Raw genomic sequence first — 288,358 nt, 5'->3', positions numbered from 1 at the left:
CATCCCGTGTATCCTCCCATTCCTCCTTCCCTCCCACTTTCACCCTATTCCCCTCCTCTATTTCTGCAACTGAGGGGGACATCCTCCCCCATTATATGGTCACAGCCTATCAAGTCTCATCTTGGTAGCCTGCTTATCCTTTCTCTGAGTGCCACCAGGCCTCCCCACCAAAGGGAAGTGGTCAAATATGGGGCACCAGAGTTCATGTTAGAGTCAGTTCCCACTCTCCACTCACACAACAAGGACATATGCTCAACCACACACACAACAAGGACATATGCTCAACCATGTTCATAGTGGCCTTATTCATACTAGCCAGAACCTGGAAACAGTCTAAGTGTCCCTTGTCAAAGAATGGATGAAGAAACTGTGGTATTTTACACTATGTAATTCTAGTCATCTATTAAAAACAAGAAAATTGAAAAATTTCTGGACAAATGGATGGAACTAGAAATGACCATAATTAGTGAGTTAACCCAGAAGCAGAAAGACTCAACATGGTATATGCTCACTTATAATTGGATACTAGCCCATTCTTTTAAAGTTATGATTCTACTAAGCAAAACTTGAAGACAGATGGCCTGCCAAGCAACAGAAGGTCAATGACTTCAGCCTTCAATGCTTGAAGAGTTTATATGTATAGCTACATGGATTAAAATTAAAATATCTATGCATAGGCAGCTCTAAACTCATGTGCCACTATAACCCACTCCCTCTGCATTATGAGTGATGAAGATATTTTACCACATCATATAGGGAACTAATAAAGTCCTGTGTGAATGTGTACTGTTTTACAGGAGCATGGCCACATCAAAGAGCAAGGCCTCAACCCCATGGGAATGACAAAGCTTTCCCTAGGTCAGGCTCAGAAGGATGGCAAAGACTTCCATGGTCCAATTATGAATGTTCATAGAGTATGCAGAAAATATCCACCATAGTTTTTTTTCCTTCTAGATGTTTACATCCTGAACACTACTGCGAATGTTTATAGAGTATGCAGAAAATGTCCACCATAGTTTTTTTTTTCCTTCTAGATGTTTACATCCTGAGCACTGCTCTCCTACAGAGACTGCTCCTACCAAGATTAGTTAAACCTGCCTTTATGTTCAGCTGTATATAATAAGCTCACTTTCATGCTCAACTGTATATAATAAACACAGTAGGGCTCTGGCATGCTATGGCGTTTCCATCAGAGAGCAGAGTCTACCCAACCCTTGGTTTTCTGTGTCCATGTGTTCAAACACCTGTCTTCCCTCTCCTCAGTCCCTGGACATCCCAGTTAGGCTCATCTCCAGAGACATGGCCATGCAGCAATATCTTCCAGTTTCTGTCTCCATAACAATGATATTCTATTATGTTTGAGGGTCAAGAGAAAAACATTAACTTATTAAATGGAAACGTTTTAAATGATTTTGTTACACACCCCCTTTTTTAACTATTTTGAGACAAAGTCTCTGTCCATAGCTGTGGTAGATTGAATAAGGATGCTATCACCACCCCACTCGCATCACATCATATATTTGAATGCTTAGTCACCAGGAAATGCAACTGTTTGAGATGATTAGTAGGATTAGGAGGTACGGCCTTCGGGGAGAGGTGTGGCCTTATTGGAGAGGTGTGGCCTTATTGGAGAGGTGTGGCCTTATTGGAAGAAGTGTGTCATGAGGGGTGGGTTTTGAGGTTTCATGCCCCACCCCCATGCCCTCCACCCTCAGGATGTAAAGCTCACAGATACTTCTCCAGTGCCATGTGTGCCACCATGCTCCCCATTGTGATAATGGATTAACCTCTGAACTATGAGCAGGCCCTCAATTAAATGTTTTGTTTGTTTGTTATAATAAGAGTTGCCTTGATCACGGTGCCTCTTCACACAACAAGGCAGTGATTAAGACAATAGCCTCAAATTCTCAGCAATCTTCCTACCTCAGTCTCCCAACTGCTGGAATTAGCGACATAATAAACTTCCCGTGCATGGCTCTGCATTATTTGTTTCTAAAATTTATCTTCTTCCAGGCATGGAGGCTCATACCTTCAATCTCAGTACCTGTGAAGCAGAGGTAAGTAGAATTCATGAATTCTAGGTGACTCTGATATACACAGAGTGTTCCTAGCCAGCCAAGCCTATATGGTGAGTCCCTGCTCATCTCTGCGAGAAAGGGGTGATGAAGGACATAAACAGAAATAACAGTTATCTTTTAATACTTTGCTTCTGTCAATAAACAGAAGTAAAATGGGCATGTCTCACCCCCTCCGAGAACCCTAGCAGCCTGTGAGTGTCACAATTCCACAATTTAAGTGGTCCCCTGGTGCTCTTTATTGCTGTCTAGACTAAACTCACAGCCACTTAATGCCCAAGGCTTTCTCCTAGATAAGTCCTCTGAGAACAGCCCTTCTATTTGATACATTTTTTAAACTCCATCGTAGATTCAGCAAGAAAATTTACTACAAATAAAATTGCATTACTTTTAGGTGAGGTATAGTGGCACATGCCCTTTTTTTCAAAAAATTAATTTTTCTTTTTTGAGATTATACTATTATTGTGTCATACCTCCCTTTCCCTTCCTCTCATGCACCCTCTTATTCTCTTTCAAATTCATGTCCTCTTTTCTTTTACATTGTTAATAGACATATAAATATATATAAATATATGTTACATATACATGTTACATATACATCATACCCTGCTCAGTCTGTAAAATGCTACCTGTGTGTATGTTTTCAGGATTAACCATTTGGTATTGTATAACCAATTGGCATGCTCTTCCTTGGAGAAGAGTATTTCTCCCACTCTCAGCATCCCTCAGTTTCTTGTAGTTATTTGTGTAGGGCTGGGGCCTCGTGGTCTTTCCCCAGCTCACTTTGGCAGGCCTATTTTTATCTTTGTTTGGCTCATGTTTAAGCGGACAGGTCGATGAGACTTTACGAGTGTTCCTTCTCCGATTTCAAGGAGACACAATCTCATAGCAAACTTACTGTTTCTGTGGCTCTCACAGTCTCTCTGCCTCCTCTTCTACAGTGGTCTCTGAGCCTTCTATGCAGGAACTGTGCTGTAAATGTATTAGCTGGGACTGGGCTCCACAACTCTGCATCTTAATCATTTGTAGTTTCCTGTAATGGTCTCCATCTGTTGCAAAGAGAAGTTTCCTTGATTAGGGGTGAAAACTACACTTATCTGTGGGTATAAGGACAAATATTTAGTCTAGAGTCAGGAATTGTGATGGTTTAGTAAAGAAGCAGTTGCAGGTTCTCTTCTAACACCCATGACCGCACTAGCTCTGGGTTGGCTAGCTTGCCAGTAGCGGGCATGGTGTCACTCTTGTTTGATGTACCTGATTCCAGTTACGGGTCTCCTTTTCGTCATCAAGATATGCACGCCACTACTGCAGTCTTAGGGCTATCATGCCATGCTCTTCCTGGTGGTTCATAGGTAGCAGAGCTGGGTAGGACTCTTGGTTGCTTCCCTCCTTTAGAAGCTTAAATGACATCTTCTGGTACCATGGAATCTAGCCCTCAGTGAGGAGGCTTTCGGTTCAGGTAGAACTTGGGTCTTCTGGTCCCTGTGGCTGAAGTGCATGGCATCTTCAGCAATAGAGACTTACCTTCTACCTCTGTGAGACAACATGGAAACAGAAATTGCAGCATTTGTCTATAATGTTTTGGGAATCTCTTGTATATCATGACCAACAGTTCAAAAGAGGCCTTCGCATCCCTAGTGTTAGGGATGGCTTTTATGGGGAGCACTGTCAGCCCGGATAAGAAAGTTTCATCTAAACTGTCTGAGAAAGAGAGAGAGAGAGAGAGAGAGAGAGAGAGAGAGAGAGAGAGAGAGAGAGAGAGCGCATGTGTGTGTATATGTATGTTCACTTACATATATTATGGGTAGTTTCAGATAGTATTTTTCCTTATGACTTTTTCAGATACCCTTACTATTAATTTCCCCTCCATGTTTCTTAAACTTCCTCTCCCCTCCATAATTAGAGACCTCTTGTTTTACCCAATTCCTTCTTCAGGTCATTGGTACACTGCTATTCAGTCTCTTAGCTCTCCCCAACCTCTTGCCCTGCATTGGGCATTGGTCCCTCTTATTTTCCCATTTCTTCAATTAGTCTATATTATATATTCATATCTGAAGAGCTGGAGCTGGAAACTTCAGGTGAGAGCATGAGACATGTATCATTCTAGGTTACCTCAATGTCATCTTTGCTAGTTATATCTATTTACTTTAAATTTTCATGATTTTTTTCTTCATAGCTAAAAAGTATTCCATAGAGTAATGTACATTTGGTACATATTTAATGAGACACAACAATGATATAAATCATCACTGTATAAATTGATGAAGGCAATTATAATCTACATTATAATTCCCTCAATAGAATTACTATTCCCACAGACATGACCACACATACTTTTGGCATGAATTAAAAAGTGAATTAATATAGTTCAGAAGTAAAAAAGATTACTCAAATTCAGAAAGAAGGGGTTTGTTTTAATTTTATTTTTGCCCCTGTGATAAAACACTGGCCAAAAGTAACTTGAGGAATAAAGGATTTATTTCATCATATACTTCCAGATAACAATTCATTGCTGAGGTAAGTCTAGGCAGGAACTCCAGTCAGAACCTGGAGGCAAGAACTAAAGCAGAAGCCATGATGGACTGCTGCTTTCTGGCTTGCCCCTCATGGCTTGCTTAGCTGACTTCCTCATACAAGCCTGCACTACCTGTCCAAAGGTGGCGACCTCCACAGTGGTCTGGGCCTTCCCACATCAGTCATTAAGCAAGAGCCTGCTCCCCAGATAGGCTCACAGGCCAGCCAGATGGAAGCAATTACTCATCTGCTCCCAGATGCTGGTTTCTGACAAGTTGACTAAAACTAACCAGTACAGAGATGGAAGTAAGATTTGGAGGTGTGCAGAAAGGGTGCCCCATATGTCTACTTTAGGGGAGATTTGGGATTTTAGGGACATGCTTCTTTGGCCTTTTATTCACATCTTATTTTTAGCCCCACTTGCCTGCCATTCTTTGGGACAGATGTGTTCTTGTGATCATCCTGCATGAGAAGACAGCACTCTACTCAGAGAAGACGCAGCCACGATCGTCCCAGCCTTCTATTGCCAGAGTCCACGCTGCTCTCTCCTTCACTTGTGCTGCTTCATCTCACAGCATCTCAACTACTCTCTTGTGAATTCTGGCATCTTAACCAGCCCATGCTAACAGGTAACAATGGCCTTTCTTCTAGTCTAATACTACTAAGGTAAGACTAAATTGTGGAGAATAAGCTTTCTTAAATCAGAAGGGAAAGTAAGGGTAAAAGATAACTATGTAAGCTCTTCATTGTTCCAGTTTAACGTCCATGGATCCATTTGACTAAGAGATATTCAAGGGGACACAGCATCTAACTTCATTTCTTTACTCTTGTGTATGTGTTTAAAAAGTTACTCATGAAAAATAAAAGTTAAAAATAAATTTGCTTCCTCACATGTTATTTTGCACTGTATTAGTCAGCTGAGAGTGAGCATCAAAGAACAGGTGGCCACCTCGACTTCTAGAGCCTATGAAATGTTTCCTCACCTTTCAAAGGAAAAAGTTACAAACTACAGCAACAAGAATTGAAGTAGGTTCAGATTCCCTGTAGAAACGCTCGCCACAAGCTTTCAAAATGTGGTCTCCATCTCTACCACAGAGCCACAGCAGCACAGTGGCTGACACTGAGGACACACTTGACAAATCAGAGGGAAGATGCTCCAACTCAGACCTTATAGCCATAGTCAAGATTTGTCACTACATCCCAAAGCAAGGCCTGGCAAGTCACACCCATCACATACCCAAGTATGTCAGATAAAACCTACATATGGCCTGCAGCAGGGGATTCATGTAGAACTGGCAGAGAGTATTCTCCCAACTTTGTAGGCCAGGAGTTCTTACCAGTCTGTTGGGGAGGCAAAACTATCATCCCAGAATTTCATGGTTTATAGTTTATTACTGATACATGTACTAATAAGCCACTTGTTTTTTTTTTAATCAATGTAATCTTTAATAAAACAAAATGAAAAAGAAAAATGAGTCAGGCATGGTGGTGCATGCCTTTAATCTCAGTACTTGGGAGACAGAGGCAGCCGGATCTCTGTGAGTTCAAGGCCAGCTGGGTCTACAAAGCAAGTCTAGGACAGTCAGGACTACAAGAGAAATCCTGTCTCAAAAACCAAAAACAACAACAGAAAAACAAACGAACAAACAAAATGACTTCCAAAAGAAATTCTATTAGTGAACCTTTTCCGGTACTACCATTAGAAATATCTAAATTGGATAAATCCCTGTCTGACTGTTAGTGTTATAAATATCCTATGAGGGTATATTAATAAGTTAATAAATGCAAATGATAAAAAGCCTCAGGTTAACTCTAGTTAAGACAATATTAAATTTATTTCTTCCAAAACTCACATAGCTATTGAATATCCAAATATTTATCTTATTATTTTGTTATCTTTATCTTTGGCATTTAGTTTCCAACAGGTGGCTACTTCAGAATAACACCAACTTCGGGCATCAGTCATGTCTTTGAATTTCAGTTAAAATGAGCAAAAGAGAGGGACAGATGTGAGCATCCTTCCCTTTCAGAAATCTCCTTCCACCTGCATCCCCACATGCTGGTAGCCAAGTGCACATGAAGACAGAGATTCCAATTTTATAAACATCTTTGAGAACATCTCAGAGGCTCTCTCATGGTGGAAGATGAGGAACCCCATTATGGTGATAGTTTTTAGTCAACTTCATAGAAGCAAAGGTATATGTAGGAACATGGATTCTTAACTGAGAAAATGACTCCATAAGGTTGGCCTGTAGGAAAGTCTGCAGGGTATTTTCTTGATCAAAGATTGATATGAAAGGGTTCCATTCTCTATGGCATTGCCATATCTGGTCAGATGGTCCTAGATGGCATAAGAAAGCAGGCTAAGTAACTCATGAGAGAAATCCAGGAAGCTACTTTCCTCCTTGGCTTTTGATTCAGTTAGTATTCCTATATCTAGTTCTCAGCTTGAAGTCCTGCCCTGACTTCTTAAAGTGACAGACTATTACCTGGAAGTATAAGATGAGATCAATCTTTTCTTCCCCAAGTTTCTGTTGTTCATGGTGTTTTATCACAGCAATAAAAACCATAACTTAAGAAATAGATGCATTCTTCAACAAATACTGCTGGCCTCACTGTATATCTACATGTAGGAAAATGCAAATAGACCCAGATTTATCACATTGCACTAAACTAAAATCCAACTTGAGCAAAGACCTCAACATAAAACCAGAAACACTAAATCTATTAGAAATGGGAAAGAGCCTTAAAGTCATTGGCACAGGAGACAATTTTCTTTACATAAAACCAACAGCTCAGGCTCTAAGATCAACAGTTAATAAATGGGACCTTATGAAACTGAAGAGTTTCTGCACAGCAAAAGACACTGTAAATCGAACAAATGACAGTCTACCAATTGGGAAAAGCTCTTTACCAACCCTACATCTGATAGAGGGCTAGTATCTAAAATATATGAAACCAAATAATCCAATTAAAAATGGGGTACAGAGCTAAATAGAGAATTCTCAAAAAAAAAAAAAAAAAGAATCTCAAATGGCTGAGAAGCACTTAAAGAAATGCTCAACGTCCTTAGTCATCATGGAAATGCAAATCAAAAGGACTCTGAGATTCCATCTTACACCTGTAAAATCAAAAACTCAATGACAGCATATGCTGTTGAGGATGTGGAGAAAGGGGAACACTCCTCCTTTGCTGGTGGGAGTGCAAACTTGTATAACCACTTTGGAAATCAATCTGGTGCTTTCTCAGAAAAATAGGAATAGTTTTACCTCAAGACTCAGCTATACCACTCCTGGGCATAAACCCGAAAGATGTTCTACCATACAACAAGGACATTTGCTCAACTATGTTCATAGCAGATGTACTTGTAATAGCCAGAACCTGAAAACAACCTAGATGTCCCTCAGCTGAAGTGTAGATAAAGCAACTGTGGTACATCTACACAATGGAGTACTACTCAGCTATTAAAAACAAGTAAAGCATAAAATTTGCAAGCAAATGGATGGAAGTAGAAAAGATCATCCTGAGTGAGGTAACCCAGACCCAGAAAAACAAGCATGACCGGAGCCTAGCTATCTGTCCTAAGAATCTCCACCATGCAGCGGATTGAAACAGATGTTGAGACTCACAGCCAAAAATTGGATGGAGTGCAGGGAGTCTTGTGGAAGAGTAAGGGAATGATAGAAGGCCCTAGAGGGGACAGGAGCTCTACAAGAAGGACAACAGAGCCAACTAATATGGGCTCAGGGGAGCTTGTGGAGACTGAAGTACCAGCCAAGGACCATGCATCGACTGGACCTAGGCCCCCTACACATATGTACCTGATGGTCAGCGTGGTCTTAATGTGGGTCCTCTAGCAAGGAGAGTGGGGACTATCTCCAACATGGACTCTGTTTCATGCTTTTTGATCATTTCCCCCTGGCAGGGCTGCCGTGCCAGGCCACAGTGGAAGAGGATGCACCCAATCGTGATGTAACTTGATGTGCTGGGGTGGGTTAGTAGAGGGCCCCCCCTTTCTGAGGGGTAGGGTAGGGGGATAAGGAGAAAAGGGAGGGATAGTGGGACCAGGAGGAGAGGAGGGAGGGGGCTATGTTGGGATGTAAAGAGAATAAGTAAATAATTAATTAAAAATAAAACTGAATAGATTTAAAATAAAAATAAAGTAGTATATTAAAATTTTTTTAAAAAGATATATGTGCTTAGAGCTAAATAGCAGTTGGCCATATTTTGTTTTATGTTTTTTGTTGTTGTTGTTTTTGTGTCAGGGTTTCTTTGTGTAGCCCCGGCTGTCCTGGACTCACATTGTAGACCACGTTAGCCTCGAACTCACAGAGATCTACCTGCCTCTGCCTCCCTGAATGCTAGGATCAGAGGTGTGTGCCACTGTGCTCGGCTACAATTGAACAATTTGATCCAACAAAATATTTTTCTGTTTAGATAAAGCAGCAGCAAACATTTATTAAGGCTTTGTTATAGACCAATTAACAATCCTTTAATCTCATCCTAACTCAAACTGTAATACTGTCAGAAAACAGATAAACCATTACAAAGAGCTTTCTAAACCTAGACTTCTGCCTAGATGGACCTTTGTCCATTAATTGTAAGAAAGCTTGGTGCTAGCCTGAATTATAATGAAACAAATGAGAAAAGCAATATCCTACATGAACAAAGTGTATGCTTTATATAATTGTGTGCAATTCTATAAAAAGTTCAAATTAAGACTCTCTCTATTCCTGAAAGTCTGGTTTTCTGGCCTCAGTCTTGTGCTACAAGAGACAGATTTAATCCTATCAGTGGTTGTTTTTCCTTTTGCCTGTGAATATGCACTTATCCTACCAAGAAAGTATATATAATCTGTCTAAACTGAAGGTTCCTGCACATTACCTCTGCGGGGGAGGCTGTCAGTGATTCTATGTTGCCTTTTCTTCAGATGTTCTCACTGAGAAGCTAGTGCTTTTGAAGTTATATTAAATAACAATAATTTTGAAATCATGGAAATGCCCATCCAATAAACACCATTAAAATATGTATAGAAAGATTATCCAACAATTATTTACACATGCATAAGCCCATATACATACATGCATGCATACACACATACATACATGCATACATACTTACATCCATCCATCCCATTTTAGCTATCTATTTCTGTGTAACAAACAACTACAAAACTAATGACCTGCCTAGAAAAATCAATAACACTTGTTAGCTGACATTTTCAGTGCATCAAGATTTGGGGAGCAATTTGGTTGAACAGCCTGGCTCACGGTCTTTCATGGGGTTACAGTTAGGTTGCTGTGAGGGGCTGCAGCTAAAGACTGAGGTCGAAGGACCTGCATGTCTCAGGCACATGACACTGCAGAAGTTCCTTCTTACCACATGAGCCTCTCCACACACAATTAGAATTCCTCCCATGACCAAAGAAACAACAAATCAATGGCCACAGACTCTTCTATGACTTGGTATCTAATATGGTGCACATTACATTTATCCAAAGCTAGTAATTAGAAGGAGATTGTTGACTATTGCCCAGCCAAAAGATAAACTAATAAACTAAATGGAGAGAGGGCGGGGGGAGAGGGAGAGAGAGGGAGAGGGAGGGAGAGGGAGAGAGAGAGAGAGGGAGAGGGAGAGGGAGAGGGAGAGAGAGAGAGAAGAGAGAGACATAATATAAAATTCAGACTCTGTTCTCTAATAGAAAAATAAATAAATTCACAGACAAGCAGACACATTTGCCCTCATTTTAAAATTATCTTTGGAACAGAAATAAAACAACTTAACACAGCTATCTCTATTTTATTCTTTGTTTTCTGTTCTTTTTAAATTTTTATTTTTGTTATTGTTGGGGGAAGCAAACAAGCATGCACATCAGGGTATTCTTGGGGAGGCCAATGAACATCTTCCTTGAGTCCTTTCTCTCCTTCAACCACAAGTTCCAGCGACGGGATGGAGGCCATCAGGCTTGTATGATGAGCTGTTCTGTAGTCCTTCCACTCTTTCTTACAGGAATGTTTAAGTTAGCACACAAAGTAACGAGCTTTATGATACCACATTTCTATGTCCTTCCTCCTGCCCTCTACTCTCCTTGCCTCTCCTTCTCCCTCTTACTATTCTTTTCATCTTCCTAATATTCCCATTTATTTTAAAAATTAAAATTTTCTTTTACATTGAAATTTTAAGTTTTATAAGCTTTTTCAGTTTCCAGCATGAAATATTAGTGGTGCATATGGTAAAACTAATTGTAAGCTAAACTTAGAATTGATAATCTTTTTTAAAAATATATTTTATTAATTTATTCATATTACATATCAATTGTTATCCCATCCCTTGCATCCTCCCATTCTTCCCTCCCTCCCCTATGACTGTTCCTGAGGGGGATTACCTCCCCCTGTATATTCTCATAGAGTATCAAGTCTCTTCTTGGTAACCTGCTATCCTTCCTCTGAGTGCCACCAGGCCTCCCCATCCAGGAGACGTAGTCAAATATGGGGCACCAGAGTTTATGTGAAAGTCATACCCCACTCTCCACTCAACTGTGAAGAATAGATAATCTTAAACAGCTAACCTTTCTATTAATGAATACAGGATGGCTGCCCACTTGTACCTTATTTATTGTTCCTTGATTATCATTATTTTCTCTGAGAAGATTATATACAATTATGTATTTTGTTGCATTTATTACTAAGAATTGGTATATGTATTGCTATACCGCATTGCTATTCACTGACAGTATTGTGTTCTTTCAATTTAAATTTGGTTGTTTATTATTATTGTGGTACAAAATTAGCATATGTGTAAGTTAATTTTATATTTTGGTATCTCTATAATCTTCATTAAATCAATTATTTTTTCTAATTCTGTAAATCTTGAAAAAGATTACAGTGTTGAATGTGGCTTACAACACTATAAACTATTAATGGTACACACACACACACACACACACACACACACACATACACACACACACAAACACACACACACACACCACTACAACACTACTACACTTATGGTTACAAACAAATACTATGAATGATAGGTTTAAAAGGTATTGGTAACTTCATGAATTAGATGAGTCTAGAGCTGTGAGGAAAAAGGAACGAGAAGTCAATGGGCTTTCTACTCTAACACTAAGTGTTCATTTTTACAAACTAAAAAGCTAGGACACATGTTAAAATTTCTTCAACTAATGGTACACAGTAGTGGAGGATTTTTTTTATATAACTCTAGTTTTTCTAAAACGTTGTCTTTCTTTTGCATGTTGAGCAGGTGTTTGTGTATGCCTATCTGTGCATGTGTGGAGGCCCAAAAATGAGGTGCAGTTTTCCATCATCAGTATTCATTTTGTTCACTGGGGGACCATCTGTCAATATAACCCAAAGTTTGACCATCAGCGAACTTAGCTGTCTAGCTTCTCTTGGAATTCTGTCTCCACCACACTCATTTAGAAATTAAGAGCTTGTGAGAAGCCAAACTTTGGTCTCTACGATGTCATGCCAAAGTTGCCACTGAACCACCACCCCAGGCCCCAGTTATTTTATATTAAAACTTTTTTAAAAGAATTTTAAATGTTCATTTTAAAAAAGAACCTTTCGGTTTGGTTAGCATATATATATATATGTTCATATTGCTCCCAGGACTTTCTTCATCCATCTGTGTGGCCAAATACCCTTCCTTCCTGTTCTATCCTGTTTAATACAAAGGGATAAAAAGAAGTTCATTTAATGTTCTTCCTAGTTTACTTCCCACCAGCCTCGTCCATCTGGAACACAGCCAGGGTAACAACAGTGGAGGCATTGGGACTCCACAGCAGCTTTAGAATTGTATCTCTCTCTACCCACTGCTTACTGGCCTGACCCATCTGGGACACAGAGAGTGAACCAGCAGAGGTGAGTTGGGCATGGACCACAGGCCACATTAGCTGCCATCCCAAGGAGGCTTGTGCAACACTGGAGCACCTGTCAGCTTAGATCTTTCTCCATCTGCTCTCCACCTGACTGTCCCATCCATAACACAGCCATAGAAACAGAAGAAGAGGCCTGTGGGACATCTGAGCAGCTTTGGGCTTGGATCTCTCTCCACTGGCTCTTCATGGCCTAGTCCATCTGGATCACAGACAGCAAACCAGCAGAAACAGAAAAACCAGCCAAGTTGAGCTAGGAGCAGGTTCCAAAACCCATTGTCTGACATCCTGAGAAGGCCACTGGGGAGCCCTAATAAGCAAGCTTCAGCTTGGAGCTCTCCTCACATGCTCCTGACGTGCCTGATCTACCTGGGACATACATAGTGACCCCACTAGAAGAAGCTCTAGATCTGCTAACACCAGAGATGAACAGATGGCTAGAGACCAGCAAAGAACATAAGCAACAAAACTCAGAGCCATATGACACCACCAGAAACCAGTGGTCTTACCACAGCAAGCCCTGGAGATATGAATACCCCCAAAAGCACAAGAAGAAGATTTTAAATCTGAGGGAATGAAAATGATATAAGCCTTGAAGGAGGAAAATAAATCTCTTAAAGAAATACAGGAAAATACATTCAAATATGTGAAGGGATTGAATAAATCCTATAAAGAATTACAGGAAAATATAATCAAATGGGAGGAAGAACTAAAAGAAATTAGTAAAATTATTCAATACCTAAAAAGTGAATTAGAAACAACACAGAAAACACAATCTGAGGCAATCCTGGAGTTATAAAACCTAGGGAAATGAACAGGAACTGCAGACACAAGCAACACCAACAGAATAGAAGAGATGAAAGAGAGAATCTTAAGTGTAAAAGATACGGTTGAAGTTATTGATATGTCAGTCAAAGAAAATGTTAAGACTAAAATGTTCCTGACACAAAACATCCAAGAAATATAAAACAATATAAAAAGACCAAACCAAAGAATAATAGGAATGGAAGACAAAGAAAAATCCAAACTCCACGGCCCAGAAAACATGTACAACAAAATCATAGAAGAAAACTTCCCCAACCAAAAGAAAGAAATGCCCATAAACATACAAGAAGCCACAAAACTCCAAATAGATTGGGCCAGGAAAGAAAATCCTCCCGCTCCATAATAATCAAAACAATAAATGTACAGAACAAAGAAAAATATTAAAAGCTGCAAGACAAAAAGGCCAAGTCACATATAAAGGCAAACCTATCAGAATCACACCTGACTTCTCAACAGAGACTATGAAAGCCAAAAGGGCCTGAATGGATATCATGCAAACACTAAGAGATCACAGAGACTAACTCAGACTACTATACTCAGCAAAACTTTCAATCATCATAGATGGAGAAAACAAGATATTCCCTGACCAAATCAAGTTTAAACAGTACCCAATCACAAATCCAGCCCTACAGAAAATACTAAAAGGAAAACTCTAACCTAGCAAGGCTAACTACACTGAGGAATCACAGAGGAAAAAGATAACGTCACTTTAGCAAACCAAAAGAAAGGAAGCACACACACACAGACTCTACCACCACCAACATCAAAAACCACTAGTCATTAATATCCCTCAACATCAATGGCCTCAACTCCTCAATAAAAAGACACAGGCTGACAACATGGATGCAAAAATAGGACCCATCATTCTGCTGCATACAAGAAAACACTTCAGCAATAAAGATAGACATTACCTCAGAGTAAAGGACTGGAAAGAGGTATTCAAGCAAACAAACCCAAGAAACAAGCTGGAGTAGCCAGTCTAGTATCTAATAAAATAGACTTTCAGCCAAAACTGATGAAAAGATATGGAGAAGAACATTGCATACTCATCAAAGGAATAATACACCAGGATGATATCACAATCTTGAACATCTATGCCCTAAATGCAGGAGAACTCACATTCATAAAAGAAACATTACAAAGCTTACATCATACATTGAACCCCATACATTAATAGTAGAAGACTTCAATACTCCACTCTCACCAATAGACAAATAATTGAAACAGAAACTAAATGGAGAAATAATGAAACCAAAAGGCATCATGAATCAAATGGACCTAACAGATATCTACAGAGCATTTCACCCAAACACAAAATAATATACCTTCTTCTCAGTACCACATGGAACCTTCTGTAAAACTGGCCATATACTTGGTCACAAAGCAAACTTCAACAGAAACAAGAAGACCAAAATAATGCCTTGTGTTTTATCAGACCATCATAGACTAAGGTTGGAACTCAACAACAACAGAAACAACAAAAAGACAACAAACTCATGGAAACTGAACAACTCCCTACTCAATGATCTCTAGGTCACAGATGAAAAAATAAATTAAAGACTTCCTAGAATTCAATGAAAATGAAGATAGCCAAACTTATGGGACACAATGAAAGCAGTGCTAAGAGGAAAGTTCATGGCATTAAGTGCCTTCATAAAGAAATTGGAGAGATCTCATGCTAGTAACTTAACAACACACCTGAAAACTCTAGAACAGAAAGCAGCAGACACATTCAAGAGGAATAGATTGCTGGAAATCATCAAACTCAGGGCAGAAAGCAATAAGTTAGAAAAAAAAAAAAGAACAACTCAAAGAATCCATGAAACCAAGAGCTGGTTCTTTGAGAAAATCAACAAGATAGACAAATCCTTAGCCAAACTAACTAACAGGCAGAAAGGGATTATTCAAATCAACAAAATCAGAAATAAAAAGGGAGTCATCACAATACCGAAGAAATTCAAAGAAGCATTAGGTATTACTTCAAAAGCCTATATACCACAAAATTTGAAAATCTAAATGAAATGGAAATTTTTTGATATCTACCCATTACCAAAATTGAATCAGATAAACAAATTAAATAGTCTTATATCTCCTGAGGAAGCAAAGGCATTCATTAAAAGTCTCCCAACCAGAAAAAGCCTAGGGCCAGATGGATTCAGTGTAAAATTCTACCAGATCCTCAAAGAAAAACTAATACCAATTCTCTTCGAACTATCCCACAAAATAAAAACAGAAGAATCATACTAATCTCATTCTATGAGGCCACAGTCACCTTGATACCTAAACCACACAAAGACTCAACAAAAAAAAAGAGAATTTCATACCAACTTCCCTTATGAACATTGATGCAAAAATACTCAGTAAACTACTTGCAAACTGATTACAAGAACGCATCAAAGACATCCTTCACCATGAGCAAATAGGCTTCATTTCAGGCATTCAGGGGTGGTTCAATATATGGAAATCCATCAATGTAATCTATCATATAAGCAAAATGAAAGGAAAAAAGCACTTGATTATCTCCTTAGATACTGAAAAATCATTTGACAAAATCCAATACCCATTTATGTTAAAAGTCTTGGAGAGACCAGGATAAAAGGTACATACCTAAACATAGTAAATGCAACATACAGCAAGCCTATAGCTAACATCAAACTAAACTGAGAGAACCATAAATCAATCTCACTGAAATCAGGGACATGACAAGGCTGTCTACTCTCTCCACATCTCTTCAATATAGTGCTTGAAGTCCTAGCTAGAGTAATAAGACAACTAAAGGAAATCAAAGGAAGAAGTAAATGACCCCCAAAATTCTACCAAGGAATTCCTATAGCTGATAAAAACCTTCAGTAAAATGGCTAGATACAAAATCAACTCAAAAAAATCAAAAGCTTTCCTTTATACAAAAGACAAACAGACTGAGAAAAAAATTAGGGAAACAACACCCTTCACAATAGGCACAAAAACAACAATAGCAACAAAGAATCATCATGTATCTCTAATAAAACAAGTGAAAAAAAAACTTCAAGTCTCTGAAGAAATAAATTGAAGATATCAAAAGATGGAAAGATCTTCTATGCTCATGGGTCAGTAGGATTAACATAGTAACAATGGCCATTTTACCAAATACAATCTACAGATTCAATCCAATTCCCATCAAAATGTCAACATAATTTTTTTACAGACATTAAAAGATCAATTCTCAACTTCATATGGAAAAACAAAAATCCCAGAATACCTTAGACAATCCTGTACAATAATATATCTTTTGGATATATTGCCATCCATGATCTCAAGCTGTACTCTAGAGCAACAGTAATAAAAACTACAGCGTAGAAATAGATGGGTGGATCAATGAAATTGAATCAAAGACCCAGAAATAAACCCACACACCTATGGACACTTGATTTTTGACAGAGACACCAAAACCATACAATGGAAAAAAGTATCTTTAACAAATGGTGCTGGTCTAACTGCATGTCTACATGTAGAAAACTGCAAATAGATCCTTATTTATCACCCTGCACAAAACTAAAGTCCAAGTGGGGAAGAGCCTTAAGCTCATTGGTGCAGGACACAACTTCCTGAACAGAACACCAATAGCTCAGTCTCTGAGATCAACAGTTAATAAATGAGACTTCATGAAACTGAAAAGCTTCTGTTGGGCAAAGGACACTGTCAACAGAACAAGGCGACAGCCTACAGACTGGGAAAAAATCTTCACCAACCCTACATCTGACAAAGGGCTAATACCCAAAATACATAAAGAACTCAAGAAATTAAACACCACCAAAAGAAATAATCCAATTCAAAAATGGGTTACAGAACTAAACAGAATTCTCAACAAAAGAATATTGAATGACGGAGAAACATTTAAAGAAACACTCAATCTCTCTACTTCTCAGTGAAATACAAATCAAAACAACTCTGAGAGTCTACCTTACACCTCTCAGAATGGCTAAAATCAAAAACTCAAGTAACATCACATGCTGGTGAGGATGTGGAGAAAGCAGAACACTCCATTGCTTGTGGGAGTGCAAACTTGTACAACCATTTAAATCAATCTGGTACTTTTTCAAAAATTTGGGAATAGTTCTCCCTCAAGACCTAGTTATACCACAATCCTAGGCATATACCTATAAGATGCTCCACTATACAACAAGGACATTTATTCAATTATGTTCATAGCAGCTTTATTCCTAATTGCCAGAATCTGGAAACCTACATGTCTCTCAACCAAACAAATGATAAGGAAATCATGGTACAGTTGCCCAATGGAATACTTCTCCCCTATTAAAAACAAGGAAATCTTGAAATTTGTAGGCAAATGGATGGAACTAGAAATTATTATCCTGAGTGAGGTAACCCAGACTCAGAAAGGCACGCATAGTATATACTCACTTATAAGCTGATATTAGCCACATAACACAGGATAACCACACTACAATACACAGACTTTAAAAAGCTAATAGACACAGGAAGCAGTTAAAGAGAAGGCACAGGATGGGACCCTACCATAGAGATCCTCTGAAAGACTCCACCCAGTGGAAGATGGAAGCAGATGCTGAGACTCACAGCTACACTTCGGGGCGGAGCGCAGGGAGTCTTACAAAGAATTGGGGGATAGAAGGACCTGCGGGGGACAGGAGACCAGTGGAGCCAACAAATCCGAAGGGGTGGGAGGTGCTACAGAAACTGATGCACCAACCGAGGACCATGCATGGTGAGGACCATGTAGTAAGTAGGCAGCATTGGCTCCTTGTGGGTCCCCTGTATGGGGAGTAGGGGCTACCTCTGACATGGACCCTGGTGTAAAGTGAACAAATTAAAAATAAAAAATAAAAAAGAAGCTTAGCTTATTGTGCTGTTCACTCTGCTTTCACACATCAATGTTTTTATTAGCATGCTAATGCTAAAACATTGAGTGACATATGACGTCATTAAACAAAAGTTTCTAATGTAAAAAAAAAAAGCTTCTCTTTAGTTCAGATACTCTAGGTTCTTTCCCTTCTTTGTCCCCATTCGCCCCTTTCCCTTTTTAAAGGTTCATTACTTGAATCCACTATCACTCTATCTTCCTTTTCTCTTTGTCTCCTCCTTTTCCGAAAAGTTACAAGGGTGCTTTGACTAAGGCATGCACAGCAAACTAGCTTGCTAAAATCCCAGGAACAATGTTTTACGTTGCGTTTTGTTTTCTGATTATCTCTTTATGAAGCTTCCAATTTCCGCATAATATAGAAGCCCTGAAATGTCACCTTCCTGTTCTATCCAGCAAAAGGTGGAGGAGGGGGAGGACCACCCAATCGAAAAGCCACTCCGGAGCAGGATGCTGCTGGCTTGCTGGTTTCTTAGCTGGTTTCAGACTCCGGGGCCAGGAACCAACCGCTGAGTTAAGTACAAACAGAAGCAAGAGAAAGAGCTGTGGGAGGAACAGATTGTACCTTTGCAGTTTTGAGGAGAGACATCTGTGTGCCCTGAGACTGGGCTGCGAGTAGCAAACTTCTCACAGCACCCTTACCCGCAGCAACCAACAAGGGAGAACCCGCCCCGTTGAAGGCGGAGACCTCTGGGATAGCCTAGCGCCCCCTACCCACACCCCACACCCACACCCAGAGACCCGCGGAGCCGGCTCCCTCCGTCTCTCTGGAGACCTTGACTGAAGACTAAACGGCAGGGGGAGCTTAGCCAGGTGGGAGTCGGCTTCCCAGCCCCAGAATTTCCCTTTTGCAGACATGAGCTACCAGCAGCAGCCACAGCTGAGGGAGCAGCTGCAGGTAAAATTGGCAGCAGGGACTGGAGCTAGTCAGTTCCCCGTCAAGGTTTATGCTGGGTTCTTGCTTTGACAAAAGGGGGTGAATCTGACTTAATCTAACCTAGGCCTACTTGGCAAACACTTTTCACTAACTTGTATAACCGTTAATTTCATAAAATCATGTGGTTGACTCCTAACAGACTCCGGTGTTGGATCAAGGCAATAGGGTAGATACAACGGGGAGACTTAAGGACAGACTTTTAAGTCCTTTGGACTTGCTAGTCATTCCTGCTTTTCCTCATTACTGTCCTAATATTAACACCATACGCATTGCTTGGTGTCCTTACTATGCCTGAATCCTGAATTATTTGTGTGACATTTTTCCATTTTTTTCAAACTAGTAAATAGTTTAATCATTATTTTATCTATTAAAATAGAGAGAGACAGACCTGAGTGACAGAGAATGCCTGGTCTCCAGACAAGACCGCCAAGGGAAATCGACTCAATCTGCAGCTGTTTTCAATGTAGTCAATTCTGTGATAGGTTCGGGGATAATAGGTAAGCCACCTGTGTTGCCTTGGTTCTGCTTGTGAGGTAAAAAGACGAGCCTTTCAAATTATTATTTTGCTCGCCTTCGCTGGTTACTTTTAAAGAAAAAAATTAAATGAGCAAATTGCTGGTTTTCTTTCCTAAAAGTCTTTCTCTTTAAAAGTTTTTCCAGTGTAGTAATATTCGGTCCTTTCTCGTTGTGCTGTGCTGAAGATCTACTGTCTCCTGCCACAGCAGAAAGCATCCTCTGGTGGGGGAGGGGGGCTGCACAGGGGGACAAGGAAAACGGGCTTTTCATAGACTGTCTGGTCAACTGGTCACTTCATCCAACTCATTTGTTCTTTCCTTCTGAAGTAGAATCCATTACTTAAATCATCTTAGTACCACTGTGAAACTTCCAGACTCGTTCATACATTCTGTGTACAAAAGATTAACGTGAGGCTTTTAACAGCCCTACGAAAATTAAACTGGACAATATTTCCTTCCCTACCCATCTGATGTTAAATTCAAAGTGTGAACTTATGAAATATTAGTCTTGCACATTTAGTCATTACTACAGTTCCTTTAAAACAGTTCTTACATTGACAAGAAGAGTCTGTTTTCCAATAAATTAGAAGCAAGGGAACGCTTCTGAGACAGTAAAAAACTTTAGAAAGGGCTTGACATTAATAGAAGCAGTGTTTCCCAGAGTTTGTTGTTCTTTTTGTAGTTGGAAACATTTCATTTCAGAAAAGGCAGGGAAAACAAAAACCTGTCTATTGCAGTGTCCACCAAATATTTAACTTTTTAACTATAAAATTTTTATATTTTAATTTACTTAAAACTGTAAGTTTATCAAATGGGTTGTTTTATCTTAATTCTATTTATTTATTATATTATTTTATGTGCATGTGTAAGTGTTTTTGCCAGCGTGTATATATATCACATGTATGCCTGGTACCCACCGAGGTCAGAAGAGGGTGTCAGATCCCCTGGAAGTGGAGTTAAGGATGGTCGTGAGCCACCGTGTGGGTGTTTGGAAATGGGTATTTGTCAAGAACAAGTGCTCTTACCTGCTGAGCCATCTCTCTAGCCTCTGAGTTAACTCTCTTATTTTTTTTTTAACAAGTTGATGTGAATTCTGGCTTTACATTAATCTGTATATACATTTTTTGAATGAACAATAAATTATAGGTTTCCAAGGTGAAGCAGAGGCAAGCAGGAACGTGGGCTTGTGTAAAAGTCTGTCTCCATGTAACAAAGAGTGTGGACAGACAGTGCAGTCAGACAGAATTCTAGAATTTTATTCCTGGTGTGAATATTTTTGCAGCATACGTTAGGTCAGCAATGTTAAAAATGTTCTATTTCACTGCACTCAGCAGTGTTGCTTTAAAGAGAACTATTTTCTGTAAAAGAAATATCCTGGATAGAAATGGTTAAATTATTTTCTTTTGAACATTTTACGGTCTATAATCTAAAATTATCCATAGTCACAAAGTAGTAAAAAATAATTTTATGAACCTTAGTTAGCTTGAGGAAAAAGTAAGCTTGCATTCCTATTCTCCCTGCATTCTCTTTATTTTCTCCATGGTTATCTCACTTTGGCTACAGAATCTGTCTTCCCGAAGACCCCACATCCATTCAGGGCTGCTTCCTAGGGCAACATGCAAGGAAGGGGCATTTGCCATGCAGAGTCCAGGTCACTACCCATCACTCTGAAAGAAGCATTGTTTGTGTGATCTGGAATCCATTTTTCCTTTGCTACCTTTTCATTCTTCTGTCATCTCATGTGCTTGCTTTCTTGACAGATCCTTAAGTTAATGGCATTCTGAAATAAGTGCTAATACACTAATATTTGATTTAGGACTATCTTCTCTCATGTTAGAACTTTTTAATCCCTTACAAACATAATTTATTTTACATTCTATATATGAATTGTGGGATATTTTTGCATCTCTGCCTGTCTTTCTAATGCCAGGGTTGGGGCATTTTATGATCTTCCAGGATTGCCTTATTCAATGAAGCAAGCTGGATTTCCCTTGGGAATACTGCTTCTATTCTGGGTCTCCTACATTACAGGTAAATAGCATATAACTGCATGTCCCTACATCTAAAGTTGGGCAAAGATGTCTTTACTTACACAAATATACCCTGAAATTGAATTTCCTAGTTAACTAAGAAGCGAGTCAAAGCTCCCTAAGGAATTTAAGCACCACTTTTGAGGAGATTTGCTTTTTCTTCCTAATCCTTTAAACAGATTAGTAAAAGTAGCATGTTATAGCATCAAGCCTAAAGCCGGTCATGTGTCTTTTTCACATCAAGCAGAAAGTGGTGGCTGAGAAAGCCATTTCCAAGGCTGGTTCTAGCTGGTTGGACAGTGTTTCCCAATGCCCACAGCAGGGCTGGGTGGCAGGTGCAGGTAGATGGGCAGCCATTGCCAGCTGTGTTTGTGTAGGCGGTACTGGGGTCTTGGTGTTCATGTGGCATGGCTGGCCCCATCTCTTCTCTCCAGTGCTGCCTTTGTGTGCTGTCTCAGCCACTGCCTTCCAGTACAATAGACAGCTGCTTCTAAATCACTTTCTTTTCTGCTCCCCACTCATGCAACATCCAGTCACACCCACGTGTTGCCATGCCTCCTGCACGGGGGAGGCTTAGCACTCACAATTCCCTCTCCTTGCTGTGATCCTCAATTCAGATAGCCTTGCCAGCCCACCAGCTTACTTCATGAAGCGGTGCCTTTCCCCTTAGGATCGCTGTGAAAGAGGCAGCGGTCATTAACAGATGCAGGGGTTTGTTTAAGTTTTTGCTTTTGTTTTCTTGTGGTGACAGCTATAAGTGGTAGTCTAGACAGATGCCTTGTGAGAACCAGTGCAAAACCCCTCAGCTGTCCCTCCTCAGCACCTGCGGTCTGGGCCTCAAGACAGCCCCATCCCTGTGAGTTTATACCTTTCCTCCAACCCTTACTTTCACAAGGGGTTCAGGAAATTACTGTGGATAACCTAAAAATCTAGTCAACCTCTTTCCACCACAGGGAAGAGATAAGGCACTGTGAGGTATACTTGGGGCTCTAGATACACCCCTAGTCCTGGGGTGTTGTTAGTCTCCACCCAAGACTACCTCCTTGACACCTGTTTCCTCTGTCTTATCCATTCTTTTCATGAAGTGTGTGTGTGTGTGTGTGTGTGTGTGTGTGTGTCCCAGTGACTTTAAGTACAGTTGTTTGCATAAGCAGAGGGAGGGATTATCAATAGAATATGGGCAACTTATCAATGGCTATACCACTGAAGAAAATGATATGTCCCTCACCCAGACACATTAACTGTCAGTAGCTTCACAAGGAAATGTGGGATCTCATGAGCATCTGCCCGGTGGGCATGATGAACTGTTGATGGACCCTTGTAAAGAGTTCATGAGTACGAGTATTGTGTCACGTCTGGAAACCACTGTTTCATAGCACTTCCTCCTTCCTCTAGCGCCTGCGTTCTTCATCTCCTTCTTTACAATGTTCCCTGAGCTGTAAGGGAAGCAATTAATATGTCCCAGTTAGCATTAAGCAGTCAATAGTCACTTATTCTGCTAAATGTGATCCTCTGCATTAACTGTTTCTCACAGCAAAAAGAAGCTTCTCTAGCCAGGACTGGCTGAGAAAGATATTAATCTGTGCATATGAACATAAAGTATCCTTGAAAAGCCTTGTCATTTTTTAATTTCCTGCTTCCCAGGTAATGCTGACATTTAATTTCTACCCAGGTGTGTTACTATAGCTTTAGTGCATTGTAAACACATAATCATAAATCGGGTAGGCAGAGAAAATTAAACTTCTCACCCAATGAGTCAGGATTGGAAGGAAGCTAGTGGTTTAGGTTACTCCCATCATATAACATGTAAATAGGTCACGGTAGAAATAGCATGTCCAGCTGCTGCTGTACCCATGATGTACGATCTCACCAAAGTCATGCATTGCAAGCTTACTGTCAGCAGGAATGACTGACCCATTCATTTACTAACATCATCCTAATCCTTGAATAATTGTAATAAATAAAAGATCCCCTTACAAAAGCCAAACAGTAAGATTCATTTCCTTTCTTATGTTTTAAGAGCAAAACCCACAAATACACTATATTCATTTTTTTCTTTAACACTAAAATTATTTCTTAATGGAATCAGTCTTTGCTGTAAATTTTACAAGTGCAACAGCTCTATTGTACAACACAAGGATTAAAATCTTAAGCTCTGAAGTGAGGCTGGAATTTAAATCCTGTGTCCTTCACCCTGTGGCCCTTGTTAGCCATTTAACCCTATGGAAATTATTTGGTAACATTACAATTAGACGGTGGCTTGTCTCTAGATTTCTTGGAGACAAAACTTGATTACCAGGCTAGCATCAACCTTGCTGTGGGACGGAAGATGACCTTGACCTTCCTGTTGCTTCTACCGCCTGGGTGCTGAGATTATAGGCATGGACCACCATGTCTCATCCATGTGTGGCTAGGGACTGATTACACACAAGGTTTGTATATGACAGGCAAGCACTCTACAACTGAGCCACATCTCCAGACCTCTACAGTTTTTCTTTTGCCTGTTTGTACATTACTGGCTCTCACTGCATAGTTCTGACTGGCCTGGAAGTTGCTATGTAGACCAAACTGACCTCAAACTCACTGAGAGATCTACATGTCTCTGCCTGGGAAATGCCAGTGTTAAAGGCATGCACCATCATACCCAGCCTCCTTTGCCTTCTTAAATTCTCCGATGAATTGTTCAGATCAAGAGGTAGTGAATGTTAGGGGTCCTTTTACTGCAAGCAGGGTGGGGACTCCTAAGCTCACTCTTATCTGCCACACCCAGGAGGGTCACAAAGCACATCCCAAAAAAACAATTCTGTATTGTTGAAGAAACTGAGGTCATGAGACCCTTGTATTGTTTTCTTGGAGTTTTCTCACAGGCACTCAGATTTCTTCCCCCACAACTCTATTCTTGCACCATCCTCTGACACCCCAGCATGGTGGCGCTTGCCTATAATCTCAGCACTCAGGAGGTTGAGGCAGGGAGAGCAGGAGTTCAACGTCATCCTTGGCTACATGGCAAGTTGGAGGTCAGCCTTGGCTACATGAAACTTTGTTTTAAAAGCAATTCTCTTTTTCTCAAAGACAATTCAAAGCATGCAAAGCCTTTGTAGCGAATGCTTTCCAACATGATTTGTGTTGTGTTTTGTTTTGTTTTGTTTCACGACAGACTTTTCCTTAGTTTTGTTGATTAAAGGAGGTGCCCTCTCTGGAACAGACTCCTACCAGTCCTTAGTTAACAAGACCTTCGGCTTTCCAGGGTACATGCTGCTCTCTGCCCTACAGTTTATGTACCCTTTCATAGGTAAGATGGCTGTGAAGACTGATGCTACAATAATTGGTACCAACATGGTTCTTTCTGAATGAACACCAGCAGCCTCAACGGGCATTTGCGAGCCATCAGAGAAAAGTACTAGTTGACGTGTTTTCCAAATTTAGTGTTTGCATCTTAACTATTTTTTCTTTTTCTTTTTTCTTTCTTTTTTATTTTCCTTGTTTTTTGACATAGTCTGTAAGCATTTTTCTAAAATAAATGGGGATTTGGTTAATGTTTTGGTTTTCTTTACCTGTGCTGCTCTCTCTCTCTCTCCCTCTCTCTCTCTCTCTCTCTCTCTCTCTCTCCCTCCCTCTCTCTTTCCCTCCCTCCCCTCCTCCTGTCTCCCTCCCTTCATCCTTCCTTCCCCTTTTCTCTGCAGTGTGTATATACATATATATACACAAATATCACATACACATATATACATTCATATACGTGCGCACACATGTGCATGCACAAATACACACACAAATGCGCACAGACACACAGGCATACTCACAATGATGTGGGATTTAAAGTGAGTGAGATAACTAATAAGTCTCTTTTAAGTCTCAATACAGTTGATTTTTGTTTTGTTGGAAACAAGGATTTGAGGAACCTATGTACCAATATTTGTACTACAATGGTGAAAATGTTGCCCACTTCTTCTTAATTAGATAAAATGTTCATATAACTGAGTGACCAGATTAACTTCATTTATAAAATATATTATTAATTATTTGAGAATTTCAAACAACATTGACTTTATAGCTTATATTAAAATCAAAGAAGCTACAGTTGAGGATAAATCCATGCTTTCTCTCAGAAACATAAAAATATACTTCCTTCGAAAGCCTTCCATTTTCAACTGGGGGCATTTTGCAAGGCTGCCTTCTAATTTTACTATGATTATTTGCTTTTTTAAGTTTAGGTAGCACTCATGCGTTCCTGAAAAGGCGTTTGGAAACTAACCCTCAACCACAAAATAAACCACATTTTAAATGAATGTCAAAACTCAGTACTTGAGAGCACTCTGGGATCAACCAATTTGTAAAGTAAAAATCTTCTTGAAGCTCAAGTTGACACCCTGGCATAAATCTGTCATGTTATCATTAATCTATACCTACTAGAAATCATATGCAATACATGTTACAGTTTATATAAACATTTAGAAAGTAATAACTGCTAGTGCTCAGAATACGCAAGATAAGATGCGTGCAGGCTTATAAATGACCATTGTTTTCATTGTGTTTTCAGCTATGATAAGTTACAGCATAATAACTGGAGATACGTTGAGCAAAGTTTTTCAGAGGATCCCAGGAGGTAGGTAAAAATGAGAAATCTGATGAGTTTGAATAAGCTTCTTTTGTGTGGCTGTCATGTAATTCATTAAACATGTATAGATGAAATATTTGAATGAAGGACTTGACCACCTCACAGACCTTGCAGCTCCCATGACCTGCATCCATCCTAGACCACGGCTCTAAATTAGCTTTTAACTGATGGTTAAAAGTTGCTATTTTTCTCCAGGCTGGTGGTACATTGCTTTGTTAATTCCAACACTCCAGAAACAGAGGCAGATGGATCTCTGAGTTCCAGGCTTAGCTGGTCTACAGAATGAGTTCCAGGACATACAGGGGTAAACATAAATAAAAAAACAAACAAACAAAAATGTTGCTAGTTCTCATAAACTTCCTTCTGATTTCTCTGAAGTTTTGATTTTTTTTTTTTCAGATTACCATGTAAACACCACCAAAAAACCATGTAGTTTTCTGAGTCTGGTTTCTTGCACTAAGCAGCTTGTATGTAGCTGAGATGTGGCACTCTCTGTGGCTCTGTCAGGAGCCTGTTTATATTTCTATTGTTAAGGGTATTCTATACTGTGGAAAAAAACTAGTGCATCACTCAGCTAAGGGACCTTTGTATTGTTTCCATTGTGGGGCAACTGTACATGTATCACAAACCCACTTCCTGTTCAGCATGTCACCATGTCATGGCTATGAGGATAATTCAGAAACCATGAGTATGGTTGCTTGTAGTACAGGAGCAGAGAAACTGACTTCAAGGCTATTGGGACTGGAGAGATGGCTCTTTGGTTAAGAGCATCCGCTTCTCTTGCAGAGGACTAAGGTTCGATTCCTAGCATCTACATAGTGGCTCACAACACCCTCTTCTGGCTTCCATGGGCCTTAGTCATATACATGATGCACAGACATACATACAGCAGAACAGCCATGCACATCAAATAAATAAATATTTTCTAAAGAGGCTACTCATAGGAATGTAAAAGTCTATGCCAACATATAAAGTATAGGCTTATTCTTGGCTTATTTTGTATTTATGTTTTTGTGGCGTTTCTATTTTAACATGACTCTTTTGTTCATTAACACCAAATCATCTTTATATGTGATTTATGTTTTTAAACTCATTGTTCATAATATATTACCAATGTGTCATTTATATCTGTACACTAAATAACATTTACTATATTTTAGTTGATCCTGGAAATTTCTTTATTAGTCGACACTTCATTATAGTGGTTTCAACGATCACAGTTACTCTGCCTTTGTCATTGTACCGAGATATAGCAAAGCTTGGAAAGGTAATTTTTACATTTTAAAGATTTATTTAATTTTGTTTTTTATGTAAATGAGTGTTCTGCTTGCATGTATGTATGTGGGCCATGAGCTTGCAGGAGCCAGAAAAAAGCAACAGATCCCCCTGGCACTGCAATGTGTGCAGAGGCTTGTGAGCTGCCAGGTGGGCACTGGGAATCCATCCCAGGTCCTCTATAGGAGCATCGAGTGATCTTAACCACTGAGCTATCTCTCCAACCCTGCTTTTACATTTTAAATAGGCCTAAGTTTGAGGATCTATAGTCAGTTTAACTATAGTTACAAATATGCAAATATGCTTGAGCTGTAATTAGCTCACCTAGGGAAACTGATGCTTAAATGTAAATAAAATATATTATTCCTTTTCCACCTCTAAAGTAGATAACATGATATACAATGGTCTTTAAATTTAGAAAATACAAAGAACTATATCTAAAGCAAGTCTTCTTTATCAGAAATTGTCTCATCCTTTTTGTAGATAATTTAAGTAGTTAAACTAAGCACGACAAAGAAATGTTTTATCTTATTTAAGCACTGTACAACATATACCTGTACAAACTTTCTGTGATACTCACAATCTATATTGTTGTGTGTTGTATATCAGTTGAAAGAAACAGTAAATAAAATTATATGTAAGGATTAATCATTTAAATGACATAAAATATTTTTATTTATAGATTACAATGTCTATTATGTATATTTTCCACCCAGTGAATTTAAATACCAATTTGTTGATTGATCAATTGTTGAAAATTTGGCCAATGATACTAGATTCTTTCTGATAAAGTTAACTAAATAATTATTTGGCTCACCACATAAACTTATTTACATAGGCTACCTTTTATCTCCTGTATTTTATTCCTTTACTACCAAGGAATGTTTCTACTTCACCCAAAATATAATTAGTACCATATCTACATCGTTGAACATTCTGATGTTTTTAAAGGGTTAATCACATGATTCTTTTATGGTCTGCTTTAAAAACTGCAACTGTCAGCCACATTTCCCTGTGTCCTTTGATGTTCATATAGTGTATCCAGTGATGAGGTCCCTTCTTCCAGGCAGAGTTGCACACAGAGCCAGCATGCCGGAGTGTTCTTATCACCAGGCCTTCCATCCCTAAGATCTATCTAGAAACAAGCAAGGGTGTAGTGAAAGGAGACCAGACATGGTGGAGCATACCTGCAATCCCAGCATTTAGGAGCCGGAGGATGAGGCAGAAAAATCTCTAGGACTTTGAAGCCAACCTTACCTACACATAATTCTAGGCCAGCCTGGGCTACATAGTAAGATCTTGTTTCCAAAAACTTAGTAACAATAGTGTATTAAAAGGAAAATTTTATATGTCAGTTATCTGTTTATGTAGCATTTTTTCACTTCATAAGTTCATTATAGATACATAAATGCTATTTTCAGAGAGTAGAAAGCAAAACATTCATGAAAATAGCAATAATTAACATACCAATTTCCTACATGTCCCTTGAAGGTGTCATACTGAAATCCCAGTGAACAAAGCACAATGCAGGCTCTCTCTGGAGTATACCTCTTGCATTTGAATCCACACCAATCTGAGACCTGTTTTAGGTCTTGTCATAGAAACCATCTCAAACGTGCTTATCCATTTTAAATGAAGTAACGAAACATAACCCCAATGTAATAAGTTGTACAGAGCACAAGCACACGCACAGCAGCTTGTGTTTTAGCCAGATGGAACAGGCACAGTGCGGAGAGGGAGACAAAGAACAGACTTAGACACACAGGGCAAAGGGCAAACTGCACCCAAAGCATAGACAAACAGAGCTAGAGAGCAGAGAGGGAAAGGCAGACATTAAAAAAAAAAAAAAAAAAAAAAGGAATGGAGACAAGTGTGTGCATGTTATGTTAAAAAGAAGACGGGGGAGATAAAAATACAAGAAGCCATTATAGATAGAAAGCAGTTTAATTCACTACTAAAATAGGACCTGAAGAAAAAAAAGATAATTCACGTTTACTTTTACAAGTTGAAAGTCCTCACTTTGCATCCTGTGCAGGAAATAAGTAAAAGCCCTTAAAGCTTTGATGCAAAATCACAGTGGACGCTTGATCCTCTGTTTGTGCCTCAGGGACAAAGATTATGATCTGATAAGTAGTTACATACCTACAAGTATATAGACTGACCTATAAGTTTATAAGCCACTTAGGGAACTAGATAAAAACAACCTATGAATACGTTCACACATTTTTTAAAAAATGATACCCTGTTTGGAATAAATTATCTGCATCTTGTTCTGACAATGTCTTCACGTTTCCTTTTGCAGATCTCTTTCATTTCTACAATTTTGACAACTGTAATTCTTGGCATTGTCATGACAAGGGCAGTTTCCTTGGGGCCAAACATGTAAGTGTTGTTGTATCTTTGTCTTTATATCAATATTTGCTGACATGCAGCATATTTAGAAACATACGAAAACTAAAGCAGTGAATCAATATATGCCTATAATCCCAGGGCCTAGGAAGAGGAGACAGCCAGGTCAAGAATTCAAAGTCATTTTCAGCTATGCAGCAAGGTCAAGGCCAGACTGTGATGCAGGAGTCTCTGTCTCAAAATAGAAAATAAGAAAGGAAAGAAGGAAGAAAAAAAAGAGGTTATATACACATAGCAATAAGAAAAACCATGCAGCTAATACCCGGAAGAATCAGAGAAAGGATTACAGTCAATAAATACACCGAGGGACCTGAAATTTACTAAACAACAGAAAATTAGTTTAAGCCATGTCTTAAGGAAAGCAAGGAATACTGTATCTGCTATGAATTGTCTCTAAGAGGGGAAAGAAGAGACTCAATGAATAGATCTGATTGATAGTGCAGTGCTGCACAGGTAATTTGTATCTCTCTTGATTAATTCTTGCTTTGTAAAGTTGCTTCCTAGTACATAAACTTATGAAAAGCCTCTTAGCTTACCAGAAAATAATGCCAAAAAAATGTGACTCAAGTAGGTATAAAATCTGAGACCAGGGTGCCAACATGGTTTGATTCAGGAGAGTCTCTTGTCCCCTTGCTACAGGTCCTCACATGGCAACCAGCTCTGATGCTGATGCCCTCCTCACCTTACCTGAGATTTATTACCTCCCAAAGGCCTTCTTGTAGACACCATCACACTGAAGCATCAGGGCTTTACCATAAGAACTGGGACAGATAGCTAGGAAGTGTAACTCCCTATAAGAGTGCCTGGCTAGAATGCAGACCCTAAAGTCAATACACAAGATCAACAAGAGAGAAAGAGAGAAGGAGGGAGGGAAGAAGGAAGGGAGGGAGAGAAGAAGGGAGGGAGGAAGGAAGAAAGAGGGGAACAGAGAAAGGGAGGAAGGAAGGGAGGGAGGGAAGGAGGGAGGGAGGAAGGGAGGGACGGGCAGAAAATGTAGGGGTATCACTAATCCAGTCCTTACACAAGTTTAGCCGGTTTGAAATGTATTTGATTTGATCTCCCAGTTTAGTGAGGAAAATAATGCTCTCTAGATAACTATCAGGAAAAAGAGGAAGGAATGGATGTTCGCTTCCTGTCAGGTTAAATGAGCTTATTTGGCAACTAAAGAGCTTAAAGAGCTGTTTGGTTGTTTCGGTTCTAAATAAAATGTAGCCTTAATTTCCTCTACTGGTGACATAATATTTTATCTCAGACTGAATTTTCACCATGATGGGGATTATTTATTTAACTCTTCCAATATTTAGATGTCTAAGAAGTATGTATTTTTCATATGGTGCCACATTTTATGTCTGTTTGAATAGTTCTGCAAACATCTTCTGCTTCCCCTGCTTACAATCAGGCTAATGAAATCTGTGTAGAGGTTGGCACAGTAGATAGTCAAGCAGGCTTCTTCCTGAAAATAAGACAGGCACGGATGCTTATTATCCATAAAACATGAGAAATCCAATACACCATGTGTGCTTTTCCTCATTTTCAGTTCAGATGAATGATCAGAAAAACTGTGCATTTCTCCCCCTCCCCTACAGGTCTTCTCAAATGATATTTGAAAAAAAGATCTTTAAACCCACTATCAGAAGAGAGGCAGGTCTGTAATGGCTGCTGGTAGTGACCTTGTTACCATGGAAACACCTTTTTAGTAGTTGTGTTTTAAAAATAAAACACAATTCAATTTCCTTTTCCATAACTCATAGTGCCATAAATTCTGCTTTCTGATATGATTTCAAATAGCCACAACCCAATGACTTTCAGTTCTTCTTGGAAATTATGTTCAGTTTTATTATATTTTCTAGGCCTTTGCTTTATAAAAATTGCAGTAGCAAGGCAATTTAGTTGCTTTCCAGAAAGTGCACAAATATAAAAATGAGGCAACATTTGTTTCTTCCTATATTTTCTAATTAAGTAAAAGCCAGTTAAAAACAAAACAACCTTTACTTGGGATGTCATTAATATTTGCATCTTATAAGCAGTATGGAAATAATAACATGTAATCAAATTTAAAACTATTGTCCTTCATATGACATCTCCGTTATAGCATTTTAATCCATAACTTAGAACTCTAAAACAGAACTGTTGTATCTACAACTATACTTTGTATAGACACTTAGGTACACAAAATGTACCCTAGTGCCCAGCAAGCTTTAATTTCCTTACTTTGTCCATTCTAAGCCTAAAATTATACAATTTAATAAACTAGACAGGATTCAAGAGAGGATCAATAAAAATGGGTTAAAATATATAAAAGAACATATTTGAAGAAGAGAATGATTAGTTGTGACAGATGTAGATCACTGAACTTTTATGATGTATGAATTGCTGCTGTTTTTGTGGTAAATGACAATCATGAAATCAAACCTGAAGTGAAAGGCAATTCATTAAGCTAACTATAAGGGTCAAGGTCGGTTGTTGAGTATGGTTGTGGGTATGGTTGTATCCAGCAGCTCAATTCTTGAAGTCAGCCATAGCTTTTTTCTTTTCATCTATCTCCTTTTTTCTTCTTCTTGTTTAAACTCTAGATTCTGAAATCCCTTCTTATGGTCTCAACTTTGGTCTACTCAGGTCTAAGGCCACAGGAAGAGAACGGGTTCTTTTCTTTCAGGTGCTTCCAGTTCACTGCAAGGATCACTTCCCATTGGCTCCATTGAGGATCTGTGAGGGTTCCCACCCCTGGATCTGTGTTGAGTTGCTTGTGATCTGGTCACAAGTGACATCACACCTAGTAATGCATCCAGACTGAATAGGAAAATGAGTGTCCCCAAGAGACATCAGAGCAGTAATGATTAGAAATGTGGAAGAGCCACTGTGCCCTGAATATTAGAGAGCCCATTTATACTACAGGGGTTTCAACTAAATGGCATGGGTAGAACACACTTACAAAAGAATTTAAGATATAAATGAATGACAAATATTCTCATGGAAAAAAATACTTCGATTGGAGCCGGGATAAATTATTTAATGGTTTTTTTTAATCCCACAATGTTTTGAATGAATTATTTTATGTCATTTGAGTTTTTTAAAAAATTGGTATAACAATGTACAATAAGCTACTTCAATAGGAAACAATGAATCTAGAACACCCACGCCCTTTTTCTTCTTCTGTCCTCCCAAACTCTTTATTGGAATATATATATATATATATATATATATATATATATATATATATATATATATATATATATTCCCAAACTATATATATATATATTACAAATTTCACCTTTTTCTTCTTGCTGGGACGGGGTGTCACAAGGGTGGGGGTGGGCAGGGAAGGACTAGGAGGTGAATGTAATGGGGTGTATGATGTAAAAATCCTCAAAGAATCTATAAAAATATTACGCTGGAGGAAAAATATAAAGTAGAGAAGTGACAGGAAGACACTAGTGTTGGCCTCTGACCTTTATATGCGCATGTTCTTATGCACCGCCCCCCCCCCCGTAGTTATGTTCCTGAACAAATGCATTGCACGAAAACACATATTAATCATTATGACAATAACAGTAATAAATACTTTTTAAGGTAGGATCCTACTCTACTCCCTCCCGCCTGCTTGATTGTCCAAAGTCAACCAAACAAGAGCACAGCACTCTGTGAGGAGTCTGCAGGGGCATCAAAGAATAGATGCTAAAGCGGGCGTGGTGGCGCACGCCTGTAATCCCAGCACTCGGGAGGCAGAGGCAGACGGATCGCTGTGAGTTCGAGGCCAGCCTGGTCTACAAAGTGAGACCAGGACAGCCAAGGCTAACACAGAGAGACCTTGTCTCGAAAAACCAAAAAACAAAACAAAACAAAACAAAGAATAGATGCTAAGAATAATCAAAGGAAGTTAATATCTCAAGTGACAAAACACATTGATGATGACCATGATTTTTGACATGGATCATTTTTTGTAAGGCCACACGAAATTTTGGCATACACACAAAAAAATCAGCACTAAGTTTTCCGAAACTTTAAATCAAATTTTGAAAATTGTATTTAAAAGTGAAACCGTTGTGACATTGAGAGTAAGTAATGACAAGAAAGGATTTTTTTTTTCCTGGCAGCTCCTGTCAAACACAGATCTGTATCACAGAGCAGGACACACGAAGGAGGGAGGCAGCTGATCCTGAGCTGGGGGAAGTGGTCAGGGCTGCCTGTCACTGAAAGTTTGTGGTGTGACAGAAAACAGGAACAACTGAGCTGCGCCTCAGGGTATCCAGAGCACTCAAGTCTCATCTGTGTGTGGTTGAGGCTTTTAATTTCTAATGCTCTCAACAAAAATCAGACTCTGCCCACACTGGATTACTTGGAAGCCTCCTCTGCTTGGCTTAAGAGGCAGGCAGATCTCTGTAAATTCAAGGCCAGCCTGGTCTACAAAGTGAGTCCAGGACAGCCAGGACTACACAGAGAAACCATGTCTCAAAAATAAATAAATAAATAAATAAATAAATAAATAAATAAAAAGGTTTGAGTGTGTGTGACCAGAAGGCACAGGTGTTCTAAGCCTCCTGATGCAGAGGTGCAGTATCCTGCTACAACCTGGGAGCAATACCTTGATGCTTAGTTGTTTTGTTGTTATTGATTTGAAACAGGGGCTTATTATACAGCCCAGACTATCCTGAAATTTGCTATGTAGACCGGGCTAGCCTCAAACTGACAGACATCCGCTTGCCTCTGCCTCCTGAGTGCTGAGATTTCAGGTGAGATGCCATGCCCGGCCTGAAGATTGTGAAGACAGGTTTATTTGTTAGGACACCATTGCTGATCCCTTGGCTGTTATAAAGATAACAAATTCAAGTTTCCAATCAAGATAAGATGCCTGAATCCAGGAATCCAAACCATCATGCACATCCGGCAGCCTACAGCCAGCTGTAACTCCAGCTCCAGAGGATCTGACATCTTCTGGCCTCTACAGGCATGCCCGTACATGGCATATGCTCCCGCAGACACACATATAAATAAAAAAAAAAATATTAAAAAAATAAATGTCTTTTCTTTAAAAGCATATAGGGCTATGATTATGATTAGCATGCAGGAAGCCCTGACTTCCATCCCCAACAACCCCATCAAAAGGATCAAACAATAATTATATACTTATCATCTGTTCAGTTTTTTGTTTTGTTTGTTGTTGTTTTGTTTTGTTTTGTTTTGTTATGTAAAGGAAGCAGTCATTCTTTGTGAAGTGCTGCCATGCTAAGGCTGCAGATTGCTATATGCTGGGCCCTAAATGATCTTTTCTCTCTTCACAAACAGCAATTGATAGACACTACAGCTTTTAAAATTAAGTACCGGGGCTGGAGAGATGGCTCAGAGATTAAGCTCACTGAGTGCTCTTCTGGAGGTCCTGAGTTCAATTGTCAGCAACCACATGGTGGCTCACATCCATCTATCATGTGATCTGATGCCCTCTTCTGGCCTGCAGGTGTACATGCAGGCAGAGCACAGTAGACATAATAACAAATAAATACAGGCTGTAAACTTCAAACCCCTACCCAGATCTAGCCAATGGACGGAACATTCTCCGCAGTTGAGTGGAGAGTGGGGTATGACTTTCACACGTACTATGGTGCCTCATATTTGACCACGTCCCCTGGATGGGGCGACCTGGTGGTACTCAGAGGAAGGATAGCAGGTTACCAAGAGATGTGATACACTATGAGCATATACAGGGGGAGGAAATCCCCCTCACTCACAGTCACAGGGGAGGGGAGTAAGGGGAAAATGGGAGGGAGGGAGGAATGGGAGGATACAAGGGATGGGATAACCATTGAGATGTAATATAAATAAATTAATAAAATTAAATTAAAAAATAAATAAATAAATCTTTAGAAAAATAAAATGAAATAAAATTAGATACCTTCTCCCCACTTACACTTCCTTTCAACTCCTTTCTCCTTTTTCCCAAAGTGTCTTCCAAACACTCAGACAGATGAGATCATGGATCAGCCTGTGGGGTATCCTGTCCAGCTGCGACTTCTAGACAGATCTACCTCTCAGTTTGTTCCTGCACCACCAGGAACCACCTAGGAACCCTTCCCGTCTTCCCTGTTCCAGGAAGTCTCTCTCCAGGATCCCAAAGTGCCTTGTTTTCTTTGTTGTCCCCTTTTACTGGCACACTCATAGTAGCTCACTGGTGTCTGAGCCTTACACACACTCAGCTGCCATGAGGCAAGCCACTCTTTCTCCTGGTGAGCGCCCTCTGTATGGCTCTCCACAGTGATGACATAAACATCCGCTCTCATTTACACAAACTATTTTCTCCACTGCTGTCTCCCATCCTCTCCTTTGCAAACCATTTAAACTCATTTAGGACCATTTCAGTGGCATATCAGGACAGAAGGGAAGGCCATGTGGCCTAGCTTATTTTATTAGATAGCCACGTTTAAGTGTGTGTGTGTGTGTGTGTGTGTGTGTGTGTGTGTGTGTGTGTGTGTGTATCTATATCTGGGGAGGCCAGAAGAGGTCCAGTGTGGATACTGGGAAGAGAACAGGAATCTTCTGGAAGAGGAGGAGGAAATGCTTTCAACTCCTCAACCATCTGTCTAGGCCCAGGCTAAGTTTTTTATTTATGATTTTCATCGAAGTCTAAGTACAAATTTAATCATTTATTTAAAAGATATTTTATGACTCATAAAAGTTATTTCTTTTTTTCTGGAGTTTATACTCTACTGTGATCTAATGGAGATGGATGGTATATTAGTCAGAGTTCTGTAGAGCAGCAGAATATATTAAATGAACATACATATGTATATATATATGTGTGTGTATATATATACATATACATATATATTATAATGATTTGCAGGGTATGGCCCAGCTAATCGAACAATGGCTGTCTATGAACAGAAGTGCCAAGAATCTAGTAGTTGCTCAGTCCTCGAGGCTACATTTCTCAGCTCATCTTCAGTACATGCTAGAACCCCAAAGGAGTGGGCTCTAATGCCAATGAAGGAATGCACCTGCTAGCAAGATGAAAGCAAGCACGTAAAAAGCAAAAGCTTCCTTCTTCCATGCCTTTGTATAGACTCCAGCAGAAGTCACGGCCCAGATTACAAGCAGGTCTTCCCACCTCAAAATATCTAGATTAAAGGTGAGTCTTCCCACCTCAAAAATCCGGATTAGAGGTAGATCTTCCCACTTCAAATCAAGAAAAGAAAGAAAGGAAGGAAGGAAGAAAGGAAGAAAGGAAGAAAGAAAGAAACCCTCACAGGTATGCCCCATTTTTGGGGTTTTAGTTCATTCCAGATGTAGTCAAGTTGACAGCCAAGAACAGCCATCACATATGAATGTGTAATTCTTTCTCAAAAATTACCCAATTATTTACTGCAACATTATTTCTAATAATAAGGCTATAGAAACAATTTATCGCCCACTGATGAATAAGGAAAATACAACAAACACATACATCACACTATTCTACAATTTAAAAAAAAAATTAAATCATGTCATTTGCCACAACAGGGAATTGGAAAGCATTATGTAAAATAAGTCACAAACAGAAAGACAAGTGCCATATGATCTCACTCACGTGAGAAATATTTTAAAAGCTGGTCTCAGGCAGGGCTTAATGATGCATGCCTTTACTCCCAGCACTTGGGAAGTAGAAATAAGCAGATCTGTAGGAATCCCAGGCCAGCTAAGGCTACATAGTGAGACCTTGTGCCCGAAAAGCAAAGAAAAAAGTTATTTTCCTATAAGTTAAAGAGTTGAATAGTTGTCACTAGAGGCTGGGGAGGCAGTGTACAAGGACACAGTTAAGTAACAGAAATAAGTTCTATGTTCTACTTTCAGTAGAATGATTATAGATAATGATAAAATACTGTTTACAGTTAAAAATCCAGAAGAAAGTATCTTATATACTTTTATGATAAAGATTAATTAGTGTATGTGTGTTTGCCCTGATTTAAAAATTACCTGGTATACACATGTAGCACAAAACAATCGCATAGTAACCAATAAATATATATAATTTTATACAGATGAAAAACATAATTAATTTTCTACTTGCTGTATTCCCTTCTTTACCTGTTAGTTCTAGTCTCTGTTACTCTATTTGTGATCCAAAGATTAAAAGGAGAAAAAAGTAAGAAACATTGGTGTTAGTGTTTAGATGAAAGCTTTGGGAAGAAATCTATGAGGGTCAACCCTAAAAATATTTCTTCATGTAGAACCCCAAATTGGGTATTAAATACATTTGCCTGTTTAAACATCCAATGAAAGTTTCATTCGGTAAAATCATGGAGAACTAACAGCTTGCTTGGTATGTTTATAGAAACAAAACCCGAGTCATATGCTTTTGTGTATATGCTTTCCCATACTAATCTATTAGTATGGCAAATGCATTAACAGATGTTTCTATGAGACTACCCTGGATTGATTAGGAGGGCCATTTTGGTGATGTATTAATAATACACATTGCTTGGATGCTCTGTTAATATTTTTGTATTTGACATTTATAGTCTATAGGCAGAAGAACCATAACTTTATTTGTTTTCAGCCAGGTTGAGTATAAAATTTGTCTTCTCATAAATTATACCAGGAAGAGATAACCTTCCCCTCCTCCTCTCTCCCCTCCCTTCCTCTCTCCCTCCCTTTCTCCCTCCCTCCCTCCCTCTCTGTGGAACTGATTGTTTCTGAGCTCAGTCCTAGGCTGTTACAAATCAATGAAAACCCATATCCCATTACCTTTTCCTAGATTTGGAGCACATTACTCAGAGCATTTCCAAAAGGTAGACAGTCTTCTGTAAGTACTGCACAGTAGGAACAATTTCCTAAGTATTTTAAGTAAGTGGGCACATTGCACACTAAGGCTGGAATTTGCCAGGCTGACTGGAGAGAGAGAGAGAGAGAGAGAGAGAGAGAGAGAGAGAGAGAGAGAGAGAGAGAGAGAGAGAGAGAGAGAGAGCAAGAGAGAGCAGTGGAAGCAGCAGGTGGCAGTAGCTCCCACTCAAAACGCAAAGATTCCCATCAGGAGAGAACAGTGGGAGGCCTTGGCCAGGGCTAGCTTTTCTGTAAGGCTCTGTTCCCCCAGTGAGAGCTGTTCTTGTCATTTATAGAAAGACGGCATACTGTGCAAATTCCACAAACTTGGACAGCACAAATAGGATTCATTTGTGTCCTCTTCATACAGACAATGAACAACGAACTGAGAATTGGGTGTTCATCTTGAGAACTCCCCTTTTTCTTTAACCCTCCAGTGGCTGCAGGCTAGGCAGTGGGCATATCCTTGTCTATCTCCGTGCACTCTTTGAGTCTCATTCAAACCTGTCGATAGCAATATGTGATGCTTGTGGGCTTTTATGCACCTTTGAATACTTAAGAAAGGATACTAATTAAGAATTCACAAATAGTACAGCTAAAACTGACTGTGCATTGAACATATACTGTCTAACACGCCCTCTTTCAGAAGATTAACATGTCTTACCTCATTTTGTCTGTAAAACGGCTCAGGAAATTAGACAGTATGGTTACTCCCATTTCACAGATGCAGAAATCAAAACAGTGAAACATGAATCAATTAACTTGGCTAAAGGCACTCCTTAGCCAGTACTTAGAGGAGAACAGAACAGGCTCAAGACCTGTGTAGTCCTTATTAAGGGAAGTAAAGGGAAGGGTGTTTGCCAAGTAGGCCGATCCATTCTGCTTCTGGATATTTTAACTCCACAAGGATATATGCTGCCTGAGACTTTAAAGTGACCAAATGGTCATGATGATGTCACATTTTAACCCCAGAACTACAAAAGCTGAGGTGGGGGAAGGAGGTCACAAGTTTGAGGCCAGCCTGGGCTAGACAGTGAGACTCTGTCTCAAAACAATAATTGGATAAAAAATAATTTTTAAAATGTATATGTTCAAAATTCCCTTTGAGAAGTACACTAACAGATAGAAATTTGAGGCTAATGTATAAAAAGATTTTTGGGTGAAACAGACTGGGAGGCAAAGCAAACGAGATCCTGATACAGAGACTACCTTAACGTTAAATGAAAATAGTTCTTTTGGTTTGGGTTTTGGTTTGAAGCAGGGTCTTACTGTGTGGCCCTGCCTAGCCTGGAGCTTAATTTGTAAACCAGGCTGGCCTTGAGTTTGTAGAGATCCACCTGCCTCTACCTCCTGGGTGCTAAGGTTAAAGGTGTGCACCACTATGTCTGGCCTAAAGGATGATAATTATTGAATGTCCCCGCAGAAAACAAATGAGACAACACAGTGTACCAAAAGAGTATACCCTTGGTCAGCATCAACTCACACATAACCCTCCTTACTGAACTACAGACTCCATTAAGTTTCCCTCAGGTCAATCAAAGCTGGAAAACTGAAGAGGTGAATAAAGAACAGTTATAGGATATTGGCAATGTTATATCCCACTTAGGATCTTCTGTGATGACTCCATAATAACTTTTCTTGTTAAAATGATTGAGCAAATCAATTCCCCATATTGTACAGTCAGTGACTATTTTACATGTGTAAACACAGAATCTGTCCAAGTATTCAGTGGGGCATTTTAGAGTACTAGGGTTGAGGAAACACTAATGTCCCCAGGAAACGTATGTTGGTGAGATGAATGGAAGCCCTTATTAATGTTTTTTCTTTTTCTTTTTGGAAGCTATTTATTTTTTGTATGTACGGGTATTTTTGCCTGCATGTTTCTCTCTCTCTCTCTCTCTCTCTCTCTCTCTCTCTCTCTCTCTCTCTCTCTGTGTGTGTGTGTGTGTGTGTGTGTGTGTATGTGTGTGTATGTGTGTGTGTGTGTGTGTGTGTGTGGTGTCTGTTTGTGTGTGTGCACTTGCACATGTATCACAGGTATCTGGTGCCCAAGGAGGGCATTTGATCCCCTGGAATTAGAGTTACAGATGGCTGTGAGCCGCCATGTGGGTGCTAAGCAACATATGTGGGTCCTCTGCAGGAGCAACAAGTACTTTTAAACCCTGAGGTGTCTCTCCAGCCCCCCTTATTAAGTTCCATTGAAAGATACTCATTTATGTGACACTATTTCTTATTCTCCAATAAACTTATTATTACACTTGTCTAATGATGTATCTAATGATTTTCTTCTAGACCAAAGACAGATGATGCCTGGGTATTTGCAAAGCCAAACGCCATTCAGGCCATTGGAGTGATGTCTTTTGGTGAGTACCTGACTTCACACCCTTCCTCGGTATGACTTTATCTGCTCTGTGAAGAGCACTGGTCCCTGTGTGTCTATAGTGGGTCTTCTAAGTTTAGATTGACCATTAGCAGCATACACTCTAGTTCTTGTTAATATAAAATTAGACTCCAGCCTTTCCTGTACATTACCAGCCTTTCTCATTCGTTACTAAAACTTGCTTCTAATTGGAGAGCAGCATTTCCCTTCTGGGTATTGGTTACAGTTAGTGTGTTTACTAAGTTCAGTATACGTCATGAATTTCTTCAAAGTCTTTTCAGAAAGGATTAATATTTGGCTAGATATCTATAATTCCTCTATGTCCCAGATGCTAAGGAAAGCCAGGTACAGATGTTCCTTAAGATAAGCAGGGCCATTAGGAAGAGGAAAAAATGGGAGAGAAGTTGGACAGGCCGGAGTTATATTGAGAGTAACGTGAAGATGCTAGGCAAGTCTTCTGTGAAGTTTCTTGTTTGTAGACCTTTTTTAAAACTTACTTTCTGGCTTATTTAGTTTTATAAATTAAGATGTTTTCATTTTAGACACTGGAAATTCTAAGGCAGTAGACAAGCCTCAACTTTTCAAAGTAGAAAGCACAGCCCGGCTGTTTCCCTACTAATGAGATTTTTTTTTTCTTCCTTTGTGTTACAGCATTCATTTGCCACCATAACTGCTTTCTGGTCTATGGTTCTTTGGAAGAGCCCACCGTAGCTAAGTGGTGCCGGATCATCCACACGTCCATCCTGGTTTCTGTGTTAATCTGTGTGGTCTTTGCTACATGCGGGTACCTGACCTTTACTGGCTTCACTCAAGGTAAAATGAGAGGCTCAACCACATCCTGTGTTGGTGCACGTGTGGACTGGTACCAACCAGCATTATCAGTGCTCTGCCAATTCCGGAACAGTTTTCCCGGGGTCTACCCCACTCCATCTCCCTTCTACCCATCCTCTGCTCTAGCCTTCTGCCTCCCTATTTCTGCTCCATAATGCCTCTCTTCTTACCCTCTGAGAGTTAGCTCTGTGACCCATGCTCTCTACCTCCAGCGCGTTTGTTTGCTTGTTTCCAGACATGAACTCTGGCTCCCCTCTTGACTGCCACTCTGTACTTTTCCATTCCTGGGTACTAATAGCCTCCCAATGCTGAAGCTGATGATAACCTTTCTGGCTCTGGCCTCTTTGAACCTTTCTGAGTCAGTTACCTGTGCTGAACTGCCTGCCTCCCACTTGAGGAAAGAATGACTGTACTGTCTTTTCATTTTCCGGGCTAATTTGTTGTTGTTTTCTTCCTCCTGCCTTTCTAACCCCGACTCCACCCAGGGACGGGGTCCTGCTTTTCTGTTGACAAACACTCTAGGTGACTTCCTTGTTTTCCCTCTAGCTCAGGCCTTCCTTTTTTTATCGCCAGCCAGACTTTAGGACATTTCTGCTTAATTGTCTCGTTCTGGACTAAATCTCAAATATCATCTTTCCTATAAAAAGCCAGCCCTTTCCCCTCCCTCCCTGCGTTCAAAGTGACTTCTCTTTTCTTGTATCTCTCAGGCCCAGTAACTAAATGGCCCTTCTTTTTACTGCTTTGGACCCTTTCATCCAGTCATTAAGGGGGTATTACTCAGGGTAGCCTGACAGCAGGGCCGAGCGCCATGATTCATATATTGCGCAGCTTTTGCAGGTCTGGTATCTCACTTGACCTTCCCACAACCCTTTGAAGGTAAGTGGAATAACTAGTCCTACTTCCTGCTCCCACAGAAAGAGAAGTAACTTGCCCCAGCTGGCTGGTAACAACCAGAAAGCAAGTCTTCTGATGCTCAAGTTCAGATGTTTTCCCCTGCTTCTCTGTCTGCCTCCCAAGTTTTGATGAGCACAAAGCCTCCAATAGTCTCTTAGTGCCCAGCTCCTCTTGGCTTAGATAGCTGTGGCACTGTGGTACTCTTGCGATGCCTTGATCTGAGTAGATATCATAGGTCACTGTGATTATATAATTTATTTCTCAAAAAGTAAGAAAGACTTTTTTCCTTTTCAAAAGTCATTTAATTTGAAAATAAAAGAAACTGCCATGAAAGAAAATGAAAGACAATTAATTAAGCATGTAAAATAACCAAATAAATGAACAGCAATGTTAAAATGACAATTACTAACCCGGCCGATTTGCAAAACTTCAGAATTTGAGTCACAGAATTATAAATGAACCAACAAGAATGAACCCTTTTCAAGTTCTTACAGTGCTTTGGAAAGATTTTTTTTAATGGAAAAACTAATGTGATGCCAATGCAGTAATATATATACTATATAAGTACATATATATATACACAAACATATAAACATACATACAAATATACATATATACAAATACACATATATACACATGTATGTGTATATATAGAGAGAATATGTGGGTGTATACATGTAGATATCCTACCTGATCCAGCATAGTGCAGTTGAAAGCAACCTTGAAAATCTTGGTAAGAAATGCCATGAAAGCCTTCACTTACCAGAAAACTGGGACAGAGGGGAGGACATCCTACTGGGACTCTAGATGAGAGAAGCATGGGAGAATGGCAAAGTAGAAGGATCCAGAGGGTCCTAGAAACATACAAGTAGAACATTATGATAGGCAGATTTGGGCCCAGGGGGCCCACTCAAACTAAGGCACCAGCCAAGGACAATACAGGCGGTAAAATTTAAACCCCTACCCAGATCTAGCCAATGGACAGAACACTCTCCACAGTAGAGTGGAGAGTGGGGTATGACTTTCACATGTACTCTGGTGCCTCATATTTGACCATGTCCCCTGGAGGGGGAGACCTGGTGGCACTCAGAGGAAGGACAGCAGGTTACCAAGAAGAGACTTGATACCCTATGAGCATATACAGGGGGAGGAGGTCCCCCTCAGGAACAGTCATAGGGGAGGGGAGTAAGGGGAAAATGGGAGGGAGGGAAGAATGGGAGGATACAAGGGATGGGATAACCATTGAGATGTAACAAGAATAAATTAATAAAAAATGGAAAAAAAAAAGAAATGTTTCAAATACTGCCTTGTTCCAATCACAATTACTACATAGTATGCCAAGTTGAATGGTCTGAGGGTTCCTGTGTGCATGGTGACCTTGGTTTGTAAATGCCTCTCTGATTTTGCTCGTGACATCTTCCTACTGTTTTTAGCAGAGGTAATTGCCATGCCAAAATTAAGTATTTGTGACAACTGTATGTGGTCACTAACATCTGTAATCCCAATACAGTACATGGGAGGTAGGGGGCGGCTAGCCTATGCTATATACCTGTGCTCTATCTCTAAAGGAAAAGTGTGACAAGGGCTCTTTAAGCTGAGTATGGCCACATGTGTCTGTGCCTGTTCTCAGACATGAGGAAGAGACAGTAGAATCTCTTGGGCTTCCTGGCTGCTAGCCTCGCTTCAGTGAGAAATTCTATCTCGAAAACAATAAGGCAGAGCATGATAGAGCGGGGCATCTGATGTTCTCTGGCCTCCACAACCCCAAACACCAGCGCAAATACCCACACACATATGTGCATGCATTACATACATTTACACACACACACACACACACACACACACACACACATACATCCTGTGCTTCACACACATCTTCGTACAGCAATGCCAACAGGTAGCTGATGTCACTGTTTTTGCCCTTGTCTTGTTGTTCCTTACCTCTAATTCCCTAAAACTTGCTTAGATTTCAGCTAGAATTAGCCGACATTGCTCCCTTTGCTCATTTTTGTTTAGACCGATCTGGTCTTGTTTGTATAAACTACATGCTCCTCTGTTCATCAGATAAATTGAAGCCAATAAGGCAGTGGGATGTCTAGAGTCCCATTGCTATTACCTGTTACTTCAGAGGAGACGAAGGGCCTCGTTATTAGTGGAGGTTAGCAGTGGGAACCTCCATTCTTGGGCTTTTCACAGTGGTGGCCCCTCAATCAGTGTTGAAGCTGTCCCCTGCCACTTCTGCCTTGTTCTGTCATCTTCCTCTGCTTAGAAGGGGCACCAGAAATGTAACACACATCTGGTGTCGTTTTGGTGGAGGGGAAGGGCAGTCCATCTAAAGTGTGTCTTGGAAGAGGAAGTACTAGTAGGTTACCTCCTCACTCTTTACTAAGGACAAGATCTTTCTGAAGCAGTGTCTTAAATATGTGACTTTCACCTCATTTTCTAATTGGTTTAATTGAGACAAAAAAAGGCAACTGCTGTGTCCATATGTAACAACGTTATGTTCAAGAAATAAAGAAGCCCAAAACCTGTATTCAGCAAGTATGTGCTGACATGTGTTCTGTGAGCTGGTCACAGCTCTGCATTTCTTCGTAGAGTTCTGAAAACATACAGAACACACACACACATATATACATGGTTTATTATTTGGTTTGGAAATAATTAAAGTTAATGCCCTTCTCTGGAACTGCCCCTATTTTCAGTTTCGAGCTAGTAAAATGTGCGTTCAGATTTGGGTGCATCAAATGTCATGAAGGTCAGTGCCACTGGGGAGTGCTTTGGTGTGGTCCTGGGCTTGTGATCAGGACCCATATACCTCAAGCACAGGAAACCCAGCTCCCTACATGCCCTGCTCCTACTCTTCCTTGCAGGATTGTCTTGACCTAAAAATAGCATTTCAAAGAGAAAATTGTTTATTTTAATAGACATTTGTTGAAAAGAATACAATCCCCTGAAACAAAGACCAGAAGCCGTTTATAAAGGCAGCACATAAGAATTTACGGAGTTGATTCTGTTATTAAAAGAAAAAAGAAAAACAATGGGCAAAATATTTTTTCCAAAAATTGGCACAACTTTAAGGCAAGCCTACCAAAAACAAATAACTCTGCCAATAGAAGAGCTTACTTTCAAGTGGAGCATGCACTAGTTTTAATAGCAGGGAATAAACTCAAGGCTACTTAAGGCAGCATGTTACACTTAGACCTGGTAGCCTATGTTTTTAATTATAAGGAATGAAGTATATAAGCTACCACCTTTATACAAAAAAAAATATCTCATTTGTTAGTTATCCTCAGTACCTTGCAAATAAATATATTTTCTCTTGTTCTCCAGGAGACTTATTTGAAAATTACTGCAGAAGTGATGACCTGGTGACCTTCGGGAGGTTTTGTTATGGCGTCACTGTCATTTTGACATACCCGATTGAATGCTTTGTGACCAGAGATGTAAGCATTGATTCTACTACATTTATTTGGGAAGACACAGATAATTCAATAGGCAAATACTCAAACGCATGTATGATTGATTAAATAAATGGAACAAGCTAATTGGTGACAAAGCTATAATATAAATGCAAGTTTATTGGAAGTGACACAGGACAGGGGTGTGGGGGGAGAAAAGGGCATCATACACTGGGGGTTGTTGGGGGGGAAGGGAAGGAGAGGGAGTATGGAGGTAGGGGAAAAAGTCGGCCCTGGAACCAAAATGTCTGGTTTATAAAGTAAATCTCTGGGAAAGAGGAAGCCTTGCCCCTAGGAAGAGGACAGGCCACACCATCCAAGCCATGCAGTAGGACCTAACAATAATGTCAGGTGACAAACTCATACAACCTTCTCTTTAAGCTGTAAAGTGTCAGAATCTACAAACAAATATTGCTAAGTCCCAAAGGAACCTGGGACAAATGGCTAACTGAGGTGCCAATTAACACATCGAAGCAGACACTGGCTGCCAGGCTATCTCAGCATTTCTCTCAGAGTCCTGGCTCCCCTCAGCACTCCTCACCCTGAGCCCCAGCCAACCTTTCTAACCCCGGAGCTTCCCTTCCCTTCCCCCAGCTTCTGATTCCTATATAGTCCCCGCCATGTGCTCTCCTGGTGCTTGGCTTCTCTCTTGGTCGACTCACCTTCTCGCCTCTTCTCTCTTCTCTTCCTCTCTCAGTCTCCTGCCCCTCTCTCCTCTCATGGCCCTGTTCAGTCTACTGGCCATGTTTAATGTACTTCTTTCTCTCTCTGCTCTGGATTCTTCCAGATGCTTCTGACTGTTCTCTCCCTTCTATCTACCAAAAACCATTCTACTCACCTGTACCTAGGAGTGGTCACGTTCTCATTTTCATTCAAATATATATTCAAATATTTACAAAATAAATTTTTTAAATGTTGTGACTATACATCATGCCCCAAGGTTGAGACTATACTATCATAAATGCAAAGCTTTTGAGAAAGCTTCCTTCCCAAGCCTTTAGAACAGCCAAAGCAAAATGGCTGCTTTTATCTTTAAAAGAATGCCAAAATAGAAATTAAGGATGACAGCTTAAAGAAATTGTTTCTAAAATCATATTTTGCTGTTTCATAAGTTACTGTTTACTTACCATAGGCCAGATTAATTGGTTTTATTTTTTAATAATATATTATAGTCCATGAGGAATCAAACTTCAACATAAACCTATAGGTCTACAGATATATTTTGATGGATATAGTTCTATAGTTCTATAGTTGTAAATATGGGGAGTTATGTAGGTAAAAGGGAATCTATTCTTGTGTAAAACTGGGCAACATGGCTTGTCAGGAATCTCTATGCTGTTGGCTAGATCCCCACTGTGCTGAGCAGAAGCACCCACCATCCTGCCTCACAGAGCTTCTTTCAGAGTTGCTGTGAAAAGGGCTTAGTCAGGATCTACCCCTACAGGGTGTTTACACAGCACACTGTGCGAAGGCGTGTAATGTATGACGTGAACCACAAACAGAGCCTTAAATCCCCTATCTAATCCGCAGGGCTTCTCAAGGCTGCTGCTTTCTCACCGTAGGCCAGCTCAGGCAAGGAGAAACAGTGCTGGGACACGGAGGGCCATGCTCAACGCTGTGCATTCTTTCCAGTCACACTCCCACTGTAGAAGGCCATGACCCAAGGCTAGTGCTCTTCCATCACAGAAGGGAGCTGGAAACTAAGGGTTGCTGCCTGCAGGTTTTTAAACTTCAAGATTATTTCCAAGCTTTGCTAGCTATTGTCAGGCTCTCTTCGGATCTCCAGATCGTCAGGAGCAGACGGTACAGACTTAGGTGTTCTGGATAAGGGTATGTGGATGGTTTGAATCACTTCACCTGCCGCTTCTGTGTTTCCTCAGTGGAGACTAGTTTCCGTTCTAGCTGCCATGACCAAAACCAAGCTCTTTGTCCTGGTAACATACACCATGCAGAGGGATGCTGTATGACTCTCACTACTTGCTGCTGCACACGTATACATACAAATAGATCCAGCAGAAACACGATTGTTTCTCTTCATAGGGAAAATAGCCAGGCACACATAAAGAGGACAAAAAGACTGCTTGCCCCTTATAAATACCCTCTGCTATCCTGCCGATGTGGTTAATTCATCCTCATAATCTCATCTTAAAGAGGTATGGAAGAGTTGTGTTTGTAGAAGGTAAATTCGGGGAAACATCACATTCATATCATCTAAAGTGGTTAGTATCACCCTTAGGTCTCTACTGGCAGCGCTGCAGCAGCTCACCTGTGGGGAGAGCATCCATCTAGGTAGTTTTTCAACAGCTGTTATCTTTGCAGTACCTTACTCCTGACCCTCTCCCTCCACTGACAATTCTGGTTTTACTGCTGTTTTGCACATGGTCATCCCTCTGTCCAGATTCTTCTGTCTGTCCTCCATAGATGATGTCTAATGTTTTCTCCCTGCTCTTCTGTACACCGTGGCCTCAGCTTTTAGTACTGCTTTCGATTTTATCCCCACCTCAAGCTTGGAATAGGTCACACCCATTTCAGCAATGGGTTAAAGAAGAGTACTTTAAGGAAGATGGCCACGTTCTGTGTGCTGTGGTCTTTAGGATTTGGGTAACATACATAAAGAAAAGCTGGGGTAGGTAGGATGGGATGTGCTTGCTCTGACAGAGGGCCCCTACTATAGCAGCATAGAAACTAATGCGTTCGTTATAAACAGGGTAAGAAGGGGTTAACTAGTCCTGGTGGGAGGTCTTGGGTTATAAACATCTGGGAGGAGGAGACAGAGTATACTTTCTGTTGATAATTGCACATGGACCCTTGGGAAGGCTTTGTCAATTGCATTGGACTGAGACATTGGGGTCCTGGACATGGCTGTGCTCATGTCAATCGCCACATTCACTCGGGTCTTCTTCTGCTCCTTATACATTGATTTAGGACATTATCCACTGCCCACAGTACACCATTCTAGACAACTCAAGAGCCCTCTAAACTCTCTTTGGTCTTTTTCATCCAGCCACAAACGGTTCTCTCTCTATTTGTTTCTTTATAGAGTTGTGGGTCTTTTTGGATTATGTCACTTCTTGAGAATAGGAATTATCCCTTACACATCTTATTGTAAATTTATTAGAATGGGATGCACCTAGTAGGTGACTATTGATTAGCTTCCGGATCTGCGTATTCATGGAAAATAGTGATGAATCCATCTTAATTTGCCTTTCTTCTTTGTGGGTTTCATTTGTAGAGCATTGATATCCTCTTAATAAAGAACAGTGTTCATCTAATATCATGAAAAGGATAAATCCTAACACCTGCCTTAGAGGCCATTAAATAATCAATACTTGTAGTTCATTTTAGTGGTAACCTTGCCAGCTCAAGAAGGATAAGGCAACGTTCCGAAAATCTTTCTTATCCTTTAGGAATGTGTGTATTATAACACTGGTGTGCCATGTTCTGGGTCTACAGCATAAGACAATAACTGGCAAAGACCGTACCAATGAATACTCATTATTGCTATGAGTGTGAATGTGTAAATACTTTGAAATGATAGAAACAACCCTAGTGGCCTAAGGTTTGATGAGCTGCCTTACTAGGGGTGTTTTATACAGTCATAGTGCTACTGTAAAAGACTCAGTGAGTCTGGTAAGCCTCAAGAGCACCTCTCAGTCTGTTCTGTTTATTTGCCAGGTAATTGCCAATGTGTTTTTTGGTGGGAATCTTTCATCAGCATTCCACATCATCTTAACAGCGGTTATCATTACTGCAGCCACGCTGGTATCATTGCTGATTGATTGCCTTGGAATTGTTTTAGAACTCAACGTAAGTACATTGAAGGATTTGCTCCATCCTTTCTGAAAATCTCTTTTAAAATGTCTCCACTTAATGCAAAATGTGCTTTTCTTTTCTTTTTCTTTTTCTTTTTTTAAGTATCACCTTCTGAGTATAATGGAAATCTGTTTGCAACATAATAATAAATATTGATAATGATGATAGTCTGCTGTTTCTGGAAGCATATAGTTTTTGGCAGTGCTACTCAAATGAGAGGGGGTGGATTTTGTTCTTCTGCAGGGGCCGGGAGACCTTAGTAATGTCAGAGGCATCTCTGGTTGCCTAACAAGGTGGTAATGCTATGGCTATATAGTTAGGAGAAGCCAGGGACCCCAATAATGCTCATTGTGTGCAAAAAAAAATGCCTCACAACAAAAAATGTATCTGACTCTAAGTGTCAAGAGTTCCATGGTTGCACATCCTGCCCCTGTACTATAAAGGTGGTTAAGTTGACTAAACGCTTCACTGTGTGTGGAATTGAAATATCTAGTGGACTTGGTGAAGTTATAGAAGAAATAAAATTTTATCCCAATCACAGCATCGCCCTGGATGATCCACATTTCTTTTCCTTTAAATATTTTCTCTCTCCTCAGACTTTTCTTCTGCTGTGTCTTACACCACTCAGATGTAGGGCTCCATTGTGTCATGTCTGAACTTTTCTTTCATGTCTGCATCCTTTTCTTTCAGAGCAATTGGAAATGCTATTCCCCTATAACACAGCCCTCCCCTTTACGAAAATGCATTTCTAATGTATTTCTCCAAAGGCTCCCTTAGCTGCCAAATTTATTTTTGGCCTGTATGCCACTTCAATTTTTGCTCTGTCCTTTGCCTTTTCTGTTTTTCCATTCGTTCCTTTTCCTACAATGATTATTTTCTGTCTGTCTAAATCCTGCAGGCTATTGCCAACTGCAACTTCTAACTCATTTATTCATTGACCATATAAAGGACTTGAGCAATCACTCTGTCCTACACAGAAATATATGATGGGTGGAAATTAGAAAAATCTAACCTTTTTCACCGACATGAAAGTTTAACTGCTGTGTAGATGATGAAGAAGAAAAAGAACAACAACAAAAAAATTTTAACACACTTTGGTGACGAATTCCATTGGGAGCATAGAGGGCCAGAGAAGCACCTTCTATTTTGTGGAGCTAGTATAATGGTGCCATTTAAAGAGAGAGCAATGGAGTGAAAGTGTTGCCACAAGGTCATTATTCCTTCCCTGGCAAAAGCTTTAAAGGATTTCAAATCAGAATGAAACCAGTTCCCATTCCCTGGTCACATGCCACAGGCAGTTACACAGGAGAGACCCCGGCTCCTCATGCACTCCTGCCTGTGAGAACTGCCATGAAAGTTTACCCATCATACCCACATCACTATGGGGTCCCAATGCCAGCGTGACTTCTAGGTCCAGACAAAAGCAGGAGGATAGTCTGCTGAGGAGCAAATAACTCAAACTTTTCTTATATCCAATGAAATGGAAAAGGGAGAGTGCCCCTCTTCCCCAGACCCTAGACACTAGGGACACTTGGGACACTAGGGGATTTTCCATTACATCTACAGGAGGAGAAACCCTTGCTTTGGTGTGTTGATGCAGCTCTGTAGTCCCAGCTAGGTAGCTTTTCAGGAGACTAAGCAAGAGGCTCACTTGAACCCAGTCTGAGCTGTACAACAAGATCTTACCTCTAAAGCAGAGAGAGGAGTGGAAAAAACAGAAATTGTATCATATAGTAGTCTTTATTCCTATGAATGGTTTCCGTTTAACTTAATGAGATAACTTTTATATAAGATCTTAGAACACATGATATTCGAACTGTCCATGAATTATTTTTACTTACCAAACTGTGAGCTCTTTGAAAACAAGACTTTAATGACTTTCTCCATGGTCCACCACATTGGGCACGGTGCTGAGAGCATTGGGCTCAAGTTATTACATGAGTGACTATGTCTTATGACCACAGTTTAGGACAGGTTTGTATAAATATTCATGGACATAAGAACATGTACTAGAATAGAAGCCAGAAATTAAACAATGCATATATATGCATTTTATACATAGATATGTATACATATGTTTCTATACATCTAACATATCACATGCATACATATGTATAAAATCTCACAGTAGTAAATACATTTCAATGATACTGTAGAAATGTCCAAACTAATGAGCCCCTATAGACCTATAGATTTACTTTTTCATTGCTGTGATAAAATGCCCCAACAAAGCAACTTAAGAAAGAAAAGGGTTGGGGCTGGAGAGATGGCTCAGAGGTTAAGGGCACTGACTGATCTTCCAGAGGTCCTGAGTTCAATTCCCAGCAACCACATGGTGGCTCACAACCATCTATGATGTAATTTGGTATACTGTTCTGGTGTGCAGGTGTACATGAGGCAGAGCACTGTATACATAATAAATAAACCTTTAAAAATAAAAAAGAAAGAAAAGGTTTATTTTGGCTCACAGTTCATCATGACTGGAAAGCAACAGTAGCAGGAGTATGAGCCAGCCTGGCATTCAGGAAGCAGACTGATCACATTCCATCCACAGGAACAGGGAACAGAGAGGGAGCAGGAAATGTGTTCAGGCTACAAATACCAAAAGCCTGCCCTGAATAATGTACTTTGTCCAGTAGGGCCACAACTCCTAAAGGATTCATGACTTCCGAAACAGCACCCCTAACTGAGGACCAAGTGCTCAAATACATGGGACTATTTTTCACTCAAGCCAAAACACCACCATCCCAGGTTTTTATTGTTGTTTGATTTTCCCTGGGTTTATGGGTTATCTCATTTGGGTTCTGAAAGTTTATCAATTTGATCTTTTTAAATTTTTTTTAACCTTTCAAGTTACTTATTCACTATGCATGTGGTGTGTGTGTGTGTGTGTGTGTGTGCGCGCGCGCACACACATGCATGTGTGTGAAGAGAGAGAGAGGCTGAGAGAGATCGAGAGGAGAGCAACCAGGCACATGTATGCACTATATACATACATAAAGGTCATTGCACAGGGTTCTCCTGCCAGCATGGGTTTGAAGGATTGAGCACACGCTGTCAGACTTACGCTGTGAGTATTTTAACCCCCTGAGCCATCTTGGCAGCCTGATCATTTTTGTTTTTAAATTTTTATTTATTTTATGTATATGGCTGTTTTGCCTGTGTCTCTGTAAGTGTACGAGATGCGTGCCTGATACCCACAGAGGCAGGATAATGGGCACCAAACCCCTGGAACTGGAACCAGAAGTAGGGACTGTTGTCAACTACCATACGGGTGCTTAGAATTGAACCTAGATCCTCTGCAAGACCAGCAAGTGTTCTTCCCAATGAACTATCACATCAGCCCCATTTCAGGTTTAACAAGAGTCCCTGTCTTAAGGGAATAAGGCAGAGATTGCTATAGCAGGAAACACAGGGTCTTCCTCTAGCCCCCACACGCAGGAACACACCAGCGTACACATAAACACATCATGCTTGTTGCACATACAAAATCTGAGGATACAGCTCAGCGATGGATTGCTTGTCTGACTTAGTCAAGGGTCTGGGCCCTATCCACAGCATAAAGGAAATGATGGGCAGGGGGAGTAAGGGAAAGAGATTAGGTTTATCTTCAAGTTTAAGAATAATCCATGCAACATAGGAAATGATTTTTTAAAATGCCAGGCTGTAAGTAAACTGGAACTAAAGATCTTTGTGTTCATTTTTGTTGTTCATAGCATTCCCGTTAAATAATAACATTTCCTCAGTGAGAGGATGTAAAAAACCAGAGTCTCATCGGGTCACTAGGTGTAGTGCTTTAGAAACCCTTCTCTCTCGTGGCTTGTCAGACATCACACTCGCCCACACAGATGAGATGTGTGTTTGAATCAGAATGTGCATAGTTAGAAAATTACTGTTACTGGTAAAAACTACATAAATACAAGGTAAGTTATTTGGGTTATCTGGTAAAATCCAAAGCCCATTTAGAATTTCCTCTTTGCTTGATTGTTTTCATAGCAGAGGATAGCAGTGAAATATTCTCAAAGCAGAGACGTGTTCAATTTTAAAGAATCCATGTTAGAAGCAAAGGAAACGTCCTTGACCTGTCCTGTTGCAAGACTCCAGCGCCTTGGCTGGATGTTGCTGTTAGGGAAGAGAATGTATCTGCAGTAATTGGGCCCTATGGGCTGCTACTTACAGTACAAAGAGAAAAGAAAAAGAAAAGAAACAGCTGGTGCCGTGGCCACAGGAACCAGCCCCCAGAAGCACTGTGTGCGGCTTGCTTGGCAGGAAGAAAGCAAGCTGGTGAGAACCCAGAGAGGGACACATAATCACCGAGTGAGCAAACCAGAACCCAAGTTGGCAATGCTCCTTAGGGTGGAGCCTTTTCTATTTTCCTGACATATAGGAATACATTTCATAAGCATCAGCTGATTATTTAAAAAAAAAAGAAATTTAAAAGGTAGATAATTTCTTTTTCATTTCTGCTTTGAAAATAGTCACAGTGATGGAGGAGGAGGATGACAGAGAGGAAAGGGTAGGAGGAGCTCTAGGGACCAGGGGACATCCAGAAGTGCTCCTCAGCCAAGCCGAAGAACCAGGAACAACCCAAAGATGGCCGCCGCGAGATGGGGGCAGATGGTGGGAGTGGCCCTGAGTTAGGGGTAGGGTTAGGGTTATCAGGGAGATGAGCTTCATCACGCGTCACCCCAATGAAGGGGGTCATTAGATATACTCTGAAGCCTGAAGGGAAGGCTTGCGAGAAAGGCAAAGGCTAATAGCAAGGAAAAAGTCCCATCTTTAAACCACCAGTTATCACTGCCTATACCCTGGTCTTCTTTTTCTCTCCAAGGAGCAAAGATCTTGTTCATCTGTCCTGTGACCCCTTCTGGCTACTAGAGAGGAGCAGGTAGTAGGCTGGACCCTGCAGGGCCTTTGGCGATCTCAGAATCTATGTCCCCATACCCAGGGAAAGCCTGCATACTCTCCCTTGAGGGGTAAAAGCAGGGAAAAAAGGCAGGGACTATGAGACACTTGTCACCTTCATCACTCCCAAGGGTCTGAGGTCTCTTCCTCACTGCACTCATCCAGATAGGACTGATGCACATGACTGGGAGGCCTTGTGTGCGGATTCTGGCATCTGAGCTCTAGTCCACTGGAGCCAACCCAAAGGGTTGATTCTCCTACCTGGACAGCAGCAGCAAGAAGCCCACCCAGGGGAATCCTATCTTCATCCCCATCAATGGTTCCTGTCATTTCCATAATATTTTCCATAACTTATTTAAAAGTACTATGTTGGCAGGTCACAGTCTATTTAATTTCAGCCATTTGATAATCATTTTTATTTGCTATGTGCCTTTCATAAATACTTACATCTATTCAAGAACTATATGGCAAAACAACCTATTTGTATCTGGAGGGTTGGGCCATATATGCACATCAGTGCAGGTATTTAAGGAGATCAGAGGTGTCAGATTCCCTGAATTTTCCGTTACAGGTGGTGGTGAGCACCTGCCATGGGTGCTGGGAATCAAAATCAGATGCTCTGGAAGAGCTGTACATGCTTTTAACCGCTGAGCCATCTCTCCAGTCCCCTCGGTTTTTTTCTTTATCTATCTTAATGTGGAGAGAGAGAGGGGGGGGGGAATGAATAGTCGGAGAAAACAGGTGGAAGGAAAGAGAGACAGAGAGACAGTGGAGAGCAATAGTGAGAGGTGAGAGACCCAGGAGAGAGCAGGAGAGTAGGAGAAAGAGATGTGAGAGGGGCACCCCAGACACAGGAAGGGGGAGAGAAACTGAGGCAGAGAGAAAGCTCAGTGACAGGCCTTTACCTGTGGTGTGCAGCTCAAGAGGGTCTGGCACATATCTGGCGGTGGCAGGTGATGATATCAGGTGGCTAGGGAGAGGTGGCAAGGAAGGAGTAAGGACGTTAGATTGCTCTTCATGCAAGACAAGTTATAACATATATGAATGTCGGTTCATTGGAAGCAGCTACATGGCCACCATGCAGCGGGGTGGGGAGAGAGGGGGGCATCAAAATGTCCAGATTATATGGTGAAGGGGAGGGCGAAGCCCCTGTCCTGGGAAGTTCAGGGTAGAGGAGAGGACGGGGCACGCCAGCCATGCCCCTGCCGCAGATCGGGACTGAGGAATGCTGCTGGGAGAACCTAGAGCTGATTGTCCTGGGTCTGAAGTACACATTCCAGCCTTTTGTTGATAATAAGTGGATGAAGGATGAAGAAATCAGTCGTCTTTGGCTACTTTCTGCTGACATGGGGTGGGGGGGGGTGATAGTGGGGCCAGAAGGCTGAAACGTTGGCCAAGTCCAGGAAGAATAGGCTATTATATTTGCTGTCCAGGGTCTGAGAATATCTACAGGAAGGAAAATGCAGGTCCAGCTGGCACAATCTGTGAGGTTAGACTGGAGCACTGTGGGGAGCTTCTTTGGCGCTGTCTTGGATGTAGGCAATCTGGCAGGATACTGGAACATATATATGGGCAAAAGACGAAGTTAAGTAGGTTAAGGAGAAACTTCTTTTTTAAGTATACATTTGAAACTTTGGGGTCCATGGTTTTGTTACTTGGAGGAGGGGAGTCTCAAGGACTAGGGAAAGGGGGAGGAATCCCACCCTCTGAAATAGCCAATAGGTAGGAAGCTCAGGCTGTTGGTTGGCACTACAGTACTTACCCGGATTCCATTTGACCTGAGAGGCGTATTCAGGTGCATTTTCTGTAGCTTACAAGAATCCTCCCTAAGTTTACAAAGGAGATAAACTTTAGACATGTTAGCATCATCATTGTTTGCAATCCTCAGTGAAATACACATTGTAGAAAATGGTGGTAGACATAACTTTTTGTGTTATAGCATGGCAGAGGCTAGGGGAAAAACTCTTGAGTTAAAAGCATGAATACTCTTTGAGGTGAGCTTAGACAAGGCAGAAGCCTTATGGATCTTTCTGACATCTAAGAAATGGTAGCATGGGTGTCCTCAGGGAGGACAGAAACTTCCTGTAGAGCAGAAGAGCAAAAGCTCACTTGATCTTGATTTTCAACACGAATACACATCACAAAAGAGGGACTTCTTCCCTCTGTCCAGAAGACTTCATGTATATAAATCAAGCACAGAAACACTTTTAAGTCTATACTTAAAAGGTAAGCCAAAGGAAATTTAAAATCTTGAGCTTGGAGTCATGATAGTGGATCATATAGTGGAAAGGTTTTGTTTTGTTGTTATTTTGTTTCTTGGGTCCTTAAGCCTTAAGCTTCTGTATCCTTAGATATTTTTACTATTTATGATGAGACACAGGTGAGACTGCTGGGAACAGTCATTCTCCTTTTGTTTAAGGAATGGTAAAAAGGATACATCTGAGACCTGCTTTTTAAGTCTGATAACAAGGTAGACTCTATCTAGACCTGACAGTAGCAGCTCTAGGAGTGAGGCTTAAGGCATGGTTTCCTATACATGAAGAGGACTGAGAAGGTATCCCCCAACAGAAGTTGGCAATGTGACCATGGTAACTGAGTATGAGGTTAAAACAGACCACAGCATCACACTGGACTTGGCAAGGGTGGTGGAAGTTGCTGAATCTGGGAGCCCTCAGTCATCCTCCAGGCCAAGGCTGGATGTGTCTGTGGTGCTTGTGCTGACTAGGCCTCCACGTCTGGGCATAAAGGGCTAGGCTGAGGGGGAACATTTCGACTTCCGAAAGCCAGTCTGCTGGAAGACAGGGCGTGGCTTGTTGAGACAGCTGCAGGACCAGTGTGCATTCTGGCTACTTTTGAAACAGGTCCTTGGCAGAGTAGACTCAAGTTGGATGCTGGCAGGAAGGGCATCGAAGACCTCTGTTTCCTCTTTGGAAATGCCAATAGCCTCAGGGTAGCAGCCAAGGCTTGGAACACTGTTTTCTGCTATAGCTGAGCCTGTCAGAAAGATTCCTCTTGGGTTTTAAAGAGTTTAAAAACCATTTTTCCCAACTCTTGTATGGGGGTTCAGGGACCATCCTCAGCCCTTTAGCTAAGATGGCAGTGAGGCCACGTCTATCTCAAGTAGATCTAAGTAGACAAACTTTGTTTGTTTTTAGTTACCCATCCTAGACATAACCTTGAAAACAGAAAACAAGAGAGTAGGTAAAGCTCGATTTTGTAATTAATTGTGTCAGGTAACCTCTTAGTATGTCCTCATCTTTGTACCTTTTACTGTGGAAATATTTTCTTCCTCAGAGTTTTAGATACTACTAACTTGGATAGTCAGAAACCTCAAAGCCATTTATCTCTAAGTATTTTTTTTTAAGCCAAAGTAAGAAGTGTACTATCAAGAGCTTCTAGTATGAGATGGAATTTAGTATGAAACGTGCTTCCGGTTGGTGCTGTGGTGATGGTAGCGGGATTCATCATGGCTGTCACCAATCCTCAGGACTGCACTCATGGGCAGGAACAGTTCTGTGAGTTAGTGGCCAGACCAATCTACATAGTGAGTATAGGCCAGCCAGGGCTATGTAGTGAGAACTTGTCTTTGAATGAATAAATGAATGAATGAATGAATGAATGAATGTATGAATAGCAAATAACCTGAACATTCTCCAAGAAAAATAAAATAAAAATAGATTACAGGTATAATCAACTATAATAAAGTCCTCAGAAAACTGCAGGTTAAAACTACCATTGACAAATCATTGCACACCTACTAAGATGGTACTACCAAAAGGCACAAAAGGTTGTCAGCCACTATGGGAAAGGTTATGGAGGCTCTTGAAGCAATTAAAAAACATGACTGCCACAGAGCCAGCAATCTCTCTTCAAGGTTTATTGACTGACTGGCAATCTCCTCCGCAAATCTACACCATGTTCACTGCAGCGTTATCTGTATTAGCTAAGATATGGAGACAGCACGCATATCTATTAACAAGGAACAAGTGATGAAAACAGAGCGTGTGTGTACACAATGGAATGGGACTTCAGCTTCAAACAGAAGGAAATCCTGCCTTTGCCCCTGAACCATGAGCATCATGCTAAGTGAAACAAGCTAGACACAGAATGAACAAAAGCAACAGCAGGATCTTGCTAATTATGTGGAGTTTAATTTGTAAAAGGAAATGTAAATAGAGTCAGATACTAAAAATGTGGTTATTGAAGGAGAAGGTTTTAAAAGAAAAAGCAGAAGTGTACATCAGAAGATGCAGAGTAACAGATGGTCTTAGCAAGTCTAGAGGCTGAACCTACAACTATCAAGACTAACAGCAGTGTGCCATATTTGAGAATTTGGTTAAACAATAGTCCCTTATTCTTTCATTAAACACAAAAGTAATTGAGTTTTATTCTAAATTTGTACCATGATAGTAACATGCTATCCACGTGTGTCCCATAGCACCATGTTATAAACTTCCAAGATACACAATGAGATTTACTTACAAAGAAACCTTTTATGAAGTATCATGAAAAATGCTTGTCAGAAAACTGTAATGTTTTAGTTAACACATAACACTTGACATGATGAAAAAGAACATGTTAACTAAAATACAGTAAAATTTAATGTTTACAACATCTGCAAAGTTTCTAGTGAGAATTAGTTCTGTTGAAAGGGAAATTTTCTGTCCCTTTGAAGTCAGTGCATGCCCAAGTTTTTACAACCAACTCTAGTGCCTGTAATTTTCAGTCTGACAGTCCCCCTAAGGTTGGATTTATTGGCAAGTAGTTGGGGGAGGGTAACAAGTTACAGTCATTTAGTTCTGCTGTCAATTTGCTAGGGTGAATAATGCATTTAGCTTTACTTGAAAGAAGACTTAGAAATGGGATTTCATGCTAAGCCCGGGGGTTAATTTTTTCTTTCTGACACAGACAGGTATTACTACTTTCAAGCAGATTTGCATAGAGAGAAAAGGCAAATACTCATTCAACATCCCAGTGTCCCTCTCTGTACACAAATGGCCACTAAACCTCTCGGATTTGAAAGGCACTGTAGATATACGGGAATTTCCAGACAACAATAAGAAAGATGATGCAAGTGAAGAAGTGGGTTTCAAATTTGCCACAAGCCCATCTTGTCATCCACTTTATTGCTTTGTCATCTGCCTTTAGCCTTGCTGTATGCTATTCTTTTTTTTTTTTTTTTCATTTGTAACTATTCTGTTGGGAGAAAAAAAACCTACATCTAAGCCTTTCCTTAACATTTTGTTTCTTTTCTTTGTTTGTCTCAACCGAACCTATGAAACTTGTGATATGTGCAATGGAAACTATTTCTAAAACTTTGGACTATTTTAAACCTTTTATTTATTACTAATGTGTGTATGTGCATATGATGCAGAGATGGGAGAGCACACATGTCATGCTATGTGTGGAAAACAGGACAGCTTTGTAGGGTCAGTTCTCACCTTCCATCTTTGTGTTGGTTCCTGGAATGCATCTTAGGACAGACTTTTACTTTAGGGTGCCAGGTGCCTTTACCTACTGTGCCATTCCTCCCTTCACCACCCCGCCAAATAAGTGTTTCTTTAATGCTCTTATTTTTGTTATAAGATTTATTTGTTTACTATGTATACAGTGCACATTAGATCACACTATAGATGGTTGTGAACCACCAGGTGGTTGCTGGGACTTGAACTCAGGACCTCTGGAAAAGCAGTCAGGGCTCTTAACCACTGAGCCATCTCTCCAGATCTCTACCCTATAATGCTTTTTAAAAAGCTATAGATACATGTCTACAATCCTAGCACTTGGGAGCCTGAGGCAGGGGAATTACAGTTGGATGCCAGCCTTGACTACATAGCGAAACCCTGTCTCAGAAAACCAAAGCAATATGGTGGACCACCCAAAGAAAGTCTCCCGCTAACATTAACTTGTGTCTTGTCTTCAACACACAGGGCGTGCTCTGTGCGGCTCCTTTGATTTTTATCATCCCCTCAGCATGTTATCTGAAATTATCCGAAGAACCAAGGACACACTCGGATAAGATAATGGCCTGTGTCATGCTTCCGGTTGGTGCTGTGGTGATGGTAGTGGGATTCGTCATGGCTGTCACAAATCCTCAGGACTGCACCCACGGGCAGGAACTGTTCTACTGTTTTCCTAACAATAGCTCCCTCACAAACATCTCCCGTTCTCCCTTTCAACTGACAACACAACCTTCCCTTTGGAACCTCAGCGTCTTCCAGTGAGCTGGCTGCTTTAAGCAATGTGCATATTCTCAGAGATGCCGATGCTGCCTCCTAATACCCGCCTATGTTAGTCCCTGTCACAAGATGATCACTGACACGCATCGAGACTTGCTTGTCCTTGCTCTAAATGGCAATATGAAAAATAAAGAAAATTGAATATATATTTTTTTATCTTAAACTAGGACAGACATCTTATTCTGACGGTTCTAATCTAATTGAAAAGAAGCCATAAGTACCTGCTTTTAACTCCCAGATCATCATTATCTTGTATGGGAGCCACTGTATTGTGCTCCCAAATAAGTAGGTGATTATAGGTTAGAACTGGGGTTAGAACTCGATCTTGCCTTTTTGTATTTCTATTTGAGCAAGCTGGAGGCATAATTAGCCTTCCAGACAACAAAATTTCTGCGTTCAAGTCTTAATCATATTTAAGTGTTACTGTGGCTTCAAAGAGGCTATTGATTCTAAAGCAGTGGGTTTTGATTGATTGAGTTAACTGTTTTTTTTTTAACTGTTTGGATTTTAATTGTGATGCAGAAGGTATAGTAACAAACATTTGGTTTTGTAAAGACATTATTTCCACCCTAGTGGATAAGCTCAATAAAGATCATTTCCAAAAAATAAATAAAATAAAATACAATAAAAAAGGATTTCCTGAACTCTACTTTTTGACAATGGTTCTCTCTGTAATAAAGGTTGAGTCCTTGGGTTTGATGGTCTCTGCTACCTCAAGTCATTGTACTGTTGTGCTTATTTTATCAGTACAGCTAAATAACGCTTATTATTAGGCTTATAATTATTATTACGGCAGTATTTTCTAACCCTCTAGCAATCAATCGAGACAAAGACACCTGTTACGTTTTTTGTTTTTTGGGTTTTTTGTTTGTTTTGTTTGTTTGTTTGTTTGAGACAGGGTTTCTCTGTGTAGCCTTGGCTGTCCTGGACTCCCTTTTGTAGACCAAGCTGGCCTCGAACTCACAGAGATCCAACTGCCTCTGCCTCCCGAGTGCTGGGATTAAAGGTGTGCACCACCACGCCCTGCCTTGTTACGTTTTAAAATAACCTTAGTTTACCTGGGGCAGGGCAGATATTAATCCCCTAAACTACTTCCCATAGTGGGGTAGGTATGGGATCCCTGTCCCAATCCCATGCCATCTGCTTCTAATAATATCTACCAAGATACCTCCCATCCATAATCCCAAATACTTGCTAATTATCATCATCTGGGCCAAATATCTATCCATGCCAGCCATGTGCTTCCCCTCCACCTAACCCATGGTGCAGCCTTCTTCCTCTCCTCTCCTCCAGTCTCTCCTCTTCCCAAGATGGTCTCTGGTCTCTCCAAGCCCTTGAGCCGTAGCCACACCTACCCCATTTGCCCTGCCCAGGTGTGATGGCCTTTTATTGGTTAAACAGGTTAGGCTTTTAGGCAAGGTACAGACGGGGCACAGAGACAGCAAGCAGTAATCAGCATCAAAATACATCAGGCCAAAGTCCAATATCACACAATGAGCTCAGGGCTATCTATCACATTTACTTTGTTTTGATTTCTCTTTGATTTGTCTTGAGACAGGGTCTTACTTAGCCCAAGACGCCTTCAAACCTGCTACGCAGCTGAAGATGTCCTTGAACTTTCCTGATCTTCCTGCCTGTACCTCTTGAATGATGATGGGATATGCCACTGTCCTGAGGACACTAGTCCAAAAAAACACAGATGAACATATATGAGCGTCAGAACATATATAAAGCCAGAATTTATTGAATAACAATAAAGTTGTAAGGCTTAGCAGGTCCAATGACAATGATTTGTTAGAAAGCACCTAGCTTTGCCAAGGCAAATAAAAACTCTTTTATTCCAATCTTAATTACTAACGATTCTTAAATCACACAGTAAATATATATATATATATATATACACACACACACACACACACACACACACACACACACATATATATATATATGGTTTACAAAGTGAGTCCAGGTTAAAGAGCCTTTAAGAGTGAGAAAGGGGCTATAATGATAAGATAAGAGACAAGCCAGGGCCATGAGGGAGCCTCTGGAGTTAGATTTAAGAAGGAAGCTGCAGAGTTTAGCTTCGAGGTGAAAAGGAGGAGGTAGGCCAGCAGCAAGAATCTACTGACAAGTGCCAGGTCTAGATGAGCGAACTGGGAACATGTGGACGACATGCCACACGTCAGTAGGCTGCATGAACAGCATGGGACAAAGCTGAGCCAAAGCTTCAGGAAAAGCTGGGGAGGCCTCGGGACTTGACACACACGAGGTAACAGATGATAGGTTGGCGTGAAGCCATATTCTTACAGAGTTAGGTGTCTGTCACTTTATTTATTTATTTATTTATTTATTTATTTATTTATTTTTACTTTTTAAAAATTAAATTATTTTTTAAATTTTATTCGCTTTACACCCTGATCGTAGCCTCCTTCCTCGCCTCCTCCGGGTCCCACCCTCCCTCCCTCTTCCTCCCTCCCCCTCCCCTAGTCCTCAGAAGAGGAGACACCTCCTCCCCTACCAATCGACTCCAGCCTATCAAGTCTCATCAGGACTCCTTGCATCCTTTTCCTCTGTGGCCTGGCAAGGCAGCCCCACCAGGGGGCTGTGGTCACAGAGCAGGCAACAGAGTCCATGACCTAGACAGCGCTTGTTCCCCTTACTAGGGGGCCCACATGGAAACTGAGCTGCCCACTGGCTACATCTGAGCTGAGGGCCTGGGTCCCCTCCATGCATGATCCTTGGTTGGTGCATCCGTTTCCGCAGACACTCCTGGGCCCAGATTTGTTGGCCCTGTTGGTCTTTTTATGGAGCTCTTGTCCCCTCTGGGTCCTTCTATCCCCCGACTCTTCCATAAGACTCCCTGCCACTTAATGAGGCCTAGGTGGTGGAGTGCACACCCTTTCCTTGGTCTAGCATGTCTGATAAGTTCTTGGCCTTGGTTTCTGTTATATCATTGCAATATACCTGTGTGCCCCCAAAGTCTCAGGTCACCACATTATACTCACAGGGTAGCTACCTTTCTATTTCCAGGAAGAAGTCATTTATCAGTCTAAGGGGGGTGGGGAGGAGGTATCAGCCTTCTCCCTAAAAATGGAGTCAAAACTGCTTGTAAACGGAGTCTTCAAGGGCAAATCGGAGCCTGAAAACACTGTTTTATACAACATAAAGTAAATGAAAATGGAGCATAACATGCTTTCAACAGTCACATTTTTTAGCTTAGGGTTTTTTTTTTTTCAAGATTTAAAAATAGACAAGAGAAAAAGAGTGGGTTTAAACATTGAAGGAAATCGGGAGATGAACCTCTAGGGTTTGTTGGAGGGGCTGTTTGGTTGCAGAGACACAGCGGGAGATGGTCTGTCAGAGACAGGGTGACCTTTTGGAGTACACTTTAAAGAGAAAAGAAGCCATTAAAAATGTTGGATTCATATAAAAAGCTTCCTAGGAATAAATAATTTGCTGTGTGTACCTTAAATGTCATCTGAGGATGCCTGGGTCCCAGTTGATTTGTTCAAGCTTCATCTTAAACCCCATCCTACGTTTCAGAAAGGCCTGCATTGTAATTTCTGCAAATTTTCTGGTTTGCTTTCTCACATTGTCTTTGCTGTTGTAGACCGTAACTGCTCTCTCTCTCTCTCTCTCTCTCTCTCTCTCTCTCTCTCTTGCACAAATCTCTACAATAATCTTGACTAGTGTTTCCCAACCTTCCTAATGCTGCCACCCTTGAGTACAGCTCCTTATAGTGTGGAGACCCCCAAATATAAAATCTTTTGTGTGACTACTTCATAACTGTAACCTTGCGGCTGCTACGAATCATAAGGTAAATATCTGATATGCAGGAGATCTGATTTGTGAGCCCTGGGAAAGAGATCTAGGTCCACAGGTTGAGAACCGCTACTCTAGACAGAGAACAGACAACGCTCTCATCATATCCGTTTAAATGCACTCACTTCAAATAGTGTATACATTTCTCCTTCTTGTTGCCTCTTTTGAAGCTTGAATCCTTTCAAGAGTCCTTCCATCCAATCTTCAGGCTTTGCCATCCAAGCTCCACCTTCACTCCTTCCATCTTTCAATTTTTGAAATGAACAGGATATATGGCCCTCTGACTTCCTTCGGGAGTGCTCAGTACCTGCAGCCTCTGGAAGCTCCCTGACCCTCAGCACACCCATTCTTTACTCCAGACCTTATCAGTTTTTTCACCACAAAAGGAATAATTAGATATAAGTTGTCACTAGAACTATTTTCTATTCCCTGATATATACATACTTGGCCACTTATATTCTGAACTGAATTCCAATAAGTAAGAAACCCATGAGGATTCCAGTGTGCACATAAGCAAACCTTGGGCCTTAGAGCTTTAAGAGGGGGCTGCTGCATCTAGCTAGTAATGGGCCTGAGTAGCTCCCATGATGTTGACTTTATGCATTGACCCACATAGTGTAACCCATGCTCTCTCTCGGGCCCCAATCGCTTTTCTTTGACTATTGTATTGTTTCACCTACCACTGTCTCTTCTTTAAACAACAGCTGTATTTCTACACACTTTGCCCCCTGGATAAAAATAGCCTCTCAGAGTTAGTTTAGTACACGCCTGCCTGTAATGGATCATCATCTGTTATATAAATGACTGTACTCTCCAAATTCATCTGCTCTTCAAAATTATCATCTGTGGAATGCTATTATGGTTTCCAACTTATTGTTGATTTCCTTGTTTAGATCAGATACACCTGCAGTGTGGACGTAGCTCAGTGATACAGCAGCTGTCCAGCAAGAGCAAGTCACAGGGTTCAATCCCCAACATAGCAAAGTAAAATTGAAATTTTTAAAGAGGGCATGAAATATGTACCTTCATTAACATTGGAGAACAAGCTAGATGATCAAAATTAATCCTTAATAAATAAGATTATAAGGAAACAGTAATGGTGCCATCCCCTCCCTGTCTCTCCAGACTCCAACAGTACCTTAAGTACCCATACCTCCTCCTCCTTTTTGTGGGCTCCCTAGCCTTTGCAGCCGATGGTAACTTTTCTTCCTCTGTAGTCTAGATATGGCACGCAAATGAGAGGAAAAGAAACAACCCAGTGTGAATAAACATTTCGAGGCATTGTAACTGACCAAGGTTGGCATGAGGTATTCCTCAACTTAGTGAACCTTCTGTCCTGGGTAACTTAAACAGAAGTTTGACAGGTGTAATATACACATAATGAATGTAATGCCCTCAAATGTCTCCCCCTTGCTGAGCTTCTGGCTTCTGTCTAGTGTGTCTGTTGAGATAAAACACAGCTGTTGTGTCTTGTTGCATGACCTTTTACAAGTACATGGTTAAACAAAAAGTACATGGTGACTAAATATCTAAGAGTATAAACCATATCCATCCACTTCTTTCCTTCTTCTTATGTATGTATGTATGTATGTATGTATGTATGTATGCATGTTTGTGTGCACAAGCAGATGCACATGTGTGTGCATGCATGAACAGGTCAGGGGTGAATTTTGAGTATTTTTCCTTTAGACAACTTTCAACCTTTTAAAAAAATACATTTCTTAACAATCATTTATTTTGTTTTAGAGACAGAGTTTTTCATTGGGACCTGGAGTTTTCAGGATTAGATCAGGCTGGTTGGCAGTGAAGCCTAGCTATTCTCCTATCTCCGTCTCTCAGCACCAGATTGTAAGCCCACGCCACTCTCTCTGGTCTGACCCCTCCCCTGCCTGTCTGTGTGTCTATGTCCCTGGTGTGTGTCTCTCTGTCTCTCTCTCCCTTCTTTCCTTTCTTTCAGCAACATCTTAGTAAGTAGCCCAGGCTGACTTTGAGATCCTGACCCTCCCCGGCTCAGTCTCCAAAGCACTGACAGCTCAGTCTTACGCAGCTAGAACTCAGCCCAATTCATTCCTTTCTCAAACTTAGATGACCATATATAAATTGCAAATGAAGGATACATGGATTGGACCATGATAGATGATTTTTTAAAAGTGATAGGGTAGGAAGGGAAAGAGGGTAATCCATGGAGTAGATTAGAACAGATGATGAACAACTGGATTCCTGTCATTCAGGCCTTAAGGAAGATGGAGGGAACTCGTGGACTACTTCCTCAAGCACTGATTCAATATACAGGAACTGTGGAGTCTCCTCTGTGCAGAACCAGCTCTCACTCTTTTCTTTCCAGTCATCTTTCCTGCTTTTCTTTTTTTAATTAATTTATTAATTTATTCATATTACATCTCGATTGTTAGCCCTTCTCTTATATCCTCCAATTCGTCCTTCCCTCCCACTTCCCTTTCTCCCCTCCCCTATGTCTGTGATTGAGGGAGACCTCCTCCCCCTATATATGTTCTTAGAATATCGAGTCTCTTCTTGGTAACTTGCTATCCTTCCTCTGAGTGCTGCCAGGCCTCCCCATCCAGGGGACGTGGTCAGAAAAGGGGCACCAGAGTTCGTGTGAGAGCCAGATCTCACTCTCCACTCACCGGTGGAGAATATCCTGTTCATTGGCTAGGTCTTGGTAGGGGTTCGAAGTTTACTGCTTATATTCTCCTTGGCTGGTGCCTTAGTTTGAGGAGGACCCCAGGACCCAGATCCGCCTGTCATAAAGTTCTTCTTGTAGGTTTCCAGGACCCTGTGGATCCTACTATTTCCCCATTCTTCCATGCTACTCTCACCTAAAGTCTCAATAGGATGTCCTCTCCTCTGACCTACTTTCCTGCTTTTCTACTTAATGAAGAGGTTGTTTACAAGAAACATTATATTTCTTCATAATTATAGTAAATAGAGAAATGACATAGTTGATCTTCTTCTCCAAAAAGGAATTCCCTAAAAGCAGAAAGGAACCTAAACACAAATAAGAATATAAATAAGGGGCTGTAGAGATGGCTCAGAGGTTAAGAGCACCGCCTGCTCTTCCAAAGGTCCTGAGTTCAATTCCCAGCAACCACATGGTGGCTCACAACCATCTATAATGAGATCTGGTGCCCTCTTCTGGTGTGCAGACATACATGCAAGCAAAACACTGTATATATAATAAATAAGTAAATCTTTAAAATAAAAAATGTAAATACACGGAGCCAGAAATTGGGATAACAGACTTGCAGCTCACTGATTCCACTAAGATCTAGGAGGTGGGACTGATGAGATGGCTTGGTCTTGGGTGGCAGAGTCTGAGAACAAAGTGCCAAGGTGTAGTGGTTTGAATGGAAAATGCCCCTTCTGGGTCCATGTATTTTCACACCTGTTCCCCAGTTGGTTGTGCTATTTTGGGAGGCTATTAAAGCCTTTAGGCAGTGAAGCCTTGCTGGAAGAAGTATGTCGTCACAAAAGGCAGGGTTTGAGGGTTCATAGCCTCACCCACTTCCTGTTCTCTCTCTCTCTGCTTCCTGTGAATGAATGGAAATATGATTCACAGCCAGATTTTTTACTCTTGTCACCACTCTATGCCTTCCAGGCTATGAGGACTCTATTCCTCTGGAGGTAAAATAAGCCCTTGGTTCTTTAAGTTGCTTTTGGTTATGGAATTTTATCACAGCAACAAAAACAAAACAAACAAACAAACAACTGATACATAAGGATAAGTCTCAAATTTGTCACAATTTATTTGATTTGAACTTTCAAAAATTGTCTCTCTATGTCTCTGTCTGTCTCTGTCTCTGTCTGTCTGTCTCTGTTTCTCCCTCCCTCCCTCCCTTCTCTCTCTCTCTCTCTCTCTCTCTCTCTCTCTCTCTCTCTCTCTCTCTCTGTGTGTGTGTGTGTGTGTGCGCACGCGTGCGTGTGTGTGCGTGCGTGTGTGTTGCAGGCATGAATATGCCATGGCATGCATATGGAGATCAAAGGACAAAAACATTAGGGAATTAGTTCTCTCTGGTCTTTATATGGATTCCAGGGATCAAACTCAGGCCATTAGACTTGTCAGAGGCCACTGAGCCATCCTAGCGGCCAGATTTGAACACTTATGTCTTCATTTGTAAAATGAAGAAATAATTACATAGTAGGTTCTGTAAGAGATTTTCTACCTGCTTAGTGGTCATTTTAGTTAATTGTGGATACCATACACAATTTACTTATTTTCTCCTTCTGGGGATTTGTGTTTTGTTTCTTTTCATTTTGTGACAGGGTCTCACTGTGCTGGCCTTTAACTTTCATCAGTCTTCTTGCTTCTGTTTCTAAAGTGTTCAGATCTGGCAGGCATGTACCATCATATTCAGCATTTTCCTCATGTCTTACCAATAGCTTAGTGGTTGAAAGCACTTGTTCTTGCAGAGGACCCAAGGTCAATTCCAAGAACCAACATAGTGGCTCACAACTGTTTGGAACTCCAGTTACAGGGGACCTAATGCCTTCTTTTGACTTCTGCTGGCACCAGGCCCCAAGAGGGTACACACACATATACACAGGCAAAACATTTACACACATAAAATAAAATAAATCTAAAAAAGTTAAGAACTTAGGTATGGGATAAAGAAAATGTAATAAATTTGTATAGTTCTAAAATCGAATTAGAAATATCTGCATAAATTTAAAACTATTTTATCTTCAAGAAATTTAAAAATGTATTTTCAAGTTATGTGGCCAAAAACTAATAAATGCATGACTCATTGAATACATCACTGACAAACACTTTAGGCTACAAATATCTTTCTCTGATACACTTTGGAGAAATTGCAAGCATGGGGCAGAAAAGCATAATATGAAAATTTATCATCATTTAGTGAAAGAAAACAAAGATGCATGACTGCTGACAGATCTGTCAATCAACAAGAAAGCGCTTGCTTTCATTGGTCAAAGGTGGGAGTAACACAAGCATCAGCCAGAATAAGTGTTTTAAATCATAACCTATACAGGTTTAAAACTCACTATCTTCTGAGGATTAGAGGAAGCCCATGTGGTACTGGAAAACTGATGTCAAGGGAGAGAATCAAGCACACAAGCACAGCTGTAGCCTTCCCTCTACAAACTGTTCTAAGTAGTTATACAAACAACTGATAGAAAAAAAATTCTCTCTATTCAAATAATCACATTATAAGTGAAAGAGAATAAAAATATCACCATGTTATGGCTCTTTGATTAATAAACCTAAAGATAGATCATCAATAGCTGCTAATATCAAAAGAAGGCGAAAGCCTGATATTATTGCCAATAGAAGATAGTAACTCCACTTACATAGAAGTCCAGAAAAAAATTGAAATATTATTTAATTTAGTCTTTAAATCTAAATTCCTGTGTAAGGGAATGAGAGACACAGTGATAGAGAAAGTGGAAGTGAAAGTGAGCCTGACTGTTGAAGAGTCAAAAGATGTGCTGGGTAATCATAGCATATTGCTGATCTTATCTAGGCCCTAATTAAAACAAACAGTTGGAAAGGGGGGTGGGGATGGTGAGAGCATAGGGAGATCTCAAAGGTCATCAAATAATTCAGTGCTGTTAAAGGCATGCTTCAGGTTTTGTGTATGAAAGTGATATTGTGTTTCTGTTTGAAGAAGAAACTGTCTTTCCATACACACACATGGCCTATTTGTGGGTGTAACAACAGCTGAGCTTTTATCTTAAGTAATGAAGTAGATGAGGGAAAATGTACCAAAAGTGTGTATAAGCTGATGAGTTTTGACATTGAGTGACAATGAGATGGGGGCGCGGGTATTACATTATACTCTTTTGTAGGTTGCTGACATTTTCAACAACATTTTTTTTTTTTTTAATTTAAAACACTCTGGGAACTCCACTCAGAAAGGTGGGTGGAACGCTTTAGGCCGATTGGGAAGGAGAAGGGGGAGGAAGGCCGTGTGACTCTTTTGCAGACCTTAAAACTGTGTTAGCTCAGAACCTTTGGTCCCTGTAAAAGAAACGTTCTCACTCCCGGAATATCCGTGCCCTACTTAATAAAGAATAATTTATTGTGATTGGATAGCCATGACTCTTGGAATGTATGTGGTGCCTTCTTGGCTACAAATAATAATAATAATAATAATAATAATAATAATAATAATAATAATAATAATAATATAATTAAAAATGTGTTAAGCCTTTGGTTAGCACAAAAGGAATGGGTTTCTCTGTACTATTCTCATGCATAATCCTCAGTTATGCTTGGTTTTGACTTACCCGCCTCCTCTTCTCCCCCTACCCCTCCACTTCTTGCTGGCTCTCATCCTTCCCACAAACAGTTGCCCCCTCAACTTTCATGATAGATTATTGCCCCCTCGTGTTCATCCTTTCTCTTCCCTATAGGCTTCTTACCCTCGTGGTCACCTTTCTGGTTTCATGTGCTACCTCATTTACACACATACACTCAGCACAAATCTAGAGACCATACGAGATCAACGTGTTATTTGGCTTTCTGAGCCTGGTTTACTTTCCATATAACTCACTAAAAACAACTCTTTCCCATCGCCTGTGTCAGGTTGAAGCTGAGTGCCCCCCACTCCCAGCCACTGGCTGTCAGAACCTGTTGAAGTGAACAGTGAAGGCCGACGTCATACAGTCTATGAGAAGCACATGGCCACGGAAGCAGGTGCTGGAGCTCTGTGTGAAGAGTGGAAAGGGTATGGGGTCTGGAGAAGTGGCAGGAAGACAAATAAGGTTTTTCCCAAGAAATAAGGTGTCTTGACCCATGGCAGAGCACAGGGGTCTCTGCTACCACCAGGGCCAGCCGAGTGTTCTTGCCTCTACAGGAGGCACGGATCCTACACACGAGGCTAAGAGTTTGGTTCAACAGGACAAAGTAGTCAGTGTTGGTTCAGGCATTGACAGTCTGACTCTGAGTAGTTTATTTCAGGCATATTTAAGCACAGCATGATTTGGTAAAAACAAAAACAAAAACAAAAACAAAAACACACACACAATAACAAAAAAAAAACCAACAACAAAAAACCAAGCAACTTTCCTGGTGTTGATTAACTCAATCCTGTGTCTAAAGTCTAAGACATGACTACATCGAAACTCTTTGTGAAGTACCAGTGACACCTCCCATAAAGACAGGTTCTATAGATTGACAAGTTCTGATAAGAGTCTGAGGGAGGATCCTGTGTGGTCTCTAGTCTCTGCCACACAGATAGCACAAAGGTCACCAGGCTATTAACTCTGCCTGCTCCCAGCCTTCTCAGATGGAAAAACAGGTTGTGCATTCCTTGCTTTGAAGAGACAATGCTGTGTGTTTAACATTCCTGGTCCCCTTAATGCTTATCTGTGAGCTGAAGAACCTCCTTGCCTCCCACAGCAGGGTGTGCCTGCTGTTGAGTAAGCAACCTTCTTGTTACAGATCAAAAACTGGAGTGAGGACACCCAAGTCTGTTCCAGGATGCCGGGTTGAATTGGTTATTGTAGAAAAAGGAGAGAATATCCCTGGGCTGACATTTATGACTGCACCTAAGTGGTTGGAGCCCAAAGGAGCTAAAAAAAAAAAAAAAGAAGAAAGAAAAGAAAGAAAAATTCCTGAAGCTTTGCAATCTCTCTAAGAAGATGGTGTCCACCAATATGTTATGAGAAAGCCCTTAAAAAAGAAGGTCAGAAGCCCAGGACCAAACAGGACCACATGTTTTGCAACACAAATACTGCTGTAGTACTTTGAAGAAACAACTAGAGAAAAACAAAACAAGGAAAGGCTGCAGAATATGCTAAACTTTTCACAAAGAGAAAGAAGAAAACCAAAGAAAAACACCCGGAACAGACTGCCAATAGATGTAGCCTGTCCTCACTGACAGCGTCTACTTCTAAGTCTGATTCCAGTCAAATAAATGTCCTGAAGAGTAACAGATAAATGATCAAATCTTGTAAAGGAAGAAAACTCAATGGAAACAATCTGATTTTTAAAGCCCGCCCCCCCAATAGATGCCTCACAAGCAGAGAGGCACATAGATTGTAGATATGTGATGAAAGTCCCTCCTGGTTTTCTGTCATCAGGGAAGCAAATTAAAATGAGATGCCACCCCACACCCACCAGAAAGGCCAAACCTTATGACTCTGCCAAATGTTGATAAAGATGGGGAACCCCAGGACTCCCATTCATTGCTGGGTTGAACTCAGATGATCGCTTTGGGAGACAGTTTGGCAGGCTTCTAACAGGACAAAGCATGCACTTACTATAGCATCCAACAATGTGTGCTCCCTAGTAATTACCCAAAGAAGCTGAAAAGCTATGCTCACACAAGACCAGCTTACAGATCTTTAGAGCAGCCTTATGCATAACTGTCAAAACTGGGGAACTAAGAAGATTCCTTGCTCTAGCCAGATAAACTAATAAGCTGTGATGTACATGATCTTGTTGGAAATTGTAATGTTTTATTTAGTATTTAGAGTATTATTCAAGGATTAGAAGAAATGATCTATCAAGCAATGAAAATACATGGAGGTAACAAGTTCATACTATGGAGCAACCAGAGAAAAAACCATATACAATGAAGAATTACTGAAGGATTAGGAAGGAGAGGGAATGAAGCCCATCATACTCCTTTGTCCTTATGACACCTTATGACATGCAATAATAGATATGTATCACTATACATTGATTCAGTAACACCCAGTAATCCCCAGTGTAAACCATCATGGGTGATGCTGGTGTGTACAGGTTTGTCAGCTGTAACTGTACCACTCTAGTGTAGAAGGCTGACTGTGGAGAATCTTTTGTGTGTATAAGGTGGAATGTGCATGAAGAAATCTCTATGCCCTCCTCTTTCGTTATGACCCTAAAGCTACTATAAGAATATAAAAATCTAAAAAGCAAAACAGACATGAAAGTACCATTATTGAGTATTCTTTCTTAGTTCTGCTCTTTTTAACTAAAAAAAAAAAAAAAAAAAAAAATTAGTGTCTTTTTCCCTGGGAAGACATAATTGTTACCTGCTTTGAACTTTTATATACATATAGTTCACAAACATATAAGCACATCTAAGTCTTACAGTGTCCAACTGCACAGCCTAACTAGAGCGTTCTCTCTATGATGCCTCTTCTAATTCTTAGTTTGAAAAGGTTTCTTCATAACCACAATGGCCAAGTAATTCCCACCAAGGCCACACAAGGGCACCTCTTGTCTTTGCTTCTTCTCGCTTTTCTTCCCAGACACATTGTTCGCAACGACATAGCATCCTCAGGACACAGCAATGCACACCACTCATTAAGGACCACAGAAGTCTAGTCTGAAAGGGTCAAAAAGGGCTCTGAATTTCTATCAAAGTGTGAGAAAGTTTCAGAAGACAAATTTCTACAGGGTTGAGGTAATTTGCACAACCAGAGTCACATTCCTAAGTAATTTTGGCACAAGTTTAAAGCCTTCCACGGTCTGTTCTTGGACCTCGTCACTTTCCTTTCCATGGGAAGCAACCTGCCCCTCCTTTGGCCTTCACCCAAGGTCATTGTCCATAGTGCTAAGCTGACCGTCACTCCAGGTTTACTTCCGCACACTTCCTTGGTCCCTGGAGAGCTCCTTTATAGATTGTGGCCAACTCAAATGCACTGCACCCACACAGGCCCTTTCCAGGCTACGTCCTACACAAATGCAGTACACTCTCACAGGCCACTTCCAGCCTGTGCCTAGTCCACTGCCCTGGACTCTTCCCACGGAGACTGTTCTAGCAACTCCTGTCTATGCTGAGGGTTCTCTGATCAGCTTTACTCTAGAGCAGGAGCACCACACAGTTTATATGAGCTAAGTATCCTCATCCTTCCACAAATAGCATGGCCCGGTTTTTCTTAGTTACTTCGTGTTTTGTTGGTGGTTGGCAGGTTCTTATTTCCTTTCCTTTCTCCTTCCTTCTGCCTCAGTTTTACAGAACACACATGTTTTGGTTAGAGTTCTCTAGAGAAAAAAAAATACTTGTGGGATGAATATTGATGATATAGGTCTAGATAGATATGCGTGTGAATTTATTGAAATCATCTCACATAAAAATAGTAACAACCTCTAAGGTTGCCCCTGGGAGCCGGAGAGCCAGAGAACCAGGTAGTTGCTCCATCTACAAGGCCAGGGGGTCTCTGCAGTCTGAGTCTGCTGAGAGCTTCTTATGCTTAGCTCATGATGGATTCTGGCAACGAAGGAAGCAGCAGCAGCAGCAACAGCAACAGCAACAGCTAAGTAAATCACCTCAGCAGCAAGCTTGAAGGCCAAGGGAGCAAAAGGTGAGCAAGCTTCCTTCTGTCATGCCCCTTTTTAAATCTGGAGTGCTGCCAGAAGGTGCCACCTAAAAGTCAGGCTTGGTCTCCCCTCGTCACTTACGGCAATCAATCAGGGCATTCCTTCAATTGAGGCTCCCTGTTCAGGTGATTCTAACTGACTGGAGTTGACACTAACTAAGGCGACCATAATATGTTCCATCTTTTGTGATACCTCTGGTTTGCCTTCTGGATACTGTCCTCTCTACTCCTCCATGCCAAGTAGCAACCAATTGCTTTGAAAAGATGCTCAAGTCCGGAGACACTCTTGGGCTGGTAACCCCTGCCTCAAAGTGAAACCCCTAGTGCAGACTATTCGACCCAGCAAAACATGAAGAACTCTGTATCGGAACTTAAATGCAGATTTCTGATAGCCAAGTATATGTGCGTGCCTCTTTTGAGGCTTTACTTGAGTAGCCAGGACCTTTTCTGGCCATCGTCTCTGGACAGAGAAACAGATGTGTCTGAGAAGTATGTCAATCCTGGGCAAACTCATATTATATCCTTCCTTGTGTTGGAGTTTGGCAGCTGAGTTTCTGCCTCCTTGAGTGTCAGATACACAATATACTCTAGGCTCCCGATGGAGTTGTGAGATGCTGTTCTTTCACTGGAATGACTTTGACTTCTTGCCTTCCTCCTTCCCTGTCACCTCCTCTATTCCCTTATCTGCTTTCCAAAGTAGCATGTACCTAACACACCAGGAAAGTTAACCTAGGAATCCCTACCTCCGAGTCAGCACCTACAGAGTGCAGGCTATGAATATTTTAGCATTAATTACAGCCGATGCCTAAATTCTACAAAATGAATGGCTCCGGGTTTTCCTTAAAAATCGAGAGAAGTTTGTAGCTCCATTGTAGCCCGAAGACCACCGAGATAAAATCATCCTCAATAAAAATTTTATGCTGTAACATGTCCTTTGATTATACCTTTTAACATCTGTATTGCAGGAGCTGGCGAGATGACTCAGGAGGCAAGGGCACTTGCCTGGATGATGACAGAAGTCCCATCCTCAGGACCCATACAATGGAAGGAGAGAACCCACAGACTGCCTGTAAGTTGTCCTCTGGTTCCACAGGCATGACACAGCACATCTATGACCACACTCCCTAGCCCCATCAGCATGCTAATAAATAAGTACTTAAAGAGTTAAAGCTTCTCTGTGTGCGTTCAGTACAAATATCAAGGGGAACAAATTACTGAATTTATCTATAGAACAGCCTAAACATTATCTCTTGACCTCTACCTTTACTTACTCTACACTCCTTTGTCTGCATAGATTAGTCCTAGTGCTACCTCAAACAATTGCCTTGCGTTTATATGTCAAACTCTGGGCAATTTTCTAAGCTCTCTGTATAGTATCTTAACATAATAACATATATAACATTTTATAATTTTAATATTATACATCATATTTTTATTTTATTACATTTTACTTATTGATAGGGAGTACACTCATGCAATGGCATCCAGTGGAAGTCAGAGGGCAACTTGAAACAGTCTATTACCTCATTCCTCCACATGGGCCCTGGGGATGGAACTCAGCACCTTTACCTGTAGAGCCATCTTGATAGCACTCATGTTGCATAATTAGTTTTCATGTTATAAACATCCTTTTCAAATACATCAAATTCAGTCATAGATACATTCCACTTTGCAATATAGACAATAAAATCAAAGTGCTTGCCTGATATGTATGTACCACCATATTTGACTACAGATTCTAATTCTCTCTTCCTCTTTCTTTCTTTCTTTCTTTCTTTCTTTCTTTATTTATTTATTTTTCTTTCTTTCTTTCTGGTGTACACTTTTGTTGTTGTTGTTGTTGTTTTGTTTTGTTTTGTTTTGTTGAGACAGGGTTTCTCTGTGTAGCCTTGACTGACCTGGGATCACTTTGTAGACCAGGCTGGCCATGAGCTCACATTGGTCCACCTGCCTCTGCCTTCTAAGTTCTGGGATTAAAGGCATGTGCCACCAGGCCTAGCCCTGATTCCTCTTCTTACTAGATGGATTCTGAAGCATAATTGAGAAAGCATACAAAGCATACTTAGTAAAAGATATTTTCAGTTAAAAAGTGCAAAGTTAATTTTCCTTTAGCTTTGTGTACATAACCTAATTTTTTCCTATTATATATCTTTTGGAGGGTTTTCTAAAAAGATGATGATGATGATGATTAGTAGTAGTAGTGGTTCACATTACATCCCAGTTATAATTCCCTCACTCTTATCTTCCTATTCCCACCCTCCCTCCCTTTTCTGTTCTATTCCCCTCGCCTTGACCTCTGACAGGTGGGGTCCTCCTTCCCCACCATCTGACCACGGTCTATCAGGTCTCATCTGGATAGCCTGCATCCCCTTCCTCTGTGTTCCCATATGGCCTCTCCCTTAATGGGCAGTGATCAAATCAAGTTGAATAAAGCCTCTCACATTAAATGTTACTAGATTATTAGCAAGTTTGTAGTCCTACAGCACAGGTAGAGATGTAGAATTCAAATCCACATGTAAAAATCTCCTGAGAAAAAAGAAATCATGTACTTTAATCAGCAGACGCAAGAGTACAGAGACATGTAAGGGGTTTAGCATTTGTTTATACATGTCCCAACATCAATGCATCTCTGATTTGTCTGAGACTTGTATTTATTGTCCTAAGTTGGCTCTCACCCTGCACATTTAGTGACTTGTGTATGCCAGCGCTCATGAGAGCTTTAGTAGAAGGCACTTGTGGCAATCTGAATGGAAAGAGCCACCATAGGCCCAGCAGGCACTGCGCTATTAGAGATGTGGCTTGGTTTCAGGAAGTATGTCACTGAGTGGGCTATGTGGATTCAGATACTTAAGCCAGGCCCAGTGTCACCCTTTCTTCCTGCCCATCCAGATGTAGAGCTCTCAGCTCCCTCTCTGCTACCTGCATGCTGCCATGCTTCCTGCCATAGATGAAACCTCTGCACTGTAAGCCAGGCCTAATGGAATGCTTTCCTTTACAAGAGCTGCTGTGCTCACGGTTGTCTCTTCGCAGCAGTAGACCTTTGACTAAGAGACAGCTACACAGGACCTTGAGGTCACTTAGCTTCAGTTCCTGTCTCCTCATCCTTCCAACTGCAAGCTGTCTTGACTCATCGGAAAGAACACGGGTTTCCAGAGCCAATTCAAGAAACAGGACTCTGAGAAAAGAACTGTATTTTCATGTTAACATGGGACCACAAAGAGCACAGCGTTCGGAGACAGTCATCCATTTGTGGAACAATGCTCTACATTTCTCTTACCTTGTTTCAGATACATTAAGTTCATGACATCTCTCTATCAATTACTTAAAAACTCCAAACCGTCTCAAGTAGCAAATTACCATGAAATATATCTTTCCTCCCACACACTTTCTGCTGGCTTGCAGCATTCCTCTGACAAGCTCTTCTCTGTCTTCTAGGGGGAAAAAAAACCATATTAAGAATGGTCATAATTTTTAGGAATGGAAAGAAAAGAGCAGGTACATTTTCATTTAAAAAGGAAAACATATTGATCATGTGACAGGAAAGGCTTCTGACGGGACAGCTGTCCAGCTGTGAGGGACCCATCCAGAGTCAGGCTGATTGTGTCATTGCTTACAGCCATGTCCAGGACTGTGGACGTGAGATGATTCACGGAGGAAGTCTTTTAGCTCATCCAGATAACTTGACCCCTGAAATTTTAACTTTAGAAAAAAAAGTTAGCCAACTACATTTTCCCAGGCAACAACTGAAGATGACAAAGCACTTATGAAGGAGTAGGTGGTTAATGCTCTCGACGGCAAAGCACAGTAAACTAAATGAGGTTTTTCCTCATCTCCGCTGCATTTCCTCAACTCGCTTTGTAGACCAGGCTGGCCTCGAACTCACAGCAGTCGGCCCGCCTCTTCCTCCACAGTGCTGGGATTAAAGGCGGGTGCCACCACTCCTGGCTCTGCTGCATTTTTTCCACTGGTTCAGAGAGAAAAAAAAACCCTACATCGCTAACTTCACATGTATATAACGAGGTATTTGAAGGGATCATTAACAACTTAATAACATGCATAATGAATGATGTCTTGCATGAAGTCAAAGCAAGAAGAGGGAGAGTGAGGACCTCTGCAGTTAATGAAGACAGGCTGGGAAGTCTTCGGTTATTATTTGGGTATCTATATAAACCCAAAACAGTGAAGGCAGTTTCAAAGTTCTTTTACAGGCTTACCGGACTCAAAATGATTCAAAATTCTTGGAAGAATCACGTATTTAGATTAAAATCTGAGTGCTGCTAATATTGTGACCATCATCTCGTGTAGCTCTTTTTGGCCAACTTTGTGGAGCAGGTTTTTTTTGTTGTTGTTTTGTTTTTTAATTCCACATTTCAGGGCTAGAGATATAGCTCCGTGCTAGGAAAACCTAACTGCTCTTTCAGAGAGTGGGGTTTTGTGCCTGGCACTATCAGCTACCTGCAACTGCTTGCTACCCTCATCCTTAAGTAATCTGAGGCCCTCTCCTGTATACACACATAGACACATACACAGAAATCAACCTTTTAAAAAGTGGATCAATGTGGGTTTTGTTTTTTTTTTTGTTTTTTGTTTTTTTAAGACTTATTTACTTTATTGCATGTGAGTGCTTTACAGAAGAGGGCAGCAGCAGATCTCATTATAGATGGTTGTGAGCCACCATGTCGTTGCTCAGAATTGAACTCAGGACCTCTGGAAGAGTAGGTGGCACTCTTAACCACGGAGCCATCTCTCAGGTGGTTTTTTTCCTGGGTTCTCATCACATAGAAGTAGCACACCTGGTCTCCGAGAACATACAGCTTTTCCTACAATATTTTATTGTGGTGCTTACTTATCAGCTGGCAAATATGCTCATGTTTTTATACCAATTAATCCTGTCTTCCTTGTTTCTCAGAAATATGAATATACTTACTCCCAAAACAGTGTTAAGCTCCTCATCCTGTCTTGTAATTATAATCACCCTTATGAAATATGTAAGATAATTTTGCTAGTTGAGAGAAACTGCTAGGCTGCAGTCCTGGTGTGACTGTTTGACACCAGGTTGATAAATAGAGACCCTCATGGACCAGGCACCTCTCTCCGCATGCCAAGGCCTGCTATAGCAGTTCTCTTGCCTCTTCTTGTTCATTATTCAAATATGAGCAGGTAAGTTATTAAGTTCTATTCCTATGCGGCCTGGGCCAGCATCTTTTGCCCTGCTTCCTGTCTGCCACTTAGAGATTCAGGCAGCTGCTATGCCTAGCTCTAGTCTAAGGAATACCCTGTGTCGCCCTGGCTAGCCACCAAATGTGCCCAGGAAAGGCCAAAACAAATAGCACCATTGACAGGCATTACAAAACAGTGGTTGTTTTGCCAGCAGCTCCAGCGGACTCACCAACCCCCAAAGCCTCCCCAGGCGAGGTGAGTCAGCCCATGAACCCTGGTCAGGCTTTGAGCTCTGCTGCCTGACGGGCAGCACTGTTCTCCCAAGCCAAAGGTGCAGGATAGGTTTCCATTGGTGCTGGTGCTGGTGCTGGTGCTGGTGCTGGTGCTGGTCTGTGAAATAGCATCTCATGTAACCCAAGCTGGTCCTCACTTCCGTATCCTCCTGTTTCCACCTCTCAAGTTCCAGGACCACAGAGCTGCTCTCCACCATGCCTAGCAACAATGACTTTTCTAATTTGTTTCCAGAGCTTACCTGTGGCCTCTGAGAATCAATGGGGAAAGACAGTGTCTTTTTTTTTAATTTTTTATTTTAATTAAAAAAAATTTTTTTAAAGCATTATTTACCTATGGGTAGTGAAATAAATGATTGGCAGCCACATCAGGAAACCATCAGTCTTTCAAGCACACTAAAGCCACGTTTGTTTACTAAAACCCCAAGGTTCAGTAGTTTACTAATAATACAGCCCTTAACTAAGTAAGAGTGGGAAAGCATCAATCAGACAGCCTTAGCTGCTATGGTGAGGAGGAAAAGAATGTGAATAAAGCAGTTATAGTGCACTGGTGTAGAGGAAAGATAAGGGCCGACTGAGAATGACAGCAAGCAGCATGTCTATAACAACATGCTTCATCCTAAAGTGGCTGTCTGAAGACTTCTGTGAAGAACCACACGGCCGAGCTCATTATTAAGGGAACTTCTAGTACCCAGGATGGCTACCAGATCACCTGCATGTGCCTGTCTGCTAACCAGCCTGTGCCTCGGTGTTCATTTCCAGAACAAAGGCTCGCTAGTGGCAGCACAGGAGGATGTTTTGAGAATAAAAAAAAAAAGTAGCATTAAGCTCTAGGAGTTCTGTTCAGATGTTTGCCAGCTCTAAGAAGCCATCTATTTGCTCTGTGATAGAAGCATATACACCACGGATCTTCAAAACTGACATGAAGTCGTTAAGGCACAATGTAATACAAAGTCAGCACCCTGCCATACCCCATGGTCAGTCATAGTGAGGATGAGACAACCCTACTTGCTGACTTGAGTCTTAGGGCACTAGAAATATGTCCATTCAACAGCATTCAGTTTAGCTTACGCCGATTTCTACCCACAGCTCCAACTCCATAAAGGAAGTCCATAAAGGAAACAAATAGAATTTTCTTACCCTAACAAAATTCCATACATGAAGAAGTTGAGGATATTTTTTAACTGAAATTTTTTCATACAATATAGTTTGATATTAATTCTCTTTCCCCAACTCCCCACCCACCCAGCATCATGTTCTTTCCTTTTCTTTATCACTCTCTGTCAAAACAAAAACAAAGCAGGAAAAGATAAGAAATAGGAAAACAAAACAAAATGCTACTTAAAACAAACAAACAAACAAACAAACAAAGCGTGGAGTCCTTTTGTGTTAACCAGCTCCTCCTGGGCATGGGTCCTGTTCTAGAAAGTGGTTGATGCAGTCAGTGTCAGTGCATTAGAGCAAACAAATGTTCCCCTTTCCAGCAGCCATCAATTACACATAGCTGCTTGGTTAGAGGTGGGGCTTTGTGTCCACCTCTTCCTCTCAGTGCCGGGATGCTGTCCGGTTTGAGCAGTGCAGGTCTTGTGTGCACTGTCACAATATCTTAGCTCATATGTGTCACAGTCCTATTGCGTCTGGGTGGTGGTTCCAGGAGTCGGCTATCATCCCTGGCTCTTACAGCCTTTCTGTTTCCTCTTGGACTTGGAGAAGTTGGGATGCTGCTACCTGTCTGCTCCAGGCCTCCTGTTAGGCAATACCCTGGCCCTTGCCCTCAACCATCACTGCCCCCATGACTGGGACTTCCATCAGAGGCTAGCTTCAGGTTCCAGCAACCACATCCTCATGGGATGCCTTTCTAGTCTAAGAGGAACTGGAGGTTCCTGGTGTGTGATCCCTGGTCACCTCTCCCTTAGCTTCCCTGTCATCTGAGTGACTATGCCCCTGCATCTGATTATTCCCAGCGTCAGAAAGATTGAGAGTGACAGCTACTTCCCAGTCTTCCCACTGGATGATACTCAGTTACATTTGTTTGTTGACACTTAAGAAGCACAGAGAGCACATTGGTAAAGGTCTGGACCCACTGTTCTCAGCACCACAGGAACACCTGGAGACTAGGCAAACACCTGGAGACCAGACTAACACCTGGAGACTAGACCAACACCTGGAGACTAGACCAACACCTGGAGACTAGACTAACACCTGGAGACTAGACCAACACCTGGAGACTAGACTAAAACCTGGAGACTAGACTAACAACACCTGGAGACTAGACTAAAACCTGGAGACTAGACCAACACCTGGAGACTAGACCAACACCTGGAGACTAGACTAACAACATCTGGAGACTAGACCAACACCTGGAGACTAGACTAACAACACCTGGAGACTAGGCATGGGGTGGGGAGAGGGAGGGGGGGACTGGAAGGAGACAAGGGAGGGGGCTATGACTGGAATGTGAAGTGAATAGATTTAAAAAGAAAAATAAATAATAATAAAAAACCAATGTGGGCAGAGGGTAAAATTGCTTGCTGTACAACCCTGACAACCATGGCTGAAGGAGAGAACAGACCCCGGAAGTTGTCCTCTGACCTTCCTGAGTGTGCCAACACCCACATGTAGTACACACAAGGATAATGAAATATGTGACCCTCGGGTTAAAAAGATAGTAACTGATTGTTTTACCAAAACAGGAAAGTGTCAAATACAAAACTTTTTGTACTGATTACTATGAAAAAGGCTCTCCCGGGACTGAAGAGATGGCTCAGCAGTTTAAAAAACAAAACAAAACAAAAAAAACTCCACCAGGGGCAAGTGATCAAAAAGCAGGCAACAAAATCCTTGTCAGAGACAGTTCCAGCTCCCCTTACTAGGGAACCCACATGAAGACCAAGCTACTCACTGGGTACATATGTGTAGGGGGCCTAGGTCCAGTCCATGCATGGTCCTTGGTTGGTGTTTTAGTATCTGCAAGCCACCCTGGGCCCAGGTTAGTTGGCTCTGTTGGCCTTCACGTGGACCTCCTGTCCCCTCTGGGTCCTTGTATCTTCCCTCCCACTCTTCCACAAGGTTCCCTGCATTCTACCCAGTGTTTGGCTGTGAGTCTCAACATCTGTTTTGATCTGTTGCTGGGTGTAGCCTCTTAGAGGACACCTACGTGAGGCTTTTGTCTGCAAGCACAGCAGAGTGTTATTAATAGTGTCAGGGGTTGGCTCTCTCTCTCATGGTGTGTCCAGGATTGGTTGGACCTTCCCTCAATCTTTGCTCTATCTTTGTCCCTGCACATCCTTTAGGCAGGGTAAATTTTGAGTTAAAGTTTTTGTGGGTAGCTTGGTGCTCAACAGAATTGTCAACAGAGGAATCTCAAATGAGTGAGAAACACTTTAAAAAGATGTTCAACATCCTTAGTCATCGTGGAAATGCAAATCAAAAGGACTCTGAGAGTCCACTTATAACTCTCAGAATGGCTAAGATCAAAACCTCAAGTGACAGCACATGGTAGTGAGGATGTGGAGAAAGAGGAACACTCCTCCATTGCTGGTGGGAATACAACTTGTACAACTTCTTTGGAAATCAATCTGGCACTTTCTCAGAAAATTGGGAATAGTTCTACCTCAAGACCCAGCTATACCATTCCTGAGCATATATCCAAAAGATGCTGCACCATACAACAAGGACACCTGCTCAGCTATGTTCATAGCAGCTTTATTTGTAATAGCCAGAAACTGGAAACAACCCAGATGTCCCTCAACTGAAGAATGCATAAAGAAAACTGAGGTACATTTATACAATGGAATACTACTCAGCTATTAAAAACAAGGAAATCATAAAATTTGCAGGCAAATAGATGGAACTATGAAAGATCATCTTAAGTGAGGTAACCCAGACCCAGAAAGATACTCATAGTATATAATTCACTAATAAGCAGATATTAGTCATGTTGTACAGGATTACCATACTACAGTTCACAGACCGAAGAAGCTACGTCACAAGGTGGGCCCAAGTGAGGATGCTTGAATCTCACTGAGAAGAGGAAATAGAATAGACAGAGGAAGTGCCTGAAGAGAAGGAACAGGATAGGAGAGGGAATGCAGAGGGAAATGAGGGTGGAGATCAGATATGGGGAAAGCAGGGGTGAAGGCAAGGACAGAGGGCTTGCCGAAGAAACCATGGCCAGGGGCATCTCTTGAGACAAACTGGGGACCTACCACAAGGTAGGCTCTTGGGAGGATACCAGGGTGACTCTAGCTGAGACCTCCTAGTAGTGGGCACACTGAGCCTGAAGAGGACACCCTATAACTAGACAAACTATTTTTAGATGTCTCTCCTCAGTGGTTTCTGTCCATTTCACATGGGCAGAGAAGGATCCTGGGAGGAGGAGGAATCATTTATTATTTAAATTATGTGTGCTTCAGCCAGTAGATTTGAGCTACAGACATTCATGCAGACACTACCTTAATGTTCATTCATTCTGTGATAGCAGAGTCTGAGAGAGGTGGGAGCAGGAAGGCAGCATTAATCAACTGACGAGGATGGTTACTGAAGAGAAAAAGCAGGCTCTCAAATCTGGGGCCTTCTGTCAGCATAGAACAAGAAAAGAGCACGAGAGAGGGAGGGGGATCCTTTCAGACGCCGAATAACATGTCTTGTGAAATACATTGGAACATTGAACTTCCTTATTTCATCTTCCTTGTTAAAATAAAAACCTGATCTCCAAAGATATGCCTGCTGGTCACTGCTTATAGACTGTGACAATGCTCAGATGTCATTGCAATGACTAATTGACTCCTACAAAACCAGCCGTACTTTTCATGGTAACAAGATCCTCAGAACCACAAATAATCCACAGTCAGTGAAAATGAAACACTGAAGACATTCTTGTAAAGACTGTAAACGGTTTCTCACTTAGCCAGCCTTAGAAATACCAGTCAGCAATTCTTGCACACTTATCTTTGAAAAACCTTAAAATATACAGCATTAAAATATACAGCAAGCTAGGCACAGAGTCACAGATGTATAGTTCCAGTTACTGTGGAGGCTGAGGCAGGAGGATTGCTTGAGGCCAAGAGTTAGAAGCTAATCAGAGCAACATAGTAAAACTACAAATGAACACATAATTTTGAAATGTATTTGCCCCTTTGTTCTCACTACTTGCTGTACACTCCACTACTGTTAGTGGCTGCCCCATCGCCTTACAATTCCAGGAAGGGATCAAATGAAGGTCTCATCCCTAAAGGACAGAACCATCTTTACTGTCAAGGACAATAGACAGCCTTGTCCTCTATACGAGAGGCCAAACCAGAGTGAAGCAAACCCAAGGAGGGGCACTTGGCAACTTTCCTCGAGGACTAGAGTCCAAGGGCAAACAGCCCTGGAGCTCCCCGTTGATGAGCCTCAGTCCCACATGCACATGTAGAGACACTCACTTTTTAAAATATTAAGTTAACAGTATACGCATACACTGTTGCTATAAGTTGTAGAAAAAGAAAATGAATACAAGGCTCCCTTAGTCTGGGACACAATAATAATAAAGCATAAAATGTTTAAAAAATTTATAGTCCAGTTAATAAGCAAGAAGCTAACAAATTATATTTAAGATCTAGACTATGTGGGGAGACCTGGTGGCACTCAGAGAAAGGAAAAGCAGGCTATCAAGATGAGACTTGATAGGCTGTGATCATATGGTAGGGGAGGAGGTCCCCTTCTGTCACAGACCTAGGGGAGAGAAATAGGGTGAAAGAGGGAGGAACAGGAGGATACAAGTAATAGGATAACAATTGAGATGTAATCTGAATAAGTTAATAAAAAAATAAAGTCCTTTAAATGAAAAAAAAAGAAGATCTAGACTATGTGCAATATCCAAAAGAACCTGGTTTAGTTATATTCATGTGTGTGGGAAAAACACATTGGTTTTTAGTCCTTTTCAATTCATAAGCATATTCTCTTTGATAACATACTCTTTGTCTTCTCTTGCTCATGGTACAGATGACTCTTTACACTATATGAAAACATCCTAATTTTTCCATGAGATTTTAATTAAATCTTATTGAACTCACTAACACTAGGCCTGATGATGTGACTGACGCCCAGTAGTTTGGAAGCTGAGGCAGGAGGATTTCTGCAAGTTTGAAGCCAGCCTGGGCTACAGAATGAGACCCTGCCTCAAATGAAAAAAAAGGGGGGAGGAGGGGGAGAGAGAGAGACAGAGAGAGAGAGAGAGAGAGAGAGAGAGAGAGAGAGAGAGAGAGAGAGAGAGATTTCTTCTTATCTTTCTGCTGTACTGACATTACCTGACAGTCCTAAAGTAATTTTTGCTTCATGGGGCCCTGAGTTCTGTTTCTAAACAAAAGAAAGAAGGGAGAGATGTGGGAAAGGTGTGGCTCAGAGATCAAAATAACAAAATGTTGCTCAAATTCCCAAAGGATCATCATGGAAGTCTCTTTGGCCATAGCTGTTTCAAGGCCACATTTTTCTTGACATAGGGAAAGCTGGGATAATAAGGGAATTTTGCTTTCTTGTTTTGTTTTAGTCATGTTTGGACTGGCCACATCACTGTGGGAAAGAGTGATCTTCTGAAAAAGAGTCCTAGGTCCATCACTACCCAAATACTCTACCTGTAAGGTATCATCTGTACATGCTAAGGTAGACATTGCTAACATCCACCTTAAAAACTCTCTTATTTGTCTATAAGTAGTGATAATAATATTTTCCTAGCGTGTATTTGAGAGAGTATAAGGGATGATGTCCATAGATGTCCAGTGTGGTCCTGGCATGTTATGGGTACATGATAATGTTTGGTTGCTGCTGTTACAGTAAGATTGACAGTAAATTCACTGGTAGATTAGGGTTTAGGATTTAACAGTTAAGCACTGGAAAAATAGATTTCCAGATGAAGGATATAATATCTCAAAGACACCAAATTGGGAAAAACTGTATCTGGAGATATAGTGTGTTAAGGCTATGTTGTATAGTTTACGAAGGCCATTATGCATGTGATAGTTTGAAGGTGGCTGGTAAGATGCGTTTTGGCCTCGGACGGAGAAAATTGTATGGGCAACATGCGAAAGAGCTCTGAGTGCCACTGTGCAAACATTATGGAACCTCAAAGGTTTGGCTTGGGTATTGTTCTGTCTGGGTTTTTTTTTTGTTTTTGTTTTTGTTTTTGTTTGTTTGTTGTTGTTGTTGTTGTTTTTAGTTTGACTTTTGGTTTTATTGAGACATGATCTTGCTAGGTGCACAGACTAATCTCAAAATCGCAATCCCCCTGCCTCAGCCTCCTGAGAACTGGGATTACAGACGTGCACAAATATAGTCGGCCCATCAGGTCTTGGGTGCAGGGTGACGTCTAACTGAGCTGCAGTTCCAGACCATCCTGGGTCTCGGTAAGTAAGACTGCTTGCTGTAACACAAGCCTGAACGTGTGAGTTACGATGCCCCAGTCTCCGTAAAAAGAGGCAGGCCTGGCAGTTCCCGCTGGAACTCCAGTTCTCTGGGGATGCAGAGATGAAAGTGTCTCTGGAGCTTCCTGGCAGCCAGCCTAGTTCCATGTTCAATGAGAGACACTGTTTCAAAGGAATAAGGCAAAAACCTAGCAGGACACGCAAAATCCTCCTGTCATCATGGCTGTGCATGCTATAATGCTACATATGTCTAAGGACACCACACATGCATACATCAGTCACACAAAAATTAAATAGAACGAAACATAAAGACAAGGTTAGCCCAGGGAGCAGAGCAGAAGGTGTTCTGGGGAGCAGGAGAGAAACCAAAGCAAGGTTGGTTTATATTCACTGTAGCGAAGTACAACACCACAGGCTGGCGTACCATGGTGGCACCGGAACCCAAAACAGATTGATTTGGGAGTCATCCTTAAATCATCAATTACAGAATTTGGCATCCAGTGAAAGGTCAGGGAACAGAGAGTATTTCAGGCCACTGTAGTGGGCTGAATTTAGACTTTGCCCAGGGTGGAAGGCAGAGAATAGCCAGGAAGGAAAAGGACCTCGTCAAAACAGTGGAGAAATGGAGAAGAAGAAGAAGAAATGGTGAGGAGGGATTAGCATATACCACTAAGAGAAACATTTACTAGTGCCCCAAAGATATACAAAATTCTTCTATTTGGGGTAACTGTTTCCCCATGAAAAGATTTTTTTCTCAGTCAACAAACCTGAAACATCCAGATGCCTAATAGCATCTGTTCCCTGTTTGTGTCCACTCAGAGCATGTATTTGCTGCTGTAACTTCATTAGCATAGAAATAGCCCTAAAGTTTGCAAATGGGTTTTTGAAGGAAATTCCCATGGCTCAGTTTTGTTTTGTTGTGTTTTCTCTGACTAGAAAGCACATTTATTCACTGGGTAATATTTGCCTTTTTCCCTTTTCCAGAGGCAGGGGGATGGGACTGGAGGCCTCCTGGTTTCTCTGGGGTCTTTGGGATTGTGACACCAAGGGATCTGGGCTGGATTTCAGCCATCACCAGTCACAGCAGAAATGCAGCACAAAGGCAGACCGGAGAATCGCTGCTCCAATCAAGATACTGTAGCTTGATAGGAACAGAGCGAGGAACAGAAAGGGCCGGTCCACAAAGCTGTTTGCTTATCAGCTCCAGCACCAGGCATTCAAAACTCGACAGAAAACAGCTTTGGAAATTGTAATCTCAAACAGCCCAGAATTAAGAGAGTTGCTGTCATCTCCATTGCTACCGTGTTTGGGTCTGAGGTCTTGGCCCTTTATATAGTTTCACATTATTTAAACTCATTCTCAAGGCGGCAGAACAGAGCAACTACAATCTAGATTCTTCTTTGAGAATAATAATTCTAAAATTATTTTTACTGACAGCTCCTACACAGATGCAACTGTTTTTAAGAATTATTCCACATTGTTTCAAGTACATAGTGTGCTTTAAACTTCAGATGTTACATGCATTTTCCTCTAGTAGTTCACTTCATAGGTCATCAATTTGTCCATTGTACTCCAGCATTTTAATATGGAACCGGTTTGGCCTTAGGCATTTAATTAGCAATCATATAAAAAGGGTGTGGTTTTAGAAGTCTGAATTTGCTCCACTTTAGAACGGGAGTGCTTACTACTCTGTACCCACTCTATATCCATTGACTTTCGAGGTGCTCAGAGATAAGGGTTTGCCTTGTGTCTCAGAAGACTTGAGACGTGTGAATTCTGGTGGGATGCTTAGAAGTTGGACAGAATGCATTTTTGCATTAGGGGTGGCCATTGGCCTATGGAGGCTAGGGCCAGAATGTCACGAGATTGTGAAAGATCCATCAGAAGCTTGTGTGTTTAAACATTTAGTGCCCAGGTACTAGGTAGCAGCTTCTTCCCAATGGAAGGTGTGGAGTGTTTGGAAGTGGGTTTTCAGTAGAGGACCTAGCTATAACTTTTAAAGGCCTTTAGCCCACTCTGGTTCAAGCTCTTTGCTCCCTCCCTAATTTCACTGGGATGTCATAACTTCTTGGGACCATACTATCATGCTTCCTCTACCATGACCGCCTGGCTCTATATTCATCAGGGTTTCTGTAAAGATATAGAATGAATGCATGATAAGAGGGGACTTGCTGGCTTTCTCTGATAAATTGAATTTATTGGTTTATTGGATTGACCTCATTGGATATGGGCCAGTAGCTCAAAACTGCCTGTCTCAGTCTATGAGGCTAGATGTCTCTGCAGCCCCAGTACGGTGCTGAAAGCCGAAAAAATTCCCAGAGATCCACTGGTTCTCAGTCTACCTTGGAATCCCGAAGAAGTTGGTCCTAATGTCCTAACGTCAGCAAGGGAATGCGGCTGCAGCAGCGTAAGTGAACTTGCCAGTCAGAGTGAAGGCACCGAGCTAAAAAGCAGGTTCCTCCTTCTATGTCCCTCTGGCTGGGCTGCCACCAGCAGGTGTTGCCCAAATTTAGGGTAGCTCCCCATGCCTCATACAATCTCTTCAAGAAAATCCTTCACAGAAGAGTGACCAGCAACGTGGGCTTTTCATTGACTCAAGACGCAGTCAAATCGACAGCCAAGATTACCCAGCACAGGGTAATCACAGTGATCCTCTTCTTCCATATGCTGTGTCCATCAGTTAGTCCAATACAGTGACAAGGAAAGTCACTATTACACATGCCGGTGAAGGAAACAGACAATGCCATTCTAATCTTCAATAGTCCCACAAGCACACAGTCTTGAAAGCTTAAAAGTAAAGGTTAAATCAAGGCTATCCAGTTAGAGATTAATTTCTTAACACTAAATCTAGTGTTCCATTCATTACTCTATCTTTATTAGCTTTACGAGTCATGCCTGGCATGTTGAATAAGTTCAAATTTTGAGGAACACAGATTAGTGTCTAAGCCAAGGTATCATGACTTCTAAGCAGGCGGTTTAATAAACCATTTGCTCAGAACATAAGGCAGGGAAAGGAATTTGAAGAACTTGGATTAAGTTGCTCTTGGTTGGTCTCATTATGACCTCCTAAACTAAACTACAAATTGAAATGCAGCTGAGATAACTCTGTCCCAGTGTTGTTTTGGCTAATGAAAAGGTTTCAATGCCTAATGCCACCTCTGGCACATTTATTTTCAGGAAAGTGAGTTTCATTTGCCAAACACTAATGAGCCATTTGGAATTCTCAAACCTGGTATTTGGAGTCTTAAAGAAATCACAGCACCAAGTACAGAGAAGCGTGGGCCATAGCTAGGATGCCAATTAGCGCCATTCCAATTAGCACTGATTTCAATTAGCGCTGTTGAACTTCCGCTACAAATTACGGCCTGCTCTTGGCCCTCTCATGAACCTTATAACATTTAATCTCACCTCACTTCAACCCTGGTCCAGACTTCAGTGAGCAAATCTCAACGTTATATATGACGAACTGTCAGGATGCTGAACCTTGAATAGAGTGTGGCATCCCTACATTCATAACAACAAATAAGATGTAATCTGTGTGTCTCTGGAGGGCCCAGGGACCAAGTAGCATGATCAATCATTAGTGTTTATCACAGGTTAGCTAGTGAGTTTTCAACTACACTAGAATTATTACCAAACAGATAAATTTACACTTAAATGAACTAAAGTTTTGGCTGGGCTGGGACAACTGTGCTTCAAATGTTTCTATATTGTTTAAAATTTTATTAGAATAAATATTGATTATAATTAAGCGATACAGCGTCAGGATCAATGATTGGATTTCTTTTAAAAATCTGTCATTATAGGGTTGGAGAGATGGCTCAGCAGTTAAGAGCACTGACTGCTCTTCCCGAGGACCCTGGTTCAATTTCCAGCACCTACATGGCAGCTCACCACTGTCTGCAACTTCAAATTCTGACACTTTCACACAGACATCAGGCAAGCAAAACACAAATGCACACATAATAAACATAAATAAATTAATTAATTAAAAATCTGTCACTATCCACTCATTTTAAATTGATGCTAAGTTTCTACTGTGGTCTAGTAGAAACTGATAAGATATTAATTATAGCAAATATGTATACTGAATTTACCACATCCACATATGTCCTATAATCTTTTGAGTTACAGAATATTATACCACTCCCGTTTTAAAGATGAGAAAATTGCAGCACAGAAAGGTTATGAAACCTCTCCCAATTTACACACCTCATATAACACACATGCAAGCAGTCTGCCTCCTGAATGCAGGCTCTTCAACCCTGCTCTTTATGGCCATGCACTCTGAGCTCTCTAGAGTCATGAGTATATGAGATAACAGGTCAGTTGATAGCAAAGCTTTGACATCAGGACCCACAAGCTTCTTCTAATCCTTCGTCTACAAATTTATAAAATTACATTCAACAAAAATGTGTCATGCCCAAGATGGTGTTCTGGGTACTTAGTGTAGAAGAACTAACTTCTTGCCTAGACATCACTAAAAAGTCGAAACGGTGTTCTCACTCACCAGGGTTCTCCATGAACCGGGGCCTCTGATGATGTCTTCTTAAAGTAAACGAGTTATTTAGAAGCATGACCTCGGAGGGTGGGAAACAGGACTGGGAGACATGCAAGATGAACTATGGAAGAGTCAGGGAACTGTGCAGGAAGCCAGCCTGGACTCTGGTGTGAGGTTTCTATACAGCTGGGCACTGGGAAAGGCTTCCCCCCTTACATGAAGTGCTTGCTTGCCTCTTGGTCCACACAGACATCCTGGCTGTTCTTGAGCTTTGAGATGCTTACTTTCTCCTGCTGAACTGCTTTTTTTTTTTCCTTGAATGTTGGATGAAAAACTTTCACTTCCTGTCTCAGGGTTACTATTGCTGTGATGAAACACCACAGAAAAAGCAAGTTGGGGCGTAAAGGGTTTATTTAGCTTATATGTCCGTATCATTGTCCATCATCAAAAGAAGTCAGGATAGGAACTCAAGCAGGGCAGGAACCTGGAGGCAGGAGCTGATGCAGAGCCCATGGAAGGGCGCTGCTTACTTGTTTGCTCCCCATGGCTTGCTCAGCCTGCTTTCTTATACAGCCCAGGACCACCAAGCTAGGGATAGCACCACCCACAATGGGCTGGATCCTCCTTTATCAATAACTAATCAAGAAAACGCCCTACACGCTTGCCTGCAGTCACATCTTATGGAAGGCTTTTCTCAATTAAGGCTACCTCCTCTCTGGTGACTATGGTTTGTGTCAAGTTGACATAAAACTAACCAGCACATTTCCGTAAGACCTTTCATAACAGACACATTCTCACTAAAACATTCTCCGTCATCAAAACCACACAACTCACTGTAGCATTTTCAACGGCCTTGATATTTCTCTCTCTTTTTTTTTCTAATGATTCTCTTTCCTTCGGCACCTACAATTTGCTCAACAAATTTGTCTTAAATAAAATAATAGCCAAGTGGTTTCATGGGGTATCCAGTTGTCTCTCCAGGGCCGTTATGACCATAGCAGAGGTAAACAACAACAACAACAACAGCTGGAGAGATGCCTCAGTGGTTCAGTGGTTCCCTGTAGCTCTTGCACAGAACTTTGATTCCTTTCTCAGAACCCTTGTGGTGACTCACAGCTGTCTATAACTAAAGATCCAGGGGGTCTGACCCCTTCCTCTGGCCTACATCATATATATATATATATATATATATATATATATATATATATATATATATATACACACACTCATATATATACATATATATATATACACTCATATATATACATATATATACATATATATATGTGCCAGCATAACAATCAGACCCATACAATAAAATGTAAAGATGTTTTAAAATTAATAATAAGGAGAAAACTTGCAGCTTTTGAAGTCAAACATAAAATATTGGAGTACACAGCAGTCAGTAGGTGTCAATATCAAGACTTGCTATGCAACAAGAAAAAGGAGATCTATGCTTGTTTGGCTCTCACAAGGACATTAAGAACAGTGTTGGGAGCCGGGCACAGTGGCACACGCCTGTAATCCCAGCACTTGGGGAAGCAGAGGCAGGTTGATCTCTGTGAGTCGGAGGCCAGCTGAGTCTACAAAGTGAGCCCAGGACAGCAAGAACTTTTACACAGAGAAACCCTGTCTCAAAAAACCAAACCCCAAAACAACAACAGGCAACAGTGTTGGTAAATGAGACAGCAGGGCTTTATTATTGAAAATGAAAATGAAACTCTTCATCTGGGGGAAAAAAAGGAAAAGAAAAGCTGGTCAAATTTAAATACAAGCAGAGCAATATTAAATTAGTTCATTTAGAAAAATATAATCTTTTTCTCTCATGGTGTCATGTACACTATAGAAATGTTCAAGAAGGTTCTCATCAGATCTCAAAGGCATCCTGTAAGGTTTCTAAAGTTAGGCATTTAGGTAGCGAAGTTAAGGTATCAGCACATAAAAGAGAAATTCCAGGGCAAGTAAAAATTGATTACCAGTACACCATAATGGTAGGTATTATTCACTATAATTTGAGTAGAGTATGAGTATAAAATTTCCAAACAATTGAGAACATGAACAATAATAACTGTAAAACAAGCATGGGAGAAGCTAAACTCAGTTCCAAAGGCAGAAACAGTAAAAGCCACCAGACTAAATGCCAAGAATTCTTTTCAGCATGTGTAAGCTCCCTTCCAATTCACTCACGGTCAGAAATAAACAGTGAAAAACAACAAAATGGTCAATGGTTATTCTTGAAGACAGAGGAAGTCTTGTCTCACTGTTTTCATGGGTTCTCTGTCCTACAAAAGGTGTTAATTAACCCTGGAAGAGAAGATCATCATCACAGTGGGAGCCATGCAGTACTGAAAACCAACCCGGGTCGGAAATTAACCGAAGTAAACATTTCCTAAGTAATCACAAATAGTCTCTTCTATTCCAGACTTTTAGAAATTCTGACTTACAGTTGTCTTCGTCTGAGGCTATGGAGCTAAAGCCAAGAAATTCATCTCAATAACGTTCTTTGTGCTATCTACAAATCATGGTAAATTCTTTTCTCCTCAATGTCCCCAAAATATGATGAGGTTTCTGGCCTGCTAAGCAAGAAATGAATTATTTACAGCCAGTAAGCTCTCAGGACATATCAGGACACTTTTCTGGGACTGTTTTTATAGGCATAGAGTTCACTATGCACTACAACCTTTGTCCTCTCACAGTGGGCTAGGCAGAACTAAAACAAAGCTATTTACTCTCATATGTGCCACTTACAGGGATGAAAAAAAAATTCATTTTTATAATTATGTCCTGATAAAAACATCAAGACTCTGTTTTTAAAGATTTATTTATTTATTATTATTTATTCAGTGTTCTGCCTGCATGTTCATCTGCAAGCCAGAAGAGAGCATCAGATCATATTATAGATGGTTGTGACCCACCATGTGGTTGCTGGGAATTGAACTCAGGACCTCTAAAAGAGCAGTCAGTGTCCTTAACCTCTGAGCCATCTCTCTAGCCCAACATCAAGATTCTTTTGTACCTGTGCAATGAAACACATTTTTCACTTTTTAAAAAAAAGCAGAAAGATTCAGTAACATAGCTGGTCCTGAATTCTGAGGTCTCTGGAAAAGTGAGTTTTTTATGTATGTATAGTATATTTTAAAGGGACAGTGCATCAAACTGAGTAGAGAGAGATCTGGAAGAAAGAAAATAGCATTTCTCCATACTCACCAAAAAGAAAAAGCATTAAAAAAAATAATATCAACAGTTAGATTTCCCCTCATCTTTCCCATTCTTTCTTTCTTTCTTTCTTTTTTTTCTTTTGGTTTTTCGAGACAGGGTTTCTCTGTGTAGCCTTGGCTGTCCTGGACTTGCTTTGTAGACCAGGTTAGCCTCGAACTCACAGAGATCCACCTGCCACTGCCTCCCAAGTGCTGAGATCAAAGGCGTGCACCACCCTGCCCGGCCCATCCTTTCAAGAAAAGCATTAGACTAATAAATAGGAAGGAGTTACCTGGCTTCTCCAGCAGACGCTTTCATCGTTTTCCAGTTTGACATGGTTAGTGTCGTAACAAAATAACCAGAAAAAAAAAATCACTCCTATCATCCATTTGTGGTTTTCCCTATCTCTAGTCATTGTGTAATTTACAGTAAATAGGAAAGTAGTGGAACCTAGTGAGAGAGACTGGGTAGTGGGCAGAATCCCAAGGTGCCACCGATTCTCCTAGAGACCTGGACCTCAGGGGGTCCAGGTGCCCGGGAGGCCTGTGTTCAGTCATGCAGAACGTGTATGGTAGAAACAGAAAGCCAAATTCCACAGGTTGTCTTCTGACCCCCGTTGACTTCCACACTCACAGTGTAGGAGTGTGCATGCCCCACAGGCAAAATTAGTAGATTCATATAATGACATGTTTTTTTAAAAAAATCAAAGTGTTAAAAAGATTATAGAATCCATTATATCCACAAAACTGTAGCTGTGATCAGATACCAGGCCTAAGGTGAAAATGTTATAACCCCATGTAATTCAATATCTAATTGATATTTTCTTAAATTGTAAGCATTTCACAAAATATCTCTTTGTTTGTTTATTTGTTTGTTTGTTTGTTTTTCAAGACAGGGTTTCTCTGTGTAGCCCTGGCTGTCCTGGACTCACTTTGTAGACCAGGCTGGCCTCAAACTCACAGTGATCCGCCTGCCTCTGCCTCTTGAGAGCTGGGGTGAAAGGCGTGCGCCACCACGACCAGCCTCAAAGTCCTGTCACTTTAAGAAATGTTAGACCCGACACTTTAGTGCCTTCCAGAGACATGAAAATCTTGTCAGTGAGAGGCACGGGATTTCCACTATTCCAGCCACAGACAGCTTTCTCTCTGGCTCTTCACTCTCTGATGAAGACCAAAGCATGGAAAGCCTCCAGCTCACTGGTCTTGACCTCAAGGAGGTATTCTCGTCTAGATTTTGCTTTTCCTTTTGAGTTGAGCTAGCGAATAGACAAACAAAAAAGGCAAGATTTTTCTATTACCTCTTACTTGGCAGAGAGCACTGTCATGTACTCCACTGCAATGAGCAGCCCGTGACGAGATTTGAAGCACTGCAACTAGTGATAAAGTCACTGGCTGTGCAATCGCCACACAGACAGAGAGAGCAGTGCTTCTCAATCTTCCTATTGCTGTGACCCTTTAATATTAATACAGTTCCTTGTGTTGTGGTGACTTCCAACCATAAAATTATTTTCCTTGTTACTTCTTAACTGTTATGAATCATGATGCAAATATAAGATATTAGGGTATCAGATATGTGACCCCCATGAAAGGGTCATTCGACCCCCCTGCAAAGGGATCAAAACCCACAGGTTGGGAACCACTGATAAAGAGGATTCTCTCTCAATCAGTTGAAAGCTGGTGTAGTTGCTTGTGTCTCCCAAAACCTCATGCGTCAAAGACTCTTTATAGATGCTGATGCTACTAACGGGTGACAGGGGCTGTAAAAGATTAGGCCTAGTGGAGGGAAGTTAAATATAGGGGGTGCTCTCTTGAAAAAGGAGGTTCCCTTAAGAAGTGTTTCAGAGAGGAGCCAGAGGGATTGAGGACACCAAGAGAACACAGCCCACAGAATCAGCTAAGCAGGGCTCTTACAGTCTGAGCTGGGTCTGCTTCATGTATGTTATGGTTATGTGTTGGGAACAATAGGCCATATGGCCAATGTTCACCCATCTTGTCCAAGTCTGCACCTTTAAGTCTCTGTCTTTCCCAGAGCTTACCTTTCACCAGAAACTAGCTGACCCTGTTGTGAGTCAGCAGTTAGACTAAAGACAGATGGGGATGGAGTGACCCTGTTGTGAGTCAGCAGTTAAAGACAGATAGGGATGGAGCGACCCTGTTGTGAGTCAATAGTTAGACTAAAGCTAGACGAAAACAAAACAAAATACCCTGTGTGGAAGGACATTATGACCCTGCCTGGAAGTCCCTGTGTTTTGAGAAAAGCCTGCAGCTGGGTTACTATAGTAATAGGTTCCCCTGCCTTCTGACTTATAAAAGCTGCTGCCTTACTAATAAAGTTTGAGAGTTTGATCAATCAGACTTGCTCTCCTTCTTTGTGTCTTGCATTCTCAACAGGTGACCTTCCTTCCGAGTTTTAGTCAAACCCCGCAGGTTGGGTCAGTTATGTAGCTTGGTATTCTTGTGAGACTCCCAACAGTGGGAGTAAAGAGTGTCTCTGACTCTTTTGCCCATGCTTAAGACCCTTTTCCTCCTACTGGGTTGCCTCATCCAGCCTTGATATGAAGGTTTGTAGCTAGTCTTATTCTACCTGGTTATATTATGTTTGGTGGATATGTCTGGGTGGCCTGCTCTATTTTGAAAGGAAATTGAGTGAGAAGCTAGGGCTGGGGAGAGATGGCAGAGGGACTGGAAGGAGTGGAGGGAGGGAATACTGTGTTTGGGATGTAATGCATGAGAGGAGAAGAAGAAGAAGAAGAAGAAGAAGAAGAAGAAGAAGAAGAAGAAGAAGAAGAAGAGGAGGAGGAGGAGGAGGAGGAGGAGGAAGAAGAAGAAGAGGAGGAGGAGGAAGAGGAAGAAGAAGAGGAGGAGGAGGAGGAGGAAGAGGAAGAAGAAGAGGAGGAGGAGGAGGAGGAAGAAGAAGAAGAGGAGGAGGAGGAAGAGGAGGAAGAGGAAGAGGAAGAAGAAGAAGAAGAAGAAGAAGAAGAAGAAGAAGAAGAAGAAGAAGAAGATTTAAAGAGATTATCTGGATGCCTATCCCAGGTGATTTAACGAGGAAGTCTAAGTCCTTTTATAGCCATGGACTACAAGGTGGTTACATGGGCAGAAAGTGGGATACACTGGGGCCCAACATTGCTTCTTGGCTTGTTTGGTGTTCCCTATAAGGTGAACAACTTTGCTCGACAAGTGCTCCCTTCATGATGTTTTTGTTGACAAAGGCCCAAGGTAAATGGTCCAAAAGGAAACCACAAGCCAAATTAAAATCTCCTCCTTGTAAGCTGATATCTTTGACAGTTTTGTCAGAGTGGTGAAAAGGTGACTAACGCAGACAGCCAGTCATTTCTGCATCTGTCTGGGACAGAGAGCGGTCCAAATCATAAGTAAGAAAAGGTAGAGCCGGGTGTGGTGGCGCACGCCTTTAATCCCAGCACTCAGGAGGCAGAGGCAGGCGGATCGCTGTGACTTCGAGGCCAGCCTGGTCTACAAAAGTGAGTCCAGGATAGCCTAGGATACATAGAGAAACCCTGTCTTGAAAAACAAAACAAAACAAAACAAAACAAAAAAACAAAGAAAGGGTAGAGATGGACTGGTAGACAGCCAAGAAACAAAAACAAGCAATAGGACAAAGGAGAAAACAGCCAAACCTAAGAAATGGAGGCTTAGCTATAGTAAAGTTCTAGCATGGCTTGGGACTTCCACAGATCAGAGGAAGCTAAGTCCCTGGTTTAAACAGTTTATAGGTTGCACATCTTGCAATCTGCCATTATTGGTCTTGGTTGGGGAGTCCCTTAGGGCAGTTTACTGTGACAACTTCCAAAAATGGTAAGGCATAACTAAAAAAATAAATATATTGCTACTGAAGAAAGTAATTGATAAATATCTTTTTAAAGTTATCATCGTCATCATGTGTTCACTCATGTGCATCGGGTACGTATGGGCATGATATATATGTGGATATGTGCGCGCTGCATGGATGTGGAGAAAAGAGGACAGCTTTGTGAAACCAATTCTCTTCTACTGCCTTTATTTGGATTCTGGGGACCCAGCTCAGGCCATCACACTTGCAACCTTATTTGCTGAGCCATCTCACTGGACAAACGTGGTTTTTAAGAGCAAGCAGGGAGGCACTCAGTAAATGAAAGGATATTGAAATAAGGTGGTTAAGTTAGGTACAAAATTGTTTTGTGTCCTTAGGGCCCATCCTTTCTACTAAAGAAACTCTACATCTCTGCCTAATAAAATCCCACAAGGTAAAGCCAAGCATGACCACATACTTTCGAGGCTGACGCAGGAGCACAGCCACTAAGTGAGACCACCTTGGGCCATATAGGATCAGGTTACATAAGATAAATAAATAAATAAATAAAATCTAAAGGTTAACACGTGACTTTATGGGTATGTTTATAGCCATTTTCTTTGTTTGATGGGCATGCGTTCATAATACACAGTACTGTACTCTCACATCCATGGTGAATACTATATGTCCAACAAAGGGCACACTGCTGCAGAGGTAAAGTATCGCTCACTCAATCTGTTAGATAACGTTCCATTTGCTTCTGAAAGGATACACAGTCCTTCTTGCTCTATTTCCAAGGCATCAGGATCTTTCTCTTAACAATATATAAGGTTATAAGCATAAGAATTCCAGAGTCTTCAAAGAACCCAAGCACTAATATTTCTTTGACTCAAAGTCTACACTGTTCATCAAAAGCTTTTCTTCAACCTGAATTTCAGCTGTCACCAACCAGGAGGTGCCAGCACGAAATTCCTTAGAGTAGCCAGGAGGAGGAGGAGTAGCAGCACAGGCCGTTAATCCTAGCCCTTGGGAGGCAGAGGCCGGCAGATGTCTGTTAAGTCTGAGGCCAGCTGGGTTTACAGAGCTAGTTCCAGGACAGCCATGGATACACAGAGAAACTGTCTTGAAAAACAAACAGACAGACACATACACGCACACATGCACACACACACACACACACACACACACACACACAAAGGAAGGAAAAAAAGAAAAAGAAAAAGGCTCTCAGAGGACATCTATGTTGGGCTAATATCCACTTATAAATGAGTATATAACATTTGTGTCTTTCTGAGTCCTGGTTATCTCACTCACAATGATTGTTTCTAGTTCTATCCATTGTCTGCAAATTTCAAGGTCTCTTTGTTTTAAAAAAGAAATTTCTTAGAGTCACTGAGATCAAGATTAGAAATCTAACCATAGCTTTAGGGGGGAACCAAAAGGATGCACTATCAACTAGAGGTGACGAGAGGATGTTTGAACACATACCCTTTTGGGGGGGATAATGTAGAATACAACTTGAATTCAGGAAAACACAGGGAAGTCCAGACATGTTTGAAGAAGTAATTAAACAGGCCCTAGGAATTGGCTTCTGTGAGCCCTAGGGTGAGAAAAATTCTGAATAGAAGCTGCAAGAGTTTGAGAAACACCAAGATGAAAGAACTGCAGCCAATTAGTGTACACAGCCTCAGGGGACTGAAGACTCAGGAAGAGCCTCCTCTCTGGCATCTTGAGGGGGAAGAGCTTTGAGAATGCAGTGACCAGGCTCTGGGCGCCCAGAGCTGTGTTTTTATGGTGCAGCTATGAGGCAAATGTAGTAAAGAGATCTTTATTGTCAAGTACCTTGGGGTGACAAAGCTTATGAGAGGACTAGAAATGAATAATATAAGACTGTTCATGAGCACAAATTAAACAATTATACGTCTGAACCCTGTTACCGCATTAGTAAGATAGATGAGTCAGCCAAATGTGGGCTGTTTAAACAGATCCAGGAGCATTCATATCCAAGGCTGGAGAGGTGAAGGAGACAGAAACTGGAAAAAATAGGCCAGGCTGTTCCCCAGATTTCAGGCTTAACAAAAAGGAAGATTTGCACTAGTATGTATTTTTTGAGACCTAAGGGTTTCCCCTTGTATGTATGATTTACCAAGATATGTTGGTATATTAATGTTACTTGGTTTCTATTTTAAAGTACATTTTAAAAATTAAATAAACCAGCTGTGGTAGCACATGCTTGTGAGAAACAAGCTCCTCACTCTAGGATAACAACTTTGAGATTAATGAAAGTAAAACACTTTGGAATCTATCATTTGAAAAAAATGAACACGAGCACAGAAAAAGGTAAAATTCCTGGTGTGTCAGTCTGGTGTAAGACAGTGGCTTCTGAAGTTGCCATTCTGTTGATTGATTGAGCCTTATTCTGGGCTTGAGGATGCTACTTTTTTTTTCTGATTGTGAGCTCAGTGCACGGCAGATGGCCTGCAACTTTCCAACAGTCAGAGTCTTGAGACAACCAGACACCAGCTGGGGGCACAGAGGGGTCCTGTGCCTTCTGCTGATCTGTGACTCTTTGACGAACTCTAAGTGCGCCTCATACTGAAAATGGACAAGGAATGTTTCTTACTTGTCTGTGGGGCCGGCATTCCAGAAATAGAAACAGGAGGATCAGAACTTCAGGATCACCCTGAGTGACACACCAAGTTCAGGCGAGCCTGGCCTAAATACAAGCCTGTCGCAAAAACCAACAAACGAACGAATGCACAGGTATTTGTCGTCTATGTGTGTAACTCGAAGGAGGATTTTAAAAAAATGAAGAGACCTATAAACAAGGACAATGGAGACTTAATAAGTTGAGTGAGTCTGGATAACAGGAAAGCAAGGGCCCACTCATCTAGCTATGCATGTGGAGAGAAACTGCCTAAAGGCAGAGAGTTTTACCTGGGTTTAATGAGTAAAGGATCACCAATCAATGTTGAAAAGAACATGCAAGTTACACTTGGTTAATACGGTAGCACAAACCCCTCAGCAAATGTCCTCCTGACCTCTCTTCAGAGTACCGTGTCCACTAATACTCTGTAAACTCAACTTTCAAAAAGTTCAAAGAGAAATACTTTAAGTTCATCCCCCCCAAAGGTCCCCAAATCTGTGGATATTCACAGACATCATCAGTGTTTAGTAATTGTCACATGGGGGGGGGGGAATGCATGTTCTTCTCCATCCAATTTTGCAGTGTCCACATTATGTTGGCTCAAAATGTCATCTTATTTACATTTCCATTCTGGGTCTGTGTAATACTTTAATAACGCTTCAATTTGAACTGGGGACCTAGTATGCAAATAAGTGCCAGCTGCCACAGGGTGCTGGTAAAGAGCAGTGACAATCAATACACCAGCTGACAATACAAAAAGCTAAGGCTTTTTAAATTCGTGTTTCGTTTATTTGGCTTTAAGCACTGCCTGTTAATTCTTACCAAGAACAAGTATGTGGCTAGAGCATTACATATTTTTCACTGACATAACAGCAGAGATATGTAAATGCTAAAAATTAGAACAAACAAAAAAAGTTAATCCCGAAGCATGATTATAGCACATTTAACCCTGGCATTTATTAAGAGTCACACTACAAATCTTGTATACGTTGTCAACTTCATCTGCATTCCAGTGACATTTTTCTTTATATTAGAAAGAAAATCAGTGGACTAGGGAGGTGGTTTACTTGGAGAAGTACTTGATGTGCAGTCATGAGGACCTGAGTTCTGATCATAAGCATCCATGTAAAAAGGACAGACAGCAGGGGTCTATAATCCCAATGCTGAAAAAGCCGAGACAGGAGGATTCCTGATGCTCACTGGACAGCCAGGTTTTCTGACCGGTGATTTCCAGGTTCAGTGAGAAATCCTAACTTTTTTATTTTATTTTATTTTATTCATTTATTTGGGTTTTTTTTTTTTTTCAAGACAAAGTTTCTCTGTGTAGCCTTGGCGGAGATCCTAACTTTAAAAAACAACAACAAAACAAACAAACAAACAAACAACAACAACAAAAAGCACAGGCCGGGTGTGGTGACACACGCCTTTAATCCCAGCACTTGGGAGGCAGAGGCAGGTGGATCACTATGAGTTCAAGGCCAGCCTGGTCTACAAAGTGAGTCCAGGACAGCCAAGGCTACACAGAGAAACCTTGTCTCGAGAAGCCAAACCAAAACAAAACAAAACAAAAGCATGGTGATGGGATTGAGGAAGACATGTAAGTTTCACCTCTGGCCTCCACACACATCTGCACATGCCTTGTGCACTCTCATGCACACATGCATACACAGAAAGAAAACACGCAGATTAAAAACCATCAGATTAAAATCAGCCCCCTCTTTTGTATAACACGTGGCAATGCCTAATCTCCTATAAATGCAGCTTTAGCTTCATTTGCCTAATTCTCATAGGTTTTATTGATATAAAATTTGAGTACTTTCTTATTTCCCTGTGATTTGTTTCATTCACTATGTAGAACCATATTAGTTTCTAAATATTTAATGCTTTTCTAAATATCTTGTCTAATTTCTAGAATGTAACTAGAAACAATCACACATGATCTCAAGCCTCTTGAACATGTTAGGATTTGTTTAGTAGTTCAGAATATGGCCTATCTTCATGGACGCACCATACACACTGGAGAATGTGTTTGTAAAATGTGCTCTATAAATTCCAATTGGTCATGGTGGGTCCTAGTGCTAGATGGATCATCTATTTGTTTTATTTTGTTTCTTTTCCTGTTTGCTTTTGTCAATTAGACCAAAAGGGAATATATCTCCTTCTTTTTGACTCAATAAAGTTCTTTTAGATGCTGTGTTTTAAAAAGAAGGTGGGAAAAACAAAAGAAGGGAGGGGCCAGAGGAAAGAGGGAAGGACTCCCCCTGTACATATTTTCAGGAGTTTAAAATAAAGAGCAAGAGAAATGAGTCATGCACTTGAAAATGACATTCTGGGCTTTGTGGGGTGTTTTTGGTAAGATGAAACATGTTTGCTTGACAACTGAAAGCAACAACCAAAGAAAAAGAGGAGGAGGGGGAGGGGAAGAAGGAGAAGGAGGAGGGGGGAAACAGGAGTGGGAGGAGGAGGGGGGAAGAGGAGGAAGGGGAGAAGGAGGGGGGAGGAGGAGGGGGGAGGAGGAGGGGGGAGGAGGAGGGGGGAGGAGGAGGAGGAGAAGCAGCTCAAATGAACGCTATAAGGAGCTACCCCACATTCTCAGAGGTTACCTGAGGGAATAGACAGGGACCCCCAGGTAAGGATGAGCACCAGGAACTTGAGCATCAGTGATCACACTGATTTTTCTTTCCTTTCTAAACCGAAAGAAAAGTAACCCCGAGCTGTCGTCTCTTGCTCTGCCCCATCAAGAATAAGCACATTCTGTTTGTGGCTTCTGTGAGCTTAATGCAAGGATACTTGACTCAGTAATCTTCTCGAGTCCCCACCTTGTGGGTGCCATGACATAAGCGTGATGAAGTCACCATGCTAATCTGGGGATCACTGCTAAATGACTCAAATTGATTGTTTTCTTCTTCATCGTCTTCTTCTTCTTCTTCTTCTTCTTCTTCTTCTTCTTCTTCTTCTTCTTCTTTTTTGTCTTCTTCTTCTTCTTCTTCTTCTTCTTCTTCTTCTTCTTCTTCTTCTTCTTCTTCTTCTTTTTCTATTGCTATTACATTGCCTCTGTCTGGGCATAAAGGAAGATGGAGCAAAGGGCAAACTGACCCACAGAAGGCTGTGCTTGGATCCTGCTCAGCTGAGTTGATTCCTGAGTTGAGTCCTATGATGAAAAGACTGAGTGCTGAGTTTATTTGGGTTCTATGGCTCCCCTTATCCTGACCACAGGCCAGCTTATATATGCTGGTTGGCTTTTTAACAACTTCTGGAAAGGTCTGGTCAAAGATTCTACATGAAGACAGGCACACACAGGTCATCTCACGAAGACCTCAGCTCTGCATCACACTGACATGCCTCAAACTGCCTTGCCCGGAAAGCCTCAGAACACAGGGCATGTGATTCCAGGGTCTCAGGTTATTCCGAGTTTACCTTAGCACTTATGACACAATTCCTGTGTTTATAATCTCACCTTTAAAGAGGAAAGAATATGTTCCACGTGCCAAAGATCACCCCACTGCTTCTGAGAGTTTTTCCTTATACTTTTTTTCCTCTTCCTCTCTGGCAAGCACTCGACTTCAGCCACAGCCTATTTCTTAAGATAACACTTGGCTTGCTGGTTTAGCCTTAAGGCATTCTTTTACTCATTGGAGGAAAACACCATGATCTAGGGGAGCCAGGCATGTGCTCAAAATGCAAGCTGCAGCATTACTGGGACCTGCAAATGACTAAGCATGAAGGCACACCGTCTGCCAAATACAGGATTTCCGTGATAGATGTTTCATTTTCCAGCATCTGAAAACACACTTCCTTTAAAAGCAAGGTAAAAGCATGTGTGTATTGGGGTGGGTGGGGGTGGGCAGTTCCTTTTTAACCTGTAAAGTCATGAAGAATAGCTGTGAGTGAGAACTGCCTAAGTGAGGATGTGTCAACATGCCCCAAATAGCTCCACTGAAGGCATTCAAAAATTACACCCATGAGTTCAGGGAATAGATCCAAAGTGCCAGAGATGGGGCAACGCAAAGGGCTCCCCTTCCTGCTTCACTGGACCTACAGACCACATAAGCATGCAGGTATAGATAGATGTATTATAGTTAGGACTTCAGCAGACTACCCCCAGGAACCAGGTAAGCCTGGCTTCCAAAGTAACTGAACCCCACGTGCCTTAAGACACAGTGACTCAGTAAAATTGCTATTTAAAGTGTTTTAAATTTTTTTTTTTGTGGAGCATGGGATAAATTAATGTCTTTCCTGAAAACTATAGGGATTCATCATTTCACTCCTAGTGTGAATGGACACTTTCATAATACGTTTTGCAAAAATGATTTTACTTTTAATTTTTAATTAGTATGCCCTGCCACTGCAATAATGAATGCATGTTAAATACTGGCTTCGGTAATTTACTAGATGCTATCACATGCAAAGTCAGGTGAAGCAAGTATTAATAGTTTGGGATTTGATTTGGGGTATATGTTTTTGTTGTTGTTTGTTTGATAAGACAGGTTTACTCTATAACCAGGCTGTCCTTAAAGTCCTCATGCATCCCAGGATAACCTTAAACTTATGAGTGTCTTGACATAAACTCCCAAATGCTGGGATCGTTAAGTATGTGCCACCACACTTGATGCCAAGAGCAAATAGATTTTAGGATTTAAAAGTTGAAGTATTAATAAGAATAAGAGAGAATCAGCAAAAATGGACATATAACAGGAAAGAAAAAATGAATACATACATAATTTAAGAGCTTGTGGTGGGCTGGATATGTGGTGCATACCTTTAAGTTTAGCACTCCAGAGGCAGAGACCGGTGGATCTCTGTGAGTTCGAGGTCAACCTGATCTACAAAGTGAGTTCAGGACAGCCACTGCAATGTAGAAAGCCCCTTTCTCAAAACAAAACAACAACAACAACAACAACAACAACAACAACAAAACAAAGGATTGCTTGAAAGAGCACTAGGTTGGGATGGACACATAAAGAATTAAAGGCCAACCTATGGTATACAGTGGGACCCTGTCTCGACTTCCTTTTTCTTCTTCTTGGTAATGAGAGAAAGATGGAACTATTAATGAGCACAAATTTCAGTGTGAACTTTTATAATTTAAACATTCAAGAGACATCTTAAGGTAGATAGATGAAGATTCAAAGTCAGGAGAAAAACAGTGTAGACTTGAGAGTTACTATAAATAGATGCCAAACCAGCCACATGGTGGCGAATGCTTCTCTCATCCCAGCCCTTGAGAGGTGAAAGCAGGAGGATTTCGAGATTGAGGCTGGCCTGGACCATGTAGGAAGACCCCGATTTATGTTTTATGTTTTTTGTTTTTATGTAAAGCAAAACAGACTCTAGATGAAGTCATTAAAGTGAATAAACTTACACAAACAGCAAAATACTAAGATAAATCCCATATTGGGGACAAATAAACTCAGCAAATACAGTTCACTCACGTAGAAGTAATTCTCTGACAACTGCTTATCAAACACACCATGGACACTCTAGAAATACAACCTAGCTGGATAAAGAGTATAACAAATAATAATTATCACCATCACTATTTATAGTGCTGAGGGTGGATCTAGGATCCTCTGTGGTGCTAGCCAAGTCCTTTATCAGAGAGCATTAACCACCTTTATTAGTAAATAACATGTCATTATCTGCCAAAGGCTCATCAGCAAAAGGAAGATATATTTGTTTTCACCTTCATTGTCACAAGGAGGATTTCTAGGCTGTTCGGTTCTTAGCTGATTTTCCTATGGTCCTATACTTTGCTCTGGAGGGCCATGCCCCTGGGAGAATTAACTGGACTTACACACAAGAAAAAGGAGGGTATAAATACTGGTACATTGAGTTGAAGTGACCCATGCCCTTTGGTCCCTAAACTGAGAAAAAGACTCAGATGGTGAAGTGTATTCTGGTGGCAGAATCTTGGGCATTGGGAAGAAGAAACAGGACACCAGGCTTGCCTGCTGAGACCGTGGAAGGACCTGTGGGTCTATGCTGGGTTCGCACTGCTGTCTACTACAGCAGAAAGCGTCTGCACAGAAAGGTGCTGTTCACCATAACATGCCAAGGGTCAGCCCATTTCCTTCGTACCAAAGCCCATATGTTTTACTAAAGCTGGTGGGAGACAGTGTAGCCCACAATGGCTTTGTGATTGTGCTCCTGCCATATGGCTCAGAGAAGGGAGTAAAGGTTCAGGTTGGACAAATGGATTGAACTAGAAATGATCATCATGAGTGAGTTAACCCAGAAGCAGAAAGAGTCAAATGGTATATGCTCACTTATATCTGGACACTAACCCAAGGGGTATGTCCCATGAATGTCTTCACTTATCATGAAAGTGGGACAGAGGGGAGGACATTTTATTAGGACTCTAGGTAAGAGAAGCATGGGAGATGGGGAAATAGAAGGATCCAGAGGGTTCTAGAAACCTACAAGAAGAACATTATGACAGCAGATCTGGGCCCTGGGGTCCTGCTCAAACTATGGCAGCAGCCAAGGACAATACATGCAGTAAACTCCGAACCCCTACCCAGATCTCTCCAATGGACAGGACATCCTTCACAGTTGAGTGGAGAGTGGGGTCTTACTTTTACACAAACTCTGGTGCCCCATATTTGACCAGGAGCCCTGGATAGGGAGGCCTGGTGGCACTCAGAGGAAGGATAGCAGGCTACCAAGAAGAGACTTGATACCCTATGAGCATATATACAGGGGGAAGAGGTCCCCCTCAGTCACAGTCATAGGGGAAGGGAGTAAGGGGAAAATGGGAGGGAGGGAGGAATGGGAGGATACAAGGGAAAGGATAGGATAACAATTGAGATGTAATATGAATAAATTAATAAAATATTTTTTTAAAAAAGCCAAAACTCATGAGGTTCTTCAAGTCATTGGGTCTGAAAGAACAAGTTCCCAGTGCCATCAGCTGAATTCATCTCACAGAGTCCCAGGTTATTTCATCTATACACACGACAGCATAATTGCACGGTTCCAGAGAAGAGATAGAAAAGATGTTTTCTAAGCTTGTTTACCCTTCTTCTCACTTTCGTTTCAAGACAAAGCAAAAAGTTGAGCTTAAATCAGATAGAGGGTCTGGAAGGGGTAAGAGAGCATACCTACCGTCCCATCAAAACACACACACACACACACACACACACACACACACACACACAAACACACACACACACAAAACAAAAACAAACAAAACCTTAGGCAAGCCGGGCACCTGTTTTTGGCTGAATGGAATTCCAGCTTTATTCCTGAAAGACATTAGTTAATAACTAAACAATGTAGGTAATTATTGTGTGGGAGATTATTACCATGAACCACAGCCCACGTTATACACCAGCAACGGGCTTGGTTGTGTCAGAACCATTTCTGCCATACACGTTTACGTAACTTGGGCAAAGGAACGACTCGTTGTCTTGGTTACACACGCTACGTATCAAGATCGTTCTGTTTTGCTCATGGGCCTTTGTAGCTCTGAATTGTGATTATTCATAATTGCGTTAAATGCTAGTAATTATAAATTGGCAGGTATGTATCAGAGGTGGTAGAACTATGATTCACCTTCAAGCGTGCCCGTCAGCAAGAACCCTGTGGTAGAAGGAAACATGTAAGTTGGAAAAAAAAGTAGAGAATTATTAACCTTGAGGGCCAGAATGCTCCAGTGGATGGCGGCGCACAGTGGAGTACATGGGCAGCACAAGATGGACTTGGTGGGTTGTTAAAACAACAACAACAACATCAAAACAAAGCAAAACAAGAAGGGTGGGAAGGTGGGAGGAAGGGTGGGTGGCAGCAGGAGTTAAATGGCAGCATTGGGGGTGAATATGGTCAACACACACTGTGTGCATGTGTGACACCCTCAAGGAATCAATAAAGATACGATATTTAAAAATACAAAACAAATAACAGCAAAAACCCTTGAGGGTCAGAAACACCAACAGAGTTTACGACTGGTGTTCATTGTTTTCAATTTTGTTTTGACTACTTAAGTATTTATTAGCCATATAATAAATAGAGCCTAATAGCTGCCTAGCTTTGCTTTGTCCAGGATATGCATACATACATACTTCATGTGCCCCAGCATTATCTGAAGTTAACGTTTGCATCCTTTCTCCCAAGGATGTGTCGCTTACACGTGTGCACATGTATACTGTACAATCGTTTTGTGCTTTTACTGCTTTGAGTGATACTAGGGGTTGAACCCAGGTCCTTGAGCACGCCTGGCAAGTACTCTACCACTCAGCTGTATCCCTAGTCCTTATTTTAAAACTTTTATATACCCCAAGCTGGCCTTGTTGAAACGGTGATTTTGAGCTTTCTTATCAGTAAAATTAAGATAATAGTGTTGTTTTTAGTATGTTCTCGTGGTGATTATATAAGATTATCTATAAAGTACTCAACACACTGCCTGCATCTAGCACCTCTAAAATAAATGATAGTGGCTGTTATTTTCTCCTCCTCCTTTCAGCTCTCTCAAGTGCTAAAGCCCAAACCAGAGATCCACGCACATCACAGTTCTGAGGATGGCTACTTCCTGCCAGCACAGATCCTGTGGGCCAGGATGAGTCTGCATTCTTGCAGGATGCCAGAGCTTGGGAAGTCAATTGAACTTAAGCGAAATAAACATCTTATTAAAAAAAAAAAAAAACTAAATACACAAATAAGTACGAAATACCAAAGGTCTGAATACTGCAGCCTTAGTCGAGGCTCTGCTAGCTTGCTGCGAGGTACCGGTGTGCCTTGCTCTGCTGTTCTCACCAGTGTTCTTCCTCTGGATTTTCACATCTTCTATCTTTTATTTTATTTCATTTTCCTAAGGGATATTTTTAAGAGAAAATGATGAATTGGCTAGCTCTGTGGCTTTTAGTAAATAACACATCACTCAAAAGCAAGGGCTTGAGATTAGATGGTAGCAACTTGGGGCAGGTGACAGTCCTCATGGTCTTCTGAGTCCCGCTTGCCTTCCCAGGAGGACTGGGAAAAGCAGTCAGCACAGATGTATGCATTGCAAGAATTTTAAAAGACATGTGCAATGGGGACTAGCAAAGCCAAAAACCAAAATGCCTGGTAAGTCTCAGAAAATCACACATGCTAAACATGTGATGGTCCCGTGTTCAGAGCCCTTTATTGCACTTTTAACTTTAATTATTGCCCAGAAATACCAATAAACATGGGTCCTGAAGCAGCAGCAACTCAGTTCTGGTTAATAAAGGTTGCCATCCAAGCTACCTATGTTAGCAAAACAAACAAAACAACAGAAAGCTCACCGTGACTTGTACGTGGAGGTGCCCTTCAAATAGAGAATAGAGCCATTCAGAGAACGCCAGCTCAAGGCACTAGATCCAACTCAACTGTTTCCGGTTATGTTTTTTTTTTTCTACCACATTACAGGCCACCATGTAGTTTCATGTACTGTGTCATATCAGCACAGATATGCAAAGGGAATGAGCAGACGGTTCCCACAGAAGACATGTAGGTAGGTTATGAAAATACAGGGTCTCTCTCTCAGTATGAGATGCGCAGCTATTTTCCAGCACCTGCCTACGTCCTGCTGTGCTTCTCACCATAATGATAATGAACTAAGCCTCTGAAACCATAAGCCAGCCCCCAATTAAATGTCTTTTTTTCAAAAGAGCTGCGGTCATGGAGTCTCTTCGCAGCAGTAGAACAGTGTCTAAGACAATCAGAAAAGGCAGCTGTTTATTGTAAATATGCTCTCTGTTGAACTATAAATGGCACCGAAAATTTGTATTTTCATATCCAACTAAAAAGCTGGATGCAGTGGCTTTTATCTGTAGTATCAGCACTCTGGGTATCTAAGCCAAGTTGGCTGTCACAACTTGGAGGCCACTTAATGCTACATAAAGAATTCAAGGCCAGCCTGAGTGGCATAGCAAGACACTGCCTTAAATATACCCAGAAAGAAAAATAAAACTAAAAAACCACACTTGGGACATGGCTAACATCTTTCCACACAGGTCACTTTTGCATATTGTAAACTAAAGTACATATTTTATAGCTTCCTGGAATGAATGTGTGCCATTTTATACACCAAGATTCGAGCTGTCACATAATTGTGTCCAATTGTAACAACAAATTTACCTTAGACTTTGTATTTCATCCAAACTCCTTAACTTTAAGGAAGGATGTTTTTAATCTAAGAATATATAAAGTGATTAAGAATAAGAAGACAAAGCCTGGCATGGTGGCGCACGCCTTTAATCCCAACACTCGGGAGGCAGAGGCAGGCGTATTGCTATTAGTCTGGTCTAAAAAGCGAGTCTAGCACAGCCAAGGTTAACACAGAGAGACCCTGTCTCATTAAAAAAAAAAAAAAAAAAAAAAAAAAAAGAATAAGAAAACAAGAAGCAGAATGTCAATTTGAGGAGTTTTTTTATCCTTTGCCTTTATGATACTTTAATAGCTACAGGAGTTAGAAGTCAGTGTCCACTGTATCACTCCTCCATACAGGGCTGTGGATATGGGAACTCTGCCTGGGTTTTTCTCTTGGTCACCTTTGCTGTTGTTGCCTCCACCTTGGCACATACACATTTCTTTCCCTCTTTTTTTTTTTTTCCTATTTGTAATCTCCTCCCCCCCTCCCCTCTCCCCAGAGTTTGTAGAGGAATTTAGATTCAGAACATCAGAACATGGCTGCTCTGATAGGAGTTCACATCCAAAGACCTTCTAGGTCTGTGTGATCCAGCTAGAATACAAATGTGCCTTTAATCAGGAGACTGAGGCAAGCAGATCTGAACTCAAGGCCAGCCTAGTATAGAGCAAGTTTCACGTAAAGAGAAGCTATGGTCCAGGTGTGGTGGTACACACCTTTACTCCCAATGAAGGTAAAGTTAGTTTGTAGAAGGAAGCGCCAGTGTTTGAACGGGATGTTTCATTGGTGGCAGAAAAAGTGCCGAACCAGAGAAGATTTGACAGAATAGGATAGGCCCAACTCTCACTAGAGGAAATAAGACGTATGAATGGTTACTTCCTGAGTTTTGTGGGGTTTGTTTACTTCCTGGATCATAACAAACCTCCCTCTAGGATGAAAATTTTCACTTTGGCAGCAATTGCTACATAGTAGTTTGTCACTTGCAACCAACCACTCTAGAAATGAGAAAGTACTCAAATAGATTCTATCTTTGAGATCACCAATTTTATTGAATTTTTAAACTCATATTTTGCAATTTTAAAGACAGAAAATCACCATGTATTTTTCTAGAATAGAATTTTCAGGAACAATAAGCAGTCATTAATTAAATTGTATCTGAACACACCCACAAAAGACCCCATTTATTTTAATGCTATATCATGTATTGGAATAGGAGAACAAGATGGTTAACATGTGCCCTATGGCACATGGAGCACAAAGACCCCTGAGCTCACAAGCTAAAGTCTAAAGGAATTTGGCTACTAATCACTGTAAGGTGCTTTTTTTTTTTCCATAAAAGAAGCTTTAATATTTAAGAATCTTGGCTATCAAAGGACGAAATGATTGATTAGTATGCTGCAGTCTCATAAAATAACACTCTATAGCCCGGCAGTGGTGGTGCACGCCTTTAATCACAGTACTCGGGAGGCAGAGGCAGGTGGATCTCCGTGAGTTCGAGGCCAGCCTGGTCTACAAAGTGAGTCCAGGATAGCTAAGGCTACACAGAGAAACCCTGTCTTGAAAACAAACAAACAAAACTGAACAAAAAACCAAAAACAAAACCACTATATAATCTTACAGTCTAGACAGTATTTCTACCTTCTAGGATGGACATGAGGCTTGGAAAAACATACATTGGCCTGTAAACGTGTGAAATATTTAGTACTGTCATGCAAGGCTTTTGTTGCCCACCCAAGTTTCAAGTCCAGATCCTGATAAAGCAACACTAACTCCCTTAAAATGTATTGTATCTTCTCTACCCTTTCAAAGATGCCTTCTTACCAAAATGAATTCATTTTCTAGATTCAATTATTTTGATACTAGATGGTATTAATATTCTTCCTCATTGAAAGGGACTAAATCCCTATATTAAAGAGCCAGGTCTATTCAAAGTGTCCTGGTATTCATATTTAAATTCCATTCAAATATAGATCTTTTTTTCTTTTTCTTAAAAACAAACAAACCTAAGGACCAAAAGATGGAGTCAAATTTCACATTATTTTTATTTGATATTACTAACTAAATTTTAGAACTTTTAAAGGAAAAATCCTAACTTGCTTAGGACTTTTTCATGAACTATTTATTTCATGCTAACCACATTTGGGTGTTGTGTTCCTACTTTTATGTTTCTCTAGTGTAAATGTGAGCTTTTATTATGGAAATTTTTAGGGAAAGCACCTTTTCCCATATGCAGAGAGTATAGTAAACCCCATTCATCAACCAATTTGGGGACCTTTTAAAACACCATTTTATCTATTGTTTTCACTGTCCCCCTTTCTAAGTCTTAGCTTTGAAAGCTGCTTGTCAGTCCCTAGCTATCAGAAAACATCCCAGAGCCAAGCCCGCCACTGATCTAGGCATACCACCCAACAAGTCCCAGCACATTTCCTTCTGGCGAGGCTCCTCGGGCTCCTCCTCTGCCATTGCTGCTGAGAGGCTGAGCCTGTGTGGTTAACTCACTAGTGCGGTGGTTAAAAGCTCAGATACTGGAGCCAGACCGATTTGGGTGAAGATCTCTGAATTTACCATTTACTTTCTGAGTGACCTTAAGAAGGGAACTGTTCTCCGCTGGGAATAAATGTTTGGTGCAAATAGACTGCATTCAGTAAAAGCAGTAGATAGAGGCTCTTTGGGAAACAGGAATGTTGCAAATAAGAACACGTTGCAAGAAAGTCCCCCTCAGTCACAGTCATAAGGGAGGGGAGCAAGGGAAAAATGGGAGGGAGGGAGGAATGGGAGGATACAAGGGATGGGATAACAATTGAGATGTAATATAAATAAACTAATAAAATATATTTAAAAATAAATAAAAGTAAAAAAAAAAAAAAGAACACGTTGCAAATGAACTTGGCTAAGACTTGGGCTTTATAAAGCCATTTTTCCTGCTCCAAGCACAAGAGCTCTGGCTTTTTGCAGGATGGTGACCTTGGGCAAATCACTCAGCTGTGGAGTATTTAATTTCCTTATCTCTATAATGAGTGTAGAAATATTCCATAATCTCTGAGTGTTTCCTTTCCCATCTGTGTTAGGTATCCAAGCTCCCCGTACTAAAGACTATAAACTGGTGGCTGGAGAGATGCCTCATTGGTCAAGAGCATTTGTTCTTACAGAGGACCCAAGTTTGGCTCCTAGCAGCCACATGGTAGCTCACAGTCTTTCGTAACTTCAAGCACAGGGGCTCCAATACCCTTCTGCCTCCATGCAGGCAAAACACTCACCAGTATCAACTAAATCTTACAAAGCCTGAACTGTGAATTGATATATAGAGGCTGCTGATGTCGTGGTGTACTATCATATAGAACAGTGAATCTAGTTTGCACCATTCATCAGTCTACCAAGATACCTCTCCCTCGTTTCCTTTTCCTATTCTGAAATTTTAACTAAACAACTTGCCCAAAACTTTGCTATCGGTAAAGAAACAAAACTGGAATTTAAAATGTATTTATTGTTACTGTTTAATTTTTGAGTAACATTACAGTCCTTGCCCCAAAATGTGGAGCATTTGAAAAGTTCACTCAGAAAAAAAAAAAATATCATGGAAGACATTCGTGTTGAATATGTCTCCCCATCTCTGGGTCAACTTCAAAGGCCCTGGCTGCCTGAACCTGCCTTGTCACAAAGGATCTACTTCCGTCATAGGCTGGGCTCTGGAGTGAATGGTCAGGGCCCCAGGAGCTGCTCCTTATCAGGAACAAAGGCATTATAAAATGTGAAGGCTTGTTATCAACAGTGCCTGTTCTGCTGTGGGGCTGCAGAACTGCGTGAGTCACTCTGGATGCCGTGCCGAGCAGGGCTGAGCTAAATCAGAACCCTCTGTATTTATGTCAAGGTGCACCCTCTCAGGGACTGGATGGAAGTAATTACACTGTGCATTTCTCTCCATGACAAGGGTGGGGGGGGAGCCCATCTCCCCAGGGAAGGCAGCCAGGCAGGAAACATAGCTCACAGAATGCATACTTGGAATACTGCTAGCATGAAAGAGCACCCAAAGGGTCCCAAAGCTCCAAGTCTACCTATTTTTTTTTTTTTTAGCGTGTATTGAATATGAGTTAAAAGCTTTTGAAGAGTTATTATTGTCCTCTTTTTTTTTTTTTAACTGCTTTGCCCCAGTGACTGTAGTAGAGGTGAGAAAACATTTGGAAAAGACAGTTATACAAGAACTGGGTGTGACTTCATAATGTTGATGAGAAATTAAATGAGATAATACCCTTGACACAGCTTGCCGGCGTTCAGCCTATAGAAGTCTGCCTTAGAGGTCTAAGTGTGCAAATAGCCGTGCGGGGAACGGATGACTGGAGTGTCTTCTTCTGGGCTTACAGGGTTTACCAGCTATCATAAGACAAGGAGCAAGGTGAGGTTACCTACGTAAGAAAGCTGTTTTGTTTCACCATTTGTATATCACTGAATGCTTAGCGGAGTACCAGTTTCTGTTTTAGGGATCGTAACATATTTTATGGAATGATCTGTGTGTGGTTTTTCTGTCATCGCAAATGAAATAAGACAACTTTGGTCACCTGGGGATTAATATTCTCATACAAAGATCTGGCACTCTAATAAGTAAATAATTCCAAAACGAAAGCATGGAAATGGGATTAAGATGTTCTTTCTGAGCACGCCAATGAACATAATACAGAATTTTGTTCACTTTAAACTTGGGATTGCGTAACTCCTCAGAGACCCTCTGTCACCTTTTCCTTGAAATGCTACTCAAGTATAGCCTGGCATCTGCACACGGAAAAGCAGTCTCCTCGTTCCAGATTAAGATGTGAGTGAAGTATCTTGCTAGTCACTTCAGGAGTGATTCTTGGGCATGTTATAAATGTCACACTCTGTCGATGCCACGAGAACGCACTATCTATAACTAACATTCCTTTAGCACCCAAGAGTTTCCTGCCAGCTCTTTCTGCAACATCTCGCTTTTTAAAAAGTCAAGGAATTAAAAAAAAAAAATCAGTTGGATATGCTGATACAGCTTTTGAAACAAAAGCCTCTATTGGTGGAGTCTGTGCTTCAGATGTCATTCGTCAAAGGTGTGGGAAAGGCCAGCACACTATCATTTTATTAGTTTCATATACTCATGTTTCTTTCTCTTCTTTCTTTCTTTCATGATTTTTTGTTTTGTGTTTGTTTGTTTGTTTTGAGAGATGGTTTCTCTGTGTAGCCCTGTCTGTCCTGAGCTTGCTCTGTAGACCATGTAGACTCACAGAGGTTCACTTGCCTCTGCCTCCCGAGTGCTGGGATTACAGGTGTGTGCCACCCCGCCCAACTCCATATACTTGTATTTCTAAGCCAAGTCAATGGGTAAGATGTGGGATTCTGCAATTATCCTAGTTTCATTGATGGGAGTTTACAATTTCTTACCTGAAAAAAATTATTAATTTTTTCCCAATAACTTGGTAAATATCAATCAACTTCCCTCAGAGATCACAAAACAATGAGGATTTATTTGTTGCTTTGCGTTTGTTTTATTGTGAGATAGGGGTAGTGGTTGAAATGAGACATGCTCCTGTAGTAGTCTCTGGCATTTAAACATCTATCTGGCCTCTGCTTGCTGCTGCTGCTGCTGCTGCTGCTGCTGCTGCTGCTGCTGCTGCTGTTGCTGCTGCTTAAATCTTCAAGTCACATTCGGTTTGCGCTCCTGCTCTGTTCTGACAGTGAAAGACGTGGACATTCAGCTTCCTGTTCCAGCTACCATGCACGATGCTTGCTGCCATTCTGTCCCGACCATTATAAACTCTGGAACCATAAGCCCACCATTATAGGCTCTCACCCTCTGGAACCACAAGCCCAAATAAAATCTTCCTCTGTAAGATGCCTTAGCCTTGGTGTTCCATCACAGCAACAGAGAAGTAACTAAGAGTCAAGGCTGACTTTGAACCCTATCCTCTTGCCTCCATCTGCCAAATGATGGTACTGAGTGTAAGTTGTGCCACCAGAGCCTGTGAAACCTGAAGAAGACTGTAGTGATAACAAAGGGATCAACTGTCAAACTGATAAGAAAACTGAACACTACAAATACTATTTCCAGATTTAATAAACAAGATACATGATGGCAATACTTTAAACTTCGGAGAAACGACAACAATTTAGCCTAGGTAAATATTGTATGACACATACTTATAACAAAAATCATTCTCTTTTATTCATCCATACTTGAAATTTAACTGGGCATCTTGTATTTTATCTGCCAAGGCTGCCTGCAGCTATATCATAGTTTTTTTTAAATGTATATATCTCTATATCTATATATTATCTATCCATCCATCCATCCATGTATCCATCCACCCATCCATCTATCTGCCTATCTATCTATCTATCTATGTTGTGAGTTGTGTGTGCCTGTGTGTGTGTCAGAGGACAACCTGCAGTAGTCAGTTCTTTCCTTCCATTATGTGGGTTCCAGGGATGAACACAGGTCCTTAGCCGTTGAGACATGCACCTTTCCCACTGAGTCATCTTATCAGTCTGCCCTTTTTGAATTGGTACATATTTGGGTGTGCACAGTGATGAGTTTCACAAAGATACTGTCATTCAAGTGTTTTGTGTACTGGGACCGTAATCACCTTGCCATGTGTCCCTTTCCTTCCCCCCTTTCCCCCTTAGACCTCACGCAGTACACTAGGTGTCTAGACTTATTCCTTTCCTTTAACTGTAACTGTCTTCTTTGACCCGCTCCCAAACCTGCTTCCAAGTCCACTACTTGCTTGTGGCAGCCACCATTCCACTAGTCTTTCCTGTGCATTTGAATCCTGTTAATAGGAGAAAGAACATGCAAAGTTTGTACATGCCTAACACATGGAGTTTTATTTTGTTTTATTTTACTTTTTTTAATTTTAGAAAATTTGTTAGTATATAGAAAGTCAGATAAGATAAAGCATATAGTTTCTGTGCATACCCTCTTGGGATCCTTTGTTGCTAACATGTTTCACACATGGAGTTTTAGACACCATAGTTTGCTTTATCTATAAGAGGTTACTTAGAAACATGCCTGGCCTTTTCATTTTGCATGATATCCCTACAGGCCTGTGTTTTTGCCACTGGCAGGATTTTATTATTTTTTAAGTCTGGAATAGTGTTCATTTGTAATTTCTTTTTTCCCATTTGTCTGTTGACACTTAGGTTGTTTCCATGTCTTGTCTATTGTGAATGGTGCTGCAATAAATCCAGGAACATAGGTGTCTTCACACAGCGGCAACATTATCTCTTTGAGGAGAATTGCTGAATGGGGGCGGGGGGTTTGCAAGTGGGCTCACAGTTTTATTTTTTAATTCCTTTAGGAATTGTTCTATATGATGGTAACACTGATCTCCATAAAAAACAGATCACATACTTTCAACATACAATGGCACAGAATATACATTACTGTTTGCCAAGGAAGGAAAGGGACCATAGTGAAGAAACAGGGGGCCAAGGCAAACCCAAAAGCCAACAGGGCACACTCCAAATTCTGAACCACCATGTCTGATGTCAAAATGCTCTTCAGAGCTCCACCTCCTTTTAGCTGTGTTGACCACAATGTGCTCCTCTCACTTGGGTAGGTTTCACACCCAGTCTTCAGCTCTCCTTGGCAAGTATCCCGTGGCTGTGGCATCTCTAGTATATTAGGGTCCCCAACACAATCCAGGCTTCATCTTCACAGCCTCACAAAATGGCCTCAAGGAAGGGACATCCCTAACATCCCTCAGTGGCCCCTTTCTTGTGTCCTTTACAGGCAGAACCAGGAGGCCAAAGCTGCCAACTTCTGCTGCTTGCTAGGGCTGGCCCTTCTTCTAGGTCCATTTGCGTCAGCTTTCTGTTGGTGGTGTTTTCCTTCACTGCTGTATGGGGTCTTGCCCTGAAGTTCCCAGCCCATTCATTCCATTTAGCATCAGGCTTTTCTTTATACTTTGTATTTCCTTGAGCACTGGACTAAGGTCCATTACACTTCCTGCTGGTGTTCCTTTTCTCATCAAACTGTACATTTTGCATTTCTCTTTGTCTTGCTTGCTCTTTTTTCATTATAGATCTGTAATAACAGTGACCACTAATGATCATATGGCGGCACAGGCAATACTAGGGGGTCTTCTGCCTCTTCTGTCAAGCCATTAATTCAAAACTCCCATTTAGCCTTTTAGCCTCAGGCAGATTTTCAGGACAAGGTAGAAAACCAGCCACATTCTTTGCTGAAATACCACAAGAATGGTCAGTAAGTCGCTTAATAGTCTCCCTTTCTGAAACACCTGTGCTGGGCCCCCTCTGTCCACATCAGCCTCAGCACTTCTGCCTTCCATGCTCCCACCAGCATGGTAAATTAAGCCTCACTTAAATTGTTCAACTACTTTCCTAATCCAAAGTCCCAAAGTCCACATCGTGCTAACAGATAGCATGGTCAGGCCTGCCACAGCAACATCATACTCCCTGGAACCAATTTCTTTCTTAGTCACTGTTGTATTGCTATGAGGAGACACCATGACCAAGGCAACTCTTAACAAAGAAAGCATTTAATTGGGGGCTTGCTTACAGCTTCAGAGGTTTAGTCCTTCATCATTGTGGTGGGGAGCATGGCAACAGGCAGACATGGTGCAGGAGCAGCTGAGAGCTGTATCCTGCTGGGTAGGCAGGGAGAAGGAGAGGGAGGAGGGAGGGGGGACACCCCCCCCTTCGGCTTGGCACAGATTTTTGAAATACTAAGCCCCACCCCCAGAGACATACTTCTTCCAACAAGTCCACATCTCCTAATCCATCCAATCCTTTCAAATAGTGCCACTTGCTGGTGACTAAGCATTTAAATACATGAGCTTCCGAGGGCTATTCTTATTTCAAACCACTGCACTTATTGTTGCAAAAATTTACCAAATACTTTAGAGAAGCTCTAATTCTATTTTTTTAAAAATGTTCACCTGGTTTACTTTTTTTTTTTTCCTTTCTGTTTCTTTTTATATAATTCCACACAAGTTAAGCATATTTTTAGTTAGGGTTTCTACTGCTATGAAGAGACAGGATGACCACAGCAACTCTTATAAAGGTAAGCATTTAATTGGGCTTAGATTACAGTTTGGAGGTCTAGTCCGTTTTCCTCATGGTGGGAAGCATGGCAGCACACAGGCAGACATGGTGCTGGGTAGACAGCTGAGCGCTCTACATCTGGATCAGCAGGCAGCAGAAAGAGTGGCACTAGGCCTGCCTTGAGCTTTTTCTGAAACCTCATAGCCAACAAGGCCACACCTACTCCACCAAGGCCACACCTCCAGCAATGCCACTCTCCATCCAGTCTATGGGGGTCATTTTCACTCAAACCACCACATTCCACTCTCTGGCCTCATGGGCTTACATTCAGCCCAACTTCAAAAGTCTCCATTGTCTATAACAATCTTAAATCTCGTTACAAATCTCAGATCTCTTCTGAGATTTATAATAATCTTTTAACTACAATCCCATATAAAATTAAAACAAAAAATCAGACAATGTACTTCCAACATATAATGATACAGGATATGCATTAGGCTCCAAAAGGGAGAAAGAGGAGCATAGTGAGGAAACACTGGACCAAAACAAGACTGAAAACCAGCTGGGCCAACTCCAAACCCAGCAACTTTGTATCTGATGTCCGAAAGCTCTTCAGATCTCCAAGTCCTTTCAACTTTGTTTACTGAAACACACTTCTCTCTCTTGGGCTGGTTCCACTCCCTGTTATCAGCTCTCCTCAACATGTGTACCATGGCTCTGGCTTTTCTAACATCTTGGGGGCTCTAAGGCACTCTAGGCTTCTTTGAAGGGACATTCCTGGCACATGTCTGGCCTCAGTGGCTTTCCTTAGTCGCAGAGGGAGATTCTATACGGCCTTTCTTGTATCCTTGATTCTAAAGCCAGAACCGTGTGCCAAGTTCTGCTGTTTGCTGGGGCTGGAACATGGCCCATCATTCAAATATATTTCCACCAGCTTTCTGTAGCCCAGGCTGGCCTTGAACTCAAAGATCTGCCTGCCTCTGCCTCCTGAGTGCTGGGATTAAAGGTGTGGAGCACCACACCCAGCCCTGAGGTTTTTTTCACTTCCTTTCACTTTAATTCCTCTTCACAAAACTTTCCAAATTGGAAGCTTTGCTGGGTGAGGTCTTGCTCTGACCTCACCACTCCCTTTATCCCACTTAGCATCTGGCTTTTCTTTAATCTGTTTACACTTCCTGGTCCCCTTTCTCCACAAACTGTACATTTTGTATTTCTCCTTGCTCAGCTTGCTCCTTTTCATTATAGATCTGCACAGCGGAACCACTAAATAACCAAGCAACATCGTCAGTACTCGGCTGTCTGGCAATCCCTATCAAAGCTATTAATCCATTACTCCTCAATGTAGTTTCAGGCAGATGATGATGATGATGATGATGATGATGATGATGATTATTTTGGCCATGGCAGAAAGCAAACACATTCTCCAAAATATCACAAGTGTCATCTCTATGCCACATTCTAATATTCTCCTCTGAAACCTCTTGAGCAGGGCCCCCCACAGTTCAAGTCACAATCAGAACCACTGTCTGCCAGGTTCCTATTGGCTGTTGGCTCATTACGCCCACTTAAAGTGTCCAATCACTTGTCTAGTTTAAAGTTCCCAACTGTTTCACATTCCTCCAAAGAAAAGCACTGTCGGGCCTATGACAGCAATTTCCTAATCCCTGGTACCAACTTCTGTCTTAGAGAGTCTACTGTTGTGAAGGGACACCATGACCATGACAAGTGTAATGGAGGACATTTAACTGTGGCTGGCTTACATTTCAGAGGGTTAGTCCATTATCGTCACAGAGAGACGTACAGTAGTACATATGCAGACATGGTGCTGGAGACGTAGTTGAGTGTTCCACATCCGGATCAGCAGGCAGCAGGAAGACAGAGGGACAAGGGCTTGGCTTGAGCTTCTAAAACCTCAAAGCCCTCCCCCCCCCATACACTTCATCCACCAAGGACACACCTACTTCTACAAGGCCACTCCCTATAAGCCTCTGGGGGCGGGTTTCACTCAAACCACCATAGCATATAATTTTACTTGCCTTTTATCACTCTACAGTGAAAATTCTCAAGCAGGGTGTGATGGTTCTTGGTTGTCAACTTGACTACATCAGGAATCAACTGAAACCTAAGCAGCTGGGTACACCCGCGTGGGATTCTTTTCATAAATAAATCACCTGAAGTGGGAAGATCCACTTTGAACCCAGGTCTTTTGGGGTGGAAAGATCTACCTTGAATGTGGGCTCTCTACCTTCTGGTGGTGGCAGTTTATATAAACAACATGGAAGAAGGAAGCTCTCCCTCCCTCTTCATCTGTTTGCCATCGTTCTTGCTGGCAAGTCCATTCCTTCACTGGCATTAGAACATACCTTGGGACTCTGGAATATACTGAAGACCAGCTGGGACACCCAGCCTCACGGACTGAACAACTACTGGATTCTTGGACCTTCCATTTGTAAACAGCCATTGTTGGACTGGCTGGACTGCAGCCTGTTAGACATTCTAAAAAGTTCCCTTCTCTCTCTCCCCCCGCCTTTTCTGTTCCTCTAGAGAACTCAGATTAATGCACTAAGTTATTGCTTAAAGATATTCATAGGAAAATTGACATTTATTTTGAGAGAGTCTTGTGCAGCCTAGATTGGCTTTAAATTCAATATATACTTAAGGCTGAACTTTTAACTTCTGATCCTCCTGCCTCTACCTCCCACGTGAGGAGAACCAATATTTCCTCCTTAAGAAGGCCAACTTACTTACCATCTATTATTTTCATTTTGTTTTGTTTTGGGTTTTTTTGTTTGTTTTTGTTTTTCAAGACAGGGTTTCTCTGTGTAACAACTCTGGCTGTCTTGGAACTCGATCTGTAGCCCAGGCTGGCCTTGAACTCATGGAGATCCACCAGCCTCTGCCTCCCAAGTGCTGGGATTAAAGGTGTGCGCCGCCGCCGCCGCCGCCGCCGCCGCCGCCGCCGCCGCCGCCGCCGCCGCCGCCGCCGCCGCCGCCGCCGCCGCCGCCGCCGCCGCCGCCGCCGCCCCCGCCGCCGCCGCCACCACCACCACCGGGCTGTTTTCAGTTTTTGGCCAGGGCTTTTAATCTAAAAAATCCTTTTTATTGTTGAGTGTGGTGCAAGCCTTCAGAGGCAGAGGCTGGTGAATCACTGTGAGTTCGAGTCCAGCCTAGTCTACAAAGTGAGTTCAGTCTGTATACAGCACTATCACATAGAGAAACCCTGTCTTGGGAAAAACAAACACAAAATAAAACAAACAAAACAATCTTTCTTACACTCCTTCCTTTCAAGAATGTTTTGTAACAGTTTTCTCTCAGACTGAAACATCCCTTAAGCCGGAAAGTAAACAACTCAAGAGAGCTTCAGGAAGTCCCTGCAGCTTCACAAACTCCCTGGGTCCTTCTCTGTCAGACTAAGCAATAAAAGCAGATCGTTCCTCTCTGTTCAAGTGAAGCCAAGTTGTCCCAAAACAGTCAAACTGACCCTCAAGGAAGATTCTCAGAGAAAAAAGCTGCAAAAGAGAGCCTGAGACTAGACCAGCTACCTAGTAGAAGAAGAAACCAGCCAAGCCACCTGGAAGAGGTTTCGGTCAACTGAGGCACCTAGAAAGGACATTCTCCAAACTGTTGGGCTCCCCATAGGCTGTGCAATGTGCTCCACGTGCCCAACTCTGTGAGGTGCCACCCATGCTTGTGGTGGGCTTTGGTGATTTGGCCGTCCCTGAGTCATTCGGCAGTGTTTGTACTTTGATCTGTTGTGGGTGCCCTAATGGGGTGAGTAGATGTATGTTGCATCTCCCCGGGAAAAGTTTGGTTGCACAACCAATGTCTCTCTCCTCTCCCGCCCCGACCCCCGTTCCTTCCTTCCTTCCTTTCTTTCTTTCTCTTTCTTTCTTTCTTTCTTTTTTTTGAGACAGGGTTTCTCTGTATGTATCCCTGGTTGTCCTGGACTCACTTTGTAGACCAGGCTGACCTCGAACTCACAGCGATCCACCTGTCTCTGCCTCCCGAGTGCTGGGATTAAAGGTGTGCACCACCACGCCTGGCATTACATCCAATTTCTTAAGTGAAATCTTGAAGGTTTCTTTCCTTTCCCTGTTGCACAAATATTTGCAGACTGACTTCTATGGTCCAAAGGATACATTCAGAAGACAACGGTGAGCACAAAGCCTCTTCAGTCCAAAACCCTCTTGGTCTGTGTCACCATTAATCGTCTCTGTCAACTTTGCTGAATGTGGAATAACTACTACTAAAACACACCCGTAGACTAGTCAACAAGGATAGTTCTAGGTTAACTAAGGTGCGAAGACCACCCCAAATGTGAGCAACACCTTCTCCTGGGCTAAGGGTTCATATGGAATAAAAGTGGAAGAAAGGGAAAAGCCAGGCCAGTGCTGGCACATGCCTTTTCTCATTTTCCTGGCCACCATGGCATGGACTGCTGTTTCCCATTGCACCTTTGATGATATGATGAATGGACACCTCTAAATCCCCAAAATGATGAGCTGAAACACCCTCTGCCCCCCCCCCCCCCCAGTTTTCTGTCAGGCATTTTGATTACAGCAATGAAAAGGTATCTGAAACAGGTGTGTCAGCCTTTGTCCTACCAATCTACGTGGGCCAAGAGGAAACGGCTATTTCCATCCCTGCTGTCTGCAAAGCCTTCCTGAAGTGAATACCTGAGAACATGCCTTGAAAACGATGGGTCTGGAGAGATGGTTCAGTGGTTAAGAGCACTGCTTGGTCTTCCAAAGGACCTGGGTTCAATTCCCAGCACCTACATGGCAGCTCACAACTGTCTGTGACTCCAAGATCTGACACCCTCACATATACATTAAAATTAAATAAAATATAAGAAAGAAAGAAAGAAAGAAAGAAAGAAAGAAAATGATTGGATGGAGTAGGCAGTGAGATTTCCAAACAAGGAAACTGAGCAACATCTGGACAGACTTGAATAGCTTTTCAGAGGGACTAGGAAGGAGTTTCCCCACCATTATGTTTTTAAAAAAATGTTTCTAGCAACTATAATTACTATTTTGCTGATAAAGTAAGCAGTTTCAAGATTGTAGCGTGGACAGTAATAAATTGGAACATGAAGTATAGTCTTGGTTCTGAAAGCTGCTAAACATAATTTAGTGACTTAATCCCAAAATAGACTATCAGTGCTCTGGGGATTCTGTTGTAAATTCCCAGCCTCTCCAGGGGGCTGTACCCAGGGTGATGGGTAACAATTTTAGGACCCTTCAACTTGTGCCACCTCTATTTTAACACATCTCTGCAGGATTACAACAGCAGGTTACACCGTGGAGACTTCGCGTTCTTCTTGATGTGATTCTACCAGGAGGTGAAACATTTCACTTGCTCAAGTAAGCCACTTGGATAGGCTCAATTTCATTGCATGGAAAGTATGACCCTGCCCTATGCCCAAGAACAAAAGGATGGCATGGAAAACTGCTGTCATGAAAACTGTTCTCAGCAGTTACGAAATGCTGTGAAAAATGTCTTATGTTTCAGATCAGCCTAACTGGGATTCATAATAGTACTAGTGTGCCATAAATCAAGGTTGAAACTAATTAAGTGCTTGATCCTGTGATTCAAAGTTATAAACGTTAAGTAGTTTCAATGTTACTCACTATTTACGGCTTGTCTACGCAACAGCTGTAAATCTACTCGATTCCAGTCAGAAAGGATTCATAAACTTGTCGAACCTGTGTTATTAAAGTCTAAAATCCAGATCCATTATGATCAATTGCATCATTAATAATCAGATTATTTAAAAGCAACTTTTAATGATATGGTTCTAATATAGTCCTCCCAGAAGCCGCCATGATCCCTGCTTCCAATTCCAACTGAGACTACATTCTTCTTTAGGGAGACTAAAGAATGCCCGTAACAAACATAGTGCTAAATACTGGGTAGTGGTTAGTACCTTTTAATCCAAGAAATTATTGGTGGCAGTTGCAATGAACGGACAACTGAAGAACCTTTAATTCAGCATGGGTTATAGACAACATTAATGTGCACCAGTAAGCTGAATCCTTTCTGTTATCCTACATCACCCTGTTATGGTTACTGCAGATCTGTTGTCACTTGAGGTATTCAGTTATTTTTAATTTAACATTTCCTGGCGTAGGCTTTTTTGGACTCATCAATAACAAACATGATTCTAAGAATGAAGTGCAGATATGCAAATGTACCTGTTCCAGGAGTTCGCTTTCAGGAACCGAAACTGCAAACTTTTATGTTTAAAGAAATAAGAGATAAGAAAATAGGATACTAGGCAACAGATACAATCAATATTAGATGAAGAGTTTATTAAGTGGGCATAGGGAGAGAAGGAAAGGAGGGAGGGATACCCCAGAGAGAGGAGAGGAAAGGGTAGAGGGAGGGAGAGGGAGGGAGCGAGGTGGGGAGAGAGGAAGAGAGAGAGATAGCGCTTGAGACAGAGACAGAGGGAAAGAGGAAGAGGTGAGGGTAGCAAGATGTGTCTGTCCTTTTATATACTGGGCAGGGCCACGCCCCCACGGCAGGTAAGCAATGACATCATAGGTAGGCCGACTGAAGCAGAATCCTAACACAAACAGGCAAGCACTGCCTGAGATTTCTTTATTCCTGTGACATTTTCAGGAGGCCAGTATCTATGCTGTTCTTTCTTAGCTTATAGACTGTCATTATGAGAATGTCCAGTCTTCGAATCACAGCTGTTGGATGTTTACATCAAGAGAAGCATGCCTGGGGAGACAGGACGAGCTTAAACCTGTCATGGATTAGAAAGATCACAATGTCAGAGGTGCCGTTTACAGGCTAGCAACCACAGGGGTCAGTAAGTTTAAAAATAATAAATAAAATAAAATAAAATAAAATAAAAATCCTGCGCTTGTAAGGTCAGCCTGCAGGTGGTCAATCATCAGGATCTGGTTCGCAGCCCCAGTCCATCCTAGTTTTTTTGACGCTAGGTACCCTCCCTGTCTGCCCACTGTCCCTCATGGGTTCGCGGGGCTTCCCAAAGCTCTGCGCTGGCAGTGGGGACTACAAAGAGCCGCCCAGAAGCTTCCTCTCCTTTGGCCTCCCCAGCTGTACCCTAAAGCCGCGTGTCCCAGGGGTGCGGGGGGGGGGGGGAGGAAATTCCTCTTCGCTCGCCGTCCCCGCCCGCTCGCCCTATCCGTCCCCTCTCCGGCTGGCTGCCCTGCTCGCTCCGATGCGGATCTCGTCGTCACCCTCATTTCTGCCGGGCGAGGTGGCCTAGGAAGCTGAGAGCTCTGGGCTCCAGGCAGTGCCATGGGGCAGGGTGAGTACAGGAGCTTGCTCTGGGTGCCGGAGCCAGCCGAGCGGGGGCGGGGAGCGGAGCTCAGGGCGGAGTGCGTAGGGACTGGATGGACCGAGTCCCCTAGCTCAGGCAAGGGTTTGAGAAAGGAGGGGCGCTGCGCTCCGCAACTCTTCGCGAAAAGTTTGCAAGGGACTCAGTTCGTACACAGCCGGACGCGGGAGCTCAAGCACTGCGGGCGTGGCGACCGTCCCGCGCCCGCTCCGCTCCTCCTCCTTTGCAGCCCCGGCCGGAGCGCGCCGCCCCTTCGCCGCCAACTGGCTGGGGGCTACGGCCGGGGCGGGGACCTGTAGCCGTCGTCGCGGCGCCCTCGGGCGGGGACCGGCCCGCAGGTGGAAGCGCTCTGGGGAGGCGGGTCCGCCCCCAACTGCTGTGGGTCGAGGCGGGCTCTCCGCTGGCCCGCTCCCGCCCTGACCCGCCGGCCTCTCCCACCCCAGCAGTGACGCGCCGCCTCCGAGCCCGAGCCCACGCCGCGTCCAGCAGCGCGATGGACCGCAGCGTCCCGGATCCCGGACCCCGCAGCGCGCCCCGCACCCCCGCCACGCAGACCGCCGGCTCCGCAGGGTAAGCAGGGTAGCCACCTTCCCGGCCGCCGAGGCCTCGCGCGTTTCACCTGCCAGCAGCACGCTCCCCGAGAGCCGCCTAGTCCCGGGCCGAGCCCCACGCGGTCGGGGACTGCGTCCTCCCGGGCGCCCCAGGGGTGGGGATTCGGTGTTTTGGGCAGGTTTTCCGACCCGGGTTGCGGAAGGCCAGGCGAATGCCAGGCGCTGGGTGAGGAGTCCGGGAGCAAAAGTAGTAACAAAGGGCCCCTTGTTGGGGCTCTGGAGCGGCAAGGGACGACACCTGTAAGTGCACTCCGGGAAAGGAAGGAAAAGTTTCCTTGGCCAAGCTCAGGCCCAGGCGGACGAGTACTGTCAAGGTGACTGCAAGGAAGGGGCTTTTGGAAAGCTCACCGAAGGCGCAGCAAGGTGTGCCTGCTGTCAGCCCGGCTTGACAGTTCCGGGAGCAGGCGGGGTGCTCGCCTCTGCCTGGGGGTGTGTGTATGTGCCTCTGGCCAATTGGTGATGCCAAAACCTTTGCAAAGTCGCATTGGCAAACAGCTATACTTTTTACCATCACGTGTTTGAGAAACGATTGGAGGGGAAGGGCCTGTCACATGGTGAGTTAATATTAAATGAAGCATGCCTTCCTGCCAAATATGCTAAAAATCGTTTGGTTAAACGTTTGGGTAAACAGTAGTGAGAACAGGTAGTCCTGCGAGGCCGTGGAGAACTTGCGAATAACCTTTGTCGTGGTAAACCCCTGTCCTAGTTAAGAATGCCTCATGGCCTTCATGTAGCCTCTTTCCCATAAGGCACCCCAATTTCTTTATTCTTTGTTAATCAGAACCCAGAAATGCCCTAAACAGAGTATGAACATTGTGGAAATAGGAACGTTAGGGAACAGTTGACTTTGTAAGCAATGAATGAAAGTCGTTCAGTTTTTTTTTTTTTTTCTTTTCTGGTTTAAAAGTGAAGAAGTCATTTTTCCCTGGAACATGACAGGCGTTTCCTTAGGAGCAAGTCACAGCATGTTTATTCATCAGAGGCCATGCGGGCATTGGCAGTTGTCTAGAGGAAACATGGAAGAGTCTCAAGGCAACATGACTAATCTAACAGATATTTAGTGTAGTGCTTACGTAGAGGAAACGAACAGTGTATGAATTTGTTCATTTTTTTCCCCTCTAAATTTCGATCTTCTCCATGCAAATATTCCTATTGCTGTAGAGCTACACTTTTTTTTGGGGGGGGGGGTCCGGTTTTACACCGTTTAGATACTAACGTTTAGGATTCCATATATTCTTGCATTAGCATGCATGAAATAGTAAATGCGTTGGTAGGATGCGCATAACACAAGGCCTGGAAACAGCTGCAGGTTTATATAAGTTAATGGTGAACCAACTTTCACAAGAGTGCATTCAGAGAGCTAGGAATTGGCACTGGTGCGTTTGATAATAGGTTATTTCTCCATAAATGTCCATTTATATAGAGCACACTTACCAGGGCTCAGGAACCCGTGCTGCTTTTAAGTAGGCCAGGTGAGTTCAGATGTTCAGGTAGCTCCGTGGTGGCAAGCCTAGAATACCCCAGGTTGTGTGTTTGAGCACTAGAAAGCTAAACTAAGTAGTTCTTTTTTAAGAGTGTAAAACATTTTGCGCTTTTTTTTTCCCCCCTCATAGACTCCTTTAGCCCAGGCTGGTCGGGAACTCCATTTATAGTTGAGAGTGACTTCCTGCCTCTGCCTCCTAATTACTGAGATTATGGGCATACAGGACCACACGCCACAGGAGAAAATATTTTCAAGAACCTTTGCCTGTACCTTCCAAACTTAAGGGAAGATCTCTGGAAAACTGTACAGCCACATGAGCTACAATAATACCTAACAGGATCCTTTAAAAAATGAATTCCGAATGGCCTGCCTTCACCCACTTGTCTATTGGCATATAATTCCACATGCTTGTTATGTCTGTTGGGTATTCGGGATTAAAATTTGCTTTTTCTAAAAAACAAAACAAAATAAAAAAGCTGTAGACCTTTACAAGTGTATAAATTGTGGGAAAATAAGAGTGTTTAGTAGGTGGCAGAGTACAATCTTAATATGATATAATTGTTGGTTTTGAAGGTAGGTTCCTTACTATAGAAGTAATTATATCATGACTCAATACCTAATAGCTGGTGAGGCCTTCTTTAGTTCTTATCCGTGGGTATTGTTGTTCAAAAGAAGTCCTCTGTTGTCTGTAATTTTCCAAGGGTTTTGCTCTTGTAACAGGTTATTTGAAAGACAAATCAATGCAGCAAACATTTTACAAAGGGGCCCAGAGGAATCCCTCTGCTCGAGTTCCTGAGCCAATTAGTAAAACCTGAGGTTTGACACGACTGTTCACTGGGTTCATTGATTTGAATAGTCTCCTGACTGTGGTAAAATACAACAACTCTACATTTTAGCAAATCGTCGGTGTTGAATCATTAACCTAGAGCTACAGTTTTAGATACGGGTTTTCCTCCTAGAGGAAACTTGGCCCACTCCATAACGGAGTTGGAGGCGGTGCCTTTAAGAGGTGGTAAGGTCATTAAGGGAGATTAAAGGGGGTGGGTTGGCTATGGGTGGAGAATACTGTGGTAAAGTGAGCCTGGCTTTCTCTGCTCCCCTTCTGCTCCGTTTCTCCTGCTGTGCTACCTGTACTTTAGGCTCTCACCTGATGAACACCTGAGCTCAGACTTTCAGCCTCTACAGCTGGAGCCAAACACAGCTCTTTCTGTGCATTGTGCTTAAGTAGCCACCGGCCACTTGCTGTGTGTCTTGTAGGCTTGCCTTTTCACTTTGAAAAACCGCTGCTGAGCTTAGACTTCAAAGCCACTGCGTTTCAAACAGCCTTGATTTTACTTGGAGATTAAATGTTTGTTTATTTACTTCTCCCATGAGTTGGTTTGTTTTTCAGAGAGTCCTTCAAAGGGGAGGGCAGACATTGAACTCTGAATTTTTCTGCTTCAACCTCTTGCAAATACTGCCTTTTTGTGTGCTATGATACCAGGCAGGATTAAAGGTTGCATGTTATGTGCATGTTACTTACACACACACACACACACACACACACACACACACACACACACGCATGATTTTAAAGTTGCAAAAAGCAGTTGATTTGAACTGGCTTCTGGCACTTGTTCCAACTGACCAACCTAAAACAGAAAATAATCATAGTAATTGAGCTGCCTAGTAGCAGCTAATTAATGGTTTAAGCTGTAAGTAATGAACTAGTTATGCCTTAACCAGCTGTGTGCTGATGGACAAAGCTGTGTGGCCAATAGAGTTGTTTTCTGTAAGTGGTGTGCGGTGGTGTGTGGTTTCACAACCTGCCATGATAGTAGGAGCTGTCCAGTTCTCATTTCTCCATTCAAATTAAATATAGCATTTCGAATTCATCTTACTAATCTTCGTTCTGAATGTTCAGAGATATCACATAACACGTATCCACATATGTGTATGTTATCTGATGTCTATCATCTATATCATATAGGTTTTTACATAGTTTTAATTTGTATTGTGACATGTGAAAATTATAATACTCACTTGTTTCCTTGGAAGGAAATGCTAGGGTGGCCAGTGTGTCTTTGAAGAGATGGGCGTTGTTGAGACACTGGTTGAAGAGCTGAAAGGTTTTAGAGGTGAGAGTAGTAACCAAACATGGTTTTCCTTTTAACGTGGATAGCTAGTGCTAGGAGTTAGAGTTTCCTGTGGTCAGTGATGGCCCCAAAGTATTACATAGAACATTCTAGAAAGGAACACTTTGTGAATGTTGTCACATCTCTTTCTGAGCAGCATGATGGCACATTGTGCCATCTGGATTTAGTCCATCTTATCCAACCCAAGAGATGACTTGGCTTAGTGTACAGTGCTGTGTGTGTCCACCTATCCATCGTCTGCCGCCTGCTGCTCAGTCACTCGGTAGCCATCTTGGATATCATCACCTCAGTCAACTCAAGAAACCAATATTTGCTGGATATCTCATGTTGTAACCCCAGGACTTGGGGATTTGAGGCAGGACAACTGCCATGAGTTCCAGCCATGCAGGGCTACAGAGTAAGACCTGGTCTCAAATAATAACATTAAAGTAATCATCATCATCATCGTCAGAAACCCCCCATTTTACTTAATAATGGTGCCAATGTTCCAAGATTTGTGATTCTGAAAGTTTAGATATGCCGGGAAGAAATTAAGTGCTTTCTTGAGCTGAAAATACAAAACGATGTGAAGGAGACACATTCACCTCATGTCATCTTCTGGTTGTTGTTTCTAGCATCTCTCACTGTTCCTCATTTGTAAATTAAACTATCTGAGGTAGGGGTATGCATAGGGCAGCACGGCTGGATAGGCTTCAGAGCCAGCTGCGGTTTTGGGCATCCATGGGAGACTTGGAACACTACTTACTCTTTTGGGGTAAAGTTATCCAAGCTTTGCATCTTCGTCCTCCTGACTGTGGCTTTAATTGCCGAGGAAAAGCAGTGCGATTGCTGACCTCAGCTTGAGACTTTTATCTCTGAAATCATGTGCTTCTGCCGGCGCTCTTTGCTTACCCAAGATAAAGCTGCTTTTTTGACTTTTCGAAATGTAAATGTCAAAGTCTGACTTGACCTTGCTTTGAAGGACCTGTACTGTTTTGATTCTGAGAGAAACCTGGAATAGACCGGAAGTTAACGAGCTCACTTTATACTCTCACAGCTTGGGAGCAGTGGGGTTTTAATTGGAGGGCTAGGGAAAAATTAAGGAAGGGCTTAACTGCCTCCTTTCTTCTGCCTCTGTTTGGATGCATTGTGGGTTCTAGAGTTTTGACTTTTGAATATCTAGCATATGCTTGCGACATGAGACTCAGCCAGGTAACTTGTAAACCAGTGTCTGGGCTTTCTCACACACACAACTGCTTTGGCTTGGTCTGGGCCAAGGGGCATGGCTAGGTTTACCCGTGCAACCAGGTTTGAGAGCTACTAGTTAACAGCAGCCCCTGAGGTTGTGATGGAGGCACTGCTGTTTTTAAGGAACTAAGCTTGATCTTGAGTTTCTAAGGATCCTACTCAACATTTCTGTGCATTATTTTTTTATTTTTAAAATAGTTGCCCTTTTTTTGGAGGCAGTATATTAACTTCATCTTATAATTGCTGAGTTAACATGGCCAGGAACACAAAACTCCACTGGAAGCAAGACACTGTTTCCAAACCTGTGTCTTTGATCTGTAGGTGTCCTGTCACACCTGAGCTTGCAGTTGTGTCAGTTTTACATTTGATGCTATGGTTTATACTTAACGGGCCAAACGTGTTTTTATTTCAAGTTGTCTGAAGAGTTCATTATCCTCACTCTCTTCAAAACAATATCTATAGTATATATATTTTTAAATGCTACAAATTCAATGACTATAAAAGTGTGTAACATTTAAAAAAAAGATTAACTATTTGCACTGTGTGTTGAAACTCATAATAGGTTAGTTATGGTAAATTATGTTTTCAAACTCCCAGTGAACCGTGTACTGTGTACTCACAGTAAATGTCAATCCTTTGTTGTGTGACAAGGTGTTTATTTTTGTAGTGAGGTGGCTGTGAAGTGTATTTACAGCAAAATTTCAAAAGTAAGAGAGCTTACCACACTTGAGTGAAGTTGTTTAGTAAAACAGTGCTCAATTTCTTCTTCTAAGCCTTAGCTTCCTCAGAGTGAGGTAGAGGGAAACAGAGAAACCATTTGTTAGGTAGGATGTATTTACATAGCAGCGCAGAGCCTTTAGTCATGGCACTCAGCAAAACAGAGGCAGGCGGATCTCTCTGAGTTTGAGGCCAGCCTGGTCTGCAAAGGGAGTCCAGGACAGGCAAAGCTACACAAAGAAACCATGTCTTAGAAAAATAAACAACAACAAACGGACCTCCTTTCATTTGATTTGTCAAATATTCAGTAGCTCTTGCTTTTATATAAGATGATTGATTTGGGTGGGGGGACATTGGGAAATTGGCTTTAGAAATTAGTCTGTACCCTGTAGGAAAAAAGAAACAATTCGATACAGTCAGTACTTTGGTGCCCATTTAAGGCCTGGTTTATGCTTAGAACTTAAGATCCTCTACCCTACCTCATGGATTTGCAGATCCTAGCCTGACAAATCGTGTCCTGCATGTCAAGGCAAGACTCTTGTGTTTTTCTCCCCCCCCCTTTTTTTTTTTCCATTTTTAAGATTGTAGTAAGTGATACAATGTAAAGTTTACTATCTTAAGACATTTGGAAATAAACATTTAGTTGTATTAAGCATGTTCATATTGCACCTCTATCCCCATGCCCATTGTTATGTTCAACCTGAATGTTCATTTTCATTAAACGGAGGTCTGCTTCCGCATTTTGCTGCTCCGAGCAACCGTTCTACTTTTTGCCAGTGCTTCTGATCACACCGGATTATCCCTCACAAGTCGGGGTCTGGTCTTTTGTGACCTGCTTTTTTTTCACGTGGCTCGGTGCCGTCAATGTTTACATGTTGTAGTTTGTATGAGCACTTCATCCCCTTTGTGTTGGCTTCCAAGGTGTCTGTGTGTAAAGATCCAGCCACCCACCTGCAGATGCTTGGTCTCCTCCAGAGTTCAGTTATTGTGAGTAGTGATGCTGTGCCTCTGGGTATGCAGGTAGCTCCGAGGAGATCCAGTTTCCAGCCCTTAGTGAGAAGTGGAACTGCTGCCTCGTATAGCCCTCTCTCCCTGCCTGCCTGCTCTCTGTCTGTCTGTCTGTCTCCCTGTCCGTCTGTCCATCCATCCTTCCTTCAAGACAGGGTCTCACTATGTACTACAGATTGGCCTTGAACTCAAGATCTACTTCAGCTTCCTGATATGGGAACATAGGTGTGTGCTCTAACGGCTGTCACTCTAAAGTGTGTTTTAATTGTTGGGAGACAGGGTGTAGTTCTGTAGCTCTGGCTGCTTGAAACTCGCTATGTAGCCAAAGCTGTCATCTGCCTCTGGAATACTGGGATTCCAAGCGTGTGCTTCTACCTAGCTCTGTTTAATCTCTGGAGGAGTTTCTATAGTGTTTTCCATGTTAGTTACATCATTTTACACTTCAGCAGATAAACATTAACAGCAGATAAAGCTTCTACATTCTTCACTATCTCAATAACTGTAATCACCTGGCTGCCCCTCGTGGTAACAGTAGCCATCCTAGTGGTGTGACAGAGTGTCTCATACTGGGATTCATCTATACTTCCTGATGGTTAGTGACTCCATGTTGCTCTTCACTTGTTGTCTGCTTTTGGCTGCCTCTTTATCTTCTTAGGAGACTTACCTGTTCAAGGACTTTGAATGTTTTTGAAACAGGTTTTCTTGGTTTTGGTTTTTGAACTTAGCAGGTCTCTGTATATTCATTTTTTTGTTCTCCTCCCTGTGTTTTTGAGGTGCTGAATTAGCTGCACCATGCACTTGGACACTGTACTCACAGGATAGCTGAACAGATCAGATGCTGATCTTGTAGCCTGTAAAGCTAAGAAAATGTACACATTCAGATGCTTTCTATGGAAGAGATGGCTGATACCCAGCATAACTTGGGAAGTAAAAATATGAAGTATTGTTTTTTTTAATTAAAATACTATTTACTTTTAAATATTGAAGACAATTGTCCATTGGCTCTAAATGATTTATACATTCAGAAAATAAAATACATCAGAGGTTTTGCAAAATAGTAAAATTTTTATTTCTCTTTTCAAATGAAGACCAGGCTTGGCCCTTGGCAAATATATTTGAATGTTAACATTTAGAAGATACAGGATTACTTTCCGTTATCTTATATTTGCTGGACTTTTAGACTCCTCCACTAGAGAAACCTTTACAAACAATGACAGATGTGATTAGAGTTTTAGCAGTAAATGCCCAGGAAGAAAGGACCCAAGGTGGATGGAATTCAAGTTCCTATCTAAGTTTTGAAAACATTTCTTTCGTGTGTGTGTGTGTGTGTGTGTGTGTGTGTGTGTGTATGTGTGTGTGTAGTCAGACGATTTCTCTTGCTGCTCTGTGTTGTAGGGATCAAAGTCAGTGTCCGACTCAGTAGCAGCCGCCCTGCCAGCTGAGCCATCTTACTAGCCCATATCTAGTGTTTGACTCTGAACTTATTTTAAGAGTTAAGTCAAGCTATCTTTTATAATTTCCAGCTTTTTTTTTTTTTTTTTTTTTTTTTGTTCCTTGTTAAAGATATCTCTTAGCTTTGGGTCTGTTAGTGTTCTAACATTAGTATGATAGCTATGAGACTTTTTTTTTTTTTTCATGACTCTGCTTTGCTAAATTTTTCCCCATCTGCTATAATAAAAACAAACTAAAAGTATGGGAGAATGAAGTTTCCCATGACTATTTATAAAGGGCCAAGGGGCTCCGGTTCTGCATACAGGCTCCCTATCTGAGGAATGCCTGCCTTGGAAGAGGCTTTTCAAGGATTGGCTGGTCCTTAGGAAGCGTGGAGTGAGACTGGTCTCAGTTTTTGAGACAGTAAAGAATGTTACAGCAGTAGCATTGAATGGAGACTTGTAGCTTTGAATGGATTTTTAGGTAGATAATACAGCTTTTCAAAACTCAGAGTCACCATGGCTTCCAGACAGTAATTTGTATCTCAGACTCATTGCTGTCATGTAGTGTTTGATTTTTTTTTTTTTTTAATGTGCCTTTACATGTTAACATGCTTCCTCAGGGAACAGGCTCAGAGGTGTGCTGCAGGGATTTGGTAAGGAAATGAGAATGCACTCCAAATTGGGGTCAGCTTCTCAACTTTGTCGGTTTTCCAGGAAACGTGGAGCCACACAGAGGCTTTCAGGTGTGCGGCCACGAGGCTGTGAGGAGGATGGAGGTGCTGGCCGCACTGAGGCCCTCATTTGAATCTCCTCTATATACCGTTGTTCTGTATTGGGTCGTCAGTTTAAATCAGAGCGCAATCCTGTGCTTTCATTTTTCAAAGGATGAGATGAAATAAAGTGCCTCTCTGGCATAATTTTCCCAGACTTGTAAAAAATATGTCATTTGGACATATTTGAAAGAGTATTTTTTAAAAAGTCCATATTTGGGAAAATTTGATTTTTGGAAAATGATTCAAATGGTTTAGAGGCAAGATTTTGAACTATTGTTGAACATGAGCTTTATAATAGTTTGGGTTCGTAATATGGTTGTGCATAACGTTTTTGATTTTGTGTGTAAGTTGACTTTTAAATAGGACCGAATGCCAGAATTACTACGTTATGTTGTTGTAGTCTTGGCCCCATTGTGGAAAAACTTATGTTCGCAGTGTGATCGATTTGAATGCTTAACACTGCTGGAGTTTCTCTTTGCTGTTCCTGTGATAAACTACCCTGACGAAAGCAACTTAAGGGAGAAAGGACTTATTCTGGTTCATGGCTCCCCGGGGGCCATGAGTACCGTCGTCGTGGTGGGAAAGTAAAAACAAAGAGCTTACGCAGCTAGGGAGCTGAGACTGAGGGACACTGGCTCAGTTACTTCCTCCTGTTATATAGGGCAGGGTGTCAGCCGGTGGAGGGGCACCACTCTGGAAAGTGGACCTCAGTCAATCATGGTTATCCCTCAGGCATGCCCGGAGGCTCCTCTTTCAGGTGAATCTCCAGTTCACCAAGCTGACAGTTGAGATTAACCATCATGGACACCAGGCCATTGGCTGCCTTTTGGTATATTTGCTAAAATCACATTATTTCCTTGCTTAGGGCCTAATACCACAGCTTCTGTAAATACAAAAGCTCTATTTCTAAGGAAGTAGTTAAGGCTCAACCCTAGGTGAGGAATTGGCCAGTCCTGGAAGATTTCCATCAGTCTACCCTGTCTTCATGCACACACGCACACGGCATTATTTTTGCAGAAACAGAAGTCTGGAAGTATTAGATGAACCCAAAGGGAGCAGTGGTGGCTGGAGCCAGCAGTTCAACAGCTGTCGCAGCTCTGTGTCAGTTCAAATAGTCTAGAAAAACAGGAAGTTGAGCTGCTAATGGGAAAATGACTGGGACCCTTCCATTCTGGCCTCACTGGTTGTGCTAACGCTTTCTAGACCATCAAATCAAAGTAGTCAGAATAGTTATAGGGACCATTGAGTTTACTTGCTCACTTGGGTTAAAGAGTTAGAACACGGTGGAGTGTCAGAGCAGCAGCCTGGTTTTCCTCCCTTGTTCTGTTTTTTTTTTTTTTGTTTTTTTTTTTGTTCTTGTTTTTGAGACAAGGTTTCTCTGTGTAGCCTTGGTTGTCCTGGACTTGCTTTGTAGACCAGGTTGGCCTTGAACTCACAGAGATCCGACTGCCTCTGGCTCCCAAGTGTGTTGGGATTAAAGGTGTGTGCTACCACGCCCGGTGTCCTCCTTTGCTCTTTTACACTAGATTGCCACTTGCTGTGTCACTGCCTTAAAAGAATAGAGGCAACGATAAGAAACCTATCCTCCCACGAACGAGGTTGCTATATAAGAGGCTGCTATCTGTGTTTCCTGTCCTTTGGCCACTTTGTTCCTCTGCTGTCTGTTAATTCTGTAGATGGCTGCAAATGTTCTGGGCAAAGCATCCTACCAGGCTGGGGCGGGGGGGAGGTGCCTTCGTCCTCTTTCTCGTGTCTGTGTAAGATGTGTCCCTAGAGAGCAGTTAGAAACTCTGGTTTTTGCTAGACTTTAAGTGGATGAAACTGAAAGTGGCAGAAAAGAATGTCTGTACTGAAAGGAGGTAAGTATGAAATGTTTATCTTTATGCTCGTATGCTACCAGTCTTTATCTCTGTGTAATTGTTTAAGTGCATGCTCGTGTGGATGCACACACATGCATGCAGGTACATGCGCACACGTGTTTATATGGAGGCCAGAGATTGACCGTGGCTGCATTCTTCTATTACTCTCCTCTGTATTTTTGGTGAGGTCTTTCCTCCCTCCCTGAGCCCAGAGCTCACCAATTGGTCCAGAGAGTTCTGGGACTCTACCTGTCTCCAGTCATCCTGACCCACCACCCCCAGCTTGGTATGTGGCGCTGGACGTCTGAACTTAGCTCTTTATGTTTGTGTGGCAGGCCTGTTACTCAGTGACCCATCGCCACAGCCCCATGCCTTTCTGTTTTCTCTCTTTTGTAGGTTAGTTTTCGTTGAGATAATTTATTCCCTATGAACTGTTTTCCTATCTAAGAAAGTGTGAGCTATGTCATCACTTCAAGAAAAATCCAAGTGATCTGTCAAGAAAAATCCAAGTGATCTGAAAGAGGTCATACAGCCGTTTTCCCCTTGACATTACATGTGGGCCACGTTTTCCTCTCCAGTGTATGTCTGCCTCTAGTCCACTGTCCTTTACCATGATTTCTTTGGGAAGTGCAGTCTGCTTTGGAAGGTGTAGTTTTCAAAAAGGAATTGTCGCCTTCCAAGTATGATGTTATGTATTTGTAGAACTGTACAGGGCCTCAATTCATACTGAATGCTAAGAAAATATAGTCCGGGATTTGTGAAGACTGAGAACCTATTTCCAGCAACCCACTTAGGTTGCTGGTTATATGACACATGGTTTTGAACTCATTTAGAGAAGTTTTTAGGATTTTCAAATCAAATTTACAATTTCATGTACATACTTGAAATGTGGCATTTTGGGACTTTTAAGTTTTCAACTCTGAATAGACTCTGTAAGCTGGAATTGATTGTAGTGCTAAAAGCTTTTGGGAACAATTGAATATTAGTAATATTTTTTGATAACTCAAATCCATTTTGTGGTCTGTTTCTCTGCCTATTAAGTACATCAAAAGTTAAAACTGAGTCAGGTGTGGTGATACATGCCTTTAATCCCAGCACTCAGGGAGGCAGAGGCAGGCCCATGGCTGTGAGTTCGAGGCCAGCTTGGCCTACAAAGCAAGTCCAGGACAACCAAGGCTACCCCTGTATTGGGGGTAGGGAGGGGAGTTAAAATTGGCCAGCTGTGTAAGCCTATATAGGCCGATTTCTGTAAGCTCAAAGTAAGCCAGAGCTACCTATGTAGTTTGAGGTCTACCTGTTGTGCAGAGTGAGATCTTATCCCTAAAATGAGAGAAGGAGAGAAAGACAAAGAAAGAGAGGGAAGGAGAGGCCAGTCATCAGAAGTGGGGTGTTTGAAAATTGGATTTGGTCATTCATTGCTCCTTTAGAATTACTTTGAAAACTAAGTGGCATGGAGACGAATCCGTAGGTGTTTGGAATGGCTTGGACATGAACGAGGAGTAAATCAGTGGTAGTTGCCACAGGGACCAAGCAGCAAACGCTTCTTAACTTCTGCCGATAGTCTTCCCCGTGGACTTGAAGGGACTTCCTCTGAAGAAGCAATGTGTAAATGTTCTGGCACTTTCCTGTCTCACTCTAATCATTAAAGGCATCTGCGATGTTTTTTATTCTTTGAACCAAAGGGCCAAACCCACTGTTGACTGCAGTGTTATTCATCCTGCAGTGTGATTTGGGTGGTGGGTGAGGGACTTGTCCTAGTTGAGTCACCAAGTAGCTGCTGAGCTATTGTGGCTCTAAGGCATTTTCTGGGATGATGCACAGCCACGCAGGCGCTACCAGGTCCTCTCAGGGAAGTATAAGGAGGTCAAAGGTAGTGCTGCTTGGGAGTCCAGAAGAGAGGCCTTTCCCTTAGTTTTAGAGACCAAACTGCCTACCACTGCCAAGGAAACGCTGATTTTAGTGATGCTTGCATTTAAAGCTCAAAAGTTTTAGAGATGTAAAGCATGTTTATTTTGAAAATCAAATGGTGAACTTTTTTGGAATTTGGCGTAATAACTTTAATTCTTATGCAATTTATATTTTAAAAATATTTGTATATCAGTTGTGTATGTTAGTTTCTTTCCTTTAGCCCTTTGTAGTTGGCTAACATTTTTACACTGTTTACCTCAGAAGCTAATGTCAGGGAGTTTGAAAGGGGGCGGGGGGGGGGGCGGTGTTGTCTTTCGTTCTCCTTAGAGTGTCAATTGCTAAATGATCAAATTGGTACTTGGGATGAAGATGGAAAAAAAAAAAAAAAAGAACAAAAGCCAAGAACCGGATGCTCAGAGAGCTGAGAAAGGAAAGACAGCAATTTCTGGTGGTGGAAAAACACATGCTTGTGCCACTGATCAAGCCATTCTGAGGGCCTTAACTCAAGAGAGCTTAGTTACTTAGAATGTTATATGTACAGGATTATATGCAGCCTCATCAAGAGCAACATGTGTAGCTAGGAATATAGCGTAGGTCAAATCTGAAATGTAGCCCACAGGCTCATGATTGGGGCACTTCGGGCGCCAGTGGTAGCAGCAGAGTTTTGGAGGGATATTTTGGAACTAGGTTAGCTGAGGTGTGGGACACAGGGGCTGACCTTTGAGGGCTGTAACCTGGTGCTGCTTCAGGCTCTATTTCTGTTTCATGGTCTTCTGAGATTAGAACTTTAGCCAGGGTCTGGCTATCCTGAAATCCCCAATGGCTTCCCTACCTCCAGGGCCTAAAACGGAAGCTGTGAGCCACAGTAAGCCTGTCCCTCACAAGTTGCTTCTGTCAGTATTTTGTCACCATGACAACCTAAGTAACATAGGAGCGGGAAGCTCTCATCCCTGGTCAGATTAATAGTTGTGTTAATGAAACAACCCCTTAGTATGTATGGGTTCTATCATTTATTTGATTGTTTTTCTAATAGGTGGACTATTTAAATGACATGGAAGAGTGAGAAGCTATTTTTAGATCCTGCATTATTGCCATGTACACCACCGCCTCTGCGGTGACTGGGGTTAACATGAACATTCCTGATGTGACACAGTGGCTTATAATCTAATCCCAGCACATGCGAGGCTGTGGCAGGAGGATTATAGTGAGTTCAAGCAAGACCACCTTCAGCAATAGTGTGACTCTCAGGCTCAACAAAACCAAACCAGACAAATAACAAAAACTATAAACAAGCAAAACAAATCAAACCACACTACAAAAGGAACATTTCCTGCCCCCTCCCTCTTTGCTGGGAATCATACTCCGGACCTCATGCCTGACTGTGCCCCATTTTAGTTTTATTATTTCTTGGAATGCTGGTAGGATACTGTAATTTAAATTTTTTTCTCAGATCCACATGACAAATGCAATTTAAATAGTACGCAACATATCAGTTAATAGATCTTAGTGCTAGCACACCAACGAAGTGGTCACTTAAACATTTTACTTTTGTTTTAAATGTCTTGTGTCTATCTGGGTTTATGTTTCTATGCACGTGTGAGTTCAGGTGTCCTCTGAGAATGTCAGGTCTCCTGGAGCTGGAGTTAACAGGTAGTTTGGGAGCCATCTTGCTGTGGGTTGCTGAGAAGAGCTGAGAAGAACTGTAAGAGCAGCTGGTGGCCTTAACTACTTAACTATCTCTCCAGCCCCAATAAATGCTTCTAACAGAAACCATATTTTGTAGTGAACCAGATGTAAAATTTCAGTTACTTAAGTAACATGAAGATTTTTGTTTCCTGGTCTCACAGCCTCTTGTCAGGTGCTCAAGAGCCTTGTGCCCTCCAAGTGAAGCCATGTGTCCCTTATAGTCATGAGCAAAAATGCTTGTCTGTTGTTTTATAATTATTCAATAATGCTGGTTTGTACCTTGCTTTAAACTTAGTAGACCTTGGCTATCATTCCTGTTCTTATAAAGTCCTTATCATTACCATTACCATCATCATCATCACCATCATCCTCATCACCACCATCCTCATCACCACCATCCTCATCACCATCACCACCATCATCACCATCATCTAGCTTTGTCTGTTGACAGATATTTAGGTTTGCTTATCCAGGCACACTCTACCCTTGACTAAGTGTTCATAGTAGTATTTTTCACATCTACTGTGAAATACAAAAGGGCGGAGGCCATGTTCTTGGCTACTCCTTTTGTGTGAATACCAGCTTTTAATTGAACTTCTGCACATACTCGGACCAATAACAATTAGCTGATGGGTAGGAATCAATTGAGACTGTGGGAACTTGAGTCAGAGCTCCGTGTTGGGGATGGAGGCAAGGGAATTTGCTTATACAGTAAAGAAGGAGAGACTCCGCTGTGCTGTGTGCTGGAGAGAGTGGAGCACTAACTGCCCACTTTCATAAGCACTGACTGTAGGCAGTTGTTAGGTTGCTGCACAAGGTATTATGACATCACTGTAGATTTCTTCTCACTCTTGAGATGCTTTGTGGTACTTAAGAAACATATTCTACTGAGATTGGATGAAACATAGTCTTTATAGCACAAGTGAAAATTCTCAGTGCTCTGTTTCCATCTTATATTTATGAGGTAAAATTAAAGGACTTCTAGACGATGCTGTTCTTTTTTTTTTTTTTTCTTGTTTTTGTTTTTTGAGACAGGGTTTCTCTGTGTAGCCTTGGCTGTCCTGGATTCGCTTTGTACACCAGGCTGGCCTCAAACTCATAGCGATCCACCTGCTTCTGCCTCCCAAGTGCTGGGATTAAAGGTGTGCACCACCACACCCGGCTGATGATGTTTTTATTTACAGGTCTAACGCTCATGTTTGAATCCGGACAGGAAAGAGGACTTGATTTCATACATCAGATTAGGGCTTTTGAAGGTGAAGCACTCATTGAGTGCACGAGCCGGCAAGCAGTAGCTAATCATTCTTACTTTGTCAAGGCTGGAGAATCCAAGTTATCAATGACCTTGGCATTTGGCCGCAGGAGTCCTGTTTGCAGAGGCATTGGCCTGTTGACAGAGACAACAAAAGATCGAAACGTAAGATAGAATTATGAATGGTCTGTTTGTTCTAGCTCTAAAGTGAAGAGATTTTTGAATTCGGAGGTATTCTGAAGGCAAGAAATTAAATTGTGTCAGGTGTGGTGGTGCAGGCCTATAATTCCAGCATTCTAGTAATCCAGAATTCTGGAAGCCAAGGCGGGAGGATCTGAAGGCCCAGGCTACCCAGGACTGTATAATGAGACTCTGCCTCACAGAACAAAACCTGTAACAACCTCCACTTCCCAAATTGCCAGAAAATCACCTAAAGAACACAACCCATTTTTCTGATGGCTTTGAATGTTTTTTTTTTTCTTACTAGCTTTAAGGGCTGCTTGAAATTTTCCCCCCAAATGGGTGTAAAACTACAAACTGTATAGTTCATAGAAACATGTTCATCTGTGGCCTTCCTCCCCCCCCCCCAAGGATATTTTGACAAAACATTGGGTACTGTACGGTCTAAAATAAGATGAACTCCTAAGCCAGACGCCATCTCTAAAACCAACAACAACAAAACAATAAAACCTTTGAGGGAAATGAGAGGAGGAAAGGAAGGTGTCGAGAGAGGCACAGGATTGAGTGAGGGTGGATGTGGGGGAGGTGAGAGCACTCAATGCATCAGACACATGTATGGAATTGTCAGGGAACAAACTTAATTAAAAACAAAACAAAAAGCCCTTTGTGAAATGATAACATATGGACAGGTGATCTCGACGTCCTTGGAGCATTTAAATGTGAGTCATGATCTCTTCACTCCGTGCCACAGCCTCCTCACAATTGTCTGATGGAATGAACCAGCGCGCTTGGCTCTCTGGCATTTAACAGCATTGGTTTTGGTTTCAAACAAAACTGGTCCATCCAGAAGTCAGATGGCACTTGGCAGGCTGCTGTTTTGTAGGGTGAGCTCAGGCAGAGGATCTGGCGCCGAGTCTCTCTCCACTGCTTCCTGGCTTGAGCACTGTGCGATCCCCTCCGTGGTAGTGGTGGGAAAGTCTAGGACCACAGAATCAAACTGTGGAAAGAAGACTAGCATGTACCGGGCATGTGATAGGGTCGAAAATTTCAAATAACCGTCTACATTCTTAGAAAGCAGCCCATTGTGATGTTGACATCATCACTGCAGCTAACAGGAAACTGAGGGCTAGAGACAAGGATGCCCACTTCTCCTTTGCCTTTCCCAGGAAGTAGAGGTTGAGGTTTGGTGAAGCTTTGTAAATCCACTGTGAAAAAATCTGTTCTAAGTACACGGCTCTTGCTTTTTTTTTTTCTCCACAAAAAGAAAAGAAAGCTGCCCCCCCCCCCCCTCCCATTAGATTAGGAATGTGCTACCAAGGTGATTGCCAGGCTGCACGTCTAATCATTCCCCTGGGCTGTTCCGGGAGCTTGTGGCAAGTCTGGGCAGTTTAGTGCAACCCTGTCTGAGGGGGTAAAGTGCTGAATGTCAGATTGTTTGACTACTAGGCATAAGGCCCTCCATTCAATGACTGGGCTCGGGAGCCTTTATTTGGACAAAGACGGTTGAATGGCCCCTAGTTTCCTTTCTTGGTGGCTGCGATAAAACAAAGCATCTTAGGGAGTAAAGGGTTCATTTGGCTTCTACTTCCAGGTCACAGTTCATTATTGAGGAAGTCAGGACAGGCACTGACGTAGAGTTGGTGGAGGAATGCTGCTTACTGGCTTACTTCCAGGCCACTGTATTAAGTGGGATAAGCAGCCTACAGATGGTGCTGGCACAGTGGGCTGTACCATCCCACATGAACTGAGATAGTCCTCCACAGACAGGACTGCAGACCAAGCTGATCTAGTGACTCTAGTTGACAGTGGAAGGTAACTAGGACAGTGGATTTATATATTAACTTGATTGTTAAAATTTCTTTTTGTTTTCTTTTAACAGGAATATAGCCAGGCATGGTCATACACACCTATAATCCCAGCATTCACGGAGGCAGAGGCAGGTGGATCTCTGTGAGTTTGAGGCCAGCGAATCCAGGACAGCCAAGGCTACACAGAGAAACCCTGTCTTGAAACAAACAAACAAACAAACAAACAAACAAACCAAAAAAACAAAACAAAACCGAACCAAACCAATCAACCAAAACCTAGGAATATATGCTAGGAATTGAACCTAGGACCTTATGCATGCTAGGCAAGAATTGTCTACCACTGTACTGTACTCCAAGACATATGTAAGTTGCTTGAGACAAGCTTTCATTACTTTTTTTTTTTCAAATCTAAGAAGAAAGTCTCATTCAAAATTTCTTGACACCATATCAGCTTTTTTTGTGATAGATATTATTGATGTATTCTAGGTTATACCCAGGGATAGACTCAGTGCTTAAGAGTTTTCAAAGAAACTGGGTGCTTCTGGTAATTTGCTAAACAGCACAGACTTTATAACAGTGTCAGAGGTCAAACAAATATTTGTAAAATATTTTTCAAGTAAATAATGACCCCAGACAGGTATTTGTGAAGTCAGGCTTCCACTTTTAAAATATACAAGGTTGTAGTAACTTAGGTGACACTGGGCCTGGTGACACACACTTTTTAATCCCAACACTTGGAAGATAGAGGCAGGTACCTCTCTGTGACTTGTATAGAATAAGTTTTGGGCCAGCCAGGGCCACATAGTAAGAGCCTGTAGCAACCCCACGCCTACAAAAGAGCAACAAAACAAGACAACAGGTTTGACTTGCCTGATAGTAGTCACAGGAGGGATGCCAGCTTAGCAGGTGCCGTATCAGCAGCTTGACTTGTACTCTTGTGCTTAGTGGCAACATTCCGCTGACATCCAGCACTTTGTTCCAAAGAAGAGTCTGTATCTTGAAGTGTTACTGTGTGGAATCACATCACCAGGCAGTGGTAGATCTGGAAACCAAGGATGAAATAGGAAACTGTGTAGGCCTTGGAACTGTTCTACATTTGTGTCCGTTCTGCCATGGAGAACCACCAGTGTGGCAAAGCCAGAGTGTAGCAGAAGTTACCTTAAATGGGACAAAACACTTATCTTATTTTATTTTATTGTTCTGAAATCATTTTTTTTATTGTAAAACTAACAAGCTTAATACAGAATATTGAAAGAACTAGTGACTTTACAAAGAATAATATTTGTTTTTGCCTTGTGGAGATAATAATGCAAATAATTGGCATTTTTAACATTTTCCTGACACATTATGATTTTTACAAATTTTTATATTTTGTGCAAACGACCTCCAGTAGTCAAATACTGAGGAGAGGGTTGGGCTAAGTGGTTTTCTTCTCTCATTGGATCCTGGGGTTACAGCTGAGTGTGTTAAGCAGGATCCTGAAGGAAGTGCAGTAAGCAGCGTCTTAGAGATGCATTTGTCAGAGTACTGCCTAATACCTCAAAGTCTACAATCTTTCCAAAACAGTGCACATAACTTTGTATATAGAGTGCATGCTTCTAGACTGTTTCATGAGGATTTCTGTTTTTGACTTACAAGTACTGTATTCATGTTTTCTTTTAAGTTTATGTTATAAATTGTTCAGTTACTTAAAATTCATTCAGAAATTCTCTTTGAAATGACTGCATAACAAGTCCCTTTATAGAGTATCCCTGTGTGGTTTGGTGTTATTTTTAAGCTTTTGCCTCTCTGAACCTTTGAACTGACCCCAGTGAAATCATTAACTAAAAAGGAGGGAAGCTTCAGTGTCGGAAGAGGACCATCCTCCAAGCCTGCTGCTATGAAGGAACTGTCCACAGCGTTAGTTCCACAGCTAGAAACAGAAGACCAGTGCAGCCTTTTGCAGAATCTAAACAGTTTACTTAAGAAAAAACAAAACAAATCAACAACAACAGCAACAAAAAAACCCCACGTATTTACAGAAAGCCAGCTTTATCAGATGCTGGGTTGGGCATTACATTCATAATATTACTGTAACACCTGAAAGTTGTATTCGTAGAACAAGAGGAAAAGGTGATTCTGTCTTAATAATGTACACCTTCGGCTGGCAGGTGGCTCAGGGGGTAGAATTGCTTGCACTCAGGCCTAACAACCTGAATTCCATCCCTGGATCCCATAAGGTGGCAGGAGAGAACCCTCTCCTGACAGGTGTCCTCTGCCTTCCACTTGTGTTATGGCATACACACCCCTGCACTCACACATACTGACACATACATGCACACACACACACACAAATATACATATATAATCAGTACATATATATGTACATGCATCTTTAAACAACCTCTGAGAGCATGTAATACTTTGTTAATTTAAGGGACATCCAAATCTTTGAAATGCCAGTTAGTCAGAGAGTTTTCGATTTTTTTTCTCTGTTGAATGGTAGCATGTCTGGTTCATCAGGTGCTGGGGGCCTTTTGAGAAAGTGTACAGGAGTGTGGACCGTGTGGATGGTGTGTGCGTTCTCTTCCTTACTGCTTACACTTTCCCAAAGCTTGACTGTCAATGGACTCCGGGAAGTTAGCACTGATTTCTCTTGGCCATAACCCAGTATAGAAACTGCCTTTCTGGGCCGTCTGTAAAGGCAAGTGTGGGGAAAGCTGCCCTCACCAAGGAGCGTGGATTGCAAGGGCCACTGAGATGCCAAAGGGAAAATTCCTGAGGAGAGCAGTTAGTAACCCAGGAGGAGCGAGGTCGATTGCTATGGCAGCAAGAGGCGGTTAACTTTCTTCGTCCCTTCCCTGCCAGGCCGGCTGGCTCAGCAGACATGGCTCAAGCAGCCAGTCTTGACAGGCAGCAGTGGAGGCCATTCTTCATCTGAGGACGCTCCGGCAAGTCATCTTTATTGCCTTAAACTTGGGACTGATTTTGGCACAGGGCCAAGGCATGCTGGCGGTAGCTGAAGGGAGCTATATCTGAAGGGCAGAATTAATGACCGCTAACTGAGCACGAGTTCACGTGACAATTGTCTATAGCTGAGTGGTTGGAAGTGTTTGAGTATCTATCATATAATATGACTTATGCAAGACTGACTTAACCTGCCCCCTCCCCTTTCTTCCATTTTGTTTTGGGACAAGGTTTTTCTCAGTGGCCAGGAAGTCCCCAAAGATGCTAGGCTGGCTGGTCACAGAACCCCAGGTGTTACCCTGTCTCTACCTCTTCTGCACCAGGATGGCAAGACTCCTTGTTACCATGCCTGGCTCTTCACGTGGTGTCTGGGGATCAGACTAAGGTCCCAGTGTTCACAGGCAGACCCTCTATGGACATGGACCAGGGCTGAGTGCTCTCCTTAGCCCCAGCTTTGGTTTCTGCTCAGTGAGGCAGTAGCTGCTATTTGGCTTGGGGTCATGGTTTTCCCAAGTAGAAATCAGGCTGTTTTGTAACTCATTAATTCATGGAATGCGATTCTCTGTAAGCACATTTTTTTTTTCTAGCCTGTGGCAATCATTAGAAAAGGCTCTACCTGGTAAGATGTAGCGATAGTAAAAGTACACCGTGTCTATATTAAATAACTCTATTACCTTTTCCTCTAGGAAAGAAACATAAGTAAGTGTACAAGTGGAGGTTAATGTTAGTTATGGTTCCTCACGAGAAGACTTTGTCTCTGAGCCTGTCATGGTTTTGTCTTATGTAGGAAGCTCTTCTTTGGTGCTCTTACATCTGTGCCATGTGCACAGACTGGACACTACACACCAAGTTGTTCTGCAAATCAGCTTGCACATCTGTAGTTGGAAATAGCCCCTCTCTATTACATAGGTGCAAGATGAGAGAACCTTTGCTGATTTCTGAGAATACATCTCAAGAAAAGTAATCCCATTACAACAGGCGATGTGTTTCTTCCTCAAGTTCTTTTGAAAAAAAAGTATTTGTTTGTTTATGTTTTGTCTATATGTACATCTGTATACTAGAAGAGGGCGTCAGATCCCTACATGGGACTATAGTTTTGAACAGTGTGTGCTGCCATGTGGGTGCTGAGAATTGAACTCAGGTCCCCCAGAAGAGTAACCAGCTCTTAACAAGGGAGCCATCTTTAAAAGAAATTTTTTATTAATTTATTGAGATTACAACTCAATTGTTATCCCATCACTTGTATCCTCCCGTTCCTCCCTCCCTCCGACTTTCATCCTTGATAGCCTATGACCATATTGTGGGGGAGGAGGTCCCCCTCAGTCATAGACCTAGGGGAGGGAGCCATCTTTCCAGCCTGTCCACTCTAAATTTTTGGGAAGGTTCCTTCTCCTAAAAGCACAGACTCTCTGGGGTGTGGGGAGTTGGGAGATAGCTGAGGAACTATTGCCTTTGCTTGAGCTCTGAGGTGGCCTCCTTGGGCCAAAGTTCATTTCTAGCTGACCCAATTTAGTGAAAAATTGTCCGGGCCATTTCTGAAGGAAGACATGTTTTTATTCTAACCATGGAGCTCTTAAAGTGGCCCCTACGGGATACTAGTGGCCTGTGTGACTTGAAAGCGAATGACACCTTAAGCAAGTCTGGGCAGCAGGCCAGAATGTATTCCTGTATTATCTAGTGGTTTTTTATTTTGATAAACTCACCAAAATTTAAACAGCTTGGAAGCACATTACACATTAATATTTGTGAAAACTAATTTACTAATACTAATACTAATCTGTGTGAGTAGATTCTAGAGAACTAGGTAATTTTAAAGATTTGCCCAACTCCTTAAGTTTCTAGTCAGTGTTTGTGTGTTTTCTGAAAATAAGAGCATTTTGCTCGGTGTATTGAACTGTCCCAAATAGAAAGACTTGGAAATTCATAAAGTTTTTGTTGTTGTTGTTTTGTTTTTAAGGGCAAATCCAACTGTTGCTCATTAATTTCCTTCTGAAATAACCTTTAAAAACATACACTTTAAATGAAAGTCAGTGAGAGACCCATCTCAGATTTATAAGTAGTGAAGCCACATCAACCTGTTGAAGAACTAGTTTTTCCTCAGGCTTACACACCAGGCTTACACACCTCCTGTGCTGGACATGGCTGCCTTTTTTGCCATCACCAGTCTTTCCTTAGAAATTTCCATTTTTCAGTTGGATTTGTGAAGCCACCCAAACTTCTAATTAAGGGGAAATTATTATTATTTTTGTTTCTCTTGATGGCTCATGTTTGGGAAGCACTTGAAATGTTTAATAGCCATTTGTTTTTCTCATATACATTCTTTTTTATAATATTTATTAATTTATTCATATTACATCTCAATTGTATCCCATGCCTTGTATCCTCCCATTCCTCCCTCCCACTTTCCCCCTATTCCCCTCCCCTATGTCTGTGACTGAGGGGGACCTCCTCCCTCTGTATATGCTCATAGGGCATCAAGTCTCTTCTTGATAGCCTCGTATCCTTCCTCTGAGTGCTGCCATGCCTCCCCACCAAGGGGACGTGGTCAGATATCTCATATACCTTCTATATGTAGAGCTTCTCTACATTTGCATATTTATAATTTTATTTGACCTTTCCCCTTGTCAACAGGGTCTTTGCTGTGTAGTGCTTGATGACTAGGAACTGACTATGTAGACCAGGCTAGCCTCAATTAAGAGAGGTCTGCCTAAAGAATGAGCCACCAGGCCCAGCTAGCTGACTGTTAGAAAAACTCTTATAATGAAACCCATTGATAATGTATGTCTTGTTTTCAACATTTTCCAGCCTTAATGGAGATCATGCAGTTTTGTTTATTGAAGCATTTCAGTTTATTATTATTTTGGAGATATTTATTTCCTTTGTTTTACTTAAGAATATTTTGTATTTTTTTCTTTTTCTTTTTTTTTAAAAGTCAGTCTCTCTCTCAAGATTTATTTATTATTATGAATACAGTATTCTACCTTCACGTATACCTGCACACCAGAAGAGGGCATTAGATCACATTATAGATGATTGTGAGCCACCATGTGGTTGCTGGGAATTGAACTCAGGACCTTTGGAAGAACAGCCAGTGCTCTTAACTGCTGAGCCATCTCTCTAGCCCAGTACTTGTATTTTATAATGCAAAATATTCCCTTATCTTAAAGTATTATTAAATATCTGCCTGAAATAAAATGAAGGTTACTCTTTTCTATTTTTTTCTTGAATAACTGATCTTTTGAAGTGATGCTTTGTCATACATTGAACTTATTTTTGTCTGTGTGTTTGTTGTTGTGCCTTATTTAGATATTTTTTTTTCCTTTTCTTCCTGCTAAAGATACTTCTCTTGAGGTGCCCTAAAGTATTCTTTGCCTTTACTTAAAAATTAATTGTACTATTGTGTGCATGATGTGTGTGGGAGCATTTGTGTCACACTGCACAGTGGAGGTCAGAGGACAACTTCCGTCGGTTGATTCTCACCTTCTACCTTTACGTGAGTTCCAGAGACTGAACTCAGGTCATCAGGCCTACAGGGCAAGCACCTTCACCCACTGAGCCATCTCTCTGGCCTCTTTAAGTGTGATGTAATGTATGGTATGCTTGTATGGTATGCTTTGATGAAATTATTAGCATTCCTTTGTCAAAGGCTCTTGGCTGTTTTCAGCCATTTGTTACCCCAACATGGATTTAGATTTGGAAATGAGATGTGGGGCTGAAATCAGCTTCCACAGTATTTCTGTTGTCTTCACTTTCCCTATTCAGGAGTTTCCGGATCTGTTTTCTTTCCGGGAAGCCTCACCCCTGTCACAAATCTCCATTTCACTCCTCAGGGGTTTCTTTTTGTCTCTGTCCCCGGTTAGAAACTGCCCTGATCAACTAAGCTGCTCTCCCCTGCAGTATTGTAAAGAGATTTCCAGCAGAGATCCCCTGATCCACTCCAAATGTACACAGTCAGAAAGTTGAGGGAAATCCTGGCCAGCTTCCTAGGGTTCCACAACATGCTGGGCATTGGAAAGGCTGCAAACTGCTGGTTAGTTGCCAGAATGCCGGTCATCTACAGAAGAAGTAGTTGTAGGAATCACCCTTGTCTTAAGCAGCTGTTCATGTTACTGGAATACTGGTAAGTGAAAGGTGGAATAATGTCTGTACTAAAGTGATGGTAGTTAGGAGTGGAGGGCAAGTGTGGACTGAATCTCACTTAAATGTTATATAGGATTAAGTCATTAGATTACACCATTACACCGGGAGACACACCACTTTTATAATACTTCTCTAGTTAAAACTATGTCTTTGTAAATAGAGTATTCGAGTGGCATTAGGGCTAATGTCTTTATTCAAGTAGTAAATGGTAGCAGTAAGTATGCGCAGTAAGTAACTACCTAAAACCCAATCAGTTAGTAGGTAGTTAGAAAACTGTTCATTAATTCAACACATTGTTAAATTGTTTTATGCCAGAAAATGGAGGTAAATAATAGGTATAAAAAAGGTAACATTTCTCTGTGGCTAACTGTTTGTAATTGGTTAGGGGAAATAGCCAAGGGATGTGGTACTCATGGTAATTGGCAGGCCTGAGGCTTCCTGGGAGAGAACTCTTGTACTGACCTTTCTTCCTCCTATTCCCCTCCTCCTCCTCCTCCCTTCCCCCTCCTCCTTCCTCTCTCCTTTTTCTCTTTATCTTTTCCTCATCTTTTGGGACAATAGTTCAGGCTGACCTCAGGCGTCACGCTTTTGAAAGCTGGAATTGCAGGTATTAGCCACCATGCCCGGCTCTGGACCTGATCTTAAAGGGGTGTAGATCCCACAGCTGAGGTATGTGGGAAATGTGCTAGGAATTCAGAGATTAGTTCTGTCCCAGGGCACAAGGGGTTTGAAGGTGGAGGTGTGAGGAGTGTGTTGGAGGTTGCCCAGCTGCCTATGTTCTCTGAAGATTATGGTGGACTGACTGTTTTACTTAGTGTTTTTCTTGCTTGTGGAGAAGTAGGGCTTGTTTTTTTTTTTTTTTTATCGCTGTTATGCAACACACACACACCACACACACACACACACACTATACTTGTATCGGATTAAGGAATTTCACTTAGTAATTTAGTACGTTTGTTTTTATATCAGTGGTTCTCAACCTTCTAATGCTATGACCCTGTAACACAGTTCCTCATGTTAGGTTGACCCCCCCAGTAGTAATTAACTTGTTGCAACTTCATAACTGTAATTTAGCTACTGCTATGAATCATAATGTAAATATCTGATATACTACCCCTATAAAAAGTCCATCAAACCACAAAGGGGTCATGACCCATAGGTTGAGAACCCATTTTACCCATGTTTGTACATCATCCTTTTAGTTGAAGGTTTTGTCTATAGATTTTTATTTAATCAGTTTACAGCCCAACCAGGATACCAGTCCATTCCTTCTTCTCTTTCTAATCCACCCTAATGCCCTCCTCTTCCCACTTCCCCCTCCCAAGGAAGTCCCCAAGGGGTACCAAGCCACAGCAGGACTTATAAGTGCATCCTCTTCCCCTGAAGGCAGCACAGCTAGGGGAAAGGGATCCAAAGGCAGGCAACAGAGTCAGAGACAGCCCCTCCCCCACTGTTAGGAGCCCAACATGCTGATTAAGCTGCACATCTGCTGCATAGGTGTAGGGGATCTAGGCCCAGGCCAAGCATGCTCCTTGGTTGGTGGTTCAGTCTCTGTGAGCCTCTATGGGCCCAGGTTAATTAATTCTGTGGGTTTTCTTGAGGTGTCCTTGACCCCTTTGATTCACTCTATCCTTCCTCCCACTCTTCCACAGAACTCCCCGAGCTTGGCCTGTTTTTCGGTTGTGGGTCTGCATCTGTTTCCATCAGCTAGCTTCTGGGTGAAGCCTCTCAGAAGACAGTTATGCTAATTTAGAACATAGATAATTTAGACAGTTTTTTTTTTTCTACCACTAGGTATGGCCAGCTGAAGCTCTGATGGCATTTTGTCAACATCCCTTTGCCCAGGGGCTAACATCTTCGCGATGGAGGCCTGGAGGCTCCCTTCATGCTTCGGTGGAGCACACTTCACCAGGCCTTGGTTCCTTGGCGTTCATTAACCACTGTTTCTTTCTGCTTGGATTCTGTGGCCTCCTCTAATATGCCTTTCACTCACTACTAATCAGAAACACCCAGGGTTTCACTTCTGCCTTTGCTGCTTCAATCAGATCCTGAGTGGATGCAGCTGCCCCAAATATTCAGCCTACAGGTAGAGACGCTTTGAGGTTGTCTTGCCTCAAGCAAGACACAGGCTGTTCAGTATCTCTTGTCACTTCCCATCTCAGCTGACCGCTTGATTTTCCCACAAAGAAGAGAAAACATTTTTGTATCACAAAGGTGATGTGTTTGCTAAATATTTCAGAGTTTTAGAATCTAATGAACTTTTAAACTTCTATTTCCTATTGTTCTGATCTGTTGTCTTCGGTTCCACTCTCCTTTAACTTGTAAAAATTATTACACTTACAGGGATATTTACAAACTTGTGGTGAGTTCATATGGAGCTCCTTTGTCTTCCTCTAACAACCCTGTGAAGGGTTTGCATGGACTCTCATTACTAACTTTCCTTTCTGGCCTCACTTCCCACAGGCTCTTTTATCCACATTCCTTTCACACCTGGGAAGTCACCTGTAGCCTGTCTAGAAATCTAGAGTTTTGCTCATCTCTGCCCTTGCCTGCCCCTCTTCATGTGGAATTCTACTAGCCCAGCTCACTGTCCAGGGGCATCACATGATTATCAGTGGATGTGAGTTCCACATTCCACATTCTTGAAGCTTTCCCTGGTCCTTGAACCAATATATTTCTTCTTACTCTTGCCTTCAGGGTTGCAAGTTTTTACACAAATGGTAAACTTAAATACCAGAGCTCTTCAGCCTTTTCTCTACACTAGCTCTTACTTTCATTGATTTTTTTTTCCCCATGAGAGGCTTTAAGCAATTGCTTTGTCCATAATTACAACTTTGAAGATAGAATAAATTGCATTTTACAAAGGATGATGGAGTAAAAGAATTTGTAATTTTTAAGTAACTGCCGGTTCTAGTCCCACCCCACCCATCTTTTCTCTAGCTTTTACATGTCAGGTAAATGAATCTGGTTCTGTACTTTAGTGTGTTTCAAAATGGTGTGGGGAGGGATGATCTTGTTATATGACTGTGGGGACCAAAAAGATGCCGTTTTGTACCAGGCCTCCATCTCGTCCCCATGGTGAACTTACCCCTTCCCCGGAGTTCCTGGGAAACCCACAAAGGCACATCTGGTAACGGCTCCCAGACACTTGCATCGGGGGCCAGCCAATCAAGTGCAAGTGGGGCAAGACCACAGTGTCAAGATGGATAAAAATCTCCCCTTGCAGTTTGGCTTAATCCCCCTACCCAAACCAGCTTTAAGGCCAACTTTGCAGTAACCCCCTTACCCAATCATGTAAGGCCAAGGCTTGGGAAAGTCTCACTTGCATTTTTTTGCCTTTATAATCCTTGAACCCTAAGGAATCGGGGCCAATACTTTCCTCCAGTTACTGGGGAACTCTTGGTCCAAGCTCCAGAGCTTGTTCAATAAAAGACCCTGTGTGAATTGCATCTGGATGGTCTCTGGTGGTCTTTGAGGGTCTTGCGACTTGGCCATAACATGACAGAACTCTTCCTGAGCAGATGCACCAGACAGGTCTATTCACCCCAGATACAGACCAAAGTATGGATACCACCAAAGTCCAACTTGGTGAACAAGTGAGTTTTGTTGTGGTTATTTAAAGGAGCGTAGATGAGGGGCTACTTGCAAAAGCATAAATCACTCAAAGACAGTTACGTCATCAAAACCCACCCCAGCACAGATGGCAGCTTGCAAAAGCAGGGGAACCTGGAACACACAGCAGTGGCGGCACACAGCTCAACAGGTGGCAAAATGTCCTTTCCAAGTGACCCAGTGGTCTAAACCTCTTCCAGGCAGCTGGTCTGGTCTCCTCTGAGAAGAGACTCATAGCTTTTCTTTACTTAACTCTGGCTCACAGTGAAACTGATCAGTTTCAGGAACTGCCTGAAATTAGTTTGAGTTGTTTACCTTCCTGTTAAGAGATTTCCTTCAGTATAGGATAGTTCAATCTCAGAGGAAGCTGTTACATAACAGATCCTTAGCCCTTTAACCAATTGTGGTGTTTGTGATCCTGGCTTAAAATTGCTTGGGGAAGTATTATGAATCCTCCTCATCTGATGTGTTAAGAGCTAGGTCCCATGCTTTAATAATTTTCTTATGTGAGAGTAAATTAGGGACAGAGCCATGTTTTCATGTTGCACCTGCCTTATTTCAGTGAACATGCCTTTCATCACTATATTCTCCTGCTTTATTTATTCAAGAATTCAACGTGTATACATTTCTGACAACACCTTTTTACTATGAGATTAAATCAAGTTCAGCTTCAAGATCTGCTCAGAGTAGAAGTGATTTTAGCATTAGCCCTTCTCCAAACTAGTTTATTGGCTTGCAGGTTCTTATGTCAACAAAGTTAGGTTAATCAATCAAATAAATAATAAAAGAGGTTAAAAGATAAATATTGGTTTAGAGAGTTCCTTACATAAACTACAGGCAGGCAGACAACCCATGGAGAATTGGTTTTGCCTCTGCCATCTTTGTTGCATCAAGGACAGCTAAAGAGAGAGCGTGGTAGAAAGCCCGAGAAAGCAATGGAAGCTTACTGATTTTTTCTAGAGTTGGGGCAGCTTGCTTTCAAATGGGGGAAAAAAAAACAGATTAAAAAATTTAAAAACATATGCTTGCGTGGTCCTTTCTCTTCCTCCTCCTTCTCCTCTTCTTCTTTTAAGGTATCAACTATTTTTGGTGTTTGGTGTTTGGTGTTTGTTTGTTTGTTTGTTTGATTTGTTTTGGTTTTGTTTTGAGACCAAAGCCGAAGTGGCATTGTGGAGGAAAAAAAAAAATGGCAGAACGGTTGTCTCAGTATTCTCTTCCTCATTGATATGCAAGCACTAAGACAAATGTGATTGGCAAAATCTTGGACAGCTTACTTACGCAGTTTCTGAGAATGGTGTACCAGATTGTGATTGGCTAGTATTTATTAATACCTTATTAGATGTGAAGTCCGTAAGGTAGGACCCTAAGATCTTATTTTCCACTCATTTTCTTCCTTTTTCCTACAGAAGAATAACTCAATCATGTGACTTTATTAAAAATCACTTAAGAAACCACCTTTTCCATTGTGTTTTCTCATAGATTTCCTAAGAGGTTCCAGTGGCCCAAGATATGTGTTGGGTCCTGGGAAGCAATGATTGGAGTTGAAGCTGGCTGCTCTGTTTCCCTTGCTGCACTTTGCCCTGTGTTTTAGGATGGGGCTTGGGGATGCTTTCACTGACTTTTGCCTTATCACTTTTTACTCCTTGAAAGGGCATCCTAATGTATGCTAAGCAGAGATGGGAAAAGGAGGAACAGCCCTGTGGATGGCATGGATGGCAGGAGTCCCTTACGTGATGGGATATAGCGCTGTCCCAGTGCCTTAGTTAAATGAAGTGGCCAAGCTTTGTGGTAACATCTTCCTTAGACAAGTTCTGTGCTATGACTTTGTGTCCTCTTTATTCCCACGAGACCTTTACAACTGTATGTTGTTTATCCAGTAAACTGCACACGCGGCCATGAAATTGTCGCTGTTGATTAAACAAAGACCTTTTATGACTCTCTTCCTTTCCCTGCCCCCTCAACCCTCCCTCACCCGCGGCCCCCCCCCCCATGTGTGTGTGTGTTTTAGCCTCTTGTACTGTTTAGCTGTGGTTTAAAAAGCAGTTGGCTTCTAGGCAGCATCTGAGTACAGTGAAGATGGAGAGCACCCTCATAGCATCAGCATCTGTACTTGTCCGTCCATTTGCTGACACACAGCTGAAACACATATGTCACTTTCTGAGATCTAATTCTGGAAAAGTTGAAAGTTTAGGCTTGTTTTTCTTTTAGATTTGGAAGCTTAATATTTTGGTCTCAAGTCCTTGAGAAAAGTTTTACTTAAAGGAATAAAGGCTGAAATTTTTGAAATGAATCCACTTGTCCTAATTTATTTGAGCTGAGTTTAGATGGACTTTTATGTGGCTGTATCACATTATGGGAAAATATAAAAATAATTATTTTTTTATCTTGTTGTTTTATGTTCAAGTTGCATATGATAAGGCTTAAGTATCACAGTGCCTTTCCTTGTCCATATTGTATGAACTGGATATCCTGGCCGTGGTTTTTAACAGCAAATTCAGCTAGTGGACACCAACGGCTTATTACACACCAGGTGCTGTATGAGAAGATTAACTTGTGTTTATTTTTTATAAAGCTTCAATTTGTTTGTTTTGCAACTTGAAAAATTAAGCGGGAAGAGTGAGGTATTGGCAGTCACGGGCTTGTAGGGTCGAAGGAAGCACCTAACCTCCTTTGTCATTGCCACGGTTGTGCCACAGATGCTCTTGTTTACATATTTATAGAAAGTTCTTCCGTGAGAAGTGAAATACAGTGATTGACGTCAGTGTTGGAGAACAAACCTGGGACCTGGAACTAGCTAGGCAGGTGCTTATCATTGAGCTACACTATAATTAAAGTCCACCTGCATGTTCTGTTCCAGATTGTGAATTATTAAAACTATAACAGATACCAACTACTTGGATTACAGAACTCAGAGATACAATATGACCTGCCTACCATACTGTATAAATCACAAGTACCAAGGGCCCTGCCCAGCAGCTAGCTCACTTTTTTTTTTTTTAAGATTTATTTATTATGTATACAGTGCTTTGCATGCATGTACACCTGCAGGCCAGAAGAGGGCGTCAGATCACATTACAGCTGGCTATGAGCCACCATGGGGTTGCTGGGAATTGAACTCAGGAACTCTGGAAGAGTAATTAGTGCTTTAACCTCTGAGCCATCTCTCCAGCCCAAGCTAACTCCCTTCTGAATGTGATGGATTTCAACTAATGTACTTTCGTAGAAGAGAGGCACTGAATATCCCATAAAAAAAAAGATTTCAGGTCTTCTAGAAAGCAGGCACTCACAATACAAAGGCATTCAGATGTTCTTGGCTGACCTGCTTTCTTACACACTATCACAAGGCTCAGAAATAAAACGGTTTTGTTGTCTCACTTGTGTTATTAGATGTTGATTAAAAAAAAAAAATAGTATGAGTTAAAAAAAAAAAGTACCATCACCTGTGTGTGTGGCACCCAGCTACAGTTTTGCAGTTTGTGGTCCTGTCTACTGAAAGCGTGTCTGTAACCAAGCGGCTTCAGGTAAGAAGGACCAAGAACATGCTGGGGGTACTTAGTTTTAGAACGGAAGCAAATGCACTGTGGCCTCTCCAGCCTCTGAACTGTTGAATCCCAGAAAGGAAAATGCCACTCCAGAGGGTCCTGAGTACTAAATATGTCTAGAGTTTAACTTGGAGAATGTAAGTGAAAACTTTGTCTGCCTTTGAACTTGGAGAGGTTGCTGCTTAGGTTTTTATTTCTAGTCTTAAAGTGACAGTAGAAACCTGCATGTAGTTCTGCGGAGTGCCTTTGTTTTACTGTGTACTAATGATGCCATCTGTAGGGTCTTTCAGATGGTGATTTTGTCTTTGATACTTCTGGGAGTTAGAATACCTTTGTTAATTTTAATTTTAATTTTAATTTAAATGTAGTTCTGGAGAGTGCCTTTGTTTCACTGTGTACTAATGATCCCATCTGTATCAGATGGTGACTTTGCCAGTGATACTTCTGGGAGTTAGAATACCTTTTTTTCTTCTTTTTTTAAAATTTAGATTCATTTAAACAAAATTATTCATTTTACATCCCAATCACAGCCCCCTCCCTTGTCTCCTCCCAGGCCCACCCTTCCCCCCCCCCCCCCCCCCCGCATTTCCCCTCCCCTAGTCCTCAAAGGTGGGGAGCCCTTCTCCCCTATCAACTGATCCCAGCCTTTAAAACCATAGCCTTAGCTAGGCAAGGTGGCCCAAGCCTTTAGTCCCAGCACTCAGCAGACAAAGACAGGCATATCTTTGTGAGCTGGAGGCTAGCCTGGTAAGTTCCAGGACAGCCAGGGCTACACAGAGAAACCTTGTCAAAAAACAAAACATAAAAACCTCAAAGCAAGCAAGCAAACAAACCCAGTCAGTGGTCTTAAAACCAAGAGCACAGGAGGAAAACTGGTGAGTCCACTTGCATTCTGTTTGGGAAACTGGTCCCGGATGATGATTTCATTTCTCTAATTGGAGCCGATCTTCGGATGTACTGTTCTGTATTAGCAATTGTTAGATTCAGCAGTATTTTTCTGGTACCTAATTTTCACATACAGATCTACAGGTTTTAAGGAACTTCGTGAGTGTGTGTGCATACGGTCTGTGCGTATGTGCAAGGTTGCACGGAGGCCTTTTGCATGTGACTATACGATCACTTTTTACGTGCTGAACTATCTTTCTGGTTCAGGTTTCGTTTGCGTTTGAGACAAGGTTTTGCTCTGGGACTCTGACCCGGCCTGAAACTTTGAGTGCTTCTGTCAGTCCACAGCTTGGTGTCAAACACCTGTAGTCAGAGGACCACTGTCACAACTGGCATTGGGCTGTGTGATAGATAGACAGTGTGTGGCCACTTAGTATATTCTTGTGTTGCGTTGTTCTGAGACAGGGGCTGTTACCAGTTTTCTTGCGTTGGCCTCCCCAGGACTTTGTACTGTAGAACACACCAATCTATTTTTCAGTTTTTGTATTAACTTAATGAAATAGAAAGATCTAAAAGATGTAGGACTACTGTAGATGGAAGAGTTTAAGAGGGATGGGGACAGAGAAATGGGAGAAAAGAGTTGGGGAAGGGCCAACCAACACCCACTATGTAGGAACTTACTGTAAGAAAACCTGCTACTTTGCATGAGAATTTTTTTTTTTTTTTCAGTTTGTCATGTTAGGTCATCCTTGACCTGCGTATCAGTGGCTGTGCTAAGGGGTGACTTCCTCTTGCTCTGAGCTGGACTCTTCCCTCTCACTCAGCTGGCAGAGATTGTCTCTGCTGGTCCTGTGCATTGTGTGCTCAGGTGTGTGCACAGTAGGGCATGACACTTCTGGAGCCAGCATGCTCTGCTGTTGCCCTTGGGATTTTTCTCTTAAGCAGATTATATCTGTTGCGCAAGTTTGGGCTGCCATTTTCTAATTTGACTAGTTCTAGGGTTTTTTTCCCCCCTCTTTTCATCCATTGAGTAACATGCCCCTGCAGGTTAAATAGCCTTTATTCAAAGTCAGAAGAGCTCTGACAAATGGATGCTTGAAGCCAGGCACCTGTGTTTCATATTTCTACATTTTCCTTTGTATTTCTTTAAAAATAACTCTTGGTTGGGACAGACTTTTTATTTAAAACTCACTGTGAACCATGTCACTGATGTCTGAATTCCAATTAGGGAAGTTAAATAAAATTAAACTTGAGTTTAGGATTTTGGTGACCTATGGAATTATAAAGTTATAGGAATGCTTGATGACAGACTGCAGAGTCACTTCAATTGGGTGACTTGCTCGGGTGCCTTAAAAAACTTACTTGTGAATATCATTAGAGTATATATTTAATGTCTGAGACTGTTGTAGTCCTCTTGGTGTGGGATCATGAACTCATTTGGGGTTTAAATTGATCAGTGGCATTTATAAATGGATCAGTTTCAAGTTTGTTAGAGTTTTTTTTTTTTTTTTTTAAGAACTAAGAATGTAACATGTATAAAGGGATAAATTAAATACCTAGTGGTTACCTTCCTGTTATTTTTTTTTTCTCCACACTGACTGATTCCAGACTGTGTTAAGAGCTTATCAAAGGCCAATCCTAGTTTTGAACTATTTTCATTCAGCTGAAGCAACTCATCTTTTAGAAACTTACACCACAAAGCCTCCTTTTGTATTCTTTTTTTTTTTTTTTTTAATTTCTTCTTCCCAGACTCCTGATTTCATGGGTGAAGTGACAATGCTCCAAATGACCCTAGATACAGAGATTGTGCCGTTTAGACATAAGAGTTTATTAGATCAGATAGTTCGTGGTGAATAGGTATTTCTTTTGTATTTAGGTATTTTAAAAATAGTGTAGTTGCATGTTATCAGATAGATACCACAAGACTAAAATACATGAGCTGTATTTTCCTTTTCAGCTCTGTTTCTACAGATATTTGGGAACATATTTCTGAGGGGTAATTTTTTTTCTTTAAAATTCAAGAATATGTTTTATAGTTAGTTTAAAGGAAGGAGAAGGAATTTTATCTTACAAGTGAAGGAAACAAATTGCAGACAGAGATTGTCTCAGCTGTTTCATGTGTTGGTATCCTCTGAGGATGGCATCCTATGTGAACAGTTTTTTCAGTGTGTAGCATAGCTGATGCCAGTGAGACTATTTAGTGGATGTTGTAGTAAGTACCACATTGTTTGGCTATAAAAAGAAACATTGTTCTTACTTTTTAAGAGTATGTGAGTGGGGCAAAACCTCAGCTATTTCTGTTTCAAACAATTTCAGTTTCGGATGATTTTTTTTTTTTTTTTTTTTTTACAAATGGGGTGATAGGGAAGATACTATAAGATACTGTAGATTTTCTGTTTTATGGGTTAAAAACAGAGAATTCTCAACAGAGGAATATCGAATGGCTGAGAAACACAGAAATGCTCAACGTCTTTAGTCATCAGGGAAATGCAAATCAAAACAACTCTGAGATTCCATCTTACAATAGCTAAGATCAAAAATTCAAGTGACACCACATGCTGGCGAGGATGTGGAGAGAGAGGAACACTCCTTCACTGCTGGTGGGAATGCAGGTTTGTACAGCCACTTTGGAAATCTATCTGGTGCTTTCTCAGAAAACTGGAAATAGGGCTTGCTCAAAAACTTTTTCTTTTTTTTTAAAGTGGTAGTTGGCCCTGCGAGCCTCAGCTTTTCACATGTGTTGAAGTGCTTTAAGAGTCTAGTAAACTTTACCCTAGAAAGCTGGACTCAATGGGAAGACGTAAATAATACAGCCTGTAGCTGAAGGACATGGTATAAAGTTCACACGGCTCTATTGTGCTATAACAGATTCCTTGCTTTAAGTATCATTAGTTTTATTTAACATTTATTCTAACGTGCAGTGGCTTGACTTTAAGGTCAAAGGCAGGTGTTGTAGAATAGAGCAGGTAGACTGTGAGCAAGTAGGATGGCTGGAAGACAAACACTGTCAGAACAGAAGGAAGAAACCTCACAGACCTTACTCTGAGGGCCTCTGCAGGAGCAAGTCCCCAAGCTGCCATATAACCTTGATGCATAGAGCACACGAAATATTTACTAAATCGAGAGTGTAAGGCGTCACACTAAAATAAAATGTTCCTAGGTGTACTTAAGAAGCTTGTTAAAAACTAATCACAGGCCATCCCAGAAGGAAAACTTAGTTTATTTGCGCAGATGTGAATTCTTTAGTGCAAAGACATTATTTAAAATGAAGTGCAAATAAAAATAAATCAACTGCTTGGAAATGACGATCAAATAGCGAAGAAGAAATCAAAACGCGTAGGCACGAGGACAGACAGACTCCTGGTGTTAACTAACAGTCCGTACTTAGAAGCCAGTAGATGTGTGATTTTCATTATGCACGTTAAAGGGGAGAGAATATGAACTAAAACACAGCCTGTTTTGCTGACTGGCAATGTAAAGACAGTGCTGTACACAAAGAGGAAAGGTATAGCTTGGGAGCCAGTCATCTTTGGGGAAGGCAAGGAACTCTTAAAAATTCCAATAAAATAAAATAAAATGGAGGTGTTAGGTGGGCGCCAGGAGAGGATAAGTTGTGAGAAAGTTGCTGAAGTCAGGCAGAGAGCCCAGGCTCTAGCCCAAGGCAAGGGATGGTGAGCTCCTGGCTAGCTGAGCTGTGTAAAACGTTCCACAGTCAAAAAAAAAAAAAAAAAAAAAAAAAAAAAAAAAAAAAAAGAAACAAAACAAAAACACACAAAAAACCCAAAACAATAACAACAAAAACCAACCACTAGATCTGAGAGTGCTAACATAGAAATTCTAGACAAAGTGGAGGACTTTCAGGAGAAAGGAAAACACCGAATGATGCCCCAGCTGTTGAATCAGTGGTAGAAAATTGATGTCGGATAGCAGTTTGTTGATGGGGCTGCACTACCTCTGAAAGGCTCTGGAGTAAGAGCACATTCTCCCCGGCATTTTACAAGGAAGTTGCACAGACTGAAGGGCCCCTTTCTTTCCTGAGGACAGCGTGAAAACCGTAGATGGAAGGTACTGTGGAAAGTAAAATTATCGCAGGAAGTCATTCATTGCTTGGTAAAACATTGCTTAAATTCCCTGTTAATCGAAGGAAAGATGGTGTCCACAGTTCTATAGGAACAAGCAGGGTTAGTGAGCCCCTGTCTTCCACGGGATGCCCTTTCATTTAACCCTTTGGTATCGACTTACTCTAGTCTTTTCCGAAATCCATCTATCCTGCGGTTTCTCCTGTTTTCACTAAATGCTGACGTCATTTCAACACCCGAGTTTATGCTCTGGCTCAGGTTAGGTTTGCGGCAACAGGTTTCTCCTGAGTCTGCACCTTAATCTCTGCTCCTCTTACCCACAAGGCATCATGGTTCGTTCCTTCACCTGTGCCTCAGAGGACTTTGGTTTGCCCAGGGCTGTCTGTTTTTCATGCCCTGGGAATGTTGAGCTGTCTGCAGACCCTGTTTGCCTCTAGTTCCCTGAGGCCTGCCCTTTGGTGCCTGCTGTCACATCTGCTGGGGCTAAACCATCACTCTCTGGTTTTAATTGGGACAGAGTTCAAGAGTGCCGGGAGCTTTTGCACCCAAATGTCTTCATGTGTGTCCTGCTATGATTAGATTAATTAACACCACATTTTAGAAGAAATTGGCTAGAGATAAAGAGTTGTGTGCCATGCCTGTCTGTTTAAATGATTACAGGCAATGTTAGTTTTGTTTGCTAACTTAAAAAAAAAAAAAAAAGGTTGCGGTCATGCTTTAAAACCATTCCAGGTGTTATTACAAATAGTACATCCACCGAAAGGGAAAGAATATGCAGTGACAAAATACTTAGTAGAAACACTGCTTTCTAATTTTTCTCCCAAGGTTTTTGATACCTGATTTATTTTATTGGTGAGGGGTGGGGGCACTGTGCACTACGATGAGATTGCAAAGACTTTAGAGGTCTTTACTTCCTGTATATAAGGGAGTATGTTTGTTATGACTCTGAATTAAAAACCTGTGTTGTCGGATGAGCATTTTAGCACTTGGGAGGAGGAGACAGAAGAGTCAGGAATTCAAGTCAGCCTTGGTTATATGCAAGTTTGAGGCTAGCTTGGCACCCTACAAAAACCATGCCTGAAAACACTGAACCCCAGGACAAGAATGGCTAGACAAAGAAAACCACCAGCTCCTACATAGATGTATCAGTTGCGCATCTAACTAGCAGTTTAGCACAAATGTTATGTTGCCTCATTATTGCCTGGCTTCAAACAGTTTTTGATTATGTCTTCCTTGTAAGTAAACATGTCCCTCTTGTCCCTTTCTTTTATCACTTTGAATTTTAGTTGAAATTGTTCTCAACTTATAAATGAGAATGAGTGTTTCTTAGAAAAATCATATAGACCTTTAAAAGTGAAATACCAAAATTCTGGTTTTTAAAATAATAAAGGTTCCATCTTTTGTTTTGTGATTGTTTTTTGAGATGGCGGTCTCTCTGTTGAGTAGCACTGGCTGTCCTAGAACTCGCTGTGTAGACCAGGCTGGTATTGAACTCAGACATCCCCTTGCTTCTGACTCTCAAGAGCTGTGATAAAAGACATGTGCCACCACATCTGGCTAAAACCGTGTTCAAACTGCCCCAGAGTTCCACTTTAATTGCTGCATGTCTCCGATAGCTTGGAGAAGTAAAGGTATATATGTCCTGACTTCTTCAACCTCATCATCCAGTAGATGTGACTTGGCACGCTTCAGCCAATGGGCTCTGTGAATGACGTCCTGGCTTTAGTATTTTTCTGTTGCTGCACTTTGCCCTGCTTGATTGGCTTAGTAGAATTCAGTTTTCCTTTACATCAGTCAGATCTGTCTCAAAATTTATTTCTTCAGGCACATACATATTTGCGTGCTGGAATAGTCGAATCTTAGCTCATATTATAAAGGCAAGTGTTAGTATGTCATCCTTATGTGAGGTACTTCTGTTAAAAACAATTCTTGGATTATATTTTATTAAATGATACTTAACTGTATACTGTGCCAAATGCTGTGGAATTCATGATGAACATAATGAATACATTTTATATTATTATTATGATGATGATGTTGATGACAGGATTTCTCTGTGTAGCCTTAGATGTTCTGAAACTTTCTCTGTAGACCAGGTTGGCCTCAAACTCAGAGATCCTGTGCCTCTGGAATGCTGGGATTAAAGGCGTGCACCATCATTATCTGACCCATTTTATTGTTTTTTAATTACTTTCTTCAATATATTTTTTTTGTTCCTAGGATTCATTTTTGAGTATTAATATGCCATCTATGTAATTGTCTATAAATATTAAATATAAAAAGGCACTGTATGTATTTATTTATATATAATTATATATTTAGGACATATATGTCCTAGTTATGTCTGTATGTAATTTTTACATGCACCTGTAGTCCTAATTACCTTGTAGGCTGAAGCTGGCGGATGATTTTTGTCCAGTGATTTTGAGAGTAGTCCGGAGAACATATTCAGGCCTCATTTCAAAAGTGGAAGATATTTTGAATTAGTCGATAAACTGTCCAGATTTTAAAATGCTGACCTAAAATGACATTTCATATTTACTTCAAGTACAGCTACAAAGAAAAGGCATTTCTATTATACTTCATTATGCACTTATTTTCTCCTGTGCATCACAACGTAACCATGTAGCTGAGGTTGGTCTTGAACTTGTAATCCTTCTCCCTTAGTTTTGAAAGCTTAAGAAATTAAACATGGAGGCTGGGAGATGGCTCTGTGGATAAAACAGTAATAGTGCAAGTGTGAGGACCTGGGATTAAATGCCCAGAGCCTACATGAAGTCTGGGTGGTAGCTGAAACTTGTAATCACAATGTTCCTACAGCGAGATGGGAGATAGAAACAGGGGAGTCCCTGGACCTTTGTGGGCCAGCTAGCCTAGAGTGTGCAGTGGTGAACATCAAAGAGATCTCTCCTCAGACAAAGTGACTACCAAGCACAGAAACCCAAGGTTGTCCAATGACCTGCACACTGGCACCTTGACATATATGTATCTGTGTGTACACACACACACACACACACACACACACCAGACTGAAATACTCATTAAAAAAAAGTGATGGTTTGATTCTAATGCCTAGATGTATTTTTAGGACTTTGTATTATATCCAAACCCTCTTAGTTCCTCCCTCTAGACATATGCAGCATACACAGTGTCACACAGAAGTGACTATACGGTCCAAGGTTCTTCTGTTAATGGATGTTCTGATTTTAGGGACAGGGAAAACAGGATACCATGGGGGCAATTTTTACAATCTTGATATCTATAAAGACTATTAATTTCTAAACAGTCAACATAATAAGTATACTTACTGCATGTACAGTTACAGGTATTTAAAGCCACTCATAGAGTTGTGTAAAGCTGACCACCATCAGGGTGCAGAATGATACCATCTCTCCAGAAAAATACTTCTGTGTTTATTTGTGGTCAGAATTTTGCCCCAAGAAACCTCCGAGAAGTGCAATCCTATTCTGTTGCTATGATTAACTTTTGAAGAATTTCTCTAAAACATAGGATAGATGTGTGCATCCATATCACCCTCCCCCTTTCTACTTGAAGCAGTGAATGTTTGCCTGTTGTTCAGTCTAGTAGCTCATATTCTGGATTTCCTGTATGCCAGTTACCATTCACTCATTGAAGACATTGGGGATGGTTTGCAAGTAATGGTCATTACAAGCAGAACATTCATCTACAGTGCGTGTGTGTGTGTGTGTGTGTGTGTGTGTATTAAGTTTTCATTTCTCCCATGGAACCACATAGAAGATGGGTTGTTGAATTACACGATTAAATATATGTTGAATTTTACAATTTTATAGTATACCCCCAAACTACTTTTCAGCATGGTTGTATGTTTTGCTACATTACATGAAATTTTATTTGCATTGCAAGCTCACCAAAAAAGTGGTATTGTTCAAATTTATTTTTAGCTATTTTAGAACATTACATTTTTTTTCTTGGCTTTAAACAGAAACTTTTATTATTATTATTTATGAAGTTTTAATCGTGGTGTGTTTGATGTTAAATTAACACTAGTGGAGGCTGCACCTCATCTGTATAAGTCACTCCTTCATTATGTTCTCAATCTCCACAGGCTTCACAGGCCCATACCTGCTGCTTTATATACATGCTTACAGCTCTATGTAGGTCCTGTGGCTGATTTTTATTTTCTTATTTTTGAAAAGACTCTCATGTAGAATGTAAGCTGGCCAGGAATTTGTGGTAATCCTCCTGGCTCACCCTATCAAGTGTTGGGATTACAGATGTGAGCCGCCATGCCTCACTAATTTGCCCATTTGAAAATTGTGTTAGTGTTGTTTTTTTTCAATTTCCTTCTTCCTCCCTCCTTCCCCTTTTCCCTTTCTTTTTCTCTCTCTCTTTCTTTCTTTCTTTCTTTTTTGAGACAGGCTCTTACTATGTAATGCAGACTGTCCTGAAACTTACTCTGCAGACCAGGCTGTCCTCAAGCTCAGAGATGAATGCCTCTACCTCCTGAGTGCTGGGAACATGTACACCACTACAGCTGGCTGTAGGGATGTTGATTTTCTGAACTGTTGATATTCAGAGTTCTTTGGCACATATTTGCAAACTTTTTCTTCTAAACTGAGATGTTTTTATTTTGTTAAATTCAGCTGTATATTTTGTAAGGCAAATATTTTTAATTTTGGGAAAGCAATTTCCCAAGTTTTTCTTCTGTTTATTGCTTCAGTGTCCCAAGAACTCATTGTCAAAGTCCATATGATAAAGATACTGTTTTGGAGAAAGTTGTAGCTTTCCACTTATCATTTAAGTTGTATAATATTTATGGTCCAACCTTTTGGGCTTTACTTTCTTTTTTTTTCTTTCTTTCTTTCTTTTCACCCCCCCCCCTTTTTTTTAAAATAGAGGTGTTCAACTATGCCCATGTCCTCCATCAGCAGCAGGACTGACTGTTCTGTGTCTATCAAATGCTGTTTTGAACACTTGTCTGAATGAGTTCACGTTGGTGTGCCTCCGTCCCAGGCTCCCCTGTGGTCTGGGATCCAGTTCAGTATTTCTCGTGATTACTGTAGCTCAATATGGAATCATCAAGTCATGTGGTATCAGTTCACCATCCTGTTCCTCTTCACAATGCCATTTGCTGCCTTTTCTTTGGTCTGTATTTTCAGATCAGGGTGTCTATGCCTCTGGAGGCTTTCCAAATTCTTCAATACATAGATGAATTGAGACGGAGTTGCTGTGTTTACTGTGTTGGGTCTTATATGATCCATCTCTTCATTTAGTGAGTTCCTCTTTGGTATCTCCAGCCTGTTAGCTAAGCTTCAAAATAGAGACACTGATAAGAACTTATGGCATTATGAAGCTGTGACTGTTACTGTAATGTTGGCTTGTGCTCAAGAAAACAAAAGGGCAACTTCTGCGTGTTCGGCCCCTCCCTGTCTCCAGTTTCTACTGCCTCTGAGCTTTGAGATATTGTGAGTCCAACAGGGCAATCGGAGGGAAGAATGGTTTAATCAGATGCTCTTATTCTGCTATTCTGCTTTACTCTTCAGATTTCTCATGCTTTCCTTTTGTGTGTTACGTCTGTATTGGAGAAACCAAGTAGAGTGTGCTTCCGCATTTCCTGTGAAGCCAGAACCTGGACCAGTTGTCAGTGTCTTCTGCTGACTGAAATCAGATAATGTTTAAAAATCTGTAGCTATGCCGGGCGTGGTGACGCACGTCTTTAACCCCAGCACTTGGGAGGCTGAGGCAGGTGGATCGCTGTGAGTTCGAGGCCAGCCTGGTCTACAAAGTGAGTCTAGGACAGCCAAGGCTACACAGAGAAACCTTGTCTCGAAAAACCAAAAAAAAAAAAAAAAAAAAAAAAAAAAAAAAAAAAAAAAATCTATAGCTATGAGCGGGTGGGTTACTCACGTGTTGAGACCCTGGAACATCCTTCTCTTGTTGTTTTCCTGACAAGAAAATTATAATACAATTCTTTTTCCCAACCCGATTACCCAGCTATTATTTATAGGCAAAGTATTTATTAGGGAAAAAATATTTTTGGCTAGAGTAGTTGTAATTGAATTTTTTTTTTTAAAGAAAAGAAATCATGGTGTTTCTGAACAGCTAGTTTTGAGTTTTTAAAAACTTGTCCTACTGTAGTCCTTTTAAATGTTCTAGTGGAATTTAAAGAAAAAGCAGTTTTCTTTTTGATGTTCCACAATTTAAAATTTTAAAGTAAAAATGAAATTAAAATGTACTTAAAAAAACAAAAAGGAGCTGGTGAGTTGGCGTGGTGAGTAAAGATACATGCCAATAAGACACAGCTGAGTTTGCTGCTCAGGATCTACGCAGTGGAAGGAGACAACCAGCTCCTGAAGGGTGTCCTCTGATCCACATGCACCCATACACCCCCACAGCGCAGCAAAATTAAAGTATCATTACGCGTTCTACAATGTACAGGAAGAGACACAAAGGAACTTTTGCAGAGGCAACTCTCCTCTACTTTATGTAAAACCTCTGACTTACAATTCACTGCTTTAGAACCATTGACCTGTCTATTCAGAAACTCTGTGGTGAGAGCATTAAAGGCTTTTGTATTGAAATTGGGTAAATGCATTTTATTTCACACTTGTTGGCCACTCCTGTGTCTCAGGCTTGCTTAGGCTTGCTACCACCACCTAGAAGCCAGCATGGGGTTTTGGTCCAGTCTGCAATAACTGATACCCTCTGTGTCTGAAATCATCTGTAGCCTTGCGTGGAGATGCAGAGACAGAGACATGCTGTTTCAGTTCCTCCCAGGGTAGCTCTGAAACCCAACAGCTGGAGTAGCATCTATGAGGGCAATCCCGTGTTCTTATATGGTGAAAGGAAAGCAAAGGGTTAATTTGTATTTGAGATGAAGGAGGAAGGGTTCTGACCAGCTTTCAGAAAAGTAAGTCAAAGTGTTCTGTGTCTTTTTGTAAAGGAAAAATATATCACGTTCCCCCAAATTTGTAAATCAGAACTTTGTGGAGGGCTGACTAATGTATGTTTTTGTTTTGCCTCAGCTTGGTGAAGGATTGGAGTCATGTGCTCGTGATAAAGTGAGAGCGGAGACATTGAGGTTGGAAAGATCTGTGTGAATCTGAGAGCTTTGTTATTAACACATTGCTCAAAAGTTTTTCTGTTTTTTGAGGGAAGAGTTGACTTAATTGACTCATAGGAATACGTGTTGATTCCAGCCACAACATTTGTAAAATAACCTCACAATTTGCCTGTCACGTCGTTGTGTAGTTTATTTAGTTAGCACCTTCACTAGAGTTGTCTACTGGTGCAATAGTGGCAGGGCTGTTTAGGGATAACCAACCGCTCTGTGATTGGCTTTGGGACTGGCTCTAAATGAGGGACTGAAGGATTATGTTGGGTGCTGTAACTTGGTCCAGTCTATGGCTGGGAAGGTCATAGGACCCGGGAAGTAATACATGACTGATGTTTTGCTAAATGGATATGTAGCCAAACTGCCTTCTAAGTATTTATGTTTATAACTGCAAGACCAGTGCTACTCTCAGTTTGAATCAAGGAAGCTTCTTTTTGGCACGGATAGTGGTTAAAGCGGGGGACTCTCAGAAGGTCAGAGGCCTGAGACTTATGTGATTATTACATGCTCAGTCCTGAACGGGACATTTTTATCACTTCGTTTTAAGACCCAAGAAACATCACAGTAAGAGTGGAAAGATTTTAAGACACAGAGGGTGGGAGCACAGTGTCTCCTGGACATAACATCACTGTGGAAATTACAAACAGGTAACAGTGGTAGCCCCCTGCAGAACACTTGCAGTCAGATGACATAGGAAAAGTAGAAAGGAAGAAGAGGTCAACAGAAATGAGAGTGGAGTAAGGAAGGGTAATGGGAGTGAATATGACCACAGCACATTATATTCAAGTATGTGAACATAAAATAATGTTAAAAAAAATGAGTGAAAGAAATCTCGTCTTCTTGGTATGTTAGAGCCGAGAAGCCCTTAAATGACTCAGAGTTCTTATTTATATATCTAACTAGCATCTTGGAGTGTAGCCCAGGCTGGCCTTGAACTTGGATCTTCCTGCCTCAGCTTTCTTTATTGTGGAAGTATATATGTGTGCCTGCATGCCTGCCCAGCTCGGGCCTTTCTGAAAGATCACTTGTTAGTGTTCATTCTTGTGTGAGGAACTTGCTTAGCTTAGTTAATGTGGTGTACAGTTTAGGACACTGTGGCTCCTCGGTCTGTGTTTATGTGTCCCGAAAGCTGAGATGTCAAATAGTAATAGGTTTAGGTAAGGTTTTGTCTGGGCAGGAGCCTGGCAACTGTGGGTTAGTAGGCTCTTTATGAAGTTTTTTATTTCCTAGGCTTTTCAGATGCACACGAATACCGTTTCAGAATGTTTGAGGCCCCACCTTTATCATATGATGATGAGTTTAGAAGAGCATAGAAGCCATACTCGGGCACTCTGAACTCTAGGGTGAATGCATGAAGGCAATACACTGATAAGAGAAATAGTAGACTAAAAATAAAAATAATGGCTTAAGTACTAATGCACCACATGTATAGAAGAAACCCTTCTCTTTGGCGTTTGTAGCAATATGATTTCAAAAAGGAAAGAGTATTCACACTGGTATGTTGAACGGGAAATTCACACAGTCATTTACTACATAAAAGCATGATTATGATATACAAGGAAACACAAGTCACCCTATGGTGAGATCAGGCAGCCATGCAGAGAAATTGAACTTCTTTGAATCAAGTACAGCACTCACCCATTGGAAGCTTTGGTGGTTTGGTTTACAGTTGTTTGGCAAGTAGACAACTCTCCACAGACACCTGGGGAATGCGGGAATGGGCAGTCAGCCAGCAGCTAGTGGTCTGGACAGCGGTGGCAGGCCAGGAGGCAGATGTCCTTCCCAGGTGCTACGGGTTGGGGATGGGCAAGTTTGAGTGTGAGGACCCAAAGGAAATGAGTGCTGTTCTGTGTGTGACCTTCCAGTCTACAGGCAGTAAGGCCTCAGCACGCCCTTGATACACAAGAGAGGAGGCCTTCAGAACATACAAGCCTGTGAGGGTTCTGATTTCAACATCAAGGTAAAGCAGAAAGGTTACATTCTTGTGCCTGTTGATGACTGGGGCAGTGTCTGTCCACGGATGCTGCCAGCTCTGTTGGAGGTCTCCATACCCACATCCCTTATGCCCTACCCAGCACCAGGCTGGCAGTTCAGTAAGTTCTGTGCCCTCAGTAAGTTATTCAGTGGTATGCTGATGTGATTGGAGCAATGTTAACAAAGTTTATCACAAGGTACTCATTAAAGGGAGTATTTGGAGCTAAGAAGCAGCAAGTCACAACACACAGTGTCTCTCATTTTGAAACAGAGAGGGATTATGCCAGCGTATTCAATCTGGAAATGACGCAGAATATGAGAGTGACTCAGTTTGCAACCTTGCCCTTTGAAGGTTTGATGTGTAAATCTAGGATTTAGATAATACAAATCTTACTGACTGCGTGTGAAGGGCATGGCTGAGCTTCGATTATCACCTCCCCAGGATCTATGGGAAGCTGCTTGGGGTTGATGTAATTGGTTGCATTTTTGATAGTTGTCATGGTGATGCTATTTAGGGTTGTTGTTTAGGGGAGTGCCTCAGTTCTTTCCTTCTCTTCCCTGACCACCCCCTGTCTTATCTAGCCTAGTAGATTTTTTTTTTTAACCAGAATAAAATGCTGTTTGGTCCATCCTGGTTATCAAATGACTTTTTGTGTCTTAGTATTCTTCAGTGTTCCAAGTTCATTTATTTTTACCTTATGTGAGTTGATTTCTCAGGTTGCTTAGTGGACTCGCAAACATTCTTGGTATTTGGCTGTGTCCTGGCAGTTCTCTCAAGTGATGTCTACCATGACTGATTTTTCATTTCTTTCGGCTTAATGATTTTATTTTTACAAATCGGAGCAGATGCACACCACCACCTCCACCTGGACACCAGTTCCTGGACTAAATAAAGAGTGCCTCACCCAAAGGGGCTGTACTTCCTGATAGACGGGAGCCCCTGAAACTCAGAAGTACAGAAGGGATGCTTAGCCCAGAGCTGCAGTGTGTGCTGACCCCCAACAGCTCACTTCCAGCTTGCTTTTAGGAATCTGGCAAGTGTGTCTTGTCCTTCAATGGGCTTCTTCAGTCTGAATGTGCAGCAGACAGTCCCTTCTAGACGCCCTTGACTTTCCTGCTCTCTGATCAGGTCTCTGTCTACATAGCTTTCTGCAACACCATGCCATCTAGTTCTCTCTCTCCACGCAAGTTTCTCTGCTCATAAAAGAACTCAGAGCTGGAGTTGTTGGTGTTGGCTCCTCAGTGTGGGATCCACAGGGATCCCACTTTTCTCCTGGTACCAGGAATGAAATTCTCTTTCCAGCCTCTCGTCTCTGATCTGGTTCCTTCAGCATTGGCTTTGTCCCTTCCTCAGCCATCTCTCTTGTCCCCTCCTCAGCCATCCCTTGGCCTCTCTTGACAGCAGTCACTAGTTCTTCTCACGAGTTAACTGGCAAAAATCATATACATTGTTTCCGGAGTGAAAAATAAAGGGGTAGTGAGCTCAGTGGGTCACCCTGTGAGTTCAAAGATTGCCTTCCTCCTGACGTTTATGGTCTTTCCCTGAACTCCAGCCATCTCTGGCCTGCGTGCTCTGTTGATGGCTTCCTCCCCAGGGAGAGGTCCAACCCTGATTTTTTTTTTTTAAAAAAAAAAACAAGAATGTCAGTTGCTTTACAAAATATTATACCTTTAGATTATTCCAGTTCTTTCCTTGAGATGGTGCCACCGTACTCTTAAATCCTTTTGTAGAAAACATAGATCTAGGTGAAGCATTCTGAAGTTAAGTTTTGAGAAGGTGTGTGACAGCTGCTGCCTGGAAGGAAAGGAATGTCACAGCTGCCCCGTGAGGAGGTCCAGTGTCCAGGGGACCTCTATTCTTATTTTTTTTTTGAATTTATACATTCACTTTACATCCTGATCATAGGGCCTTCCCTCTTCTCCTTCCAGTCTCTTCTTTTTCCCCCTTTTCCCTCCCTTGCTCCCCCTGTCCTCAGAAAAGGGGAGTCCCCCCGCCCCCGCACCCACACAAGTTTCATCAAGACCGAGATCCTCCTTATCTACTGAGGGGCTGTGTTCTGGTGGGGTGCTCTTGGAATACTTAATGTTGCTAAACGTCTATTTCTTATATTTGGAATCCCTGTATATTGAGAAATCATATGTCTTCATCCCAATAAAAGACTAGCATATTTCTCTTAGAAGCTGGTTTTAAATGTCACTTTGAAGTGACACATGCACGTTGTCATTTTCCATTTTACTAACTCTGAACATCAAAGGGGTTCTTTAACTTCAGTCATCCACATTTCAGCACCTTGAGTATTGTAGATGTATGTTCTTAGGAGCTTTACAATGAGGCTGCAGAGAAGATGTCGTTTACTGTCCTGAGGAGAGGTTTATTTGTTTGTATGTTTGCACCAGGTGGTGGATATTGTGGCCAATCTGGCAACCCAGGGGTAAGAAAAGATTAGAGGCTGCATGCAATAATATGCTCAATAAAACATAGTGAATGAATAAATATAACCAATAACAATGCTATGAGAAAATTTAGTTTAAATATTTTAATTCAGTAAGTTAAAAATTGGAGAAAATCATGTATTTTTTCAAGTATACACTTTGTACATTTTGTCATGCAGATTTTACCCTCTCGTGATCTTCTATATGCATAATAGTCTCTTGTTGGGGAAATTTATTTATAGCCTCTAAGCATCCTGAGAACTTCAAAATACTGTGTTATTCAAACACATTATAAAGAATCCCCTTTTAGAATGTTATTGTAAAGGAGTAGTTTTTAAAGGGACATTTTAAAAAGTAGTTTCCCTTTCAAAACAAACACATTTGATTACTTGATATATGGAACCCATTTTCCTTTCCCTAGAGACAGAGATGAGAAGAGTCCTAGAAGGAAGTGGGTTTAGTTATGGCTGGTCACTTTGATAAGTATTTCTCACAATTCACGCTTGTTTTTATTGGCTCCTGCTGTTGGCATTGACTTGAAGGGCTTTACAATTCATATTCTTTCCTTAAACAATACTAAGTATTAAAACACTAATACTTGCTGGGTGGGGGAAAGGCTTTGTGAGTCTGACAGTGTCTCTGGCTCTGAGATACAGGACTAAGCCAGGAGGATGCTGCAGTCTGAGGAAATCTGTAGGATATAGACCTGCCCTGTGCCCTGGCTAGTCCTGTTCCCTCTCTTGGCATCGCTCAGCAGAGTGCACCTGGCTGAACAGTGGAATGTGCCAAGTGGTATGAACTCTTATGGGCCATCGCTGTGCCTAGCAAAGGGTCACTGAAGAGTCAGAATTGTAGATATGGTCCTGGGAAATTCCTCAGGAGCATCGTCCAGATTTTTGCCTTCCCTCCTCATGCCACGCTGCATCCTACTCCTGCAATACAACAAAAGGAAGCATCCATGAACGTATGCAGGGTTCTTTTCCCCAAAGATCTGCCCTTAGTACAGGGATAACTCTGAAACTTAAGGCCATTCATTCTCTTTACATGGGATACACAGTCTTTAGACAAATGCCGTTATCTTTTATGTATGCTGTATGAGTAATGGCACACATCACTGAAAGATTAAGACCACAACGTGAGACAGGCATTGCTGGTACCAGGATGCACGTGAGAAGGCTGGGGTTCAGTCTCTGCCTTTCAGCTGAGGTTTGGGTTGTTCATCTCAGAGGAACTGGTGCCTTATAATGTCAGCTGGTTCTTTTGTTTAACAAAGAGAGCTTGCCATGGACTTCTTTGAGTTTCTTCTGTCATTTCTAACTGTGTGTCACCTTGTCCTTACAAGTTGGAAATCACGTGAGTGGGGAGAGGTTCTTATGAATTATGAGTCAATAATTAAATAGTTTATGCACAAGCTGTTTTTAAAATGCTCATTAAAACTTCATAGTATTAACACAGGTGCACACCCCTGTAATCTAACTAACTGAACATTGCTATTCTAGTGGGGACACTAATTGCTCCCACACTTCATATCAGTTTAAAAAGCAATGCTCTGCCAGGAGAGATTGTGTATTCCAGTAATCCCAGCCACTTACAATGTGGAGGCAAGAGGCTAGACCAGTGCTTGCACCCTAGCGGGACCCTGTCTCAGAATCAAGATATGCTCAAAAGGGCATGAAGGTATTTTTCAGTGGTAGAACAGTTGCTTAGAATGTGTGAGGCCCTGAGTCGAAGCCCCAGTGACAGAAAGGAAAATAGGGGGGATATTTATGGTCTCATCAGCCTGCAGGAAATAGGTACTTAGCTGGTCTGGACTGTTGAATGTCTTTTCCATTCTGTGACATATATTGTTTTTCATACATGCATTGTTTTCATGTTATTTCTTGTTCGCGTATGGGCCTGTTAGCATTGAAAAGGAATTCACATACGGCTTAACATGGAAAATATGATTCCTAAAGCCTCTTCAAGTAGACTGTGTTTTTAGATCACTAGTGATTTACATGTCAGGATTTAATTTATAAAGCACTGATAAAGATGAAGTGTTACGACAATAGTGTATTTGTTACAAAATGTGTGATCAAAAAATAATGTGAAAGTTACTTGAAATTAAGTTTCGTTAAAAATGTAATTCGCCAAATTTTGTAAAATAGCAAATAAAAATTGTAGGAGCTTTTGATTGTACTGAACATCTTAAGAGTTTTAATTTCCCCTTTTGAAAACTGTCTTAAAGCCTGAGACCTGCTTTCAAGAAGGATTACAAAGGACTGCCCTGTGGCAGAGTTTCTTCTGGGCGAAAGAGGTTCTAGTCATTCCTACACTGTGGCGTGGAGGTAACCCCAGAAGGAGTTAGGTGCCTCCGTGGCTGAGTCATTGTCTTGGCCCGTCTGGTCCCTATGGATACGCCACAGAGCCTCTGTCTCTTACAGGATCCTGGACGCTGATTATCTCCAGGAGGAGATAAGGTTGTTCTTTTCTTTCCCCAGCAGAATAGGGATTCCTGATTAGGGCTAGAATGGAATTTGGGGCCAGGAATGTGTATGGGTGGGAGCCTTGGGTGTGTCGTCCAGTGGAATGCCTGTTCCAAGGATGCCTGTTCTAGGATCCAGTGGGTCTGGGAAGGGAGTCAGACCTGGACGGGAGTAGGATAGGTCACTTAATCTTCTCCCTAAATATTTGTTTCAGCAGGAACATGTGAAGGGCAATGTCTGCAGGCAGAGTTTATGCTCAGAAGTATTCTCTTTAGACGCAAAGCATAAGCAGAAAATTGTAAATATTTAATGCTATTTTATTTAGCTCCAAATCATTTGTTGATTTATTTTTAAAGGGCAAAGTCTATTGCCCCCTTAGTACATGACTCCTTATATGCAATTTACGTAAAAACTATATAATTTGTAGTGCTCGATCTAAATTTGAAGAAGTCGAGGCTTGAAGATCTAGCAGTTGGCTCAAGGTTACTTAGCGATAGGGTCTGTACTTGAATTCAGTCTTTTGAACTCGGGTTATTTGTTTCTTAATCGTGATCCTATCTTGAAACAGCTGCCATTTCTGGTTATGTGATAGTTGAAGCCCCAAGTTTATTTCCTTAGGAGCCAGTGGGGCTTGGTTCTGGAGATGCGTCATCTTCTTTCCTAGCACCTCACTTGCTGCGTGTCTGTCAGGCTTGGTTTCCTGAATCCAGGCAGGGTGGCTTTACAACCTATCTGAGCGAAGGAGCCAAGGACACCTCACCCTCAAAATTGGGAGCATGATACACTCTTCCTTCATTCTTATTTTTGTTGTTATTTCTTGCTGAGACAGCATCTCACTATGTCACTGAGGTTAGTCTTGAACTGCTGGACTCTAGGACTCTCTGCCTCAGGCTTCTGGGTAACTAGAAATAGAGTATGTGCTTTTCTACCTGGAAATATCCTAATTTTGAAAAAAAATAAGTCTTTGAATGTCAGGACTGTTTGAAGGAGGCTTTTGCCGCCTGTCTGCTTGCTGGTAGCCCTACCAGAAGCAGGCAAGAGAGGTTCCATTCCATTGGTGCAGGTCATCTCCAAGAAGACGGGAGAATTTAATTTCCGTATGGACTTTTCTTACCAGTAACCTCTCCCTTGACTGATTCTAGTTTTTACTTTGGAGGTAGACTAAGCTGTCGGGCACTGATTATAAATCATCTTCTACACCTTCTGACTATATAATAAAGTAGTTGAAAGGTGGGGTTATAACTCAGTAGTGGAGTTTGTACTTAGACTATTGGAGGGCCTGAGTTTAATTCTCAGCATCATAAAACAGCAGCACATATATGCTTGAGCACGTATGCACACACACACACACACACCACAGGCATACATATACCCTAAAGGTGTACACGTGGGAAAATAAAGCAATTGAACACTCATCTAATGTGTTTCATATTAAATATGAATGTGTATTATCAGCTTTCAGTGTCAGGAAATAAAAGGACTGACACACTTTTAATGTTTACTTATCTATTTATTTGTTTCTTTAGAGACACGGTCTCAGTATTTGGCTTTGGTTGTCTTGGAACTATATAGTCAAGGCTGCCTTAGAATTCACAGAAATCCACCTGCCTCTGTCTTCCTAGTGCTAGGCATGAGCTACTACTCTGGGCTGACCCATACTTTTAAATAGAAAAGAAGTTCATGAAAAATTGTAAAAAGCCTGGCATCTGAGGGTGGCAGGTCCCGTGAAACCAGGATCATGACATGCGATGATGCCGTTCATGCAGCCATCCAGAGACAGGCCATGTCTGCTACCGTGAGCAGGTGAGAAAGCTGCTTCTCAGGTACACTTATGATTCTGGAATCCCAGAGGACCACAAATGGGGCTCCTGGCATCTCAGAATCCATTTTTAATGAACAAAAGCGTCTCATGCTTTGCTGTTTTTATACTTACGCTGTGACTGTATAGTGGAGTTGCTCAGCAGCACACAGCACAGGGGCCCTGCTGAGCTCACTTCCTTCCTGGTCTCTGGCCTGCATATCTGGTTAGCAGAGCCCTGGGTGGAAGGGAACCTGGAAAGGGGACTGCTCTGGGCTTTGGTTCTGTCATTCAGGAAGGTACACACACGGGAAGGAAACTGATGCTGGGGTTTTTACCCCATCCACTGAAAGAGAGAGGAGACATTGCTGGTTTCCATAGCCACATTTCCTGACCTGTCTCACCTCCAGCCATCATGAAAATACCACCTTTGGTCCTTTTAGTCCTTTCACACACATGATTATTCAATTTGTGCTTTTCCATGTACTTAGGTGAGAAGAGTCTTTATCCATGCCATAGATGTGTTCTCAGTGAAAATACATTAAATGTGATTAAGTTATAACAGAGGTTTTTGCGAAGCTGAGTTTTATAGCAAGTGGTGCAAGGTATTGAGAGATTTTAATACCAGATGCCAGGAAATATTATATGTAATACATAAAATTTTATATGATATGTTATATACTATATTTATGATTATATAACATAATTTAAACACACACACACACACACACACACACACACCTGAAAGTGTTTGTGTCCGTGTGTTTCCAGGAGAGTTTTTGACAGCATTCTTCTGTAAGGATGAACTATATAGAATTATGTATATACATTTATATCATTTATCTGAGTGGAATGAAATCTAGGTGTGAATTTTGCTGGCAGCTTTTGATGGGGTTATTGTTTAAACAGACAGTTACAGCCTGATATTTCATGTTTTGTAGAAAGAAGAGAAGGAAGAAGGTTGTTTTGGGGCCAGTTGTGTCTTTTGGTGTGAGTTTTAGATCAAGTGCCTACCTAGTACTGCTCAGTCTCACTGGCAGAGACAGTGAGAGGGAGAGAGGTGTGTGTGTGTGTGTGTGTGTGTGTGTGTGTAGGGAGGGGGAGAGAGAGAGGGAGAGAGACAGAGAGACAGAGAGACACAGAATTCCAGAACATTTTCTTTCTGTGGCCAGTGATGTCCTGTACAAGCTCTGATTTCACTTCTGAAGTCCCTTGCGTAGCCTTTCTATTTTCTTATCTTCCGAGCAGCAGCATTTCTGTTTATTGCACACGTGTTAGATCCAGCGCATAACTTAAGGGGCAGAGATGAATGACACCCTTTGTTCTCGATTAATTACAATGAGTATTTGTATTTGGCTTTTTTTTCTTTATATTTTTATCTACTTCATCTGTTTCTTTTACTGCTTTTGAATGTAGAAGAAAAAAGAAGAATGGTAAGCCTAAAAGGCAAACAACAGAGGACAAGAGGGGGCTGGAGAGGACTTAGAAGCATTCAGAGGTACACAGTTAGCCCAGTGAGTATAAGCGCCCATGGGCTCACGTCTGGACCTCTACTTGAGCTAGCACTAGGACTACTACTACGCTATTAGTCCTGCTGAGAATCTCCCAGTTGCACTTGCTTCTTTAGAATTATGTCCTTTTAAAAAGAAGAAATAGCCAAGGCTACACAGAGAAACCCTGTCTCGAAAAACCAAAAAAAAAAAAAAAAAAAAAAAAGAAGAAGAAGAAGAAGAAGAAGAAGAAGAAGAAGAAGAAGAAGAAGAAGAAGAAGAAGAAGAAGAAGAAGAAGAAGAAGAAATTGCCGAGACTAGCTGTAGGGCCGTCTAGGGTTTGAGGAGAATAGGCATGTTGGCTCTGGGTTTCTGGTGGATAGTGAAGTGGTAACTAACTCATATTCTCTCCTGGCTGGAAATCTGACTAGAAAAGGTAAAATGCTGTAAGTGGATTCCTTTGAGAGGCAGTAGGTAGATCTAGAGACTAGATGCCCTTGAGGTCCCTTGTAGCTGTTATTTTGTCCTTGCTTTATCAAAAATACTGTTTCTCAGACAACACTCTCCCTGCTTAGCCCAGAAGAAATTCTGGGTTGGCTGTGTGTTCCATTTTTGCTTCGGGTCCCCTTAGTCTTGTGACCTGGGTCTGACGATCCCTGGACTCCGACTGCGTTGGAGTGTGATATCATTCGGCCGAACACTGTTGACCACTTTCTTGCTTGCCGTCTCCTACTAGCTTGGCCATTTTTCACCAACTCCCACTTTCTCGCCCCCACCTCACCCAGATTTTTCTTAGTCCTCTCTGACCTCTGTACTTACATCCCCTATTACAGTGGGGGTGGCGATACGCTAGTACTCTATCATAGTGTGTCTGTGTATGTGTTTATTTTTAATATCCAATTCTGGAAACCGTCTCTCTTATTAATTGCCTAGACTTACCAGACTTTTGAAAAGAAAAAGTGATAAATTTAACCCCTGATCTCCTGGCTTCCAAGCCAACTATTTTTTTATTCCCCATATCCCTTGTGCATTAGTTTCTCTGTATTGATTTAATTTCCTTTCAGAAAGACACCTCTGTCTGTCTGTGTCTTGTGTCTGTCACATGCACATGTGGAGGACAGAGTAGAACTTGAGGGCGCTGATCGGTTCCTTACACCGCATGGGTTTTGGGGTGGGGGGGGGATTGAACTAAGATCGCCAGGCTTAGTGTCAAGTGCCTTTACCTGCTGAGCCATCTCACCGGCTCCTATACTGATTGATTTCTGTGGTTGATCATTTAACTCCTAGGAAAGGGTTGGATCAACATCAGGATTTTTTCCCTTTTTTAGACTAACCTTTGCCCCAACATGTTACCTACTGTAAAACTGAGAAATTCTATATTAAAGTTTCTCCCATCCTTCTAGGTGACACTAGAGGAGAAAGTGAGCCCGGGTTGCTAAATATGTCATGGAATTTTCATTACCTGTACAGAAGCTAGCTTCTAATTATCACTATTCTGATTATAAAAAGAAAAAGGGGCTGGATCACTCAGATTTGATTCCCAGCATCCACATGACAGCTCAACTAACTCCAGTTCCAGGGAATCCATCTACACCTACACACACACACACACACACACACACACACACACACACACACACACACACTCACGTACAAATATACATGCAGACAAAACACCCATAAAATAAAAAAGTAAAATACCCCCCAAAAAGAAGTAAAAGCAACAACAACTACCACAATCACATTTTACTCAGAATGCTTGTAGGTAGCATACACAGGACACCAGATTTGGTCCCCTGTACTTTCCTCACCCTGAAAGCTTGCAATTCCAAATGCCACAGCGTCACAGCAGTCTTCTTTAGAGTTTGGATTTCTCAGAGAAAAGTAGTCTTTCCTGCTGATTGTCAAACAAGATTTCTAACACATACTAGACAAGTTTGCAGCCAATCCCAAGCAGTTATGTAGCCAGAGTGTGTCAGCCTCTAGTTGGTTTGGGATGGGCTAATGTGAATCACAGTGGTACACAGTGGTAAAATTTTGCTCTCTGGTTTGGACAAATTAGAATCTGCTAATATGGATAGGTCTTAGAATCAGTTCCGTCTAGCCACCAGGTCTACTAATCCATTCAAAAAGCATGGCAGAGATGGAATTGAAACCCCTGACAAGTTCTGCCATAGGAGCTGCTGCTCTTTTTGTCAGCATAAAAGAGTCATCTCATTTTTCCAATAGCTTATTTCTGGCTTCATTATAGAAAACCAAGTCATAAGAGAAGTAGATTTGTAATCAGTAGTGGAGCAATTCTACAGGGTTTGTTTTATCCCAAAGCCTCGTGTAAAAGTGGAGAGGGCATTTTGATGATAATACCCACAGCCATCAAGGCTGGGGTTTAGATATGTCCAGTGCTCCTGCTTAGACCTTGAATACCTCTCAGTGGCTTGGTCTCCTGTGGTGCTTCTGGGAGATGGTGGAACACTAGGGATGTGAAGACTGTCAGAAGGATGTTAGGTCATTGGCAGCATGGCCTTGATAGAGATGCTTGGATCCTGGTCCCTTACCTTCTTTCTCTCCATGTCCATCTGCCATTGGTAAGCATTGTCCTTTCTGCTTTCCTACCACGATGGCCTAAAGTCGCTGAAGCACAAGCCCAAGGAAAATCTTTCCTCATCAAGTTTGCCTTTTCACATCTGGGAAAATTTTGAACTTGAGTAGGAGATGGTAAATTTTTATGTAAATCTGAAAAAAAGAATGTAGTCTGAAACACGTGTGCCCCAAAACTTGATGGATAGGAAGCTTTGAACCTAAGTCAGCAGACACTGTCAAGCTTGTCAGTCAGCTCATTCAGTTACCATTTTATGTGTGTCACAAGAGCCTTTAAAAATCTAATGTTTACTGTACTTCATAAACACAGCACAGAATTAACCCTAATCACAAGTACCATATTAGACTTCCAGAGCATGGATTTGATGTCGGCTAAATCATGCTGCATTTGATCGTGTTTGTGTTTTCCGATGTAGGTAGGGATGTGTTCCAGTTTGCTTCTTGGTTGCTGTAATAAACACCACGACCAGAAGCCACTTAGAGAAGGAAAGGGTTTATTTGGCTTGCGCTTCTAGGTCATAGGCCATCTTTGATGAAAACCAGGACATCAGGAAGTGGACCAGGAAGCACTCAGGCTTTCTCCCTTTCCTCCTGGTCACTGGCTCATGTTCAGCCAGCTTTCTTACGTTGCTCAGGAGCATTTGCCCAGGGATGGTCCCGCCCACAGTTGCTTGAGCCCTTCATAATCAGTTAGCAATCAAGACAGTCTCTTGCAGCCATGCCCACAGGACAGTCTGATCTAGGCAGTTCTCCTGTTGAGGTTTGCTTTTCATTGGTGACTCTAGGTTGTACCAAGTTGACCTGGTTCAGGGAATAACGAAGTCTTTGAGGTAATAGGGTGCAGGCATGAAGAGACTGGCCAAGCTATCGGAGGGCCTGTCAGTGTAGACTCTGACCTTCCCAGAGTGATGACAGCAATAGGAAGAATAGTTTGCTGTGAACCAGGACTCAGACTCGTTGGTATTTGTTATCATGTATGACATGCAGTTAGCCTGGACGGTGAGACCTGTGAAGAGAAGAGGGAGGAGTAATGATCAAGTCATACATTAGTGTTCACGGAGCACCAGAGAAGCAGGGAATGGCAGCACTGTTCTGTCTAGAAGGATGAGAGGAGAATGAGCAAGCTCTGCTTGAGAAGCGTGTGATTGAGGTACACCGAGGAAAAGGCAAGGTGTGTTAGGGAAAGGAATCGTAGGAGAAGGAATCTTTCGAGCACGCGCCAGGCCTCCTGAGAATTAATGGTGGTTTAGGGAGTAAAACCTTTTGGGAGCTGTCTTGAATTGGGGCTAGTGATTAAAAGAGCGCGAGAAGTTAATTTACTGTGATGATAGATTTGGATCTGAGGAAAATGGAACTGTAAAATAATGACTCGTATTTAGACTGATATATTTGAGATATAGTCATATTCTGTCTCTCTCTCCCCCCCCTTCCCTCTCTTCCCCCTCCCTCTTTTCCCCCTCCCTCTCTTCCCCCCTCCCTCTCTTCCCCCTCCCTCTCTTCCCCCCTCCCTCTCTCCCTCCTTTGTGTATATGTGGTCACTGTTTCATGAGTTCCTCCTGAAGGTCATGATTCTCTCTAAGACATGCCCCTGTTACCTGTCTCAGCTCACACATTTCATCCATTTTTAAGAAACGTCTAAGTCTTCTCAGTAGCAAAATCCGTATTCTATGAGACATGTCAGTCTTTGCCTCTAGGGCATGCGCCCTCATTCCTGCCCTTTTCCTTTCTTTCTGTTTATTTGGTGTTGCTGTTGAGACTCTCAGTTATTCCCATGGTATTTTGTATTTGTGACAAGACTGCATATTTTGGAACATTCTCCTTGCTCTCTCGCAAGATGTGTAGTGTTTTATGTGGGTAAAGATAACTTGCAGAATATGGACAGCCAAAGGACATGAGGGCAGGGGAGATAGCTCACTCAGTGAAATAGTCACTATGTAGTTAAGAGGACCCGAGTTAAGGCCAGAACTCATGTAAAAAGTTGGGTATAATAGCATGCATGTATAATTCCTACACTTGAGGAAGTAGAGACTGGCAGGTCCCTGAGCTTCACAGCCAGCCAGTCCAACTTAGTTAGTCCATTCCAGGCCAAGTCCTATATAGAGGACTGTGTGGACAGCAACCAAGGACTGATGCCTTAGGTTAACCTTTGGCTTCCACGGTATTTATATACATGTGACCATGCATGCACATACACAGAATCATAAGGCATGTTCTCTGGATTGTGATCCAAGTAAAGAACGAATTCCTGGTTGATTTCTTTATGAAGTAGTCAGCATGTTAGTGGGATTATGTTCATAGTTAAGTCTGTCAGTTAACTTAACACATTATGTTTAACTAAAAATTCTAGATTTAGTCTTTACTGTGCTCCCAGGTCACGAACATCTCCTCATCACCCCAGCTGCAAGTTTTATTACTATCTGTGTTAAAAGTCTCCTTTCTGGGAGATGAGAGAGGATTTCCTCTTGCTGTTTACTTGATATCAAAGATACCATGCTCCCAAACCAACTTCCTCCTTTTTTCCTTCAGGAGAGAGTCTCAGCTATCCTTTGTTAATTGTTGTTTTGTTTTGTTTTGTTTCGTTTCCCCCTCTCCTTTCTTGGGCTCAGCTACCACGGAAAACCCCCAGCAAATTGAATAGGTGATGATGACTAAATATCTGTTTGTTACCATAGCAACACCAGAGGTGATATTATCTCTTATTTTTGGACCTCTTAGCTCATATGAAAATGTTTAGTGTAGCTTCCTGTGGTAACCCCTACTGAGAGTTACTAGTCTGTCTTCCTGACTCATCATGAAGGGCTTTGACCATTGTTTTTCCTTTAAAAAAAAAAAAAAGAAAGAAAGAAAGAAAGAAGAGAAAGGAGGGGCCAAGGGCCAAGGGGAAACCTTATTTAATATCTGAGTACTTCATTCTTGGGGCTTTCCCAGGACTACCACGAGGGCCTGTCTGTTCCTTGCTGCTTTAACACAATGCCACAAATGCGGTGATGTATAAAGAACAGAAAGGTCTTCAGTCAGTGTTCTGGAGGTGGCCAGTCCAGACACCAGCCCCGCAGAGGTGGTACACCCTCATGTGGCAGAGGGCAAGAGAAGGAACTCAGAGCCTCATCAGCCCTAGCCGCAGATCATTAAGCTTCCTCCCAACACTGTCCCACGGAGTGAGTTTTCCATTTCTAACCCGTGAACTTGAAGGAAAAGGGCACAGCCATACCTTAGCACTCAGTCTTACTTACATCCACATCTGTCATCTTAAAATCCTCTTGCTGACATGTCTGGTGGCGATGGAATCCTGCAGTGAAAGCAGCACATTTATTTCCACAATGGAGTGCCTTGTAAGAAGGGGAAGTAGAAAACTGCACCTGCCGGTATCCTGTGAGGGAACCTGACTCTTCGTGGCTTATGAATATGGCCTCTGCATGCTTAGCGAATGGTGTTTAGGAGCCTAGAGCATGAGGCTGGGGAGGCAGAGATGAGGGCTCTTCCAGAGAGAGAGGGACAGCGAGGAGATGAGGACATACCATGGTGGAAGTCATAGAAGCAGCTACACACTGTAATTCATGTGTCCCTGGTATCTCCACATTGCCAGCATCCCTCAAGCTTAAGGAGCTAAGGTTCAAGAAGTGTCTGTGCATTATACCCCGGTGGCTTTTAAATTTAGTTAGGAGTACAAAATATGAACACAAGGGCCGCAACAAAGTTTTTTGAGGGACCCCTGTGTACAGAAACCGCAATGCTGGCACTCCATTTAAACACCTCAGGGTCTTTTTTTAAAAAAAAATATTTATTTATTATATATATAGTATTCTGCCTACATGTGTGCCTACATGCTGGAAAAGGCACCAGATCACATCACAGAAGGTTGTGAAGCCATCATGTGGTTGCTGGGATTTGAACTCAGGACCTTTAGAAGAAAAGCCAATGCTGTTAACCTCTGAGCCATCTATCTCTCCAGGCCCCCCTCAGGGTTTTTTTTGAGAATATAAAATATACATAATTGAAAGCAGCTTTGTAAGTTTGTGTATTCGTGTGAATGAAGCAAGAGCTCAGTGCTGTAAAGATTATGGAATGAGAGGTGAGAAAGAAACAAAGTCTTGCTAGCAGTAAGCTGATAGAGGCCTTTTGTGTACCCAGCTAGGAATTCTAGATAGATGAGGAGAAACTTTTCAGATACTGACAAAGTGCCCGGTGCCTAGGAGCCTGGACTTGAAAAGACTCAGAGGCACCCACTGGAGAGAGCCCTTTGGAACCCAGGCGCTCAGGCTCTCAAGTCACAGGCTTCTTGGCATGGGATTGGATAACCAGTGTCCCCTTGTCCCCTACAACGCAGACAGCTTATATAATCCTTGATTTCCAGACAGTGGCAAGCAGCAGCAGGTGCCAGCTGCTGTATGAGTGTTCAGACAGGCCTTGGGTCTGGGACTCCAAGATCTTTGGTGTTGTAGCTTCAGAGCCTAGGGTATCGTGCCCTTTGGATGGGACATCTGTGGCTGAGGGTCTAAAGTGTTGTCAAGTAAGGTGCGCGAGCTCTCTCTGGAGCTCTTTCAGCGACTGGTCCACAGTGTCTCTCTTCTCTAGCTTCTTTGTAGCCTTCCCTCTTCAGCCTTCACTCTCAGCATCCTGCCCCTGCCTTCTTTTGACTCTCTTCCTCCCACCAGTCCCCCTCTGTCCTCACCGCCTCTGTTCTTTGTCATTCTGTCTCCGGCCCACTCATCACTGATGCTCCCGCTCACTACTGCTTCTTCCATTGCTGCTTTCACCGCTGTGTTTTGCATTTCCTTGATTTTACCGCCCTGGCCTGCTCTACTGATGGTAACCATGACGGCCAACATTGTTAAGAGAAGACCACTCAGAAGGAACCGCGGTACTGCCTGATGTTGTGACACTAGAGAGCAGCACAGGATGTCTCTGAGATGACTCACAAAGGAAGTGGAACAGTGCCTTAGTGTTTCTACTGAAGTGACAAAACCCTACTACGAAAAGCAGCTGGGGAGGAAAGGGTTTGTTTCACCTTACAGCTTGTAAGCCCATCCTTGAGGGGAAGCCAGGGAAGGAGGAGGGAGGAACAGTTAGGCCACAAACCCAGAGTAAATGACTACCTGAGGTGCGCACTTATTAACATGCCAAAGCAGACCTGGCTGTCAGGTTCTCCCATCGCTCAGTCCCTACTTGTTAAAGGGTATGGTGACATACCGTGCCCTGCACCCTAAACATCTGCAGCCGATGGTCTGGGCTGCCCTGCCCTGTATAATCCAGCCATTTTGGCTATACTAGTCTCTTGGCCAGTCTTTTGGTCCAGGCTGCCGCCCTCTCAGTCAGGAGCTTCCTCTCTTACTCTCCCTTCTCTCTCTCCTCACATGGCCCAGCTCAGGGTCATGCACAGTGTGGACTCTAGCAGATGGCCCTGCTTCTGGCTATCCACCCCCTTTTATCTACAATAAAGCGCCTCCTGCACCCTACCCAGGAGCAGTCATGTCCTTTCTTTTTCTTTCCTTTTTTCATTCAGGAACCGAAGCAGAGGCCACGAGAATCACTGTTTACTGACTTGCTCCTCATGGCATACTCAGCCTGCCCTTTTAAAGCACCCAAGACCAGTCCAGGGTTGACACTTCCTTCAGTGAACTAGGCCCTCCCATATTAATTATGAATCAAAATGTTCTATAGACTTGCCTTCAGGCCAATTCCATAGAGGCATTTTTCACTATCAAGATGCCTTCTTCACAGATGACTGTAGCTTGTGTCAAGTTGACATGAAACTAGTCAGCACCAACAGCCCTGGTGATAACATCTAGAAAAAGTGTTAGGCGAGGGTGTTTATACTGGTCATGGCACAGTCCATGTTGCAAATGAAAACTGTGTTAAACCAATCATAGCAGTATGCAAATAGAGACAGTACTTGTACCAGTCACAAGACTTCTGGCAGGGTCCCTAGGGGAAACAGCCCTTCTTGTCTGCTCTGGGTGGGAAAGGCTGCATAGTCACCTAGAGGTCCCTGAGGTTCAAAATAGCAAAAGTCTAGAGTAGGTATCTGAACCAGGCATGGCTGGGGCGTGCCTGTGGGAGGAGATGCTGTGCTTTGGCAGTAAGCAGCTGTGGTTGCCATGTGGTTTACTCAGGGCATCCATGGAGTGTTCTGAATGTCTGGTACTGCCATGGAGGTAGTTTATTCAGTCTAACCAGAAAAAGAATACAGTCCAAAAAGCTGTTAATGGTGGTTTCTACCTCCTCTGTCTCCAGTGGCTTTGCTTATTAAAAAGGAGTGCTTGTTATGAGCGTCAACAATGATTTAACAGTACTTTATAGTGCTTTAGTAATGTTTAACTCCCAGGAGAGGTAGGTCGTAGTGGAAGTTTTGGTTTCTTTAAGAACTCAGTTATGTTATCTAAGCAGGTTTTTGTTTTAATCCCAAGTGTAGGACATGGAACTGCTTTTTGTTTGTCCACAGCTGGTAACAGCCTCCTGTGGCTCTGAGAGGGGTATGGTCTTTGCCAGTTGGTAACTGCTTCTTGCTGATACAGAGAGAGGCGTGATCTTTGTCAGCTGCAGTTAGTGGAATTCCGAGGACTCTGAGAGGGTATAAATACCAGACTCCAGGGAGGAGAAGAAGCTTTGAAGGATGCTGATAGAAGGAAAGGGAGAGGGGCAGGGGGTAATACATGCTTCAGGAGGATGGGCAGAGTAGAAACATGCTGGTTCTGCTGGACAACTGAGATTGGTATTTTCCCAAAGAAGCCTATGACTCTAACCAGCCAGAAATAGTAAAGAGGTCTATGACCACTGTCCCTTTTAACCTCTTTTCTCTCCTACCTAGAGTTGGGGGGGGGGGTTGGAAAGGAGATAGAGGCATTAAGGAACCCCAGATAACAAATATTTTAAAAAGGCGCTTATGATGGATCCTTCTACCAGTTTGAGGAGACTCTCATCCATATGTACTTCCTAGTTATCCTTCCTGGACTGAGGTCTAGGGACACCTCCTGATGGAAGCATCTCTAGGAAGAGCTGACAGCTGCTTCCTGCTCATGGGAAGGGCTTTATGTGCTTAACTTCATTTTTAACTGTGTTTACAACACCAAACCTTGGTGTGTGATTTATGTTAGGAATGGAGAAGGTGCTGTCACTCCTTGGTTCTGGCCAACCCTGGCGGACCTTGTGCTGTTTATATCAAAGATTCCCTGGACTGCTTTTGTCGGTCCCCACCCATTATTATACATGCGTCCAGTCTTTGAGATCTGTGGAATTTGGCATCCTTTCCATTGTGTTTTCACTGTAACCATTTAAATGCCTTGGTGATAATTTTATTTTCTAGGAGATGAAATTGTACCTTTAATGCGTTTTATTATTTCAAACATGTAGCTTTTGTTAAATGTCATTTAGTAGCATAGTAGTTTTCTATTCTATTTATATTTCTGTTTTATTATTATGAAGTATAAGTCTTTGAACAGATATCTATCTACTTGTTACAGCAACAGTAATCCTAAGTCACCTATTTTATTTCTCAAACTGTGGTAAAATAGAGGAACCAAAATGTGACTCTCTTAGGTATGAAGGTTTACAAAGTATGTAGCATTTAGTGATGTGCAGTGTTGTATAACCAGCACAGTTATAGGTTATTTTATCAATCAGTCTCTGTTTCTTTCTGTTGTTTGACAAGACTTTTTCCTAGGGAGATGCAACAGACACATCTGCACACCGTGGATAGGGAGTCCATGACAGATCAAAGTATAGATACCGCCAAAGTCCAACTTGTGAACCAGTGAGTTTTACTAGGGTTATTTACAGGAATATGGGTGAGGGGTTTACTTATAGGAATAGAAATTACACAAAGACAGCTACATTACCATGGGTGACAGCTCATAACCTCTGGGAAACTTTAGCATGCTATATCATCTACACACAGCCCTTCAGGTTGCAGAGTGTCCTTTCCAAGTGACTCAGTTGGTCTAAACTTCTTCCAGGCAGCTTGGTTGGTTTCTGCTTCTTTCAGGCAGCTCATAGTCCTTTCTGCAACTTGGCTTGTCCGAGACTGATGCTCAGTAATCTTTATGGCTTACTCTTGGGAGGGAGGGGCTTCATGAATCTGGTCAGTTTCAGGGACTTCCTGAAGGTGTTTTGAGTTGTTTACCTTCTGTCTTAAGATGTTTCCAATTTGGGAGGAAACTGCTACTCAGTGCTTTCTTTGTCAAACTATAGTCAAGTACTAAGGTGCTTTCTGTTTTGTGTTTTTGTTTGATTTTTAAATTTATTTTTATTTATTTTTTATGTACTGGGTCTCAAAGTTTTGGAAATAGGCAAAGTAGTGGAAATTGGCTGGTTTGATTTTTATTGCTTAGTTTGTGAAATTAAACATATTGAACCATTTATCCGTAATACTGACCTTGTTAAACTTTCTAGTCATCTGAGTGTTTTTAAGTTTGTCATCATAAGAGTTGATTTAGAAATGATGTGTCTATAAAGTTTTATTTAACATCAAACTATTAGTAAGTAATAGAGCAAATGAAAAACTCATCGAAGTATATGGAGACATGCATTGTATGTATATGGGTGTTTTGTCTGCATATATGCATACCTGGAGAGCATATTGTATCCCAGGTGACTACAGATGATTGTGAGCTGTCGTGTGCGCACTAGGAATTGAACTGAGGACCTCTGGAAGTGCAGGAGGTGCTTCTAACTGTTGACACATCTCTCCAGTTCATCAAAATATATCTAAGCAACAATAGAATTGAGGCCTTACCACGTACTTTTCTAATACCAACAGTTAACTGACAGAACAAGCTAGCTTTCTATGTGTTTCATTTCGTAATCTGGAAATCTAAAGTGGTAAATAACACATGTAAAAGGTACAAATAAAAATAGCTGGGAAATAAGTGTTGTCGACATTTCAGAAATGTTTCAGATTATAAGATTAAATGGGAGAATAGCAAAGTAGAAGGATCCAGACGGTCCTAGAAACCTACAAGTAGAACATTATGATAGGCAGATTTGGGCCCAGGGGGCCCGCTCAAACTAAGGCACCAGCCAAGGACAATACAGGCGGTAAACTTTAAACCCCTACCCAGCTCTAGCCAATGGACAGAACATTCTCCACAGTTGAGTGGAGAGTGGGATATGACTTTCACACGAACTCTGGTGCCTCGTATTTGACCATGTCCCCTGGATGGGGAGACCTGGTGGCACTCAGAGGAAGGATAGCAGGCTACCAAGAAGAGACTTGATACCCTAGGAGCATGTACAGGGGGAGGAAATCCCCCTCAGGGAGGGGAATAAGGGGAAAATGGGAGGGTGGGAAGAATGGGAGGATACAAGGGATGAGATAACCATTGAGATGTAACAAGAATAAATTAATAAAATTTTTTTTAAAAAGCTCTTGTCGTCTTTATGATTGATTATTCGGGGAAGGGAGGTAGGGTAAAATACAATAAATGTCCTTGGGTGAGTTGAGAATAAACTAGTGATTTTATTAACCAGGGGAGTGTGTTTGCAAATTCTCTAAAAAGAAGTGGTAAGGTTTGAACACCTAAATGTGCCCTTGGGATTCCGCAGCCTATGTCCCTTTACTGTTTTCCTCTTCTATATAGCTTTCTTAGGTGGTTTTCAGTTTTGGTTTGCTTTGAGCATGTCACATATATGGCTTTGAAACAAAATCAGGATGCATGATTTAGTCTAGAGCACTTTGGGCATTGACTTTTCCATTATTGCTCTGGATAAGAGTGAAAGCTGTAAAGTCAGCAATGGCGCAAATCCTACCATCCAGGCATACCTGCCTTCTTGCTTGACAGTGAAGTTCTTGTCCTTGACTTATCCTGAAGCATTGTCTCCAGGGAAGCAGAATGCCTGTTGTGAGGTTGTAGAAAATAACAAACCAGTGCCTAGGAAGTCCCTGTGTTGAAGAAGCTCAGCAGCTCCGAGTAAGATGATGACAGCCAGGTGTTCTGTAGCTAAAAGTTCAGTGTCATCCTAAGGTGTCTTCAACTTGTTAGTATCCATCTTATTTTCAACAGCTTTTGCCAAGTTTTTCCAGCCTCCTTCAGGAAGTAACTAAATACACATTGTAAAATTCAGAATATCAGTGAGGGAAACACATTACTCACTGTTAGTGAAACTCTGAAGGAGGATGTGTATGTGTGTATTGAAAATTCTCCAGTGAGGAAACGCCCCTGGGGAAATGAGCACCACACAGGCAAGGCCTTAAGGAGGGTCTGTTCTAGACTAACTAAGTGGAAGAGCAAATTATGGACTGGAATGATATTTACTACGTGTCCAGAGACCTCACAAGGTGACAGCAGCTATTTATATGAAAACACAGCATCTCCCTTCTGTTTCCTTGCCGTCTCTGCCTTCTGAGTTTCCACTTTGGCCAGCAAATAGTCTGCGAGCACCGCCCAGAGCAAACATCAGTTGACTTCTACATAAGGCACAAAGGTGAAAACTCACAAAAGTGAGGTTGGTGCTGAATGAATAAGAGTACTGTGCTTGTGTGTTCTTTGTGGTGGTGATGATGTGCGTCTTTTTGTGTAGCTCTTAATCCTCTACTCTGAGAGCCAAGGAAAATAGTATTCAAGTCTTCTTTTTTTGGGATAGTTCTTGTTATGTACCTTAGCTTGGTCTGGAATTCATAGTCTTGCTGCCTCCATTCCCTGTCCCCCATGGGCTAGGATTACAGGCTTTTGTACCACCACCGTACCAATCTTAATTATTAATTATTTTCCAAGGGAAAACCATATTTAAGTTGATCTGGATGAAACCTTTCATGAGAAATTTCAAACCTTTTTCTTATAGTTGACCCAGAAGCATTAAATGAGTGAACTTTCAGTTGCCCAGTGAGTATTATAAATTCAAAGGTAGGAATTGCATGAGATTGCTTTAATTCTCTAAAGCAGTTATTATGAAGATGTGCTTGTGTTCTTTTTGTGGTACCGGGAAACACAGTATTAGCTGTGTCTGTGCTATGAGCACGGACTGACGACTTTATAGGAACTCTTAAGTTTTCTCCATAATCCCTTGAGTGGCTATTATTCCTGCTCCACTGCATAGATGAAGAGCAAAGATAAAGTGGAGAGAGCAATAGCTCGAGTCTTCAGCAAGCTAATGGCCATTCAAGAGTCAGGTCCATCTGCTTCTTTCTTATTGAACTCCTCTGATTACAACCTATTATAGTGATATTTCTTGGTACAGATACGGCATATTACTACGCTATTGACTCCACATCATGGTAAGATCTAAGGCTAACACTACCCGGCGTGACGAATGGCCTTCCCCTGGGAAAGCCCCTAGCTTTAGGTGCTGAGACCACCCTCCTGTGCTTACCATTCCCTCAGGAAGACCAGTCTCCTCCTCCTCCTCTGCGACATTATCTTGTTCTGTCACTGCTTAGCGATGACTTCGGAGAAGGTCTGTTGGCCTTCCCTGTGGATCTGAGGAGACTCGTTTTGGAGGTCTCAGATGCTATCTCTTTGTAGTAGTTCTTGTAAAAAGCAGACACATAGTGACATGGGCTCTCATTTCTCATTAGCTAGTCAGACAGACTGCCACAGCCCTCTGTCTCCTTCTGCCACTATCTTACATTTGACCCCTTTCATTTTGCTGTGCTTTGGTGAGCCCCCCCCCCCATGCTAAAGTCCTTGTTTTACAATGTTTAATAGTTGCTGTAGGACACCATGCTGTATTATCCTCACTTAGTTATGAGCCTCATCCCTCTTGGTTTAGAAGAATGTTCTCCGATTTCTTAAGAAGGACCATGTTGATGTTCAGGCTTATATGGCAGTCCTCCATTTTCCTCTTGCATGATGGTTTCTGAACCTATGCCTGGGTACATGGAATATTCCAGGAGAATCCTAGGCAGTATCCTTAGAAGAAATAAAAAACAATCACAAATAATAATCCCACTGCACATGTTTGTTTGTTTGTCAACTTAACAGGAGTTAAGAGTCCGTCTGGGAAGAGAGAATCTCAACTGAGGAAATACTTGTATCCGGTTGGCCTGTAGGCAAGCCTATAGGGTATTTTCTTAATTAACAATTGATGTGGAGGAATCAGCTCATTGTAGGTGGTCCTGAGTTGTTAAAGAAAAGCATCCTAATAAATTCAGTAAAAACCTTTTTTTTTCATGATCTCTGCCTCAGTTCTGACCTCCAGGTTCCCAGCCTTGACTCTTTATGATGGATTCTAAGCTAGAAAGTGAAATAAACCCTTTCCTCCCCATTACTTCTGGTTATAGATTTTTATCACAGCAATATAAAGCAAGCTAAGGCACCCAGAAAATCTGAAATCTGAAAATGATTTTGAGAGTGACCTTCCAGGTGGATCGTTCATATGTGACTCACAGCATATTGTTTCTTTTCTGATGTAAGACCACTAGAAAACTTTATTATTTTATTTATTTAATCAAGAGTAAAGCTGAAAACTCATTCTTAAAATAGTTAATATGCAAGGTGTGTTTGCTCACATCTGTAATTGGAGAAACTCAGACAATAGGCTTGCCACAAATTCAAGATATCCTGGGCCATGTAGTGACTTCCAGGCCAGGCTGGTGTACAGAGTGAGACACTATCTCATAAGATCAGCAAAACAAAACAAAATTAAATTTATACTGAATTGTATATGGTATTTGACTTACTAGTGCACTGCTATATAAAATGCTAATAGTAGGAAAATGAAACATATATAGGATTATCTTTATAAATTTATTCTTATAAGTTCAAAGTTATTCTAATGTAATGTCTATTTTAAAAATTAAAATATGTAACTTTAATTCTTCTTATTATTTGAGAGCCTCATAATGGTGTTCTTTAGATTGTGTGTACATATGTGTGTATGTACACACACACACACACATACACACACACACACACACACACACACACACACACAAATTAATCACAAGTTTTTCCAAAGAACTGTTAGTCATAATTTATGTAAGTACTTAAGATTTGGTAAAATTTCATAACTGATTCATTTATTTGACAAATAAGAGTGTGTTAATTCTCAAATCTGTCTCTGTTGCAGACATTGAATAAAGATTTAAAAAGCGCCTCTTTGAATTTAGGTCCCGATAACAACACTGTTTTACAGGGACAACCTCATAAAATAAAGGCTAGGAGACACCAGTGATAAATGCTGTGAAGAGAACAGTAGTAGTTAACATGATTCCTGTAAGTGTTTATGAGAAGGGGACACTTGACCTGAGATCTGAGTGACAGGAACTCTTAAGAAGGGAATTCCAGGCTCAGAAAGCAGCCAGGTGGGCTGGAGGGCTGTAGCCCACAGACGTGAAAAGCAACTAGTCCTTGCTGGAATACAGTGGCCTGAGTAGGGGAGAGAGGACAAGAAGCTCTCCTATCTCGGGCCTCATTCACTGAGATAAGCCTGAGATGCAGCAGAGCTCCAGGGAGACTTCAAAGGGCTTAGGACAGAAGCGGCGGGAGAACAGAGGTACCGAGGTGGAGGTGGTGGTGGTGGTGATGATGGTGATGATGATGATGATGATGTGGGGTGACATGGTGGGGTAAACTGCTGTTGTGGAAATGAAGTACATTTATGTGAATTGAATATGGGAAGCAAGGAAAAGAGAATAAAATACCAGCTATTGTATCCCAGTGGGTCGATTTTTATGATGGCAAACTCTAAGGAGTAAAGAGGCCATGCTGGGCGCGATTGTGCTTGAGATGTCTGCTTAGCTACAAAGAGATGTCAAAAAAATCAGATGATAATAACTAGGGAGGGTAAGGGTCATCAGTGACATACCCACCTGGAGACCTGGGGACCGGAAGTATCAAACATTTCAGGGAAGGTTTGCTGCGTGGGGCTACCAGAGCAGCAGCGGAGGCTTCGCAGTACTCACTTGGGCAAAGACTGGATTGCATGTAGGAGTCTGATTCCAGACCAGTAGTTTAAGACTGACAGCTTGAAAAGCAGTCAGGTACGTAGAACTGGAGCAGAGCCCAGTTCTTTAAAGCTCCAGGGGACCATTTGATCCCTGGTGGTAAGGATGCTAAAGGCCCCACTCACAGATGCACAGTTTGCCAGGTGGATTAGGCTAAGAGTAAGGGGACCAGGAAAGTTGCAAAATAGAAACAGAAAGCACAGTGATCTTTAAAGCAGATGCATATATTTAGTTTTCAATATGATGCAGTGTGTGTGTGCGTGTGCGTGTGCGTGTGTGTGTAGTGGTTGATTAATACATGAAAGTATATTACATTTCAGTCCTGTTTGCCTTTCGTCTTTCCTTTTTATTTTATTGTTTAATGGTAAGAGCATTTGAAATACCTTAGCTGGTTTCCACTGTTGTTTACTGCAGTCACTGTCCTGGGTGTTTGATCTCTGTCTTGCATTTGTGACCATTCTTTAAAACACGGTTCTGCTCTGCTGAGAGGTATAGGTACAAATTAGGTAGCGCTGTGGAAGAAACTAGAGTATCTCGTCAAAGCAGGAGAGGGGCTGCAGGATGACCCAGGGTGGAGGTGCTTGCTGTGTAAGTGTGGTGGCCTGAGTTTGGTTCCAGATTCCACTTGTGTATCCTGGTATATGCTGTTCCTCCTTCACTGCTAATAAGTAAAAATAAAAAAAAAATTGTAAAAGCGGGAAGGGACGTTGCAGAGGGCAGAGGTGATTGGCTTTATATTTACCTGTGTCAGAGTCACCATTACCTAACTAAAATAAGAAATAATGCTCCCATTAGTGAAAGTAACCGATCGACCGGATCCTGTATTGTTCCCACCGCTTTTACTCGAAGAGCCTCCACTTGATTTTGAGGGTCCTGGGGAAAATTCTAAATTGTTGAAGAGATGTATTTGCACTGGAAAAGGAGTGGCTGTGAAGCTCAGCCTTTCAGATTCTGGTCCACGTACCGGATGGCCTTTGTGGAAGGGTGAATCTCCACACTCCGGTAGCCGCTTCCTTTAACACCCACAGCGGACAGTTGTGTTCACCTTGGCACCAGCACAAGAGCCCTCAGACCGTCGATGGGCATTTACTGCGTTCTTGCCCTTTTGACACAGTCTAACGCTGACTCTTTTTCCTATGTGGAGAGCTTTCTTCCAACTGCTGTACACATAATTTGAAGGCTTTTCTTTTATATTATGCAAAGGTGCCTCTCAGTACTAAAATAAAGTTTTTAAACAATCTGATGGGGGTAGTGCATAGAAAACTAAATATCTGTGCTCTGCAAACATTTATTGATTTATAAAGGACACAAAACATTGACTTCTATACTTTCCATATTGCTTGAAAAAGAGCTTTTAAAAAAATTTGGGAGCCGGGCATGTTGGCATGCGCCTTTAACCCCAGTACTTGGGAGGCAGAGGCAGGTGGATCTTTATGAGTTCAAGGCCAGCCTGGTCTACAAAGCAAGTCCAGGACAGCGAGCCAGGACTATAAGAGAAACCCTATCTCAAAAATCAAACCAAACCAAACCAACCAACCAACCAACCAAACAAACAAAAAAATTGGGGGTGAAACACATTCTTTGTTTCTCTCTTTCTCTGTGTCTGTGTCTTTGTCTGTGTCTGTGTCTGTCTGTCTGTCTGTCTGTCGTCTCTCTCTCTCTCTCACACACACACACTCACAAAAAGGCTTATGAAAATACTATATGATCATTCCCAGAATGATTTTGTAAGACTCAAGAATGACAAATTGCTGCTTTTCTGTATTTGTCAGAGGTAAGAAATGCCTGGTGCAAATACTCTCTCTCTTCCTCCCGCTCCCTCTCCCTTTCCCTCCCCTCTCTCCCTTTCTCCAACATCCTCCTCTCTCCCTTTCTCCCTTCCCCCTCCCCCCAATACACATTGGAGTTGAAACAGAGCAGGCGGTGAGTCGAGCATTCTCCAAAAGTAAATAGCTGACTTAGGGCTGTGTCCTTCAGACACTCTGGAAGAGTTGTAAGTATGTTTGTTTTTGAAACTTTAGCCATAATTTACTTTTTCTAATCAATTGCCTTAAAGATCCTTAACATGCCTCTTTGAACTATTACTCCTGAATATTTTATGTATAAGGACTCATTTTTTTCTAGGTCAGCATCTTGTAGAAAAAGCTGAGGAACTCACAGGTTCGTGAATGAATGTTATTTTTTTCGGCAGCATTAAATATATGCAGTTATGTAATCTGTGCTTGTTGAAGGAGCTGTAAATTAACAATGTCTTAAGCTCGTGTGTGTCTCTCGCTGTTGCTGTTCCTCAATGCTCTTGAAACACGTTAGGAAAATTCCCTCAGATTCTGCGGAGCCTTCAGTATGGTAACTCGATAACTCTTACCTGGGCTTTCATTGTTTTACAAAGGCTAATCACAGGCGCTCAGGATTCACATGACCCCTATGACGTTTTGCTGTTTTCCTTTTGATGCCATTAAATAACAGACCCGGAGTTGTTCGGTTATTTAGCAGAGAAATTGAAAGTCGAGTGAAGGCATTAGTTTCTCAGTGAGCTAATGTCCTTGATGTAGGGCTGGTTCAGACCTTTCTATCTTAAACTTCTTGGTAGTGAGTAAAAATTGTACGTAGTCAAGTTTGCTTGAATTAAAATTTAAAAGGCCTGTGATACATAACTGTTGAAACAGACATTGGATCAAACATTAACACTGCCATGGACTTTGAATAAGAACGGCTGTTGCAGAAATTTTGACTGGGTTCCTGCCTGCAGATTTACGACTTTGTTTAATGTAATAGCACAACTGATTCACTTCTTTACTGCAGTGGTGCATTTTATAGTGTGAGTGTGAAAGGTTTTTGAAAAATGACAGCGTCAGCAGTAGAACTCAGGGTCTTGTATATACTAAGCCGTATCCTCAGATCCCTGGGTGCTTAAAAATGATTCTCTTACCAAGGACCCTAACTACTGCCCTGCCACTTAGATAGTTGCCTGGTGTCATGCAATTGCAGATAAATGTGACCATATTTTCAATATGTGCCAAAAGTTTGAAGTAGACTGTCTGCTAATAGTAAAAATCCTCCTTTCAATTGCAACTCCCAAATGGTTTGGGTTGAAAAGTTGGTGACTTAAAATGAGATGGGGCTGGAGAGGTGGCTCAGAAGTTCAGAGCACTACCCACCCTGTTAGTGATTGCTTCTCAGCACTCATGCTACACAGCTCACCACCACCTGCGACCCCCAACCCAGCAGCATCTGACGCCCTTCCCAGTCTTTCTGTGGTTCCTGTACATGTGTGGCATATTCACATAGATGCATACATGAAATAACAAATAATAACTAAAAACAAACCATAATTTAAAAAAAAGATGAAGAAAAATGTGAGTTAACATTGTCTTGTGACCTTTTGTGACATTCTATTTTTCAAGACAAGGTTTCTCTGTGTAGCTTTGGCTGTCCTGGACTCACTTTGTAGACCAGGCTGGCCTCGAACTCACAGAGATCCGCCTGCCTCTGCCTCAGTGCTGGGATTGAAGACGTGGGCTACCACCACCCAGCATTTCTTAAAATACAAGGGATTGTTGTATGCAGAAGTCTTCCTTGTGCTAAGATTGTTCAAACCTTATATAAAAAGCAGAAGCAATGATTGTACATAGGGGAGATTCCAAGAATACAAATGTACTTGTTAGAAATCTGAAGTCTGGGAACAATTTAGTCAATAGAATAAAAACAAACATGCATGTACATATCTGGGGCTGTTCTTAAATACTTTGTAGAAATCCAGCCTACATAATTGAGTTTTAAATTGTCTATAGAAATCCATGCATGATATTTACATTTCTAAAATTGTTCTTATAGAGAAATCCTATCATTTATAGGTTTCACATAAATCAACAGAAAATACAAGTTCATCAATATTGTTTTAAAAATAAAATAGTATTATAATTGTCAGTGGTTAATTGACACTTAGTTCACACTGAGGATTAATGAAACAGATCCATTTGTTTATCTATCCGATGAGGTCAGACAAGCCTAGACATACACACATTCAATGATGTCATTAATAAGGAAGAGGAAAATGAACGTAGGATGTCCTGTTTTTCCACACTAAGCCTGTGTTGTTCAAAAAGCAAATTATAGAACCATGCAGAACCAGGTGAGGAAACTGAGCAACAGAACAGTCCAACACATTGCATGTTCAGTATTGAGTGTGATTGTATTCTATGTTAATATTTGAAAGAATTATGCGGTAATCTTCAGAATTAAGATTAGGTGTGTTTCTATGGTATTTTGAAGCTTATTTTTAAATGAAGGCTTTAAGTACCCTTCTGTAACTATTAATTAACAATGTCAGAAGAAAATGGGTAGTAACTTATAAGATGCAGTGGGGTTATAGAACCTTAAGCTGTGTGGAGAGTGCAGTTCAAAACATATTTTCCCCAAATCAACCTCTTCCTTTTCATAATGGTGCTGACACTGAGCTGTTCTCGTCTGTTATTTTCAGTGGCTTTTCAGAACTTCCAGTCTGGTTTGGTTCCATTTCTTGGGATAACTTGGTTTCTGTTTTTCGCCATGTCCTAACCAGGGTAGTATGCAGGCTAGAGACCTGCTTTGCCATTGACCTATAGCTATGCCTTGGTCACCTCTCATATTAGAGCTTTTGACTTCTTGAAGCAGTGTCCATTAAAGTCACACTTCTAGTCTGCCTCTCAGGACTGCTCTTATCCTTGGCTGCTGTAAATGCTGGAATCAAACACATACATATACTCTCGAGGATGAAACGCTAGAAAATAGCTTCCCCTCTTGTTGAAACAACAACAACAAATTATATGCCATATATAATCGATGACCTATCACCTCTGATTTGTTTAGAATTACTGAAGAGTTAGGATTTTGGTCAAAGTTACCTTTAATTCATGAAAGTGATTATATTTATATATATATGCGCATTATTTCCTTGAAAAATAAAGGGCCCATTTTGTTTTTAAAGAGAGGTAGTAAGAGTTTGGGAAAATACAATAATAGTGTGAATGGCATTTATGAAATTTTGAGGCAGAAGAGAGAAAATAAATTTATAAAACCATTATAATAAGCACACTGATTTTTATTTAGCAACACAGAATAATAATGTTGCTGATGATGATCATACCACTTGTAACTAGACATTCGGAGTAGTTAGTGAACCACATCTGTTTTATAAGAATTCCCTGTGCTCAAATGGCTTTGACATCTGAAAGTGGATTCTGAACTCTTTCTTTGCTAAGACGGAGCTGTGACAACCCCTGCTACTAGGCATGTTATACATCTTTGCTTTTGTTTCTCGGATCCACCTGTTTCCTCAGAGAGTGTCCCATATGCTTTGTAACTTTGCTTCTTGTCTTGAGAGAGAATTGCAGCAGATGTTTTAACTGGTTATATCCGGCTGCCTTCTATGGAAATGATAGGACAGTCGGGAGGGCGAGGAGTAATATTGCTTGACTGAACCAAGCGATGAAAATAGTTTTGTACACACTTGGTTTCCTTTATCTGGACTGATTAACAGATCATGAAACAGGTCTGTTGAACTCTTTCTTAGTGTGTACACATTAGGTGTTTTTTTTTTCCCCCTAGTAAGTCTCATCTGTGTGTCTTTTCATGAAAACCTGAGGCCTGCATTTTCAAATTGACTATGCTGTCTTTCTCTCAGTGCCTTACCCCAGTTGGTTTTTAGATCTCAGATTGATACTCCATCAGGTGTAGGAGGGCAGAATGGGAAATGCGGTCCAAGAATGGCACGGAGAGAAGAAATTGCCTTTGGAAGCGAACTGCCTTAGGTTAGAATTCCAGATCTGTACTTGAGTGACTGATGACAAAGAGTCACTTCTCTCGGGCATGTTTCTTATCCTGTGGAAGGTACAGAAGACAGCTCACAATGTTGTTGTAGTAATTACTGTAGCACTCACAGAGGCGCTCCATTGAGGTGAAGAGGTAACTTTAGGACCTTTAAGAACAGTATCATATAATAATAGACAGTCCTCTGAATGAAAGAAGAGTGTCTGTTTCTTTTTTGTTGTTGTTTTGGGTTTTTTTGGGTTTTTTTTTTTTGTTGTTGTTGTTTTGTTTTTCGAGACAGGGTATCTCTGTGTAGTCTTGGCTGTCCTGGGCTTGCTTTGTAGACCAGGCTGGCCTTGAACTCACAGCGATCCGCCTGCCTCTGCCTCTGGGTGCTGGGATTAAAGGCATGCGCCACCACGCTCGGCTGTGTGTCTTGTTTCTTTCCCCAAAGCCAGCGAGGGCCCTCACTAATTCTTGTCTTGTGTGAGTTTCTTCATCTCCTCCTCTGCATGGTTACCTCTAGCTTCGTACGATTACTTTAAAAATATAATACTTGGCCTGTCTCACAAGAATATAAAATGTATTCTTAATTTTTTCATGATTGGAGGGAATTTATTTAAAATAATTTCTTTGGGAGACTTGCCAGGCTAATAGTGGATGAGAGTAAAGGGCATAGCATAGAATAAACAGGAAGAAGAGAACTCAGTTTCAGTGTGACAGAAATGCTAGGAACCCTGTTGCTTGCTTTATGGCAAACTGCTAAAGACAGCTTTATTCTGTGGTTGCATCCTGTCAGTTTAAAACAGTGTAAAGTTTCTCTTTGTGTAGGTTCTTCTCTAAACTGGTAAGAGAAAACTCACTTCACATTAGATGCATCAAAAGCCCCATCTCATTCTGCTTTTGGCATGTAGGATTTAAAAAAAAAAAATGGAAAGCATTTGTGTACATTGCAAAGTGGTGTGTGTGTGTGTGTGTTTCATTCACTTAGCAGCATTTTATTAAGCTCTTCTTTAAGCAAGTAAAAATTACATGTTTTTTTATGGTAAAATGTTAAACCAAAGTCTCACAATACTTAGCCTCAGTGGTTCTTTATTCGCTAGTCAGAAATCTATTAACTTTGATTGATCAGACCCAGAATTGTAAGTCTTTTGTGGGTGCTTGTTGCTTTTATGTATGCAGCATTATGAAGAGATTCCTTTGCTTAGTTTGCCGTGGTGTCATTGCAAGAAAAAAAAAACAAAAAACAAAAAACAAGAACAACACAGTGATAATGAAGCAGGAAAGCCAGGGCTTTCCCAGGGACCTTTAAATATTGTTCTTTGCTAATACGTACTTGGCTTCCAGTGTCATTGTCTTTTTTTCCCAATGGCATGGTGGGAGTTTTAAAATTCCTCTGTATTGACTCATTATATTTACTACGAGATGGACAATATGTAGGAGAATATGTTTTAAAATACATTCTTATTAAATCTGAGAATTTCATTCTTGCATGTTAATCAGAACATGTTTTTAAAACACATTCTTATTAAATCTTAGACTTTCATTCTTGTATGTTAATCAGAACATGTAAATAAGAGACAGGGTGTCTCCACACTACCTCATCTTCAGATAAAGGGATTTGTGTCTGTAGAGGAAGAAAGAAGCTGGTTACTGGGGAGATACATATTTATGTCTTAGTGCTTTCTAGATTATTGTTTTATTGGAGTAATTACTAGTATTGCTTCTAGCATGTGTGATCTAACCCACGGTGTCCTCACCTATTGTCACAGTTCTTAGAAATTAGGTAATAAGTCAAGAGCCAGCAGGTTTTTAGTCTGCAAGTGTTTACATGAACTTAAAAAAGTCAGGTGTTTGGTCATGATGCCCTGAAGATGTGTCAATGTGTACCTCCTATAGTACATATGATTCTATATGTACAAATACTACAGAAGTCCCTAAATTTTAGTTTACTAAGTAGGTCATAAAGTTCCTTACCATGGTAAAATGAACCACATGTCCGTTAGACTCCCCAATTGGGAGACTACTTCTAATTTGCTTGCATAAGCCTACTGAATTTCATCCAAATTCTGCTTCTTGTTGTTTGGTTCTATGAGACAGGTTTTTCTGTGTGGCCCTCCATGTCCTGGGACATTTTGTGTAGAACAGCCTTTCCCCTGCCTTGTTTTGTTTTGTTTCCTGAGACAGATTACTCTGCATAGTCCTGGCTCTCCTGGAACTCGCTCTCTAGACCAGGCTGGCCTCAAACTCAGAGATCTGCCTCTACCTGCTGAGTTCTAGAGTTGAAGGTGTGCACCACCACTGCCCGGATTCCCCTCATTTTGTAATTGGAGTACACGCCTCTTACTTTTTGGAGGGGTCTCTGCTATTGGGTTCACATTATTGATATGTCTTTTGTCATTTATAGATGTGGAATTTTTTCCTCTGTTTGTGAGTTACCTTTCATCTTTTTAACAGGGTCTTTGACATAACTAAGTTTTAAGTTTTGATTTAAGCAGTTTATCAAGACTTTGAAGTTGTTACTTATTTTTAAATCTTTGATAGGTTGTCCATGAGAACCTTTGGCCCAACCTTTGGTTCCAAATACTTTACATCATATGTTTTCATGTAAACACTTAGAAGTTCATGTTTTACACTTATGTTAACATTGGGTTAATTTGTTTCATAGTTTCTGCTTTAGATTGTTTACAGTTCTTCTTGAGACACCATATTCACATAGTTCTCCTAATTAGTCTCTGTCAGACCTTTTAGGTAGGATAATTATTCTGGAAACTTATTTCAAGGGATTTGCTTTTTCCTTCTGACACATTTTTGTGACTTATCCTGACCTGCACCACTCTCCAAGCACTGTGTCCATGAAAGAATGAATAAAGCTGAATATTTACTAAAGTCCAGATTTGATTTTGAGATTGTTACTTCGAAGTAGTTTTTTTTTCCTCCCACTTTGGTTGGCTAACCTATCTTCCTGTGTGCTTCGGAGGTAGTTGGTTCCACTGTTTATTACACACACACACACACACACACACACACACACACACATTTATAAATCTCATTTTTAATTTTTTAGAATTTCTTACCTATTCTGCTTATGAAAACTAACAAAATACTTGAACTATGCCTTTGGATAAATATTTCTTTGCATCTATTTGTTATGTCAGAACCTAATAAAATTATGCATGGATACTTTTTGCCTTTGATCAGCAACGTTTTCTTTGCCTCTTTCTGAGTAAAGTATTCACGCTCTTGAAACATTGAAAATAGATGCACATGTTTAAAATGTTTTTTTTATACTTAAATTTTAGTTTGCTGATAGAAAACATTCTAACTTTTGCCTTATTATCTCTCCCCGTGTCTTTATTAATATAAATAAATTGTCATACCAGCCAGGTTTTCATTTATTTTAATGAATTATTTATTTTTAAAACTCCTTGTCTTAAAAAATTGTACTTATTTACTAGTTTTGCCTGCCTGTATATCTATACACCATATGAATGAATTACAAATAGTTCTAAGTTGTCATGTGAGTGCTAGGAATGGAACCCAGGCCCTGTGGAAGAGGAGTCAGCACTCCTAACCACTAAGGTATCCCTTCAGACAATGATTTTTTACTGCTGTTTAAATAATTCTTTATTTTGTTAATGTGTGTGTGTGCGTGCATGTATGTGCTGGTGTCATGTGGCAGTCAGAGGATGTCTTCATGGATGTAGTTCTCACCTTTCCTCTTTACATGTGTTTTGGGGAGTAAACTCACTCGTTAGGCTCGTATAGAAGATGCTTTTACACACCAGTCCATCTTGCCTGCCCCACCATTCTGTTTTTAGACGGGCTTTTGGACATGCCTGGCCTCTCTCTATGTATCATGCAGTGCAGCAAACACAAGATACGATGGAAGCTCATGAGAAAGGATGTTAGGTCTGGCTGATGCTGACGTCAGCTTCTCGTGGGGCAGGAGCGTGTGACTGGAACTCGATGACTGGAGTATAGCTCAGGGCTTTAGTTTGCTATAGAGAGAAACCATTAGTCATTTTTGTACACATATCCTGAGGGAGGGAGAATAGCTTGTGGTCGAGCCCTGATATTCCAGGTGCTGAAACGAAAGACAATTGTACGGATGCTCAAAATTTGTTATTTTAGTTTGTCAGAAGCGAGTTTACTTCCTAGTGTGTTTGGCAAGTGAGAGAAAGGCACTTGGCAATGGAACCTTCTCCAGATTTCTGATTCCTGGGAACCCCAGAGGAGACTTGTGTCTGAGGACAGGAAGGATTCCCACAGTAGGAGTGAGTCCTGTCCATGTGACTCTTCACCAAACATTGCCTGCAGATTAGCTCAGCCCCTGTGCTCTGACCAAGTCCTAGAGAGCTTGCGTCTGTTTTCAGCGTCGAAACAAAAGTCATGCTCAAATCTTTGAATATGGTGTGACCTACAATCCTCTAAAATACTGTAGTTTAGAAATGCTGAAAGATCGCACAGTGGCCGAGTGCAGTTTAGCCAGGGCTTTACCACCCAGGCGGCTGTGTGCTGTCTCCCCACTGCTAGGGTGAAAGCAGTCTCTGTTGAGGAGGCAGGGGTTGCTGCGCATCTGGAATCTGCTTTGCTGCATACACAGCAGGCCTTATTTAGGTTACCGGTGTCAAGCTTGAGTAGTTTGGCATTCATTTGTGGTTGTACCACAATCTGTGTGCCTTGGGACCCATTTCTTCACGTCTATAAACCATATTTAAAGTGTAATGACAACTGCCTCGTGATATGAAATGTAAAGTTAAAATACATATTCTGCACAAGGCTTAGTGGTGGATATTCATAGGCTGGACTCTTTTTCCTGTGCTACTTGGCCTTTGCTCATTTATGGTTTGTTTTTATTTTGTATGACTCTTTGAGCTCCCACAGGAGTGCTATGCTATAGCTGTTCAGAGCCCTAGCATGAGAGCCAGCAAACTTGGGCTTAAAACTCTGCCCCACCCTGACTGGCCAGGCGACCCTAGGCAGCCTCCCTAACTTTTCCATGCAGAAGCTCCTTCAGTAGCACTCACAGTGTTGTGAAGATGTGCTAACACACATCTGGAAACAATGAAAGGCAATTATTCTTTGTGCTGGATGGTTTGATGTCAACTCAACACAAGCTGTAGTCATCAGAGAGGAGGGAACTCCTGTTGAGTAATGCTTCAATAAGATCAGCCTATAGAAGGCCCGTGGGGATTTTTCTTAATTAGTGGTTGATGTGGGAGGGCCCAGTCCATTGTGGGTAGGGCCACCTCTGAGCAGAGTGTCCTGGGTTCTATAAGAAATCAGGCTAAGCAAGACAAGAGGAGCAAGACAGTAGGCAGCACTTCTCTGTGCTCTCTGCGTCAGCGCCTGCCTGCAGGTTCCTGTCCTGTTTGAGTTTCTTTCATTTGAGGATGAACTGTGATATGGATCTGTAAGCCAAGTAGACTCTTTCTTCTCCAACGTGCTTTGTATATATGGTGTATTGCTACAATAGAGACCCTAAGATTTGCTGCTGCTGCTGCTGTTGCTGCTACTGTTGCTGCTGTTGCTCCTCCTCCTCCTCCTCCTTCTCCTTCTCTTCTTCCTTCTCCTCTTTTGTCATCATCCTCTTCATAGTATTCATCTTCGTTGTATTAGTCTTCGTCATCATCTTCTTCTTCCCTCTTCTCTCTCTCTCTCTTTTTTTTTAAACTGACACAGGTCTTACTACATTATCTGGACTATTATCAAACTTCTGCCTCAACTTCCCGGACCACCATATCTGGATAAGATAGCTTATAACACATTCAGGGGTTTCCTCTCGGGGTATTGGATAACACTATTTTCTTTTATACTCTTGTCGTTTATTGGAATTTGTTCTTGGGACTTAGAAGCTAGTTGGGTAGGTGCTTGGATCCGTGAAGAGAATACCACCCACTGTCTGTATGTTTGCTTTCCTGTGCCAAGTGTCGGGAAAGGACGAGTCGTACGCAGCCTTGGAAGAGGATGGAGAACACAGGATTAGGTTATTCCTTCCTGATACCAATCCTGATTCTCACGGCTGGTCAAGGGACACTATAGCTGAGGCATGGGACTTTCATCCAAACACTGAATAGCAAACAAGTAAATGCATGAGCACTGTGATTTGTAGTAGTGACAGACATGATGAGGGCAGTATCCTGTCGTGAAGGGAGATGCTGGCAGGGTTGAGATTCGCGTCTCTTCTAAGAGGTCTGGGAATAAATCAATATGTTAAATTTTTTTTATTATATTGATTACACATAATAAAGGCTTCACTGTGACATTTTATACAATGTGTAAGGAATTTTACCACCCTCCACACACGTACCATTACTCTCTTCCTCTCCTTAATCCATTCAGGAGGTAATGTTTAACCAAAGTCAGAATGAGTCCAAGGAATAGGTGATTTAATGGTACAGTGCTTGGGAGTGTCTTTGGGTGAGGGAAAGCTGTGCAGAGTCCTCAGATGTGAAGGGACTGGGTCTGCTGGGGAAAGTGAAAAACACCAGTGTGTGTTGTGTATGGAATAGACACCAGGCATGATAGGAAAGCTCATATTTTCTGGGGCTAGCCCCATAGAAGAATCACTTGGAAGGCTGTGGAATGTGGGCCGACCTACCCCTGACCCTGCTGATGTAGTTCTGGAGAAGGAATTTGCCTTTATAAGGCTTCAGACACTGTTGCTGGTGCTCTGAAACCAAAGGGATGAACTCCCTGGGGGCTTTAAAGCCAATGAAAGGACTCTGGGATGCATTGTCAGTGCAAGGCAAACCAGTGGAGAACCAGAGATACTAAACAGACTGGTTGGTGACGTGAGGTGATGGCTGAGTTATCCACATGGTAACAGGGGATCTGGAGCAAGCAACACAGGTTCCCTGCTTCTAGACGAACAAGCCGTCGTTGTTTGGTAATGGATTGCAAGTGGGTAACAGAGGCTGAGAAGAATCAGAGTGGCCCTAGGAGTTTTGCTGGAGTGACTTGGAGGGTTAGTTGGTGTCACTCAGAGGTAGGGAGAGGGTTTTATAAAAATGGAGGTAGGGGAAGAAGATGAAAATTTGGGCTACATAAAGTTGGAGATGCACATGGTACATCCAAGTGAGATGGTCATGAGGACAGTAAGTGATAGCTCAACAGACAGGTATGGGTTGCAGATGTGAATTTGAGAGCCATCTACATGTAGATGACGTTTAAACTGTGGGGATTGATGAAGTTGCCTGGGAGTACAGATGGGAGCAGAGATTAGGAAAGGACAGAAAATAGACAACGATAGAGTGTCTTTGGAGACCGGAGTGACAGTGAAGAAGGAAAGACACAGTGGAATGTACTCTCACCGGAAAGCCCATGGAGGACCCCAGGTGGAGAGCACGGGCAGCTGTGAACCAGTGCTCAGAGGGACGAAGATTTCAGAGCTCATTGTTTGACTTAGACCTGGGAATCAGCTGAGCCCATGTGGTGGGGGTCTCCTTGTGCTGTCCTTCCTTCTTGCCTTTCCAAGCCATGTTGACAGTCCCTCGGGTATGAAGTTAGTCATGTATGTACTCAAGCTGTTCATGGTTCTCCCCAGAGTGCAGTGCTATATCTACTGTGGAACACATTTCATTTAACTAAATCTTCTCTTCCCTCATTATACACCCAGATGGAGAAATGTGAACCTTGGCGGGTCAGTCCCCATTGTATTAGGAGGAGGCAGAGTTGAGGGGCCCCCAAAAATACTGCCAGTTAATTGGATGGAGGTTGCTCACAGTCCATGCTAGGAGACTCCCAGTTAGCACTTTGTACTGGGAGGGTGGGAGTGTTGTTACCTTGGTTCTTAGTCTTGGACTGTAGTAATTCAAAGGCTTTTGTCTTAAGTCATATTTCCATGACTTTGTCTTTAATTGTGAAGCTAACTCTGTAAGAATATTGTGCAACATAATAAAGCACAGGTGCCGTCCAGTTGAGCTGCTGAGAGGCTCACAAAGGAGCAACTGTATCTCCGATGACAGTTTCACTTTATTTGAAATGAAGAAGAGACATTTGATTTGAATTCTGTTATTTTGCTAAATGTTTTTTCTTCTCGATCTTTTATGGGTCTCAGTTCTGACCATAATGGAGTTATGATCATACTAGACACAGAATTTGAAGTGCTCTAGATTAAAAAAAAATGATGAAAAGACTGCTGTTAGCTGTAGGATACCAGTGGAAATCAGAGCAAACAGGCTTTGGTATTTTAAAAATGTATCATTGTGTGTGATGGTTAGTTAGGCTGGATTTAGACACACATAAGAAAAATACTTGTGGGTGTGTCTGTGGTGGTGTTTCCCAAGAGAATAACTGAGAAGGTGGGACCCACCCTGATTGTGGAGCATACTATGCCAGACGATAGAGACTCAGGCAAATTAATAACAAAAAGGGAGAAAGCAAGCCGAATGCCAGTGTTCATCTCTCTCTTTGAGTCCCTGACCATGGGCAGGTACAGTGTGACCATGGCCCCTGCTGCTACAGCTAGTACGATTTTCACAGCCCAGCCTTCACCGTGATGGACCCTCAGACTTTGGGCCAAAATAAACTTTTTCCCCTTAAGTTTGTTCTGCTGCAGAAAAGTAATACAGGTTGGTTGGGTTTTGTTTTGCTTTCTTTTCTCCCACTCCCCGCCCCCACTTCTCTCTCTCTCTCTCTCTCTCTCTCTCTCTCTCTCTCTCTCTCTCTCTCTCTCTCTCTCTCTCTCTGAAAGAAGAGGAATACATGAAAATCCTGAAGGAATACAGTCATTTGGGCCAGCAAGAGGACTCGGCAGGTAGAAACACTTGCTACCAAGCTAATATGTGTTCAGTCTGCAGCACTCACATTTTGGAAGGAGCCAACCAACGCCTGCAAGTTGGCCTCTCTCTGTTGGCATGAATGTTTGTGCCTTTCCACCTCTTTATAAGTAAATACATGTAACTTTTTTTTCAAATTGAAAATGAGCAGTGCCACAGTGATTTATTGTGGCATTGCTAATTTTAAGAATTGATTAAGTTTTCTTCTGATCTGAGGGTTTTTTAAAATCTCAAATATGTTTTCATATCTCTTCTCTTTGTACCTTTTCTAATTCTGATATTTGCCAAGGGTGGCAGCCCCTGATGAGGAGGCAGTAGCAACCATGCTACTGGTGAAAAGAGCCTCTATGAAAAATCCTCCATAGTTTTCTTTAAAAGGCTCAGTTGGGAATCACCTCAGAGACAGAACTCATTGCTTATTGCTCAACGCCGTGAATTTGATCCCGAGTGTCAAAACCAAGCAACCAATGGGAAGTAAGGGGCCTTACAATGACATTAATTATCATTGTAAGATTTATGTTTATTAAGTTATGTGTATGTGTGTTCACATAGGGCCCTTGGACTGCAGTAATCTGGCTGTCAGCAGCAGATACATGTGGGAACCCAACCCAGGTTCTCTGCAAGAGCAGCGTGTGCTTTTACACCATCTCTTCAGCTGTAATTGTAAAACACTAATGGGAACTAGGGCCGGGTGACATGCCCATCAGTTAAAGTGCCTGCTGCTTCTACTTAAAGGTTGGGGTTCAGACCCCAAGAATCAAATATGAAGAAGAGAGGCAGGAGACCGAAGAGCAAACTGGCTACAAGGACTGGCTGTATCTGTGAACTCTGCGAGATGCTGCTTCAATAATGAGGTGGAAGAGCAGAGGAGGATGACTCCTGCCATTCACTTTGGGTCTCCATGCACACCTGCACACATACTGACATACACACCACGTGTGATAGATGCTAATAAAGACTCGTGTTTGTAGGCAGTAGTTAGTATTGAAGACCTGTGTCTGGCTGGCTCCCTTCTGTCTCCCCTTTTCCCTCCCCTTCTTCCCGCCCTTCCTCTTCATTACTTGACCTTTCTCTGTTCAGATAACCTATAATTTATATTTGACTATTTTTTTTACTGAGCTTCGGGACATTCCTTTTCTTTGCTGCTTCATGTCCTGTAGTCAAAACATGGACTCCAAGAGAAGTCAGTATGTTAAACAAAAAGTGTTTGCATCTTTCTGCTGATAAATGAAAGGTCATGTAAGTTAAAGTATTAAAAGCTGTTTAGGATTCAGGCCAAACCCAGGCCTCCTGCTGGTATTCTTTTCACTGGATTAGGTGATGGAGGATGGAGTAAGTGAACCAGAGAGACGCACCCCACAGTCTGTGAATGGGCCACGTTTGGAGCCAACACTAGCTGGCAGGACACGCTCTGCCTAGGAAGTCCTGCTTTGCAAACTCCAGGAGCTGAGTCACTTTCTCTGCTCTCCTAAGCTCTCTTTGGGCCTCCTCCCCACTCTCACACAGCCACTTCCAGCTGCTGTTCATTGCTCTAGTTTTCAAGGTGACCCATCTGCTTGGTGACACTTCTTTTTGCTTGTGTACCTCCATACTTTCCCTTTTGGGTTGATACTGTTGAGAGAATCTTAGTCTCATGGACTTAGTGTCCAAGGTACTTCCATGCTTAGTGACAAACATGAGACAGATGCTTTGTTGATTAAAACAGTCAATGGAGTCTGGAAGATATTCTTGAGAGCGGTTCCATGTAAAACAGCACTTTCCACCAGCCCGTGGATTGTTCTGTAATTGGCTTATGTGAGTAACTCAAGATGGAGCTTCATCTTAGACTTAGAGTGCATTAGGATGCAAGACAGCAGCTCCCATCACACAATGCCAAAATGTGAGCATTTGTTTTGGGTCTAGTAAACCATGCAGGAAGCTTTCCTTCTCTGGACACGAAAGGGTTGTAGTTAGATGAAGATGCTGAAGCTGAGGAGAGTAGTAAAAATGAACACCAGGAAAGCAACACATCGGACTGGTTGTGGTGAGCTCTGATCTGCTCATGATACAGTGCCCACGGGGGCTATAGTGATTGGACCTATATTGCTAAGAAAAGGGATTTTGAGTTCCAGAGAACTGAAGGAAATGTGACTCACAAAACTGGGGAGATTTGGAGAGCCTTTTCTAATTCATTTTTTTATTGTTGTTATAAAAGGAATTTTCCAATCACTGTACTTTCTGATTAGTTTTTGCTTATGTGTAAGTAGGCTATTGACCTAAGCATTATACCTTTGTCCTAAGGCACTTCATTGAATCCTCTCACGTTTTCAGCTGATTCACTGACTGTTTTATCTCCTTTCTCTTCTCTGTGCAGTTTCGCCATAGTGTACAAGTCTAAGAAGTACTGCTTTTCTTTTATGGCTTCATTTGCTTTCTCTCCCAGAAATACAAATCGTTTCTAGTCACTTCCAGCACATTTAGATTTCTGCATCCAAATCCAGTACATTGATATTTCCCCACATATGAAAACTTTCTGCTTCCCAGGATAGTTAGATTCTCTCGTCACGACAGCAGTACTTTATACAGGAGCTTCAACCGTCATCAGAATTTATGTTGATTTTGCATGCCCATCAGCCCTGTAGGCCATGCCTTTGGAAGTCATATATCTGAATCCTTCATCTTAAGGATTCTTCAGGTACAGAAACTATCTATTATAGTATAAGTGCTTGTGAAATAGGAATAGCCGTTTTTATTTTAGTTGTAAACTATGAAAGAAGGTTTTCCTAAATATAAATCTGGTTTTATGACTAAAAGTTAAAGGCTAGTTATTTTAGCCACCTAATTTACAAAGAACCACTTTTGTCTTTTTACTGCAGTGCTCAAATGCTTGGGGTTATAAATTGTAAAATTCGAAAATACTGAGTTAGGAGAATGGTATATTTATCTTGTGTGCCTTTTCTACTTTCTCAGGAAATAGAGAATTAAAAATTATATCTTTCCTGGGAGGAAATGAGTAGTATTCTTCTAAGGCAGTTAGTTTAAAAATACATTTTGTGTGCAAAAGTGTTTTGCTCTGTGCATGCCTGCTGCTCATAGAGAACAAAAGAGGGAACCAGATCTGAAGCGAGAGTTACTGATGTTTGTTAGCTGCCATGTGGGTTCTGGGAATCTATCCCAGGTCCTCTGAAAGAGCAGCCAGCGCTCTTATCTCTGAGCCATTTCTCTGGAACTATAATTATTGTTTTCTAAGGTAACATTTTCAAAGTGTTAAAATTAGCGTGATTTAAATATTAACTAAACATATGTTGTTAGTTATATTTTTTCCACATTTCATTTCTTAAAGACCATCGCACCATCTAACAGTTTCTGTAAGAACCGTTTTCAGGAAGTCTATTGTTTATAATTTGAAGTAGCCTCTTTGTCCTCTTGACACTGAAGATATTTATTAGTGTGATTATTTGCAGAATTTATTGGAGCCAGTTTATAATGTATGAAATGACTGTATTTGTCACTCTTCCTGTTACGACAAAATAGCTATCCGAAGCAACTTCAGAAAGGATGGCCCACCATGGCAGGGGAGGCCGGCACTGTCCTTGGTCAGGAAGCAGAGGGAGATGCCTGTGCACGCTCCAGCTCAGCTTTTCTTTCTTGGATTTGCTTTAAGCTTTCAGCCCTTGGAATGGTGCCACCCACACAAGGGTTTCCCCTTCCTCTCTCAGGTAAACCTTTCAAGAAACACTTTCACAGGCTCACCCACTGGCCTGTCTCATTGGTGAGTCTACGCTTGATCTTATTTTTAGCCAAAACACAAAGAAGTGATTCCTGCTTAGGTAATTTTAAATCCACCCATATTAATTGTGAATATTAACCAATTATGAGTCTACGTCTTGTTAACTTGATAATCAAACAGTTTTTAAGCCATAACCCTACACACTTAGGTCTTCAAAGGCTTATGGCTATTTCATAGTACAAAAGGCATTTGGCTCATCTGTAAGAATTGCAAAATATTAACAGTTCTAGCATTGTTCAAAAGTCCAAAGTGTCTTATGAGACACTTTGTAAGGCCATGTAACGTAAAAAATAAAATAAAATAAATTTAAAAATACATTATTTCTTCCAGTATACAACAGGACAGTGTAAACAAACACATTCCAAAGTGGAGGAATAGAGACAAAGAAAGGAAGAGACAAAAGCCTTAGGAAACCAGGTAGGGAAAATTGAAATCCTCAATTTCATGTCCAGATATGGGGCTTGTGATGGCATCACTGCAGTAGACTTGGGCAGACTAAGTCCTCCAGTTCTGCCACCTACAGCATCCATAGTGCCTACCTTGGACTGGCTCCACTCTGTGCCTGCAGCTTTCTTTAGTGGCCATCCAATGGCACGGACATTCCCAGCATAGTAAGTTAGTCACTGTAGTTTAGGCATCATCTTCACAGTGTCACACGACAGTATTTCTGGCTTTCTGCAACCATGATGTAAACCACCACTGTCCCATAGTTTTCGCATCTTATGCGCTTATACAACCAACGCCTGGTGCTGGGTGTTCCCTAGTTCTTGCTGCCAACTCAAGAGTCTGGACTCCATAGCTACACTGGCCTTGGTGTTCTGTGGCTGTCAATACTAGGAATGTATGTTTTCCTCAGTAATTGTTTATAAGTACGGACTCTCTTCAACAGGGGAGACGGTCAGTGGCATTTTCAATTCAGGATCTCTCTTTTCAAACTAATTTGCACTTCTAAAAGTTGGTGCCTTCCTTAGATGGGGTCTTGCTCTTGGGACGTCTCTCCTGTTACCCAGTAAAGAGCACAGCTTACTCTTTAATGGCACTGATTAGTCTCCATATTGCTGCTTCGTGTGCCTGAAGCCTGTCTGGACCTTTCACCATACTCAGGTTCCTTTCCTTGCTAACCTGCACACTTTTAAATTTCTGCCGTCAATCTCACATAAACCGCAATAAATAGAGTGAGCAAATACTAGGCCACAACCTGAATGTTTTCGCCGTAAAATTTGCTAGGCTGCATAACTCAGTCCGTTGCTTTCAGCCTCCCTCAGGTTTTCAGAATGCAGCCAGACTCGCTGCCAGAACATACCCTGGATGGCCTCTAAGCCAGGTCCTGATAGAGTCCTGTTCGTCGCAGAAACCTCCAGAGCCTGACCTTTACTGCCTGGATTTCTGAAGGCATTCTGGTCTTCTGAAGTCCTGAATGGCCCTTTCAGCTCTGCTTGGGCTTCTCTGACCTGTAGCTCCGAAGCCTTCCTCCTACAGAGCAGTTTTACAGGTCTGCAAACCACAGAGGTTGGAAAGTTAGTGGGGGGCTTTTGTTTGTTTCTGTTTCTTGTTTTCATATTACAACAAAGTGCCCGAGAAAAGCTATGGAGAGTGTATTTTGGCTCCCAGTTTGCCAGTATATTCTGTCAGGGTGAGGAAGTCATGGTTATTAGGATTCTAGGGCAGTGGTCAGTGCTCGTGTTCCCGCCCTTTCTCCTTCCTATGTAGTCGATTGGGACCCCAGCCTTCCGGAAGGTGGTGCCTACATTCATGGTGGACCTTTCCTGCCTCAGTTAAATTAGTCTGAAAAGGCGCACTGGGTAGCAGTCATGCCCAGATGTGTGTCTTACAGACAGTGAGGGAGTTCATTGTTCAACGCTAGGAGCAGCACAAAACACAGCCACTTACAGCTGTCTTTCTTGTTTTCTGGTATTACAAATTCAGAGTGATGATCTGGTAATCCGGTAGAAGTAGAAAAAGATTGAGAGATCCAGCTACAAACACTGCATCAATTCAAGGAAGAAAGACATTCTCTGTGCATGTTTGGGACCAGAGGGTAAGCTAAGCTAGACTGTAAAGGATAGATAAGGTTTATCTGGATAGAGAAGTAGGGCACACTAGGCTGGAAAGAAAGGAGGAAAGGCTCAGAGGAGCCACTGTGAGGCGTACGGTGCAGCAGTCCATCCTGAGTCATTGTTAATACGTTATCACATCAAAGAAAATGATATCCTTAATGTGGTAGGACGGAACACATCTACTGAGCTGGGTGAAGGCTGATATAGAATTTCTTTACCATGTCTCTCTCTTTTTTTTAAAGTGTGTGTTCATTTTAGGCTGATAGCTCTGGGTTTCACAAGGATGTTTTCTTACATATGTATGATGCCACTCTCATTTTGCCCGCATTTCCCGTGTTCTTCTCTCTCCCCCGTCTCCCATGAATCATGTTCATTCACATAGACAGGTCTTTTTTTTCCCCCTACCTTTAGGTCATATACACAGAAATGATTTTGTATGTCTATATAAAATCTAGGATCCACAAATGGGTGGAAATGTGTGTTACTACTTGTCCTCTTGAGTCAGATTTCACTTAATATTATGATCTTCAGTTGCATGAGTTTCACTGCAAGAGAGAGCTCATTCTATTCTGGAGGCATTATGTGCATACATGCCTGCTTTCTGTGTGCGTTCCTGTTGATGGACACCTGAGGTGATCCCACAGTGTGGCTGTTTGAGTAGTGGTGCAGTAACCATCCTTGAGCAAGGATCTCTGCGATATGTTGACTTAAGAGCCCTTGGAGTGAACAGCTGGACGTGGCACAGCTGGGTCATACTGCCTGTCAGAACCTTCACATAGATTCCCAAAGTGTTTTGACTGCATTACAGCCATGCTTACTGCTCGTAAAGCTCCTTTTCCTGTGGAGCTTAACAGTGTCTATTGTTTTATTTTCTTACTGTCCATCATTCTGGTTAGGATGACATGGGATCTCAGTGTTATTTTAGGCTGCTTCTCTCATGGCTAGTCATAAACATTTTCATGTATATTTGTATTTCTTGTCTTCTAATTAATAAATTATAATTTTCATGGATGTGTAAAATCATCCAAACTTAGGAGTTTTAGTATTTTAGTATATATATAATATATATACTCTATATTTCTAATATATATATATATGCATATTTTAAAGTATTTTATTTTCTGAAAAAAATTTTTTTCCCCTAGGAGGAAAACAAAAGCAAAGGCACCACTTCCTCCTGCCGAGATGAAGGGCATGGATGTCTCTTCTGCTGAGGACCCTGTAGAATCGACTGCTGTCATCACGGAGCAAAATGAAAATATGGTAGATAGAGACATTGAACTCTCAGTGATCCTGCCTGGAGATATTGTCAAATCTGCTACTGTTCATGGCAGGTACGCTGCAGTGGCCAAAGTACCACATCCTTACTCTCTTCTGCCACCATTGAAACCACTGTGACATACATCTTCATTTCTTTTTTGTTTGACAAAATGTATCTGTTGTGATTCAATTATCTATTTTTTAAAGCAAGTACTAAAAGTATAGCAAATCTTCTCTAGCAGTGTTTTAATAACTAGCCTGTGTATTCTACCAGCTTAATTCAGTGATTAAGATTTGGAACTATGTAGCTCGTTAGTTATTGTTACGTGTGAAAAGTAAGCCTGGCTCTAAATATTCTATTTGTAAGTCAAGGTTCCAAAGCCACTGCCCACAGCAGAGTCTGTCCTTCTGTCCTTCCAAAATTATTCTTTCTGCTTCAGGCTGCTTCTATGATGTGGGAGTTACTTGGCTTAAAATGTAGCATTTTCTTATTTACCAAACAAATAGATCTATATGCAACATTAGGGTTGTTTTTTTTTTTAAATTCCCTGATTTAATTCCTTGGAATAAAAACATGGGTGCATTAAGTAGGAACAGAAAGCCACACTTGAATTGGCAGGGAATGAAGATGTGACTTAGGAAGCTGACAGGTGTAAATACTTAAACAAGAGTCGAGGAAGATGGAACAAAGCTACTTGTAATTCCATCCTGACACAGGAAATTACATGAACTATATACTTAATCTCTTACCTTCCCCCTTGCATCCAGTGGCATGTGTTAGGAACAGAGTCTGCTTGGCCTTAGCATGTGTCATGAAAGAAGTGAGCAATGTGGATGTTACCTTATTCTAATCCTATGTCTTTCTGTAAATCTCTCATTCAGAGTAACCGTAATTTTAGACGAATCAAAGTCACTTGTAACTCTGAACATTGTAAAAACTGATGAAAAATAAAGTAAAATTCAGCCTTGGGAAATGATTCTTAGAATTAGGTCTTCTCCCTGCTTTACGTCTCAGTGAGTTATATTTTTCTGGTTTTGTAGTGAAAGTAGTTTTAGGATTTCTTCTTTGAGCCTCATTTGTGACGTTGCTATACTTGGTGGCCTCCTGTCTCTGCCTGAACTCTGCCTCTTCTGGAGGGGGAAGTGGGTGACAGTGACCATCGAATCTGCACCCTGAAGTAAAACAGGGACGGGGAATTGATGTAGTGGAGGCAGCCAAGCCCATGCAGAGCGGTTGAGTTTTTCTAGCTTTTCTCTAAGGCTTGCAGGGAAGGCTGCTTCCTGCTCCCCACCACCACCCCAGCCCCCCACCCTGCACCCCTTTCTTCTTAGGTCTCCCAGTAAATGCTCTGCATTGTGGTCTTTTCTGTTTGTCAGCTGCTGTTATCCCAACTCCTTAGACTTAGTTTTGAATCGTGGTCCTCTTCTGAGCCTTGACCACTCACAACACTCTCAGACTTTCTATGTACCATCTTCACTGCAGGCAGCTACATCCTGAGTCCTCTCTCTGTCCTGAGAGCTGCGGTGGGATCTCATCACATTTCAGCTGCCCCATTGCTGAGATGTTAGGCCTCCCCTAGCAGTCTTTTAAACATCCAGGTTTCCCATTTTCTCTTTCTTGGCCCTCCTTTTCTTCTTAGTCTAATTTATGACTGGTTTTTATGATGCCCGTCTTCCTCATTTTCACATTTTCTTTGGATCTGACTTTTCTTCATATATAATGTAAAGGTTCTGAATCCTTTTTGCTACATATGCTCTTACCGGGACCATAGAACTTTTCACACGTTTTGCCTTCCAGCTCTTTGGCTTCTCCGTTGCTAAAACCTGGGTAATTTTCCATCGATCGACTTTTGTGTGTGTCCGAGCCAAGCTATTGTTGAATTTCAGTATTTGCTTATCTAGGAAAATGTTTTGTGCCTGAGCTGTTAAGATTAAATAACACATGCTATATATCTGGGCTTACATGAAATCCTATCACTGCTTAGCATATACTGGCTCAGGTTTTAGGGGTGAGGAAGTGATGCTGGGATTTAAAGCTGGTGATCTCTGTATCACAGAGCCAGACCCCAGGCTCTTTTCTGTCGGGAGCTGCTTGCCCTCACCCCTTGGCCCTTCTCCCTTGGTTGCTACACACACAGATTGCTCTGACCGAAGAACCTCTCAGTTTGTGCAGTTGTAGCAATTCAACACTCAATTAAGGAAGTCCAGACTATCAGGCATGGAGATTGGGATCTGTTAACTCCTCCTCTGACATTAAGTCATCTTTTCCTTCCCTCTGCTCTTGTATGTATCTTAAGCTTTTCCACATGACTCTTCGTTCTTCTACACATGCTTTAAAAAAGGAAAACAAAACAAAACAAAACAAACAAACAAACAAAAAAACCAAACCAAGGCTCAGTACCTTCATAAACACCATCCCGGCCCTCTACAGGACTTACATCTGCCATTTTTTCCAGTTAGCTTATGCAGGCGCGGATGCCACTTTCTTTTTTTTTTTTTCTTTATTAATTTATTCTTGTTACATCTCAATGGTTATCCCATCCCTTGTATCCTCCCATTCTTCCCTCCCTCCCATTTTCCCCTTATTCCCCTCCCCTATGACTGTTCCTAAGGGGGATTACCTCCCCCTGTATATGCTCATAGGGTATCAAGTCTCTTCTTGGTAACCTGCTGTCCTTCCTCTGAGTGCCACCAGGTCTTCCCCTCCAGGGGACATGGTCAAAGTTGAGGCACCAGAGTATGTGAGGAAGTAATATCCCACTCTACTGTACACGCTGTCCTTTGGTTGGAGACCTTAAAGGGACATGGCCTCTTTTAAGGCAGCTGGCTCTGCTCTTGATGCGGATGCCACTTTCTACAAAAGCGTCCTGATACTCCCAGAATCCCCTGCTCCCGCTTGTTTCCGCACTCTTGATTCTTTATGCAGTAGTGCAGTATTCCATGCTGGGCTTTCTAAAATCTATTGATTGTCATTAAGAAAAACCCAACAGTGTATTTTGTCTTTAACATGTGTGTGCGTGCGCATGCGTGCGTGTGCGTGTGTATGCTTATTTATGCGTGATACACATGTGAGTTCAGGTGCATGTGGAGGCCAGAAAAAGGTCTCAGACCCTCTGGAGCTGGGGTACCAGTAGTTGAGCCAGCTGATGTGGGTTCTAGGAATCAAACTTGGATCCTCGGAAGAACACTCTTAGCCGCGGAGCCGTTCTTCCCAGGTTGAGGTCAATGTAGGGATGCTCTAAAAGGAAGTCTCTCTGATTTAATTTAAAAAAATTGTTTAGGGATTGAATTTTGTGAGTTGGAACTTACTTGCTAGCAGGTTTTAATGTAGCACCTTACTTGTAATGGGCTTGTCACCCAGTGTGTGGTCATTTTTATGAGCCTTTCAGTTAGAGGACTAATAATTATATAGAGCCACTGTGTGATTTTTTCAGTATCTTAGTATGACTCTGCAATAGCTTTTAAATCTTTTCTAGGTATTTCAGAGTGTAGCGTGGGCTTTTCCAAGTGTAATTTGGAATGCCATAGGGTGTGACGTGAAGAATACTGAGAGTGTGACTAAAGCTGTCTTAGCAGATACTGACTAATCGTTATTTAAAAAGGTGCCAATAAGCACGAAAATGTACAAATAGTAATTAATGTACAAATTGTAATATATATTTGTGTATTAAAAAGTGTTAGCTAAAGGGAAGAATTACAGTGCCATACCTTTGTAACTGTAAGAATGAAATTTTTCCACAGAATAATACAAGGATTCTGAGGAACTTAGCTTTTAATAACCTCAAGTTCATGAGGCTGTTATAGATAAATCAAAGATTCTGCAGGGTCTGTCTGTATTTTTGAGAATATCTTTTCTGAACTTTTTAAAATTATGCTTGAATATTTATTTTCTAAGCACTTACTTATTTATATCATCTTAAAGATTCATTTATTTTAGCCTGTGTGTAGGAGTGTTTTGCTCACATGTACATCTGTGCACCACATAAATGCCTCATGCCCTTAGAGGTCAGGAGAGAGTATTCAATCCCCTAGACCTGGAGTAATGGGCAGGTGTGATCTTCTGCATGGGCACTGGGAATTGAACACAGGTCTTCTGCAGGAACAAAAACTTCTCTTTACTTCTGAGCCATCTCTCTAGCTCAGCAAATTTATTTTGATGACATGATTTATCATATATTTGCTGTGAAAATACTGGCATCAGACTGATTGTGTGTGTGTGTGTGTGTGTGTGTGTGTGTGTGTGTGTGTGTGTGTGTGTGTACTTTTCAAAAGCATTTTCCCCAGAAGTATACCTATCCCGTCTGAAGGAATATTTCAAGATGTCTTCCTGTTGCACCCCTCATGCAGGAATATGTCTAGGATGTTTCCTTGATGAACAGGGCATGTACAACTGTATCTGAAGAAGAATGTCAATGTGCGTGCACTGGTTTTCACTAGCGCTTATTCTAGTCAGAGCACAGTGAGTTTGGGGCAGTAATAGACCATTCTTACTGGGAAGCAAGAACATGTTATCCTGAATTGGTATGGCAGCCTTACTGGGTACCAGAGTTTAGTGATGTCATGCCCTAAACGACTCACATTCATCTTGTCTCTGCTGTCATCTTCCTTTGCTTAAGGTGGATGAGAGCTGTAGTCTGATTGAGATCTCTGGGCATTTTTCTGTACAATAATAGCAGGGACGATTGAAGGAAGGAGGCATTAAAATACTTGTAATATAACATGCAGTATTGGGTGTCACATGCTTGTGTGTGTAATGCACTCGTGTGCATGAGCTGCCATGTGTGTGTGCTTGTGCGTCACTCTTTGCCACTGCTCCCTTAACTGCTCCAGTGAGCCTTGGGGACTGTCACTGTACAGACGGGCCACCCAGAAGCAGCCCTTCTTAGAGAGAGAGTCCTCCTTGTACTTGGGGAAAGTTCCTTTTATTTTTGTTTTTGAAATGGTGTCTCCGTCTGTAACCCAAACTGATCTCTGCTCACCATCCTCCTGCAGCTAACCTCCCAGGAGAAAGTGCTTTATCTTTAACCAAAATTTCCAGTTTGAGAGATTGATAAAAGCTTGGCATGCATCGTCCTTGAGAATGTGTAGGGAGGGCATTCCGTGCTGTCCTAGGAACACTCTTCTAAACAGGGAGGAAGGAAAGGCCACTGTTTTTAACAGAGGAGGAGACATCCTTTTTTTTTTTTTTTAAGTTACAAGTAGGCGTTTGTTTTGATATGAACAAATTTTAGGATGTCATGACTGCAAACAGAGGTAGCACTGAACTGCAGAGTAGAAACCCCAGCAAGCAATTGGCTTCATGTTAAGTAACCAGGGGTATTTTATGCAAAACATGTGGCCTTATTTCTTTGTCCAGTAGCAGCACTAAGGGCAGTTCTGACTGGTACAGGGCCGACCAGCAGCCAACTCAGAGAGTTTACATGGACTAGAGCGCCACCTATTGGAAGTAAGTAGACTAATAAAAATGACAGGCGACGCCATTGTGAATCAGTTTTTCTTAAAAACAGTTATGGAAACCAGCCATTCGAAAGGTCACGTTGTAGTTTAGTTGTACTTATTAAAGACTGTTCAGTAAAACAGGTCTGTAGCCAATACTTGGAATCTCAGTGCAGGAAGATCAGAAGTTCAAAGTCATCTTTAGCTAAGTAGCAAGTTGTAGCCTCTGTCTCAAAAGAACAAGCCAAACAGCAACGAACCTAGAGTCCTTCCAGGCTGGTTTGGACAGTGTCTTGAGTTAGGGTTTCTATTGTTACCATGAAACACCATTACCAAAAAGCAACTTAGGAAGGGAAGGCTTTATTTGGCTTACACTTCCATATGACTGTTCATTATCAAAGGACATTAGGACAGGAACTCAAGCTGGACAGGAGCCTGGAGGCAGGAGCTGATGCAGAGGCCATGGGAGAGTGTTGCTTACTGGCTTGCTTCTCAAGGCCTGCTCAGCCTGCTTTCATATACAACCCAGGACTGCCTGCCCACAATGGACTTGGCCTTCCCTACAACCATCAGCAAGTAAGAAAATGTCCTACAGGTTTACCTACAGCTGGTCTAGGTTTTTTGTTATTGTTGTTGTTTTGTTTTGTTTTTTTTAACTATTTATTGATTCTTTGTGAGTTTCACATCATACACCTCAATTCCAGTCATCTCCCCCTCCCTTCATATCTGTCCTTTACCCTTTAAACCTCCTCCCCCTGCCCCAAAGAAAATTAAACAAACAAACAAACATCTCATTGTGGAAGCTATAGTGTGTCACAGTGTGTCCCACAGCATACTCCTTTTTTTTTTGTCCACACATCTTTACTTGCAAATGTTCCTTGCAGTGAGTGGTTCAAGGCCCCTGGCTTCTGTTACACTATCAGTACTGGACCCTGACCTGGACTCCTCTTGAATGTCTTGCTGCCCTGTGTATGGCGATCCTGCCCCGCTGGATCCGCAGGGCCGGCCCTTTCCTGTGCCCCAGCAGTTCACACATGGGGTAAATGAGATGGCGGTTAGGAGGGCGTTTTCTCGACTGAGGCTCCCTCCACTGAGATCAGCTGGTGTCAGGGTGACCTAAAACCAGCCAGCACAGTAGGAATTCTACCCTCTTTTGTTCCCCTTTAGTTAATTTCCATGAAGTGACTGACCCTTGCTGTCAGATATAAATTTCCATTGTCGGGCACCATATTGAGAGCTGAGCTGTGGTGATAGGAGTCTCTCCCTCTCTATATTAATCTCACTAACTCCTGCTTTCTCTGCCTTTCTACCTAGCTCTGGATTCCTTCTACAGACACCACTCCTACTTATTGGAGACTGTTTTGTGACCTCTTCATCCTGTCATTGAGGAACAAACATAAAATTTACTCTGAGAATCAATGTAGTATTTACAGGATTTTTTTTTTTTTTTTTAGTATGAGGAAAGCTCAAAGACATGCTCTGATGTGTTTCTTGGTAATTGCAAATTCAGCCAGGCAGATAAAGAAGACAAACCATACCACAACTTGTGTGGGTGTAGTATAGTTGGTGGGTATATTCTTTTTTGTTGTTTGATTATCTTTATTTGTTTTTGTTTTTTTTTATTTATTGGTGTGATGGTTTTGTGTGTGTGTGTGTGTGTGTGTGTGTGTGTGTGTGTGTGTGTGTGTGTATCATTGCTGTTGGTGTGACAAAGCCTTTGTTTGTAGCCCAGGTGGGCTTTGAATTCCTAATCCTCCTGCCTCAGGTTCTCTAGGTCTGGAATGCACCTGGCAGCTACAGTTGGTTTCATTTTAAATTGCGGGGTTTTTCTATTCTCAAAATAATGGTAATTATTTATAATTTGTTCTGGAAATAGCATCAAAGACAAGTGATCTAGTAGACCACGGTATAAAATGGTGGTTTTCTCCTAGATATGACATCATTTTACAGCTTGCGGTGACCTGTTCGAACGTTTGCTGTTGGTGTGAGTCTCCTAGTTCCTCGTCTCATAGCTAAGCCTCCCCAAAGCCCCGTTGTGATATGCTTCCTGTTAGATGCACAGTAGTTAGCACTGGTTCATCCCTGCTTCATTTGGATAGGAAGGGTTAACACAGTGGAGATGTTACACAGTTGTAGGCATGCATTTGTAAAAGCAGGAAGCAATCCAGCTCAACAGAGTTTTGAGCATTTGTTGAAACTGCATATGATAAATCGTTAGAGACTGGATCATATTTTTAAAAAATATTATAGGAAGAATCTTACTGTGTTGCTTGAAACCCACCTATTCACTTACTGCCGCACGATCCCATCTTCTAGGGAGTTCTTATTAGTGCCCTTTGTCCTCGAATCATCAATCTTGCTCTCAGCTGTCCCAGAATGTATGAAACATTACCTAGGCACCCCATTGGCAAGTGGCCTTGTTTAAACATGTGGAGGCTTGGAAGTCCACCCCTGTCATTTTTGACCATCTTGCTGTTCTTGGAGCCTTTACTGCATCGTGACCTGTATCTTTTGATATCCAGGTGGATCTTTAAAATACAGAAATAGAAGCCCTAACCATCCATTATCAAAACCAGGTTAAGATCACTACTACTCTGTGTCCCACATACAGAAAGGACCCCAGGGGGTCTCGAAGGGATTTGATGGAGTCTTTGATCTGTGTGGTAAAAGTGTAGCACAAAGCACATAGCCTGCTCTAAACCACCGTGGATGCCATCTTGAAACCTGAGGATGCTAAGGTAGTGATTATTACAGATAGTGGTGTAATATGATCCCTTAAGACTCACGTGCCTCATTTATGAAGTAGAAATAGCTTTCATGGTGGATACAAACTCAGATGAAATAATAAGACATAAATTAAATACAAAAGGTGATTATTTGTTTATGAAAAGTTGGAAATCCCAGGGATATCTTCATGTCAAAGAGAATTTTTAAAGATTCTTTTTTTTTTTACATTATATGCTTTAAATATCTTTAAATATGTCTTCGAGGAAATCATTATATAAATGTCTATAAGTATTAATAAAAATACTAAAACAATAATAATATTAATGTTGCAGCTAGGTAATGGGAGAAATCAGAATTCACAGTGCTGTGGCTATAAGCAGGGCAAGAAGCTTCTACATGTGTCACTGAGGCAGTGGCAACTCAGCGCACAGTTCCTTAGCAACCTCAATACTTTGCTTTGGGTGCCAGATGTCCTCTGCCTTGGGCTATAGAAAATGGCATTTTTCCTATTGTAACTTGTACCCACACCTGGTAGCTAATTGTTGTCAGTCATATCAGATGAGGACAATAATTCTTAAGCCAAAAATTGGCAGAAGAGCTTTGGCATTCAGGAAGAAAGTCTTCACCTTTATTTAGGGTCTTACTTTGCTCTCTGTATGTGACTAATAAGCTCTAGCGGTGACCATTGCTGGGAGCACCTGCTTCAGAGTTGGAGCCCCACATTACAGTGTTGTAGCTCCTTTAAGACTGAGCTGCTGTTGTGATTTCTAACCCTCTGGTTGAAGGCATCTCTGAGGTAGGGGCGTGTCAGCTGCTGAAGCTCCTTGTGTATTTTACCCACTCAAGAGTGGTCTGAAGCGCTCTTTACTGTTGATGGCTCGGCTTTATAGAAAGCAAGGCTGCTACATGAATTTGTTAAATTTTTTTTCTTACATAGTTTTTCCTAAAATATGTGACCCTGCCTTCAACAGCGGTTTCCCCTTGCACCAGTCAGTGCACACAGATCTTAGTAGTATTCTGATTTTGGTGGTGGTGGTGGTGGTGGTGGTGTGTGTGTGTGTCCGTATGCCATTGCTCTGAAAGTAGAATTTCCCAGGAGGAAATAACCACTGGCTGGCTCCTCTGAAGTCCTCATTCCACTGCCTTCATTCCATGCCTCTCCTCATGTCCTGGGAATAAAGACCACTAAACTGGAGCTGTGGGAAGAAGTGTCCTACTTGAGAGGTGTTCACACGCATCCTAGATAAAGTCTGAGTCAACGTGGCCAGAGCCGCTATCACAATTCCCGAGAAATCTGTAAGCCCCCTTAGCGACTTCTCAAGTGTTTTACTCCCACTCCCTTCACCCTTTCTCCTTCTCTCGGCCGTCAGTATTTAGTCCAGGCCTCCAGATTGCCGACAGTATAGGTATATGCTCAGCTTGCCACATAGATTTTTTTTTTTTTGTATAGCCTTCTAACTGTTCTAACAGGCTTTTAAATTTTACTCCATAAAATCTCAGGTCTTGCCCTGAGAAGCGTTTAGAACCATTGTAAGATTACTGTTTTTTTAATTACTCTGCATGCAGGAGCCTTGGCAGTGCAGGGGGATTTGACCAGTGAACTTTCTGCGATAACTGAGTCTTTCCAAGTCTATTCTTATGCCAATTAAGGTATTCCCTCACCCTCTCCACCCCAGCATTTATGGATGAGACTCTGTGTATTCGTTTTGTTTATTATCTCTCTAAATCCAGACTTTGTATACTGCAGCATGCAGTCCGTCATTGGTTTAGTCATATATTGTGCGAAGGTATGCTGATTGTACATGGGGGCGAGGAAAGGCGCCATTAAAAATACACCTCTTGTGCGATGGGTGTACTTCAGGCCTTGGGGTCAGTCCACAGGGTGGGGAGTTGCGGAGGGAGGTATTCCTCTTAATTGCAGAGAGACTGGAATGGCCTGGATATGAAGCCAAATTGAACATAGGGGGTGGTTTGAAAGTCTGGGTAAAATGGTATGTCACCTCAGGTTCACATGGTAACAACTGGCCCTTCAGCTCTCCTATGGGAGGCTGTTTCTCTCTAAAAACAAAATCAAAGAGGTCATAGACCTGGCATTGCAGTGATAACAGACAGTGGGGTAAGGCTCTGTATTAAGCAGATATACTGAATTTGATATGAAAACTGCACGGGGAGTTTTCCTAACCTCATTTCCCTGAAAGCTAGTAGCTAGCTTTAAGTTGAAACATTGAAAATAATTTTTACAGGCATTTTCATTTTCCAAAAAAAGAGGAAGGTGGCTGGTCACAGATTTCCCTAAAGCGAAGTCCCTGAAACTCCACCTCCGCCCATGAAATGAGAAACAAGACTTCTAATGCCTTTGCCTTAAGTGTGAGTGGTTTAGGATCACCAGGCATGTGAGGAAAACATGTGATACAAAAGAGTTTGTGATTTGATTTGACTGTTAAGAAAGGCAAGACCACAGTGTTCTGTTGAAGTAAATGAAAACATAGTTGTGTGTTGGCAGTTGGTATTCGTGGAAAGTGAAGTCCCAAACGGAGGGGTACCCTGAATGCCAAGCTGGCTGTGCAAGAATCCTGTTCAAGTTTTTCCTGTATAGAGATCGGTCCTGCATTCTCCTGTTGGCCTTATTTGATACGGTCTCAAATATTTACTGCTGTTGCTTTACACAGGGACCCGTAAACTTTATATCAGGGGCCAGATAATCAAAGTGTTAGGCTTTGCAGTCTACAGGCCACACTTAACCTCAATCTGCCACCATAACAAAAAAAAAAAAAAAAAAAAAAAGCAGCTGGAGGCATTATATTAACAGGTAGGCAGGTTACATCCTAAAAATCTCAGTTTAAAAAGAAGAAAGTAGAAAGCAAGGATAGTGGCACACAGCTGTATGCCTGGCACTAGGGAGGCTGAGGCAGGAGAATTACAGGTCTGAGGCCTGAATGTGGGCACTTAGTGAGTTGAGGCCAGCCGAGGCTTGGATTAGGTTGTAAGGAGACCACACAGTATAGTTGCTGACATGTAGTCCAGTCTGTCAAATTGAGTATTAGATCTGTCAGGACAGGCATGTCATAATACTTGTACAATGACGGCAGTACCTAGAAAATGCTAAAGAAATATTCTTTGAGGAATTGAAGAATTCAAGGATTTGTAAGAAGTTTGGTGTAAGGATTGCAAGTTACAAAACTGAGGATTGTCTGCTAAGCCAAGTGACTGTTCTTGGGTAAGGAAGGACTCATATAATTTATAACACAAAAGACTTGGCAAATAAAAATATATGGAAAATTATTGAACCAAATATTCTAGCCAACTGCGTTTAATCTTTTTAGGATTTTCTCTCCCTAATTATCGGATTTTTAAGTTGCTCTCGCCATTCTTCATATCCTTGCTTTATGTGTCTCGAAGACAAACGGGAGCAGAGGCGAGTTCTGAAACCATTAAGTTTCACCATCTGTTGAGTTGGACTCTTACAAACCCCTTCTTCCTGTTCTGCAGTAAGCCGATGATGGACTTGCTTGTGTTCCTCTGTGCGAAGTACCACTTAAACCCATCAAGTCACACAATTGACTTACTCTCTGCGGAAGAGAATCTCATCAAATTTAAGCCGAACACACCAATAGGAATGCTGGAGGTAGAGAAGGTAATTTTAAAGCCTAAATCTCTGGATAAGAAAAAGCCAACACCTATAATCCCAGAGGTAAGGATACTATCACAGATTTTTATGTTCTTATGGCTGAGATACTAAGTTCTTAGTCAATGTTTATGGTTCCTCGTAAATGAAATGAAACAAAAATTAGATTTCTGGTCTGGCTTTATGGTGTATGGTTTTCATGTTTTCCTAAAACACTTGGTCATCAGCTGATTATTCCTCCTTGGGTCAACTAGAATCAGGGGAATAATTTAGATATCAAATGCTCTAAAAATAAATGTATTGACTACATCAGGATCTAAGAATAATCCATGTGCTACATATTAAGTTAGTCTTTTAAAAAATCTATACTTAAATGTTTCACATTTTAATGAATATTTATTTATTAATATATTCAACTTTTATATATTTTGTATGTCAAAATACAACATTCACCCAGATCACAGTTTATCATCCTATATAATAGCTCATTTTCCTTTTTAAGTAATTTGTGTGTGTGTAGTTTTTATTCAGAGGCCAGGAGAGGACATAGCATGCCCTTCTCTATCTGGCTTCATTCCTTTGAGGTGGGGCCTTTCTCTGGATCTGGAGCTATTGGTTTTCAGCTATTTGGCAGCAAGCACCAGTCTCTCCTTGTCTCTTGTCCATAAGATACTCAGGCTGTAGGCATTTTTGAAATGGTGCCTGGCTTGTTAGATGGATCATGGTTGTGCGCAAGGAATCTTAACCCCCGAGCCATCTCTACAGATCCTTACTTTGTTTTGTTTTGTTTTTTTGAGACAGGGTTTCTCTATGTTATCTCAGCGGTCCTGCACTCGATTTGTAGACCAGGCTGGCCTTGAACTCACGATGATCCGCCTGTCTCTGCCTCCTGAGTGCCTCCACGCCTGGCAGATCCTTACTTTTTAATATGTGAATTTGAACCAGAAACATTGAACCTGATGCTAATTTATTCAGTTGATATTCTTACCATTAATTATTTATGTATTTGACCAAACCCAGGACCTCATACTTGGTAGGCACACATTGTACCGGTGAGCTGATGTCCATACCACTTACTTTTCTTTTCTTTTAAAATTATTCTCATAAAATTATTGCTATAAACACACACATAGAAGTTTATGACTTCAGAAAATACTCCTGAGTGATGAACATCAACCGTTTTTCACTTCGTAGATTATATGAAACTGTGCGCTGAATTGGTAGTTCTCTTCCGTTTGACTTGAATACGTACATTCTCACATTGTCTTCATATTGCTTGGAAGCATTTAATAAAAAATGTTGACAAGGATTTCATGATAAAACATTGGCTTTAGTATTTAGTTGAGTGTTAATGAATATTAATCAGACAATCGTCTGCTTGTGTCATCTAGGTCTGAATTTACCTGCTACATGAACATGCTGTTGATCCATATTGGAGCAACTTTGTGTTGCAAATAGATTGTCCATCTCAGGAGGCCCTCAGTTGCATACAGGATTTTAGTTTTATGAATGAACATCTTTGATGATCTGAAAACTATGGATTTTATTTGGTGCAGCTACCTACTGCTGAATTCTGTTTATTCCAGTTACATCAAAATAGGGAGACACTTGAAAGAGTGCCAATAATTTTGAAATTATTAGTATTAGGTCTAATTAAGAATAATTTGGTTAACTAGGTTGATAATAGTACAAACAATAAACACCAATGGCAATATGTAGTAGCCACTTACTGATAACTATGTGCCAGGCATGATGCTTGGATCTTAGTCTGTTTGATCCCATTGATTATGTTAGAAAGACAGTAGTTTTGAAATGTTATTTTTAAAGTTGCAGCTATTGACAGGCTATTAAAAGATAAACATTCTTTAAATTAAGGACAACATAAAACAGATATTACTATTGTATGTATTTGATACCTTCAAAATAAATACTTTACTACATAATGTATAAATATTAGTAATATTATATATGGGCCTTTGTTTTTGTTGACTTTGAATCCTGCTTGATATTTTACTATCAAGAATTTGAGCCAGGCGGTGGTGGCTTCCCCTTTAATCCCAGCACTCAGAAGTCAGAGCAGGCAGATCTCCGAATTCAAGGCCAGCGTGGTCCAGGGAGCAAGTTACAGGACAGCCAAGGCTACACAGAGAAACCCTGTCTTAACCACCCCTAATTAAAAAAATATAGATAGATTGATAAAAGCTTAATAGAAAATTTAGTTTTACTATTTTAAAAAGCGGATTGAACATGTCCTTGTGCATGACATAATCTCAGGTACTTCCCAGGCTGTGACAGAAAGATCACAAGTTCACAAGACCTACCTTGGCTATAGATTGAGTTCAAGTCCAGCCAGGACCATTTAGTGACACCCTGCATCAATGTGAAAGTTAGAAAAAGGACCAGGGACATAGCATAGTATTGGAATGCTTGTCTAGCATGAATAAAACCTTAAGTTCAATTCGCAGGACCATTAAAAACTCAAAACAACAACCAAAAAAACCCAATGTTTTTTTTTCTTAGAATTTGTTTTAAAATGGAAATAGCATTAATGAAAAAGAGAATTTCATCCCAGAAGAAGATGATGAAACACAAAGCCTTGAGTAAAACACACCTCTGAGTAGCATTACACAGCTTGTTTTAATTAGTGACCCATGGTGTAACTAAAAAGTTAGGTTATGGTTCAGAGAACTGAGAGTCAGTTACTACAGTTATCATTCTAGAGGCCACTGTGAAATTTGATTTTAGTAATAAATAAATTATGTCATAACTGTGAATCTAACTTACATTTCAGAAAACTGTGAGAGTAGTGATCAACTTTAAGAGAACACAGAAGACCATAGTGAGAGTTAGTCCACACGCACCTCTTCACGATCTGGCTCCCATTATATGCAGCAAATGTGAGTTTGATCCGTTGCATACAGTGTTGCTGAAGGATTATCAGGCTCAGGAGCCCCTCGACATGACAAAATCCCTTAATGACCTGGGATTAAGGGAGCTATATGCCATGGATATCAGCAGAGGTAAGTGTACCCCCCCCACACTTAACATCTAGGGTGTGTGTGTGTGTGTGTGTGTGTGTGTGTGTGTGTGTGTGTGTGTAGGTATACCCAGGTTCATAATGCCAAGGATTTAATGGATCCACCATATAGATAAACATCATATTGAGAATAAGAAAAATAAATTAAATAGAAAATAACCCACCCCGATCTAGCCAATGGACAGGACATTCTCCACAGTTGAGTGGAGAGTGGGGACCAACTTTCACATAAACTCTGGTGCCCCATATTTGACCATGTCCCCTTGATGGGGAGGCCTAGTGACACTCAGAGGAAGGACAGCAGGCTACCAAAGAAGAAACTTGATACCCTATGAGCAAATACAGGGGGAGGAGGTCCCCCTCAGGCACAGTCATAGGGGAGGGGAATAGGATGAAAGTGGGAGGGAGGGAGGAATGGGAGGATACAAGGGATGAGATAACTATTGAGATGTAATATGAATGAATTAATAAAAAAAGGAAAAGGAAAAAAAGAAAAAAAAAAAGAAATCAAACCAAGTGTATAATTTTACTCGATAACAGTTACTGAAATGGAAAGAAAACCCAGTCTTTTGTGCTATCATCGCATTTTGTATTTTTCTGTTAACCTAGGAATTATTTTGGTAGCTTTCATTTTTTTTTTCCTTTTTGTTTTTTTGTGAGCAGGTCTCATCAGGATGCCTAGCTTTGGCTCGAACCTCTGAGCTTAAGGAATCCTCCTGTCCCAGCTGATTCAGTAGCTTAGGCTGACAGGCTTGGGCTGCTTTGTCAAGCTTTTTTGGGTGTTATCTTAATTTCTTGTGCTTTTTGGATTTAAATAAAGTAAGTAGTTATATGCAGGCCCATATAATTTTGTATGCAGCTTTGCTATCAAGTTTGGACTTTTTTTTAAATGACAGATTGTTTCTTTAGGTCAGCATCCAAAATAAACCTCCATATCAAATGAATCGGAAATACTTCCGAATTTTTTTTCAGATATCAGAGATTTTATTCATACAAAGAGGAGATATATTAAAATGTAGAGATCACAAATGAAGTTGATTGTTTTTTCCTGGTGCCTGGTAGACCAGGAACATGTTATATAGTTTGGGTTTCTGTCCTTGGGGGCGGGGATGAAGGGTTTGTAGAAGAGACAGTCCATGCACACTGCACAGAGAATTTCAGACATTATTCTGAGGATGTCTATAGTGTAGTCCACTGACTGCTGTTTTGATCAGTGATATTTAATAGCTAACAAACATCATCGTCATCATAGTCATTTACCCTTTTTTACTCCCTCTTGCTGTAGCCCCCTCTGTAACTGCCTCCAATAAGCCATCTTTCCAAGGTAAGATACATGAATCAGTAGAAACTGTAAATTATAACATGAAATTGGGAGGATTAAAATTGAGACTCAAATCTTATTTTTTTAAACATTACTAACACATCCTGTAAGAAATTCTAACTTAAAATCTTGGGGGCTTGTTTCCTTAAAAAAAAACAAACAAACCATTATGGGTTCCCATCTTTAATTTCAGGTCCTAATTATAACAGTATGGTGATGAACGATGTCCTTCTAGGGCTGGGAGTAATAGCATAAATGTGCAATTCTAGCACTCAATGGGGCAAGGCAAGAGGATTCCAAGTTTGGGGCAAACCTGAGCTGTATAGGGAAAAAAATTCTCAGACACTAAAAAACAATACAGAAAACGATATCGTGGTGAAAGTTGGGGAAAATGGAATTTCTACTCTTATATAAGAAAGAATGGTTTTCGTAGGAGCATGCTTGGATGCGAGTGTGAGTGAATCTTTGGCAGTGCTATGGAAGGATGCCAATTTATTCTCACTAAGCAGCTATTGGAGAGATGATATATCAATATATATAGATTGCCACCATTTAGTTTCTGTGACAATTTTGTAATAACATGAAAAATTTTGTTAAAATAGCTTTAAAAGCTTATAAAGGCATTTAATACTGCATGTAAAAAGCTTTTACATGAATTTTTGAAAGGAAATACATAAACTGTTTAATAGTGAATAGCTTTGAGTGGAAGGGTTGTGAGCAAATTTTCATATTTCCTTATATTATAGCATTTATAATGAATATGTTACTTTCATAGGGAAGATTTGATTAAAATGATTCAATAATAGAATCTGGGAGTTTTTTTTCCTCCATTAAAAAGGGTAGGCTCAGATCACTGATTTGTATAATTATTACTACCCTGCCTAAAAGTAAAACCATATTAAAGTGCATATTGCTATTTGTCAGGCTCTTCTGATTAAGCCCATGGGGGCAACTATATGTTGATTTATTCTTGGCTAATACAGACTAGCCTAATGAAAGGAGTTAAAAATTCCTGTCATCCTAACATATACCTTGGCCAAGAACCAGAAAATAGGCTCTTCTATTCTGGTGCCACATTGGCTGTTAGGCCAAGGTGACAAGCTTCTAGAATAAAAAAAAAAAAATAGCTTATATGTCTGGACTCTACTTCTGTAAATGATAAGAAATGGGAAATGGGAACATGTTCTCCGCTTCTTTCCAGAAACAGTGCTTGTGCTTGGCTTGGTCATAACCACATCCCATGATCCTTTTAGGCTCAACTTTACAGTATTTAGTACATTTATTTCCAATGTCTGTTCTAGCCATCCTTCAATGGGAATTTTTAGAGATGTAATTGCTGAGTAGAACTGTCAGGGACTAAAGTTGTGGAGTCAAGACAGCTCATTTTCGTGTCAGAGTCCAGCAGCTCTGTCCCAACCATACACGTGTGTACCCCTTGACTTGGTGGGATGTCATCCGAAGCCTTTAGACATGGTGTGCTGTGACTTTGGGTCTCTCTTCCAGAATCAGGAAGCTACAGTGCTTGTGCCAATTTCCTTAACGAAGGCGGGCCTTCACATGTCTCAGTCTTTAACACTCAGCGGTCTGTACACACTGTTTTAATTGAAGAGGGCTGACCTGGTGTGGAGGGTGGCCAGATGTCAGAGGCATTATTGTCATATTCTGGCTACACTTGTTGAATGGATCTGTGAGTTTGCAAACTATTCAAGTCTAGGACACTCAATTCCTTAAATGTGAATGCAATGCTGATTTTTATTTTTTTACATTTGTCACACCACCAGCTAACATGTGCCAATGGGGAGCAAATTGCTCAAAATGAATCTTTTCTCTCTTCCTTTCACAGAGGTGTTCTCAGAAATAAAGCACATGAAAAACCTGTAGCCTTGAGCCTCTATGTCCTCATTGTTACTTGTTGGCCTTAGGAAGCCTCTTATGCAGTGTGCACTGCCTGTTAATGTTTGAACTATTGAAGTTTTCATAAGTGGAATACAGTTGTCCTTTAGTGTGTTCACTGTGACAGATCGCACTAATATATGCTTTGGTACCCTACTTTTCTTCCTATTGCTGTGATGAAAGACCATGACCAAAAGCAACTTGAGAAGGAAAAGGGTTATTTGGCCTACCCATCCTGATCACAGTCAGTCATTGAGGGAGGCAGAGGCAGGGCCTCAAGCCCAGGAGGAAGCTGGAGACAGGAATCTAAGCAAAGGCCATGGCTTCCTCAGCCTGCTTTTTCGTAGAGTCCAAGATTCCCCTGTCCTAGGCTGGGCCCTCCCACATATTAATCAAGACAGTGCCCCTACAGCTGTGCCTACAGGCAATCTGATGGAGGCAGGCCTTTTTTAAACTGAGGTTCTCTCCTTTAAGATGATGGTAGCTTCTGTTAAATTGATTAAGAAACAAGCAAACAACAACAAAAACAAAAAACCAAACCCAACCAGCACACTCTTTGCTTTCCTACAGTAGTTTCTACACGGACAATCATGTTTGCTTTTAAACACTCATTTTAAATAAAAGCATTAAAGATTGTACATTTACTTCTAAGTCCCATTTAAGTTCTCTCTCAGTTTTTATGTGAAGGGCTTTGTTTCGGATATCATTGAAATTGCTTTATGATTTACATAAAATTCTTACATGTCTTTGTGGAAGGCATATTTTCACAGTTTACTCTTCGCCTTGCTCTTCCTACACACCAGGTCCTTTGTGTCATGGTTCACCCTATTGTCTGTCTGTTTCACCATTGGTCCCACACACCCTGTGGGTATAACTTCTATTTACTTTTTTCCTGTCAACTGACTATAAATCTAGAGACTTGACAGGTTTGGGTGAGATAATTTGTTGCAAGAATACTCCATAGGAGCCGAACTGATTTTTGTCTGTCATCCCAGCTCCTCGGGAACATAAGGCCAGGGCTGCAAGGCCACCCTGAGCTACACAGAGAAATCCCTGCTACAGGAAAACAAACCAAAGAACACAAAACACCCTTCATAAGCAGTGCTTTGTACTTCCACTTGCAGACATATGAAAACCCGGCCAATACCAGCATTTGCTGCGTACATCTTAATGAGCAACTGAAAAAGAGCTCTAGTCTTATGCAGTCTTCCTTTCAGCTGCTAGCTGCACTTTCTTACTTAATCTTGTGTATATGAATGTGTGTGGGGGAGGGGAGGTTGGGATGCCTGTACAGGAGTGTGTTTGCTATGATGTGCCTGTAGCAGATGTTGGTCATTATATTCCATGTCACTTGAGACAGGATCTCTTAATGTTGTGCATGCCAAGCTCGTGGGCCGCCGCGATTCTCCTGTCTGCTTCCCATCACATGATAGGAGTGCTAGGACCATAGATGTGTGTTTTCTCATGTCTAGCTTTATGTGGGTTCCGAGAAGATGCACTCAGTTTCTCAAGATCATGTGATATGTTTCGATATAAAATTACTTTTATGATATCAAAATTGTCCTGATCTTTGCCAGTAGAAACCACTGTAGGATGGTTCTAAGTCCTTTGGTATGACTCCTGATGGACTTCGGTAACTCTTACCCTGGTACAACTAGTTGCTTGTAGTTCATTGCTTTATATAAAAAGTAAATCAACTACTGCAAAGCAGTCCTGGTTCCTTTCAGTGGTACTGCATTGGAAGTATGTGGGGTCACAGTGGCTTAGATGCTGGCTTGACCCTCAGTTATTGACCTCTTCATCTTGACATTAGGAAACAGGTTTTTTTTTTAAAGCAAGATTATACGTGCAGCCTTGAAGTTTACCACTTTCTAAGTCCAATTTTAGCACTCTTAACATTTAGGGCCTGGTAATTCTGGCCCCACTAGAACTTCTAGGTTAAACAAATAGCACTTAAGAGAAACTACTTGGCCCAGTCTTCCCCTAGTGCCTGGGGGAGATTGGTTCCGAACCCTTGAGGATACCAAAATCTGTGGAAACTCAAGTCCCCAAGAAAGAATTGCCTAGTGTTTGCATATAGACTCTGCCCACCCCTAACCCCCACATACATTAAATCATTTCAGGAGCACCAGTGACACCCAACACCTTATAAAAACTTTATAAATAGTCTTTATGATGACTTTTACATCAGGAATGACGATAAGGAAAAAAAAATCTGTACATATTCAGTACAGAGCTAGTTTTCCTCGGAGCGTTTTCCATATGTGGTTTGTTTGGATCCATTGAAGCATACTCACACATAGAGTGGCAGCTGTAATTATAGCGCCTTGTGTTTTGTGAGAGTGAAATGCTTCGTGGTTGTTTAGCTCTTCTAAAGTTATAGCTGAAGTAAACAAAAGGACAAGCTGCGTGGGAGAAGTGTCGTGTGTCACTGTGATGTGTAGCCTGCTTACTTTGCGTTTCAAATGCTGGTAATTATACAGTGCCTAAGAAATTCAGTTAACCGTCTAGCTGTGCCTCTTGGTCCTGGCTGCGTGTCTTAGCTTCCTTAAGCCTCACTTTGTCCTGATCTAAAGTGGGGACTCCGTTCACTTGTTGCCTTGAGAGTTGGCTGTAGCTGCTAATGCTCATCACCAGAAAATCTTTTAAATGTTAGGAAAGAGACATTGGAAATGGACGCTCCGCCCGTAAACAAAAAGTAAGTTGTTTTTCATCTTTTTCAGAGTCCTGCCAAATATCACACAACCCAGACATTGTGAAGGAGAAAGAAAACAAAGGGATTTTGAGCTTTTTCCAACGCAGTAAGAAAAAGCGGGAGCAAGTGAGCATCATATTCATGCAGCATTTAAAGATGCCTGACGAGAATTTTCAGATTCTTAGCAAGTATTGTGATCATAAACAGGCATTGCCTTTTGTTTTTCTCTTAGACAGCCAGCGCTCCTGCGACCCCACTTGTGAGCAAGCACCGCCCATCTTTTACGAGATCCAACACCATCTCCAAACCTTACGTTTCCAACACACTGCCCTCGGGTGCGCCCAAGAAGCGGCGTGCCCCACTGCCCCCCATGCCCACATCCCAGGGCACTGCACAAGGCCAGGAGAGACGCGCTTCGTGCGTGGTGAGATCCACCAGTGTGGATGACACTGATAAGGTGTGCTGGGTTTGTTTTGTTTTTCTGGTTTCTCTAGGGAGACATCTCTTCTTTCCTGTATCTAACTTGACTTTTTCCCACATAGTCCGCTGAGAAAGAAACAGTCATTAATATGCACTCAGAGTATCTACTGACAGAGTTTGTAGAAGGTGATCATGGATACGTCTTGTTGTGTCTTAAGTGTCAGTTTTAATACCCGTCAAGCTAATACGTGATAGATACAGTTTTTTCTTTTTTTACTTCAAGCATTGGTTGTATAAGGAATTAAATGCATTGTATGTATGTATGTATGTATGTATGTATGTATGTATGTATGTATGTATGTATTTTTAAACATCACATGAGGCCATAAGGTCCATTCTTGAATTTCCCCTGGGTATCTTCTGAGATTCTCTATGGAAAATCCTGGTGTTTACTTGTTCTATTAATGCTATGTTTTTGTTTTTTAAGCACCCCTTTAAATAGACTATGTTACTGTTTTAGTCATATTGTCTATCCAGAGGGGATGTTCTCCACAGATCTTTATCTCAATTTACAAAAAGGAAAAAATTATTATTTTGTGTGTATGTGTGTGTGTGTGTGTGTGTGTGTGTGTGTGTGTGTGTCATGTGGAGGTTAAAGAACAGTGTGTGTATTCTGTCCCTCCAGTGTGTCAGTTCTAGGGATTAAGCCTGGGTCATCAGGTGTGGTAGAAGGCCCTTGCCCTGTTACCAGCTAAACCACCTCACCAGACAGCCTCAGCTTAAAACTATTTGATACTAAGTTTTCCCTGAATATATCTTCTGTGAGGACCCATTTGTCTAAAACCTTCTATACATTCATTGTTTTACTCAAATGGGGCATAAATGAGATTTAGGTAGATGTAATTGAATATAACAGGGTCTATTCTGTTTCTTATAGTTACATGGAGTAATTTGAATGGACTTTGAAGGTAAAATGTATTTTGACATATTTAGACTTCAAGTGGTGTTCCTGTATTGAAGGTGAAGGGTTTTAGTCTCCATTTGGATGGTCAACAGCTCCAATAGAGAAATGAATTCTTTAAAAACTTAGTATTTTCTTATCTACACTAATGTGTGGCCATAAAAGTCTCATCTTACAAAGCAGAAGGCTGATTGCTTTTTCCACAAGAGAATCATTTGCTGACAAACTTCCAAGGTATCATCTGTTCTGTTGCTGGATGATGCTTCACAGAAAATGCAGTCTTTGTGTTAAGTCGTAAATGTGTGTAGGAGTATAATACTTGGGTGGAAAACGCTGTTCAGATTCCAGAATGTCAAGGAGACGGCGTGCTTGGGCCTGAGAAAGAACCAGACCGAAACTAAGCAATCTAGACAGGACAACGCTGGTCCCAAAGGTTTCCTTTTGTGTATACCCCCTTTATACTTCTTCATAGAACAGTAGTAGCTTTTCAAAGATTATTTTCTAATTTAATTCCCTTAAAACTGAACTATAACAGTGTAAAATATTATACTCTCACATAGCTACCAAACTATTCTTTCCTTGGCATTGGGAGTCATTTCTTTTCCAACTGTCTCCATTGAAGTCATCCCAGTAGCTCTGTGTGTGTTTACTCTCCAGGGGTGTGTCTAATCGCCTTTCTAATGTCTGCCTCTAAGTCTGAGCCTCGCCACCAGTGACCTCATGGAAAGCTGGTCCCTTTGATTCTCACCCTCTGCTCTGGGACCACTCGGTGCCCTGTGTTAAGTAATTTTTCTTTTTTAATATTGCCTTTGGCAAATGACACATCTTTATGCAATTTTCTGATTACTTTGTCTTTTGATCTGGACATCTGGGTAGTTCTTTGATGTATTGTTCAACAGGAACCAGAATTATTTGTTTTTCCCTAGAGAAGCTGAAGAACCATTTTTTTTTTTTTTTGGTTTATTCGTTACCCAAATCCTTAATGATTAAGCTAGGATTATGTTTGTCTGAATGTAGTCTACTCATATACGTACATGAGCTTATGCTTTCCCAGGCATCTCAGCACTTACAATTTAGACTCATGGCCAGATTCTATGTCATTAGACACCCTTTATTTTTTAACTCTTCTTTCATCTTGATAGTCTTTAAGAAAGGACATCCTTTTTTTTTTTTAATTTGTGAATGGATCTCAGCTATAGTGGTTTTGAATAATGCTCCCTCTAAGGGTTGTGTTCAGGTCTTGAAGTAAAAGGATGCAGATCCCAAGGCTTAGACTTCACAAAGTGGCCACTGCTGTATTCGATGGCCCCCTGGTCCCTCACCATGTCCCCATTGTTCTTGTTTAGATACCCACCCCTGTGCCTGTGCTTTCCTACTTGTCTCCTCCTGGTGTCTTCCAGGAATAAGAAGCGCAGTTCTCTGGAAGCACACTTGTGTTTTGCTTGTCCACGTATGTTCCGTTAGCTCATTCTTAAGCCCCAACACGTATAAATATGACTTAGAAACAGAGGGCGTGTATATGAATTTTAAGCTTGTAGGTGCCACCATCTTACTTTAAGTTGGGCTTGAATGCGAAGGCTAGGATCTTTATAAGATGATTCATACATCCTGGAGACAGAAGAGAAGGTCATGTTTAGACTCAGACTTTCGATAAGATTCCTAGGAAACTGCTACCTTCATTTTGTAATTCTAGTCTTAATATTCATGCTGTTAAATTTGAGCCTGTGAATATTTACTGACTTATCATTGTATAGGAATTGGCACATCTGCCACGCCACCCTGGTTTTTACCCAGTAGTCAAGAGCTCAAAGTCATTTTGGGGTTTGTTTTATTCTTTTTACTTCTCTTAGAGGTCAAGCCTTCATTTATCCTTATTTATAGTGTGTCCTATTCTCTCTACTCAAGTCATTTTCCAGGCAAATCCAGAACAGAGGCAGAAGAGGGCAGGCTTAACTTGTCTTTGTACTGCTCTCTGTGGCCAACTGCCATTTCCCAGATTAGAAGCGGTAACAGTGATCAACTTTTGAGTCTCAAGTTAATCTATTGACATTATAATTTTCCTTTTAAAACTCTATTCCTTATCAGTTTCAGTGTTTTTTTTTTTCAACTCTAAGCAGGACATCTGAGTCACTGCTGCTCATGTGAAGTCTTGCTTCTTAGCCACTCAGTGTGGAATGACGCCATCTGCGTCTTCTGTGTTCCCACTACCCCACACAGCTGGTTCCTCTTCCCTGAACTGCTTAATGAAGACTGATTAAAAAGAATACACATTGCTTTCTTCTGGTTTGTCTTGTGTGTTACAATTTCTGTGTACCTATAGGTAGTATATTTATATAAATTATAATTGACTCTTGAACTGATATTGTTTATATTCAAATATTGTTTATATTCAAATATTGTTTATATTCAAATGTTCAGCAGAGCATACCTGTTTATATGAATGCCTGTTACTCTTATTCTGGTTTAAAATTTAAGTAAAATATTAATTGTAATTAAACATACTTCTACTTGAACAATTTAGTTGACATTTTAACAAACTTATTTTTAGCCATTGAAAGTAATAGCAATGAAATATGGAAACAGAACGAAAAGGAAAAATATATATGACCAAAGCTACTGTTGCTTCTGATGCAACATAAGCCACAAGGGTGCGCTCTTTCATAGAAGTACAGCATTCTTTTCTTTTCTTTTGAAAGAGTCAGTCCTGTGTCTTTATTAAGAGGGTTAGAAAGGGACCACACCTGGCAACCAAGGAATGAAGTACCAGCCAGGAAGGCGGGTGGGCTCAGGCTCCAGGGATTCAAGGGAAGACTGATGGCCTGCAAGGGCCCAAGGAGACCCTGTCCTGGCAGCCGCTGAGAAAGTGCCTAAGGCAAAGCTTTAGGCACTACAGCCACAAGCTGGTTCTTCAGGTTGAGGGGCTGAGGCTGTGGGTGCAAAATAGGTTGAGGTGGCCTGGAATTACCCTGAGCCCACCTTGGCTTGCCTATCTAGATCATCTACTGGTCCTGATCCTGTTCGTTGCCTTCCACGTCCACCTCATTGACCTCTCCATCATCAGCTGACTCATTAAAGTAATTCTCATCCATGTCCTGCATGTCCTCTTCACTGTCCTCATCATCTTCGTCATCCTCTTCTTCCTCGTCATCGTAGTGTTTTGAGGCAGGCTTGCCAGTAGGTACCAGGTTCTTGTCTTTCTCTGCGATGCTTTGGAGCCAGGCCTGATGCTGTTGCTCCTGCAGCTCTGTCTCCTCCAAACAGGGTCGGTCCAGATTAAACCACAGTGTCTTAGTCACACGAGGGATGAGTGAAGGGAACAAGATGGACATGGCTCCTAAGAGAGATCTGCACGCCTCAGCTCCCGAATGCTGGGATTAAAGCCACCACACCTGACTCTAGCTTTTGTTCTAACTTAAATTGACCAACACAGAAATAGACGCTACCACTCCCTAGACCAAAGCTCCTGAGAGCAGTGTGACTGGTAAACAGTGAACACCCTTAACCCAAAAGTACAGACCAAAGTACAGCATTCTAATCTTTCCATTTTTAACCCCCAAAGCATCTTAAAAAGAAAATGTTGAAATGGTTATATTATGTTATAAGCCTTTATTTATTTTTTTGGGAGGGTACAAAAATAGCAAAGTAAGCTAAAAAATAAATATTAGAAATGCATAAAAATATTTATAATGACTAGTGTATCATTTTAACCTTGGTTCATTTTTGTCGCCTTTTAAGTAGCCACTGGTCTTGTGATCACTTTAGTCAATGTTTGCTCTAAATGTATCTAGTTTTTGGAAAAAAAAAAAAAGGTTGGCCACATCTCTTCTACGACTGGCTTTCTATATTTAATAAATTGCCTCATACTTCTAGGATAGAGATTTTGGACCATATTTGGAATTATTCACATAACTGGCTATTGATTTTCAACCTAATTTTGATAGTTGCTGTGCTTTTTCCCAAAAGTGATCCATTAACGGTCCAAGTTAGCAAAATAATCTGCCCTGACCTATGTGGAATGCTGGCATTTTACCAGAGCTCGTTTCCCTCTGTGCTATAATATCTTTTTCATTCCCTAAATTTTTCTGTACACTTTGGTATGATTTTCAGCCCCGTGTAATTCTCTCTATAAAGGAAACTGTATTATATTCCATGAAAATGGTCATTTCAAGATGAAATGAACGATTGGAAAATTTCTAGCCAATTTCCTGGAACATTTTGAACATTTTGTCAAGCAGGATTTTTTTTTTCCTAGCGGTTTGAAATGTCATTTGTGTTACAAGGTATATTGTACTCAGCCTTTGTTGTTGTATGCATGAACACTATATTCCTATAGGAAATGTGCGTAACCATATGCAGTAAGATTGTCAAACACAATGACACAGATTTTGGGATTAAAATTAAGTATAGAAATCTGCGTCCTACACCCTTTTTGCTGTCTGTTGAGAACCAGACAGCAAAACCAGTAAGCAAAGGGGGTGGCCTTGTCCCTTGATCAATTAGCCTCTTAAACATATTTATGTTTCAAATGGAGGTATAAGAATTTAAAAGAAATTGTTGGAAATCTTGAGTCATAGAGTCCGCAAAACTTTTGGAGAATTTTTCACTTTTGCATATTCTGTCTAACTTTCCTGCTTAGAATCCGAGGCATACAACAGCGGCTCACTTTTCCCTTGGCCGCTAGCATGGTGTTTGACCTCCCTTGGGATGGGTCTGTGGCTAGAAGCACAGTAAAGGGATGATCTCTACTGGGCATTTCATTTGCTCTCAGTTTGCACGCTGCTACAGAAAGCATCCAAATATTGAGAAACCGAGACTCCTTGCCATCTAATATTATGCAAGTGAAATTTAATACCCAGAGTATTGGTTTTTACATGACTGACTCAGTGTCTTAGGAATGCTTCCCGTTCCTCTTTCACAGAGTTTATCTTTTTCCTACATAGTGTGGTTAAAAAATGAAGTGAGTAAACATCTGTTTTTATTTTACTTGGTGAAATATTTTTCCTAGTTGTTTTATACAGACTAATTAAGATTGTGTTCCCCTGTTGTAATAGATTATGCACTTGGACTCATTAAGAATTATCCCTCTTTCTGCTTTTTTTTGGGGGGGGGAGGGTGTCCAGGTTATCACATAACACTTTATTTTTCCCTGCTACTTTCCTCTTGTATTTATTGTATGGAAAGTGGACCACACACATAGTTCTACAGTTGCCTAGGAACAGTGGTTACCATGGCATTTGCAGCTTGATATACGAGTACATCTGGCTATCCTTCCAAAGCTATGAGTGGATTAAGTCATCTGAAGAAAATGTGCGAGCACAGTATAATAGTGAATCTTTGATATGTATAATGCACATTGTATCATTGTAGCTTTCCTAACATTGATTAACAAGACACTAAAGGCAAAGCTGTGGTCCCTGTGTATGGATTTAGTTTTCACATTCCAGGCAGAGTTCTAAGATAGCCATTCCATGAACCTACACGAAAGCCCTCTGTCTGTCCTCCTAGGCATGCTTCAACTGAAAAAGTAAAGGGGTCTGCTGGTTGCAGCATTTTACACTTTAAAGAAAAGCAATATTCAAAGAGCAAGACATTGACCATTTGTAGATTAGAATACACATTTCTTTTCCTTGTCTGTCAGTGAGCAAAGAGCTGACCTGGGTTCACTGCAGAACACTGAAGTCAGAAGTCCAAGGCTTGCTTAGCCTCTCTCTTACTCTTGTGCTGAATGCTTCCTGAGTAGGCTTGCCCTCTTCTAGCAAGAAGCACACGTTAACAGAAGCCCAGGCAGAGGAGAATGGCCATGGGGATGTGTCTATAGGGAGGGCATGTGGATATAGGACTCTTGACAGCTTTGACTTCCTGTCTGGGCTGAACTGAAATGCTCCCCCACCTCCAGCCCATCATTTATTACTTTGGTTGTTGCTTTCCATTGATATCAGCTCTAAACTCAGCTAATTTGTAATGTGCTCTCCTTACCTGTTCTGAGAAACATGTCTGTCTACATTGTCATGGTTACAGGGGACCATGATAACCATCATCCTTTCCCTTTGACTTGGGATCCTAGGCTCTGCTTCCTCCTTGTTCATCTAAGACGTTCTGCTGAGCTCAGTTCTCATCTTTGGGATTAGAAATGTTCAAGCCAAGGACTGTTGGCAATAAGCCTTGATTCTGTGAATATGTTTCAATGAAAGATGGGTGTGCAGGACTGATGAAAACACCGATTTGTCTCCAGAAGAGGGAACATACAAGTCTGTCAAGGGCATAACATAGGATTTACAATTTTTTTTTTCCCACGGAAAAGGACCAGTGTGGATGCAAATGGGAGGCTCCTAAACATCAATGTATCTTGTGTCATCTTGGATTCTCCTAGTTCTGTCATGTTTTTTTATCTCTGTCATTTCACTTACATCAACTTTCTCATATACACTGAACTTACCCATTGTTGCATTTTCTCCTCCGAGGAATAAGATTTTGTAACTGAATCTCCCAGAATCTTCTAGTTCTTACATTCCAAAGTTACATAAGTCTGTCTTTTACTTAATAAAAGAGCTATGCCGTGTGGACCTTTGGTCTGTGGTAACCAGGTCACGATACCTACTCCCACTGAAAGATTTCTGAGACCCAAAGAAGGATAGTAACATGGAAGGCTTAATACTCAACATGTATCCATCTGCACTGAGTGCAACACAGACGTCTCCTCAAGCACCTTGTGTCACTAAAGAAATGGAGGGTTTAAAGTGTGAGAAAGACGTATTCATTTGTTGAGTCTGTTAGCTAGAGGATGCAAATGTCATTTATGAACTAATGATACATTTTGTACTAGATAAGTTTGATACAAATCTTGTGACCAACCGATGCACTTGGAATTCCCTGGAGGGCCTTAACTTTAGTTAGGAACCAAAAAAACCCACAAGCTGTTGGTTGGTGGTGATGCCACTTGGAACACCCGCTAGATGGTCTAGCTCTAATCTTATTGGCTTCTGTCACAGTGCTTATTTCAGGAGAATGATAGCAGTGGTGTTAAAATTGGCAGAGTAGGTGACTGCTCGCATAGTGTGGGCTGAAGAGCTGCAGGCCCTACCCCTGATGTCTCCTGTCTCTTCTCACTCAGTATGGCTGTGTGGTACTTGATGTGCCCATTGTTTCCCCCATCCTTTCACTTTTATGATCATCTGAGCTGATCCTGACAAGGTTAGACTTCCCATGCTGTCAGCGAAGACACTCTTAATATGGGCTTCACGAGATAATAAGAAAATAGAATATATAAACCATGACATTTTAGGTTATTTCCTTTCCCAGAGAACGTGTTAATATAGAGCAGCGATTCAGGTCTTTGGAAGAAGGTTTTCTATATTTTACCCAGAAAAAACAATTTGACCAAAAGATATAGTCAGTAGATTAAAGACTTTTCTTCACAGTGTAGGGGTTTAGGGTTTCTTTCTTTTTCATGCAGGATATCCGTATTCCCCTGTTCCGTGTTATGATGCACACATGAGTACCATGTAAGCTAATAACATCCCCAGCGCAGGTAGTCAACCCTGCTGGGAGCACTGCTTCCTTTTGCCTCCTTCTGTTGGGCTCATTCCACTTGAGTGTTGCCGATTCTATCCGGATGTGCCTTCAGGTGGGCTGTCTGCCAGGGCTTGCCATCAGACCATACCTCTTTCTTTCACCAGCATGTTCTATTTTTTCCTTGTAATATTTCCCTTTTGACAGGTCATAAAGTTTTGGGGGGTGAGCGCGGTCCTGTTTCAGTCGCAGGACTCACTAATAGCACCCAGCCTTATCAGAGCTTATATTATCAGAGCAAATAATTGGGTAGCCAATGATTAACCAACGCAGGTGCTCCTCAGGTGTTAGAAACCTGTTTCTCACTTCACAATCCCTTTGGAATTAAAAATAATTTAATCTCAGCCCTCCTTTTAAAAGTTGTCATAATTTGAGTGAAGGAACTTGTCAGCAGGTAATTCTAATAAACCGTGCTTACGACATTGTTCAAATGTATTTCCCGTGGTACACGGTGATCTGCTCATTGTCAGGATGTAACAAACTAGTATTAAATAAATTTTTACTAGAGTTCTCAATGGCCTGAAGTGACTTAACAGTGGAGATTTTCAGGCAGTATGCCTGGCACAGTCAATCAGCCAAGCCCGGGTGCGCTGTTTGGTTTTAGAGTTGATTCTAAGACAGATTCCAGTCGGAGTCCATTTCCACTCCAGAGATAGATGGTTTTACAGGCCCTTATTTTATATCCATAGCTCTCTTTCTCACCTTCTTACCTGTTATTTTCTTATTCACAAAATAATAGTCACAGCCTGTAAATAGACAGATGTTGTAGTAGTGCCAGCTGATGTCTATGTCACATGTACTGTGTGGCAGGCATTACTTACTCTATTGTACATGCATGATGTCATTTGGGCGGCCGAGTCCCTTTTTGACATTGCTACTTCCCAAATTCAAGAAGGCTAAAGTTCTCAAGAAAATTAATGGCACATTCCCTAGCCAAACCTCCAATACCGGCTCCGAATTCCATCTGTTACTAACTATTATAGTATACCGTCTTCCAGAAAACTGAGCACACTCAGTAAGCCTCTCCCAACTAGACAAGCTCACATTTAATAATACTGAATGAACTGGCTGGTCATTTTGGACGCTCATAATGCGGTTTCCTAAGTAACTGTAATTGTTCCCAGTGTTTGATATCCTTGACTTTGGAGACTCTCCAGTGCGATGTGTCACATATTCAACCTAAATGCATAATAGTTTTCTGCCTACAAGTTAGTTAAAATATGCTGAAGTCATCTAATTTGCACTCCCTTTCTATTCCTAAGCACTTTGACCAAAAGTAGATTAAAGACTTCTCTTCTTCACAGTGTAGGGGTTTAGGGTTTCACCCTGTGTTATAAAAAGCGATGCTTTAGTCAGCATGAGAGATTTCACATCTGCTCTGGCTTTAGCTTTCCTTTCCTTGGCTGTATCTGGCTGGCTGTGGCTTCTTCCTGAGAATATGAGAAAACCCTTTGTGCTCGCCACTCACCTCTTCTCTCCCCGTCTTACAAGACAACAAAACATATAAAGCTACTTTCTTAGAGGTTCGCATTAATCTCATTCATAGGACAAAATGAAATAATATATTTCTGTCAACAATTTATTGCTTAACACCTAAAGTCACAATTCTTATTTGTTCAAAATTCCTGCCTTTGGACCATTTGCACCAATCCTTCATTTATATTTTGTCATTAAAGTTCGTAAGTTTCACCACACCCACCACAAAGACTGTAGATGTGACAGGCCTTTAGGCCTGGCCTCCTGACTTAGTAACAGTCACTTTCACCCCCAGTGTCTGCTTTCTTAATCTTTAGAAATGAGCATTAGGCCTGGTGACACTCAGAGGAAGGATAGCAGGCTACCAGGAAGAGACTTGCTAACCCTATGAACATATACAGGGGGAGGAGGTCCCCGTCAGTCACAGTCATAGGGGAGGGGAGTAGGGGTAAAGTAGGAGGGAGAGAGGAATGGGAGGATACAAGGAATGGGATAACAATTGAGATGTAATATGAATAAATTAATAAAAATATATATTAAAAAAGAGAGATGTGCATTCCTTTCTGCTCTGCAGGCTGAGGGGGTGGAGCTTATAGGATGAGGTCATAAGCCCCTTCCTAAGATGTTTGTGTTTTCCCTTTCAGTTCTCTTCATAAATAGTACTGAAAAAAAAAATTAGACCATTTATAAAACTGCGGTTAATCTCATTTTGATATGTTTTAAATTCCTTATCCCTAGAAATGTAAATATCATGTTAAAAAAAAACAAAACAAAAACCAAGCTGGCTTCTAAGACCTCCAGACTGATAAATGAATCCGTGGGTATTCTGACTTTGAGTTATAGATAGGCTCATATGAATTTGTGTCCCTGCGTATAAAAATCCTTCCCCTTTCTATTTCTGTGTCATTTCTATTCCACATTCAAGAGCTCTGACTCTAACCACATCCTTTTGCCAGAGAAAATTCATGTCATGACTGCTTTTATCAGGTGAAAGAACAGACCTGTCAATGACAGTGACAGGGTGCGCAGCCTCGAGGTGAAAGAATTCTACTACGCATCCCATGAAGGCAGTCAGTCAGAACTCGCAAAGCATGCAACTAGGAGGCACATCCGAGTTTCTGTTGCTTCCTGTGTCCCAGCAGTTGCTCATTGATCACCTACTGTATCCTCATCAGTGAGCCAGGAGAACAGTGGGAGTGCCGTGCCACTGCGGCTTTATCAAAAGAAGTAAATTGGCCGAGAAATTACATCTAATGCTTTCAGCTTTGGAGGTGAATATTTTAAAAAGTGAAATGATAGGTTCTTTAGAACTTGAGGCTTCCCTGATGGTGCCTATATTGGCTACCTTTTCCTATGTAACACAGCGTGTACATCAGCATCAACTTGCGTGTGACTTTTCATCATTTGTCTATGTTTATTTGTTTTCTTTACCAATTCATTTTTCCTTCCAAATGTCATGTGACACAGTTTAAGTCATGAAGTATTTTGGAAGACTACAGCTAAAATACTTTAATGTGCACCTATGGCTATCACTGCTAGATGCAATTATGGTCCTAGTACTGTTTTTTTATAAAGTGTGTGTATATGCACGTGTGCACAGGTGCACAGGTGTCTGTAGAGGCTGGAGTGGGCATTGGATTCCCTGGATCTGAGATAACACACATAGCAGTCACTACCAGATGTAGGTGCTGGGACCCAAACCCCATGCCTCTTCATGAGCAGCACGTGCTCTTAACTGATGAGCCATCTCTCTGTCCCCAAAGCAGGTTTTTCATAATCATCTTCTATGATAGTTAAAAATGTTTTTTCTTATGACAGTCTTCATACATTCAAACGACATAGGGTTTGTTGTGCCTTCAGTAGCCTGGTGACTTGTTGCAGATTCTAGCCCCTGGCCAGCGTGGGAAGCACTGCCTGCCAAGCCTCCCCTTGACTGGCATGAGGAAAAATTTGTTATTTTACAGAAGATAATGAATGAAAGTTTCAGAAAACAGAGTCATCAGGAGAAAGCCTCTTTAACTTCATATTCCATTGAAAATTATATTTAAATACTACCGGGGTTCTTTCTCAGCTGTTTGCCACAGAAGGCCCTTGAATTATTTTATAAGTCCATGAAGGGTGCACTTGCATGCCCTCCCAAGGGATCTGGGTGCAATATTTAATCAGAATTTACATTAGTGACCCTGAATCCATAGGCGGGCTTGGGCGCATGTTGTAGCTTCTTCCTTATGTGGTTATGGAGAGGTGTGGAGAGTTCCAGAAGAAGGAGAAGAAACAACAGTATCTGGTAAAGGCTAGTTTAGGTTGGGCTGTAGGTGTTTTACCAACTGCTCTCAGAGGCCATGTTGGAGCCATGCTGCCCTCCCCCTTTGTAAAGGGAGTGAGTGGGTAGAGAGATTTGTTTAGTTGAGTGCCTGCTGCTGTCAGTCTTAGGGCTTGTGTCCCATGAGATGTATTCTTTCGAACTTGACGCAGATGCTAAATCACACTTTTTTTTTCTTGCCTGGGGTTGGGAGGCTCTTTTGGAAAAACATTAAAAAATTATGAAGTAGTAAATTTTTCTCGTAGATAACAAGGTACAAGGATTGAAAACTTCCTCTGAAGCTGGGCAGCGGTGAAGCACACCTTTAATCTCAGTATATGAGAGGCAGAGGCAGGGGGAATCTCTGAGTTCGCGACCATCATGGCCTGTAGAGCAAGTTCCAGGACAACGATGGGTATACAGAGAAACTCTCAAAAACAAAACAAAACAAAAAGTAAAAAAAAAAAAAGAAATTTTCTACCCTTTAATGTACTTAATTTTATTTTAAGATTAGATTGACTCCCAAGATATACATATATTCCTAGTTCAAATTCCCCTCAGCTTCTTACAGTAATTATAAAACTCCTATAAGCCAGACATTGCTGTTGAAATACAGCAGTGGGCAGAATGGTGGGGGGCAGTCTGTGCCCTTTTAGTCTGCTGGGTGAGGGGTGGGGGAACCAACATCAAACAACCAATCCATCTCTGTGGTATACTCAAAAACCATTACGTGCTGGTCTAAATACACAAGCTGGGAAGCAGGCAGGGGTTGTTGGGAGAGGAGGGATTTCGTCAGAAGATGCCTTATAAGAAATAACCAGCAAAGAATGAGGTAGCTGATACTGTGTTATCACAAGAGAGAGTTCTAGCCCAGAGAACAGCAAAGGTAACGACCCTAAGGTAGGGACAGTAGGGAGACAGTGTGGCAAGGACTGGGTAGCTAATGTGAGCTAATGTGGAAAAGGAGATGATTAGAGAGATCTTGGAGCCGTGTTATCATTTAGAATTGTATATGTTTATATGATCTATCATATGTTGCAAGTTGCCGTCTGACCTCCACAATTGCAGTGTAATGCACATGTATGTGTGGGACAGGCACACACATATGCATGCACATACATACACATGCACATAACACACACACACACATACACACACTTAGACACCTACACATGAAAATCTATATGTAACATGGAAATGGGAAGGAGAATGGGAAGGAGGGCATAAGGAAATGTGGCAGGAACATGTGTCATGTATGTGTGTGTATATATATATATACACATGTATATTTTATTTATATTTATAGAACTCCAATGAAATATTTTTGTGATTTTTCAGTATTTTATTCTTGATCAGCGTACAAGGTGTTCGATAAAATTATGAAATTTATTTTCCTACCCCATCCCATAGTTCTCTGTCCCCTTTACCCTTCCTTGTGTCTTTTTCCCATTCTCCTTTTCCTTTCCATGTCACATGTAGATTTTTTTTACATGTTTTCATGTATAACTTCATACCAGAAATCATAGATTCAGGCAGCTTTTTAAATTTGCTTTTACATTGTGGTGTGTGTGTGCGTATGCACGCGCGTGCATGAAGACTGCCTGTTTCACACATAATGTGTGTCACATTGTTTATGAGGAGGTCAGATGACAACTTTGGAAAATGTAGTTTATCCTTCCATCATAGAGGTCCCAGGACCTATCAAGCCAGTAAGAGCCTTTACCCATTGAGCCATCTTGGTACCCTAAGTCAGCCTTCCATATAAGGCTGCCTTCCCTTTGTTTTTCATCGTGTGTGTGTGTGTGTGTGTGTGTGTGTGTGTGTCTGTGTGTTTCCAGAAGGGGGATGACTCCATGTGTGGGTGTAAGTTGGTACCAGGGATCCAAACTCAGTACTTCACACTGTGGAGCAGCCACTGCCCTTTGACCCATCTTCTAGCCCCCTTCACACTGTCCTGTGTACGCAAAAGTTCCTGAGTTTTCATCAAAAGTTAGCTTTTAATCGTGTCACTCCAAAGTCTTGTACACTGTTAGTTTGTTATTTGTGTGTCACCTCCATCCTAGGCTACATTTCTTATAAGGGACATTTTTGTTTGTTTGCTTCTTATCTCTATCTTCTCTTCTACTATCTTTTTTTCCTTTTGGGTGTTTTGAGACAGGGTTTCAATGTGTTATCCTTGGCCTTCCTTGACTCTCTTTGTAGACCAGGCTGGCCTCGAACTCACAGCAATATACTTGCCTCTGCCTCCTGAGTGCTGGGATTAAAGACGTGTGCCACCACGCCCGGCTCGTCGTCTACCATCTTTACATGGCAGGTGCTCCATAAGTATTTTTGAAGAATGCCTGTGGTCGGTTTTGCTTTTTGATATGTTTGATGTGAAGGTCAGCACCATCCTGAGGTTTCTAGCTGATTTCTAACTGTAGAATTTACTGGCCATTCTGTTTTCTACAGAGTTCCTCGGAAGGGGTCATGGTGAGGACAGGGTCACTGCAGCTCAGTAGCACGTCAGTAGGAACTTCATCTCTCAAAAGAACAAAGCGGAAAGCACCCGCCCCACCTTCGAAAGCACCCCTGTATCAGAAAGATGAGAATGGCCCTGCAGCTGATAATGGTATTTTCCTGTGAACAGTGTATTGATTTTGCTTTGTGTTTTAATACAGTTAGCATTATATGAGCTATAAAATGCGTTAAAAAAAAAAACTTTAGACAGGCTTTCACTGTATAGCCTTGGCTGGCCTCAGACTCAGAGAGATCTGTCTGACTCTGCCTGAAGCCTGGGATTTAAGGCATGCCCTTGGAGATATAGTATATACATACTGTGCACATCCATATGCAAATGCATTCATACATACATATATGTACACACATATAAAACTAATGACACTAGACTTTTAAAATAATCTGATTATTCTCATTTAAAGACTTCTGAAAATCTGCAACAAAAAATGACACAATTATACAGCTTTATTATTGTAACGGGCAGGACAACAGTGTGCAGATTTATTCAGAAAGAAAGTGCTGTTCCATGATTGACTTCGTAGGAATGGAGAGGGAGGGAGAACTTAGTCACATCACAACTGGATGGTAGAACGACCTAGTAAGTTCAGGCTCATCTTTCTTGGTTTAAGTAAAAGAAAATGCCACCAGAGTTGTTTCTCATCGGAGTGTGACATTTTATCAGTTGCCTTGCATCTTTCAGCCCTACCTTTGGAAGATGGGATTGCTCCAGACAGCGTTTCGAAAGCCAACTCTCCTGAGGGCATGCCCAGCCCAGGTATGACCCTGTCACCTGACACTGAAATCGTGAAGGAGAGAAATGTCGTGACAGTTGAGAAATGAATCTCATCTGAATGCTCCTTGTACCAAGAGATTTGCATTCTTTGGCCTCCTTTCTCCACATTTGTACTGTGAGACAAACCCTTCCTTCCCCCTCCCCTCAGGATTACAACAGCCTAAGAACCTGGCAGACCTCACAATTCAGTTCTGCAGTTGGACCCCAAGTGCCTTTTCTGTTTGGACTCCTGATTTTCCTTACACCCTATCTAGTGCATAGTTAAGGGCCTCCTAGGAAGTGACCTACCCCAGTGGGAAGATTCCTTGGTATGTTTCAGAGACTTAATCTTAAGCACAGTCTCTTTGGGCAGCCACTTCAGGTATGAATTCAGCATTCATGTGTTCTGCTTTGTACACTGAATTTTGTTCACATGCAAATATTTTGCACAACATAGCTCACATTGTGAATTCTCCCAAGTAACTGAAGCTTAAAAAAAGATCGCCGAACAGTTTGAGCTGTTTTTAATATTTCAATAATAACTCCTTAGTAGCTTTTGTAAGAATAAATATGTGTATTGGTGCACACCCATAGTTTCAGCTCTTTGTGAGGGTGAGGCCAACGTGCATTAAGAAGGAAAAAATATAAAAACGTTGTACTCTCAGTCCATTTGCATGGACATAATTTGTCAGTGTGGATGTTGCTAGGTACAAGTACCCACATTGGACAAGTTTAGGAGCAGCTGACCTTGACTCTTGACTCTTAATGTGGTACTTAGAAATGTAGGCTTTTAAGTTGTAAAATAATGCTCCTGTTTATGATTTAAAACATTGCTGTTACATAAGCAGTAATGCTTTTTTTCCCCCTTAGAACAGTCTTTACAGCACCATCTCTTTCCACACAGGAAATTTATCAGATAATATTGGCAACATAAAATATATATGAACTAGAAGGTTTTTAAAGTTTCAGAAAGATGGGCATGCTACTCAGGCTTTATCCCATGTCTTTCTTGCTTTACCTTTCAGGGCTCTTCAGTGGGTAAATGTGAGCTAGCAGCACTGGTTTCTCACTGTGTCTGGATGTCTGCTTGCTTTGTTTTAACTCTCTTGTCTAAGTGCCGTTTCTACAGACTCTCCTTCTTTGGCAGAGGGCTCTCCTGGCCCCGGGTTCCTAAGCCAGGAGCAGTGCACTGTGCCCAACCCGGCAGACGAAATCTCCCTCTCTGAGGGCCCTGGAACTCCAGAGGCAGTTGTAGCTTCCCTGACATGTAGGTGCTCGGGCTCTAACTGGCTGGGGCTTTGGTATATGCCATCCAGTGTAGATCAGATTGCTTAGTGTACCCTGTAAAGCATTTCATAAGTAAACAAAGCATTTCCCCCTTCCTCTTGCAGTCTTAATCAGGTTTGAAATGTGCTGTTCTCCTGAACCATCTAAAGAAGCGGGGCGAAGTGGGAGAGGAGTCATGCAGTGGCTTCGGGGGAGGGGGGGTCACTTCCGCTTGTGTTTGGCTTTCTGCTGTTCTGGAGGGCTGCTTGAACTTTGTTATTCTCAACGAGTATATAAGAGGGCATTTACACACGCTCTTCACTGAACTCTACCCCTCTACTAGCTCTGTGTGGCTTATTTTCTCTAACATTTTTCTGAGATGCTTTTCCTCTTTCAAAAGTAGAATTATTTTGTTATAAGATAGCACAATATTATAATTACAGAATGACTGAATTTCTTCATAAATTTACTCATTTTTAATGCCTCAGAAAACAAAACAAAACACACAAACAACGACAAAAAAAAAAAACCCCACTTAATCATTTCAACCTCACAGCCTAAATTTAGTGTACTGTCACATGTCCCTTGTGAGAATGCACAGTGGTTGGAGGACTCTGGCAAGCAGTTCCCTGAGCATCAGCTCTTGCTGTGAAGGGGGAGACTCCCATTGTGCTACAGCCCAGCCCTTGGCAGGGCATTTTAAAAGGAAATGTACATACTCATTTCCTATATTACTCAACAAGCCTTGCTCATGTATTTTTTTTTTTTTTTAAGAAAAATGAAAGCCTGAGTACACACAAAGCCCACAGTGTTATAGATTCCTTCACGGTAACTGCCTCCAAAGGGGAAGTACCCAAATGTTTGTAAACTGTAAGATAGATAATTAAGCTGTAAGCCACCCATGCATCACAATAGAATGCTGCCCAGAAAGAGAAGTGTGTTTAGGGTTGATTTAATGGAATTGTATTTTACCAGAGGCACAGTATCTGTCAAGCAGTGTTCCGTTTTGGTGATCACCAGGTAAAACATAAGGTATCTGAAAAGACATATGTAAATGTTAAGTTTAATAGCTTCATAAGTCAAAGGCAGCACACAAGAACATCCTCTGAAGTGTTAGTTGCATTTCATCTTCATGTGTTTCAAATTTATTAGAATTCAAATTCCGTAACTTTTTTTTTCTGAGTAACCAAAGTTTTATGAAGAAAATCGTCAACAATACTAACCGTTAGTGCCTCTGTCCCTCTCCCCCCCTCCCTCCTCTCCTTCCCTCTCCCCAGCCCCCCCCTCTCCTACTGCCATTGGTTGTTGGTAGTAAGAAATAATGATAAAAATAAATTGTTGTAGAATGAAATATCCAACACTGTTGAAAAGAACTACACACACACACACACACACACACACACACACACACACACACACATCAGTACGGGAGACTTAAAGACAGTAATAGAGGGGAGGTCCTTTTAAAACATGAGTGTGATGTACTTCTGTTTAAATTTAGCTAACAGAAAGAAATGTTAGTGTGGATATCTTTTTGTGTGCATGTTATACTTCCTGGTGTATATGAAAAAGTGTCTAAGGAAGTTGCTTTTGCTAGGCACGGTGGCTTGTGACTATGTAGCATTAAGGGTTACAAGAATTGAAGGACAGCCTTGGAAACACTATAAGACTCTACCTTAACAAGAAAGGAAAAAAAGGAAATTAAATGAGCAAAAAACCAAAACAACAGTAACTGGAGCTGAGCTTGCTATCTCCAGATTGTAATTTTACATACTCAGGAAGTTGAGGCAGGAGGATTGCAAGTCTAAGCCTACCTGAACTACAGAGCACTCTAAAGGCCAATCTGGGAAATTTCCTGGGAAAATATTATAAAATGGCTGTGAACCTAGCTCAGTAGTAAAGTGTTTGCCCAGCATGCGTAAAGTCATAGGGTTAGCATTACATCTAAGGAAAGAAAAAACATGAGAGAGAATAAAAATGAATTTGCACTGGTTAATCTTTACTCTCGTTTATTTAAACGATTACATTAAGCAGTTAGACAAGTGGCTCTTAGTATAGGTGGCACATTGGAAACACTTAAAGCCGCTTTACATTCTACAGGATTCTAATTTAGTATCAGAATGTGTGAGCACCAATATTTCCAAAGGAGACTCAGGAATCCTCAATTGGCAGCCAGTGTTGGCATCTACTGAGACAGTTACAGACCTACCAGTGGACAGTTCAAAAACCTCATGTACTATTAATTTGAATTTTAAGTTGCTAATTTGTTTAATCATATTATTACTTGACCATAAAGTTACCTAATCAAAGGTGTTCATTCCTAAATGAAATTATAGTATGTGATGTTTATAAGGTTAACCTTTCACGAGCAAAGCCCAGAGTGATAGAACATGGTTCTAGAATGAGAGGAGTGTAAGATGATCTGCTTATATGCGCTTTTGACCACTCACTCTTAGAACTTCATCTCACTATTAATTTGGAACCACATTTTAAGAGTCTAGGTAACTAATTTTATAACCTTCCTCCTTGCTAGATTCCTTAGGAACGGGGCAGATTAATATTTAGGATTGTATCTGCTTTTCTTTGTAGCTGGTGTAAGCTCCGATTACAGTCTTGAGGAGATAGATGAAAAGGAAGAACTGGGTGAAGCATCTAAGGACCAGGCTGAAAGTATTTCTGTGAAGTCACCCGACATTGCTTCTGTATCTCCTGATATGACAACTGCAGTGGAGAATGATCCTGACTCAGCCCTTGGCATCAGTGATGGGGAGGCCTCTCCAAGCTCCAAGGGAAAAACTCAGGAAGATGGAAAGACAGAGGAACAGTAAGTTTCTGTGCTGTATGTGGTGGTAGTGGCCCCTTTGGTTAATGCTGTTGCTCTGAGAGGCAACTTTTCTTTTTAAATTTTATTTATTATTATGTATATAGTGCTCTGCCTGCATGTACACCTGCACACTAGAAGAGGGCACCGGACCTCATTATAGATGGTTGTGAGCCACCGTGTGGTTTCTGGGAATTGAACTCAGGACCTTTGGAAAAGCAGCCAGTGCTCTTAACCTCTGAGCCGTCTCTGAGACACAACTTTAAACTAGGCTGTAGTTGGCCATTCTGTTTAGGTCTATCTCTCTTCCTACCCTGGTAAAATGTTTACTAAGAAAGCATCAAGCTGCATGTAATTATATCCCTATGAAACCCAGGTCAAGAGTTGCAGTATCCCCATGTCAGGTAATCAGCACACATGGTTAATTTGTATGAGTTAAAGCCAAAAGATTCTGTTTGTTCATATATTTTGTATGTACATCATTGAGTTTTCACTTTGTATGGAATGCATTTGAGGGTTTCCACTACCTGGACTGTGAACCTACTCTGTAACTTAGAAGTAAATTAAGCCATAAGTGTTATTTCAGTCAGGTCTGAGACGCAGGAAGGACTGTCCATCTGATGCGGAAATTTTGAAAGTGCCTCAAGTCCACAAATGCTGTGTTTGAAATGCAATACTTACTGTGACTAAAGACGAAAGCAAAACAAACAGAATAAGCTTTCTTCATCAGTGGTTTACCTAATTTGCATGGGATTGTCCCCAGATTAAACTCTTCTGTCCCCAGAAGAAAAAAGCCAGTGAGGTCAAATCACATCCTGGTTTATGTAGTTGATTTTGTCAGATGCAAGACTAAAATGGTCGCTTTCATCCCTTTTTCTCTTTAAAAGAAAAACAGCTCCTAATAACCAAGTAAAGACATTGCTTTGTAAGAGTGTCTATTTTACCATGCCTCTTACATCTTTCTTTGCAATAGAACCCGTGCCCAGAAGCTAATGTTTCATAGCAGCATTACTTGTTACGTTTATCTCCACTGTCAAATTTCTAATAATTGGGAGAAAAGGGTGATTATTTCAGCCCATCTATCTTTGAAAAAAATTATTGCCTGTTTTTTTCATGGTGTGTTTCAATAGCCTCCACATATCACACACGATGCCATGTCTTACAGAGGGCCACATAATCCTGTTGTATGTGAGGGAAGCAATGAAGACATGGTACCTGACAGTATAAAAGACTTGAAGATATTGGCCCCAGACCAAGAGAATGGTGAGTGTTATAAACACCAATGGCCAATACTGCCATAGGCTATGATGAACCAAGTACTATCCGTAAGACAGATTGAATTGAAGTTTTTAATATACTGACTCCTTGAATACCTGCCATTTGTGAGTATTTGTGGGAGCTGTTGCTTTAGTTCACTTCACAGGTGAGTAAACTATCTCACAACTAGTGATGGTGGGGGCCTGAGGTCTGAATACAGACCGGATAATTCCACAGTTGTCTTTTAAGCCATTGTGTCTGCTCCTCTTGATGCGCTGCCTTTTATGTCTGTCTTAAGTCAGATCTGAAAGTTGGGTCCTCTGTGCATCAATCTGTGACCTGAGTTCCTCTCGGATCCCCAGAGCGGGTTTTTATTTCATGCTCAGATTGCCACACTTTGGATGAAACTTGCCTCCTGATTTTCAAGCCATCTAATTATGCAACATCGTTTGCTACTGTTTCCCCATTCTGAGGCCCAAATTAAGGCAGTTTCTTCTTTTGCTCATGATGTAATGGTTTCAGTTCTGCCAGTTGGCAGCAGGGCCATGCTGTCCTTGTGTAGTGAACTGTTTCCATCCACTGCAGCCCCTCAGTTTCTGTCCATACCCTTCACCTGTGGTAACTTTTTGACTTGGCTACTGCAAGGCAGGTACTTTAGTATTCCCAACTTTCTAGCCTCGTCACAGTGTTGGGTCAGGGCACTGGATCCATGACTTCCTGGGAAGCCTTTATAGCACACAACAGAATACCAAGATACACTTAACATATCTACATAGAGCCGGGCATAGTGGCGCATGCCTTTAATCCCAGCACTCGGGAGGCAGAGGCAGGCAGATAGCTGTGAGTTCGAGGCCAGCCTGGTCTACAGAGTGAGTCCAGGGCAGCCAAGGCTACACAGAGAAACCGGTCTTGAAAAAACCCAAAACCAACCAACCAAACAAACAAAAACCAAACCAAACCAACCAACCAAACAAACAAATGTATCTACATAGGATTGAGTTTCAGAATAGAATAATGCTCAGTAGACAATTCTAGGAGCGGATGACAATACATCTTAAGGCACTGAGAGGAAAGCCTATAAATTCTTACGGTCCAGTTTATGTTAAATGAAAATTCTAATATTCATAGAATAGAAATGCAGGGGTATGGAATTCATATTTGGGAAGGAAATGGATAACTCCAATACTATTGTTGGTGGTATTGGCAGTGTGTGATTATGCTGTATGTACTGCAGAATTTTATAGCTAATGTGACTGTGTTTATATATGATTCGTTTTTTCCACTTAGAACATTAAAATGTTCTAAAACTCCGCTTGGTTCTCATATTTGTTACATACACTGTTAAAGGCAATGACATTGCTATTGAAAATCATGATTTTAGAGCTATTTCATTTGGAAGTTAATTTACTTATTTAACTTATGGAAGTGCTAGGGCTTGTTTACAGGGCTTTGCACACAGAGGACAGGCCTCTACCACTCATGTAGACCTCAGTCTTAGAGCTTGTCCTTGAACTTGGCATGAGGAAGCACAGCTGTAACCACAGTACTCGGAAGGGTGAGGCACCAACCAAGTGAAGCTTTCAGAGTTCATATCAGATTTAGTCCCCGTTCTCCACATAACTGTGGAGACTGTCCTGTCCATTGGCTAGATCAGAGTAGGAGTTTGATTTTTACTACTCTGGTGCCCCATATTTGACCACCTCCCCTTGGTGGGGAGCCCTGGTGGCACTCAAGGAAAGAATAATCAGGCTACCAAGATGAGACTTGATAGCCTATGACCATATAGTGGGGGAGGAGGTCCCCCTCAGTCATAGACCTAGGGGAGGGGAATAGGGTGAAAGTAGGAGGGAGGGAGGAATGGGAGGATACAAGTGATGGGATAACAATTGAGTTGTAATCTGAATAAATTAATTAAATAATAAAAAATAAATACAAAAACAACAGCAATAACAACAACAAATAGTGAAACTTTCTAAAAGTCAACTGGTCACTCCTTTTGCTAATTCAGTCCTCACATCAGTCAGATTTTGACACCAGGTTAATGCTTACACTAGTTACAAGAATCGCTCAGTAATATTTTCTGTGATCTCCCTGTACTTTGTAGCAGCCTTTATCAACTTACAGGTGATTTTAAAAATAAATTTCTATTATCCTTAAGATACTTCATTCTGTTTTGCTTTCACCATATGCACTTCTCTAATCCATCATTTTGTCCCATTGTAGAAATCAGTGTTAGTTTTGAATAGTGGGAGAAAAGAAAGATACTGCAGTGGCTACCTTCTCCCTCTATTGGCATTCCTTGGACATGATACAGCCGCTCATTTACACTGGGTAGGCATCATCATCATATAGGGTTGAGGGTGGAGAGCTCATTCATATCAGGGTATAGGCTCTCTTCTTGATAGTCTTTGGGAATAACTGTGAAGTGTTGATGAGAACTAGTGGATGATTAATAGGGCAACTCACGGAACATGAGAGGACCTAAAATTCTGAGTTTCAACACTGATGAGTTAGGCTTTGCTTATCGAGGATCTATAAAAAATTATTTTTACACTTAATTGTTTTCCTCTTGGAAGCAGCCTAGACTGTTCTCGCGCGCAGTGTTTTGCCTTTGTATAATTAAGAAGCTGGAAATGGTTTGTAGCACTCAAATTCAATCCTGTTACAGATAGGTGAAACACATTGAAAAATTGAATTCTTCTCCATTTTAAAATATATGCATGACAGTATTATTTTTTTTCTCTCAATAGTTCAAAATGAAGTCACGGTCTGTGCCACAAACACGGATTATCTGAAAAACAAACTGAGGAAAACAGAAATCACCACAGAGGACGAAGCCCCAGAGAAAGCCAAGGACATGGAAGCTGATAGAGTTTCAGGCTTTCCTGCGTGTAGAACAGATAATGTTAAAAGTTCAAGGGAAAATCATCTAACAGCATCATCAGGACCAGATCAAAGATTCAACCAACCAGGTGTAGAAAAGACAAAAATGCAGGATGCAGCAATTCAGGCCACCCCTGCCTGCAGCGGCTCTGATGGGAATCACGAAGACCGTAATTCATCTGACCTCAGGGTTGATGGGTCCTTGCAGACTTCAAATAGCAACAGATCAACTCAGCATTCCTCCGAAAGTCTCCAAGATTCCGTAAATGCCTCGAGAGAATTCCAGAGTCGGTGCACCCCAACACATGTTCCAGATGGGCTCCCCGTGAAGGAACCAGCTTGTACATATGGGAATGATGCCCCTTTGCCTCCTGTAGATGGACATGATAAGAATCCAACTGCTTCTTACCTAAAGACTTTCCCACTTTATAGGCAGGACTACAACACCAAGCCAAAACCTTCAAATGAAATTACAAGAGAGTACATACCTAAAATTGGAATGACCACTTACAAAATAGTGCCTCCGAAATCCCTGGAAGTGGTGAGAGACTGGGAATCGGAAACCGTGGGGAACAAAGAAGATCAAAAGATGCACGCTGCAGGGCCGAGGCACACCCTTGAGACTATGAAAGAAACTCCCATACACACAGAAGCCCTTGTTACTTCTAAAGGCTCGCGGGAGCCTCTGCTTGACCTTAAGCCAAAGCCAAGCTTAGGAACAGAGCGTCATCTACACAGGACTGTGAGTTTACCTGTTGGTACCGAGATGCACCCTCCCAAACCTCCCAGAATGACCACGGACACTGGCACCATTCCTTTTGCACCGAATTTGGAAGATATAAACAATATTTTGGAGTCAAAATTTAGATCCCGGGCTTCAAATCCCCAGGCCAAACCAAGTTCATTCTTTCTGCAGATGCAGAAGAGAGCGTCAGGCCACTATGTGACCTCTGCAGCTGCTAAGAGTGTTCACGCGCTCCCCGGGCCTACCCCCAAAGAACCGACAGTCAAAGAGGTGCAGAGGGACCCACAGCTTCCTCCAGAACAGGGTCTTTCTCCCTTGAGTGAAAGGACACACTTTGCTCCGCTGCCCAATATTTCAAAAGCTGATGATGACATCATCACACAGAAGCCTGCTGAGACATCTCCTCCTCCTGTATCTCCCAAGCCTGTGGCTCTTCCTGTTGAGACATCACCTCCTCCCGTAGCTCCCAAGCCTGTGGCTCTTCCTCCCGTAGCTCCGAAGCCTGTGGCTCTTCCCACTGAGCCATCTCTTCCTCCTGTAGCTCCCAAGCCTGTGGCCCTTCCTGGTAGTCAGGGAGCATCATTAAACCTGAAGACCTTGAAAACATTTGGGGCCCCACGACCCTACTCCACTTCTTCCCCGTCACCGTTTGCCCTTGCTGTGGTGAAAAGGTCCCAATCCTTCAGTAAGACACGGCCAGAGTCATCCAGTGAGGGCTCCTCTGCCCTGCCTCCAGCTGACACAGGGGATGAAAAGACACGTACAGTGGACAAGTCAGTGGTGGTTCCCCAACATGATGACGTTGACACGGTAAGCCTTAACTTTTCTAATGTAAATAATCAGATTCCAATATAACTCTGTTAAAGTTTATATGGATACATTGGTATGTTTGTGTCTTGCTTGACTCTGAATTAATATCTTTGGGAAAAGACTGGTTATACTTAAGCACCTGAATTTTTCACTCTGAGAGTATAGTTCACGTAACTAAGATATTGTTACAATGTCACTGTTATGTAACTGTATCATTAGCAAATATTTTGAAGTTTCTTTATTCAAACACTTGTATAACAGCAGAGTGTAGAGTAGTAACTATTTTCCTGTACTTTGCTAGGTTTTTTTTTTTAAACTGTTCTGGATATAATGGTTTACTTTAGTTTCTCCTCTACTTTTATAGCACTCTATAATAGCCAAATGAATCATTTAATTATTTGAAATAAAATACTGAAGGGGCCAAATGTGTCTTAGTTGTGTATTTCCCAATTCATGCGTTCAGTCTCAGCTTACTAAGCATCTCACATATAACTTAATTTAAAGTGAAAGTAGCTGTAAAATGTTGTTTTCCTAATTATCCATCTTTTTAGTGCCCATTATATACATGTAGACCAAAATACCATCCCACTATAGCAATTTAGAAAAAGTCCTAATGGCCGGAATTGTCACCTAAGCAGCTTGCTTCCTGGATTCACATAAAATACTCGAAGGAGATGCTGAGGTTCACCTTGTGATTTATGGTAATCCACAGGCAATCTTTAAAAAAACTACTTTGTGTATTTTACTCTGGTCATGTTTAAAGAATACTTTCCCATTTGTGTGACAGTTCCAGGAACATTTTATACAACTTCTTTAAACATTCCTAGACTAGGAGAACGGTGACCCTGCTGCCAAGGAAACATTTTTTATATTATTAAGGCAGTGTTTATCTGGAAGACTATTCCCTCACACATTTGACATTTATGTTTATTAGCTTAATCAAGCATCAAGAGGTAATGTGGGATGCAGAGATGAATTCTTAGGGGGAAGAGCCTGCATTTTCCCTGAAATGGGTCGCCATTCCTAAATAATAGAAACTTAATTTAGATACAGTTTTGAGTCACAACCTCAGCCCAATTTAGTTCATCTAAAAAGTAAAGATACGTATTTGACAGTCTGTAAAAGACATTTTTAAGAGGGCCCGATAGAACAGTTTTCAGTTAAATCAGTTACTAAATATTTGTTCTTAGGAACATTAATTCCATTTCTGATTATTTAAGTTTGAAGTTCTTACCATCTATTTTTAGTCTTACCAGAGAACTCAAGGAAACCTGGTCAGCTCGTAGTTCTTGAAGTTTCTAGAAATAGACAGAAAAACCCGGGCAGTTCACTGTAGTAGACACATTAATATTCCCTTGTTAAGTCACATACTGGATTCAAAAGTATGAAACTGTCAGCCTTGTACATTTACCTGAACATGTTAGAACCATAAAAATGGGTTATTTTGCAGTTTGTGGGATTTTTTTTTTTTTGATCCTGATTTCTGGCTCTGGTAGCCAGTTTCATGTGTTGGCAATATTAGCTTCTTAAATTTGCACACAGCAAAGTTTCCACTTTATGCATGAAGCCATAAAAGCATGCACTTCACTTCTGCAGTTTCCTAAGCTGGGAAAGGAAGAGACATCCTTGATCTCCCAGCTGGTCTCTACCAGAAGAGTCAGTAACTAAGTACAGCGTGAAGACACACAGCTGTGCCAATGTCATTAGCATGGCAGACGATGGTTTCTAAAGAGAAATTAATAATAAAAACATTTAAAAAAATATTTGACCACGTCCCCTGGATGGGGAGGCCTGGCGGCACTCAGAGGAAGAATAGCAGGCTACCAAGAAGAGACTTGATACCCTATGAGCATATACATGGGGAGGAGGTCCCCCTCAGTCACAGTCATAGGGGAGGGGAGTAGGGGGAAAGCAGGGGGGAGGGAGGAATGGGAGGATACAAGGGATGGGATAACTGTTGAGATATAAAATGAATGAATTAATAAAAAAATGGGCCTTTCTTCTTTGTGATTCATAAAAATACCTTGCATTTATTATTTTTTTTTATAGCAAAATAACTCTGTACAGAATGAACGGAGCTCTCAGATGCTGACTCCTCCAGCTGATGGCCCAGGACTTCCCTTTAAGAGGCAGAGTTCTTTAACACTCCCAAGCCCTGATCCAGAGACTGTCAGGCAGAGCTTGCTCACCGCAATCCGTTCTGGAGAGGCTGTCTCCAAGCTGAAGAGAGTAAGTTCAGCTATCAGATGGGTGGCGGTAGGTTTATTTTCCACCTTTGTCAAACTAATACTTGATCAGAGGGTTCTTCTGACATTCAGATGTGGACAGCAAAGGTACCAAATGATTTCTCTTTTCAGCCAGGGCTCAGAGTCTTACACAGATATAAAAACATGTCAGGTTTTTGTTTTTCCACTCTGTAGGCCAGGTGCAGAAGATGACTGCATCCATTGTTGTGCATGTAGAAAGCTAGCCTGGACTCTTGTTTTAAGAAATTCCATTAGCACCATCAGAAAGACCCTAGTGAGCTCCCTCCCTCTTTTTCCAGAAAAGATGGATTTTTTTTTTTTTAACCAACGGGACCATTTATGTTTGCAGTCATTTCTCAGTGGTTGAAGTAACTACCATATCTGGGTTTCAGGGACAGTTTTATAGCTTCAGTGACAAAAAGTGGAGAGGCATCTAGACAATGCACAGGAGAACTCACCCATAGCCCATGCTCACAGTGCCCACCACTTGATCCAGCTCATCCTTGCTCAGCTGTAGGAGAGCACTGAGATAGAGGTGTGATTCCGAGGGGGCACGGTCAGGTTGACCAGCTGTCACCATGGACCCTGCTCAGTTGTGCAGTAAGAGCAGCTCAACACAGAAGTTCCTATTCCACTGACTCCCTGGGTGTTTTCATGTGATGAGCGCCTTTGATAATCACATTAGAAGCCATGTAAAGAAGGACTAGGGGATTTGTTGAATAAAACATTAGAGTTCCACAGAAACTAAAACTACAAATGAATGGAAATGTTGGCAAATAGAGAACCAGTGTCTTCGGTGTTCCTACCACACCAGCCTTTGCCATGAAGAACTATCCAAGGCATTTGTGTGTGTGCATCTGTAACCACTGAGGCAAAGCAAAGTATTAAGTGTTTTCAGGAATCATAGAAACATACATGAAGGGATAATTCAAAGGATGGTTGTAAATTTGTAGATTACATATAAGTACCAAAGCAGCAGAAAAATTCATAGAGATTTAAATACTGAAAATAGTATTTTACCCAGTCCTCACAAATTCTTTGTCCAAGGGAAAATATACCAATACCAATAAATATCACATTCTTGTTTATGAAATATCTTCTGTTCTTTACCCAGGAAATTAAATATGTTTCAACTCAGTTGCCACCAATCTAAGATTCCTAAATTCAATAAATTTGAGGCACAAACATTTTACTAGACACACAGGGCAAGAAAGTAACTAAGCTAGGCCACTGCCTTCTATGTAGCCTGGGCCTGAAAAGCAGTGTTGGATCCACAGGAGAGCCCAGTGTAGACACAAGAGTTGAAAGCAATGCCATAGGAGTGGGCAAGTACACATACTGACCAATTTCAGGGTAGTGGCTGCAGAATACCAAACATTGAAGTGCAAATGTATTTCAGGCCAGCAGCTGGATACTGGTGGATTTCTGAGCCTGATTTGGCAGGGCTTTCACGTAGGAAACTCTTACAGCTTCTAGAAAGAGTTGGATCTGAACCAACCGTAAGGAGGACCTAAATGATGTGCCTGTAATTGCATCCTATTTAAAACTCATTACGTTAGGTTCTATTGAGGATAAAGCTTTATCTCACTGAGTAGGAGGCTATTAACAGCTCAGAGCCTGTAGAGTGCCAACTCCTAAGTTTCTTAATGAACATTTCAGACATGATCTATTTTGTTTCACTAAAAACGGTTAAAGGAAATAGTAATATTCACAGCCTTAAAATTCAGTGGCTAGCATTTCAGCTCTAGTAGTATATACTCTTAAAAACTATCCTGTAAACCAAGACTTTAGGTATAATGAGCTCTATTTGTTGTAAAGTTCCAAATAAATATAACCCTAATTCTGAAAATAATAAACAGTAGTATTCTTGAAGAATAGACTATCTTACTTGAACATTTTTTTAAATGTTCTTTGATAGTTCCGTACATTTATACAATGTATGTTGCTCTTGTCCATCCACCGCTACCCCACCTCACTACCCTGACTGTTTCTTCATCTACCCCGCCAATGTCCTGTCTTCCTTCAGAAAGATTTTGTGTTAGTCCCTTGAGAGACTTCATACAAGATATTTTAATCATATTCCCCCCCCCATCGTTTCTATATCTCCTCATTCCTTTCTTACCCTATTCTCTGTCTCCCTTAAAAAAAAAAAAATCCCACCAAGTCCAGTGTATGCTGCCCATGTATTCTTGGGCATGTGACTAACTACAGAAGTGTGAGGAACCTATCACAGAGTCCCAACCCTTAAAACTGACTTTCTCTTTGCCAGCAGCGATCAGTTGTTGATAGCTCCTCAGCTAGAGGCGAGGCCCTCATGCAGCTGGTCCGTTGTGTGTAGAAAACACCGTTTCTTTATAGTTGTCCACGGCTCCCGACTCTCTCAGTCTCTCAGCTTCCTCTTCCCCAGAAATCCCTGAGCCCTGGGAGAAGGAGTTGTGATATCGATGCCCCATTGAGGGATGAGCATTTTTTTGGTCTTCCATCCTCTAATTCTTGACAAGTCTCTGCTTTACTTGCCATCTACTGCAAAAAGATGCTTTTCTGATCCTCAGGAGAGATGCAACTAATCTATGGGTATATTGATAAGCCATCAGGAGTTGACTTAATACTGTTTGCTTAGCAGAATAATAGTCGTAGGTTTTCCCCCTAGGACCTAGGGCCTGTCTAGCCTGAGGTTTGGGGACTCCAATACCTGTTCTAGGTATAAGTTTCACTTTGTGGAGCAGGCCTTAAATCTATTCAGAAAGTAGCTGGCTACTTCATAATGTCCACTCTACTACCGCACCAAGGGGTGTGTCTTGTAGCACATACAAACTCAACAGCATATACAATTCCTGCACAAGCGCAAGCTAGATAAAATCTGAATTCGGAAAGCGAGATGGGTCTGTGTTTGTCTACATCTTTGAACCCAGGTGTTGAGTTGAGCTCCAGGTACCAACATGGCTTTGGCTCTGGTTTCTGTAGAGCAGTTAACCTTCACTAGGATAGATAGCTGTTAGGGAGAATCATCAATATGGCTCTGAACCTGCTATGATCTTTTCATGGTTCTCTGAGGCTCTTCCATACCTTACTACCATTCGCCGTACATGTCACCGTGGAGACCGGCTTGCCTTCATAAAAAGCTTTAATTAGCCTTGCACAATATTTTAAAATTGTGCCCAGTCTTCAGATTTATCCGTGAATCTTGAATCAGCAGATTGTCCACAGAGAATGAAGTTAAACCATCCATGATTGTTGGTCTATTCTGACACAAGAACTTTGGTTGCTTTCAGCTTTGTGTTGCCCCTAAATTACTCAAAATTAGGCAATTACATTGTTACAAACAGAATATGATTTTAAAATAGTCTGAAGTAAATTTATATTTTATACTTCATATTATAGGTTGCCGCAGAATGTAAAATTTATCTTTTGACTAAATGGAAGTATGGTACAAACAAAAAAGCCATGGACACTTCCCAGACTCTTACTGGTATATATTATTTAATTAGCTTGCTTTTAATTTTTACCTCCTGGGTTGATTTTAAGCAAAGCATCACAGGTTGTAAATGCAAATACATTTCTTTAAAATTAACTGGTGTCTCATAGCCACAGTTTAAATTTTGTGACTATTCATGAAAACTCCTTAAACATCAAAAGTAGATGATAATAGGCACATCAGTAAGTTATTACATGTTAGTGTTTAAAACATAGTTTGCTTTTTACAACTATTGGGGTCTGGAAAGAAAGCTCAGGTTGAAAGCAGTGTCTTTCATGCAGAGGACTCAAGTTCAACTCCTAGTGCTCATTGGCCACTCAGAACTGCCTAGAACTCCAGTTAAATATACCAGCCCTACTTCTCTGGCCTCTGTGGATGCGAGGAATGCACATAAAACAAAATAGATCATTTTTTAAAAAGTAATTCTGTTGTAAGTTAATTATGTGTAATGGGTGCATAGTTCAATCAAGTCAAATAATGTGTTTAGTTTCTGAATGTTTCTAAGGAAGCTGTATCTTATTTAAGAAATATTCTTTAGCACTTGACTTTGACAGGCACCGAAAGAACCTTTGGTATAAAATGGGATCCAGTAGACAGGATCTCTGATCCCAGAATTTATAGATTCATAGACAAGCATTCTTCTCTTTCATTCATTTTTGAGTTTTTGAGACAGCGTTTATCTATCTGCGTAGCTCTGCTGTCCTGGATTCACTTTGTGGACCAGGCTGGCCTTGAACTCACAGAGTTTGCTTGCCTCTGCCTCCTGCGTGCTGCGTTTCAGGCGTGCACCATCATGCCTGGCTCATAGGCAAGTATTCTAATGGTATCTTCTCAAATAAACATATTTTATATACCAGAGAAATAGTTTTTCTCTTTTAATTTAACCTCTCTTTAGTTTGTGTGTGTTTAACTTTTTTGAGACAGGATTTGATAGTCTTGGATTCACCATCCCTCTGCCTCAGCTTCTCAAGGATTATTGTAGGTGTGTGGTATCAATCCTTGTGAGCAATTGCATCTGGCATATTGTTACGCAACCTACCAGAATATTCTGTTAGTGTATTAGCAAACCTACTTTATACAGTGGAATCCTCTATGAAGCTTCCCCATAGCATAGGTAGGTCTGTGCTATTTAAGATGATACAGTATTTGACTGGTTTTTTTTTTAAACCAGCTTCCAAAATATTAGGCTTTTTCGTCTCCCCCACCCTCCACACACAAACACACACATGTTGCATTTTGTAGACTCACTCCTGGCTCCTTCCCAGTCTACCATTTCACCCTGTGACTGGCCTCTTTCATTTGGTTCTCATTTCCCTCATTCATCTCCCTTCAGAAGTAGCCTTCCCTCCCCCCACCAGTGTCATTGCCCTTTTTAGTTTTCTGTCCATAATTCATCTTTGCCTCACCTGGTGTCCTACTAAGGTTTCTATTGCTGTTTGAAACCCTGACCAAAGCAACATGGGGAAGAAAGGGTTTATCTGGCTTACTGGTTACAGTCCATCATTGGAGGGAGCCAAGGCAGGCAACTCAAGGCAGGCACTGAAGCAGAGACCGTGGAAGACCATTGCTCACTGGCTTTCTCCCCAAGGCTTGCTTATATGGCTTTCTTATACAATGCAGGACCACTTGCCAAGGGATGACACCGCCCACTGTGGGCTAGGCTGTACCACATCAGTCGTTAATCAAGAAAATGCCCCAGACTTCCTCTGGGCCAGTCTAATGGAAACATTTTCTCAACTGAAGCTCCTTCACAGATGTCACTAACTTGTGTCACGTGTACCTGGAAATGCACAGCTAGCAGCTAGAAGCTAGGATCACGTTTATGAGAGACCATATGGTGTATGTCTTTTGGGGGGGAGGGGCCTCTCTTACTTTGCTTAATATGGTATTTTCTAGTTCTAATTATCTCTGTATAAATTTCATAATTCTGTTGTTTTTTGCTGAATAAAATTTCTTTGGGTAATAATACCATGGAAGAGATTTCCTTATCTCTTCATTGATTGATAAGCATGTAGGCTGGTTCATTTCCTTTCTACTGTGAAAAGAATAGTGATAACCATGGGTGTGAAAGTGTCCCTGTAGCAGGATATGGAGTCATTTGAAAATAACTCAGGAATGGGCATATGCATCTCCTCTTTTTAGTTTTGGGTGAAGCCGGCATGCTGATTCCATAGCGGCTTTGGTAGTTTACACTTCCACCCACAGTGGTACATTCTCCTGCTCCTTCCTTGCTGTCATTTGTTGGCATTTATTTATTTATTTATTTATTTATTTATTTATTTATTTATGTTTGCTTGATAGTGGCCATTTTGACTCAGGTAAGATAGACTCTCAAAGTTATTGCAGTTGCTCTGATGACTAGGAATGCTGAACATGTTACAAGTGGTTACAGGACATCTGTATTTCCTCTTTTGAGAGTTATCAGTTGAGATCATTGGCCCTTTTATTGGTTGCTACTTTTATTTTTTATTGTGTTTATTTTTTGTAGTTCTTTATATATTCTAACGTTAGCCCCTTTGAACATGACATTTGCTGCATATTGATGGACATTTAGTAGATGTCACAATGAGCAAATTTACTTGTGATTGTTAAGAGCTATCACTATAGTTTTGTGGATTCTTTCCTTCCTTCCTTCTTTCCTTTTTTCCTTCCTTCCTTCCTTACTTCCTTCCTTCCTTCCTTTCATCCTTCCTTCCTTCCTTTTTATCTGAGACAGGGTTTCCCTGTGTAGCCCTGGCTGTCCTGGAACTTGCTTTTTAGACCTGGCCTCCAACTCTTACAGATCAGCCTGTGTCTACCTCCTGAGTGCTGGGATGAAAGGTGTGCGCCATCACCACCTGGCCATTTGTTTTATATAAAGAATTATGAGGGGCCCAGTGGTTAAAAGCTCTTGAAGCTCTTATCCTGTGTTGTTCAGTCCCCAGCTCACATGCCTGGCAGCTTATAAAGGCTTATAACTCCAGCTCCAGAGGCCCTGATAATTTTATAAATCATTGGTGGTCAAATTATCATCTAGAGATAGGTTTTCTTATGCTATTTTATATTTGAAAAATATATTTTCTATTAATGATTCATATTTTTTATTTACATTATTGAAGTTACTTTTGGAAAAATGCTTGAGAATTCCAAGACATTTGAAAAATTTCTTCAGTTTTTTTTGGGGGGGTGGCTGTTTCAGTCTGCATCCCAGATTGGCCTGGAGCTCACCTGCCTCATTGTCCCAAGTACTGGGATGACAGGGGTATATACCATCCTGCCTGGCTGTCTTAAAGGCTTTCTTTTTCCTCCAGTGGTTTGAAAATGGAGCACTCAGACATTGGGTTTGAAGGTTGAGTGTTTACTGCCTTTGTAAGCCCTCCATCATTATTCTACACAGAACAGTTACTAGGCTTGACAGTTGGCTGCAGCCACTGCCATGGAGGGATTCTTAAAGACCCAATTTTGGTGGTTGATGCTTTTATTTTGAATATATATGAGGATTTCAAACTACTGTCTGACATTGGAGCAAAATTGAAAAATTTTGCAAAATGCACTTTAAATTTTTTCCATTTTTTTTTCAAAGCTCTTTTGAGAAGCCAGGATCCATCTAGCTAAAACTGTGCTGTAACAGCTTGGCCTGCAGTCTGTTTGTGCTCTTGTCTTTTATGTTGGCTTGGTAATTTTATAAAGATTAAGATGTGTTGATGGGTTATTTAATTTGTTTGTTGTGGAAATAACTCTCGTTTTCCATTTCATGATAGAGTGAACGTTTATTCTTAATTATTTGTAAATTGTTGAGTGATAAATACTGAATGCTAACATTCACAGCAAAGCGGGAGTTGATGCGATAATTGTTAAAAATTAGACAGCTGTCCCATTTTACAAAAACTGATGGGAACAAAATGTGTTTTTTCCTCTTAGGTTACAGTTCCATCTAATACAATATCTGTAAATGGGAAGTCAGGACTCAGCCACTCTGTGTCCTCTGACGCTCAGGACAGCCGCTAACGTTGCCCAGCCGTGACACACTTCGCCGACCAGCTTTCTGCCTACAGAGGATATTGGCAATTATATATTCATATGTACATTAATATATAAATCGGTTCAAGAATACACATTTGTATTAATACCAAAAGAAAAATGACTAGAACTTTATAATTTATAATAATTTTTGGCCTTTTTGCCATAGCTAAATATTGCTGCTTTTGAAATGTTAAGCCAGGTGTAAATGACTTATTTTTTCCAATGATGAATAATCACTGCTTACTGATTTTTTTTTACACTTATGGGCATACTGTATGCCATGAAACAAAGGTGTAAATTGAGATTTATACACATATTGTATGACACAGAAACAGGAAAGCACAAACTAACATTTACTGCCTCAGCATTAGGCTATAATTAGAAACATAAGTTATAATAGAGCCTTTTTTTTTTTGCTGAAACACATGGAAAACTAGTAAGTCAAATAAATAATGTGCAGTTATTTTTATTGAAGAATCACTGTGAGACTTATTTTGTGTATTCTTTAATTACAAGGGTCAGATTTATAGGAAACAGTATTTTTAAGTAGAACTCTTTAACCTTTAGAAGTTAAATTGCACAAGGAGACTTTAAGATGTTTTATGTATATAATTATGATACTGTTACACAGATATTACATATTTTCTAATGCCAGAAGTCTTAAAATATTCCTGTGAAAATATTGATATATTGTGACAGCTATTTCACATTTGGTATACAGAGAGGAATAGGGGTTAGTTTATGTCCACATTCAAAACTTTGAAGGTAGACGTTTCCAAAATCTTGATTTTAATTAAAACAAAATGCAAAGTTAGTCATTTATGTAGCTCAGATGCTAATCATCTAAATAATAATATATATTTTCCTGAAAGCCAAAATGGTTGAGGGAAGCCATACTTGAGGTGTTGCCTTACAGTGAGCCCTAGAGTCTAGAACATGTTGGTGTCCTGGACTTCCTTCAGAACTTAATTGCTCTTTTATTCCAAAAACTGTTCAAAGAGCCTGACACTGTTTTGACTCTTACTAATGCTACTTGGATATTTGCCATTTCGACAAACGTGAATTTTTTTCCCCCATTTAATAAAAGCAAGTTATATATTTGAAAGTCTGTTGTTTCCAGTGTGGTCTATGTTAACTAGCATATTTGAATACCTTACCTGATGAACATGCAAACATGCATTTTTTGTGTGTGTGTTTTGCCTGTATAGATGCCTGTGTATGCTGTTTGTTTAGAGCCCGTGAAGGCCAGAATAAAGCACTTGATCTCCTGGAACTGGTGTTACAGATAGTAGCGAGCTGGGGACTAGGTACTGGGGATGGAATCTGAGTTGTCTGAAAGATCAGCCAATGCTCTTAACTGCTGAGCCATCACCCTAGCCCCAGTGAACATGCTTCTGCCAGCCACTAGCATGCATGTAACAGCTGGGCTTTCCAGTCATCAGGATTCCCAGAGTATCAGTTAATCTCTGATACTCTGATGCCAATACGTAAAGTACTCAGAGCTGCTGTTCTCTTGTTTCAAACTTGGAGTGAGAACCTTCCACACAGATAACTTAAGTTACATCATTATAAACCAGTAAAGAGGAAGTTTTCAAAAATTTGTGTTTCTACAGTTATCTATTTGAGGAAAAAATATTTCCAACTATATCATCAATGTGTTTATATCAGATTGAAGGCTTTTAAAACTTAGGACATAAAGCTGGGTGGTGGTGGTGCAAGCCTTTAATCCCAGCACTCGGGAGGCAGAGGCAGGTGGATCACTGTGAGTTCGAGGCCAGCCTGGTCTACAAAGCGAGTCCAGGACAGCCAAGGCTAACACACAGAGAGATCCTGTCTCGAAAAACCAAACCAACCAACCAACCAAACAAACAAACAAACACAAACAAAAAACAAAACAAAACAAACAAAAAACCCACCTTAGAACATAATTTGTGTTACTGTAGCATGTGGAAACTTGTTTAAAACACAAGATGCAGTTATAAAAAATATAATGAATCTCAAAACCTTAAGATGTAAAACGTATATAAGAACCCTATAGACAACCTCCTCCCCACATAACATGTTTTAAATATGTAAAAGGGTTAATTTATTAACAGGATGAGGATATCTAAAAGGCTAGCAAGCATGCAAAATGATTTTCATTGCTAATCAGAGAAATGGTAGACAGTGAGTAGGAGATACGCAGAAGGGACCATCCCAGCAAAGCTTCAAGGTCCAAGATAGCAAGCATCAAAAGCGAGAAACAGCAACAGGCAGTGTCTTACTTTTGCTAGGAGATGTACTGGCAAAGCAGAGATCCCCTTGCCTCTATCCTCAAAGCTAAGACCATGTAAGGGAGATAGTCACAAGAAGTAACAGTCTTTTCTGCATCTTTATCTATAGTCCACAGTAGGGTATAACACAGATGCAGAAAAAAAAAAGGTGAAAAAAGAAAGTTGTGGAACAAGATGTATTTCATGATATCAGTTATAGAAAGTATAAAATATAAATGATTCTGTACATTATGGCTGAGCACACAGAAAAATAAAATCTACTCACACACTTGCTGGTAGTTGGTTACCTATAGGAACCAAATGAGGAAAGCAAGTGGGAACTCTGGGAGCCATCAATTGGGGGGCTACCATTTTTAATTTAGAAACTGTGGCTATTTTAAAGCAAAGGCTTCTTATACCTCAGATTCTAGTCTACAGGAATTGCCTTAGTAATTTATAGGTTACATGGGATATAGGAAGATGTACCTTATAAGTCACCAAGACAGGTGTTTTGAAAAATTGTCATGCCCGTACTTTAGACTGTTGCTACCCTCTTCTTAAATGAGAAGTCTATAACAAGTTGTGTTTCCTCTCATTTCCTTGAGGAAATAACAAGAATACAAGATGGGCATGACCCAGAACCAACTTTAGATTATTATATTTAATGAAGACTAACTAGGCATTTCACCCTGGTGGATTCTTTATAACATTTAAAAATTATAAGTGGGATATAAATAAGATATTTTAAAAAGAATTTTTAAATATGACAAACTAAAAAAATGCATATGCACACATTGTAGCAACAATTGATGAAAAAGGAAGCCAATACATTGAAAGAAGTGGGGAAGGAGCATATAGGAAAGTGTGTAAAGGGAGAAAATGGAAGAGAATATGTTGTTAGCTATATTATAATGCCAAAACTTTTAAAATGTAAGAAATTTCAATGTGAATGAATGAAAAGTTACATTAAAACCATGCACTGTACTGTTACAGTGGAAGTAATTTAAATAAAATTTTATCCCTAGCATCTCCGCTCCCTCTCTGTGGGGAACCACTGTTAGTATTTGGTTACTCCATTGGAGGAACCTCTGAAGTGTTGAGCATTTGTTTAGCAGAGTCACAGTAATGGTCTGAAGCCACTGTACTGTGATCTAACCAATGTTCTGGAAGAGAGCGTTTTTATACCTAAACATGCTATCTCATTTGTTAGCTACCTTGTTTTCCTTGCTGTGTTACACTGAGCTGCCTGGAGTCAAGTTATTTAGATTCAAGTCTCAAATCTGTCTATACTTTAAAATAATAGGATCTTGGGGAAATATCTTCCCTTTTTCTTAAAAGTGAGTTGATAGCACCTATCTCATAGGGATAATCATTAATGATTAAATGAGTTTTAAATGCGTTTGACACATAGAATTTCCTTCCAAATGCACTTATTTTTCATACTTAGTGACCAAGAATTTTACTTTATTCTTTGGGGGAATGTCCCTCCCTCACATTTCACCTACATGTGCTGCCAGGTCTGGCATTGGCAACAGAATCCACCTTGCAGCTTAATTAGAGTCCTTGCAATGAGATCAGTCACTTTCCCAAGACCAGAGCTGACAGTTCTGAAACCTAAGGCTTGGTTGACACATGTTCCTAATGACAGTGCCCCATGTTTCTCCCTACCAGGAGAGAAACTACAAAAGAATGAAGACTCACAACCATTACTTTTGCTATTATATTTTCTAGAATAAAGGGGATTTGCATTTAAAGGTTACCATGAAGGTTCTTGCCTAATATGATATCTTTAAAGTTATCCAAAATGCTCATGTTTATTTGGTGCTTTAAATTTTGCATAAGATTTTCATGTTACTTGATTTTGTGGAACAAAAATGTATAAAATTGCTATGTTACAAATACCACTCAGCCAGACATATCTCAGGATTTCACATTCTCAGTTTGCTCTTTCCAGTGACTAAACTTCACAAATGTTGATAAGGTAAATGATGCTGGTTTCCAGGCTCTTCAGAGTTATAACCCACTTATGGACCTCTTAGGTTTTTATTTTTCTCCAATTTATCACTTTCTTGCAAGTTTCCAGCCCTAACATTCTATCTCCTCATGTCAACAGATATACTTTACTTATCATAAGACAAAAATGCCACCATATGTTCTGTCAAAAGAATTTTTCTAACAGGTGTGTTGAGAAAAAGTTGTAGAAAATTCTGATAATTTATATAAAATTCTTGGTATTGATGCCTCACAGACTTTAAAAATCCATTTTAAAGTTGAAAAATTTATTTTTCTTGGGAGAAAAAAAAACCTATGCTATATTTCAAATATATATATATATAATTTTAAAACACTCCCTAATTTGTTTATTTATTTTTTCTCTTCCATGGTGGTGGATAAGTGATAGGCCAGATTTCTTCCCTGCCATTCATGCACACACTTGTCCTGTGACTTGGCAGCCATTCTGTGTACAGAGGCCAGGCCCATTTTCCTGCCCGTAGAAGCATCTGATTCTGTGCCTAAGGAAAAGACAGAGGTGACATTGTACTGCTTCTAAGGCATTTCAGAGGTTCGTATATTTTGGTTGTTGGCACTATGCTTCGTCTACTGCTCCAAGAAAGAAATCTGTGAGTGGTCCTGAGGGAAGGATGAAGTGCAGGGAGAAAGCAGAAGTGACCGCTAGGTCTGGCCTCCTGGCCAGAGCCAGCCCAAATGTGTAAGCTTGCAGAGCCTCACGTAGCACTACCCTGAGACGTACCGTTAGTTAGAACTTTAGTGTGGTAGTAGGTGAAATGCATCATTTTAAACATGGCTCAAATGACTCTTAACTCTTCATAGATTCATTCAGTCTGCTCTGGTTCAAATATCACTTTCCCCACTATTCACTAGATCCAACGTGAATACACCCCAGGCAGTATTGCCCAGTTCGCTACCAGTTGAAAGTAAGTGTGACCTACTAACACTAATGTCTTCGTTACCTTTCTCTAGATGTCTGTCCTATCTTGTATTTAGACTCAGAAGTGTGAGAAACCAAAGTGCCACCTCCAATCTCTTCAGACTTAGAAGTTGACAGATAAAATACAAGATGACCAGGTAAATTCACATATCTGGTAAATATTCTTCAGGATGAGTAGGTCTGTGCAGTACTGGAGACACTTATTTTCCAATTGTTATCTGAAGTTCCGTTTTAACTGACCATCCTATATTTCACTTTGACCAATTTGTTAATATTAGCATTTCTTTGAACACCTGAAAAGAGTGAGAAGAAGCAAGTAAAGAAAAAAAGAGGAGATGATAGGTCTGGGTCCAGCTGAGGTAAACCATGAGCTTGCACTGCAGGAAAAAAAAAAGAGTTCAACATTTGAGCTTCTGGATTGCTCACCATCAGAATTCTTACACCATGAATGGGGGAAGAGTTTATTGATGAATTTACAGTGAAGAGACCACTTGAGTGACTATGTTGGGGGTTATAGATACATACAAGCCGACAGCAAGTCATTAATTTTGCCAATGTCCCCATTAGCCTCAGGATTGTTAGCATGATAATTACAGCAACTGTTAAATCTGTGGTGGTGTGGAGCTATAAATAAATAACTCTAAACTATTGTGTTTGAAATTATTCATAATAAAGTCAGTGAATGAGCTATGGAACCACACTTATGCACAGTACACGTGTTAGTGGAGAAGGAGTTTAAGTTCTCGCCATTTGTTTCTTTTCTACAACCTAGGAGTCAGTATAAATAATGAAAGGCAAATAGTGATTTGGGGAAAGCACCTCACTGTTGAAAGTTGTTGTGGTTCCGGCACTGCACAATCTGACGGAGCATAACAGTTTTTAAGAGGGAGGGGATAAGAATAGGAATTAAGATTTGCCAAGTTTTCGTGTGTGTGTGTGTGTGTGTGTGTGTGTGTGTGTGTGTGTGTACACACATGCCATTTACTCTGTAAGGTGAGCTTTGATATAGATGTTATCACCCAATTGACAGGTGAGACTCAGAGTAGCTAGTCATCTTAGCTGGGATGGTGCTGGCGCTGAAGACACGCAGCATAGTGTAGTAGAAGGATGACCTCATTGTTTTTCTTTAAATACTCTGCGTTCTTCCTGTAGTCACTCAGCTCTTGATCAGTCCATTTTGGGGCTTGCTTTTGTGCAGTGAGTATCTCTTAGAGATTACTTCCATAACCCTGGAAACCTGATCTCAATTTTATATCGTTTTGCTACATTTCCTCTAATCTCATACAGTCTATCTATACTGATGAAATTCAACTATATAGTTGTTGTAAGGGGGAAAGAATCACAAAAAAATGACCACTTGCTATGAGTTGGATATCCCCTTCAAAATCATTTCCATTGGAACACTTAATGGTAGTTAATGTTGACTGTCAATTTGATAGGATTTAAAGTTACTATAGAAACAAATAGCTGGGCTTGTCTATGAGAGATCACATATATTAGGTGTGATTTGGGTGGCGATACCTACCCTAAATATGGACATCAGCCTTCTATTTGTTGGTGTCTTAGAATGAATAAAAAAGAAGTGAGCAGGAACATTTATTCCTTTCTCCTGACTGTGGGTGCAATGTGACCAACTGTTTTCTGCTCCCACCATCATACTTTCCCGGTCAGGGAGCTCTGTAGTCCCTGGAACTCCAAGCCAAGGTAAACTCTCCTCAGTGAGTTGATTTTGTGAGGTGTTTTTTCAAGAGGTAAGACAAGCATTAAAAGGAGGGAGATGGGTTGGCTATGGAAGTGTATATCTGTAATCCCAAATCTCCTGCTAATGCAGCTTAGGCCAGCCTGACAACCTTCAATTACAAAAGCTCCTAGCCAGCAAAAACTTAACAATGAAATACCCAGTCATGAAGGAAAAATCACACTGGCAACATAAGTTACTCATCTTCCTGAAGGCTGTCTCTTTCTTGTTACTGATTTGATACTAGCCCACTATTAGTTTTATGAATTTTAAATATTTTTTCATGTTTATACCTTCTTGCTTCAAATTTTTAATGAACTCAAGTAATAGTAGTTGGAAATTACTATATTTTTATGATTAAGGTTTAAAAAAAACTATCTTTAAGAAATCTTTCTCCACTCTCAGGTCAGAAAGGGCATTCAATCACATTTTTCTTCTGATAATTTTTAGATTTTCTATCTTAAATATTATCTATCTTTAGATTTTCCATCTTTCATCTTTAGATGAAAAACCATTTTTGAGACTGTGATTTAAATACCCATGACACTTTTCAGTGATCTGAATGCCACCTCTGTCATGGGTGATGCTCTCTGAATGTGTGCCTCTTGGGGAATACTTTTCATCTGTTCCACTGATTAAGATAGGTATGTTTTAATTTATTCTGCAGGAGATGATTGCACTGTCTTGTTACTTTTATAAGCACCCTAGGGGAAAAAAAGGCACTCCTTCCTTTTCCTAAATGTCTTGACTATTCATTAGTTTTTGTTTTCTACATTAGCTTTAGCACAAAATTTTGTGGTGCTGGACTAGGGTTTTATAGAAGAGTTAATCTATCTATTAATTATAGGAGCATGTCTGCATCTGATTTCACTGTCAGGGAAGGCAGGGATCATTTTAGTCTCCTGACGCCTTTGGTCACTGTATTAGCTGACATAAACATTTTGAGAAGTGGGATAGAACTGAATAGAAGCTAACGTTTGCACGTGTCTGTTTACTTCATAGGAGCAAGACATCTGTAGTCTTCATCAGTGGGCTCCCTTGAGGAAGGGCTTCCTGTTCAGTCTGTGTTACACTGGCAAGACATTAGAGAGAAGGGAAGGGAGTCAGGTCAGGGTTCTGGGTGTGCTCAGCTCTCCCACTGGCTGTTAGCTGCCTCACTGAGAGGAGGAGCTCTTTGTATCAGCCTCTCTCCAGCCATTTTACACCCCCTTTGCTTCTTTAGGGCTAAGGATGATTTTTATCTCTTGGCCCTTGTTAGTTCTACATGTTTATTGTCCTATAAGAGTCATCCCATTAAACTTGCCTCTGTGACACTTGTGACCTTGTCCTTACATGACCATTGTTGATACTTAAAATTCAAACGTGTTCACCGATTCAAGGTGTCCTTAAGAGACTTTTGTTATACCCAAAAACATAGGGAAAGAACAAGAAAACATACAAATTGGTGAGTAAATGGGTATTTGAATATTGTAGAGTATTTCCAAATATAACATTATAAAAAGAGAAAATTAATTGATCATTGCCACAGGCAACCATACAGAAATGCTTTGATAAGCAATGTTAAAACATTTTAAAGTAAGCCAAAAAAATGTGTGTCTGTATAGATGTATATGTCTCTCTCTCTCTCTCTCTCTCTCTCTCTCTCTCTCTCTCTCTCTCTCTCTCTCTCTGTGTGTGTGTGTGTGTGTGTGTGTGTGTGTGTGTGTGAGTGTGTGTGATAAACAACAATTTTTGGAGAGTCAGAGAATTATTTTCTTTGGAATAGAAGGAAAATTGATCTGGATAGGTAATGTATTAACTTCTTTTAGAAACTGGGTAGTGAATTCGGGGAGAATAACTAACAAATCAATTAGTGAAAAAGTAGATACGTAATTAGTCTGTTTCAGTTAAAAAATTGAAGCTAGTTTAGAAAGTCTAGAATTCCAGGCCATCAGTTTAAAATAGTTTAGTTTTACAATTAAGTTTAGTTGTTTAGGGGTTAATATGTTTTTAGGTCTAGATAGATGTTTTAAATAGATAATGATGAGATATGATACATACTGCTTTGCATTTAAAATTTTAGACTCACCAAGGTAGGAAAGATGTTTTCTTCAAGGCTGCCAAATACAAATAGCCAAAACACTAAGAATGTAATTTTTATATAACTCTTGATTGTTTTATGGTTATTCTTGCTGTAGGTAGTTTATTATATATATGTGTAATAATATAAATATATAAAAAATAAAAATTAAAAATTAAAGTAAAATAAAATCTTCTCACTACATAATCCTCTGAAATTTTGCTCTTCTTTTTTCTTTTTTTCTTTCTTTCTTTTTTTTTTTTTTGGCAGCAAAGTAATATAGTGATACATTAGCTGCAGGAAGAAGACAAAACCAGAAATTTAGAAGTTAAAGACTATTTGTCAAAATCCAAGTCAGAATGGTGGGAGTTCTGACCAAAAGCTTTGACAACAATGGCTCAAGAAAAGTGGAGGAAAGAGATACAGAGATGGGGAGGCACAGGATTCTTGGTGGAAAACAAGGGAAGACCAAGTATGAGGCCAAGAGTAAGTAATTGAGGGCACATTTGCATCTCAGAAGTTCAACATGGAAGTCATTTGATGCAATATTAATAGGTAAACTTTTTCAAAATTGCCTAGTATATTTAACTTTCTTGGTCTCTTACTGACATTTCTGTGCAGTGGGAATTGCATACAGGTAGGAAACTGTGACACTTCAAATTATTTTACTAACACTTCCAATAATGGACTTTCCTTCTGCAAAATTAATTACATGTATTTACCTAGTATATATAACATCATTAAAAGATATAAGACATACCAACTAAAATTATTGAGACTGCAAAACTAGAGTGTACATTGTCAATGTTTTTAATATCAAACATTCTTTATCTCACAATACTTTTTAAGCCAACATTTGTCTTAAATATGTGAAAGTTATCCTATTTCTTGGATTCAATAAAATAACCAATCTTATTAGTGAATCAGATCTTGGGAGTGACGTTAATCCCAGAACTCTATTTATACAATGATTTTCAAGTTTATTTTCTATTTTTATTGTGTCCTTCAACTGCAGTGTATTTCAGGGTTGTCTAATTTTAGTGCACTCAAGTCCCACTCCATGGGAATGCTCGCATACCTCACTCTAAAATCATAGCCGTTCTAGACGTATCCTGCTTGGCTACACTGGCCAGTCTCAGGTGTCCGCTACTTAATGGGAGTATGACATTTTCTGTTCATGCTTCACTTCAAAGAATGCATGTGATAATGCCAAAAAGAAAACTAGTAGCATTGTTTTTGAGTATCCTAATTGATTTTCCCTTTTACATATGCGTATATTAATTCTTTGAGAATACAAAGTATCTTGCTTATATTTACTCTATACTCCTATCCTCTACCCACCAAATATTCTCAAGTTCATGTGCTCCTTCCTCACGCATGTCTTTTTTTTTTTTTTAAATAGAAGACATCTTGGTTTTTTTTTTTTTCTGTTTTGTTTTTGTTTGTTTGTTTCTTGTGACAGGGTTTCTCTGTGTACTCTTGGCTGTCCTGGACTCACTTTGTAGACCAGCCTGGCCTCGAACTCACAGACATCTGCCTGCCTCTGCCTCTCAAGTGCTGGGATTAAAGGCATGTGCTACTACCACCCAACTAGAAGAAGACATCTTAAAGTAGATGTCC

At 41.3% G+C, this 288,358-nt stretch overlaps 3 protein-coding genes and 1 long non-coding RNA gene across 10 annotated transcripts; 2 read left to right on the top strand and 2 right to left on the bottom strand.

Annotated features, from left to right (window-relative positions):
• The first annotated feature begins 18,832 nt into the window (after positions 1–18,832).
• SLC38A11 (solute carrier family 38 member 11) lies at positions 18,833–61,870 on the top strand. The gene is made up of 12 exons (XM_084798532.1): positions 18,833–19,091; positions 19,507–19,627; positions 21,602–21,676; positions 24,833–24,967; positions 26,216–26,281; positions 27,454–27,560; positions 29,871–29,950; positions 41,060–41,130; positions 41,799–41,960; positions 46,203–46,315; positions 50,006–50,137; positions 60,979–61,870. Exons 1-12 carry the CDS (start codon positions 19,050–19,052, stop codon positions 61,270–61,272), a joined length of 1,398 nt encoding a protein of 465 aa, XP_084654658.1. The 5' UTR covers positions 18,833–19,049; the 3' UTR covers positions 61,273–61,870.
• A 56,112-nt stretch (positions 61,871–117,982) lies between these two features.
• Positions 117,983–131,024, bottom strand: LOC311607895. The gene is made up of 3 exons (XR_014782784.1): positions 129,416–131,024; positions 127,708–128,267; positions 117,983–118,486 (listed from the first exon to the last, which is right to left on the bottom strand). It is a non-coding gene; the product is annotated as an uncharacterized lncRNA (long non-coding RNA).
• COBLL1 (cordon-bleu WH2 repeat protein like 1) lies at positions 128,521–278,844 on the top strand. 7 transcript variants are annotated; one of them, XM_084800066.1, is made up of 16 exons: positions 128,521–128,798; positions 129,272–129,398; positions 221,387–221,575; positions 233,154–233,355; positions 236,081–236,309; positions 237,612–237,650; positions 242,264–242,361; positions 242,468–242,692; positions 257,415–257,574; positions 258,163–258,237; positions 259,364–259,501; positions 262,090–262,324; positions 263,487–263,584; positions 266,329–268,016; positions 270,066–270,245; positions 277,638–278,844. In XM_084800066.1, exons 1-16 carry the CDS (start codon positions 128,789–128,791, stop codon positions 277,722–277,724), a joined length of 3,780 nt encoding a protein of 1,259 aa, XP_084656192.1. In that variant the 5' UTR covers positions 128,521–128,788; the 3' UTR covers positions 277,725–278,844. The 7 variants fall into 7 exon arrangements, with proteins under 7 accessions (XP_084656192.1, XP_084656194.1, XP_084656193.1 ...); XM_084800067.1 differs by having other exon boundaries at positions 128,525–128,798; positions 259,382–259,501; XM_084800068.1 differs by lacking the exon at positions 237,612–237,650.
• On the bottom strand, positions 246,041–248,624 carry LOC311607894 (anaphase-promoting complex subunit 15-like). The gene has a single exon (XM_084800075.1). It carries the CDS (start codon positions 246,943–246,945, stop codon positions 246,616–246,618), a length of 330 nt encoding a protein of 109 aa, XP_084656201.1. The 5' UTR covers positions 246,946–248,624; the 3' UTR covers positions 246,041–246,615.
• Positions 278,845–288,358: the final 9,514 nt, after the last annotated feature.

Source organism: Acomys minous (assembly GCF_964271855.1).
Source record: "Acomys minous genome assembly, chromosome: 10".
Classification (NCBI taxonomy): Eukaryota; Metazoa; Chordata; class Mammalia; order Rodentia; family Muridae; genus Acomys; species Acomys minous.
This window is presented reverse-complemented; position numbering and strand designations above follow the sequence as displayed.

Excerpts from the sequence above, each read along its gene's own strand:
- LOC311607894 (XM_084800075.1), bottom strand. The coding sequence starts at position 246,945 with ATGTCCATCTTGTTCCCTTCACTCATCCCTCGTGTGACTAAGACACTG.
- COBLL1 (XM_084800066.1), top strand. Across the intron at positions 259,502-262,089 it reads AGTTGTAGCTTCCCTGACAT|CTGGTGTAAGCTCCGATTAC; the intron begins GTAGGTGCTCGG and ends TTTTCTTTGTAG. Across the intron at positions 268,017-270,065 it reads AACATGATGACGTTGACACG|CAAAATAACTCTGTACAGAA; the intron begins GTAAGCCTTAAC and ends TTTTTTTTATAG.
- SLC38A11 (XM_084798532.1), top strand. The coding sequence starts at position 19,050 with ATGAGCTACCAGCAGCAGCCACAGCTGAGGGAGCAGCTGCAG. Across the intron at positions 27,561-29,870 it reads ATATAGCAAAGCTTGGAAAG|ATCTCTTTCATTTCTACAAT; the intron begins GTAATTTTTACA and ends TTCCTTTTGCAG. Across the intron at positions 41,961-46,202 it reads CTTTACTGGCTTCACTCAAG|GAGACTTATTTGAAAATTAC; the intron begins GTAAAATGAGAG and ends CTTGTTCTCCAG.